Below are 288,358 nucleotides of genomic sequence, written 5' to 3' on the forward strand. Positions count from 1 at the left end.
AACGATCCTTCCAACACCTTTCTTATTTAACAAATGTACACCCTGTCTCGCTGCATGGCTTGAAACAGCTTACAATAAACATTCACAGTTATTTGAATATTCCAATCTCTAGATGAGCCAGTTGGCCATCCACAAATATTAGGGCTGGAGGACTTGACCTTGAGCTTCTCACAATAAACTGGAAAACATTGCTGCACATCTACAGCACAAGCACAGCCATATATCAACTGAGTGGTTTCACACGGTACTGAATTCTAAAAGTAGGGTGGAATGAGCTGGAATGCATTTTTACATGACAAATGCAAAACATGGAGAGAAAGTAAGCTTCAGATGTGGCAATAGCTTATGCATCACCCCTCCAAACAAGTTCCTTTTTTGAATGCTAGAATGCACACACAAGATCGCTCATGTTTCCACTCCTCCTACACCCGGCTGACTGGTGAGGCTCGCAGCTCTCTGTTTTTGGATGGGAACATGTGTTAGAAACAACAACACAGTCTTGGATTCCCTAGTGAATCTGGGGGTGGGGTGTGTGGTCTACAGTCTAATAAGTCATACTTTTCACATAACTGTTGGATTCCTCTTTGTGAAAGTCTCTGCATATCAAAAGATTTGGAGGTGGAGAAGAGGAGGAGGAGTGAGTGTTTGTAGCATGAACTCAGAAGGAAGGCTGGCCTTTTCATTCACCCCCTTGGCCTGAAATAAAACATTCAAGAACAGAAGGACAAGTGATAAATGCTCTGCTTCTCAAGATAGAGGGTCAAGATCAGACTCTACCTGGTAGAGGAGAGGCAGCCCCAAAGATGAAATTGAAGCTGTTTCAAGATCAAAGTACCTCCTCCTCCTTAAGGAATAGTTTATGGCTACCTAGTTGTGGTCCCATGCATATGGGCCTTAGGCCTTCCAGCTGTCATCCAGCCATTTTCTACACGAAGAAGAAGAAGAAGAAGAAGAAGAAGAAGAAGAAGAAGAAGAAGAAGAAGAAGAAGAAGAAGAAGAAGAAGAGGCCCCTCTCCTTTCACAAAGCAGATTCTTCACAGGCCATTGTCCACAGGAAGTGCCCTCACCAAGAGTAATGAGCCAAAAAGTACATCTAGGGAAGTGGAAAGCCTCAATAATACACCGAGATTAAAATCACATTTGTCATCTCTTTAGCTGAAGGACTGACTTTCCCTGTTAGAATATTCAGCAAAACATGCCAGATAAATATTTAAATGAGTTGTATGTTGAGTATCTTTTCCAAAGTACAATCTTTGGCAGCAAATTCAGAGTTCACAACATCAACATCTATCACTCAGGCAAATTTTCACATCTTTAAGACACATGGCATATCCACCCACATCAATCTCTAAAAGTCTCTACTATGACAACAGAATTGTTCTTAAGTCTCCCACTATGAAGAAAGATGCAGGTTTTAAAAAAAAGCTCTTAAGGCATGTGTCTTTAATTGTTTGTGGAAAAAAATTAAATGATTGATTTTCTATGTTTTTAGTGATTCTTATTTTTATCTGTAAGCCACCTTGAGTTCTGTCAGTGAAAATTGCAGGGTTTGGATCATCTTTCACGATTCTGTGCAAGCTTGAATAATTAAGTAGAAACAGTGGGACCACATATATTTGTTTTTAATCATACAATACATACAGCGATATTTCCATATTCATTATATACGAGTGAGAGAAATAAATGAATTGGGAATTGATCTTTCAGGACATTTACACCACCTTTGGTTGCAGCAGAAACAGAGACTACTCGACTCCCTTATTGATTCCTGCAGGAATCACCTATGCATGAGGACAGTATAATTTGTGAGCCAATCATTTGTGACATTCATCCACATCAACCACACAGACTTCAGTTTACATCTGAAAGCACCAGACAAGAGTTAAAGTGCTGGAGAGAGAGATTAGTGAAATACCATTTCACACACTCCCTTGCTCATGCAGGGTTCCATAAGGGAAAGCAGGAAGAACCTGCCCGTTTGTTTGCCAAGTCCTTTTCAGCTACTGACAGTTATTATTATTATTAATACCCAGAGGTCTCAGGATGGTTCACAGAACAAAACCACAATATAAAACCACAATATATATAATCAAAATAAAAGCAACAACCCAGTAACACCCCACCCCCCAAAACAGAGGGAATGTGTGTATTCAAGACACGGTGCAGGGGGGGGGGGTGAACTCCACTGAATATGGTATGGGATACTTGACAATGTATGGCTTTGCTGTTGATCCAAGTTTCTAGTCCTTATTACTATGACTATAACATTTCACAATGTAAAAACCATAGAGTGGCTCAGGAGGATGTTCCAGTGGTTGCGAGGGGCTTCAGTGAACAACCTAGCAAAATACAGAATATATACAAATTTACTTAACTTGCATAATTCATAGAGGATTCAGAATTTGATTTGGGTATGAAGGAAAGCTATCTTGACTACAAACTGAAAAGTTAATGAAGCAATGAAAGGTAAATAATGCAATTCCACTGCGTGTGAAGTAACAGAAAGAAAAGAAACATATTTTCCCCCAGCAAAGGGATTATCTATTTCATTCAGATGCTAAATTGTATTAGATGCCATGAACAAACCTCACCTGTTTAGTGAGATATAACAAATTGCAGAATACTGTGTTTTATTTTTATGCTCAACAGGCCGTATGGAGGTCTTATATTTTTGCTGCATTGACTTTAAAGCATGCAGAGGAGCAAGGTCATTCTGAAACTAACATAAAAACCTATGAGAGCGTGCATGGGAATGTCCTACTACTACATAGTAAAATCAATCAAAAACAGCAGCACTCAGCCAGCTATTGTCCACTGCCTTGGCAGCCTTCACATCAGCCTGGATCTAAAGTTTACCTGCCACCAGTGGAAGGAATTTCCTCCAATGGAAAGTGTCTTCCAAAAATCCTTCCATTGGAGGAAAGGGACTTTTGGATTCATCCCATGAAAAGTGGGTTTTACCGTAAAAGACTAGGAGAAAGTGCCAGAAAAGGTGAGTGACTTCCCTTGGTCAACTACTAATCAGTACAGTGGTGCCTCGCTAGACGAATTTAATTCGTTCCACGGGTCTATTCTTATAATGAAAAATTCGTCTAGTGAATCCCATAGGAATGCATTGAATTTTTTTGATATATTTTTTTTGCCCATAGGAACGCATTAATTGAATTTCAATGCATTCCTATGGGAAACCGCGATTCGAAGACGAATTTTTTGTAAAACGAATTCGTCTAGCGAGGCAACCTCCGCTAGAAAAATCATTTCTTTAAGCGAAAATTTCATCTTACAGGGCGTTCGTTAAGCGAGGCACCACTGTAATTTTAAATGTTTCAAAGAGGGATCCCTCCCTATAGACGCATACACCTGTGAAATTTCAGCACCTCCACTTCTTTCTAACAACACTGTACTTCTGAACATAGAACTCAAACAAGTATAGAGTTGGGCTGCCGTTCAAATCCCTCCAAAACTTCATATTTTTTTATTTTGGAGATTTAGCAAACCCTAATAGAAAGCAATGCCATGAAAGTAAAAAACACTCAAATTGGGGAGCCAGTATTCCCAGACTTGTTTGTAGTTTATCAGACACACAAGTATTATTATTCTTACATTTATATTTTACCTTTCCTCCAAGGAGCTCAGGGGGTTGACATGGTTCTCCCTCCCCATTTTATCCTCATAATAACCCTGTGAGGCAAGTAGATTGTAAACCAGTGACTGTTCTAGGGTTACTCAGTGAGCTTCATGGCTGAATAGAGATTCGAACCCGGGTCTCCCTCACTCTAACCACCTCACCACACCAGCTCTTGGGTCTTGGAGAAATATGTTTATTCCCAATGTAATTGATTCAACTCTCTAGCCGCCAACAGCAGTCAGCAATGAGGTCTGTACACTATCTCAGAATGTCCCATCACCATCCAGCCATATTCTTTCTTTTTTTTCACTTGCATAGTGCCTGGGTGGCCATATTCCGAGAAGTGAGTGTCAAGGTTTGATATCCCCCGCTTTCAATAACCCCACTGCCCTCTGAAAACATTCCTGCGGGTTCGGCTGAAGACAGCTTTCCTGCTTCCCAGCCCACAAAATTAGACAATCCAATGAGACCATTTGAGTCAGAAGTTCTAATACCACATTGTTATTCCTTTGCTCCTTTGTACAGACTACAATTCAACACACAAATTTACGAGCTACTGCAATGCGGTCGCATCTGCCAATCTAAATTATGTGAAAACAACCAGAGAAACTGTGATGAGAATGTTAAAAACAACCACACATTTATAATTACTGAAAGCTCCAAGGACTTTCACTAAGCAAATGGTGTAACAAAAACGACTGTATGCGTGCTATAATCCCAGTTCCATTATCAATATGCATCTTATGAGGTCCACAGATGACATTCAGACTGCAATTCTGTACACACTTATCTAGGAGTAAGCCGCATGGAACACAATGGGATGAATTCTGGGCAAACATGCATAAGGTTGTAAGAGCAGCTCCTGGATCAAGCCAATGGCCAATCTGGTCCAACATCCTGTTCTCATAGTGGCCACCCACTGTGGGTGGGAAATTCTCAAGCAGGATCTAAACACAAGAGTACTCTCCCCTCCAGGAGGATTACTCTTTCCCGGATGGTGGGCTGGCGATCTCTGCCAGGGACATGCAGGGTGAAGCATCACTCTACTTCATGGAAAGTCCAGCCCTGTGCCCATCACTATTGAAGAAGGGCCTTGACCACGAGTCCCAGTTTGTCCGACATTCTAGATCAAACTATTGCTATCGCAGTGCAGGAGCAAGGAGGACCTGGGAAAAGCCAGGATGTTCATAGGATCCCAGTAAATCATAATTTGACCTACTGTGTTGTGCAAACCAGGCCAATGTGTCACATCAGAAGCTGCACTTCGAGTAGTTAATGGCTGTACGTGAGTAGAGACTTAAAGTGAAGCACAGTTATCGTTTGCTTCTAGTAAGCCAGCACAGTGTCCTCAAAGAGGGTTTAACCACCTCTAATGCTGAATAGGGAATTTTGCACAACTCTATGTGCTGACTGCTAGTTATGATGTCAGCACAATTTGGATTGGTTGCTGAATGCTTACATAGCCGTTATCACACTATTGATTAACGTGTGGCCAGATTCTTGTAGTCAGCTGTCAACAGCCTGGACAACTTTAGCAACACACAAAAAATCAGCAAAATTCACAGTGCTTGGAATTTTTACAAAGTAAGATTTTCCTAATCTTTATCGATTTTAAAAGCAAAGTACTTAATAAAATATTAGAGCTGCAGTTTAATTCATAATGCAAGCAGACGTTTTATCGCAATGGGCCTTTAAACATTCTGGAGAAGGAACATTAACTGCATATATTTGCATGCATTAACACATGCTGTTATTTAGTAATAAAGCCAAGGACCATTTGAGTCAGTGGAGGTCATGCCGGCACTCCAAGGACAACCATTTTTGAATTGGAACAAAAAGGCACCTACCTTGGCTGGCTGGCTCCATGATCAACACAGCATCGACTGAGACGTAGAGCAGGAGCAGGGGTACCAACCTGAATAAAATATTGGGGGGGCAGGTAAGCTCTGCCCTGTATAATCAATCGCATGATATGGTGTACGCACGCCATTTGAATGGCACTACCCATCAACTGGGGGGGGCACTCCATCACAGTTTTATTGGGGGAAGCAGAAGGGACCACAACCCCTAGGAGTTGGCTCTTATGAGCAGGAGAGGAGCAATTGCACACATAATAATAATAATAATTTATTATTTATACCCCGCCCAGATGGCTGGGTTTCCCCAGCCACTCTGGGCGGCTTCCAAACAAATATTAAAAACAGTACAGCATCAAACATTAAAAACTACCCTAAACAGGGCCACCTTCAGTTGTCTTCTAAAAGTAAAATAGTTGCTTATTGCCTTGACATCTGCTGGGAGGGCGTTCCACAGGGTGGGTGCCACTACCGAGAAGGTCCTCTGTCTGGTTCCCTGTAACCTCACTTCTCGCAATGAGGGAACCGCCAGAAGGCCCTCGGTGCTGGATCTCAGTGTCCGGGCTGAATCATGCCATTGGACCCCATCCACTTTTCTAATGGCTCTAACTCCCACAAATAATAAATAAGAGAAATTTTACTTATATGCCACTTCCCACAAACAAGCTGTGCCCAAAGCAGCTTACAGCCAACATTAAAAACATCCAAAAAGATAGCATTGAATATACAAATATGCAGCATGCTAGAACCAACTGCAAACAAAAAGCCAACTGCACTGTTACCCAGGCAGACAAAAGGTGTCCCCCAACTTTATCATAACAAACCTGCCAATATCAATGTAAATATTAGAGGCACTTCTGGTGGCTCCAGTTCAACTTCTACAGCCTTCCCCAGCCTGGTGCCCTCTAGATGTTTTGAACTACATCTGGCCAGCATGGCCAATGGATAGGGGTGGCAGGGTTTGTGCTACAAAACATCTGGAGGGACCAGGGTGGGGGAGGCCGTGCTACTAGAGAATTTAGATAGAGGTGTGAGGGGGCCCAAAGTAGTTTCTACCATTATCAATCACAGCACTGGGTGGACAGAAAATGAAGACAACACCTACCTGAGTAACTGGTTGTGTAGGAAGGGGCATGTTAACACTCTGTCTTGTGACCCATTTAAAATATGCATCCATAGACTCGGTGGTGAGAGAGGCTGCTTGAAGCAGAACACTTGGCCTACCTGGCAGCAACCCAGTATGCCAAGCCCAACGTTCAATGTTTGAGGGTCAAGCTACACAAGCAAAGTCCAGGAAACACAGTCCAGGGCCAATCCAAGTAAGAAGTCGGGATATAGTCCAGAGTCAAACCCAAAGCACAGTCCCAAGACCATCAACATGGACCAATGAGCAGATACGGCAGCTCAGCTCTGCTGCCCTTTTCTGCCTTGCCTGCTGATTGCAGCATCTGGGCTTGATGAGGCAGGTGACCCTCACCTGTTCCAAGCCTACTCCAACTGGAGGAATCATACATCTCCTCCCAGAGCTAGCGAGCCACACCTGGCCAACTAGGGAGCTGGGCTGTAGGCCCTTGTCTGTCTCCAGCCTCCTAGAGTGCAACTCCCGCTGCTCCCTACACCTCAGAGCCTGCTGTGTTCATGAGGACAGGACCCACTCTGGATCTGGTCATGAGTCCTCCGGCTCTGGCTCTTATGCACTTACCCCCACCCCCTCATCATCCTGCGAGTACTTCCTACACCAACCATTCCTTCCCTGCTTGCCCCAGTGTGTCCCAGTCCCAGCTAGACCCCTCGCCAGGATCCTCTTCCTCCATCCCATTGCCCTGCCAGTTCATGACAACCCCACAGAAACTGTTCCTCGTGGAAAAGAAGCCAAAAGGAATAAAAGGTCGTATGTCTCTTTTGTAGACAATGTATACTTTTTGTGCATTCTGCAATTTCTATGAAGCTAGTTAGGAATCCTAATTTGGTCCTCAAGCCAAGCTCACCTGCTTTACACCTTGCAGTGTTGGGCATTAACTGATCCATACCACTGGAAGTCTACTCTTACCCTCCCCCAAGTTTGCCTATGTATGGTAAAAAAAAACCAGTTTCCCTCATGGGATTGTTTGGGTTTATATTCCCACAAAGGTCTTGCCATGGGAAACAACCTCTCCGCTCCGTGTGGTTGGTTTCCAAGTGGCTGTTTGCATGTAGAAGCTGGACAATGAGAACAGAGTAAGGGCGAAGGCAGTTGTGCCTCTCCAAGCGAGGATCTGCCAATATCCCACTTGAAAACCACAAATTCCTTTGGTCATGTTGTGGTGGGGGGGGGGGAACCTAATCAGATCTGGCAAGGTTTTGAAGCAGGACAGGAGCCTTTATACTATTTTCTCAGCTCATATTTCACCAAGGTAGTTGTCTTAGGTTGTACTACGGTGCCAGCTGGAAAGGCTCAAGGGCATAGGAGCTACTTCAGCTTTTTTTTAATTAAAAAACCTGACAAAATACATATTTCTATAATAGGCAATCACACAAAGGACTTTTTTGCAATTGGTTTTTAATTCCTGAAATCCCCTGTTGGTTCCACTTCACTCTTGACTCACCCCCCAGCACAGTATGGTTTAAAAAGTCAATTGCACCCACTCTGGCAGACCAGCCCATCTTAGAAATCCGTTTGGTGTGAATTGTAAAAATAAATTAAAAAAAATAGAAATAATGGAGCAAAATCACAAAGTCTTATACACTGATTTTCCTCCTCTCCTTTTTTCTTACTTTGTCATTTGTTTATCACCTCTTTTCACAACTATTTAGCTACTTCTGCAATATGCTTTTTATTAAGGCTGGATCCCCCCCCCCTTTTTACAAACAAAGTGAGTATTGGAATCAGTACATAGTTCTAGTAGTCAATTCCAAGAAGAGTGTGAAACCATATTGCAAACCCCATTGCTGACTGGAGTGCAAAGTTGTTGGCCTTGGGTTTAACTCAGCTTTGTAGCATTTTGTTTATTTCCTTGTTTGCAATGCCGTGAACCCGTTCAATATGGAGCAATGGGTTTTAATCTGAGAACACGTGTTCAGGAAACAAATCTGCCATGAGCCAGTGAGGGAGAGTAGTCAGAGTGCTGGATGGAGACAGAGAAGCCCCTGTCTCTGTTGAAACCAATAATGGCAAACCTGCCTGGGGTTGTCTTCAGGATCAAAAGGAAAGAATTCATGTGAAATGCTCTGTACACAGTGCTATACTGTATGAATACTATCTAGCAATATTAAATGGTATTTCCCCGCATATGTATTTATTGATTTATTTAAGAAGATTTATTAATCACTTAATCAAAGAGGCCTCTAAGTGGTGTCCATAAGAGAAGTGTAGATAAAACATAGCTAAAATCTACAAAAACATTAAAAAAGGACATATATACTTAACATAATTATCTTTACAACACAGATAAAATCAGTAAAAATGCTTTTTTAAAAAAAGTTTCCAGCAGGCTTCCAAAACAGTTTAACAAGGCTGACTGCCTAGTTTCAATAGGCAGGGATTTCCAAAGATTGGGAAAGGAGTAACTCAGATCTTCACGGACACATCTAGTGAATAATCCACCTCAAAGTTTTCCACAAAGGTTTAGAAGCAATTGAAAAAGTAATAACTCACTGCTGTTTTACTTTTTTAACCTGTGATGGGAATATTAGGAGGTCCTTCTGAGAAAGAGGAAGGAAAGTCTAGCAAAGAAACTCAGCAGTAGGTCTAAGGAAGCAGGAGCTAGAGACTCAATTGAGGAGCTCAATTGAGCAAGCTATCAGGTACATCGGATAAAACCTGGAGGGAAGATTCATATGCAAAATGTATTTGACACCTTAAGCCAAGAGTTGCAATTGTTTCTAAAATTCAGAAAAAAGTGGATGCTTAAGACTGACTTTTACAAATGTAGATACAGTATTTTGACCAGCCCTGACCCTAATAGACACCCCTCATATTTGGCTCAATATGCAAACTTGATTTCTAGATAATAGTGTTGCTTTATAATCATTTGGAGCAATACACAACCATTTCAGTTGCATTTGCAAACCCCACTTGTCTTCCTCTTTAGACAGAAAACAAAGACCTGGAGTCATGAAGAATACTGCCATGCATTGCACAGGCACATCCTACAACATAGAGAGGGTTTTGTGTTTCAGGAGTGAAGGAGAGAGCAGGGCAATGTGCTCCTGTTCCTTATGAATCACATTTGTAGTTAAACGGGTCAGGTCCTTGTTCTACTAAAATCAATGGCCCAGATTTTACATGTTTGCCAATATTCAGAGTCCACTGGACTCCAGCAAAACTATACCAGAAGAAAATAACAAGTGCAGACAATTGCTGGAGATGTGGAGGTAAAAATGAGAACTTAATACATCTGTTGATTAACTGCCCGATGATAAGATCATTTTGGTGCAAGGTGAGGCTATTTATAGCAAGAGTAATAAAAAAGAAATGGTTAAATGGTTATTTAGGGGAACTGAATTTAATTCTAATTATATTCCAGAAACTTGGGAGATTTCAAGGGGTCCAAAAAATGGATGTACTGTGCTATATTAGAAGCAAAAAAACTTGTTTTGATGAATTGGAAGAGCCACAAAGAGATTCCATTGAGCACATGGATTGATAATATAGATGGACAAATTAGCTACATATGAACGAATTGCATGTCGACGCAAAATAAGAATGGATAAATATGAAGAAATCTGGAACAAATATTTACCGTAAGGCAGATAGTGGTGGGAAGTAGAGGGAGGAGAGAGGTGGGAAAACAATGTTTAAAAAAAGGTGTTCAAATCTGAATTGTCAAATTGTGTTATTACTGTTATTATGATTTTTGTTGTATGTGTCTTTTGTGGTTGATGTTTGTATTGAAAAATCGATTAAATAAATTAAATTAAAAAAACAAGTTTGCCAAGAGTTTTATCTTCTTGATCAGTTGCTAGAACTGGAAGTTATAAAGCCAGGTAAGAAAGTGTGTGAAGGCATTTTGAACTAATGTGGGCAGGGGCTAGGGGGAACACAATATTTACCACTTTGTAAAGTTTGGAATACAGTTTTGGTTGCCTCACTTCAAAAAGGAGTTGGACACGGTTCAGAAAAGGGCCACCAAAATTACCAAGGGGATTAAATGACTCATCTATGAAGAAAGATTACTATGTATGGGACTTTTTAGTTTAGAGAAAAGGCAAGTAAGAGGTGGCATGATAGAAGTTTATAAAATAATGCATGGCATGGTGAAAGTGAAGAGAGAAAAGCTATTCTCCCTTTGTAATAACACTAGAACTCGTGGACGTCCAATAAAGCTGAGTGTTGGAAGATTCATGATGGATAAAAGAAAGTAGTTCTTCATGCAATGCATAGTTAAACTTTGGAACTCACCCCCACAAGAGGCAGTGATGACTACCAACCTACAGGTCATTTAGAAATGTAACAGAATGGGAGACTAGATAGAACACAAACCCCAATAAAAAGCAAAGCCCTTATAAGCCAGTTTCATGCTTTATTATAGAACAGCAGAGAGAGAGAGAGAGAGAGAGAGAGAGAGAGAGAGAGAGAGAGAGAGAGAGAGAGAGAGAGATCATGTAGTTTTATGAAAAAAGGGGCATAGATTTTAGGCAAGAGGTCCAACTAAAGCAATGGGACTGTGTATGGAGGTAAATGTGGACTAAATGGGTGTCCATTGATCTTTTTAAAAAAGCTTTTTAAAATAGTCTCAGTGGTATCCAACTCCTTTGCAAGTGAAGTCAGATTTATAACTTGGTGGACAACTCTTGTTGGCGAGGTGAGGGTGTCCACATGCAGATTTCCTGCATATTTGGGGTAATGCAGTCTATTTGGACTAATGTTTTTAATGTGATTCATGAGATGACTGGCTAATACCACAAAATCCTAAAATAGTATAATTATTATATTGAAAATAGTATAATTATTATATTGGTTAATGGCAGTGGCGTTGAAATTGCTACGGTAGCATCAAAATGTGCATAGCAGCTAGCTGGAAGAACATAGCTGATCCATAGATTTCCAAATTGTATAGTTAGAATATGGAATACTGTTGTTTTATCAAAACTGACCTATAGCAGAAAATCAATTTGATAATGGAGAGCCAATGAATAAATTTATTGAAATAGCGACTTTGCAATGCTCTAGAAGAAGCAAGTGCAAGGATGCTATTTGACAAGACATTTCTTTTCTCCATTGTATTTCCCTCCCCTTTTGCATATGCTTGTAGTTGTTGGTTCTTTAGTTTGTGATTTTAAAAGTTTATATAACTGGTTTTTTAAAATAACAATAATAATAAAAATCCCAACCCTTCAAACTATGATGGATGGTCTTTGCTTTGTTTCACTGACTAAACCAGGGATCAGGCCCTGCAGATGTTTCTAGATTACAATTCCCATCATCCTTGAGCACGGGCCAAATTGACCAAGCGTGAGGAGAATCCAACAGCATCTGGATGTCCACAGTCCTGCGATAGCTCTGTTGGTAGAGCCCGATACTCTTAATCTCAGGGTTGTGGGTTCAAGTCCTGTGTTGGGCAGAAGTTTCCTGCATTGCAGGGGGTGCTCTAGATGACCCCCCACAGTCCCTTCCAAGTCTACACTTCTATGTTTCAGATCCTCTACTTCTAAACTAAACAGCAATTAAGGTTAAACACAGTTCCTGGTTCAAACATAGATAGCAAGTAACCACAGTTAGTTAAAATTTACAGAAGTGAAAGATTCTGATATGACAGCTGTACCAGAAGAAGAAGAAGGCATGCAGGTGGCACTGTGGTCTAAACCACTGAGCTTCTTGTGCTTGCTGATCAGAAGGTCAGCGGTTTGAATCCACGCAACGGGGTGAGCTCCCGTTGCTCTGTCCCAGCTCCTGCCAACCTAGCAGTTCAAAAGCACACCAGTGCAAGTAGATAAATAGGTACTGCTGCGGTGGGAAGGTAAATGGCATTTCTGTGCGCTCTGGTTTCTGTCACTGTGTTCCGTTGCGCCAGAAGTGGTTTTAGTCATGCTGGCTACATGACCAGGAAAACTGTCAGCTCACATGGCCTGAAAGTGAGATGAGTGCCACAACCTCATAGTCTCCTTTGACTGGACTTAGTTGTCCAGGGTTCCTTTACCTTTACCTTTTTTACCAGAAGGAGAGAAGGCAGGGGCGAGCACATGAGCCCCACATAAAAAATTTATTTAGCGTTACATGCAAAGCAGGCTGTTCTTCCTATCATGGTCAGCTGCCTCTCAGCTAAATTCATGCAGTGGCTGTGGAGTCATCAGAAAAATGGCTAAGGAATGCAAGCAGTCCATATCCCACCCTCCCCTGATCAACCCTAAGGTATGCAGGTGAAATCGCAAAGCTATAATGGTCCTTTTTCTAAGAGGGAAGTCAGACAAGGGTAATTGCATGACTGAGATGGAAGCCAGTTTCCACAACTAATGATGTGATGCACCTGTGCATGAGAATGCTCTCACTCTAAAATGCAGCCCCCGCCTCTTCTTGACTTTCCTCTCTGATGGCCAATAATGTGACATGAAGCAAACTCAACAAGTGCACCTTGTCCCAGGTTGGCAAGACTCCAGTTATGTTATTTTATTTTACTATCTGGCTGCTATAAAGCTGTTAGAGGCACAGCACCTCTAAAAGGGAACATCTGCAGGTTATATTAGGTTATGCTGAAAGACTGGCTGCTTCAGCAAAACAGTTCTAAATAGATTGCAACACACCTTTCAAAGAGAAACCTGAAATTTAATCTGGCCATCAGCCAAAGTTTCTCCACTTGGCTCTCCTTGTGTTTCTGGTTTGCAAATTTCTAGCAACAGTCAGCCAGTTTTATAGCGACTGCAAAGAGATCCTGAGACCATTGGCTCAATATTGCCGTAGATCTCAAGCACATAATTTCTCATCTAGGGACTCCCCACTGTTGTTGTTTTTAAATTGCGGGTATAATCTACAAATCTTGATACAATGACAGTGATGAATTTATTCTGCTTTGTTAGTTGTTCTACAATGCTGCCCCAGTGCTATCACAGTAAAAAATCACAACGTTTTTTTAAGGTAGCCTGGTTCCAAACTACATAGGTTACACAAGTACCAGCACCTTGAATTTAGCCAGTGCAATTCTCCCAACAGCAGCCTGACATGATGGTGATGGTCAGCCCCAGTGAGTAGCTGAACAGGAGCATTTTGCACTAGCTGCAGCTTCCAGGCTAACATTAGGGGCAGCAGCCCACATAGAACATGTTATAGTTATCCAGTATGAAGGTTACCCATGCATATGACAGTTGTCAGGCTATCCTGGTCCAAAAATAGCTGTAGGTGTCTTAACCTACTGAAGCTGGTAAAAGGCCATTGTATCCCCTGAGGTCATTTGAGTCTCTACTGGTGGACATGGACTATAAGCCTGCTCCCAACCCTGGTCCCACCTACTGATGCCCTCCTTAGCTTTAATAAGCCAAGATGGGCTTGAGGGAAAACATGGTTGAGTACAGCGTTGCAAGCACAACATCATCAAGAGGCAGCGATTGAAACTGATCCCATAACATCACAGAAGATGTTGTGTTGGACACCTCCCTGGGGACTGCCACAAATGTGGGACTGAGCTGGCTATGGAGCCAAGTGACTTTATCCTCGAAGTGCCTTGCAAAGAAGTCAGAGAGTTAAAGCACTCCATACATTAAAAACAGACACCTACATTGCAAGCATTAAAAGCAGTGGCATGATGAGGCAGGTGGCACATTTTGGTGATGGTACTCAGTCTTGGATCTGTGCCGAAATGTAAACTATGACTTGGTAAGGAGTGGGGATAGGAGCATCTGCTTGCTTTTAGTGGGAAGTACTTTTCAGACAAGGGACGCGGATGGCGCTGTGGTCTAAACCACAGAGCCTAGGGCTTGCCAATCAGAAGGTCAGCGGTTTGAATCCCCGTGACGGGGTGAGCTCCCGTTGCTCGGTGACGGTCCCAGCTCCTGCCAACCTAGCAGTTCTAAAGCACGTCAAAGTGCAAGTAGATAAATAGGTGCCCCTCCGACAGGAAGGTAAACAGCGTTTCCATGTGCTGCTCTGGTTCGCCAGAAGCGGCTTAGTCAGGCTGGCCACATGACCCGGAAGCTGTATGCCGGCTCCTTTGGCCAGTAAAGCGAGATGAGCACCACAACTCCAGAGTCGTCCGCGACTGGACCTAATGGTTAGAGGTCCCTTTACCTTTACCTTTTCAGACAGTCCTGCAGTCAGTACCCATTTAAACAGTCTTAAAGGACCATGTAGGCAACCCCAGAAATCCCAGTTGCTGAATGAAAGAAAAATACTTGCCGCTACAGAAGAGGCACATTATATTTAACAGCTTACATTTTCACTTTGAATAGATGCTACTTTGCAGCTAGTTGATAAGGGATAAAGATTGCGGGGGGGGGGGTGGCCTCCACCAGAGGGGCCCACAGCGCTTTTTGGTCCTCTTGACTCAGGATGCCTTTTCAGAGGTGGACAAAAGGAAAGACTTCCTGTCCCTTCCCTGGCTTTTCGCATGTGGGACCAACATGGGCAAACGCAGCAAAGCATAAACAGTTGCAAATGGGAGGAGGAAGGCTAGAGCTCGCTTTGCATATTTAGCCTTGCCTGGAATGAATCGAAAGGGAAGTTGTTGGACCATTGTTCGCGGGGCTGCTTCTTTCACGGACGTTTACAGAAGCTGCAGTTTACAGGGGCTTTTCTTCCTGTTGTTTGCTTATGGAAAAGAAGTGGGAGTGACAAAAAGAAAAGGGAAACAGAGGGAGGCACTGACCACAGTGCAGAACCAGTAACCTTGCCTTGTGTGTATGATCATTAACCTTGCTGGAAAAGGCAGCTGGGAGCTCATTTCGAAAGCTTGCCATTAGAATGTGAGCAGAGCCACAGAGATACTGCAGACACATTTCCGGGAGGGGGTCTGCAAATTGGCTGCAAGTGTTACAAATATCGGATCCGGTCTGCAAAAATGAGATTCCAGCAGCTCCTTTTGACCTGGCTTTTGCTCCTGGCTGGGGTGCTCCTGATCGACGGACAGAGGCCAGGTAAGGAAACCCTGTGATCTGACTCCGTTTCCCCGTCTCAGCTGTCTTTTTGTACATCTCTGATCTCCAGCGTGTGTATGGGGATTTCTGGGGCAGCTACGTTTGAAGCCAGGCTTTCTTTTCCTTTTTTTTTATTCGCCTCCCATAGTATTATTTCTGCAGCCGTAACTCTCTTTAAAAGAGAGAGAATGGCTTCCTTAAGAGATGCTGCGCCTACGACATGCCACTTTTGAGATTTCAGTGCAAAGCCATTTCTTTTCCTGCGCACTGAGAAGATGGCAAATAAAGAATTCATGATCACATCAGCTCCTTCAGGGCTTGTGCAAGATGTTACATTTAAATGCTACATTTAACTAGCCTGGTAGGGAGATTTTACCACAATAAAGTCGTGAAAGAAGTGCAAACTGTAAATGTAGATGGGTTAATTCATCTCTATGTGCTGTAACCCTATGAGTAAACTACAGCTTGTGTTATGCAGCTTGTGTTCCTGTGCAAATATTCGTGACTCCTCTCCTATGTGTGTGCAATTATTTCACTTGTTTTCCATTCCCTATAATATCTGGCTAGTAACTGCCCGGACTGCTGCTTTATTGATTCCTGTGATGATTTATTACTTATTTGACAACCTTTATCAGGCAAGGGGTCAGACTTTGCTTCTTCTTTTTAACCTCCTGCCTCATTTGACACCCTCCCAGATTCCTGCAGCTTTCAACAATTTTTAACAGAGCATTGCCAGAGAGATGGGTGAAATCACATCATCTCATATACTGATTCTCCAGAAGAGTAAGATATTTGCATAATTGCCTTCCCTGCCACTCCCCACTTTTCAGAGGGCAGATTCACTTTTCTGAGTGGAGCTGACAGCTCCCAGACCACTTACTCTGCGGTAGTCTCCTTTGCTTGGCTGATACAACTCTCTGGAGCAATTAGCTTGGAGTAGACTGGCAGCCTTAGGCAAAAAGAGCATTGCTTGAGTACTAGCTGGCGGGAATGTACATTCCCAGTCCTCTCTGGTGGAGAAAGCCAAAATGAAACAAGGATGGAACTGAGGGAATACAACAAGTAGCCAGAGTTGTGATCCACCTTTCGGTGCACAGATGAAGAGGCAAGCTTCATCTATGGTGAATTCAGAAAATATTCCCTAAGGGAGTGAGTTGCCCTGAAGACACCTGAGTTTTCCATCCTGCAGAGCAGTTCTCTTAACTGAGCAGCAGGCAGAAAGGGATCTACAGTACTTACCGGTAGTATGCTTTCCCAGATCATTTTTGCATATACCTGGGTTTGCATAAACGGGTGGAGGCCTACAGTTAGAATAAGGAAGATGTGCTCACAGTCAGAGCAATTGTCTATCCCAGGGGTTCCCAACAAAATTTTCTCGAGGACCCCTCATCGAGCCGCTATTGTGACAAGGACCCCCATTAATTCCTAATCCTAAAATTAAAAAGTGAGAGCCAAATTAAGAGTCTTTTTATATTTTATATTTATACGTTTTTTACAGTTCTTCCTCTTCATCTGTAGGCCTTTGTCGTTTTAACGAACCACTTTTTAACCAACGGTCCATTTTTAACTACGCGAACTGTAGCTTCCACGAAAAACAACGCTTTGTTTACAAACACTGCTGTTTTGCAAAGAGGCAGCGCGCGCCAGGGAGGAGGGAGGGGAATGGAGAAGACAGGGTACCTGCGCAGTAGCGCACAAATGAAGCCGACGCGCGCAAAGCATCTTGGGGAGGTGAGCGTTAGTAGAATGTGTGCGCTGCCTCTTTGCAAAACAGTAGTGTTTGTAAAGCGCCACCTAACGGCATACAGCAGAACTACTGCCTCTATCTAATTCTAGTTTTGCGCTAGACTCTGCTTATGCAGGAAGCGGCCAAAACAAAAAATCTGTTATCATACGAAATATATTTAATATATTTTTTTATTCTAATAGCATCTTGCGGACCCCTCTGGCATAGCTCGCGGACCCCTGGGGGTCCCCGGACCACCTGTTGGGAACCACTGGTCTATCCACCTTAGCATTCCAGAGACTTTGAGAAGACTATTACAGTATTGCATTTGTTATTTTGGCTTTAAGGAACACAGAAGAACATTTTAGCTTCCCAACTCTTTTGGAAGATAGTGCCTTGCTGAGGCCACCCACTGAGCATCAGAACTGAGCTATGAGCATTTTCCACATCCAAAACTAGGCTTTTTAGCCACTACACTGGTCTGCGAACTTTATCCCCCCCACCCTTCCAGCACTGAAAGGCTGTGTTGTTTAGTACTTATACAGCACTTTGCCCCTAAGTGTTCAAACCTGCTTTGCATGCCAACTCTGTAAGGTAGGCCACTATTACAGCCACAGGGAGAGAGCGTTGATTCAGCCACCACCTCTTCTTGCCTTTCCTCTCTGATGGCCAATGACTTAACTTTTTGTGTCACGATTAATGTACGTCTAAGGTCACAGCTCAGGATATAACCACAATACTACATCAGCTCTTTGGCTGATTAGGATGGTGCTACTCTGAATATCTCTCCCACCACTGGTGTTTTATTGCAGTCATTTTCTGCAACACATTCTCAATAATTAGTGGTGGGTTTATTCTGCTTTAGTTTGTTCTGCAATGCTTCCAACGGTGCTACCACATTACTGCTGTCAACAAAAGTGGGATAAAAATAAACCAGGATGCTATAACAAGTTGTGGGAGTTCAGTAGGAAGTTACGAGACATGTGCTGATTAGAAATGAAGGAGGAATCACATATAAATGCCTCAGAAGCATTGTGAGAACAAATGGTCATGAATGTGCAATACCGTGTTTCCCCTTTTTTAAGACACCGTCTTATAACTTTTTTTCTGAAAAAAAACACACGGTGTCTTATTTTCAGGGGATGTCTTTTTTTTTTTATTACCGATAGCCTACTGGAGGAAGGCAAACATTACAGTATATCCTGCTCTGCTCGCTTTTGCCTAAGGCTGTATCTACCCCTGGCACGTGGGCTGAAAATGGTCTCTGCCAATCTTAATATCATCAAAAGTCTCAGTTTGATCTTTTATGTTGTGAAGCAACCTCCAATCTGCAGGCCATATTTGGCTGGCTGCTGGCCCCAATTTAGCCTACAAATCCTTTCTTCCTCCAACCCATGTCCACTGGCCCGACACCTGACATAACTACTGGTACCAATGCACAAATGGCAGTCTTAAAGTGTGCTCCTAGTTGTGCATGGGCAAAAGGAGGATTGCCCCATTGGCAAGGAGGATTGCCCCTGATGTAACATGCATTTTGAGAAATTACATAAAAGTAACGCAAGAATTCCTAGAGGATCGCACTTTCCTGTTATTTATATAGCACTTTTATTTACATATTTAAAATTTCCAAGCTTGCTTGTTTCAGTTCTATACCACCTTTGCAGGTGGTTAATCAAGCTATTAACATGACAAATTAAAGCGAAAGAATATTAAAATGGACTTATCAATCAGCACAAAAAAGCAACCTAAAAGCCAGCATAAACACAAGCAGCATAAAGTACATGCAGGTCCTGCTGTCCACCTGCTCACTATCTACCTGTTCACTTATCCAAACAGAAATAATAATGAAAACCTGGCTACACACTCCACAGATTCAGATATCCAAAGAGCCGAAGATTGTCCACTGCTTTACTTGTTGTGCTTGGCTGGTCAGTGGCAGCCATTTTTGGACAGAAACCATGGCAGGAGGGGACAGAGATAACCGATTCCCAAAGGCATCAATGGAAATTGTGGGTTTGTTTGCAAACATTTGCCTAACGAATGATTTCCAGGAAATGTATTGTGGATGGCTAGCAGGATCTGCTGGTAACAAAGCATTGATGGTGACTGTTGAAGGGCCTTGAGTTTACGATGTTTATTCCCCAAGCCTTGTCATTTTGCAGTCTCCCATTGCCCTCACAACAGCCAACAATAACAGTATACAGTATACTCTGCCCGGTGCTGCTGGGCGCTCCTGAGCGCTCGGCGCTGCAGCAGCCGGTTCCGGGCGGCGGGGCGGCATTCCAGGAAGAGGCGAGGCCGCTGCCTCGGGCGCTCCGCCCAGCGCTGCCGTGTGCTCCGCGCAGCAGCAGCCGGTTCTGGGTGGCGGGGCGGCAGGCCTCCTCCTCCTGGCTCAGGCACTCCACTCCGTGCGGCGCTGCTAGGCGCTTTGCACGCTCACAGCTGCAGCAGCAGACCCCGAGCTGGCTCGGGCGTTCCACACGGCGCTGCTGAGCACTCCTGGCCTGGGCGCTCCGCGGGAAGGTGCCGCCTGAGGGAAAAGAAGGCGAAGTTCGAGGGCGGCGGCGGCTCCTCAGGGGCTGCCAGATGGGGGGTAATTCCGGGCTCGCTCCTTCCTGGATACGGAGCCCAAACTCCGAGGATGCAGAGAAAGCGACCCACCCCCCAGCCGCCTGTTCCTCCGCCGCGGCTCCTTGCGCCTCCCTGGGGCCAAGGCACCCAGCGGTTCGCTCGCAAAGTTGTCCTTTAAGGGAGGGAGAGAGGAGGCGGGGCGGCTGGGGGTGACTGAGGGGAGAGAGCCCAGGTTTGGGCAGGACGGTGGCTGGCGCGGGGCGCTTTTCCCTCGCGTGGTGGGCACTTGGAGAAAGGGGCTCTTTCTCTACCGTACTTGCCACGGAGGGCGGGGCGGCAGGCTGAAATCACTTCAAATGGCGTTTTTAAACGCCATTTTCCCTCCTCAGGGCTGACTTAGCTGCGTTCCTCCTAGGCGCGCGCTACAGCTGATCTGCAGCTCTGCTCTCTGCTTCCTTGCTTAGCCAGCGGCTGAGCGCTCCGCGCTGCAGCAGTCAGTTCCAGGCCCCAAGCTGGCAGGCATGGGGGTATGTCTTATTTTCGGGGTATGTCTTATATTTCTCAACTGCTTAAAATTGCTGCCCTGGCTTACTTTATGACTACGTATTAAAAAAGGGGAAACACGGTAAATGGGATGTCTGGAGGGACCCTAAACATGGTCTATTTTGTAAACTGCTTTGAGGGTTTCTTTTTTACAAGCAATCCATTTGTAAATTTTATGAAATAAAAAAATATTTACAGCGCCAATGAAAGTGGCATGCCTTTTTCAGAGAACTACGTAACTACTATTAGCCCCTGTTTTGTTCTGGGTGCAAAAGTGTTTAGTTCCTTGTTAGGAAAAAGATATTTATCCGACATTATTTATTTTATTCTATTTAATAAATCCCCACTCTCCATATAAAAAGGCTCTCCAGGTGGCTTACAAAATTTAAAGAAAAAACAATTAAACCATGAGTGGATATTAAGAGTTCTTGCACACAACACTTTTGTTCCATGCATTAAAATCAAAGAACATGACTCAGCCAAGAATAAACACTTCTTAAAATTCCATTAATTTCCAGGGAACATGCAGGACAATCCATGCTGACTCAAAAGCCAGCCCCACTGTGATCATTAGGCATTACTCCCTAGAAGGTTTTGCTTAGGATGGCAATTTAACATAAGACCCTGCTGAACTACTGACAATTTCATATTGTGTGCCCAGGTATAGATTTTATAATATTCAATATGTGAAGAAATGTGCAGAATCCACATAGGTTTAGATGTGATGCTTTAGTTAAGATTCATGCATTGCAGGGGGTGGACTGAATGACCCTTGGTTCCCTTCCAACTCTTACAATTGTATGATTCTATGAACTCCTATGTGACTTACTTCTGAGTAGAGTACTTAGGTTTTGCTGAACCACAGACAGCTGAAGGTTCTGCAGTTTACAATGGTCTGAGACATCTGAAAAATTGGGCAAATTCTGGGTTGGGATGGGATGGGGAGCCGAGTGCTTCTGGAAGAAGACAGACTTGCTACATTGAAATTTTATACTTTGGGATCCCACGGGTGCAGGAAATAGCATCTTGCAGAAAGCAGACACGCTTTATGCCGCTTCAGAACAGCAACCGTTATTGTTTACCTGGCGTTCATTTTGACATCTTGCTCTTTTCATGTTCTCTCTCTCTCTCTCTCCTGTCTTCCAGCTAATGTGGCCTCCAGGCGAAAACTCCACAGACATCACTGCTCCCACAGGAGATGCATGCCCCTTCATTCCAGAGTGCCCTTCCCCTGAGGTATCAAAAAAAAAACCTATGGTGCTTGGGCTAATTTTAGGCAAAGGGTCATTCATAAGTGTTTGGTAATAAAACCAGGCGCCAGTAGGATGGGACTGTCGAAGGCTGCCCCTCCAGCATTGTTCTGGGGACAGCGTAGGGGAATGCCAAATGTGTTCCCCAGAAAATATGCCCGTTTGCAAACTTATGCATTCATTTCCAAATGGTTTCGGGGGCATTTTGCTAACCTCAGACCACAAACAATTTCCTTTGGCCTCCGTTCTTTGTGATTTTATTTGCTCTGAAAATAGAGCAACAGGGAGGGAGCGGTGGGGGTGGGAATGAACTCAAAGGGGGGGGGAGAGAAACAGCACAATAAAAGTGCTTGTTTTATGTGAACTCCGGGGCACGGTTCCAAATGAGTGAGTAGTACTGGGCTCTCTGTCAATTATTTCACTCTCTGAAGCTGCACAGAGAATGGGACCCATTTGATGCCCTGCTGTCTTTTTTGCAGTTTTCCACTAGCCAAAGGCAAGAGGTCCCCCCTCCTCCCCCCCCCAATCTTGCACATGAAAGTGATAATAATTCACTATTATAAAACCTGAAAGATGGAATTCCTTGGGCAGAACCATCCAATACGTCTATCTCACTTAAGAATAAGGTGGACACAATCTATAAAAATTGGATCTACCTGGAGTACGTGGAACCCAGAGGGTAGCATCGGTCATAGTGTAGACCCACTAAAATCAGTGGATTTAAAATGAGTTATAATTAACTTAAACCGATTGATTGCAGTGGGGCTATTCTGAGTATGACCTAGTCCAATACCATCCAGAGGTGTCTGATGGTATTCAGTGTTATTATGAGAAGATTCCTTCCACCCTCTCTTGGGTCAACCTATGGCAGGATTTGTGTGAAATTGTGTCAAGGATCTGATCTTCGTGTGGGAAGACTCTCACTAGATTTTTGTAATTTTGTAGATTTTCTTCTACTGTATTATTTTCACAGCAGCATGATACACAGCCATGTGGCAGGGAATGCTTTCCTAGCAATTATTTTATTCGTTGACTTTGTAAAGCTTATATACTGCTTGATTGTTGAAAAAGTCTCAAATCAGTCTACATAAAACATTAACATTATCACTAAGAAATTTACCCTCAGCACATTAACTTGGTGGATTTCCTCATGCCAGATTGTTCTTAAAGGAACAGGATATATTAAAACAAAACAAAAAAATAAAGGCAGCCATTACTATTTAGCTCTGTAACAGCCAACTTTGCTGAATGGACACTATATAAACCAGGCATGGGGGATCTGTGGGCCTCTAGTTGTTGTTGAAAACCAGCTCCTATCAGCCCCAGCCAGTATGGCCAATGGTCAAGGGTGATGGCAATTATAACCCAGAAACATCTTCAGGGCCAGAAGGTTCCACACTTCTGAATGTATACACTGAACATTTAAAGCACATGACTTCCCCTAAAGAATTTCAGGAGCTGGTTTCTTAAGGGTGCTGGGAATTTTAGCTCAGTGAGGGGAAAACTGCAGTTCCCAGGATTCCTGGGGAGGGGAATAATGTGCTTTAAATTACGGTGTGCATGCAGTTTTCAATTCCACGTGGATTTCACCACTGGTAGAGATTTAACCACAGGCCTGTGCAGCTATCCCAGGGAAATAGGTATGTGTAGTGGCTAAGGGGTGGGGTTTTTTTTTTTTAAAAAAGGGTTTTATCCAGCGTGATGGCAAATTTCAGTCCATTAATTGGATGAGGAGGACTAGTGTTGGGTATAGTCCACCATTTGGAACCGCTCCCTATTTAATTAAAAAGGTATCACCTTAGACTGATCTTGTTAAGAGGGAAGAACTCAAAGGTCCTTTGATGTGAGGGCCCAAAGAGCAGCTGTGTTATTCTACCACAGCAAAAAGACAAAGCACGAGGGGGCATCGACTAACAAGCCTGTCGTAGCAGGGGCTCATGTGCCATCCAATTCAAAAGAGCTGGGAGCAGGCTGTTGCATTGTGAACCTGAGAGCTCTTTGATTTTAAGATTGCATTCTGCGGTATAAAGCTGAAGTAGCACTTTTGAACCCAAGTGGGGCTTCTGCAGGTTAAAGAATAGAAGGTGCAAAGGATCAATGCTTTCTGGTCTAGAGGGCACTATATAAATGCAGATGCTTCCGCCGCTCCAGAAGCACACAGGTAGGACATGTAAATATGTCACAGCAAGGATCAAAAGGATGCCCAAGCTGCCTCTTAGAGAAGCACACTATTTGCAGATGAATAAAACATGCACATGATAGCTTTGCATCTGGCAGCGCCTCTTGTTGTATACATCAGGATAATGGCATAGCCTTAGGTAGTTTGGCTGTAATAAATAAAAAATGACACAGGCTATAAGCCCCAAAATCAATTCTCTCAAAATGTCAGCTTCTTGGAACTAGCAAGACTAATCAGGAGCGAGTGTCGTTAAGGGACAGCAACTGGCCCTCCAAGGACACTTTACATTTTGCTAAGCAGTTCAGCCGAAGTCAGAACTGCGTTTCTGACAGTGCCATAAGTTTTGTGAAACCTACCTGCGTAGAAGCTGGGAAGAAAATGAAATCCATCCAAATCACTTTTGGTGCTATTCTTCTTTGTCTGTTTTTTAAAAATATATATATTGCACCATCAGTGCTGCCCTGGACTGCTTTGGGGGGAACGATGGAATATAAAAATACAGAATGCACATGCCATTTTACAGCGTAGAAGAGTACAAGTCCCTGTCTCAAGGGCTAACAAGATGTCTGTGATGCAAAAGCCCTGATGAATTGGACCAAAAGCCTATCATGTCTGGTGTGCTGTTCCCACAGTGACCCACCCGATGCGGATGGGAAGCTCAGAAGCAGATCATGAGCACAATAGCCAAGTCCTAGCTCATGTTCCCCAGCAACTGGTATTCAGATGCTGGAAGTAATATATAGCCACCACGACTAGTAGCTATTGATAGCCTCATCCTCCACGAATTTGTCTAACTTCCTTTCAAAGCCATCCAGGTTAGCGACCATCACTGCATCTCTTGGTAGCAAATCCCAAGGTTTAACTGTGTGCAGAGAAGCACTAGCTTTTGTTTGCCTTGAATCTACCATTCGCCATCAGAGAGCCAGGAGAGGAAGGGTGAGAGGAGGAGAGGCAGGAGTAAACAGGGAAAGAATGTGGGTTATTTCAGTTATACACACTTAGGCTTAGTCACAAAGGAAGCCGGTGAAGGAATTTGATAAGTGATTCTAAAGCAATGGGAATTCATTCGGCCCCAAACAGCCTGCACTGAGATACGACCAAGAAACCCACCAGAAAAAAAGTTGATGTTTGCAAGTCTCAGGAAGCCTCAGTCAACAACAATAAAAGGTTTCTTCCTTGAAAGTAACACCTTGGCTTATATGTGATGCTAGAAGTACCAAATGTATTTAAAAGCTTTGTCTCCATCATGTTAAGTTTTCCAAGATCCCAGCCAGCTACTGGTACATCACTGGGTGTGGTTTTTTTAAAAGAAGTATGCCTTTTTATAATGATAAAAGGGGGGCAAGGTCCACCTGTGTGTCAATTACAGCAGGTGGCAGATTAAGCGAGAGGGGAGTGGTATCAGCTTAAGGATCTCAAGCCAAAGCGACCACATCCACTCACTCAGCACTTTGGAAATCAGAATTAGGAGGAGGCAGACTCCTCGAGTCACTAGCTTCAGAAGTGTTTCCGAGTATGGAATCAATCATCTCCTTCCCCTACTTCCAGTGTTTCATGACTGTGTGCAGAGAAGGTCTCTAATGCGCCTTGGAGCATAATGCATGCAAGTTAATAGTACGGAGTCTGGGTGATAAACATGCACTTAGGTGGATTTCCCATCCCTCCTTACAGAATATCTGTTTGCAAGACTAAAAGCTATTTTGTAGCTAGTTCCGTTTGGGGAAACTGCTCTGCCCTAACAACAGAGCAGAAACAGATGCTCTTTAACCACGACCTGGTCTAGCGATATTCTGAACAACTGAAATGTGTGTTTTGGGGTGCCAGGGAAGGGAAGGGGTGGGGACAGAGTTCAAGATTTCAGACCTGTCTGCAAAAGTTGCATGGCGCATCCCCTACAACTATATGGATCATGCGCTTCGTTGTGCATTTGTCTGTATGGAATCCACACATTTTCAAGTGCTAAGATTCTTACAAAATTAAGCACTGGTTGAGTCTAAGCCAGGCATCCCCAAACTTCGGCCCTCCAGATGTTTTGGACTACAATACCCATCTTCCCCGACCACTGGTCCTGTTAGCTAGGGATCATGGGAGTTGTAGGCCAAAACATCTGGAGGGCCGCAGTTTGGGGATGCCTGGTCTAAGCTATGCCTGTAGTTCTGAACTGGTCAACAAGCACGGATTAATCCACTAGAGCAGGGATACTGTTGACCCTCCAGATCAGGGTTAGCCATCAGGGGACTCCAACTCCCATTGTCAGAATGGCCCAATGATAAGGAGGCTCTGAAGGGCTCCATGTTAGCTCTTCCTGCTCCAGATATTGTTGGACTACTACTCCCATCATCCCTAAGCATTGCCCATGCTGCCTCAGGATGATGGGATCTGGAGTCCAATGTCATCTAGTTCTCCACGTCAGCCGTAAGAGTAACTCATGGTTGAGCTTATCTTTGCTGTTTCCCAGGCAGTAGCGCCTTCAGATGAAATGCAGCTAGGCCTACCAGAAAAGCCTTGCCATTTATGCTTCCTACTGGCTAAGGGTTGTTCACATGTATGCATCACACATTGTATCAGTTCCAATGACAGCCCATGAGGCTCAGAGGCCATACTTTCAGCTAACTGAATGGCAATAAGTGAAATGTCCGTTCTTAGAAAATTGCCAGTCTTGGCAAAAAGAGTTGTGCGTCAATGTAAGATTTATTGACATTTTGAATACAGTATTCCTTTAAAAAAAAAAAACCTAGCCCAATCTTAAGAAATCCATCACGGGCACAAATGTTTTAACTGTTAATGGGGAGGAAAATGATCAGAGCTCTCAAATGCATTCAGTCATTGCACTGGCTTAATTCCAGGATTAAGATTATAAAAAGAGAATGTTGCTCCTGCTAGACTTTTTACTGCGCAGCAGATTCATAATGTGTTTTGAAATCCCGGCCTGCTCTCGGAGATTGAGGATGAATTGCCACAGACATACAGAGGCATAAAAGGTCATAGCCGTGCCATGGCACTCGGATGGAAGTAAGCTCCGTTGAATTTAGCAGAGAACAGAAATGCTATTAATAATACTTATACTGTGTCAGCAGCAAGCATGGCACCTCACAGAGTTATAGACACAAGTCAAATCCCTGCTAGCAAGGAGTTTACGAAGTAGGAAGGCTGCTTAAGGATTGCCCCAAAATAAGAAAGTGTCACAAAAGGAAGTGAAAGCGAGGACAAAAGAAACAACAGGATTTTCATAAAATGTGTGCATGCTAATTTATTTGCATGCAAATTTAGAATTACTATAATTTAAATTGTAATACAATGCAGTTCACTGTACTGTAGTGGCCTATGCACCTGCTCTGTTTTCTGGTGCTATTGATGGGTCATTTCCAGGCCCCTCCTGCTCTCCCTTCTTGAAGTCCTAGCCTTTAAACTAGACTTAGTCCAGGCAGCCCATCACATAGAAGGGCCTCCTCTTTAAAGCTGGATGTGTGCCCCAGTTCTGGGGGCAGGAGTATCATGAAAACTCCAGGCTCCATAGAGATTGTACCTTTTCATATTTTTATACAAAGGCTCTCATCACATAATGGACCCAAAATGGTTATGATCTAGAGCGGTGTTATGGTACTGTACAAGGACACCGGAAAGAACTACCATACTTAAATTTCCAGAAATAGAAGATTCACCTATGTTTTCTATCTCCCGTAAACCCTTAAGATTGCAGATTGGGATCCACTCGCACATATGTTAAGGAGGAATCATAGCAATAGGCCTGCCATTTGGACCTGCCTTGAGAAAGAGCAAAGAGGGAGAAAATGATTTATTGGGGTAGCCAGACGAAATGGGAGGACAGGCCTTTTGCACCTTTAATAGGGCATTTCAGGAAATTCTCTGAAATTCTCTCTTCCACACAACTATTAATAGTGTAGGACATGCACACTGAAAATTTCAAACAGGTTTCTATTTGTTTGGGGTTGGTTTTAAAAGTGGGGGCCGGGCCTCTTATTTGTAATGTGGACTATATGGGATGTGGACTATTTAGCTGATCATATTTAAAAAGTGATTTTTCCTAGGGATACAACATCGTCAGTTACAGGCAAGAATTTCCACCTGTTTCACAAGCAAAGTCTTTTGGAAATGCAGCAATTTGTATGTTTGCTCAAGTATTACCCTCCCAAGGGTCTCAAGTGAGCACAGTCAGACTTTTAGGCTCCTCTAAGCATCTATGGGTAGCAAGCACTGTTTGAATAATGTACCTATTTAACTGGTTTTTAAACCGATCAGGGGGTGGGGCAAATGCATCCTGTTTACCTGAACCAAATCAACTTGTGCAAGCAAACCTACAACTATTGCACTTAAACCTCAAAATTTCCACTGAAACCAACTCTCATAATGGCTACAATTCTCTGCAGTTGCATAGATCTCTTCAAAGCAGCAAATGCTACACAATGCAGGGCTTTACGGAACGGAAGAGAGCAGCTTAAGAACAGAAAATGCCCTTTCCTTGGATAATAATATTTTAATGTTAATACCTTATAACTCTTTACAATCACAGAACAGATGTAAAGTTTATTATGACTGGTCAAAGGAGCACGAGTATCTTGGCACCAGAAAGTTCAACTGTTCTCAAAAATCTGTTCTTCCCCCTACCTCTTTTAAAAGTTGAGAACTATATGTGTACAAGTGGGGTTCAAACAGGAGTTGTCAAGGTGTCAACCAACCAGGAGTACCCAACTCCATTCAACCCCTACTTCATCTCCTGCCAATTTCTTCACAACTGACTCTAAACCAGGGGTCAGCAAGGTTTATTTTGTCTGGGCCGGATCGGTCCCACGGAGATCCCTCTGTGGGCCGGATCACCTGTGTGCATGATTTTCGGCATCTGCGCCTGCGCAGACACAATTTTTGGCGCTGTGGAAGCAAGTCCCCGCGCTGCACCGGTTTAGTGCAGCGCATGAGCGGGCAGCTCGGTTCGGGGACAGCTCGTGGGTCGGTCAAACGATCTCCGTGGGCAGCTTCTGGCCCATGGGCCTTAGGTTGCTAACCCCTGCTCTGAACATTCAAATGCCTTCTAAGCATTCCTGATCCTCATTGAGATGGGTTTTGGTGGGGTGGGGCGTTAGTGCCATATTATTCTAATAAGAATTGTACTTTGACAATGCATTTTTCCTGAGCCTGCCGATATCTACCTCTTTTTTGTGGCCCTGGTTGGCAATGTAATCATCACCCCTTGACTACCTGAGTTTGCTATTAACTTGTTTGGAGGTTCTAGCAAGGGAGTGTAGCTATCGTATACCCTTGACCGAAGAACCGTATCTAGGATGGTCATCCTATTCCACCAAGTGTGCAGTTTTTTGGGGGGGGACACAGGGAGCAGAAGGGGACACACACCTAGCTAGCCAGATCAGTCGAATCAAACCTGGTGATCAATGGAGTGTCATGTCGCAACCAGATCACCCTTGCATCACATTTTTTTAAAAAAACATGTGCCAATAAAGGCTAGTAGAAACTATTAGGAGGGTTTAAAAAATGTTGGCCACCTTAATACAATTATTTTAAATCTTGTCTGGTTTACTCTTCTCCCAAATGTAGCTTCCACCAACTGCCTGGCGAAAGGAATGGAGATGTGCAAATGACCAAATTTGATAGCGGCACTGTTGTAATCTATATAGGTGTCCCATAAGCCATCACCTGGAAACATTTAAAAAATCTTACCAGAGGCCCGCTGAAACAAGCTTCACAGGAGTTTGGGGTTTTTCTAAGCAGGAATAAAATCAATGAAGAACTAAGGGATCCATTCCTGGACTTTGGAGGATCATCAGTGCCATATGGTCTCCATTCTTTTCTACACATCAACACCGGTAACCAGAAAGCAAACTTTACAATATTAGAAGAGTTGTGTGTCATTAGAAAAAACAGAAACCCAAACTATTGGTATATTAATAGTGTTTATTCACGTGTCTGTATATCTTTTAACACCCAGCTAAGAAAATGCAAGAAAGAAGCCGTTGTTTCATAAACATTATGATTCGTTGGAATATTTATAAAAATGCATATTGGATGTTTGAAGCTACAGTTATTCTATCACCTTTCCCAGTCTTTCAAGACTAGTATATCTGTTGACATTACTAGGTGAATACTTCAAGTGGAAAATTCCTTAAATAATGATCAGCCTTAACTGGAAAGTCTTACAAGCATGTCTGAATCTTCCACTCACACCAGTGGAAAATATGCCAAAGCTATGCTGGATGCTAGCTTAGTAGAACCGGCGTCTTATCAAACAGATCAACCTAGTCTTCCTTAAAAGTATTACTGGTTGTATTTGTACTAATTTTAACCTGTTTACAGCTTACGTTGGGATTTCATTATTTCCTTAAGGCATGTTTGTAACTGTATATGTTGTAAAATGGTACTTCAAATAGCATTCTCATATTAATCTTTGTACAATTTTGTTAAAAATTTTGTATTCTGTACATGGAAACTGCCCACATCCAAAGACAAGTGAAATATTTGCCTAATTTGTAAATTTCATAAGGGATCAATGTAAACTTTAATAATTGATGTAGCTAAATAAAATATAGCTAAAATCATGCTATTAGTTTTTCTTTCTTTTTTCGAAAGAAGGCATAACGTTGATCAGATTTTGCAGCTTGCAATGCATTCGTTCACTTTAAATAAGATGTAGCTGTTGAGATTCTGCCTGGGGGGCTTGCCACAGGCACCTATGGGAACAGAATATGGGACAATGCTGGCCTTGCTTTGATCCAAAAGTGAAGATGTTTATATAATGCAATAAGGAAGCTCCACAGTGGATCCCATGCTAATGCCTGTGCAAGAAATCTTTTGTTTTTAACCTGCAATCCCATGCACCGTCACAGAGGACTAAGTCCCATTTAGCTTAATGGACCTTCAGGGTAGATAAGGATAGGATTGTGCCGTCAGTCTCACTTTTCATGGACTAGGCAATCATAGGCTTTAAATATATATAAATAAGGTCAGAGAGTCATTCTCCTTTTGCAAACTTGCTGGCTGCATACTCTCCATCACATCCCCTGCTGGCCCCACCTTCTCACACTAGAGAGTCTGAAGGCTCCTGGCATAATTACAACTCTGATCCCATGGGGATTCTCGTTGAGAAGTTTGGAGGGTGGCAATGCCAGCAAGCACTAGAACAGAATAGAATAGGATCTTTATTGTCATTGTCCCCTTGCGGGAACAACGAGATTTCTCGGTTGCTGTATCAACTCAAATAAGACACTCCACATAAATTAAAATACTAATAAGCGCGATACAATACAGAACAATATAACAAATAAATAAGATGACTTCAGAGTCCAGAGTTTCCATTAAAGGCCAAGATTGCTTTAGGAAAGAAACTGTTCTTGAAGGCTCATTCTCACCTTCATTGTTCTATATCTCTGTCCCGATGGCAGGAGCTCAAAGAAGCGATGACCCGGATGCAATGGGTCTCTTGATACAGTATATCTAATGCCTTTCTGTAGCACCTATAGATATGTTCTAAGATAGAGAGTGAACAGCCAATGATACTCTCTGCTGTTTTAATAATTCTACACAACACTATCCTTTCCTAAGAAGTGCAGCTTTCGTACCACACACACAAACCATAAGTACGCTCTCAATGGCACAGCATTAGAAGCAGCAACTTTTGTGGAAGATTGCACGTGATGGCAATTGCATGAAGGTTTTATTTATTTACTTATTGCATTAATATGCCACCTTTTTCTCCAAGGACCTCAGTGTAGTGTAAGTGGTTCTTCCCAATCTCAATTAACCCCAACAACCCTGCGTGGTTAGACCAGACTGAGGGGCAGCGACTGGCCCAAAGTCACTAGGTGAGCTTTATGGCCAAGTGGGGATTTGAAAACTCTGGTTTCCCAGGTCCTAGTCCAACACTCATAACCATTCCACTCCACTGGCTATGACTGCAAATGCGTATGCTGGAATATTTGAAAGGGAGTAATGTACAAGCATTCAAATCGCTGGTGTCAAAGGGACTATTCCCACCAGGATATGGCTCCAGTTGCAAGAGGCTGGCAGGCCTGGGAAAGAAGACCTCCATTTTCCTCAAGCAAATGAGAGGTCATCTGGTATCTGCTTCCATTTGCATGCTGATCAAGTATTTTCCATGGTCTAATATTTGCTCACAGGGAGAGCAATCAATTCATAGGCAGTTTCGTCTCCATACACATTGTAATGAACCTGAGGTACTGAACCAGTTCCCACAGTGACACTGCTTTCATGTCTCTGGGGTTATCTCAGGATTAGGCTATTTGATAGCCTTCCCCAGGCAGATTGCTTTTCCCTTTAATTACCCTTCACTGGAAAAGTTTTGACCCTAGCTCCATGGACACGTCTTGAACAGACTGCGCTCCCATTTAAGGCCTTGAAACAATATGACACAGATTTTTTATATGGAAAAATCCAGCAAGACAGGCACAATTCACCAGGAGCGGGGAGACAGTATGAAGGAAAATAGGTGCCATGGAGAAATGATGTATTTTCTTGACATTTACCCACTGTTTCTCAAGCTTTCAGCTCTTAAAGTTCTTTTTTTTAAAAGGAGTTATAAACATTGATAAAAACTCAAATTATGTTGGGTAAACTATTTTTTTATATATATAAAAAATACTTCTCATGACACTTTCAGATGTTTCCATTTTCTCTCTCTTAAGATTAGAAAAAACTAAGGCCAACCATAGATTTTTTAAATCATAGATTCCTTCCCCATGCAGGCAGCTATCCCCATTGCTAAATTTTATTCCTGCATGATACTAAATCGTCTCTGGGGCACAACAATAAGCAAAGTTGTACCACTGAGTCATTTAATGCAAGAATACAGTTTTGCATTGTCCTTTAACCCCACCAGCCATGGGGTGAGTCAATATTCACTTTTGCCAATATTTAATTTATGCACAATGCACCTTGAGAGAATTCTTGCTTTAAATTAATACGTCTAGCTGCTATAGAGAAAACATTGTAAAAACTGCAGTAAACATATGAAAGCAAGTAGAACTCAATGTTGTTTCCAACTTTTGGAATGCAAAAATTTCCCTATTTTGCAAACACTATTCCAGGGGTCACCTACCTTTACCTTTTTACTAAGTAAAAAAAAGGGGGATGCGGGTGGCGCTGTGGTCTAAACCACTGAGCCTAGGGCTTGCCAATCCAAAGGTCAGCAGTTTGAATCCCCGCAACGGGGTGAGCCCCCGTTCTTCGGTCCCAGCTCCTGCCTACCTAGCAGTTCGAAAGCACGTCAAAGTGCAAGTTGATAAATAGGTATCGCTCCAGCGGGAAGGTAAACAGCATTTCCATGCACTGCCCTGGTTCACCAGAAGTGGCTTAGTCATGCTGGCCACATGACCTGGAAGCTGTCTGTGGACAAACGCTGGCTCCCTCGGCCTATAGTGTGAGATGAGAGCCGCAACCCCAGAGCTGTCCGCGACTGGACCTAATGGTCAGGGGTACCTTTACCTTACTAAGAAAATGGGTTCAATGCAATTTAACAGGCTAAAAGGGTACGTATACCTAGCTGATATCAACAGAATATGTGATTTAACAACTGGGGTCTACATGACATGCAGATTTTGCACACGTGCCCTAGGTTCGATAGTCTGACACCGACTCCAGCTTTCAATTTAGTGTGACTTTCTAATGGTTCTAGGCACTTAACTGTGACTTACCAGACTCAATAGCAAGATCAAGACACCAGCAGGCGTTTACAAAGACCTCTAGTCTCAAGTGCTCTACCCCAATGCAAGAGCACAAGAATTTTTACCTTTAGCTAGCAGCAGACTAAAGTGAGTAGGGTTTGTTGCGTTTATTATTTCACATTTAGTACAAAACAGAGAATGAGTCACATACAAATCAGATCAAAACCTGAGTGTCCTTTTTAAAAAGGAAAAGTATACATATTTCTTCCTCCACTTCTTAATAAAATCCCAGCTGTGTTTAAGGCACAGCTAACAAGGCAAGAACATGTTAAGTGTCAGAAGCAGCCAGTTGCAGTTTTCCTATACTGTCCCTTAAACAATGCTATATACATCTCTCACTGAGCAGTGGATTAACAGTCTGTTTGCATGAAGTGTGACAGAATGGTATGCTTTTGTTCTCTCTAAACTAGACCGCAGCACATGTTTGGAAAATCCTCCTGTTTGTTTAAGTGTTTGTCTTGCTACAGAAATATTGACTAAGATACACAAAAAAACACAAAAAACAACCACCCAGCCTTTGTTGGCAGCAAAGTGGCATAGCAGACAAATGACAGCTGTTTGTAGCTGGATGGGGAACTTAAAGGGGGAATGCGTCCCAACGATTAGCATCTACAGAGTTCAATCAAATACAGAGATTAGACATTCAAAGCAGAGTTGAACCTATAAACACTTCTGTGAGCCACTTGGCTTCAGGGGAGGAAATGCCGACATTTTCAAAGACAGCAGACACTGGATACTATCCTATAAAGTGAAATATTTGCAGCAACAATCATGGCAACATTGTAAGAAAAATGCTTTTGTTAGTTTACTTTTATCCGTTTCTAAACTTTAGCGCAATAAAGCATGTGGGAATCACCGTGATGTAAATTTTTGAGGGTTTTCCTGTTTGTGTATATATCACATATGAAGGATTAGATATGCAAGTAGTTTTCCATGAGAAGAATTTAAGGACTGTTTTTTAAGCAGGACACACCCTGGTGGCCAGGGGAGGGGGATATGTGATCCCCTGCATGTTGCTGGACTGACGCTTCCATCACTCGAGATTGTTGGCCATGATGGCTGGGGCTGAAGGAGCTGCAGTCCAACAACATCAGGAGGGCCAGAAGTACTCAATTCTCCCTGAAATACTTTTACATGTAGCTTGTTAACATGCGGGTTCTTACATTATGCCCATGCACTGTCCCCTTAATTATTCTCACTTATTTCCAGGTAACAAGACAAGCAGAGAAGCATAAGCAGAAGGGATAACCCGTTTGCAAGAAGAAAAAGAAAAAGCTGGCAGCAGTGAAAAAACATATTTTCAGTATGCAACCATTTGCTGACAAGAAGATACTTGCATTTATAACATGTGATAATGCAACACGTGAACAAAGCAGAAGAACTGGCTTCTCAGACTGTCAGCCTGATCTTGCCATCCTTGTCTGGAGTGATGCTTGAAATGTCATCTATACAATTGCCTTGGGACCAGCTACTGACTAGCTTCACTTCTCTTTCCCACTTGTCTAAGGGTCGTCTCCATACCCCTTTGGATCAGTCCCTGAATTTACGATGCTATTTGTCATTATGAGTGCACTTACATTGCTGAAAGTCTCCCGGAGTCAGTGGTGACACCCAGCAGCCTTTCCTACAGGATTTTGCTGCTGTGAGGTCATCCATTGCAGCCACAGTATAGAAACTAACGATCCTTAATTGATTGCCTTACCAATTACCAAAGTATATTAACATTTTGATACTTGATACTCAGGAGTTTGCTTCATACTGGTTTGGAAAAAGATGGCATTCAAAACGACAACTAAAATCTTTGGAAATCTGCATCACTTTCAAATCAGAGAGTTGAAAGAACCAAACAGACAACTGATTGAGGTGTTTTTCCCCCCTGGTTAATGCCAGCTCTCTTGGGTGGGGGATCTCAAAAATAAAAGTGTCCTTTAAAAACCAAGCAGCTTTAAGCACCGAGCCAGATGAGGTCCGACAGCTGCTCAGAACCAGGACTGGAAACCTGTCACTGTGTGATGTGTTTGCTGCTGTCAGAGGACGAGTCAATAGTCAAGTTAGTCCGCCATTTTTAACACTGTCTGGCCACTGTTTCCTGGCCACTGCTAGCCACTGCCCTACTGGGATGTTAAAGCCAGCAACTTCTGGCTCAGTAGAGAATTGTGTCGTTTAAGGTATTCTATCGCATCTCCTTGTTTTTCAACTACTTCTTCCAAGCTTGAGGCTTCCCTAAAAGACAAATTCAAACCACGTTACTTTCAGAGCATTATCATCTTCCATCTCAACCATGTGAAACTTAAGAAGGCAACAGCAACTCTTCCCCCTACTGGACACCCTCCTGTTCCCAAAATGCATTTACATACTGATCTCAGATTTGTTTAGTTATAAGATGCCTTTTGGGGAACAGACCACCCAAGGTGGATCACAGTTACCTTAACACAATGAATACAGCAATCGCAAATTATCAGAACAAAGGAGCAGCATTAACACCTATTAAAAAGTGAAGTAAAACACACCAACTCTTAGTAAAATAACCCTTATGCTTTATGATGGCTTTGGCCTGAAGACAAATATATATTAAAAAGTTCTATATTTGGCGGACTATAGAAATCTCAGCAATGTTACCTATAGTTTCAGCTTCTGTGTTAAATAAAGGAAGGCAGTTGCACTATTTTAGTGGCTTACAGATTTGACTGGTTCAACAGGATATGTGTGGATTTATTTCTTGAACCTTCAATAACCACAGCCACTGCCAACTGTCATGTATCTATTTAGCACCAAGTGTCTTCCAAGCATACGAAAAAATCACTTTGTGCTTCAGATCTGCACCAAGGAAGGAACAAATGAACTAACAAAAGTAGTGAATAAACACAATTCCCAATTCTGAGGATGCAGCTAAGCCCAAAAGTGTTTATGTAGATAAGCCACATAGAGAGCTGTCAACTGTACATCAATCAAGTCCAGCACGTCATTAACCAGGACAGTACCAAGTTACACAAATACCAGTGAGATCTATCGTTACATTCTCAGTAATGGTGCAGAACATTATGTTGGCATCTACTGTATCAAGAAGTCAGACTTCATCTTTCCAATAAATGCTATTTGTTACCTGGTGCACAGTAGGAAAAATGAGTAACAGGAGATGTTACCTGAATCCAACTTCTGAGGTAGTGTGATTAGGATAAGCATAGATCTGCTCTTCTTCTATTACATCAGGTCTTGGTTTTGCCCGGTTAAAGTTGCTTACCTTTACTGTAATTAAAAAAGGGGAAAGCTACAGTGTGCGCAGTCTGACACCGGAACTATAAATTGACAGTTCCTGAAGACTTTTAAATACAGAACCATTTTAATTTCCAGAACAATGAGAGGGAACCTGTGGCCCTCCACCTATTGCTGCATTATATTTGTATCAGTCCTGACCCCTGGACCATTCTGGCTGGGGCTGATGGAAGTCCCAACCACACCTGGAGAGCCACAGGTTCTCTCTTTCTATTCTACTATTTGCTCTACCATAGAAGAAAAAGAAGATTGCTACAAGATGGGACTTTCCTCCTGGCTCCATTCCATGAACACAACACGCTCCATGAGTTAGGTATAGCTGACCTGAGTTACAAACATGCAATATCCTACTTTTCCACATTTGGACCACACAGCCAATGCATGTTAAGTGACCTGTGTTGTGTTCCTAGGTATGCTTCGAGCATTGCTATTGTTGTTTTGATTTATGCAGCACACATGGTGCCTTACATCAGTGTTTCCCAACCTTGTGCCTCCAGCTGTTTTCGGACTACAATCCCCATCATTCCTGACCACTGGTCTTGCTAGCTAGGGATGGGAGTTGTAGTCCCAAAACATCTGGAGGCAAAAGGTTGGGAAACACTGCTTTACATTCAGTACAACAGGCCCCTGCCTAGAGAAGCTGACAATTGAGCACAGGGGGGAAAGAGGAAAAGGAAGGGAAGCAGAAAATAGGAGAAAGCAGGGAACGTGCAGCGGAATATGTTACTTAGGCAGATTTACTACCCATAGCAAACCCATAAACAATGCTTGAGAGCTGAAGCCCAAGAGGGAAAAACTGGTCATTTTTGCAATGTGTGACAGTGTGAAATGGCATGTTTTATACCACTTTCAGCCAGTTATGAAAAAATAGGAGGCTTAATTTTACAGACCAGTTAATGTGGTTTGGAGAGTCCCCTTCAACCATCCCTAATCGGAATGCTTAAATTCATGTGATCTCTTTGGCAAAAGATGGTGGAGGAAGTTCCTTTTTGAGAGAGTTCCACTGTCAACACAATGCTTCATTCTTATCTACTCAGTCAGCATCTCCTTTTGAATAGGAACTTTCTTCTTCCCTTCCCCCCTCCCCCCATAGAACTACTAAACTAGACCACCTGTTGTGTACAAGCAGGTTGCATGACTGATCAGAGGAATAACCAAGGCAGATGTGTCAGCAAGCTGTAAAGTAATCAGCTGAGTTTGGCTCTCAACAACATCAGAATTCAGCAATTCATGACCGGATCAGATTACCCCAGCACATACATCCCAGGACATTTAAGGCAATTGTAAACCAACAGGTGTCCTGAAGGGTTCAGGTACACAACTAATTCACTTTGGAAGGTTGCACACAAGTAATTCAGAGGATATCAAGGTTTGCAGATGCAAAATAAATCTTTAGAAAACACCTATAGGGGCAAGGCCCACAAAATAGTCCAATAAGGACCAAAAGCAACCAGTGGCCACAGAATGCTCACTGAATGTGTGGGATGGTGGGCGAATAAAAAAGACAGGAAGGGGAAATGAAGCGACACAAACCCTGAGCAAAAAGACTGCAACGTTTTGTTGTAGGTTCCACTCGGGAACTCTAACACAGAGGTGGGGAACCTCCGGCCCACCACTCTAATTAGGTCCAACATGGGTCCCAATTTGGCCATTTTCTCCAAACCATGCCCAGCTGCCCCATTCCTGACTTTATATGTGATGTCAGGCAAGAAGCAAGTGCATGGATATGGCTACAAAGGAATTCCGGGGAGCTTGAAGTTAGTTCTTGACTGCTCCTTTGCAAGTGGAGCATGCCAACAGCCCAATGGGAAGGAGTCGAGGGAGCTCACTGTCATCAAATCCCATCTCATCCATTTGTAGGTGAATTTTGAGTAGAGGTTCCCAGAGCCACTTTCACAATGGGCAAAGCCAAAAGACACGTGGCAAAGAAGTAGCAGGATTGTTATGTGCCTTCAGGGGGAAAACCCTTCACTTTCCCAGCTAGCTCTACTTTTATGTGTGCATCTAATGCAGGCATCCCCAAACTCAGCCCCTCCAGATGTTTTGGGACTACAACTCCCATCATCCCTGACCACTGGTTCTGTTAGCTAGGGATGATGGGAGTTGTAGTCTCAAAACATCTGGAGGGCCGAGTCTGGGGATGCCTGATCTAATGGCCCCTGGTTTACACAAATTAAATCCTCGTTTAATTAGCAGGACGTGTACACGCTCCATACATCTGCATGCAGTCCCCTAATCCACTCTTTGTGCAAACTGGACAATATGGCAAGCCACTGCAGTTCGCTATCGCTTCTTGTCACATGAGAACCAGGAACAACAAGCAATGAAACAAAAGCTAACTTTAAACCATGTCTTACACATGCTGGCTTGGACACATAAGCCAGTGCCCCACCACCACCACCGCCAAAGCTACAACTCTGCAACTTAAACACCCTCCTGCATTGTACACTTTAATCTGCAAATGCAAGTACACTAAGTAAAAGTTATATGTTATTTCAACGTTAAAAGAGTGTGTCTTGTGTAGTTTTTATAGGAGGCAAAAAAAGAGAACTGATGAAAGGGTCAAACGACCCAGGGCTGTCTAATTCCCAGGGTTTCCCTGTGCGTGCAGAAGAAAGTGCAGAGGATGCGTGCACAAAGTGTGGACATGTTCTGTCTTATTAAGACAGGATTTAATCATCCAGATGCGGCCGCTATCTGCGGCCATCACACGTAAATTGTGGTCTTGGAAGCACGTTAACGTTGTGCTTGTGCCTGGACTGCGACATCACACTGAGCCTGCATCTGTGTGGAGTCTCAGAGGGGCTTCGAAAGCAGCAAAGCCAGCACAGAACCATCATACGAATTCTCCTCTCTTTAAAAACATGAAGAGCTTGCTCCTTTAATGTAGGATCTGACAGATCAATTATTTACACCCAAGAGCTGCTCTGCTGGCACGGTCGAAAGCCAATGCAGTCTCCTGGCCTCCCTCTTAAATCAGTAGCACTGCCACAGTTTCCTCTCTGCAATATTTTACGATGCATCATGATTTCCTCTTGCCTCACTGCTAACGCTGTGAAGTTCGGCAGCTTTAACCTCTGTCTTCCTAAAGGAAGGAGGGGACTCAAGAACTGCATTACCCTGCAGGTGACATCAGGCTGCAGTCCAGTTCTCAAGTTCTGTCAATTGTGCTGGCACTTTTCAGAAGCAGGGTCTTGCCTCCTTCCACGGCTGCCATATGTACAAAAAGGAAGAGCCTTGCACTACACGGGCAGAGACGCAGCTGCCTATCAGTGCCAGGCAAGAAACCCCTCAAAACAGCTGCTCCTCCACAAAGATGGCTCTCACTGCCAAGCGAGAGATTTCTAGATCAACAGCTGCATTTTGTGTGTCCTCTCTTCTACACTATTAACTGCCCAAAAACCCTTGGGATAGGACAGCATCAGGCAAAAAAACTCTATCCCTCCATCTGGGCATTTCGCATCAATGCAATAGAATAGTGAAAGATCTACATTGGCTCCCAGTATGTTTCTGAGCACAATTCGAAGTGTTGGTGCTGACCTTTAAAGCCCGAAATGGCCTCAGTCCAGTATACTTGAAGGAGCATCTCCACCCCCATCGTTCAGCCCAGACACTGAGGTCCAGTACCGAGGGCCTTCTGGCGGTTCCCTCGTTGCGAGAAGCCAAGTTGCAGGGAACCAGGCAGAGGGCCTTCTTGGTAGTGGCGCCTGCCCTGTGGAACGCCCTCCCATCAGATGTCAAAGAGAAAAACAGCTACCAGATTTTTAGAAGACACCTGAAGGCAGCCCTGTTTAGGGAGGCTTTTAATGTTTAATCAATTATTTCATTTTTCTGTTGGAAGCCGCCCAGAGTGGCTGGGGAAACCCAGCCAGATGGGCGGGGTAAAAATAATAAATTATTAATTATTATTATTATTATTTATTTATTTATTTTAAAGTTAGAAACGCTTGAATGTGTTTCAGCTTCTTTGCATTGATCTAACGTCAAGTAGCTATGCACATTGTTAAAAATACACACTTTATCGACAGAATAAGGTTGTACAAACTTGAATCTGATAATAGGTCAGTCAGTAGAGCCTGAGACTCTTAATCTCAGGGTTGTGGGTTCGAGCCCCACATTGGGCAAAAGATTCATACATGTGCAAGGGGTTGGATTAGATGACCCTTGGGGGTCCCTTCCAACTCTGCAATTCTATTATTCTAAGCCATATTGGGAGGATCCTATCACGACTTTATAAAGCAACATATGAACAAGCTTCATTCCTCCACATGGAGCCATTTTGCTCCTCCCCTCGCACAAGTGAGCTGGGAAGTCTCAGTTCACTACTGTTTCCTGTTATGTTTAAACCAGTAAACTGTGGTCAAAATCAGTCTTAGGGCAGCCCTTTTATTACGCCAACCAAAATGTCACAAAACAGTGCACAATGTTTCAGTTCCCCAGAACTCATCAGTGTAGATGGGCAATCAAAGCAAGGAGGAAATGGAAGGAAAAAATGAGGAAAGGGAAGCCACTGAGTCGGCATTTGCCAAGAATTTCAAGATGAAATGTGGGAGGCAGTAACATGCAAATGTATGCCATGCAGGTTTTAGGCTGCTGGGGAGGAGAATCCGACAATGGCCAATTCTGCTTTCACGGAAGTATAAAATCCAGCTGTTCCCCAGGTCTTGGCCAAAACAGATTTCTCAATAGGGCAAAAACAGGCATAGAGAGACACTAGGCAGATTAAGACTCCCCAGCTTGTTTGCTCACTCACATAAAGGCAGGATTTAAGCAGCTGCATATGAGTGCACAAGGCCCACCCTTGTCTTGCCTTATTAAGCCAAGATACAACCATCCAAGCCATCAGATTATTAACTCTTAGCAGGCCCCTTGGGTCAAGCTAATCTTAGCAATGAATCTGAAGAAAAATAAAGAGGTAATTCTATGGCCTAGTGGCCAGTCTAAGTGGCTTATACATGCAAGGCAATCCTGCTGCTCTTACCTGTGTAGACAACCACACATATCAACGAACATAATAGCTCCACGCTCAAGATTCCCAGGATGAAGCAGAGATACATTTTATTGTGATCAGGAAAGGAATGTTGCGCTGACAAGATCAGCAGTAAAGCTATATTACCTATTAAAAGACACAGATGAGACATGTTAAGACTTCCAGCCGTCTAGATAGCTTCCAGAAGTGGCTCAAGATAACCCCCAAACACATAAACCAGCATTAACTTTGAACCAATAGTCATACCCAGCTGACTCTCTCAGTCATGAGTGAAAACAGGCACTGAGGACATTCTCAACCACGCACAGCCTCACTTAGATGGCCAGTCACTTTACTATAGGATAGGAAAGAGGAACAGACCCCTTGGGTGTTTATTTCAGCTGCACTTTCACACAAGTTTCCTGTTCAAGCTAAATGCCATGGAAGATGTTTCCAAGTTGTCACTAGCAAATGTATATTCAATTGCAAGCAAAAAGATGCAGAGTTTGAAGTTAATATAAAAGGTTTTATAGTACGTATGGCTAAGGATTACTAAGAACACATATGAAGTACCAGGTACGTTTATAATGCACTATCCATTGGACTAGATTTCGTCAACCTGATGCCTTCCAGACGGGGCTGGGCCCGATGGGAATTGCAGCCGAGAACGTATGACTGACAGTAAGTTGCTGACATCTGTATTGCACTGTTCCCTTCCTTTTTTCCTACCTCTTTTCTCTTAACACACCTATGATCAGAGATCCTTACCCTCCTCACCACCCGTGCACCATGTTTGACAGGCCAAGTCCCACACACATCAGGGGCCCCAGTTTCCTTTGGGATCAAATTGCATGGGCAAAGAAACAGTTTATCAGCTGGTCTGTGCTAGCAAAACTCCCATCATGATGGCTGTGGCAAAGGCCTTGCAAGAGCCTCTGATTATAGTGACTGCAAAACTCACTTTCAAGCAAGTCGTGTCTTTACCTACCCCATCAGATGTGGGGCACATGCATGTGGCTTGGCTGAAGTGGCCTCACAGGTCAAATGGCAAGGGCTTGGGAAACCTTACGGCCAGTGGTTCCACATTGCTACACTGCTGAAGTCACTAAGGATTACTGTTTCGACCTCACATTTTGCCCTTAAGTCTTCACAGACATGTTCAAAAGTTTTTCAGCTACACAGCACTTCAAGCACAAATCATTACTGTATACTGCAAGAAATGCTATTGCACTATCTAGCTGAAAGCTACTTCTATAGTGTGATCTTTCATATTAAATCTCCAGAGTGGCCACCTAGTGGCCACTTAACACTGCAGCCATACTGTGGCCAACTTGAGAAGTAGGGCAAACTGCACACAAGAAAGCAGCTCTAAGTATTAAAAGCCCACAGTTTTCAATCAATATGCAGGTTGTTACAAAAACAGCGGGTGTATGGAAAATTCATTAATCTGTTAACTGAACATTTCTTGTATCAGTAGACAGAGAAGGAAAATAACTCAACAAGAGCCCAACATTTCAATTTGAGCAAAAGCAGGCTTTTGACCAAGGATTGGTTTGCTCATGAATTACTCATTATTCAGTTGCTATCTGAGATTATAGAGGGCATGATAATGCTCTTCAAATATTTGCTTCTTAGGGGAAGAAAGTGACTAAATTCTGGGGCACCAGACATCTAATGGGTTTAAGGCAGGCAGATTTTGGCTGGAAATTTCTTGACTGCAAGAGCAGTTCAGCAATGCAGCAGATTATTTAAAGGAGTGATGGGGTCTCCATGCTGGGGGTTTTCAAGCCAAGGCTGAACAGCCATCTGTTAAAGGTCACCATGCAATGGGTTTATTATGTGCTGCAACATACTTCTGCTTTCTGAGCATCAGGTTGAGACTGTGCCCCTTTTTTGTCCTACAGGGCTCAGATCTCTACCACACCGCCATCTACTGTGATCAGGGTAGAAAACACCTCTATGAGAGTGCTTAAGCAAGCTAAAGCGCCCACTCTTTCATTGATCCATAGAGCCAGTGCGCTCCTTGAACTAACTGCAGTAAGGAATAACCTGGACATTATTAGGACAGCATGGCACATTTTGTCACAATGTACTAGTCAATTCCTGATAGCTATTGGAGCAAAACATCTCAAATGGCCATTTTTTGGCAGTTATGGTACCTGCAGTTGAGCTATTAGGGGAGAGATGTGGTATACATTAAGGAATAAAGTGGATTAAATACAGAATGCATTACAAGAATTACTGATAAATCTTGGCTTACCTTGAAGGCTTCATCTTGTCCAAGTTGGACAAAATACTAGAAAGATGCAGCAAAAGCTAGAACTGCACTGCTGCCATGACCATGTGAGATGCTTCATGCCTGTAGAAGAATTCATACAGTGGTCCCTCGACTTACGAATTTAATCCGTTCCAAATTCACATTCGTAGGTCGAAAAGTTTGTAAGTCGAAAAAAGCGGTTTCCCATAGGAATGCATTGGAAACGTAAAAATTCGTAAGTCGAGTAAACTGCATCTAAAATTCGTAAGTCGAGAAAACCCCATCTAAACCGCAACGGTTTTCCTTTCGGATGTCGGAAAAAACGGAAGCATCTGGCCATTTTTTTTCATTCGTAACTCTAAATTTTGTAAGTCGAGTACTTCATAAATCGAAGGACCACTGTATTTACAAACAAGAGATTGACAAGAGTGAGTCATTAGGTTCAGGCTTACCTGTAGACTGAATTAGGAGTGGAAATCTCTTAAGATGCCTTGTGACTCTGTAGATCTGGAGGTAGCCTTTCCTTCTGACCTTGCTATGGTGGAAGTGAATATACCGTTCGAGAAACAGATGCAGGATCCAGAGAATTACTTTGGCGGTAACTATAACAGTTTGCACTTTAAGTGGATAAGTGTAATGCTGAGGACACATATCTCCACTTGCATCAGGGTAAGAGCAGAATATGCCTGCCAGAAAAGCCAAAACAACAACAGCAACCTAAGGAAGAAAAGAGAAAGAAAGAAATTTCAAATGCTCATCATCCAAGTCAAACACATCCAAGCCTGGCAGGTTTGCTCTAACTTTATTTTACAGATTCATAACCATTTTCTATTGCTGATATGGCATCATTAGTCCATAGTACGTTCTTAAGCTTTCCCACTAAAGGTAAAGGTAAAGGGACCCCTGACCATTCGGTCCAGTCGTGACCGACTCTGGGGTTGCAGCGCTCATCTCGCTTTATTGGCCGAGGGAGCCGGCGTACAGCTTCCAGGTCATGTGGCCAGCATGACTAAACCACTTCTGGCGAACCAGAGCAGTGCACAGAAATGCCATTTACCTTCCCACCGGAGTGATACCTATTTATCTACTTGCACTTTGACGTGCTTTCGAACTGCTAGGTTGGCAGGAGCTGGGACCGAGCAACGGGAGCTCACCCCGTTGTGGGGATTTGAACCGCCAACCTTCTGATCAGCAAGCCCTAGGCTCTGTGGTTTAACCCACAGCGCCACCTGCGTCCCACTTTAAGCTTTCCCACTAGGAGGGAACAATATAAGCCAACCTCCATCCTATTAGAATCATAGAATGGTAGAGTTGGAAGGGACCAGAAGGGTCATCTTGACCAACCCCCTGCAACACGGGAATCTTATGCCCAACGTGGGGCTCAAAGCCACAACCCTGAGATTAAGAGTCTCATGCTCTGCTGACTGAGCTGTGCCAGTATTGACACGGTAGTAATGGGAAGTGACACATGCAAATGCCAGTGAGCTCAGCCTCCCCCCATCAAAGGAATCTCTGGGGCTGGTAAACAGTGGCCAGTAGAAGGCAATGAAGGTGACCCCCAACCTGAGCAGGACAGCACAGAAATGAAGCTCCCCATTCTGTTATCACCAACTCTGAATGCAAATACTTTAATCCGAGTGGGAGCTACCTAGCCATTACAGCTGCTGGTGGTGTGTGCATTATCCCAGTTCTCCACAGGAACAGTTCCTATCCCCTCTTGCTTTTGCCACCAAGACAGCTTTGACGGATTCTAAGGGAGGACTTTTGATTGCATAGCCCTCTCCAGCAGGATGTGTTTTTTTTTGGGGGGGGGGTGGTTCTTAACAAAGCAGTATTAGTGTGCTTATGAAGTCCCGGTAAACAGTTTTGGGGCAGCTCCATTTCACTTTTCTACTGATCAGCATGGTGCCACCAAGTTTGGTACTGGAAGGAAAGGCTATAAAAGCTTGATTCTCACTGACCAAGGTCAACAAGAGCAGGGAGCAGGATGGCATCAGTATATGGAACAGGGACATAGACACACTTATTGTTGTCTGCTTGCCTCTCAAGCCAACAAAACTCTAGGTATGAAGGTTGGGCATTAACAGCTTCCTCCAACTTGGTGCCCGCAAGGTATTTTGAGATTTCATCCATGACTTAGTAGTGCTTTCTAACTTCCAGGTGCATCAGTTTGGTTTGTATTCCCACTTGCTCTGCATGCTGCCACCCTCTGGCCTTAAAGAGCAGGGACAGACAGAACATGCGACCACAACAGCACACTTCTGCAAAGGGCTCACAGGAAACTGACTGGGCTGACCCTTCCACCTTTTAAGTGGCCAAGGAGGAAAGCCATGTCACACTTGTCTGCTGGGGAAAGAGCTACTTTAGTGGCAGTGCAGGAGATGCCTGAGGAAGAGGCCAGCGCTGCTACTCGCTCACTCAACTCAAGGCCTGGCAGCAAACTGCACCTCTGCATCATTGAATTTATCCAAATAATTTATCGGTAACTTACATGCGTGAGCAGCAAAATATTGGCAATGCAGACTGTAGGTATGGTGTAGAACCTTCGATATATCCTGGAATACAATGCATGAGGTGGAAGGAGCGGTGCATCAAGAAAAGGGTCATCATCCATGCTCTGCATTATCTCTGAAACAGATCCCTGAAATAGATTTAGCAACACAGCGTTCAAAACAGAAAACCAAGAGAAGTTTAACAATTGTGAGACAGTTCAATCATCTGCCTTTGCATACATTTTTTTTAACTTACACAGACAAGCTACATCAGCAAGCAAGATTTTTAAATCTTTTCAGCACCATCCTATGCATGCTTAACTGGAAGAATACTCAATGGGAACTGTAACTGTACTCAGTGGGATTTACTCCCATGTACAGGTCTGTTTTTGGAAGAGTGTGGTCTGTTTTTGTAAACCAGTTCTTAAAGAACTGGGGTTGACCAATGTGAAATAGTCCCAATAAATTGAAGGTAAGCAATATTACCTGGACTGGCAACAAATATTGCCCTCACTAGTTTAGCACAAACGCCAATGCAGTTTTTCTACGTGAATATGAACTTGCTCAAACTAATTTATGGTTTTCAATGTGTTCATCTTAAGATTTTAAATAGGAACTTAAGCAGAACTAGTAAAGCTCAATGAGATAAAATTGATGCCTAGGAGATCATTTATCTAACATTATCCATTGAGGGTTGTTGGTTTTTTGTATAAAATTTACGAAATAAAATCACACATAATCACAGGATAATTGCCCAGCTCATTTTTCCTGTCCTACACAAGCATTTTTGGCATTGTCCTGCCAGAATGGAAAACTACTTCAGAATTCAGTTTTAGTAAAAAGGAATGAGAAAGGCATGTGATCTAGTTTAGTCCTTGAAAAAAATCAAGCAAGTTTACTTTAGAGGGCATCACTTGAGCTCTTCTATTGTTCCCAGAGACAGCTCAATCTTATCTAAGCTAGCACAGAAGTCAACATTTACCTTAATGGGTAACCAACCCCATGCAAGTTTGGCACCACAATGTAAAAAATTCTCTTTGCACTTCAAACTTGCTTTAAACGTATTTGGGAGATAAAAATATTTCCTAATATTTCAGTTTAAATGCCCACTTTCAAATTTCAGAAGCTCCAATGTATGATCACTGTGATCCTCAGGATTTGAAGATACAATGCACTTAAGGAGGCAAAATTCACCATGCAATTTTGGAAAGCTAGCCAACACTTAATTTAGTATTTTAAATATATAATTAAACTCATGTCTAGCCAATGTAGGTACCCCAATATTTATTTGGAGCTGTATATGCATTGCATGGGCAGCTGCCATATTACACAAGGAACTCTACCATGTAGCTTCAGCCCTGTGTGAAGTGTTGCAGGGTGGAAGTCCTCTTGTTGTCAGCCAATGCATAGCACACCCACCAACAGCCAGAATTGCATAGCCACAGGGCACCCAGTGTTCTCAATGGGCTGTTCTGAGGGTTTGCCCTTGGGGTTCCTGCTTTAGGAAGCCACAGGGCTCTGCCAACCCAGACAATAACCTTCTTCTTGGGCATGGATACCATGAGGGCTACATAAGCTGCAACATTCATACCTTAACATCAGAAATAGAGATCCCAACAGTAAGTGTAGTAGGCTCAATAGTCATGTCTGCTTAACAGAACCCCAAGAGTGGTAGTCAGCTAAGTATTACCCTTTGAGCAAACTCACTTAAATTAATGGATCTAACTTCCATCATGCTCATTAATTTCAGCAGGTCTACTCTTGAGTAAAACTTAGTTCAATACCACCCAAACAAATTTACTTAGCACACTTCTAATTTGCTCTTCAACAAATGGAGTAAATAAGTTTTGTAGAAGAGGAGTTTGGATTTGATACCCCCCTTAATCACTACCCGAAGGAGTCTCAAAGCGGCTAACATTCTCCTTTCCCTTCCTCCCCCACAACAGACACCCTGTGAGGTGGGTGGGGCTGAGAGACTTCAGAGAAGTGTGACTAGCCCAAGGTCTCCCAGCAGCTGCATGTGGAGGAGCAGAGACGCGAACCCGGTTCACCAGATTACAAGTCTACCACTCTTAACCACTACACCACACTGGCTTGTATTCTCTGCTTTAAAAAAAACAGCCCTCCCTTGGGCTCTGGAGAGATAGGCAGAAGCCCCAAAATGTAAGATAGTTTTATATTTCCTAATCAAACTTCATTTCAACATAATACTGAAGTTTTTCACCAAGTTCTTTTTAAGGGGACGGAGCATGGTTCCTTCAACAAACACTGCTGGTTTAAAAATGATCGGTGTTCTTTAAGAGCCTCAGAATCCCACCTTTTGCAAACTCAAGAGGCAGCCATTACAACAAACACAACTCTGCAATGCAAACAGATATTTAGCTTCGCTTTGAACATTTAAACCCAAAATAAAAGATATATTTGTAACACTGCTGAAAATTGCTTCCAGCATTTTTACCATTAGCTGTAAATAAAATTTGCTCCCCCAAGTTCTACGGTTTAAATAAAAGAATTTAACAGGGTCCCTTATATCTAAAAATTAATAATTCCAGTCCAACACAGGACCTTTATGTTAGCCCGATTGAACGTTTCCCCCTCAGCTTTTGTCAAGGGCAGATATTTATACATCCCCAGAAATGGTAGACATTGCTTTGAATATGCTGGACACTGTAGAACATATTCTTTTCTACTGTCTATTGTACAAACAGCTACACAAATGCGTACTATCCCTTTTTGGGGTAGTCTAACATCGCAGAACAATGAAAGCATCAGATTCTATCTGTCTGACATTAACCTGGAAGTAAATGCAAAGGTGGCTGAGTTTGGTCAATAGTCTCTCAGAGTGGCGAATAATCACAATGAAAATCCTCATTATATATTTTACACGGCTGTAAAATTAGTATATTAGTAAAATTACATGGCTATTTATTACCGTACTTGTAATGTCTAATAAATGTTTGGTGAAGTAAGTATGAATGTCTACATTATTTTAGAATAGAGTGAAATATTTGCAAACACTTACTCTTTTCCAACCCTACTACAAGTATTCTGGTGTCTAACTGTGGCCCAGTAACTGCATGACTGTCATGAGACTTGAAGACTTTTATGCTGACAGGTCTATACAGTTGTCTGATATGTCCCCGATTGCTTTAAAATGTTTATATGTTTATACACCACCCTGATGTTTTGCAAAACAGCAGAATATAAATACTTTTATTTTTAAATAACCACAGATACTTCTCAGCCCAGGACTCTATTGTACTGTTAGGATCAACGGCCCCTTTACTAGATTTCCCAATACCTGTTTAACTTACCTGTTGCAGAGTCCTTCACTGACATAACATTCAGAGAACTGATTGTTTAAGCAAAGCTTAAGTACATTCTTCATTGCCATTGGAGCCCTAAATGTCTAAGGACCCAAATTCTTGAAGACATGCATCTCACTATGCAAAGGGAGGGCAATAAACTTTATAATTAAAGCCCCCAAAGCAAGAAGTTCACAGAATAGAAGTATAGGACTGAAATAGCCATATTTTGGGGCTGCTGTGCTGGAATTCAAAGAGCCCTTCAAGTAACTGGCAGACATTATGAAAAAGATGCACTTCCAAATGGACAGTAAACAGACAGGACTCAATGGCTTTCAGGAGTTTTAACATGACTTTTTCCAAGCCACCGTTTGCCTCACAATCAAAACAGTTTCCACACAACTGGAAGCAGGAAGTGAGGTTTTCAAGGCAAAAGCAAGCGTGTGATAGGAATCTCTGCGGTGGAGTCTATAAACGTTCGCACCTTCTTTGCCCAGCAGCTGCGGTATAGCAGCTTCAGTGCTGGTCTAACACCTGGGAGACCAGGGTGCAAATCCCCACTCAGCCATGAAGCTCCCTGGGAGACCTTGGGCCGGACACTGCCTCTCAGCCCAAACCTACCTAACGGGGTTGTTGTGGGGGGATTAAATTGAGGAGCAGAACCACTAATATACCCCCTTATATCCGCTGGGGAGGGGGCGGCGGATATAAATGCAATAAAAGCACACGGTGGCGCAGTGGGTCAGTGCATCTGGCTGCGAAGCACAAAGTTGGCGGTTCAAGCCCACCCAGGGGCGGCTGTGAGCAGGATTCCTACATTGCACAGGGCTGGGCTGGATAACCCTCGGGGTCTCTCTCCCAACGCTGCAATTCGACGACTCTCCGTTCAAGGGAAGAACCGGGGAGCATCAGAACTCCGTTTTCGGGGCTACTGGAGCAGCCACGGGGCTCAAAGAGGCGCGCCGTGCGATTCAGACGCCCTCCCGACACGCTCCACCCCAAAGCCGCCTCTCCCCTTCCCCTGTGCAGCCCGGGGCGCAGGACCCCGAAGCAGCTAGCGACTCACGTTATCCAGCTCCCGCGGCTGCTGCTGCTGCTGCCGCCCAGCCCCACTCGACGCCCCGATCATCTTCTCCGCAGCTGCTTCCGGCCCCTACGCGCTTCACGCCAGTCTCCCGCGCGGCGCTGTCAGGTGTAGCGAATGCCCCGCCCTCACGCAGCGCTGCTTCCGCCCAAACCTCCGCCGGCGACGCTATTGTCCGGGTGTTTCCCTCGAAGGCGCCGCCCCCTGTCTCTTTTTCTCTCTGAAGCTCCGCCTCCCTGTCTGGGTTGCCAGAAGAGCGAAGGGAGGCGTGGCATGGAGGCGTGGTCAAAGCGGACGAGTGAAGGGTGGTGGCGGCTGGGCAGCCCGCGGCTCTTCTAGGGACTCCAGCCCGACCTGCACATTAGATCTGAGACTTTTATTTTTGCATGCGAAGTGCTCTACCAAGCGCTAGAAGAACATCAGGTTCTTCCTGATTTCTCAGCAGGGAGATGAGAACGGCCACGTTTACACACCGCACGTTTAAAGCTCTATTTAAACACTCACCTTTAAACACTCATCGCTTCTCCCAAAGCATTCTGGGAGTTGTAGTTTGTTAAGCGTGGTGAGAGCTGTTTGGAGGTCCCTGTTCCCCTCAGAGAGCTGAAATTCCCAGTCGAAACTGCAGCTCTGGAAAGAGACTAGCAGGGACACCTAACAAACCCCTTGTGGGCAGTGTCTTTTTTTGACGATTTTCCTTAAAAAATAGCTCAAAAACTTAATCCCCACCCCCACTTTTTGCAATATGGCAACCCTACTATAATTCTTTGGGGAAGCTGTGAGAAGTGGTACCATAGCGCTTTAAATGTGCGGTGTGAATGTGTCCAATATTAGCTACATAAATCATAGCTGCCAAGTTTTCCCTTTTCTCGTGAGGAAGCCTATTCAGCATAATGGAATTTCCCTTAAAAAAAGGGAGAACTTGGCAGCTATGACATAAATGCGTACTCATTCTGATTTGTTTCTGGAGAGGTTAGACGCCCTTCCGTCACAGCAAGTGTTACCGTAGACCACACTTTCCAGTGCATTTTTGTCACTTTTAAGGAGGATGTGCTTTCTGAAGGGGGATATGTTACGTGAAGCCTCTCAATCAACTATAATTGTTCAATATGAAAAGGATAGTTCGAACCCTTGCCTGAAGGGATGGCCTGGGGAGTGGCAGTGGTGGGGCTGTGTCACATTCCAGTCCCATGCTGGAGCTCAAAGAGAAGGTAGGTAGCAAGGCAGTTCAGAAGTTGCAGGACCGCACACTTCAGGCGAGCAAGATAGGTTTCAGTGTATCTGAAGAAGTGTGCATGCACAGAAAAGCTTATACCCAGAACAAACCTAGTTGGTCTCTAAGGTGCTACTGGACAATTTTTGAATTGTTTAATTTATTTCAGGTGAGCAGCTTGCTCTGATAAAGGTTGGGAGGAGACTGAGGCCTTTTAAGCCTCTTGTCAACAGCCTACCTCCTCCACTCTTCAGCCATTCACCAAGGACTTCAGAGTCTTCAAGAGCCAACTCCTGCCCTGAAGACGGGGCAGCAGACAGGGCTTGCAACCCACTCTGGGACTGGGAATGATGGAGACTAAGAAACATATTAAATAAAGTAAGATTAATAGTGGTTGACAGGGAGACTCTTGGCAATGTAGTCAGAACCACTGATAATGCAAGCCAATCATTCTGAAGTACTACTTTACAGTTGCTGCTTTTCAATTTAATTCTTTATTGGTAAAATTCTGCTCAAAAACTGAGAAAGGATTTACAGTTGAGACTGTTGTTCAAATAAAGAAAGGTACCTTTCTCCATATATAGGGTTGCCAGACTCAATAGAGGACAGGACTTCTGTGCCTTTAATTGCCCTGCTCTCTTTTGAGTCCGGAAACCTTAAAGAGAAACCAGCAGACCCTTTGTTTAATTTCCAAGCAAAGGGTCTGGTCTGCTGGTTTCTCTTTAAGGTTTCCAGACTCAAAAGAGAGCAGGGCAATTAAAGGCACAGAAGTCCTGACCACTATTGAGTCTGGCAACCCTACGCATATAATTCTAATCCTCTGCATAGCATGAAACCCGCTCTCTCAGTTTCTCTCTGAGGAAGACCACTGTGCTGATAGGAACATTCATATTCATGCTGATCTCTAAAATAAATAAATCTGCATCTTTCCAATTTACTGCAGGTTATATTCGAGAAGTCACTTGACATGCAGTTGAAGTAAGTTCAACAGAGTCTGATGGAGCTTGTTCCCTAGTGTAGAGCATTTAGGGCTGCAGCCTAAAAAGCATTTTTTTCCCATTGAAACTGACTGTTCTGTAATATTTAATTGATTTGAGAAATATATTCACAGATGTCTCATTTTGTTCACTTTAATTTTTAAAAGAAAACAAAAGAGGGGGTCATGCGTATTTTGATAGTTATTTACGGGGGCCAGGGCAGGATCATGCCAGTGAAAAAGAGATTACTGTAAAATGGACTGCTTCTTGTCAGAAAGAGCAGTGCAATCCACTGACCACGAGATGGCACTATATTGTGCAGACATGCACACACATATTTAATCTGTATAGGCACCTACTCTGAACCCTGAGATAAGCCTTTTCTGCAATGGCTCCCCATTTATGGAATGTTCTTCCCAGGGAAGTTTGGTTGGGAACTTCATTATGCACCTTTAGCTGCCAGGCAAAAAAAAAAAATTTTTTTTAAATGGTCCTCTTCAACCAGGCCTTTGGCTGATTAATATCTTACACCCCTCTTAAATGCATTTGTGGGAGAGGGTGGGAGGAAGGATTATCAGTTTGTTTGGGGTTTTTTTATCATGCATTTTGTGTTTTTATTTTTGTGTTTTTGAAGAGAAGATATTGTATTTTTATGTTGCGAACTGCCCTCAGATCTACAAATAGATTTAATTAATTAAATAAATAGTTTGTAAATGCTGTGTATAAAATTAATTTAGCCATAAATACAAAATCCGTCAGGTTTATGTTTTCCTTTGGAAATTAATATATTATACCCACGATCCGTTTTATTAACACGTTGAGGAAAGGATCCAGTATAAATGCATGTTACATGATAACCTTGCCTAGCGTCAACTGCTGTTTATAAATACTTATAGGATAGGGTATCAAAAGCCTGACACACATGAAAATTATATATCCCTTTCCTTCTGGAGGACTGTACACCAAAGGGTAAGGAGCTTTGTTTACAACTATTTGGATGCTGTGTTATATCTTATGGGTAAAGTCCAGACTAAGTCAGTTGCACTTGGTTCCCATTGAAATCAATGGAATTTAAGTCATAACCTAATTTTTTCACATTGGTTACAAGGGGACCTACTTTCGAGTAACTAAAGCTGCATTCCTCTACCCATTTACCTAGGAGTAAGTCCCATTGAACTGAATGGAACTTACTTCCAAGAGCACATGCACAGGATTGCACTGTTAAGTCCGAGATCTTCACTGGAGGTCCCACTCCCTGTCCTTTCCCCTGGTGGGGTGAAGTGGGTGGGCTTCTCATTGGTGAAGCTGCAGCATGTGAAATACCCTATCTCAACTGGCTCTCTCACTTTTGTCTGTTGGACAGATTAAAACCACCACCACCCAACAGACTTCTTAGTGTATGACTCTGTTACTGTTCTAGATTATACAGCCTAATTGGTTGTTATTTTATAATCTTATTATTTTAACAGTTTTGCATTTCTTATTGGAGTAAGCTGCTACAGAGTGCTCTTTGAACTGAAGAGTGATGCATATTCCTATGGTTGACTTAGTTATTTTTTATTTATTCTTTAAAAAAATAAAAAACAACCTAGTTAACTAGTGGACAAAATATTGTGATCCATACACCTGAATGTTACCTTTGAGGTTGCAATCCTAAACATACTTTACTTGCAAATAAGTCCCACTGAACTCAGTGGGATTTACTTCTAAGAAGACATGCTAAGGATTTTCCACAAGGCACAGAAAGAAAAACCAAATATTCTCACTGGTAGCATATCTATGGTATATGAATTTAAAAGGACATTAAATTAAAAATGTAGTAGTTAAAACACAGGGTCTTGTGGCATGTGACCTGATTTTCATAGTCTTTACTATCAAATGTATTATGGCTTCTGCCTTCATAGACAAAGATACATGACATACGATCCTATGGGATCGGCGGGGGTGGGATCTGTGCGGTGGGGGCGTGTGTGGAGTGGGCTTGGTCGGGGGGGGGAGCGGGTCGTTGGTACGTGATCTCCTGGGCGGGCACGGGTCCCTGGGGAGCGGCCTGGTCTCGGAGCGATCTCTGAGGCGGGCATAGTTCCCTGAGGAGCAGCTTGGTCTTGGGGCGGTTTGCTCTCTGTTAGAGGTGTGGTCTCCGGGGCGTGAGGGATTGTGGGAGTATGTCCATTGTTCATTGAATGTCCACTAGAGGGCGCAGTTTTTTGACCACAAATCCAGGTTTTTACCTGTGTTCAGTGTGTCAGCCAGTCAGTGTAAGTGCATGATTACCTGCTCACATGTGACTCTGAGGTTGTGGCAAAATTTCAGGACGACCGGGTAAGTGCTTGTGGGAGAAAAGTGGGGAATAACACACATGCAACTTCACCATTTTTATATATATAGATATTTGCTATATTGGACATGTATAACATTTAAATAAATCATCTAGAGGCTTTTTTTTGTTTAAGATAAAATAAAATAAAATTGGGGTGACTGCTCATGAGCCTGCTTCCACTAACTTGCTGCCCCAGGCCATGCATGGAGATAGCTACCTGCAAGACTTGGCAGGCACAGCTAGCCTCCACACATCATCTTACCCAGGCATCCCCAAACCGAGCATAACTCAGGTGGTGTGTCACTTCAAGAAAAAAAACATAATTTCGCGATATTTATAGTTTAAATAACAAAAATGTATAATTGTTTCCCCTTTAAAAAAAAAAGGAAAATGGGGAGGGGAAAAATATTTAAAAAGGGAAAAAATAAGGCAAAACCCAGAGGTCTTTTCCAGTGGCACTTTGGGCTCAGGCCTTCCACCAACGGGTCTGCCACTGGGGAGGTGGGCTCAGGTTGGGCCTGTGCCTCCTTGTGGCCCTCTTCAGCCCACCTCTCCCCTCACTCGGCTATGCTTGTGCGGCGGCAGGGCAACAGGGAAGGGGTTTCAGCTTACTTGTGTGTCTCTTCTCTCTTCCCGGGACGGCAGCGAGGTTGGGGTCAGGGTTCTTCTCCCTCCTCCAAGGGCCCCCTCCTCTCCCTTGAGGCAGGGGCAACGGGGACAGCAACAGAGCGAGCAGACCCCTGTTCTCCTTGCCTTGTTTTCCCTTCTTTTCTCCCTCCTTTCCGCGGGAGCAGCGGCAGCAGGGCCGGGCTTTTCCGCCTCCGGAGTGCCTCAAGGCCGCCCATCAGGTTCGTGGGGGGGGGGGTCCAGCAGCTCCCCGGTTGCTGCACCGGTGGCTCCCAGTGTCCAGACGGTGGCGGCGACGGTTTCGGTGGCTCGGGAGCCCGTCCGGCAGCTCCTGCAGCGCTGGCCACTTTCAGGAGCTCCGCGGCTCCATGCCAACCGCCATCTTGCCTTGCTGGAAGTCCACAAGGCCCCCAAAGATGCGTTGCCTGTGGCATTCCGCCGCTGGCCGGAAGTGAGGTCTCGGCATGCGGCTGTGTGTCACCAAAAATGGCTATGCGTGTCAGTGCTGACACGCGTGTCATAGGTTCGCCATCACTGGCCTACAACTCCCATGATCCCTAGCTAACAGGACCAATGGTCGGGGAAGATGGTTGGGGAAGATGGGAATTGTAGTCCAAAACATCTGGAGGGCCGAAGTTTGGGGATGCCTGATCTTACCTATGTTTCTATTACCCGCCCCACACCATAAGGCCTTGGGACATTGAAACACAATACAGTATAACCTCTGCTTATGTTACCCTCAGGTAATGTAAACTTCGGGTTATGAAAGCCACAAACCCAGAAGTATTTTTCCGGGTTTTGCCGCTCGTGCATGCGCAGAAGTGCTCTATTGTGCTGTGCGCATGTGCAGAACAGGCACCTCTGGTTGCGGAAACCTCAGGATCCAACCGGAGCTCTGAACGGATCCCATCCACAACCGGAGGTACCACTGTATTAGCAACTGTTTAAAACAAGTTGCAATCAGAGAAATAAGTGGGACTCTTTCTCTGTATGTAAAATTGTTGGCACCCTTCTGTCTCAAAAGAACGGGTCACAAGTCTGGGCAGTGTGTATGGAGGCCCTGGGCTGCCTGGGCTGCCTAGATGACAAGACTGATGACAATGACTCTTGTCCTCACTGATGTAGTTCAAAGGAAAGCAGAGAAACATGTTTGGCACCAGCTTGGCTGCAGGAGTTGCCAGAAGGAGGCGTACAAGGCACAATACAACTGTCTTAGGGACTCCTCTCTCTCTATTTATAGATGTCCTTGCAATGTGATGTAGTCTTTATATAGATGGCCTTGCAATCCGTGCTTGTTGAGGCTGATGGGAGTTGTTCAGCAACATCTGGAGTGCCAAAGATTCACCACACCAGCCTTATCCCTTACCAAGTTTATTATTGCAATCCAAGGTTCATATCTGTATTCTGCCATGACACATCACCAAGCTACTATTGCAATTGAACCTAGCTGAGGTGGTTAAAAATACAAAGGAAAAATCCATTTGTACTCTCCTGATTTTATTTATTTATGCAACATGCATAAAGAAGGGCAGGTCCCTGCCCTAAAGAGCTTGCCGTATGAAATATAACATAGGGAAAACATAAGTGAAGGGGAGGCAAGGAGACAGCAGAGGATAACATGGATGTGGTATTTCCACCATCAAGTCCACGTCTGACCACCAAGTTGCCCTGTTTGTTTGGCGAAGGGCCCTATAGCTTAGTGGCAGAGCATCTGTCTTGCATCACATGGCAGGACAGTCTCAAACAAAGAGTGCCAAGCCCATATTCCTACCGTAGCATATTCACCCTCCAGTGATGCTTACACTGGCGTGCTTATGTCCACAGAAGGGAAGATGGCAGAATCCCCAGGGATGTGCTTTAGGAAGAGTTGGCTTCAAGCACCAGGGTCATTGGCAGACCACCTCTGCCTTACAAAGATGTCTGCAAATGTGACAGGAAGGCTGGCAACATCAAGCCTGTTGTGTGGGAATCTTACAGAAAACCGCAGGGCCTGGAGACAGACAGGTCATGCATCCATAGCAGTGACCAGAGGAGGAATGGCCGCTGAGAGGAGGGCAGAGAAAAGAAACATCATGGTGCATCTGCAGCAGCACAACCCAATGCCTTCATCTGCCCCAGCTGCAACAAAACATCTTTCTCCCAACGGTTACAGGCACACTCTTCCATTGTCTCCTGAGACAAACTGATGTGAACAACAACAAGAGCGTCTGTCCCTGCTCAATCCCCAGCATCTCATGGTAGGACTGGGAGAGAATCCTGTCTGGCCCCTTGGAAGATGCAATGTAGACAGTACTGAGCTAGATGGACCATTGGTCTGACTTCCTGCGCTCCTAACTTTCCTGAACTGGCATTTGGGTCAGCTTTGATCAACGCTGACTCTTTAGCTGTCATTCATCCATTGCAGGGGGTAGTACTAGCTGACCCTTTCAGGTCCCTTTCCTTCTCTACAATTCTATGATTGCACAGGGCCCAACCGACCTGATTCAAAGCTGGACAAGGCTATTCATGGCTGCATCTAAACTTTGAAGGCTGAAGCATAAGGAAAAGGGGGTTGGAGAGAGACCACACCCCACAACCTCCTAGTTTTCCAAACGGGAGGAGCATAGGAGTCAACTCCTGGGGGTCGTGGTCCCTTTGCCACCACCACCCCATTAAAATATCTGAAGGGCCCAAGGCCCGCCCCAGTTGATGGGCTTTGCCATTCAGATGGGGGTGATTTATTATGCAAGGCGGGACTCCCTCCCCCAGCCCAATATTTTATTGAAGTTCGCAGCCCTGGGGAGCAGAGAGTCGCCTTCCACTGCAAGCTCCCGTCTGCCTCGCCTTTCCCCTCGCTGCCCGGCTCCCACTCCAGCGCCAGCTGCCGCCATCGCGAACTGCGCCCGCGCCGCGCCTCCAGGACCGCGCAGGGAGGGGGAGAGCGCGTAGGAGCAATTCCCTTCTCTCTCCCCCCCCCCCCGCCACCCCGCACCAAGTTGCGCGCTGACGTCGCGTCCCCCCCGCCCCCAATCCTCCTCCTGTTAGGATAGTCGGGCTAGGACCCCGGAAGTGCCGGGTTGGCGGAATCTGGGGAGAAAGCGTGGACAGCAGAGGCGGCGGGCGGGCGCTGGAGCTGCAACCCCGTCTGCACTTCGGTGCGGGGCAGCGCCGGAGGAGGAGGACGAGGCGGCGGAGGCGCTGCTGGTGCCGCCGTGGGTGGGGGCGCTGCGCTCGCCTCCCTCCCTCTGGGCGTCCTGCCGGGGGTGTCCCAGCGCTCGCGGCTGGAATGGTGCTGGCGCCGGCGCGCGGTGCCCGCGTTCCCCGGAGAGAGCAGCCCGAGCGGAGGAGCCGCCGCGATGGAGATGCTGCTGCTGCAGCCGTTGGGGTGAGCGGAGCCGGCGGGCGCGCGTCGCTGGGGCTGGGTGCGCATGGGGGTCCGGTGGGGAGAGGCGCGGCGCTGGGCCGGGCCGCGCGTAATAACGAGGCGAGGGATCCTGGAGAGGGTAAGGGAGGGCATCTACCACTACCACCTCCTCGGCAGAGTGTACCTGTACTTTGGACCAGGCCTCGGCCGCGGGTTGGGAATGCCGAAGGTCTGCTTTTTGGAACGAACGGAGCAGTTATTTAGGAGCCCCGGAGCACGGGCAGAGTTTGTTTCCTGTTAGAGGCCAGCCCGCAGGCGCCCCAGAGCAAAGGGAGTGGGGTTGGTATATAAGGGTCGCCTTGGGGGCGATGCTCTCGGCGTGGATGGGATGTTCCCTGGTCCCACACACCTTTGGGTGCTGGCCGAGTGTCTGGAAACAGAAATGCACTCTGGACGTGCTCAGAAGCACTGCCCGTAGAATCTGTAAGTTCCAGGCCAAAACACTTTTTGGAACTGGACCCTGGCCTTAAGGTAGGTATGGGTTGTTTTGAGGTAGCCTGTAGTCTAATTTTGGGGAACACTTCCATTAATTCTAAGTGAAAGGGAGCAGCTTTCAGGCAGGCATTTTCTTGTTTGTCTGCCCTACACACTTACCGGTCTGTATCTGCTTTGTAAAAATCCTAATGTGGGCTGGGGACAAGCTAGCAAGAGAAGAACCAGTTTATCCTTGTTTGTTCTTTTGTTTGAATTAGTAATAATTTTCTATTGAATAGTAGTGTATTTGGCTCTTGCAGTGTATAGGAATGATGGTTTCTGCCTGTGAGGGCTGTAGTTTTGTTCTGCACAATCACTTTAATTCTTTAGCTTGAAATAACTGTCCCCTGCTCCTCTGGTTTTTGTTCACTACTTCTAACACCCATGTATTGAAAGATTAGGAAAATGCACCCTAATATGTTTCAACTGCTGCTTTGAAAGAGGTCCTGATAGCATTGTGAGTTTGCAGTTTAAGTCAGTGCCCCTCACAGTGATGTGCTAGAAGTGGAGACCTGTTGCCCACATAGCTAAAAGACTCAGCAGGTAGGTTAGAGCATCCTCAAAGGCCCTTCTACTGATGTGTGCCCCTGCTGTCAGATGTTAGATGACAGTAAGCAGAGAAAGGGCTTTCTCTGGGATGCTGCCTTCACTCTGGAATGCTCTCACCTGGTGCCTTGTTCGAGCTTTGTGTGTCAAAACCTTATTATCCCAGGCTTCAAACAATTACTGATGCTGCTTTTGAAAACTTAGTGATTGTTGCTGTCCTAACACAGGAAATATACTGAGTTAGACCATCCGGTCTGGCCATCTCAGAAATGCATATACACTGATGGGCAACAGTTTTCAGGATTTCAGACCCGCCCTGGAGTCTTCATTATGTAGAGCAGGCACCCCCAAACTCCGGCCCTCCAGATGTCTTGGACTACAACTCCCATGATCCCTAGCTAACGGGACCAGTGGTCAGGGATGATGGGAATTGTAGTCCAAAACATCTGGAGGGCCGAAGTCTGCGGGTGCCTGATGTAGAGCATCTATTGTACTGACCTCCTTCAAAGAAAAGTTAACTCGACCCAGAGCCAGCAAGGGTCTGTGGGTGGCTATATTTAATTCCTTGTTTTAATTTTTTGGGGTTGCGTATTAATATTCATTATTGCATTAACTGGATCTTCCTGCTATATTTTCCACTTGTCTGCCACTTTCCATGTAGGTTTTGGGCCTAGCCTGAGTTACTGAAGAGTAAGGTTTTTTGGGGGGTAGTGGAGATCTCAATAACACGGGTGGGGGAGCAGTTTGGAGAGGAGTGGAAGCTGGGAATGAAGCAGACAAGGCAGCTCATTTGCTCCTGCGTTATTTGGAGGGAATGGAGAACTATGGGTTGGATCCAGGTGAGGTTAGTTGCACTTAAGGCACCTAATTTCAGTGACAACCAAATACCATATGACTAATTTGTTCCATTCCATCGATTTCAGTAGGACCTCAGTTCAACTAACTTCACCTGCATCCTGCTATATGTATGCATAAATAAATAAGTAACCAGCCTAAATTGTTCAAGAATTACACATCCAAATGCTGGATGTAAAGTGCTTCAGGTAATGGGTATTAGCAAAAAAATTGCCATAGGTTAGAGCAGGCATCCCCAAACTGCGGCCCTCCAGATGTTTTGGCCTACAACTCCCATGATCCCTAGCTAACAGGACCAGTGATCAGGGATGATGGGGATTGTAGTCCAAAACATCTGGAGGGCCGAAGTTTGGGGATGCCTGGGTTAGAAGGGTTGTGTGATCCCCAAAGATTCTAAGAAGAGTTGAGTTAAGGTTCCTCCAAAGTCCTGTTTCTTGAAGCTAGGAAGGTGAAATGTATTGGAACAAGTTTAAGAATCCGCTGCAGCGATTAATCCAAGGGGAAGCGAGCCTGTTGTTTGTCGCATTAGATTGAAGAAGATCTTCTGGGACAGACAGTTTTGTGCATGATGAAAGAAAAGGGGTGGATGGATGAGGTGCATATTAAGACCAGTAGTTCATCAGGTCCAGGTTTGGGGAGCTGTTGGCTCTCCAATTGTTGCTGAACTGCAGTGCACATTGTCCTCGGCCTCTAGGCATGCATGCTAGGTCTGATGGGAGTTGTAGTTTGGCAATACCTGGAGGGCCAAAGGTCCCTCACACCTTATCTAGAATAACATCCTGTTTTCCATAGTGGCCTGCCAGATGCCTCTTAGTGGATAGGCTTCTAAGAACGATATCCAACGATTTCTGAGGTCAGTGGAGCTACAGAAAGACGTATTGCTACCCATATATATGTGTTGTAAGGAATGTGAAAGCAGATGGACATGCCATGTCCCCAAACTAAGAGTTAAGTGTCTATCTTCTAGTCTAAATGGCAACAGATCCCTTCCATTTCCTGCCTGGCAGACTGAGCATCTTGGCGGGAAGCGGGGAGCATCCCGCTGGCTGTTGTCTTATAATCAACCATGCAAGCAACACGGATAAATGTTAAGTTGTTTATCAGGCTTGATTCTTGGAATAGTAGGTAGAATGAGGTAGAGGTGGGTGCCAATTGTATGTTAGCACCTCTTTATAATGAGTTATTGGACCGTTTTTTGAGAATACGATGCAACACAATGTAATCCCGGTGTATTAAAAGATAAACCCTACTGGAAAGAAAAAACAAGTGGCAAAGACAAGTAGCTGGGGCTCATGTTATTTGGTGTCGGCATAAAGTTTGACTCCTGGCCATTTGTCATATAAACAGAGACACAAAGTAGTTAAGACCAGGGGCACTTCCTTGATTCTTAAAATGGTTTATTGAAGCAGAAGGAGAGGGGCGGTCCATATGTACACAAGTTTCTCTGTGCTTTATGTCACCTTTTCTTAGGATTTTTTCTTTGAGAGTTTCACAGCGATGTGGATTTTCTGGAAACTTTAACCCCCACCCCACCCCCAAAGAAATATTTTCTGTCCTAAATTGGCTAAGATCTACTTTAGCATGTTGGAGTTATATTCAGTTAGCAAAGCTATTTTTTTAAAAAATAACCATGTCATTGTTGGTTTTATGTGCTGTTTGGAGTATTTAATTTTCCACTCAGTAGCCAGAATTATTTGAAGTGAAGTGCTTTGTTCAGGAAAACAAGGCACACTTCGTGTTGTTTACATGTTATATTCAAACATATTAAAAACTTTTCGTGGAAATTCGTATTTCGGTACTTCTGAAATGTTTTTATTTTCAAATACTTTTAAGACATGACTGCACAGTAGCGTACACTTCGTTTACATTATTTAGCTTTTAACAATAAAAGTTAATACATTAATTTGCATTTGAATATAATTTTAGCATGCTTGAAGAACCATGTATCAACAAGGGGCATTGCTATGCACTTAAAAGACTAGGGGCAATGTCACAAGGCATAGTAACTAATACGTTTAGATGCAGATTTAGTACTCTTAGCAAGTTAAGATGGTTGCTGGGACCTTACCCACACTGTGCTAGCATCTTTCATTTCATTTATGAGACTTATTAGTTGCTTGTTGCTTGAAGGTCTTCTATGAGCTCGATCTTGTCCATTGCACCTCCTTGCGGTTTGTTGAAGAATTGTTGAACTTTCAGAAGTTGGGCTGCACTACAGCTGGAAGCGCCGGTTGGGCAAGCAGTGGTGCCATGCTTGCTGGATTGATCCACTGTAAAAGATCTTAAAGTGGATGGGATCTCTTCCAGAACTGGCACAAACTAAAAGAAGTAATAGAAGAGTAGTCATAGAATTGGAAGGGACCCTGAGGATCATCTGTTATTATTTATTGAATTTATTTCAGTGACAACCAAATATGACTAATTTGTTCCATTCCATCGATTTCAGTAGGACCTCAGTTCAACTAACTTCACCTGCATCCTGCTATATGTATGTATTGAATTTACATACTGCCCTATACTCACAGGTCTCAGGGCAGTCCTAGTCCAAACCATTGCAATGCAGGAATACGCAGCTGCCCCGTATGGGAATCAAACCTGCAACCTCGGCATTATCAGCACCACACACTAACCAACTGAGCTATCCAGGCAGGCAAGCCTCAGAAAGGACAGGAAGAGAAAAGGATATTGAGCAACTGCAAAAATAAAAAATAAAATACCATGCATGCTCCCTTAATGTAATGGACTTGGTGATATATAGAGGCAATTTCCGTAGCATGAGAGACACTTGGTAACTAGAAATGCAATGACTAGAAAACAGTGTCTAAAAAAAGTTAGTAAGAATGATGGTTTGAGCTGATCTATTTTCTTTGAAAGGCCAAGTTTGTCTTCCCCTTGATCTCTTTGGTGCTTGGATACAGACATTTGACGCGAAGGCTCTGCATTCACTGATTGATTGACTCACTTTGTCACAGACATTCACTGTGACCTTTAGGACTGATTTGTTAGAAGGACAATCTGATCCTGATGCATTTGCACGGTAACTAGTGGCTCAAACTTGTGGGATAAGCCCTGTGCTTGCCTCTCTACTCTGACCTTTGGAGCAATTGCTAATATGTGATGACTTGAGTTACAGAGCAGCTCCATTTTAGCATAATGAGATATTGTCAGTGGCCATTCTTGCTGCCTTGATTGGCAGGCAGGGGGGGAAGTCTCCTCAAATGAAGTAGTGTGAGATATCAGGCCCATGTGTTGTCATACTAGCACAGCCCTCCAGGTGTTGTGGGACTTCAGTTCCCATCAGGCCGAGCCAGCATGGTTAGAGATGATGGAATTGCAATCCAAAACATCGGAAGGCAAGCAGGTTTGGGGAAGGACATTGGCGCTCATGTTTTGACTATAGTGTATCATTTGCAGGTGCAGGTAAGTCGTGGCACTAGGGCTTTTTTCTTTCTTTCAGGTTTGGCTAAAGAGCACATCATTTTGACCTCTTTCCTTGCAATCTGTTAGTACATCTTGAGTAAGTATCCATTAGAGCGACTTCCTTTAACTGGCACTGTTTTGATCTGCTATCAGTAATTTAATCTGATTAAATATGGGTGTGTTTTTGTGTGTCTTGGAGCATTTATATGCATGGATCTAAATCGTTCAGAGGTTTGGGTTGTTTGTCATGAGTGTCGAGGGCCCGGTCAAAGCAAAGTTCTGCACCTGGCTTCATTTCTTCAGGTAGTGGTGATACGGAGGCTTTAGAAATGTAGGTGGTAAAACCTTTTAGCCCATGTTGGTGACAAACTCTCCAGCAGACAGTTAATGAAACAGCCTTTCTTACTTGCAGATGTACCAAACTGTGCCAGCAGAAACCTCTGGATCTGAAAGATGATAATACTGAAAAGCACTGTCCTGTTACAGTGAATCCTTGGCATATGAAGAACGCTTTCAAAGTTATGAATGAATTAAGAAGGTACTACTTCTGGATATACGCATAGTCCGATTGCTTGTCTGGTCATTCACTGAGCTTTGCCATCAATGGGATGTACAGGCTAGCATCATATCCTAAGGTGGGATCTGGAGATTCTCTTCTGCATGCACAGCTGTCTTCCCCTCAAAAGCAGCTCCCTAAAGAAAGTTGGTTTTCTTTTTGCCGGGGGGTGTGTGTGTAGAGGGGGGCATAAAGTGAGTTGCATCTAGATAAACTTTTCCATATGTAGAAGCCTACGCTTCTGTATCCATTCATGATGGTAGTTCTGCATCTTAAATGTGGGTTGCTACAAACTCTCTGCAAAACAGATGGGCTGTTTTCAAGCAGTGGGAGCTCTGTGGCCCCAGCTGTCCTTCCCCCTCCCTCCCATTTCCCCCAAAGCCCTAAACCATGGTAGGCAACCTAAGGCCCGAAGGCCGGATGCGGCCAAATCGCCTTCTCAATCCGGCCCACAGACTGTCCGGGAACCAGAGTGTTTTGGCATGAGTAGAATGTGTCCTTTTATTTAAAATGCATCTCTGGGTTATTTGTGGGGCATAGGAATTTGTTCACCCCCCCCCCCCAATATAGTCCGGCCCACCACATGGTCTGAGGGACTGTGGACCGGCCCATGGCTGAAAAAGGTTGCTGACCCCTGTCCTAAATCTTACTGGGTGATTTTGGTCCAGTCCTATGGGGCATAACCTGCCCCATAGGAAAGAAAGTTATGAGAACTGTCTTGGGCCATGAGATAAATTCCATAATCCCTATTAGGATAGTTGCTGTGACAATGAAGTGGAGACGAAGGGATAGAATTGTAAGAAATGGTTTTGTTTTTGAGCCTAGTTGGTGGTCACTTTTCTACTTGATATTGCCCCTGTCCTCCACTTTTAAAGTATTTTGTCTACTCTTTTTATGTATAGCTCCCGCATCCTTTGTTCAAAGTCTTGTGCACCCATGCCTGGGATGGCACACGTGTCTCCCCCTTTTTTGGCTCATGGCACCTTGATTTTGTTCGGCAATAATACAGTTAGTTGGTAACTTCTATCCTGTTTGCATTATGAGACTTCTTTGCCCATTATATGCATGAAGAGATCCTCATGCAATGACTGGGGCCAGCCCTGGAGTTGGGGATGGCGTTGTCCCCACTTTGGAAACTTTGTGCCATTATGGACATCCGCAGGTGCTGCTCTCCAGAGCTAGGGCAGGTGACTTGCCTCTCCTTAGTCATTGCAAGAGGACGCCGTCACACATATAACATGTAAACCTGCTTTGTAAGTCTCAGGGTTTTGTGAGTAAGCTTGATTAGGACCTGCCATCTTGGGAGGACAGGAGGGTAAACTAGTCTGACATCCACGAATGTGGAAGCCGTAGCTATTCTGTGCACAGACTGCACTCAGCTGTCTGCTAGGTCTTCTCCCAGCAGAAATAAGGGTCACAGTATTGTGTTCTGCATACATTTCATTCCTCACAACCAGAAATTCCTTGCTCTCATGTTTTTAAACGAAATGTCCTTGAGTTCATTTGCCTCTTTAAAATTCAGTTTGGAGGGACGCACTTGATGTTCAACTTCTTCCATTTATAGGCAAATTGAATCTTGGCAATTAGTATGAAACTATCTTTATATTAATAAATTGTTGTTTTGCCTCTCTGAGCTTCACCCATCCTGCAAGTGATTCTGCCATCTGTCTTGCCTCTTCCTGCTTTGAACGCACCCCAATAACAAATTTTCCTCCTTTTGAATGGCTTGAATTCAGCTTGGGTTTTGCTATGTTATTATGAAAGTGTTGTTATGTTATTGTTTTGCTGTTTTGTTATGAAATTGTTTTTTTTGTAGTGTTTGTTTAAAATGCATCCAGTTTCTTTGTTGTAAGCTGCTTTGAGCTTGATGTGTGTGTGTGTGTGTGTGTGTGTGTGTGTGTGTGTAAAAGTAGTGTACAAATAAAATGAATGAATGAGGGATCAAGGGGAAAGGTCCAGGTAGTGAAACCATGTATGGTCCTAATTCAGTGACTAGAACATTGGATCAATATTTTTGAGTTTGAGATTCATTGTGTGATGTTGGACAAGCAGTTGTCTTTTGCCCTTGGTTCTCCATCTGTAAAACAGGAATACCAATGAAGTTAATAGTTCTTAATAAGATGAAGGTGTGATTAGTGGAGAGCTGCAGATGTGATGCAATAAAAATAAGCTAAGAGAGACATGTTAATACTGACATCATCACTACCAAGAGGAGCAGTAAGCTTCTGGACTTTGGCTTCACTCTCCTCATTTTATTTTTTAAGATGCGGGGAGGTGGGGACTGATATTGGTGGGGTTTAGCAAAACTCTCTGTTCCCAATTGGTAACTTTCATCAAAGAGGGTAATGGTTATACAGTCGTACCTCGGTTTAAGTACACAATTGGTTCCAGAAGTCTGTACTTAACCTAAAGCGTACTTAACCTGAAGCGAACTAACCCATTGAAAGTAATGGAAAGTGGATTAATCCGTTCCAGACGGTCCGCGGAATACTTAAACTGAAGCGTACTTAACCTGAAGCGAACTTTCCCATTGAAAGTAATGGAAAGTGGATTAATCCATTCCAGATGGGTCTGCAGAATACTCAACCTGAAGCGTACTTAACCCAAAGTATGAGTGTAATTGGTTCTGGAAGTCCGTACTTAACCTGAAGCGTACCTAACCTGAAGCGAACTTTCTTACTGAAAGTAATGGAAAGTGGATTAATCCATTCCAGACAGGTCCGCGGAGTACTTAAACTGAAAGTACTCAAACCGAAGCGTACTTAAACCGAGGTATGACTGTACTTTACCCACTGGAAATTAAATATATCTTAAAAGATTCTTGGGGAGAGTATATAATATTAGCAGCTTCATAGGTGCTGTTTAGGAATTCTAAGAAACAAAAAAATTACCGGTAATGCAGTTTTTAAATTAGAGGTTAAAACCAGTGCAGTTTTAAACATCTTCCATCTTAATTCAAAATGGCATCTGATTGTATCCAAACATAGATAAAAACCTGCGCCTTGATCTCTAGCACCATCATGCAGAATTTGGTCATGATATCTCAAGAGGGGTCCGAATACAGGGCACACAAGCAGCTTTCCAAAACAGACAGTAGACGTTTGCTTTCTTCCAGATTCTGCATTGTTCACAAAGCATCCTCTTCTTTTCTCTTTTTCTACATAGTCAAAACTTGCTGTGTGATGTGACAATAGTAGCTGAAGACATGGAAATTGCAGCTCATAGAGTTGTGTTAGCAGCTTGCAGCCCATACTTCCATGCCATGTTTACAGGTACTGTACTACTTTCTTTTTTATTACTTCTTGAAACTATAGCATAGCTAAACGAGTATACAAGGTCAAAACACTGCAGCGGAAATGGAATTGGGAGGGGTTGTGGGGTGTGAGAGAGTGTTGAGCCATCAGTTGCAATATTTGAAAATGTCAAGCTATTAACAGGCATGGAGGACTTAATGACTTTGCCGTCTTATTGCTGGAGTTCATGTTTTAGTATTCTTTGCATAACTCTAAGTGACAGCTGGACTGTATATCTTGCCGTAAATTATCAATGCCAGCTGGGTTTTTTCTCCTTTTCTCTCTCTCTCCTTGCACTGCTTATGCTGTGTGTTTAAGGCTGAAATGTTAGTGGGTTTTCAGGACACAAGAATGGTTGCATTTGTCTTTGGGGTTGGTGTGCAGATGGCCTTCCAGCTGTTGTGCTCTGAATTCCAAACCAGCATGACCAGTGGCCAGGAATGATGGGAACTGTAGCCCAACCTCACACAGAGGGCCACAGATTCACAGTCTCTTCTTTAGATGACTTCAGTGTCGTTTAAGATAAATATTCAGTCAGTCATCAGGAAAGTATTCGTATTGAAGCTCTGACTAAGCCTCCTTTCGCTTTATACTAAAGTTTCTTACGTTAGGAATTCTTATTTTCAGACCAAGTCAATCACTACGTGCATTATTTTGATTCAGGTGTCTTAAAAGATAGGTGAAAGAAAAATATGGAGCTCTCATACAAGTTAGAGGTTCTTCTGTCGGCTTAAATGCTTTTGTTCGATGTGTGTAATCAAAGGTAGTCCATTGTTGTGACTGAACACACTCCCTGATGGCTCTGGTCTGCCTTCACACGCCATTTTTATTTAGAAAATTATGATCCATCTTTGGGTCTTCAGAGGGGCTGCCATGGTGGCTTTCAGATGTAATACAAATAAAAAATAGTATACACAAAGGGATAATTAACAATGGCAGCAAGAGAACAGCAAAAAAAACCCCTCAAGTTAAAAAATTCACCGCTGTCTGTCCCATCGTCCGTTGCGATTGGGTTTTGTGCTCTGGCTTCACAGGCAGGAGTTTTAGCATCTCTGTTGCCTATGTATGTGTAGAGTCTGGGAGTTTTATGTTACAGCTCAGAAAACATATTCCAAAAGGACCAAACTATTGACTATTCTGTGTAATTCTTCTGCTTTCAGCATCTGCCTTGTTTTGTAATTCTATCCCATACTGCAGGGGTAGCCAATGTGGTATACTCCAGATGTTGTTCAGCTCCAGTTCCCATCAGCCTATGCCAGCAGGCAGGGCTGATGGGAGCTGGAGTCTAGCAATGCTATGTTGGCTGCACCTGCCAGGCGCAGTGGGCTGTATCCAAATAAGTATGGTTGATGTTGGATACAGCCCAATTACTTTGGGACTGTACTACAAGTTGCAGTAGGCTTTTTCCTGCTGTTGAGCAGAAGCAGTCAGTCGATATCTTTATTGTGGTCAAAGACCAGAGCAGAAGCAGTTAAATATACCTTGGACATACTTCATTGCCATTAGAGGCACTGCCTTTTTCTGGTCTTGGAGTCTTGTTCTGAATCCTATTCGCTTGCAAATGTTTGTGCTGGCACTGCAGATGGTCTTCATGACCAGCATTTCAGCCTCCACAAGCTGACACCATATTTCCCTATTTTCTGGCTAGAGGTGAAAATGTTTTGAGAGACAGTGAATCAAATGCTGCTGCGAATAATCCTCCTTGTGTGCTGGTAGAATTTTCTAAGGCAGTTTCTACTGGTATCATTTAAATATATTGAAAGCTCATTGTATCAAGTCTTTATTCCAGTTTGTATGAGTGCTTTGGTGCCTTTTCTGCATAGTTGTCATGTGCTGAGTTTTATGAACCCATGAAGTTTTTAGCTCTGAAGTTACAAATAGATATAGACATTTTAGACTGGCATCCAAGGTTTTCAAAGTTTTGTGCAAATCATAGCAAGAAGCATAGCTAAACCTGATAGTTTCTCCATTAATTCAAAATATTTTCCTAGTACCTTGTAGTTTTTATTAGGGATGAGGGGGTGTCTTCCAAAAAGAGACACACTGATCTATATAGCTTCCTTCTGGAGAATAAGCTTTTCCTTTCTCTTCTCTTAGAGGAAAGTTTTTGTGCTGAGGAAGCTCCCTGGAACTGCAACATGTTGATGCCAATTGCCAGTATCTGATTAAATTAACAGAGCTATACAACCATGTATTATAGGTGAAATGAGCGAGAGTCAGGCAAAGAGAGTTCGAATAAAGGAAGTTGATGGATGGACCCTTAAGATGCTCATTGAATATGTTTACACTGCTGAAATTCAGCTTACACAGGAAAATGTACAGGTGAGTAGGAGGATACTGTCAACTCATCCTTTAATGGTATGCACAAAAAGTAAGGCACTCCCCCACCCCGGTGAGGGTAATGACATTTATTTTTAGCATCTTAGTCATAAGAAGGATGTGTGCTTTTTAATAGCATTTATGTGATCTTATAGCACTTCTTTTTCTTGTTCAAAATAACTGATACAGAACTTGCACTTTAAAGTCACCTGCTGTTTTACAGTCCTCAACAAGCCATTTAGTAATTGTAGATCAAATATAATGGCAAGCCTTGGAAACAGTTGAGAAAGCAGTGGCTTGAAAGGGTAACATTAAATACGCTGCCTTCGGGTATAAATCTTTGCTGATGCATGTCAGAAGCTCTAGTGTAGCAAAAAGGGGCAAAGTTTGAATATGGTTGAATATGGATGCTAAATATACATATTGGTATGTATCATATTTAAATTGACATGCATACATTGCACTCGCCGCTGAAGTGGCCAGCAACAGCTAAATAAATAGCAAATATTTGTTCTACATTCTGGAGGAGCTCAAAAACACACACAGAGGAACAGGTTCACTAGTTGTCCAGGTTCTTAACTAAAGAGGCATAATCAGCCAGCTTTCTAAATGAGAGGGCTGACCTCTGTTGTTGTTGTTGTTGTTGTTGTTGTTGTTGTTGTTGTTGTTTTATTGATTTCCATTATATATAACAACAATTACAAAACAAAAATCAGTTAGCCCCTGCCTCCCCCTTCCAGGACAGATCAAATTTGCAGAAGTCCAGTCCGTGCCATTCTTCAGGATTATCAGTAAAGTATTTTATTAAAGGATGCCATATTTCAGCAAAACCGTCTACATCGTTTGTATCATTCAATGCATGTCATCTCTTTGTTAATTTATCTGATGCAGCAATCAACCATACGTTCTGTTTCCAATGAGAAATACACAGGTGTTCCAATCCCTTCCAATTCCGTGCCACTACTGGGCATGCTGCTACTAAAAGAAAATTAATTGGTTCTTTATAACAGAGGTCAGATTGCCCTTCGTTAAAAATGATTAATCCCAAACTTTGGGTACATTCCGTATGTTGACCTGTAATACAGCTTTTCTATGTAAATACCCTCTGCTGAGCTTCAGGGAACAGGCACCGCTGTGTGTGTTTGTGTGTGTGTGTGTGTGTGTGTGTGTGTGTGTGTGTGTGTTATGCAGCCTGCTTTGTGCCTCCTAAGCTAGCCTGCTATCTGACTGCAGAAGAAGATACTGTCCCATCACCAGTTGTGAAATAAGATTCAGACACCAGACTGGTCAGCTTCTGTATCTGGAATAGAGAGAGGGGTCCTTCCCCTTGGGCTGCAAAATGTCTTCAGCCAGCCTGGTTCCCGGCAAAACTTACTGACCTGAAAGCTGATTTCCTTAGTTTAGCAGATAATGATAAGACTTAAAATGTCACAAAAGCATTGCCTAATTGTAGCAACAATGTACTTAAGACCCTATTGCAGTCTTAAACAGAATAATATCACTGTTCCATTTGGGTTGGTACTGCCGCATCCTTACTCGCTGCAGAACTGCTATGAACTATGACTGCTGCAATAGCCATCCCTACAGATTAAGAAAAATGATTGTTCGCTTACCAGAAATCAGATGCCCATCTCTTTAGTGATGGGAGGGACTTGGGTTTCACTTTGAGAGCTCTGGTTTCTTACGTTACTAATCTTTCAGTGTACAGTGTTCAGCATTTGCAGTACTCAGGCTCAGCCAAAGTGGTAAATGTCATTGCTTGAACTATTAGGGCAAAATGTGGCATGTAGGAGTAGCAGAGATCTTGGTGCAGCAACATCAACCATTATTCATGGACACTCTTCATTCAGCTTTATATACTGTTTCTGATTCCAGCCTACATACTGCAATAATAAGCCGTCCAATGTGCTGTTCCAGTGGTACCTCGACTTACGAAGGAGATCTGTTCCGCGGCGCTCTTCGTAAGTCGAAACCTTTGGATGTCGAAGTGTCCATTTTTGCGCATGCGCGAAGCACGATTTTGCACTTTGAGAATGCGCAGACCGCGCGCGCCGCTTCTGCGCAGGCGTAGAACACGCGTGCGGCGAAAATACTTCCGGGTTTGCAGACTTTGTAAGTCGAAACCTTCGGAAGTCGAGGCTTTTGTAAGTCGAGGTACCACCATATTACATTTCCTGAGTATCCATCTGGATCGCAGTACCGGTATCTAACACGGTATTAATGATGGCAGCTGCTGTAAAGATTCTGCCTAAAGATTATTCTGCTTGGAAGGCCTCTGTGCATGTTTTTCAATTAAGAGTTGTGATGTGGCGCTTTGAGACCAATGTAGGATCATAGAATTGTAGAGTTGGAAGGAATCATGAGAGTCATCTAGTCCAACTGGCCAGTTGCACAGAAAGGAGGGAAGGTGTAGGTCTCGTTTTTAAGCGCATGACTTGTCTTCCTGTAGCCCTTGAGTGCTTACAAACCACCTCCCTTTAGCTAAGCTTTGATGCTGTAAGTCTGCTTGGGAAAGGGAAAAGTGCTTGTTAAGAGGTGCAGGGAGGTGAACAGTGGGTGCAGCGAGAGTACAATGTCTCACACCCGTGCTCCTCTTTTTCTGTTAAATTTGATTGCCACTCCCTATGTGAATAGGGGAAAGTCACATGTAAAGCATGCAGAACTGCCAGCATCATATTAATTTGGTCCTGAGTGTTGACACAGCTGTTTTTACCTATATAATATACACATGCATGCATGCATACACACACACACACGGTCAGCAAGAGAATGACTTCTGTTGTATAGCCAACATTTGGTATTCTGATGCACTTTTAACTTGCTTCTTCGTTTTCACATATTTGAAGAGCTTTGGCCCCACAAAAATGTCTTTCCAAAGTCATTGGGATTGGCACCTAATACATTGATTACATAGAGATCCCCCATCTCCAAAGCTCTTTTATAAGCAGTTCGTTTTACTTATATTTGTACTCGCAGCCTGTATTCCACAAAACAGTAGATAAGTCTCCAAGGGATTTGCAGTCTCTGCAAAGAGTGATGAAAATAGTGTGAATTAAACTCACAGTAGTTTAATTCTATGTCAAACTGGTCAAACCCATCCTAACAATTAAGGATTTTTTTTAAGCCAGCAAACTATTAGGTGTTAAAAATCCTTAATTGGTGCCATTGAAAGTGTTGACTACGCAACAGCTTGAGACATTTTCTTGCGTTTAGTGAACATTTGGCCAAACAGTTTGTCAGAAATGCTACATGCTGTACCAGATAATGAGTTGAAAGATACTGGCAAGTCATACTTAACAGGAAATAGGACTCAAATTGCAAAGGACAAGATCATTAGATCACTGGTATTTACACACGCCATTTATATACAAGATGGAGGGCATTGCACGCACTATTTGCATACTGTAGTAATTCACAGCAGCTGGTTGTTTTTTTAATAAAAAAAAGAGAATTGTATATAAGGAAGTCATTATACCACCAAGAAGGACAGCAGCCACAGTGCAGCCTGCTTGTTCAGGTTGCAAACAAAGGGAATGTGGCATATACATGAAAATCTGAAGTGAAGAAGGAGCATAAATTGATGCCCATAAAGGCTGCCAAATCTAATGCCTCTGGAATCAGTTGCAGAGACCCTCAGTTTGTAGCCACAGAATTCTAGTTTCCATAACTGCAGCTGTACCTCTTCTCCATCATCAAAGTCCAGCCTAGTGTCTAATAGAATACACTTTGAAGTATGCAAAGTGCTGTGTAGCCTCCTTACACTAACATTGGATGCAGCCTAATGTGTTTAAAGAAGGAAAATTAATAGCAGCAAACCCAACTGTCAGGGGAACTCCCTACAGGGAGCCTCCCCCCCATCATCCTGACCAGCACTTCGCCCAGCGAGAGCGGTAGCAGCGGGTCAGGCGGGGGAAATGAGGAGGGGAGCGGAAGGGAGGGAAGGCTTAGTGAGGTATCCGAGCCCTTGCACCGCCCAAGCCAACTAGTGGAGGAAGGAAGGCTCAGCGATGTGTCAGAACCCTTGCACTGCCCTAGCCCACAAGTGGAGGAGGGAGCACAGCCGCTTCCGGCGCCCGAATTGAGGCGCGCGCCCAAACGCAGGGTGAGAGGGCGGAGTTTCGGGGTGCCCAAGCTATTATGCTGGCCCCAGAGCGGAAGGGCGCCATTGCCAGATTCTGCAAGTGACTAGGATGTCATGTTTTCTGCTATCTCTGCACTGTAAATAGTATGCACAATAAAACCTGTAAAGACAGAACGGACTGGAGCGTCTTTACTCGGGAGTAGCCGCAACAATCCCCTGACACCAACTACCAGTAAGATAAAACAGAAGGCTCTTCACGTGGTGCCAAAACAAATTTGGAGTAGGTGCTGGGAAGGGAATCACACCATTGAGGCGCCACGATTGAGAAAGACCCTTCCCTGGTAAAGAGAGGGCATCTGAAGATTTTAGTATTCAGACCGCCAAAGAGCAAATGCAAGGAATGGGCTGCGTTCTACCATCCAGTGAGCTGCATAATCTTTGCCTCTTGCAGGACATTAGTCCCAACAGCCCAATCTTGGGCAGGCTTTCTCAAATGTATCTCCAATTGACTTCACTGGACCTTTACTCTCGAAGTGAATAAATGTGGTTAGGCTTGCAGCCTAAACCTTGACAGCGATCTGCTAAGTCAGTACCTTCTACCCTGCTATGCAGTTTCTAGTTCAAGATTATTACTTTGTGTTATCCCAAATTCTTGAAGCTGTGGCAGATATTACGTAAGAGTGAGGCTGTAGGGGATCGGGAGGCAGTTGCCGGAGGTACACAGTCACCCTATTCAAGTGTTTCAGTCTCCTCATAAGACTGAGGAAGCAGGATGTGCTGTCACGTCCCACACCCCCTCTGGTGTGTCATTGCTACTCAGGTTAGAATCCTTCATGTGTTTGAGGGGGAAGATCTGAAGTGAGGAGCTGCCTCCTATTCATGGAGGCTCCCTGTGTGATGATTTAGGACAGGCACCCCCAAACTGTGGCCCTCCAGACGTTTTGGCCTACAACTCCCATGATCCCTAGCTAACAGGACCAGTGGTCGGGGAAGATGGGAATTATAGTCCAAAACATCTGGAGGGCCAAAGTTTGGGGATGCCTGATTTAGAAGGTGGCTTCCCGCTTCAGACCTTTCCCCTCAAACTTGTAGAGGGCTTTAAACTGTACCCCTGATTCTCTCTTCTTTTCCTTACTTGTGAGGAGATTGAACACCTGAATAGGGCCCGTATATGAAATATAAATGTCTGATGAGTCCGACGTTCCCTCTGCACAAGCTATTTTAAGGTAATATCTACAACAGGAAGCGTAATTGTAAGAGAGAGGGCTTGCAGAGAGCAGCCCACTCTGCTTACTTCCACCAGATGGGAGAGCAGCAGCAAGTCTGGGAGTTCAAATCAGGAACAGGAAGGGTTAAGACGGGTCCAGGGCTCTGCAGAGTCCTGGTGGCTCAGCTCCAGGTTGGTAGCAGGGAAGCAGGGGAGGAGCTAGCTTCAGCAGGGGCTGGAAAGGAGGGAGGAGAGAGAACGGCACCTCAGGAGCCTGGTTTGGGACCACGGAGGACCCATAGAGCAAGGAGGAGGGGCGTTTGGAGTCTTAAAAGGGGGGTCAGAGCCCACGAGAGGCCATTGTGGGCTTCTGCCCCATGCAGAGCAGACATGATTTGAGACATCTCACCACTGTATATAGCATGCACAATAAAACTATGAAAATCCAGAGGATGTGTGGAGTGCTTACTCGGGAGTAGCCAACACCCCATCTGTGACAGCAAGCCCACAATCTTTTGATGGCTACCCCGAGGGAAGAGGGCTGCAAATGGAGCAGCCGGCATGAAGTTGGCAGCATCTAAAGCAGAAGAGAGAGATGCCGAGGGAGGATTGGCATGAGTTGCCAGCACCCTGCAACTATGGAACGGCTCAAGCACCAGCACGACAAAGAGATGGAAGTGAGTCTGCAGCTGCCAAGAGGCCAGACCCAGGAGACAGTCGGGCTTCTCCGCAGGGGCAGCAGCAACGATTTCCTATCGGTGCACTTGGCTAAGCAGGATCAGATTCCCATTTTCCCAAGGGAGCTGCCCATGAGCGTCTTGACCGTAGGCGGCCGGGAATTGCAGGAGGGTGAGGTCACGCAACAGACCCCCTCTCGGAAGATGACAGTGAACAAGCACGCAGAAGTGCTAGCTTTGGACTTAATGGACAATGACCCTGTGGGCAGCCAGCGCCGGGGAGATCTCACCTTTGGAGATGCAGACGGCAAGGAGCACTGCAGGAAAGAAGGAGAATCCTCAGGATCGCACCACATCAGCTCCCCAGGCGGATGGAACGACGCAGAGGCGGGGATGCAGGAAGAGAAACTGAGCCAACTCACCAAAGAGGACACTTTTACCCAGAACATACGGAGGGACTTGAGGGAGAAAAAGGGGGCAGGGGAAGGGCTTGCCGAGAAAGAGGGGTTACTCTTTAGCAATGATGCCCGGTATATGCCCCAGGACTCCCTCAGAGGGAAGATTCTCAGGCAATATCATGACAACCCCACGGAGGGGCATGCAGTACATGTCTTCACGAGGCTCACACCCAGTAAGGCCAGTCTTGGGCGAAACCCCAGAGCCTTCCCAGAGCAGGGGGAGGGGGAGATTGGGGGACCACCTATTGAGGCATGGGGTGAGAGGAGGGAGACAGTACACCAACAACTGGATGGAGACGTGGCAAGGGGCAATGAGGCTTACAAGGAGGGGGCAGACCATCACAGGGGACTGGAGAAGGTCTTCCACGGAGGGGACAGGGTCTGGCTGTGGTCAGAAGGCCTTCCCATGGGGGGAAGGGGGAAGAAGCTGGCACCCAGAAGGCTGGGGCCCTTCAAGGTTCTGACACAGATCACCCCTGTCACCTTCAGGGGGGAAGCACCTACAGCGAGAAAGGTCCATCCCGTGGGTCACAGGTCTTTGCTCTCACACTTTAGGGAAAGCCCAAGGTTCCGAGGACGTGACACACATCCAACACAAGACGCTGACAGGAGGGAGGGGGAAGAAATCACACAAAAGACACTAGACAGAAGGGTGGAGGGAGAAGGCAGCCAAGAGGTTCCAGAAAGAAAGGAAGAGGAGGAGGTCTACAGTGCCACAGCGAGCCCGGGCTCCCGGTGGGGGGAGGGGGGGTTAAAATGTCTGATGGCCAGGCAGGGCACTCCTGCTTCCCAAAACGCGGAGGCAACCACGCACACCATGCAAGGGGAGGACCGCACACTGGAACTGCACGCTCCTTTCTCCCACAGACCCAAACCACCACACGTCAGTAGCACAGGGAACACAGAGGGGGAGGGCGATCCCAGGGGGGGAGCAGGGGAGACGCAGACCCAAGGAGCCCTCCGGGAATCGGAAGCAATTTTCCAGAGGGAGGAGGAGGATGACAACGGAAGGAACTACACGGACCAGCCACCCAGCACCGACGGGGAACAGGATTTTACACACACTACAGAGGAGGAAGACCTGTCAGGCTTCCAGCCCTCTTTACAGACATCAGACCAGGCAAACCAGGCCTCAGAAAGGGGGGGGGAGCCTGGAGGGGGGGTGGATGTAAGAGAGAGGGCTTGCAGAGAGCAGCCCACTCTGCTTACTTCCACCAGATGGGAGAGCAGCAGCAAGTCTGGGAGTTCAAATCAGGAACAGGAAGGGTTAAGACGGGTCCAGGGCTCTGCAGAGTCCTGGTGGCTCAGCTCCAGGTTGGTAGCAGGGAAGCAGGGGAGGAGCTAGCTTCAGCAGGGGCTGGAAAGGAGGGAGGAGAGAGAACGGCACCTCAGGAGCCTGGTTTGGGACCACGGAGGACCCATAGAGCAAGGAGGAGGGGCGTTTGGAGTCTTAAAAGGGGGGTCAGAGCCCACGAGAGGCCATTGTGGGCTTCTGCCCCATGCAGAGCAGACATGATTTGAGACATCTCACCACTGTATATAGCATGCACAATAAAACTATGAAAATCCAGAGGATGTGTGGAGTGCTTACTCGGGAGTAGCCAACACCCCATCTGTGACAGTAATTTTACAAAATAATTTACAGTACAGCTGTGTGTGTGTGTGTCTTGTGAGTGGACTTAAGAAAGCCTGTGTGATTGCCAGTAGAAAGACAGGTCTGTCTTAAAAGCTACTGAATAGACTAAAGAATGTTGAATGTTGTTTAAAGTATTTTTTAAATACTTTTCAGGGCATGCTGCCTTTGCAAAGGCATCTTATAAGACTAACACACATGAAACACAATTACAAAGCCCCACACAGATTCAAAGCAGCAGCAGCTGAAAAAAATTCTTTACCAAGTGTGGTATAGCACAATTCTTTTTTTTATTTTTTTAAATAATATTTTTTATTAATTTCCACACAAAAAAATCATTACATTAAAGAGAAAAACATAAAATAAAACATTTATAACAACTGTATACACAATATTAAATCCACATTGTGGGATTACTTGAATCCCTTGACTTCCCTCTACTCATTCCCTTGGTTCCTTTATCTTCATTCATGCATGTCAATAAAATCTTTATCTCTAATTACCTCCAAATTTAAACATTATCGCATTACATGTGTTTTTTAAAAAAAATTCTGCTAATGTATTAACTTGCACAGTATAGCACAATTCAGCCAAGCACAGGCTTAAAGAAATGTATCTTTTGAAGATTTTCAAAGGCTATTGGCAATGAAGCTCCAAAAATGTGGGGCCTCACTGGGAGAAGGTGCACCTCTCATATCCACTTGCCTAACAGCTCTCACTGATAGGTCAGGGAGCAGGAGAGACTGAGGGGCCTGGGGAGGGAGCTGCTGGGTATTAAGTTTGTTTGTTTGTTTGTTTATACCCCACCCATCTGACTGGGTTTCCCCAGCCACTCTGGGCAGTTCCCTGCAAAATATTAAAAATACAATAAAGCATCAAACATTAAAAACTTCCCTAAACAAGATCCAAAGGGTGCAGTCTTTTAAGAGCTCCCATGTGTATAAATGGCAAATTCTGCCTTTAAAACTACACCTAAGTGGGGTTCGATCCTTTCCTGATTCGTGCTTATGTATTTTTTTTTCCTGTCACAGTTCACTTTTTAGTAGAAATTGGAGTTCTTGGTAAAGTCCAGAAATAAACAGTAAATTGCAAGAATTCAGGCCAGAAGAAAAATGGATTTCAAATATATCTTTACAAGGTTTTATTTGTGTGATGAAGAGTTCAAATAGGAATCAATCCCAGTATAGTATCTCTGTCTTTTACATATGAAAAAACTTTATGTTTAGAGATCTGAACAAATTTTTGTTATGAGGAGAATTATTCTAAGATTCATCTCTAAGTTTTCAATATTCCAGCTGATGAAGACTTGTCGAAACAAGGCCTTGTCCTGATTTTTTACTGGAATTTATTTTTATTTGCCTACTTTTACTGTTTATATCTACAGTTCACTTTTTATACATATGGTGCCAGAGAATAGCAAATAACATGGAACAGAATTGAGTGCAAATATTTGTTTGGAGGGAGAGTGTGCTGGCCAGCTGGGAACATTTTGGACAAGGCCACACGCTCGGTCTGTAAACAGTGCTTGGACTTCAAGCAGAGCTGTTTCAGGAAGCATGGGGCTTGTAAATGATTTTTAGGAACAACTTGCGACATCTGAAATGAATGAGGGCTAATAGCTTTCTTGGGTGAAATGTAAAGTGTTAGCATTAGCTTTGTGCTACAGATGTCAAAATTTATTTTTAGCCCTCTCCACTGCCACCCACCCACCACTACAGCTGTTTATCTTGACTCATGCTTTTCTTGAAAGACAAGCAGTGCACACGCAAAGGATCTCTGCTTGAGGCATTTCTGCAGTTCTCTGCTGGTTCAGTGAGCCCTTGGGAACCCAGAAGCATCCTCTGTGTAGGGCGGATGAATTAAGTGCAGTAAAGCTACCCAGTCAGTAGTAGTGTCTGTTCTCTTGAATGTGTTCCAGTTGAAGCTAGCATTCCGTGGCTTCTTTATTTAAAAGTGTGAATACCGTATACAGCTGCGAACAGCAAATTCAGTCCATTTTGTGAGCTTACTTAGATTTCATTGAGTCAATCAAATAAAGCAGTTGGGAATACAGAATTGATAGGGCTTTGGAATGAAGTTGATCAACGTCAACCTCTTAAACACTAACCATTTTTTATTTATTTTTAATGCCAGCCCTGTTGTGCTAATATGATTTAAGTCATTCAGTGAGCAATAGGAGAAGAATGAAGAACCCTTTGAAAATAGAAGGAACTTTGTCCCATTGTAATTCATGCGACAAAAGGGGCAACTGCATTTCTGCAGTGACCCAATCCTCGGCAACTCATCTGGATTCAAAGGCCAGTGAGTCGGAATGATAAAAAAAATGAATAGAAATATCAGCCATCTAGAATACAGGGTTTTTACAACTTTCTAACAGCAAGCATCACAATCAACACTAGTACCGTAAATTTAAGAAGGTGACTTTAAAATGCACACCTCTGTCGGTTATATTCTCTACCATTCTAATGTTTCTCCTAATACATGTACTGTACCTTGAGTTTTTCTTTTTATTGTTGTTGATGTTGGCAATGTGTGCATGAATTTGGTTTTGGTTATTGTAGGTACTTCTCCCGGCAGCTAGTTTGTTGCAGTTGCAGGATGTAAAGAAAAGCTGCTGTGATTTTCTGGAAACCCAACTTCATCCTGTGAACTGTTTAGGCTTTCGTGCTTTTGCTGACGTGCATGCATGCACAGATCTTCTGAACAAGGCCAACACTTATGCAGGCAAGTGCAACACCAATTCTAAAAAACAAAACAAAAATTGGCTGGACTGTGGTTTTGTTTCTAACACTGTCTAACTTGGCAGCCTTTTAACATTGCTCACACAATAGGGAATGTGAAAGTCTTAGAACTGACTGCCTTGACTTTTTGCACATGCAAGGAAAAAAAATCACAAAGCAGCTAGGAAACTGGAGTGGATTTTAAAACCAGAAATTAAAACCACATTAAAATTTTAGGCACCAGTATAAAAAAATGAGTCTATGCAGCCCAAGCATTCTAGGGGTTCCTAGCCTTATCCAAAAAAAAAAATTCCCAGATGCTCTGTAGACAAGCCCCAATGCTATAGGGAACCTTTTTGGCTCCATAAGCCCCTATCTCCTTATCATGATAGGCTTTGCAGGTTGTTTCACCTCACAGTCATTTTGGCACAAGGTGCTTTGAAGACCCAAAGTTGGGAGTACAAAGTTCGTTGCAAGAAACTGTTAAAACAAGTAGTTTCCTCTCTTCCTTTTTAGCAGAGGATTCCATACAACTCTTTCCCCTGATAATAGGTGTGTGTGCTAAATGTATAACCTCAACCTCCTATTCATCAGATGATGTCCCAAGTCATTCTAGCTGATGGGTAGGTGGATGTGGCTTGGGAGGGAAATGGCCTTGCAGGGCAATTTCGATACCCTAGCAGGGTAAGATTGGCCCATGGGTGAGAGGGTCCCCACCATAGCCTAGGGTGAGGAGCAGTCTCAGTGGACTTCTCTCTGTGACCTATATAGCCTGTGCACATTTGCATGCAGCAGTCTCTTGGATTAAAGGCTGGAAGCTGGGGAAAGGTCTCTCTTACTACAACTCTGCTCCTCAGCATTTTACCCAAACAGCTGTTCTAGCATTTGGGAGCAGCAGAACAATGGCAGAGCTGAAGTCTGAGGAAGTGAGAGAAGATCCCTTGTCTTTAGTCAAGTCAGTAAGGCAGTGCAAATGAGTAGTGGAGCTCTGAACTGCTTGACGGGCTCTGGTACTTGTTTGGATCTGAGGCAATGGCTTGGCTGAGCTGCTGATACAAGGTAGTGAGGAAGGAAAGATCTCCTTTTCCTTTCGGGCTCTCCAGCTCTCTGGGTTCCCCTCCTTCCTGTAGGTAACTCCCAAGAAACCATTGGAAAGCTGTTTGGGTCCTCTGAGCAGCTTAGTACTGTACATTCAAATAAGATTGGAGGTATAGCTGAGAATTAGTGGACATGCTTTGTACACATGAACATCTCAAATTCCATTCCTGGCTGCTGCCAATGATTATAGACCGGGGTTGGAGAACACGTGGCCCTCCAGATGTTGCTAGTCTACAGTTTCCACAATCCCTGCTTATTATTTGTAGGGGATGAAGCCCATGTATATCTGAATGGCCACAGGTGGTTCCCTATCTTGGTCTTTGGGGAAGGCTTCTCCCTCCGTCTCAACAGCACACATTTTTCTTTTCCTCTGCTCAGCTGTAAGGCTTATATAATTTATATAATTTCAGAACATATTATTCGAAATAATTCATTTATCTGTGCCTCTTTCGTGACAAAAGGAGATGTCTCAAAGAGTTAACAAGATTTCCTAGGCAACAAACTACATTCTAAACAGGTGGCTGATCATAACAATGCCGCTTCAGATTCCTATTTTCCTCGTTTCTGAGAATCTGAGTGTGAGAGAGCATAGATGTTACAAAAGGGGCAACTTGCTAATCACCTAGGCTGAATTGCTGTAGAATCTGATGAGAAGGCGGCTACTGTGTTTGAATAGCACATTAATCAGATTTAAACAGTTGAATTCCCGTGTGGCAAGTGGAGCCTTCAACATAAGGTTGGCAGTGTGGAGTGCTCCTGTTTAGTATGTCAATCAGCCAGCCAGGGCCCCCTTCCAGGTTACTCTATTCCCCTTCCATCTGGTTTCCTTCTCAGGGTTCAATGGCAGCAAGGCCAAGGAAAAGGACCTGTCACCACCACCTACTGGCAATCACTGTTCAGTTGCAGACTTTCGTAGAACCTCATAGTCTTTACAAACTGTCCAACACCAAACCCCAGAGAGTCTTACTCTGGAGGGCAGCCCCCACAGGTAGATTTGCAGCATTCAAATCATGAAGCCTACAAAAGAGAGGAGGCCCTCTGTCTTTTGTATCCAACAAACCACCCCAAAGAACTTGATCAGCCATTTCCTCCACCTCCCAATATTCTGCCTCATTCTTCCCAGCCTTGGACAAGCCAACCCGGAGGTGCACAGTGCCCTGTCGTACTAACTTGCCTCTGCCACCCTTTCAACTTAAAAAGTAAGCAAAAATCCTCCAACGATGGACAGAAGGAAAATACCTCCCTTAGCCAAAGAGCCCAACTCCTGCTGTGCTGCCTTGGCCATTCAGGGGCCAGAGTCCATTTAAACCAACTTTTAATTTATGAGTAAGGCAAAAGTCTTCCTCCCCAAACAGTTAGCTTTCTTTGTCCACTGAACATACTCAGTACTCATTGGGCTGTTTCTCCCCTTTGGGTATTTTTACCTGAACTTCTGTACGTCTGCATAGGGTGATGACTTTTTTATTTTTATTTTCTCAAAAATTATTTCCTGTAGCACAAATGGATGAACTTTTGCCTATTAATGACTAAAATGAGGTATAGTCCATTGAAATATTTTTTTAAAAGGTTACACACAAACCATTTTAAATTTTTTTGTATGCCGTTTTACCATTTCATAAAATTGTATTAACAATTCTATATATATTTCGTATCAAATTTGGACACAACACCATATTCCACAAAGGGGAGTGTTCTTAGCAACATAGGGTATACAAATGTCACACCTGCGCAAGGTAAAAGCCCCCTTTTGGGACCTCAAAACTCAGCCAGCAGACCCTGCCGGACATGCTGGGAAAAGAACCTACAGGAGAGGTAGCAAAACATTGTCCTCTAGCGGCATCTATACTGTTACTGCAGCTAAAAAAAGCTTCCTTGTGTTTTTGATGACCCTATATAATGTTGCGTATATGTGACTCTAAAGCTTGGGTTCAATTTTATATCTGCTTACAGTGACTTCAAAAATGGTCAAAAAACTGATAAATAACATTTTTAAAATAATTTTGTGCATGAGGGTTTTTTTTAATCAAATCTCTTTGAAAGTAAGATTTTATCTAATCTTTAATGAAAGCTCATCAAATTATGATACAGGGAAATGAAGTTGTAAAAAAGTCATCACCCTAGTCTGTAAAGCTCAGGGCTCTGCCAAGCCTGCTTCCTCCCCTTTGGTGTGTGCCATTACGGCTACAGCTCTATCCACCCAGTCACCTGAATATCAAATAATATTATCCCAAATGCTGTAAGAATATTGTGGTGAGTTATTGTATTAGAATGCTTCATATATGTGTATTTATTATATATGAACTATGTGCCTTCCTCATTTTCCAGTAGTGTGCCCCGGCAAGTAGTCACTGCAGTGAAAACTACTTGCTTCTATAGAGTCGGTACCTCTTAACTTGCATTGCACAGGTGTGTTCGTGTGCATTCAAAGATACTTTCCCCCTCTCTAAACAGAGCAGCACTTTACTGAAGTTGTACTTTGTGAGGAATTCCTAAACCTCGATGTAGAACAGGTGTGCAGCTTAATATCCAGTGACAAACTTACAATAGCATCTGAGGAAAAGGTAAGGTCCCTTTCTCCCATTTTGAACGCTGCTTTAAATATTCTTAAGGTCTAATCAGATATGATGGAACCTTCATTCATGCGCCGCATCTACAACAACCGACCTCACAGGGTTGTTGTGGGGGTGAAATGGGGGCGAGAACCATGTAGACCACCTTGAGATCTTTGAAAGATAAAGGTGGTATATAAATGTTAATAATAGCAATAGTACATTTTACTGGATAAGAAGTCTCCAGATGATGATAACTGGAAAACACCTGCTCCTGGAAAGACATTTATGTAGGCATTAGGTGAACTTCCCAGGAGTGCAGGAATTCCAAAAGCCGAGTTGCTATAATAGAAAACGGCCTTTCCCGGCCACCATCTTGCTTCACCACAGATGGTGGCTGCACCCAGAGAAGGGTTTCCTAAAATGAGGGTGGGGAGGAAAAAACCCAAAAAAACCTAGTTCCTGGGCTGTTTCATATGGAAGCAGACAAGCCTTCAGGTAACAAGGTCCAACGTTGAGTAGGTAGGGCTTCAAATTATGTGCTTATGCGCCAGCACTTTGGAAATGGACCAGTAGCAGGTTTGGGGCCATTTTCAAAGGTTGCCCAATGTGCAATGCATTATAGTTGGCCAACTTCAAGGCTTTCCTTGAAGTACAGCTAAAGCATCCTACTTAAAAATGAGTATTATACAGAGATCGCGCAGATACTGGAATACACATACATAGGCCCACAAAGCAAGATCATATGATACTGGATGTGGGCTGAGATGTAGGTTAAGTAGAGCATGTGCTGAGTTTGGGCATATGGAGAAGCTGTTCTGATTGTTTTGTTTTTGCCACATGCCCATGTCCTGTGTGGGTTTCTTCCCTCGGCGAGGGCTGACACTCTACTGCAGCATCATTGTCCAACTCTCTGAGTCTTGGCAGTGGCACAGTGCTGCCAGCCCACATCTCGGCCTGCTTTTAGAGCTGCATGACTCTTATCCTTTAATTAAATCCTCAGCAGATCTTTTGGTACCCTAGCTGCAAACTGAACTGAACTTCTATTAAGCACCCTCATAGACTGCAGATATATTCAGCACAGTATGGGAATTTTATAGATAACCCTTCTAACTCAATGGTAAGCGCTGACGAGATTTGTAACCGGAGACCACTAAAAAAAACCAACACCAAGTTGTTGGCATTCCTTGGGGGAATTCTCTTCTTCCCCACATGCCCTATGCCCTCTCTGAATATGCTCAGAATAGTCAGGAACCACCCCCACCCCACCCCCCGAACAGCTTGCAGGGAGAGCAGAGGGTTAATAATTTCACCTGGCAAGGAGAAACGCCTGCGCTGATGAAAGGATCAGCTTAGCACGATGCTGAATTCCACTCCGGTGGCTTGCGAAAACGCAAACATTTTCATCGAAAAGCTGAACCTCAGTAAGGGCTGGATCCAGACACATCAAAGAAGCATTTCAAGCGTTGTAAACTTTATATGAGAAATCGGGTTGGCAGAAACAGAACTCCAAAGCGCCATCAGGTGTCACAGTGGTACCTCAGGTTACAAACACCTCGGGTTACAAACGCTTCGGGTTACAGACTCCGCTAACCTGGAAGTAGTACCTCGGCTTAAGAACTTTACCTCAGGATGGGAACAGAAATTGTGCGGCGGCAGCGGGAGGCCCCATTAGCGAAAGCGTGCCTCAGGTTAAGAACGGTTTCAGGTTAAGAACGGACCTCCGGAAGGAACTAAGTTTGTAACCCGAGGTACCACTGTACAACGCCTACGAAGCGCTTTTTCTTTGCCAGTGTAGCTGTGTCCAAGGACTGAAGATCCTCAGTAGCCACAGGATTCCTTTAAGGAGGTGAGAATATACTCCATCCTCCTGATGGCTTATGAGAAGCTGAAGGTGATTGGGGGAGAGACGACAGAGGAGAGCAGCCATTTTCAAAAGGAGCAAGATGCTTGGGGTGAGAGAGGGAAGCAGCTTGGGCTTTGTACTCCTTTTTAACCATTTAGAGAATGAGAAGGCTACTGGCATCTTTGAAAGGATAGGAGCTGCTGGGGATAATTCACAGAGTGGGGGTGGTGGCAGCTATGGCTCCTTTCCTGTGCTACTGACCCCTGGTGGGAGGGTGTCTGTTCTCCATTCTCAGATCCAGCGCTTGCAGAGAAGGGCTTGCTAAGAGAGAATAATATGTGAATCTGCCCTGTTGTCCCACCCCCAAAAATGTTCAGAACTCATAGTGTGTCCTTCTGTTATGCAAGGTGTTTGAAGCAGTGATCGCGTGGGTCAACCATGACAAAGATGTGCGGCAGGAGCTCATGGCACGCCTGATGGAACATGTCCGCCTGCCATTGCTCTCCCGAGAGTATTTGGTTCAGGTAAGTAAAAAGTAAGCATTTAATGTACACACCCTCTCTCTTATTCTCTTCAACCTTAAGCGTACAGACTTAGCCATAGGAGCAGAATATTTGTCATTAAGGAGACAGAATCGCTTAATTACAGGTAGCACTTCTTGTAAGGTTCTACCAATCTGCTCAGCATTCTGTATCTTGATAGTTACAACCAGGTCTTTTTTTTATCTTGTTTGTGTTGTGCTTTTTGGCAAGTGTGAAACTTCTGAAAATATTTAATAGTGGAAAGGGTAAGGCTCTGTTAATTTGGAGGAATCACTTCATCAACCTAACTAGCAAAAAACAACAACCCTTAAAAACCTACACCTAAATTTGTGACCTGCCTTAAATGGTTTATCACTAAGAATCTGAATCTGCAGCTATACTAGAACAATTGCGTACTGGTTTATGTTTTCCTTGATATTCTGTCGAAGGGAATTAATATTTGCTGTTGCCCTAGGAATGTAGGAAACCAGCTTAAATGAAGTCACTTTGCTCCAGCTGGCAGGGCTCTTCAGAGTTTAATAAGGGACATTCCCATCTTTACCTGGAGGTGCCAGGGAGTGAGTCTTGGACCGAAATTGACAATATTCACCTCATTTTTCCTTGAGCCCATTTGTTTTCATTTCTTTGAATAAGTTGCCTTGATCTTGTTCGGAAAAGTACTGAAATGTCTTTGCATAGGACAGAATTCCAAAGCATGCTTAACAAGTGACACTCAAACTGGTTTTTGTTTTTTTGCCAGCTTCTGTGCTTATCTCTACATTCTGGTTTCTAGCCTGTAGGCATCCACCCTCTTGAAAATGCCTTTTCTTCATAGGGTTCCAAAAATTTTGGAAGCACCGTGCTTATATTTCTTATTGAACAGATCCAAAGGGCCTGTATTTTCTTTCTTAAGAGGGCTGGCATAGGGGTAATATTGATATGAACATGCCAAGGTATTAGTGTGCACCTGTTGTGTAGCAGTACTTGTTAAGACTTTTGTCCACATGTTTAATGCACAGAGAGTCGAAGAGGAACCGCTTGTTAAAAACAGCAGTGCCTGTAAGGATTACCTCATTGAAGCGATGAAGTACCATTTGTTGCCCCTTGAGCAAAGGGCTCTGATGAAGACCACGCGGACAAAGCTGCGAACACCAGCCTGCCTTCCAAAAGTAAGACCCGTCACTCTTGGCTACCTGGCTTGCCATATAGCATTGCATTGCATTATGGGAAGAGAACGTTCAGCAGAGATGTAACACATGGATTTAATTATGCGGCGGTCTTATTGAAAATACAGTGATTTTGAAGTAATTTAAGACAGTCAAATGGGACCTCGATATATATATATCAGTAGGAAGAGGCACACCACAATCCAGTAAGTGCATTTAGACAAACAATCTAGAATGTCATTATTTCAAATGTGTCAGTAGGGTTCTCCTTGTTCAAGAATATTGGGGTGCCATTACGTAACTGGCAAGACTGTCCTGGTGGTTCAGCAGAGAGACTCTTGTTTTGCCTGTCAAGAGCATCTGCCTTTTTAGTGAATAGAATGGAGGTACAGGTATTTTGTTCCATATGTGCTCCATGGATTGTCAAGGTGACCACTTAACAGAAGGAGCAGCATTATAGCTTGTAGCAAGATTCTTCTCTCCCCCACCCCCAAAAATAAAAAAAATAAAACCCTGGTGGTGGCAAAGTTAGATGGTAGGAGTAAGACTATATTTCCTCCTAATTGATCCCTGTATTCTTTGGTGGTGGAACTCTTTCTCCTGACAATCGCCTTGGCAGAAGTAGTCTCCAAAAGAAAAGGGGAATACAGGAAGTTAAAAGATGCTATTCTGATATATGATGGGTATGCGCAAGTGAATAGTTCCTAAATTTATTGCTCTAGCCAAAGACCATGACAAACTACTCTGAGACAGGGAATAGCAACTTGTAAGAAATGATCATTTTTTCCATTGTTTTCTCCATTCATGTGAATAAGGAACTAGGTTATTTACTAGGTGTTTCTTCCTTTGAAGCTGATGGTGGTAGTCGGAGGACAAGCACCCAAAGCTATCCGCAGCGTGGAGTGTTACGATTTTAAGGAAGAACGGTGGCACCAAGTTGCTGAGCTGCCGTCCAGAAGATGCAGAGCAGGTAGCTGCTTAAATTGATAGTGTTGCTTACCTAGCTATGTAACTCCATGCCAACAACTTCCTTTTAAGAAGGATGGTTTTTTATGTTTGAAATCTTTAAACAAAAGAGCATACATGGTCTGCAGAGACCAACGCCTGAAATGTAGAGCCTTCTCTTTCAGGAGTGGTATACATGAGCGGTCTTGTCTTTGCCGTTGGTGGTTTCAATGGCTCCTTGCGGGTTCGTACGGTGGATTCATATGATCCCGTGAAGGACCAATGGACAAGTGTTGCTAGCATGCAAGACAGAAGAAGCACTTTGGGGGCTGCTGTATTAAACGGACTTCTGTATGCTGTGGGAGGATTTGATGGAAGTACAGGTAATAGAGCATTCCATTCATATTGTACTTTGCATTCTTACTTTGAGATTACTGTCTTCTAGATCAGACCTCACCAATTTGGCGCTATTCATATGCTTGGCAGTACAATTCCCATCAGCCCCAGCAAGTTGTTTTGCACTATTAAAATTGTGCTTATAAAAATGAAAACACACACACAGTAATTCATCTGAGTGAGACCAGCAATCTCAAACTCAGGGTTATCTCTGTAGCTAATGATAGAAAAGAGTTCATAAGTTCTTAATTCCTGTTAATAGTTCATGGAGAAATGAATGAATAATACCTTCATTCTTCATAGCTTTCTGTACTTTGTTACAGGTCTATCGTCAGTAGAAGCCTATAATATGAAGACTAATGAATGGTTTCATGTAACTCCAATGAACACAAGGAGAAGTAGTGTTGGTGTAGGTGTAGTTGGAGGTAAGGTCTCCTCTTAAGACTAAATTGGTTCTATTGTCCATGTGACTAACAGCTGTTCACAAGCTTAACTCCTAAATACACCATATATTCATAGCAAGCGCTTTGCAAAGCAGCCTAGTGTTTTCAGTCTAACTCCATCTTCAGATGAAGTATTTATTAGACCCAGGAGTGCCCTCTGCTGTGTTCTCTGTGAATTTTTCCTAACCACCTTAGTATTTTTTATCTTTATTCAATTTATTTTTTTTGCTTCCCTTGTGCCAAGGAGAAAGTACCAGTGTGCTGCCTGCTATATTAAGAAACAGCTATAGTAGTCAGATTTTTTGGCCAGCTGGGAAACCAAATAGTCCTTTTTTAAAAAAATGACTGCTCATGTTTTAAAATAAAAATAAAAATCTTGAATTAAATGAATATGATTGAAAGAGAAATGTCTACCCTGTTTCTCATATTTTAAGGCATCCCCATAAAATAAGCCATAGCAGGATTTTTAAGCATTCAAAGAATATAAGCCATACCCCGAAAATAAGACATAGTGATAGGAGCAGCAGCAATGCCGGCCGCGGCAGCAGGAGGAGGAAAAAAATAAGACATCCCTTGAAAATAAGCCATAGTGTGTTTTTTTGAGGAAAAAATAAATATAAGACGTGTCTTATAATATGAGAAACACGGTAAAAGAATATTTAAAGAGAAACATCTAAAGTATTTGCTTCTTCTGAAATGTATGAATGATTTAAACTGTGAACCACAACCTATCTGTAGACAGCTCAGATAAGGCTGCCTTGCTTTCATTCAACATTCCTCAACTTGTGAGTCCATCAAACCTCACAAAAAAGGACTTGAGTGGAACCTGACAAGTTCTCTTCAAAATTGACCCATGTTGAGAAAAGCCCATCAAATGCAAACATCCACACTAAATGGTTTTGCAATGTGTCCCTTACACAGAGCACAAACCTTAACTATTTTATGTGGAAGCATCTGCTTTCTCATTCAGATCAGTCACCCCTTTTAACATACGAAAGCTTCTAGGTTTAATCCTCCATGAAATGCATATCATACAAATCTAATGCAGCCTTCTCCAACTTTATGCCCACCAGATATTGTTGGGCTCTCTACTTCTATCACCAAGCATGATCAGTGGTCAGGAATGACAAGAATTGTGGTCCAAAACGCTTGGGCAACACCAGGTTCGGGAAGGTTGACATATCACCTACTGGCATAGGTGTATATGCAGAATTTGTTAATCCTATTTCCAGGTATGCTGTATGCCGTCGGTGGCTATGATGGTGCATCACGTCAGTGCCTTAGTACAGTGGAGTGTTATAACTACAGTTCAAATGAATGGAGCTATGTTGCAGAGATGGGCACTAGACGTAGCGGAGCAGGTGAGTAAACAAAGTTAAATGAGAACTCTTATGTGTCAAATGGGGGGAAATGCAAGGAATCCCAAAGTTTTTTGGGGTTTGTTTTTTTAAAACTAGTCATGACAGGTACACATCTCTTCAGAATCCAAATAGCTGTCTTATTGTTCCTTGAACTTGTTCCTGCACCTGCACCACACTCCTTGCTGCATAAGGGACATAATTCCTGAACCAGGAAATAATTGCATTTATTGGACTATGAGATGTCTCTGATCAGATTTCAGCTTGAATTGCAGGATTGGAGAGGGTCATCTCGCCATTCATGCTTTACCATTCTCAAGGTGGGGCGAGGGGTAGGTGCACATTCCAAAGCTCAATTGCTGTCAGATTCAGAAGTTTCCGAATGAACTGACATTATGAGTTGCGATCAGGAAGTGTTCTCAATGTAATCTTTCTTTGTAGCTAATTTTTAAACTGCTGGTTTAACTCCCCTGTTTGTTTGTTTTTCAAAGCAGTTTTTAGTATGATCTAACAGCTAATCACTGAAAAATCCGACTTAGGTTGTTTTGTTTTGTTTTTTTAATCCCGATTTAAATATTTATGTTGGAAGCTCCCAGCAGCAAACTCTTAAATGCCAGTGGCTTTTAAAAAGCAATTTCTGGTTCAGCATGACTTGCAAAAACATAATTTTGTTTGCATACACCTGAATTACACCCATGCAGTACTTGGTATCCAGTTCAATTTGCACCATTGGGCACTGTGGTGGAGTAGATGAGGGCCAGTAAGCTGAGCTTCAACCCTTGGAAGATGGGTTGGTTTTTCCTATTTTCCGAAGATTGGCCAGTTCTGTGTGGGGTTGCATTCCCTCTGAAAGAATAGGTTCAGAGCTTGGAGGTGCTCCTAGATCCATCTTTGTTGCTGGAAGCTCAGATATAGCCTCAGTGGCTAGGAGTGTCTTTTGCCAGCTACAGTTGGTACTCCAACTATGGTGATGATGATGATGATTGATTGATTAAATTTGTATTGAGATTCATGTACTGGTACCTTCAAAACTCATTTATTGCAATGCACTCTTATTACCAAGGAGCCATGCATTCAGTATGGTGGGTCCAGTTTTACTGAACTCTCTTCCAGATCAGACAGGACCCTTCCCTGTTAAGGTTTCAGTGTCTACTGAAGACATTGTTTTATCCCCACAGACTTTTAAGCTGAATTCTGGTTTTATAGTTTTAACTTGCTGTCTTACTGTTTTGTGTCTCCTTGTATGCCACTGAGAGATTGCTGCAACTAAGTGATATACAAATTGAAGGTGGGGGGTGGGGGGTGGGAATGGGATGAGAAGGAGAAAGTAATGATTGGAGGAGCTGCTTCTCCTCTGGCAGATGGATGGGACTAGATTGCTCTCCCATGATGCTCTTTCCAAGAGGTAGAGAGCGCTTCTCCCAGTGGCCATTGGTTTCCTGACTGGTGGCGAAGGAAGGCAAGGATGTGCCTCACTTCAGCTCTGCAGTTTGTTTGCTAGTATAGTGCTTACGCCCACTGCCCTTTTATTCTTGCATGTTATGTTTTTTACCTTATAGAATCTGTTGCAGGACCCCACAGTATTTCCTTCCTGTGAGCTGCATCAAGGTTTGCAAGACCAAGAAGTAGCATAGCATATTCGCTAAAGGTGCAATCCTATGCACCACTTGTCTGGGTGTAACTCAGCATAGGATTGCACTGGGCATAGGATTGCACTGTCAGAGAGTCAGCTGTGGGCCAGTAAATCATTAGTTTTAAAGTTTGCCCCTCTGATGAACTCAATAGAACCTTCAACAAAGCCACACACAGCTCCGGCAAACCATGCAATATTGGGATAAACACACTGACCTAAAGGTGGCTGTAAGAGTTACTGGGACAATGTGAAGACATTTTTGAAAACTCCCAAGTTCTAGGTACATACTAAGTGTGTGTTGGTGTCTGTGAACGTATTGGTGTCTGTGAACGTGTAATGTAATATAATATTTGTGTGACTTTCATTGCATCTGAAACTTTCTGATTCCCCACCCCCACCCCCACCCCCGGTACTTTGTGAAGTTTGATAACACTCCAGAAGTGGGGATTTATGCTTTTTCTCACCTTAACGTTAACTCATTTTTCTTTTTTTCCTCCTTGCAGGTGTTGGTGTCTTAAACAACTTATTGTATGCAGTAGGTGGTCATGATGGTCCTTTAGTCAGAAAAAGTGTTGAGGTGTATGATCCCACCATCAATACATGGAAACAGGTTGCAGATATGAACATGTGTAGGAGAAATGCAGGTAAATATTACAGCCTTCAAAGAACCATTTATATAGCATTGAGAATAGAAAGGACACTCACTTGGGCTTTAATTGTTCCCACATCTGCCCCCAAGGTTACTTATCTAATGAAGACCTTGCTTTGAGTACTGAGAAATCTAACATAATTCAGTATATGACACTAACACAGCCACTTTCCTCATAGAATTAAATAACAACAGACAAAAATTATGGCAGTTTTGAATTTTGATAAATCACCAGCCTCAAATGCTACATTGGGGAAAATACATGGTTGTCCATCATAACAAATAACTGTGCACTTAGCTTGTCACTTAGAAAGGCCTTAATGCTTCTTTTTTTATAACCTCCTGGCACCAAATGTGGCCTGGTGAGCTAAGAAACCACACTTTTTTCCTGCTTTTTATTAGGGGTTTGTGCTGTCAATGGGCTCTTATATGTAGTTGGAGGAGATGATGGTTCCTGTAACTTGGCAACAGTGGAATATTATAACCCTACAACAGATAAGTGGACGGTGGTATCGTCATGTATGAGTACAGGAAGAAGCTATGCAGGTAATAATGAATAAGTTCAAAAGGAGGAGTCTTCTCCCTTTAGTGAAGGGGCAGGTGGACTTCATTATGTTCCCTCAGTGAGCGTGTATTATGTGAATGGGTCTAGAAGCTCTTGGAGGATGGATGGGATATAAATGGAATTAAACACAGATAGCGTCGGTATGCGGTGAAAACCAAGCTCTCATCTTTATATCTGCTCATTTAAAATATGTATATGTCACCTTTTAAAGAGTCAAAGATTTCTGAGTGCGGCTTCCATAAAAAACAGTATATAAGACAATGTCATCACAGATCAAATGTGAATAAACCAGAAATAATGAAACAAAATCCATACAAAGAGGATTAGTTATAGATGCTTTTGAACACCTATAGAAATCCACTGGGAGATGTATTAAGGCGATGTGGAGTTAGGTGGCAACCAGATCTATCTCTCTGTTGCCTCTGAATCGGGATAAGCAGTTCAGGTGCTTGTCGGTTGCATGAAGATGATGGTAGTCTGGATGGGGACTACTAAACTGAAACTTAATCCAGGCAAAATTCAGGTGCTGCAGGTTCTCAAGTGTAGAACATAGGGAGATGGCCAGTTCTGGAAGGAGTTGCATTCCCCGGGAAGTAAAATGTGCATTTGGGGGGGGGGGCGACTCCTTGATCCATCACTGTCACTTGAGACACAGTTCGCTTCGATGGCTAGGAATACCTATTTCCAGTTCTAGCTGGTTCTCCAGCTACAGTCCCACTTGGAAGGGGATTCTTTGGCCATAGTAACGTATGCTTTGATAACTTCCAGATTAGACTAGCGATATGTTCTTTGTGGGGCTGCCCTTGAAGACTGTTCAGATGACGCAATTAATGCAGAATGCAGCAGCAAGGCTACTGTTGAGTGTCTGGCCTGACTTGTTTTATACCAGTTTTGAAAGATCTGCACTGGTTTCCCATTTGCTAAATGCTTAAATGACCTGGGCTCCAAATACCTGAAGGAGCACTTCCTCCCACATCAGCTTGCCTAAGTGTTGTGATCAGTGTGGGGAGTCATGTTGGCAGTGCTGCCAAAATATGGTTTGAGGGGCGGTGGGACGAGGAGACCTTCTCTGTGGTGGCTCCCAGGTTGTCGAATGACTTCCCCTCTGAGTTTGTTCACGCACCTCTTCACCCAGGCCTTTAGTTGACTAGATGCAGGGCTTTGTTTCAGCTGGAACTCCCCGGAACTCAGTTCCAGCACCGCTCAGGTGGGCGTTATTGCCATTCTAAGAGAATGAGGGAGGTGTTCATGGTGAGTTCCGGCACCTGTTTTTCTAGAAAATCACGCCGAGTAGGTGTCTTCCCTTCTACTTTCCTATGATCTGCTGTTCTGTGCTGCTGTTTTTTTTGTAACTTTTCCGTTGGTGGTTTTCTGATGCCTTTTTTACGGTTTTAATGTAAATTGTACTCATCTTAATTTGGTGAACGAAGCACAATAAGTACAGATAGCAAATAAGCAGACATCCAGCCTAGAACTAAAAGATAATCATAGCCCAAGACCAACTACAGCAAAAAGCACAGCAAATAAAGCCCCCTTCAAGGAAAATATTTTAGTTTCAGAGGAAAGTATGTATGTGAAGCAAAACTCCATAACTCCACTCTTGGATCAATCCTGCTTTCTAGCCGCCGAATCCAGTCACATCTCTACCTGCCCCACACCTGAAATCACTGTATGATGTGGGTGTCAGGAATGGGGCAGGTGTGTGTGGTATAGGGGGAAACTGCCACACTGGGCCAAATGGGGAGGTTTGGTGAGCCAAACCTGGTCTGTGTTCTTGTGGTCCCCCATCCCTGGACTAGCTTATTTCAACATATACTAGTGATGTAAATGTTGTAGTATAGTCAGTAAACAGTTTTGTTAGCCAACTATTATCATGGTTCTCTATCTGATGCTAGGGCTATCCTTTTCTACAAGTATGCTAAATTCATGATCACTTTTCAATAGTCTGGTCCAACTTTTGAAAGGGGGTGGGTGGGGGCGGAGAAGAGACCAATTGGTATAAAACAGCGATTTCTCATAGTTTGCTGGTGTAAGATGGCAGCTACTCTCATTTTAAAACTTTGGTTCATAGTTGCACAGTTGACTTAGACCACTTACTCCCCTTTCAGCCTCAGCTTTCCACCTGCTGTATATGGGATAATTCACTTTATTTTTACATGGCTGTTTTAACAAGATAATGTACATGAAGTGCTTTGAACACAAAAGTGAGTTAGTTTTAGAACAACCATACAGGAATGTTTCTCTGAATAAGAGTTCAAGTCCTGCTTTCTCTCTCTCTCTCTCTCTCTGTAGGTGTTACAATTATTGACAAGCCATTGTGAGTTGGTGCAAAGATTTCTCCCTACCTTGATTATGCACTAGAAGCAAGCTTTAACAAGTGATGTCGAAGTGATTGAGCATCAAGACACTTCTTTACTTGTAGCACATTGAGGCATGTTGGAAGCTGTGGCCTGCGACAATTAAGGATGAAAATGAAGATTATTCCAGTTTGAAGCAATGTGTAGCATTATTTGATGTAAAGCTGCATCTGACTGAGATGTAGCTGGCTGTGTTGACTACAATTTGTATTTGCTGGGTTTCTGGACAAAATTCCTTAAGGACCAATCATGTGTCTCATGGTTGACTATGGATTTTTTTAAAAGTAAAAGATAGTGTGCCCTGGTGTCTTTTTTCCAAAGAAAAAAAATATATCCATTAACTGCTGGTTTTTGGAGGAATATTGAATCCCAGCTCAGTACTACAAGCTGGCACAAGAATCTGGATGCTTTTATAAATCATCTTTGGTTACATTACAATTGTGTGCATATTTAAGTGTGTGTGTAAGTAGACTTTCTTTATACTTGTTTGGAACTTGATGATACTATTTATAATCTGCACGGAACTTTGAAGTTTGCCAGTACTATGTTGTAAAACAGAGGTGTATATTTTGATATTTACCAATGCTTTAACAAATGCCACAGAAAACATACAATACAGTGCTCATGAAACAAGTGTAATGCCAAAATGTTTTAAACTAATGTATTGGTGATCTCTGTTTTACAAGATCTCTTTTGTTATGTTTTGATGTATCTCTCTTAACTGTGTCATAAGGGTTAATACTTGGCATGGGCATAATGGCAGGTTTATAATGAATGTATGGAGCTCTGTTTTATTTGCATGGCATTTAAAACTATTCCTGTGTAACTAGCTGCTATTAATTATGTACTTCCTGTATGTGAAAATGTTTGTAAACAAACAATTCCTGGATGCTTTAAATATGACCAAAACTATTGTCATTTTGACTTTGTTTCTTTTAATAAAACTTTGCATATTTGTTTTTCCTAAAGTTTGGGACTTATATTTAATGTAAAAGTGATGTAAAAAAATTCCTCCCCGTAGCACCTTAGAGACCAACTAAGTTTGTCATTGGTATGAGCTTTCGTGTGCATGCACACTTCTTCAGATACACTGAAACAAGTGTGCATGCACATAAAAGCTCATACCAATGACAAACTTAGTTGGTCTCTAAGGTGCTACGGGAAGGAATTTTTTAATTTTGTTTCGACTACGACAGACCAACACAGCTACCTACCTGTAAGTAAAAGTGATGAAATACGTTCCTCTTCAGCAAGACATATATTTTTTGTTTCACAACTGTCTGGGAAGACAGATTGGATGAACTGAGTATGGTTTGGTTGGAGCAAAACATGCTGACCATTCTTAAGTATGGTACTTAATGTTCACAATGAGCAATGTTGATTAAAAAATTAAAATTACTTTGAACATTAGGAACTTCCAACTAACAGCCAGGGAGTGAAACAACAAGCTGTTTAGGAATGTTGTGGATATATTGGGGGGGGGAATAAAATTGGTATTTGATTAAGATGTTTTTTATATAAGATGGTAGGGAAGAACGTTGAAGCAGTATGGTAGATTTTGGTACGTTCCAATGTTTATTACTTGATCAGACCCAAAGGTGTCTAGCCGTTACTGCACTCTTTCCTAAAATAGTCAGCCACATGCATATGGGGACCTCACAAACAGGAAAGGGTATAAATAGGGAGACGAAATGCAAAATATAACAGGACTCCTAGACCTTTAAGTTGCGTAGAAATGCGTATGTCAGTATGTGTAGCTTGCTATGAGAGCTACACCATCTGAAATCTTGGCCATGTGAAACAGCTGCACATGAAGGTTCTGGGTTGCTACCATGCCTAATGACCAGTGATAACCAGATTCCACACCAAAAAATTTTTTTGGGGGGAGAAATGTGTTAAAAGGAAAAGTGCTCACTACTTGATATACTAGTTATTGCAGTCTGTAACTTAAGCATATGTTATATGAAATAATGGCTCCTCTTTAGCCTGATTCTTAGAGGGAGGTAAACTGTTTCTGGGCTGTACCACTTACAAGCTCATGTTTGAATGTTTCTCCTTATCTACGTGCAAGCCCACCCTTCAGAGAAAACTAGATGTCAGAGAAAATGCTAGTCCCTTAAGAGCACTCCAAATGAGTCTGTTTTAAAATCAAGAAGCATTCTGTCTCTGTCAAACTGGTTTCCCAAGTGAAATACCTCTGAGCTGTTTACCACATCACTGAACTGCATTATTCTATGCTGTGGTGCTGGCAGTTTTACTACCTTGTCCAATAGAAGATAAGGGAGGATGTGAGGATGTTAACCCTTCAGTGACAATACACTTGGGACAGGTTTTCCCGGGCCTTAGTTTGGGGAACCCCTGCAGTACAGGAAGACAGTCCTGAAACCATGTTGACCCTCAGACTGACCAAATGTTTCTCTGCAAGGAAGGAGGAAATGAAAAACCTCCCTATTGTCTCTGTGCTCACAAATACTGCCTTAAGGGCACATTTGGGGTGTGAATAGGGTAAGCCTGGAAGCCTGTGTCCTGGCTCAGGAACTAAGTAATTAGCATGGCCAGGCTCCCTGGCAATCTAACATTAACAGGTAAACTACCAGACAAAAAAGGCTCCGGGGCTGTTGCTGCCTGCCTGTCTGCCTTCCACGAGCCAAGCGAGCAAGCGCCGCCACTGCCGCCAGTCCCCCGGAGCCCATAGGCATTCCTATGGGAAATGGTGCCTCGCAAGACGAATTTTTCATAGGACGAATTGACCGTCGGAACGAATTAAATTCTTCTAGCGAGGTACCACTGTACTGTATATAAATGCCACAGTTGCTGGCCTCACTGATTGCATGTGGAAGCTAGCAGTAGATTCCTTGCCTGAAGCAGAGAATAAGGTAACCAAACTTGTGTTTGCTGTTGAACAAGAACGGCTGCAATCCGAAGCACTTACTTAGGACCAAGCTCCAAGAGGCAGGGCCGGATTTAGGTTTCATGAGGCCCTAAGGTACTTAAGGTAATGGGGCCCTTTATATGTGATATGTGATATGTTAGGGAGCAGGCTAGCAGGTGGGGCCCATTACTTACATTATAGGAGCCTACACAACACGAAACACTGTTGCTGTATGAAGGTTTTATTTTATTTGTTTTTTATATTTTGGAAATGTACATACACATTTTTTCTCCTTTGATTTTTTGGGGGGGCCCTAAGAGAGTGGGGCCCTAAGCTATAGCTTCTTTAGCTTGTACATAAATCCAGCATTGCCAAGAGGAACCAAACCACCTATGGGCTTCAGGATTATGGGCTGGGTTACAGCAATGAAATGTTACAGGTAGGTACCGGTAGCTGTGTTGGTCTGCCGTATGAGCTTTCGTGTGCACGCACGCTTCTTCAGATACCATTCTTCAGATATCTGAAGAAGTGTGCATGCACACGAAAGCTCATACCAATGACAAACTTAGCTGGTGTCTAAGGTGCTACTGGAAGGAATTTTTTTTGATTTTGTCTCAGCAATGAAATGGACAGTTTTAAAAAAGGGAAACGTGAAATCGATTCCGCATGGACCATTAAAAAAATAATCTGAATTTTTCTCCAGCAAAAGGAGGGGGAGTTGTATGAACTAAAAACAATACCAAACATTACTTCTGGGTTTATTTTGGAGTGCGAGGCAGGGGAGCGAAGCTGCATAGGAAAGCTGCCGTCTTATGCCCTTGGAAGTAAACCCCATGAACAGAGGCTGCGATCCTCCGACCGACCGCTCCCTTCGATATTAGGAGAAGCAGGTGAACGTGCAGCCGCCCTGCGGTTTCCATGGCTACCTTCCGCCCCGCGTCCCCTCAATCCACCCATCTCGCTCCTCTCCCTTCTCTTCGTCAGTGAACTGGCGCCTCGTCCCATTGGCCGGCCGACGAGATCTGACGATCTCACTCCATCCCGCCACCCAATGGCAGCCTGCCGAGACCAGCTCGGCGCACGCCTGACGGCCGCGACCTCTCGCGCGACAACCAATCGCGGCGGGGGAGGGGGCTTTTCCTCCTCGGCCAATGGAGGAGGCGTATTTGAGGACCCGGCGCGGAGAGAGCCTGGCGCTTGTCGCGGAACGTCGGTAGACACAACTGCTGCATCCTTCGGAACAGGTAAGAGGATGGAGAGCGGGCGGCGGAGGCGCCTTCGGGGGCGAGGTGGGGGTTGTTTTAGGGAAGGAGGGGGTGCTCTCTTCATTTGCTGCATTTGGAGACTCCCCCCACCCGAAAAAGGCGACAAACGCAGCCCCTTTACATTTTGTTTATGGGCACCAAAATATTCATTTCTTGGCCGCTCAGCCTGTTATTTTGCGGCTTTCCGTTTTATTTCTCTCCCCCTCACCGACTTCTCTCTCAGAGACAAAAGCCGAAGTTCAGGGTTCGCCAGATGCATTTTTTATTTTAATTTTAAATTCGTTGTTGTTATTTGGCCCAGGTGAGTTATAGGAGAAGGCATATCTTTCTACTGGTGCCTGTTTTGGATCGCTGTTTTGATTCGCCTAGTGCTGCTTGCCTGGTATAACAAGAAAGCAAACCATGGCGTGAAATTCTAAAGTTTATATTATTTGTTTGTTGGGGTTGATGAGCTTGGCTAGGCCTGAGGGATGGACTGTCTAGTTTTTATGTAACTTGACAACTTTTAAGACGGATGAGGTAGCATGTTTTAAGAATGTAACCACAATATTATTTACTGGCTCTTCTCCAAGGAGCTGAAGGCATTCTCCTCCTACAACTTGTTCCTAACCAAACTTTGAGATAGGTGGGTTAGGGTGGATAGTGGGATACCACTTTTGTGGCTCCCCCCTACAATTAAGCAGTGTATAAAATTTACGGTATAATAAGTAAAATACAAAGACTAGACCGAGAACATCAAATGTACTTTGTGGCTGAGCAGAGAGTTGAACACGGGACTCCCATGGCCTAGTCTGACACTCGAGCCACTGTATCACACTGACTGAGTCCTACAGCATTAGCCCAGTTTAATTTGATAAATGTGCTGCGGAGTAAAAATCCTTGAGATTGTGCTATAAGGTTTCATCATTTTGCATGCTTAAGTCTTGCTTCACAGAGCTAGGGTGTATCTGGTTTCAGTCATAGTCCTGCGTTGTACAGGAACCAGTGGGTGGCATGCTCTGGCCTCTGCCACCAGCAGGGGTACACAGGGCAACTAGGAAGACCAAGAGGAAGGCCAGCCTGGCCCCTTCTGTCTGCCAGTAAAGGAATAGCTGCATCAGTGCTTGCTTTTCATGCCTCCCCATTACTTTTCCCTATTGAGTTGTGCTGTTAGAAAGCGAACTTGCAGGTGGAGCTATCTTATCTCTTTTAACTTGTAATAACAAAAAGGTAAAGGACCCCTGGACAGTTAAGTCCAGTCAAAGGCGACTATGGGGTTGCGGCGCTCATCTCGCTTTCAGTCCGAGGGAACCGGCATTTGTCCACAGACAGCTTTCTGGGTCACGTGGCCAGCATGACTAAACCGCTTCTGGTGCAGTGGAACACTGTGACGGAAACCAGAGCGCACAGAAACGCCATTTACCTTCCTGCTGCAGCAGTACCTATTTATATACTTGCACTGGCATGCTTTCGAAGTGCTAGGTTGGCAGAAGCTGGGACAGAGCAACGTTCCGATCAGCAAGCCCAAGAGACTCAGTGGATTAGACCATAGCACCACTCCCTTTAACTTGTAATATGAGTAGACGAATAGATTACTGATTCTGTTAGGATGTTGAAATGTGCATAATTATAGCAGATTGATTGCGTAAGTTATTTGATACATTGCAATTCTCTTTGAGTTTACTTTTTGTGTAAAAAAAGTGTGCAATAAATAAATAATAAACCTCAATCATTTCAGATTTTAGTAACATGCCAGTCTAGTCTGTATATCTGAGACCTGGCTGGACAAAGAGGGTATAAACTTCCTCCAAATAGATTCACCTGAGTATCAAGTCCAGCGCATAGTAAGCCCTGAGGTACAGAAAGGCAGAGTAGCCATTATAAGGATTTCATCCCTCTGCTCAGGTACCGTAGCATGCAGTCACTCAGTTTGACTGCCGAGCTGGGATTGGGATTCTGTTGGTGTGGCACTCTTAATGTTAGTTGATTTTCACACATATTGGGGATGGCTAGCCTCTGGTTTTCTAAATGTTGCTGGACTGCAACTCCTGTCATCTTTGACCATTGGCCATGCTCGGTACAGCTGATCAGAGCTGAGACTCCCAACAGAATCTGAAGACAATCCCTCTGACTTACTTACGGTAGTTCTTACAGTGATAGTCTTGACTATCCCAGTCACTCCTTCATTTAAAAATTGTGTTCCGATTAGAGAAAATGGGGAGGGACTTAATTACTCAAGGGCATATTCAGGTAACCTGACACACTAGCAGAAGCAAGTGCAAGTAGCTAGTACAATAGTACCCACTGCCTCCCCCAGTCTACTGTGGAGGGTCAGGATTGTTCCATCTGGCAAGCCTAAATTCTTGCTCTGACTGAATAATTAGAAGAACACAGCATTTAATTCCTCCTTATTAAGAGTTACCACCCCACCTCTATCTGCATAACCCCATCCTGGGTTCTATCTCTTGATTCCACTAGAGTATGAAATGTGTGGTGGAGAGTAATCTGTGAAACTTGGCTGTGCCCTCTGTTGATTCATTCTCTTGCCATACCCTGAGGTCCAATTATTTATCAGGGCTTTGTACACAGCTCTTCAGACCAGAAGAGCAAAGCTTCCCCAGAGTAGTTAGCTTAAAATTCTAGGCTGGTTCATGTTGTGCTATTTTATTTTATTTTCCAAACAATACCGTATACATACATACATACATACATACAAGAGAGTTTTAAGCATCCTTATTCATTACATCTATAGTTCATGGAAAACAACAAAGGGGAAAAGAGAAGGTAAAATAAGATAAAATTATAACAAAAAATATGAGTGGTTCAAATTGGAAAATGCAACCAGAGGGCCCTATTGCCAGGTGGAAGGAGCAGACCCACAAAATTAATTAAGTGTGTGCAATAATCCGTGCATAATTGTTGCACTCTTATCTGAGAGAACATCTAGCCCAGTATTGTCTGCTGACTGGCAGCTGTTCTCAAGAGTCAGAGGCCTTTCACAGAGCCTCTAACTGATCCTTTTAAGTAGAGATGCCAAAACGTGGAGCCAAGAACCTGCACCACAAGTAGGCTACACTCATTCCATTTTCTTTTATTACTGATGCTACTGTCAAAGAACAATAGACAAAAATGCATGTAATTTGATTTTATACCTCCTATATTGAACACTTATAGAAACTTTGTTCAATCTGATGCAATAGCAATGCCATATAGGTAAGAATTGGTTTGGACTGAAATTGCTACGTAAACATTGGCACCTGTCCTTTGTTCAAGTCAGGAAGGGAAAGATGATACAGTGGTACCTCGTGTTACGTACTTAATCCGTTCCAGAGGTTCGTTTGTAACCCGAAACCGCTCGTAACATGAGGCGCGCTTTCCCTTAATGGCGCCTGCCGTGCTGCCGGAGCGCGACTTCCGCTTGCATCCCGGGCAAAGGTCACAAAAAGGGGCATCTACTTCCGGGTTAGCGGAGCGCATAATCCACAGCATTTGTAAGGGGGATTGTACGTAACACAAGGTACCACTGTAATGTTTTCATAGTTAATCCTTGGATGCTCTTTCAAGGTACAGTAAATTCTGGTAGTTTTATGCAGGGCTTTCAATTTACTTTTTATTATGTAACATGATCCAGTATGATCAATCAGTTTATGGCCAAGGCATCCTAATTAAGCAGCAGCACATTTCCTTCATGTCAGGCGGGAGAGGAGATTCTGTCAATGTATACAGTGCAAGCAGGTATGAATTAGGTACAAGCAACGACGTCTGTTTAACTCAGTTGTCTAGTATGGAAATGGATAGATCAGGGGTAGGCAACCTCAGGCCCATGGGCTGGATGCGGCCCAATCACCTTCTAAATCCGGCCCATGGACGGTCCGGGGATCAGCGTGTTTTTACATGAGTAGAATGTGTCCTTTTCTTTAAAATGCATCTCTGGGTTATTTGTATGGCCTGCCTAGTGTTTTTACATGAGTAGAATGTGTGCTTTTGTTTAAAATGTATCTCTGGGTTATTTGTGGGGCATAGGAATTTGTTCATTCCCCCCCCCCCAAAAAAATAGTCCGGCTCACCACATGGTCTGAGGGACAGTGGACCGGCCCACGGCTGAAAAAGGTTGCTGACCCCTGGGATAGATCTTGTCCCCTACTATTTTTATGCAAGTCAACAGCTACACACTGTGTTGCTGGCTAACATCATTTTGGTTATGGTGTCTTTACAATGATGTCTATTTGCTGTTCCTAGAATCCTGCAGAGAAGCTACAGGTGTGATGTTCCAGAACTGAACGATGGCAACTAACAACAGTGTTGGCATACTGAATTCTGCTTACCTGGCTGTAGAATATATAGACTCTTTCTTGCCTGAGAACCCGCTACAACAGCCATTTAAAAATGCTTGGACATATATGCTGAATAACTACACCAAATACCAGATTGCAACCTGGGGATCACTTCTCATTCATGAACTTTCCTACTTTTTAATATGTGTGCCTGGATTTATCTTTCAGTTTATACCTTACATGCAAAAGTATAAAATACAACAGGTAAGATGGAGTGTTGTCTAATATGAAAAATTCCAGCTCTGGTGTCATACATGGCTCCAACAAGTGGCATAATTTTGGAGCTCCCCAGATCATGAGTTCACTTCCCATATTCTGCCAGCTTGTGACTGGTGACATTTTTGTGAGCAGCCTCTTTCAGAGGATAGAAGAAAACCAATCTTATGCTCTACTCTGCTTTTATAACGAACATGGAACAATTTACACCTATTTATGTGATTGTATAATTATTGTGCATATTTTGGATAATTTTTAATATAAATATTTAGTTTAGCTATCTGTGAGTACGTATTGCTGACTTCCAATCTGAATTCTTGGTGGTGCTGTTGAGAAGCACGAGGCAAAGGACCTTGCCAGTCTGGCCTCAAACTTTCAAGCTTTCATATAGAAAGGGTGTTTGTATATGTTTTGATATGTTATTGTAGAAAGTGGAACGTCTGAACAAGTTTGCCAACAGTATTATTTGCTAGATGTTTGCTGTTATCCTGCACACTACCCCAAAGGACAAGAGGTAATGTTAAAAATGTATTTAAGCTGGAACCCTACACAGACTTACCTGTGAGTAAGCCACAGTGACAGTTGCTCAGATGTAATTCTCACTGTGGCTTACTCACAGGTAAGTTGGTGTAGGATTCTATCTTAAGCAATGGATAGGATTGCATTGTTCAGCTAGTAAATGAAGAAAGGAGATAACCTTGTACGGTTGCTAATTTCCCCACAGAAGCTGTAGAGTGGCTAGAACACAGGTGGGAACCAGTGGTCCTCCAAATTGTCCTGTCATCTCTGACCATTGGCAATGCTGGCAGGGGCTGATGGGAGTTGGAGCAGTCTGCAAAGCTTCAGGCCATCTGTCACTAAGCTAGAACATGGCCCCTGTATATGGCATCAGCCCTGAGCACTCTTGTTGTTTTTAATAGTAACCGTGTCTGTGAAATTCACTTTAGTGAAGTAGACCCTGATACCTGAATGGTATAAAGCTTGGTGTATTGCAATATTGAATACTAAGTCAGTGAAGTTTGTACTGTATAGAATTCTGGTGCCTTCTCAATCCAGTTTCTACTAAAAAAAGGTAGATAGAACATAGTATCCTGCTTCCTAATGAGATCGGGGGCCCAGAAGTCTGTTATAAAACCATGATTACTTTACTGTGCTGATTTCCTGCAGCCTTATTGAAACAATGTACAGGCTCCAAACTAATTCAGGGGTGGGGAAACCTGTGGCCCTCCAGATATATGAGCTCCGCTCATTCCTGACTATGGGGCTGACAGAATTTGGAGTTCAACAACCTTTGGAAGGTCACAGGTTACTCATCCCTGCTCTGATGCCATAGATGCTGTGATCTATGCATCCCATAACTGCTTCCTTTTGACCTGAAAATAGCATTTGTAATGTTGAGTCATTAACAATAAATTCAGACCAAATGGCAGTACTGTTCCCGGGCTGAAAGACAAAAATCTAAGCATTCTGACACTACTTTAATATTTATCTCTCACCTTACCCCAAGTACACCTGGAGTAGGATGATAATTGACAGGGAATCAACATTGAAATGTATATCTGATATTAATGGAAACATTGATAATCCCAGGCAGCAGCGTTGCTGCATTTTGGGGCAATATCAGTTGAAACTGTGTCAGATAAGACAAAGCTGATATTCCATTACCTTTAATTTAGGTATTCTTCTACTATAATATGACGTACTATTAATTTAGTACTTCTTCCCACATATCACATCTTCAGTAATATCATTGGAATATTCTACTTCTATTTATAAAATACTTTTATTTCTTGTTTACAGGATAAGCCAGAAACCTGGGAAAGGCAATGGAAGTGTTTCAAGACACTTATGTTCAATCACTTTTGTATTCAGTTTCCTCTGATACTTGGTACCTATTACTTCACAGAATATTTTAATATTCCTTATGACTGGGAAAGCATGCCAAGATGGTAAGTAGATGGAGTTCACTTAAACAGCTCTGTGCAGTTAAGTACTTCAGTAAATGAAGTGTTTCTCAAATCCTGTTATGATCAAGCACTACATTTCAGCATATGGAAGATTGCTGAAAGTTCTGCACAGAAAAATAATAAGTTTCTAGTATTCAGTCATTTTCAAGCTGAACTTTCCCTATAAAGCATTCTTATCATTACAAATTACAATTGATGTGCTTCCAGCAATGTCACGAGAGTTGACAATTCCAACTTGCATTATTTCATTCATTAGTAAACAGAATACACTATACGGTACCCCTTTCCCCCATCTATATTGTATTTGAAACATTTCTCACAAATTCCTTAGGGGGGGGGAAGTAGCAAAATATCTCACCAGCAACTATGAATCTTCCCATATGTTACAACGTAGGCTATATTTTTATCCCCATATCACAGACTGCAACACAGCCAACTTATCTATTGTACATGGTAGCTTGGTTTCTACTTGCATGCCTTCTTTATGGGTCTTTAAAAATTGCTATAGCTGTGACCTACTTTGTATTGAACATTATTATCATTAATCTTATGCTCAATACAAAGTAGGTCACAGCTATAACAATTTATATATTATAAGATTAATGGTGCTTGACACACAACACAACCTTGTGTATTGCATTATACACAACAGCGGTGTTTGTGTACAATGTAGTCTCTTAAGCCACTCTTATCCTCCCTATATTGCAGAGTGGGGTGTGCATAAGAAAAGCTTGAATAATAAAGATGTTGTGTACGAAGGTTCTGTGTATGGTAAAATATACTTTTGCCAATTCTTTGTAGATTGCTGCCCTTGCAAGCTATTGGATAATATGTTTCTCCAACAGCAAAACTGGTTTTATAGTCAGATATAGAACTGCAAAAGCAAAAATTAGGTTGGGAGACAGGGTGTCCTAATCTATTGTACCTGTCCTAACAAATGATTCTCTTTCCCTGCCGCCCCCCCAAAGGTATGCGCTACTTTCTCAATGTTTTGGATGTGCTGTGATTGAGGATGCCTGGCATTATTTTCTGCATAGGCTGCTGCATCACAAGAGAATATACAAATACATCCACAAAGTGCATCATGAGTTTGTGGTATGTACTGCCTTAAATTCTTGGTGAATGTTACATAGTTAATGTTGTAATGCCGTGAGCATATAAAAGCACTAGGCATGCATTAGCTATTCTTTTTGTAAAAAGGGAGAAGAGAAAACAGCACGCTTAGCAAACTGTTTTCATCAAGAGTTTAGTATTGCTATAGTTAGACAGACTTTGAAAGTGATCGCTCAAAATAGTTTGCCGTTTTAAATGCTGTGCTCTGAATATGTCTAACTTCTTGCCCACCAATGGCTGGCTACAAAAGACAAAAAACCCTTCAGCTGGTTTTCCTACAAATGATCTCTGTCTGTTATTCTGATAATGGTTAGATAGGTTAGGAACATAACCCACTCTGACCTAGTATATGTGTAGTAAAGTCTGAGCAGCAGCAATTCTTCAGAGTCTCCTGACTTGCCCGGGGTCCTATTAAACAGAGAGACCAGTGACTGAACTTTGTTCCTTCTGCATCAGTGTATTGTACTACTGAGCTAAAGCCCACCTGTAAGGTTTCAACCTACATTGGATGGTTTCCCTAACAACCACCCTCCAATTGCTTTTTTGAATAGCTAGCTTCTATTACTGAAATAACAGTAGGGAGCATAGACTAGAGACTCAGAAAAACCTCTTCAGGGGGATCTGAAGGTGAGGAAAGCATCACCGTAAAGTTATCATATAAGCTACATATGAGAAATTATAGTGTTTCAGGGGCAGTCTTGAATTTGTAGTAATAAAGAGTTGGAGTGGAGCTTAACTCAGTTCACTCATTCCTCTGTTACTTGTATGTAACAGTAAAACCAGGATCTGAGTGCGAGAGGGGAAGAATTCTGCTAGAACAACCTGGCTATGCAGGAAACATACATTTCAGATTAGCCATATATTTATGTCTTGGCATACAAAAGAACATTCTTTCCCCCCTTCCTTTTATAGGCTCCATTTGGAATGCAAGCTGAATATGCACACCCTCTAGAAACCCTTATCCTTGGAACTGGGTTTTTCATTGGAATAATGGTGTTTTGCAATCACGTGATTCTTCTGTGGGCATGGGTGGTATGTCGCTTGCTGGAGACCATTGACGTCCACAGGTAATCTACTTTCACTGTTCAGTCTGGTCATATTCATCAGAAATATAGAGGGTGGTGTTACTTGGGGTAGACATAGTAATAGACCTAAATTAGTCATCTAGGTGTACTCTATGTAACACTTTGTTGAATACCACCCAAAGTCACCAAGTAAAATCTAGACAAGTGAATTTTTTTATATAAAAAAATCTATTAAAAATTAACTATTCATGATTTCCTCTAAATGTCCTTATTCTAAGTGCATGAATTTATGACTGAAATCCTGTGCATACCTACCTTAGAGTAAGTTTCAGTGACTTTCGTAGAGCTTGCATAAACATACACAAGATTCTACTGCACATGATTCTTTAGATGAGTTAGTCTTCAGATTCCCAGTGACAAGGTTACAAATTAATTTGATATTCTTTGAGCATGGAGGGTCACCTTAAGTTCCACATAAAAGCTGCTCTATTAAGTATGATTAAGATGTAACTAGAGATGATGAAATGTAACTGGAAACTATGCTACCTAAATGAGCCTTAGACTCACATGATCCCTCTTCCCCTCTATTTTCACATGTCAAAGATAGATACAGAGTGGCTGGGGCAACCCAGCCAGATGGGCAGGCTATAAATGATTAAATGATAAAGAAATTTATTATTATTTATTTTACAAATAGAAATTTTTTTAATGTTAAGCTAATTAAAATTCCTTGTGATGTCTGAACAAGTGAAACAAATTATGGTTAGAGAGAACATCTAACCCAGGGGTGTCAAACTCAAATTCATCGGGGGCCGCACCAGCAGTTTGGTCACCCTCAAAGGGCCAGTTGTATCTGTAGGACTATGTGTCCACTCTTTATTATCATAAATTATTGTCACTGCATTCAATTATTACTGTTTTTTTGTAATAATGTAAGTAATAACTAGCTCTGAAAGCAGAAACATAGTCAGAATAATGGCAAGTAGATATTCAAATGTACAATTATTGTACAATTTATTGAAAAATGATTTTTGGTAACTGCACTGGGTGGTGGAGGCTCGCTAGGGTTTCATGCAGGAGCTTTGCAGAGCTACTGGTACCTGGAGATGCTGGGGTCCTTCTGCATGCAGGACAGATGTTCTGCCAGTGAGCCACCACCCTTCACCAAAGGGACTGGCTGAGGTTGACTCACTGGAACTGCTCTCCTGGTTCCAGGGTTTAAGGGCCAGAAGTATAAAGCAGCATCCTATGTTTCTGAGGAGAGGGAGGGGAGGGAGGGAGGAAGGAAGGAAGGAAGGAAAGAGGGAGTGGGAGGGAGAGAGGAAGGAAGGAAAGAGGGGAGAGAAAGAAGAGTAGGAAAGAAGGAAGGGAATAAAGAAGGAAAGAAAAAGAAAGAGGGAGAGAAGGCGGAAAGGGAGAAAGAAGGAAGGAAGGAAGTAGAGAGGGAAAGAAAGAATAAGAATGAGGGAGAGGAAGAAAGATGGGAAGGAAGGAAGGAAGGAAGGAAGGAAGGAAGGAAGGAAGGAAAGAGGGAGCAGGAGGGAGAGGAAGGAAAGAGGGGAGAGAAAGAAGAGTAGGAAAGAAGGAAGGGAATAAAGAAGGAAAGAAAAAGAAAGAGGGAGAGAAGACAGATAAAGAAGGAAGGAAGGAGAGGGAAAGAAAGAATAAGAACGAGAGAGAGGAAGAAAGAAAGGGAAGGGGGGGTCGCCGCCTTGATTCAGCGCCAGAAAAGAGTGCGAAGGGACCCAGGGGCAAAAAGCATTTCCCGTGCAGTGTGAGGCAGCGGGTGTCCATTTTAGGAGACGTGCGTAAAGCCTCAGAGTTGCACGTTCATGAGGCTGAGCCGCTGCTGAGCTCATGTTCATGAGGCTGAGCCGCGGCAGGAGGAGGAGGAGGTGAGGCAAGAGGAGGAGGAGGAGGAGGCGGCTTGCCGGGTCAGTGCCCGGCAGCGCCGTACGGAGAGTCCCGAGCCTCTGGGACGCAGCAGTGCCCTGTAGCACTTTGAATCCTCCTCCACGCGGCGCTGCTGGGTGCTTTGTCTGTGCTTCAGCAGCAGCAGCCGTTTCCAGGCACCGAGCCGTGGCAAGAGGAGGAGGATTCAAAGTGCTACAGAGCACTGCTGCGTCCCAGAGGCTTGGGACTCTCCGTGCGGCGCTGCTAGGCACTGACCCGGCAAGCTGTCTCCTCCTTCTCCTGCTGTGGCTCAGGGCGCTCCACGCAGCGCTGCTCCGGCCGCCTTTCTACCCCCCCTCCAGGCCCCAGCTGTTTGTCGGCGCTTTGTCGGCGCAGCGCTTCAGCAGCAAGGTCCCGCGCTGCTGGGGCCCACTGGCTGGGGCGCTCGGCGGGCCACATGACGAGGTCTGGCGGGCCGGATTTGGCCCCCGGGCCTTGTGTTTGACACCCGTGATCTAACCCGTGTTTGGCATAGTGTTGTAGACACTTTATGCTGAGATATTTACATGACCTCCTTGCAGGGACTGTATACAGTGGTGCCTCGCTAGACGAATTTAATTCGTTCCACGGGTCTTTTCTTATAACGAAAAATTTGCCTAGCGAATCCCATAGGAATGCATTGAATTTTTTTTTAAAAAAATTGCCCATAGGAACGCATTAATTGAATTTCAATGCATTCCTATGGGAAACCGCGATTCGCTAGACAAATTTTTTGTAAAAAGAATTCATCTAGCGAGGCAACCTCCGCTAGAAAAAACCTTTCGTTAAGCGGAAATTTCGTTAAGCAGGGCATTCATTAAGCGAGGCACCACTGTATACTGTATAGCATGTATCATCAGTAAAGAAGTAAGAAACATATTTTAAATACCACATGACGGACGTTACTTCTACAGCTTCAGAAGTATGTTGTCCAGTTGAATAGTCCATGAACTTTTACAACCAAGTTAATATGGAAACTGGTAAATGTCTATGGTTGTAGTCCTATACCCACTTACAAGAGAGTAAGCCCCATTAAACTCAGTGGGACTTACTTCTGATTTTAGCAATGCTTCACTTGAATGGAAATGCGAGCATTGTCTTCTGTATCTGTATTGTAAATCTCTCTCTCTCTCTCTCCTTAGCGGCTACGACATTCCTCTGAATCCATTGCATTTGGTGCCTTTCTATGCTGGGGCTCGTTTCCATGACTTCCACCATATGAACTTCATTGGCAACTATGCTTCAACCTTCACGTGGTGGGATAAACTGTTTGGTACAGACTGGCAGTACAATTCTTACAAAGAGAAATTGGAGAAACAAGGGTGCATGGTGGAAAAGAAGACCAAATAAATTTCCCAGCAGAAATATAAGGGGGAGCACCTGACAAATGCACATAACTACCATGAACTTTTGGTTAAGCCTGGAAGATTTAACACCCGCTGCAAATTCAAAACTATGTGATGCTTTTAACTGGAGCCTAAGAACAAGCCTGCTGAGCCCTAGCTGTGTGCTAGGGGAAATGACCATATCTTCCTAAAATGAATGCATTTTCTATTTTATACGTAAGTGAAGCATATATATTTAAGTAAAGGTTAAAGATGAAGGCCACAAATTTGAATGTTTGTAAAGAACAATGTATCCATTTAGAATTCAAAGTTTGTAAAAGAATAAGGTTTCCATTAGAGTTGGATAAAACTGTTTGTAACGCATTTGGATATATGAAGTTACGTTTCTTCTGAAGCATACCCATAAAAACTGGTTTAATGAGCTGCTGAGTAGAACTTCCTTGGGAGCAAAAATACCGGAAGAAGAGTATTTGCACATGTTAATAGTTGTTTCCTTTAAAAAAACCTTTCTTAGTCTGGTGTTAGAAAAAAAATTAGATTTGAGAGAGGAAACTTTTTTTCTCCTTCTTCTTAATCTGTTGGGATGAGCATTTTTATTCTCTTTTACCAAACTAACTGTGTCAATGTAGTTAATGTTCATAAATAAATATTTGCAAACTACTGAATGATAGCTATATTTTGCACTTGTTGTTGGCAAAAAAAATTGTAAAGGTAGTCTGACATTTTCATGTTTACCATGCAACAAATAAATATATATATATATATATATTGGAATTAGAGCTATATTTTCCTGTTCCTTTATAACATTCAGAAAATGAGGGTGCTGACAGTGCTTGAGAATATACATCAGGGATGAGGAACCTTAGGCCTGGGGATCAAATGTACCTCTGCAGACCTCTTCATTTGGCCCTCTGGGCTCTCCCCACTCCCCTGGCCATACCCCTCACATAAAAATAATAATAATAATAATAATAATAATAATAATAATTTATTTATACCCCACCCATCTGGCTGGGTTTCCCCAGCCACTCTGGGCGGCTTCCAACAGAAAAATAAAACACAATAATCTATTAAACATTAAAAGCCTCCCTGAACAGGGCTGCCTTCAGATGTCTTCTAAAAGTCTGGTAGTTGTTTTCCTCTTTGACATCTGTTGGGAGGGCGTTCCACAGGGCAGGCGCCACCACCGAGAAGGCCCTCTGCCTAGTTCCCTGCAACTTGGCTTCTCGCAACGAGGGAACCGCCAGAAGGCCCTCGGTGCTGGACCTCAGTGTCCGGGCAGAATGATGGAGGTGGAGACGCTCCTTCAGGTATACTGGACCGAGGCCATTTAGGGCCATTAACATACCCTGATCTGCACCTTCTTAAAGGGCTTTTGCCTGCCTGGAATGTGTCCTTGAACTGTCATAATGTTTTTTGCTTGTCTGAATGGAGGCTGGAGTGGGAGCCGTGTATAAGCTTCTGAATTTGGTGCGGGTAGTATCCAGCTGTACAGAGGTAAGACACCCATTTCTCCGCCCACCCATGAGTATGTGCTTCCTTGAAGGTGGTTGATGAGCAAATGCAGCTTTTGCTTGACCACATCTCAGGTTTGTATGCAGAAGAGAGGTAAAGAAACTATGCAGACATTCAAACATCTTTGCTTCCCACTGCTGTTTCTAGAATTTTATTCTCCCCCTTCAAAAAAAATAATTAAAAAAATTCCTTTAGAGCACTTTATGGTTAGAGAGAACACTTTAGAGACCAACTAAGTTTGTCATTGGTTCATTGGTATGAGCTTTTGTGTGCATGCACACTTCTTCAGATACACTGAAACAAGTGTGCATGCACACGAAAGCTCATACCAATGACAATCTTAGTTGGTCTCTAAGGTGCTACTGGAAGGAATTTATTTTATTTTGTTTCGACTATGGCAGACCAACACTGCTACCTACCTGTAACCAAAAAAAAAGTTTGCATGACAGTATTTCAGAAACAATCCTATATTCTCCGCTGCTCTTGTACTTTTTTGTGTTAATAAAATTAATAGATCTGTTTCCAGTTATTGTTCTCCATTATATTCGTTATTTGTAATCAAAATCAATTTGCCTTACCATACAACCTCCAGGTTTGGAAATGACTCCTAACACTTAATTTATTGCCCAAATTCCTTTAAACCTATGAAGTCTTTCTCGTGAACATTTGTGTTCTAAACTTCATATGTTTACTGTATCTCCCCTGTCTTATTTTTCTCAGTTTTCAAACAAGTCTCAATACTAGACGTGTATTTGAACAAATAACAAATTTACATTTGCATGTTCTGTGTTTTTTCTTCTCTGTGCTTGGTTTGGGGATTTTCTCGGAGCATTGATCTGTTATTCACTCTGACCAGAAGATGGTGCATAATACTTCTTGGCATCATTATGTGTGTTCTAGTTTTTTTTTCAGATTTTCAGTGTTTTCCCCTCTGCAGTATTGTTCAATCGATCAAGCACCTTAGTGAGGTCTTTCACATTCATACAAACTGCCTAATTCTTCTATTGTAGGGAGAACTACATCCCTTCAAAATAAATTATTTGATGATTTGTGCTCGTAATGCAGTCTGGCCACTCACACACAAATCTGTTTTCAGTAGTGTTTGTGCCTGCATACGTTTTGGGAGCAGTCACACCGTTTCATTTCCAATCAGTGCATAGCCCATAACTTCCTGCTGAAATCCTGTAACCTCTTGTGCCACAAATGTTCTTGCTTATCTTTCTGCCAAATGCACAAATATAACTGATACATAGACACGGCAAAGGTTAAACGCCCTGAGGGTGAGTTGTAAGGTTAAGTGCAAGCAGAGACATCGATCCAACAAGCTTCCCAGCCATTACCTCTTCCTTTTGAAGAGTGGTGCAGGCACAAATCTCAGTGTGGTGAATAACAGGCATTTCTGCTCTGGGCAAGCAAACGGGGCACTACTACAGTGGGCTTGGTCTGTGAGGTTCATTTATCTCAGTGCTGGAATCTCCATGTCCTTGAGGGCAGAGGCGTTGCCTCAGGTCTCCAACTTCCTTTCAGGTGCCTCTGCTGGAGGGAGGCTCCTTCCTGAAGGGAGGGGCTGGGAGTGAAGACAGCAGCCTTTTAGGAGATGCCTGACTAGAGGTGTCTGACGTCACAAGGTGGGACACCTCTCTGACAGCCTGCTTGAACCTTCTCCAGGATCCAGCTCCTGACTTTTTTTATCACAACCTGGCTCTGACCTTTCTTGATTTTGCCTCCATCCTGCACTTCCCTGGGTCACCCAGCTCTGACTGCCTGATCAATTCCCCTACCTCTTTGGGTTCTGCCAATCCTCTCCATGGCATACCCATGGGGCTCGTGAAAGCCCTGGTGACATGAGGAAGCAATGTGGGATAAACCGCCTGGGGAAACCTAGCCAGGTGGGGGGGGGGTATAAATAATAAAATTATTATTAATCAGTGCTTTTTTCCAGGGAGTACTTTCAGTACCAGTATCTCTCTCTCTTTTTTTTGTTAAAATGTGTGGCACTTACTGTAACTTCATGGTGAGTACTCGCACCTATTTTTCTAGAAAAAAGCACATTATTATTATTATTATTATTATTATTATTATTATTATTATTATTATTAACCCGTACTGCTGCTGGGGCTTCAATTCACACATGAATTCAAATTCAAATTCAAATTTATTATTACGGTTCTTGACCAGCACACACATAAATATGCAGTACATAAAAACAATAATAATCTAAAAATAGGCAAGAAGTATAAATTTTAACAGTTGTTTAAAATAAAACTGATTAAAAGGAGTGTTACTACTTAGGGAGGTAGACTACAGCGGTTAATATCACTGGATCCTCTTTAGCTAGTCCTGAAGATGTTCTGAAGATATTTGGACACTGCTAATTAGATTAGACCAAATTTTTATGGCTCTAGCACAGAATTTACTCTGGTTTCACCTCAGATCGTAGAAATCTTTCACACATGAATTTTAATTAATAAGCCGGTTCTTTGGCAACAGGTTTCCAGCCTGACTGTACTTGGGTGGACCAGTAAGAGCTAAAAAGAAATAAAGACTCCCTCTCCCGCCTTCTCTCAAAAAAGAGAAATGTGCTCATACATGTGCCAAAGAGATCCTAGGAGAGATTGGCTCAGATAAGTAGGAATTCAATTCCATTCCTTTCCTTTTCAGTTCAGTGTGCGTGTGTGTTTTTATATAAACAGCATTGTTGTTCCATAGGATGCCATGGGAATATGATTAGCTTGTATATTCTGGCAGACAATATACTATTCTAGTGATTCCCCCCCCCTCTCCCTTCTTAGGCTCTGGGATGCATGATGAATACATTTATATCTTCTGGAGCTGGGTTTTTAATTACAACCACAGTCACTCATAATCATGTTAAGCACAGGAAATGCCATGAGTGGCGCAGAATCCTCTTTGCACAGCCAGGCGGAGTCCCCCCCCCCCAGTCCCCAGGGGAGCCCCGAGCGGAATAATGACACAGGACCACGTTTTATGGGATTAAAATTGGCCACAACTTTATTAAAATTCAGATGTAGGAAGACCTTGGCGCAGGCATTGGGCGTATATCCCTCCCAGCCGGGGAAGTGATCTTCAGGGTTGTCCAGCATGAGTGGGGGTTGGGCTAACTCTGGAGAACATATGTTCAAGCAGATAGCCCGCCCCCCCTTTATCGCCGCCGCTGGAAGGGGAGGGCAATAACAGCCAATTGGCATCGCCAAATGCCCCCCCTTTAGGCCTGTTTACGGGAACCCTGTTATCGCTGCCGCAATAGGGCGGGGGTCACCGCCCCATGCCCCTCCCCTTTATGTAAATGACTAAAGGATTCCGCCCAAGGCCTGCATCCGCCAAAGTTGTGACGAATTGCTACGGGAAAGGCGAAACCTGCCAATGCAGGGAAATTCCTTTCCAGCCCTTTAACAGCGACCAATAATGGCTCCTCTTCTTTGTGTGCAGGTAAGCCTACCTGACCCTACCTGGCCAATCCCCCTGGCACGCCTACCTTTTGCCGGATTGTTCGGCTGACTGAGTGGGCGGCGACTCCAGCCTCCAGCCTCAGGTAGCCAGTGCCAGCCTCCAAACTTCCAGAACTGCCCCAGGGATCCCAGGGGGGGGCTGCACGCGACTGCGCAAAATGCGCCTCCCCTTTATGTTGGGTAAGCGGTCATTATTGCTTGATAGCAATTACTTCATCGTACTTGGAAAGTAACGGCTACCAAGCAGTATCTGGAAATATATTTGACACTCAAACAGTTTTAAAAAATGAATTGTGTTGATTTTAATCTCCAGAGGGTTATGTGGGCAAATATGTATTTTGGTCATTCCTTCTAGGCTGCAGGACACCCAGCAACCACAACAAATGGAGTTCATCTGGTCTCCTCACTCCATTTTTTTGGGGGGCGGGGGTGGTGCTCAGTAATTGGATGTGTTTCTTTCATGAACCTTTGGCTGGTGCGGGGTGTGTGTGTTTGTCATGTGTTTGACTGATTCTGCTGAATATTTACTACACCCCCTGCACAGACCTTATCTGAGATCAAGCCACATTAAACACTGTGGGAATTGCTTTCGAATAAATGTGCACTGTTCATTTATCTTTTTGCTGTTTCAGTTATTTTTATTGCATTTGATTGTTTTGCATAATTAACTAATTAATTAATTAATCACCCTTTAACCTAAGATCCCAGGCTGGGTTACAAAGATTAAAACACAATGTTAAAAATACTGCCTTCTGTTGATCAGTTTCATATGTTTATTTCAAACAGAAAAGCAGTGTTTACAAGTTTTAAAAAATTAGTCCACACCAATCCGATATCTGTCATTCATTGAACCTTCACAATGGGAAATTAGCCATGAAAACTGCAAAGAACTGCAAAGAAAAGCAGGTAAAAGTTTGTGGGGATTCAAGATGTTCCCGCCATGCTCTCTGCTCCAAGCCACTATTGTTCTTAACCACGTTCAAATAACCTCCCATCACCACTGATTGAGTTTACATACCTCCTTTCTGCCAAGGCACCCAAAGCAATTTACAATTAAAATACAGTGGTGCCTTACAAGACGAATTTAATTCGTCCCGCGAGTCAATTCATTTTGCGAAAAATTCGTCTTGCGAATCACGGTTTCCCATAGGAATGCATTGAAATTTCTTTTTTTTTGCCCATAGGAACGCATTAATTAAATTTCAATGCATTCCTATGGGAAACCGTGATTCGCAAGATGAATTTTTCACAAAATGAATTCGTCTTGCGAGTCACCATCAGATCGCAAGATGCATTTGTCTTGCGAAAAATTCATCTTGCAGGGCATTCGTCTTGCGAGGTACCACTGTACTAAAATGAAAACATTATATAAAATGAAGACTGACAGAGCCCTCTACTGCCAACTGGGAGCTGATGTGCTCACTGGCCTGGCCTCTCTTGCCACTGCTCTCCTCCAGGGCCTGCAGCAGCCCCATGGAAAGGTCACAATTAATATGCCTAGCTCCTATATACATCCGTTCCTCCAAACTGATGTACAGCCAGGGAAATGAGGTTCTAGTGCAAACTTCAAACTGAGGATGTTCCTGGGTGCTTAAAAGATGAAGGACACAAATTTTCACATGCATTTTAAAAAGGTATAGAATGCTATCTATTTAAGTCATTGATAGCATTCACCCCGCCTTTGGGCTCAAGTGACAGTGGTAGCCCATCAGCCATTCCTTCTGCACCCCTGGGCATTCCACTCTGTTGGAAATCAGTGCTATGGGTGGGCTACAAGCCTGTCAAGCACCCGCTAAGTGAGAGACAACTGCTCTAAGGTGGCACTAAAAGGCACTACTCTGTAAGTGCAAAAGTAAGAATCAGCTGCCAGTTCAATTTCCTCTAGGTGGAAGTGGGTTGGATAGAGTGCTATCTTGTTCTTTGCCTCAGGCGGCAAAATATATTGGAACTGGCAAAACAGCTAGATGAGGAAATAGCATGCTAAGAGGCCATGCACTGTTGGCTGCCTTAGTAAGTGAGAAGATGGGAAAGGAGTGGACTTTCGAGGAAGAGGGTGTGGTTGACTGACAAGAACAGTGAACAGGAACACACCACGCAGCAATGTTTTGTTGCATTGCAGCATAATAAGGTATGACTCCTCCTTCATGGATCAGTCTTGTCATAGTGAAGGGGCTTGAATAACTCAGAGAAGCTACGAGCTATGCCATGTGGGGCCACCCAAGATGGACAGGTCATAGTGGAGAGTTTTGACTAAATGTGATCCACCTGGAGAAGGAACTAGCAAGCCACTCCAGTATCCCTGCCAAGAAAACTCCATGGACAAAGACAACAGGCATATAAAAGTTATGACGCTGGAAGATGAGCCCCTCAGGTCGGAAAGGGTCCAACATGCTACTGAGGAAGAGCAGAGGACAAGTACAAGTACATTCAGAGCTGATGAAGTGGCTGGGCCAAAGCCAAAAGGTCGCTCAGTTGCGGATATGCCTGGAAGCGAAATGAAAGTCCAATGCTATAAAGAAAAATATTGCATAGGAACCTAGAATGTAAGATCCATGAACCTTGGTAAGCTGGATGTGGTCAAAAATGAGATGGCAAGAATAAATATTGACATCCTGGGCATCAGTGAGCTAAAGTGGACGGGAATGGGCGAATTCAGTTCGGATGACCATCATATCTACTACTGTGGGCGAGAATCCTGTAAAAGAAATGGAGTGGCCCTCATAGTCAACAAAAGAGTGGAGAAAGCTGTACTGGGATGCAATCTCAAAAATGATAGAATGATCTTGTCACAGGTGTGGTAGCGGCTACTCTAGAGTAACGACTCCTCACAGTGTTGCCTTTTCATGCTTTTATTGAGTGCATACTATTTACAGTGTAGAGTCAGTACTATGTACATGTTGTCAGTCTAGATCAGAACCTCCGAATGGAGATTCGCGCGTCTTTTTCCAGCAAAGTAGTCTGGGAATACTGAATCTCCGCCCCCGTCGCTTCTTGCGCAATTCCGGAATCGGCGGGAGCGGTCTTCTTGCCGCGCTTTCCCTGCTTCCCCCTTCCTTTCCTAAGTGGGGCAGTGGCTCCGCTACTCTGCCTCAGCCATGCCCTCTGCTTCCTGATTCCCTGCTGGAGACATCCCCCTCCCCGCTCCCACTGGCGCTGGGAGAAGAGCTTGTGCTTAAGATGGGAGGAGGCTGTCTGTAGCTTCTGTCCCTCACAGCTCTCAATACGAATCCAGTAATCCAAGTTTATGCACCAACTACCGGTGCTGAAGAAAGTGAAATTGACCAATTCTATGAAGACTTACAACACCTTCTAGAAATGGTGCCAAAGAAGGATGCTCTTCTCATTATAGGGGATTGGAATGCTAAAGTAGGGAACCAAGAGATAAAAGGAACAACTGGCAAGTTTGGCCTTGGAGTTCAAAACGAAGCAGGGCAAAGACTAATAGAGTTCTGTCAAGAGAACCAGCTGGTCATCACAAACACTCTTTTCCAACAACACAAGAGACAACTCTAAACATGGACATCACCAGATGGGCAGCATCAAAATCGGATTGATTATATTCTCTGCAGCCAAAGATGGAGAAGCTCTATACAGTCAGCAAAAACAAGACCTGGAGCTGACTGTGGCTCAGATCATCAGCTTCTTATAGCAAAATTCCAGCTTAAACTGAAGAAAGTATGAAAAAGCACTGGGCCAGTAAGATACAATCTAAATCATATCCCCTATGAATACACAGCTGTGGTGAGGAACAGGTTTAAGGATTTAGATTTGGTGGACAGAGTGCCTGAAGAACTATGGATGGAGGCTTGTAACATTATACAGGAGGCAGCAATGAAAACCATCCCAATGAAAAGGAAATGCAAGAAAGCAAGTGGCTGTCCAATGAGGCCTTACAAATAGCGGGGGAGAGAAGGCAGGCAAAATGCGAGGGAGATAGTGAAAGATACAGGAAATTGAATGCAGATTTCCAAAAAATAGCAAGGAGAGACAAGAGGGTCTTCTTAAACGAGCAATGCAAAAAATAGAGGAAAACAACAGAATGGGAAAAACCAGAGATCTGTTCAAGAAAATTGGAGATATGAAAGGAACATTTTGTACAAAGATTACCATAATAAAGGACAAAAGTGGTAAGGACCTAACAGAAGCAGAAGACATCAAGAAGAGGTGGCAAGAAGAGGTGGCCACTTCTGATTTAATGATCATAATCTTTAAACACACACACATAGAGACAGACAGACACACACACAAAAAAAAAAAACAATGGAGAAATAATGTTTGGAATGAGAACAGGAAAATAAAACACAAACTTGTGTCAATGTCAAAATTTAAACTTGGAAAATTACAACCTATGGTTAAACCAAATTACAACGAGCAGTTTCTCTCTACTGCAGAGGTACTAGCAGGAAAGTATGTTTTAGGGAGCTTAAATCTAAAGGTTCAAGAAGGTCTGGTGTACCTCATATTCCAAAAGATGATTTGCTCTTGTGCCAGGTAGAGGTCTGGCAAGTGCTTCAAGTAGCTGATCTGTTGTGGAGGCGGTGAATGCTGCGTGGCTGCACAACTCCTACCTGCCCTGCAGAATCCTGCTGTTTGCGAAATTAGTAGAGGTTCCACTTAGCATAAGTGATGGCTTCATTCCATCTGAGTCATGGTTGCCAGTAAAAGCTGAGTCTGTAAAACCTGAAAATCATTAGTTCCAATCTGAAATCAGGATGGGTGTGTGATCCTCTGCCTCGTTACAGTCCAGATATATTAAACCACTAAACGCTACTGTATGTTGGAATAAATGCTAGTAGTCATGGAAAACCAATACCATGTGGCTGAAAGCATGCATTTAGCTTCATCTCCTTAAAAAAAGCACTTCTAACTACAAGACAAGTGATACTGCCTGCTAGTAGACTGGAGTGTGTGGTTTCTAACATCTTGGTTATGCCTTGCACGCCTTGAATAGTCCTGTGTAATCCAGGCTCTGACATTAGAGAAGTCTGAAAGTTGTCATCATGAGGAACAACTAGTCCATCACCAGTGCCGGATTTACATATAAGCTAAACAAGCTATAGTTTAGGGCCCCACTCTCTGGGGGGGGGCAAAAAAATTAAAGGAAAAAACCACTGGATGTACATTTCCAAAATATAATAAAAAAAAACACAAATAAAATACAGCAACAGTGTTTTGTGTTGTGTATAGGCTCCTATGATGTAAGTTATGGGCTCCGCCTGCTAGCCTGCTCCCTAAAATATCAGTGGTTTACTCATTTATATATCAATTACTTTGATAAAATACATATTTTGTTACGTGCAAATGGCGTTAGATACCTATTAGATCCATAAATTACCATACAGCATATATTCAACACAAAAAACAGCGACAATTTGTTGTTGACAAAGGACCACACTATGGAGAGGTTTGGGGCATGTGCAGAGTGTCCTGAGAGGCACGCTCCCTCAACTGATGGCACCTGCGCTCGAAAGCGCCAACCTTCCTCTTGGAGGGCGCGAGGAAGATTCTGGCGCCAAACCTCCAGGGCGCTTGGCCCTGGCCAATCGCGGCGACTGTGCGTGAAGCTCTTCGGGGGCCCCCACGGCAGTGCCAGGTCGACAGGGCTGCGCGCGCGTGGCGGAACGTCACACCTTCGCATCCCCCGCGCGCGGCAGTGGTACATCCTGCGTCTCCCCCCGGCGGCTGCGGCGCGAGTAGTGCAGTCTGCGGAGCGAGCGCTCTTCCTGGACGGAGCAGGTTTCTCCGCCTGCGAGAGGTGGAGGCGAGCGCAGAGGGAGCGCAGCGCGCGTCGACGCAGCACGTCAAGGCAGCAGCTGAGCGAAGAAGAAGCCCGCATTGCCACCCGCTCGTTCGTCTTCGCGAGGCATGGCGAGGCGAGGTGGGCTCCGGGCTCTGCTGCTGGCGGCGCTCTGCGGCGCACTGGGCGCCTTCGCCTTGCGGCAGGGCTCCGAGGCGGAGCAGCCCGAAGCAGCAGCGGCGGGCGGCGGCTCGGCGAACCGGCGGCGTCGCCTCAGCCAGGAGGACGGCATCTCCTTCGAGTACCACCGCTACCCGGAGATGCGCGAGGCGATGGTGTCGGTGTGGCTGCAGTGCTCGTCCATCAGCAGGATCTACACCGTGGGCCGCAGCTCCGAGGGCAGGGAGCTGCTGGTCATCGAGCTCTCCGACAACCCGGGCGAGCACGAGCCTGGTAAGGGAAGCCCCGCCTGGCCCCAGACGCAGCCCCCCGGGTAGTGCTGTGGTGGTGGTGGTGGAGTGTCCTGGGTGTCTCCTCTTTTCTCAACCCCACCGCCCCCATTTTTTCCTTTGCTTTCTCAGGTGGAATAAACAACCTCTCTCCCTTGCAAACCCATGCCTTGTTTCTCAGCATTGAGGTCACCGTGATCCCCTGGATGGCGGTGGGTCTATTTCGGGGATCATGACCTCATGCAGAAAGGAGAGTTAGGAGACCTTTGAAATCCCGACCATGGTGACCCCCCTTTTATGGCAGCGAGGGTACAATGTGCTGTGTTCCCAGCACGGTTATGTGCGTGCGCAGACCTGGAAACGCAGAGCATGCAACGGATGCTATGGTGATAATGATAATCTTTCCTGGTAACCAGGCTTTGAGGATCTCTGCCTACACCTTTGCAGCCATGATTTTGACTCGGCTTAGTGGGCTGGCTGAGCTGCTAGTGTGATGGCAGAGGCCACGTGCGGGGCATTTCACCGTGCGATGGCTTTGGATGGGCAGCTGAAATCTTCCTGGTTTAAGGGAATTAGTTGGGGAAAAGGATTCATCTGAGCGGGCCTTATTGGAGTGGGAAGAGAAGCAGGTAGAGAGCCATTTGGCGGGATGGTTTCTTATAGACTTGAATCTCCAGATGCCATTGAAGATGGCCCTCCCATAATCTTCCACCACTGGCCACGCTAGTTGGGATTGATGGGAATTGGAGTCTTAACTACACCTGGAGAGGCACAGGTTCCCCATCACTGTTATAGATCAAGGTACCAGCCACATGTCAGGTTGCATAGGAAGGCCTCTGTCTTCAATCTTTAAAGAGCCAGTAGCCATTGATGGAAAGCCACATATGTAGCACCATGACTTGGTGGAGACTAGCTCCATCTCTTTCTGTCTCTCTCTTCACACACACGTGCGCGCACACACACACACACACACAATGTTAAAAGTGTAACACGGTTCCTCCTATTCAGAGAAATGCTTCTCCACAGCAGCTGCTTGATGCAGTAACAGTAGTAGCTAAAGTTTCTCTGAATACATGAATCGGCCAACAGTATTTACCATACAGGCTGGCTGGTAAGGAAATAGGTTCACACAAAAAGTTATTTATTTGCTTTGTGATTTGTAGCCTGTTTTTCTGTGAAAACAATTCACAAAGTGCCACTTCAAGATATTTACTTTTTTAGTGACAACCATACCCATTGAAATATTAGCCTCTGTCTCCCATCTGTCAGTAGCCTCAGTTCTTTATTATTTAAATACTTTCATTTAATTAAATAATTTCTATACCACTTTTCATTAAAAAAACAAAAACAAATATCAAAGTGGTTTACCATCTAAGAAAACTTTACAGACGAAGAACAAATATAAAACACACATTTTTAAATCAGCATAATTAACAGGAAAGTATGATATTCTTTTAAACATCAGAACATTACAGATAAAAATCAAATACAAAAACACAATGAACTCTCCAAAACAGCACCACTAATAGCTAAACAAAATAACTGAGATAAGGAGCTGCACCCATGCTGCCTACTCCACAGTAATGGCTCCCAAATGCATCCTTAGCAGTCTTTCAAATCAAAGCCTCATATTTGTGCATTCCAACCAAGCATACAGATACCCGGTAATTAATCCCCAGTCAAACAGTTATTAAAAAGTGAATGTTTGGTCTACAAAAATACACGGCAGCACTAAGCATAATTTACAACCAGCTCATTCATTCTAGGGCAATGTAGTGTCATATAACCAGCAACAAAAATACTCCCATCTAGACTCTCACCCTTATAGGGTTGTATTCTATACTGGTTCAGTGTCTCACACTGAGTGGTACTGAATAACTTTGAAACAAACGAAAACATTACTACTACTACTTCTCACTTCGGACAGCAAAAACTACCCAACAAGGCTGGGTCAAGACATTTTGGTTCCTGGGGCAAACCACCAAATGGCACCTCCCTCCCCACGAGGGAAGAAGTGGGGAGTAAAGATCTACATCCGAATCTGCCAGCCGTATGGGTCCTGCCGCCTGAGGCAGTCACCTCACCTTGCCTCATGGGTGGGCCAGTCCGCCACCCAATATTACATCACTTCTTTCTCCTACTTGGATAATACATTCCACAACACAAACTTAAAGAGGTTAGTGCCCTCATGCAAACTCCAAAAGGTTTGCACTGTAGTGTGGCAGCAAGCCAGATAGCCATAGATGTTTCTACTGTCCTCCTCCTGGAATCAGAAATGAAGTGCTGGTTGGTTGGCATCTAGGAACAGAGTCGGCAAGCAGATGGAATGGCTCAGGAGCAGGTCAGCATCCTATTAGTTGTTGACAACAGAAATCCCTGCAAATATCAAAGCTGCATGAATCAACACATTGGGCAACAGGCACAATAAACAGGAAGCCAGTTTTTGTTTTAGGTGAATCTCGTCGTAATTCTCATTGATATAGCAACAGAAATATAATGATGAGATACCATTTGAATGAAAACATTTCCATTCACCATAGCCTTTGCTGTCTATTACTGTCTGCCATGGTAGAATGTGGACTTATTGACCACTTGATTGTTATTTATTGTATTTAATGTTTTCAGCGGCTTTACATATTCTGCATTGTATTTTATTGTTTGCTTTGAGGTGCCAGCATAACAGGTGGGATGTAATTATTTAATCAGTAAATAATGAACATACGATTGCCATAAGTCAGATCTGCCAAACAAATATCTAGACCTTTGAGAGCATCAAAAGATTCTGATGATAGATGCATACACCAGGCAACAGTGACGATGAATTCTAGAATAGTATCTCTCTTACTGCTAGATAGGGCAAATGATAGAATGACACTCAGGATTATACATTGACTGATGAGCACCAGTTGTATAAGAATAAATCAAGTTAATTAGGAAATCATTGTATAATAACGCATAACTTACTCTGTTTTAAAAGCCCTAGGCCTAGGACAATGGGAAATGAATGTGGATTTCTTCTTTGCTTGTTCCCTTGAATTATGCCAAGGCTTTGGATTAGATTCTATTCACTTCAAAGGGACTTCAGAGTTTATAGATGATCTTATTTGTTGGCCACACACAATGTTTGCAGCTTTATTTTGAAAAGCTTGCTGAGCTCTTGGGGATGGAAAGCTTGAGGTTAATTATTCTGCTCCTTTTATGATTTTTCATGACATCAATTCTCAGAGAGCCAGTGCTTAGAGCAGGGGGTCCCCAAACTACGGCCCCCGGGCCGGATGCGGCCCAATTGGCCTCCCAACCCGGCCCGCGACAACCCCCGCCGCCCGCTGCCACCGCCCGCTCTTACGGCGCGCGGCGACGATCTTCAAAATCGGCAAAAAATCGCCGAAAATCCTTTGTGTACATGCGTATGGGCCTCTCCCGACCCAGAAGAGGTCATTTCCGATGCACTTCCGGGTCGGGGAGGCCCATACGCATGCGCACAAGCGATTTTCGGCGATTTTTCCCCCGACTGTGTGCGCATGCGCACAGGCGTGCACTCCCCCGCCCTCCGGCCCGCTGCGCGCGCACTCCCCTGCCCTCCGGCCCGCCGTGCGGTCGGCGTGGCGGGCACCGGCCCGCTGCGCAGTAAGTCTGGGGACCCCTGGCATAGAGTCTGTATGGAGCATGACATGACAAGGTAGGGTTTGTCTTCTTGACTTCAGATCTATTATCTCTCAATCTAGCATTTTAAAGGGGAGCTGCCCATTGGTTACTCTGTCGCTTTTAGGAGAGGACAGTTGTTATGATGTCCATAGGTGGAAATGCTGGGTCATGTTAACAATATTTGTGAATGGTGAAAATTGTGTTAGGCTGTAGTCTTGTAACCATTTATTTAGAAGTAAACCCTATTGAACTCCATGGGGCTTATTTTTTAGTAGACATGTACGGGATTGCGCTGTTACTGCGTATGTTAATGTGTAAAACTTATTATGTGGCAAGTCTGGGATGGGAGCTGGAATATCGTTCTTGTTGAAGCAGTGCTCCTGCTGTCTTTGTCGTCAGCAAGTTGCCTTCTGACATACTGTAATTGTATTGTACTGAAGTACATGAACATATGGAGGCTGAGAAATCTTGGTTGTAATGGGTCTGACATTTTTTTTATATAAAAAAGCACAACAGAATGATTTATATTTAGCATTCCTGTTAAAGCAACCAAACATATCCCATAATCTAAAAGATAAAATGAGGCTCAGCAACTTTCTAAGATTAGTAAACAAGTGCTTTTAACTATAAACTAAGATTTAGGCTTGCATTATATCAGGAAATAGGAATAAAAAACAAAATAAAATGGATTATACAGCCTGCATCGTATCATCAATGGTACTGATGGACACTTCTCAAAGAACTAATACTATGACACTAGTTTGCATAAATTAGAGCAAGACTCAGAAGTTGCTCTGCAGCTTTTTTGTATGGTAAAGCTACATAATGTACCAATTGTCCTTCATTGCCTGGAAAACCCAAGTCTTCAAAAGTTTTCTTTTTGTTCTTCCTAGGAAAACCCTAGCTCGCCTTAAGATTCAGCCACATGTTCTGTCAAGTCAAAATAGTTCTTAGCTGCTAGCATGGCTTAATCTTTGTTTGGTTGTGTGTGTCTTTGCAAATTCCCAAAGCTGTACCACTTCTAAGCTGAGCAAGAGAATGATTTGACTTTTTAATTTGCCAAAGCTTTATTTTTATTAGAGACTCAATGTCTTTATACCAAGAGATCAGTGAATTAACCTTGGGTTTTGTGAATAGAGGCTTGATTGTGAGAACTCCCAAATCTATTGGGAGAACAATGTGGGAGTGATGAATACTGCAAGTGTCAAGAGCTGATGAAGACATTGAAGGGAAGGAAAAAATCAGGAAGAAAACCTGCTTGGGACCATATGTTTGTGAAAGTTGCACACCATGTAAGGATGAAGGGGGGGGGCTGTTTCAAGTATGTGTGTATGTGCACACACATATTTAAAGGGAAATAGTCCACAAAACAGCTTATAACATGTTTTAAAATACAAATCCAGGTTTATAAAACTGTTTAAAAACATACAGCAAAACAATAAAATCAAAGCTCAGCAACAGCAGCAATGACTATCCACACTCCACTTTTGTTGTTTAGTCGTTTAGTCGTGTCCGACTCTTCGTGACCCCATGGACCATAGCACGCCAGGCACTCCTGTCTTGCACTGCCTCCCGCAGTTTGGTCAAACTCATGTTCGTAGCTTCGAGAACACTGTCCAACCATCTTGTCCTCTGTCGTCCCCTTCTCCTAGTGCCCTCAATCTTTCCCAACATCAGGGTCTTTTCCAAGGATTCTTCTCTTCTCATGAGGTGGCCAAAGTATTGGAGCCTCAGCTTCACGATCTGTCCTTCCAGGGAGCACTCAGGGCTGATTTCCTTAAGAATGGATAGGTTTGATCTTCTTGCAGTCCATGGGACTGTCAAGAGTCTCCTCCAGCACCATAATTCAAAAGCATCAATTCTTCGGCGATCAGCCTTCTTTATGGTCCAGCTCTCACTTCCATACATCACTACTGGGAAAACCATAGCTTTAACTATACGGACCTTTGTCGGCAAGGTGATGTCTCTGCTTTTTAAGATGCTGTCTAGGTTTGTCATTGCTTTTCTCCCAAGAAGCAGGCGTCTTTTAATTTCGTGACTGCTGTCACCATCTGCAGTGATCAAGGAGCCCAAGAAAGTAAAATCTCTCACTGCCTCCATTTCTTCCCCTTCTATTTGCCAGGAGGTGATGGGACCAGTGGCCATGATCTTGGTCTTTTTGATGTTGAGCTTCAGACCATATTTTGCGCTCTCTTCTTTCACCCTCATTAAAAGGTTCTTTAATTCCTCCCCGCTTTCTGCCATCAAGGTTGTGTCATCTGCATATCTGAGGTTGTTGATATTTCTTCCGGCAATCTTAATTCCGGTTTGGGATTCATCTAGTCCAGCCTTTCGCATGATGAAACAGCCTTTCGCACACTCCACTAAACAGCCTCCATTTAGGACTCTTCCCTGCCCATTTTATCCCCCCCCCTGAATTTTTGCTAGTATTTCAAATATACATTCCAAGGTGTCACTGGTATCTAGTCTGGCTGTTATACAAAACAGAAAAGGCAGTGGTCTGTGACTCATATTTCTGCTATTCCCATCCCTGCTGGAATTATGTGAAGCATGAACTTGTGGGTCTTGTCTCTGAGGAGTTCTATAGGGGTTGGATCCATGAAGGTTGGAGCTCCCCCCCCCCAAAAAAGTGAGAAAGGTGTCATAACAAGGCACTACTTCATTACAGGCTGAATGCAGTTTATGCAGAAAACTTAGCTGCATTGAAATAATTTCTGTACATTAAGTGTTTCAGCTTGTAAATTAACCATCATACAATCATGTTAAAAACCTGTGTCGTCGTGGGTTCCTCATTGTACTCAACATTTCCAGGTTACTTGTTCTACATGATTTTGCACTTTGGGGGCATCGCCATATTTTGGAGCTTAGGAAGTGGCTGAGAATTATGTTGCATGGTAAGAGCCTAGCAATCTCTTTGCTAGCACAAACCATGGCAGTTTTAATAGATTTCTGCCAGCACAAGAATTGGGTCATCCTTGGTCTCCATCCAAAACCATGGAAATGGCATTTGAACCTGAAGGGAAATTGCCACTTTGAAGGTAAGATTTGAACTTGGGACTGTCACTTATCAGAGAAGATAGCTTGTAGATGCAACTATGGATGCTTTTAGATTCTTGCACCAGGCTCAGCTATTTCAAGAGATGCTGAAGTCAGATTAGAAGGTCAGTTTCCACAAAGCTTATTCTAGTTGCATTTCTACAAGTGGGTTTAAAAAGCAGTTACATCCCACCTTGTTCCTAGAATAACAATAGCCACACTTACGACCTACATTTAAAGCATTGTGATACCACTTTAAACATTCATGGCTTCCCCCAAAGGATTCTGGGTGTTTGCTAAGGGTGCTGAGAGTTGTTAGGAAACCATCTATTCCCTTAGAGTTCCCTGTGAAGTGGGATTGGTCATTATACAGGCTAGGAGGGAATTGCATTTCTGGAAGGGGAACAGGGGTCTTCCACCAGCCCTCAGCACCCTTATCAAACTAAAGCTCCCGTAATTCTTTGGGGGAACCAGTGACTACGGTATTTAAATGGTATCATAGTGCTTTCAGTGTTTGATGTAAATGTGGCCAATAGGTTAAGTACTCTGTGGAAGGCCAGTAAGTTTGTTACACTGATAAGATAACAAATCTGGTCAGCTGTTGCAGTCATATATAATGCACATGTCTTCTGTCTGAGTGCATACTTCAGGGAGCTTAGATTTCATAAACAAGCCACACACACACACACACACACACAGATATATATATATATATATATATATATATATATATATATATATATATACCGTATATGGGTGTATGTTGTTCTTAACTGTTTGGCAAAACTTAGAAAGCACAAATTAATACAGTTGTTGCTCTTCTGTTTGATTTATTGAATGACACTGAATAAGAATGCTGCTTGTTAAATATTGTGACCTATGCTGATTTTTGGAGGAGGTCTGGAAAAGAAAGAGGCTCAGTCTGCCTGCTAAAATCTTTTTCGTATGGATCTATGCCTCACTTTGTGAATATACACATGAGCATATTTTGTATCATGTATATCAAGCTGAACTTTGAGAGAGGATCATTTAGGCCTTAAAGTGAACCTCCAATTGTTCATTAGCAGCAGAGGCTTGCTATCACCGCCAAGCAGCTGACTGCACTACAAAGTTCCCTAGTAGGGACTCCATTGTGCAGCCAACCCCCCCCCCCAGCAGATCTTGAAGTTGGCATGAATCAGCTGATTGGCGGTGACTTCAAGCAACACCTGAATCAGCTTGGCTCTTCCTTTCCTGCAAGGGAAAAATGAATCACCCGACACCATGGTGAAGTCAGGTGGTTGACAGGTGGGTGCCTACCCCCAAACCACCTGCAAAAGTGGCCCACTGTGGGTGAAGGAACCCAGGAACTCAGGAACCCATGATCTGGCTGCTGGATGGGCAAGGTTCAAAGATAAAAATTGCATTGCATTGAGCTGCAGTTTATACATGGGATTTTTTTTTAAAGCAATCTTTGACATATATGAAAGGTGATATAGCGTGACCAAGAAACTGAACCCTGGATGAGGCTGTGCAAATGAAAGCAGGACCATACATATAGGGCCATAGAGTAAATTTCAGTGACTGCAGTCACTAGGGGTGAAGAAAGCAGATGGAGAGAAGCACGTTGAGGTATCAATGAGATTGCACAAGCAACTAATCTGATTTCCAGAAGGCATCCCAATCCCAGGAAAACAAGAAGTTACCTTATACAGACCATTGGTCTGTCTAGCTCAGAGTTGTCAATAGTACAGTTGTATCTCCAGTTGCGCACGGGATATGTTCTGGAGCTCCGGTTGGATCCTGAGGTGTGCGTATTTGGAGGTATGGCGCGTAGAGCGCTTCTGCGCATGTGGCGAAACCCGAAAAAATACTTCCAGGTTTGCCTGAAGGATACATAACCGGAGGTGAACATAAGTAGAGGTACCACTGTACTGTATACTAATTGTCAGCAGCTCTCAAGGGTTGCAGGCAGGAGTCTTTCCCAGCTACACCCAGAGATGCTGGGGATTGAACCTTGGACTTTCTGCATGTAAAGCAGATGCTCTGCTACTGAACTATGGCCCTTCCCTAAATATTTCTACCAGTGTTTTGTGTGCCTGCATATAGTTACTTTAGGGTTGGCACCCTAAAGTTTCTAAAATATTGCTGTTGAAACACCATGTGAAATGGACATGTGAAAACATATATATATATCCCACATTTTCCATAACATCCATATTTTATATCTTTTTTCTTCTTCTTTTTTACAACTTCAATTTAACCTTCACACCTCCTCCTTTCCATCCATGGGTTTCTAAAATAATGGGGTCAAGTACGCTTCCCAACTTTAATTCTGACCACCCTTTTACCGTAATATACTCCAGGGTGGCCTTTTAGTTCGCTACTGCTTGTTAGTTAATAGAGGTTTACACACTCTTTGTAGCTTGTAGAAAACTTCCTGTAGATCAGCTCACCACAGCCAGGACAGACCTAATGGACTGGTGTCTTGAATTAGTTATAAGAAAAGTGTTTCTTTCTAAAAAACAACAACCCCAACAACATTAAACTCTTTATTTAAATACCCTACAATGTATACATTAGAGACAAGAATAGTTCTCCAGGAACAGATCTGGCTTATTGTGTCATTCTTTTAAAAGTATCTTGGCAAATCTTGAAAACCAATGATGCACTTTAAAAAAATACAGAGTGGCTTTTTCCCTAGACTCTTCTCCTAGAGCTGCTAAATGTTAAAAATGGGAGAATGCCAGCTTTTGCTTGGCCAAAAGTCTTTGATGGTTTATTGAATGCTAGCAAATGATAATAGATTTTTTTTTGTGAAAAATGTAACTGGAGTACAGAGTTCCTATTTTAAACCTATTTACTGTGCCCTTTCTCAGAGATAAGTAAAACAAAAACATAAACCTCAGGAACAAGTTGCCCCACAACCACCTTGTCTGAAGAACTTACATGATCACAGGCTATATCTTGATTGGAATTTGCTAAATATATTTTTTATGCTGCAGCTCATTTTGACCAGCAATATAAAGGGGTCATATAAGCTGTAGTTTCCATTGCCTCACAAAAAAGCAATAAGTAATAAACTGCCTTACTCCTCCGTATTGATGTTGCTTCTCTGTAATAAATGGTTTGTGTCTTCCTTTTGCTAATCGGATCAAACTGATGACTTAAATTATCTCATCTGGATTCTTCACAGCATTGCATTTCACACCAGCATCATGAATCACAGCAATTCAGGCAGATGATGTGCAAGAAAAGAGGAGAGTGACTTATCTATAGCATACTGCATTGCCTAGATAATGTAAGGCTCCTCATGGCAGAGGACCCAGAAATTGCAGGGATATGCATGTAGGGATGTGTAGGGACTTTCCATGTCCTAGGTTCAAAAGTCAAATGCTGCCTTAGTCTGGAGGGTTGTTATTTTGGCAGTCTTCCCTGGGATGCCTGGATTAATTTATGATTCTGAAAACCTACAACATAAAGTGGCTTGGGACTATTTTGAGTGAAACAATCGCATCTTCGCTGTGTCCTTTCCTTGGCATCATTCTCACATACTGAAGTAATATGCTGAATTATATTAAGTTGTCATGCACAAGGCACAAGAGGCTCGAAGCAATTCATTTATTTTTAAATTATTTTTATTTGCCATTCTCTGGAGGTTTGTGGTACCGCTACATTTTCCATGTTCTTCATTATTGTTATCTCTGATTACTTTTTATTCTGACTTCCTCTGGTGGTAATTGACAAGAGCCCTGTTGGATCAGTCCATCATCCTATTTCATACTGTGGCCAACCAGAGGCCTTTGGGAAGCCCATATAAAACAGAACATGAAAGCAATAACTCTTGCCTTGTGTTCCCAGCAAATAGTAATTTGTAGGCATACTGCCTAGGAATCAGAGGCAGGCAGTGACCTTAACTAGAGTTTTAGAATCTGATTACATTTTGGTCAGTCCTGGCCCTTGTACCATGGATGATTTCCATGCTCAGTTGCTTTTTTTGGTGAGAAAATAGAGATGATGACTGTATTCTCCCTCTTTTGACGGATTCTGCTGTAATCTATAGCCTTCTCCCTCTCCGAAGCCTAAGCGTGGGGGAATGGAACATAGCAGCAGTCAAACAGCATCATTCCTGATACAGCTGTTGTGGCTCAGATATTTCTTGGTACTTATAAATAGTGGCATTCAGTTGTATGTCATTTTTCTTCACCTAGCTACAGAAATTCCATGTGCACACAACAATGTTTTGTTCTGCTGTAGTTATCTGGCTTGCACACCAGTGAAAATTAAGCATGCCTGAAGCTAGTGTGTGTTTTAAAAACCAGAATCTAGTTACTAGGTGTTGGCTTATTTAGTGTTTGAAATGAGTTGATCTCACTTGGTACGGAGCACAAGGGGTCGGCTTTCTATTAAATGTAGCGCTTAAGCATGGGGCTAAAGTCCTGCCATTTGGCAGAAATACAGTTTCAGTCAAAACCAGAACCCAAGTAAAATGCTTTGGAGCGTCTTCAGCAAAGGAAAAAAAAAATTCTGCAGGCTGAAAGCCACATGCTTTGCAATTGGTTGATCAACATGTCCACCAGTAGTTTATCACCATCATCTTCTACTTTTAACATGTTGGCACTGTCTGACTTCCCCATCATAATTCTGAGCAGCTTAGCTGACTTGCATTTGTATCACTCTACTTCTAGCTGAGGATGCGGGTGGCGCTGTGGGTTAAGCAACTGAGCCTAGGGCTTGCCGATCAGAAGGTCGCGTGGGATGGAATACTGGGGCAGACAAGTCACAACAGTTCCTAGAGTGTCCAATAAGAGGAACTCACCTGGAGGAACACCTGACTAAGTTCAGTTTCCTGTTCCTCCAGACATGCAGATGAGATGGATTAGCTGGCAGATAAAAGCCCCTAGCCAGCAGCCATTCTCTCTCTTAGCCATCTCTTCTTCAATGGGAACACATCTACAGAGAATCTACAGTTAGGATGGTTCTCCCTCTCGGCCTGCTGCCAAGAGAGAGACCAGATGGAGCCTTACTCTACTAAGTAGACTCCAGATGTATATATTTGTAACTTTTCTACGTAAGCCTGCCTTTCTGAGATTATGCTGTTAACTCAGGATGAACCTGTAAGTAAACTCTATCTTATTTTATGAACACTGTGTTGTATATTTCTTTTAAGAGGGTTAAAGGGGATTCGCCAGGAAGTATAATATTGTTGTTGAGGTTTTAACAAACCTAAACGCACACTTTTGCTGCGCACAAAAGGGGAATGCCACTCTGCTGATATTGGAAGCTTGATAACACAAGCTTGGATAGGATCTATCTAATAATATATCCTAATCCACATCCCTAACATTCCCACAGGTCGGCAGTTCGAATCCCTGCAACGGGGTGAGCTCCCGTTGCTCGGTCCCAGCTCCTGCCCACCTAGCAGTTCGAAAGCATGTCAAAGTGCAAGTAGGTAGCGCTCTGGCGGGAAGGTAAATGCCGTTTCCATGCACTGCTGTGGTTCGCCAGAAGCGGCTTAGTCATGCTGGCCACATGACCCAGAAGCTGTACGCCAGCTCCCTCGGCCAGTAAAGCGAGATGAGCGCCGCAACCCCAGAGTCGTCCGTGACTGGACCAAATGGTCAGGGGTCCCTTTACCTTTACCTTTAGCTGAACCAATCACTGGAATGTGGCCCTCAAGCTGAAAAAAGTCCTCCCCCGGTATATGTGATGGAGGGCATCTCCATATCAACATATCTTCATCGTAAGGGAAGCTGCAGGCAAGGTGTTTGAAATAAAGGATATGTATGTGCTGTGGAGCTTTAATGCCAAAAGAGGCACTTAAAATAAGGAATACTTGGCAACTCTCTTAGGAAGTAAGCTGGTGCAGGTGGACAAAGAACAAGTCTTTTGGGGATATCTTAAAATGTCTGAAAATTACATGCGAGTAAAATTTAAACATGACCCAGGAAGATATATTCCAAAGGTCTGTATGGGATGTTACAACAGCTGAAGGGCTTGAATATTCATGCACTATTATTGTGTTCTCCAATGTGGGGTTTGGGGCTGCACTTTGACTGTTTCTGCTACAATAGCCAATCAAAGCACTTAAGCAAACTCCCTTTCCTCCAAATCTCTTGTAATATCTAAATAATCTTTTACTCACTCAAACTCCCCAGCGATTCAAAGGGCCTTGTTGAGTTCAACTTACAGCAACATTTTTCTTTCTTTCTGGTGAAGTCATAAAAATGTACATGCTGAGTACTTTTTAATGAAGGTGGGTTTTTTTGAAGGGAATGGGTGTATTTCCTCCATTTGGTAATAAATGCCAGTTTAATTTACAAAAAGTTGTAAAATGTTTTGGGAGTGCACTGGAATCTCTAACTTTAAAGGGATGCTTTTTCAAAACATAAAAGATGTTAGCAAATAATTGGCTCCAAGAAAAAGAAAGGCTGACATTTGATGAAGTGCTTTAACATTATTTTTAAAGATGCTTGTGGGTTCATCCAAAGGTTTTATCTTTTGCAGCTATTTTTTAAATTGATGGAAAACAGAGATACTTGGATCTGTGAAAATTCCAAGGCTAAAGTATGGATACAGATGTTCACGCAAACATTTTCATTAAACAAGATAAGATATAGTGAACATAATTTGTTGTTTATAGTGGTTCAAAAATCGGTGCTTCAAATATGACCATGTTGTTATTTTACAGACTACCGTTCAGGTTAACAGAAGAGGTAAGCACAATTTATATGCATCAATTTGAGTTGACTTCTGTGGCCTATTGTAATTGTAGGAATGTTGATGCTACAGTGTAACATCTTGTTTTGGTGTGTTACAATATTCTGGATTGTTCCTCCAATAGATAGTAAACTTAATAGAGGCTAATAAAAGAATCACTTTAAATTAAAGGAACTCTGTGCCAAAGAGAGATAAGTACCGTACCTTACTTGGAAAATTCCTCCTTGTGTGCTAAATACCACCCATGCAGAGCTCCACTAGAACTATACAGAAAGTAATCATTTGTTCTAGTGAAGCACTTGGCTCTTAGGCTAAGCTTGTTGTATGGGTTTAACACTGGAGAGATTCTCTAGAGAAGTTTCTGACCTTGCCAGAAGGATTGGATTCAAAGACCTTATAATATATACTCTTTTCATATTTCCTATGATTTCCCCAAGCAGCATGTTGTAAAAACATTACTGAACCTCTTCAAACATTGCAAGTATCGGTGCTAGAAGGAAAAAGGGGTGGGATTAAGAGAAGACAGAGATCAACATGAAGGTGTAGGTGTGTTGTGTGTGTTCAGGTGAAGGTGAAAGGAGAGGACTGGAAATTTTCCTGTTGAAAGCTTGCACACTTTTTCAAGAATCCTGGAGCCTTGCTCCTTCAAACTGATAGTGAAATGAGAGCCTTGGAAGGTGGTAGATGACAGAGACTAGGTGGCTGCCTCTCAGGGGTGATGTAATTGTGGATTTTGTCCTTTGGCACAGGTTTGACTAGATTTGGGTCCCCAAGCTATGGTCTCACAACCATTGCATTAAGTATTCACATATATTTTTAACTGTATTTTTATTACTTCTTTGATTTATTATACTGTACCTTATGGCATTATAATTTGAATTCTATGGGGTTGTGATACAATAAAATAAGAAATAAAAGAAGCAATAAAACCATTAAAAATCATACAGCATATAGCACAGTACATTACATTACAATTTCCACAACAGGCAAAAAAATAAATAAATAAAAATTAAGTGGCCCACCAAGATCCTTGGCAATTTTCAAGTGGTTCGCAGGGGAGAAAAAGTTTTAGAACCAATGGAACTTCCAATTTTATGATCTAGCTTGTAAAAAAGCATGGGGGTCAGAGTGTTTGTTTCTCATGACTACTGTGCATATTATGTTAATTTCTCTGAGGCTTTCAAGGCTGCAGCTTAAAAAGATGGAAAAGATGGTTTCATAATAATGGTTAAACTTGGTGGATTGTGTCCAGTGTTTACTCATTAACGTTTCACTTTCACAACTCTATTTGAGTTGCATTTAATAAAATTTGAGGCTCCTGCTAATTTGGGAGAATGTGGTTGTACTTGTTTACTCATGATATGTTGTGGGACTTTTGTCCCGCTAAGAAAGGGTTGGGAGCTGTAGACCTGCAGCATATGAAGGGACAAAGATTCACCACTCCTGCTGTAAAGGTTTCCTTATGTCTGAGAAAAGGAGCAAGTGAGGATCAAGCGCACAGGGCAGATCAGGTTGTAAGTGTCTCACCAAAACTCTCTCTTGGAAATGTACATGGGAGTAGCCCTCGATCGCTATTCAGCTGGCAGGGGATCTTATATAAGCATGTAACCTTCCTCAGGCTCTCTATTCATCTGTATATATTGTGGATATTTTGTTTTTTGTTAATGAAATTAGTTTAGAGATTTTCATACCTGGGAGTAGGTGTTCTTGAAGCCAAGTCACGGAGGGTTAGGAGTCTGATTTCTTTGTATGGTGTACTGTGTTGCTGGCTGCATTTCCCTCCGCAAACAGACTCTTTCTGTCTCTTTCGGATAGATGAAGGAAATACTTTTTTTCCTGCAGAAAATTTGTGGCACTTGCAGAATCCTTCTCTTCTTTCCCTGCCCTCCCAAGTTTGAGAAGCCCCATTTAAGCCACGCAGAATGTTCCTTCCCTGATTTACGATTTTGCAACAGCTGATATCAGTTCAGCCTCATGTCACAAGGTGTGCCATATGGAAACTGATAACTGCATAAATCTGCATATGGAAAAACGAACCCAGGCTTTCCTCTGAGTAAAATCTCTTGAAATGTAGTTTCCTAACATAGGAGAAAATATACCTAGTTGCATTAGTAGTGTTGGAAAAGAGGTACTTGGACTCACGCAGGCCCATATGACTTGAAAATTGTGGAACTGTCTGAAATAGAAGTTGCTATGGTTACAGAGAGGATTAGCCGGCTGAGGCGGCTTCCATTGGTCTGCGACTAGCACAAGTTGCTTGTTTGAGTAGCATTAAAATGTTGTCTCCTGCTGCTTTTATGTCAAGACCATCTGGTGTAGGCAGTATTTAAAGGTGGCAGCCCTGCTCTGAAAAACGCTGGGCAGCATGTTTTTGTTGTTGTTGTTGTAAATGGATCTTATGAGTTTCATAGGTTTTCAAAGCGGGCAATGACACCTTAAAAGATTCTCAGTACATGTATAATAGCAAAACATGCTATCGGCACAGCAAGCTGCCACAGTGCCTATTATATTGATTGCACATATATGTACTCCTGTTTATTTCTTGGAGGTGCCACTTGTTTAATCAACTAGTATTTAAAATGTCTTTACATGTAGGAAATCTCTGTCTATAAATTATTCTGGTACATAAAATTTGCTGACAGTTGAGGAGACAATTTTCACTGTTGGAGGCAGTATATCTCTGAATGCCAGTTGCTAGAAATAGCAGGTTGAGAGTGTGCCGTGGTGCTTAGATCCTGCTTGCAGACTTCCCATGGGCAAATGGCTGGCCTCTGTGAACAGAACGCCAGAGTAGATGGGCTCTTCTTATAGTTTCAGGATTTTGCTTTAACTGATTCTTTTAGTGTGAGAGATGTTACCTCTTCATGTTTATTTATAAAGATCGTACAATTCCTCAACTCTGATTTACATCAGGTGCTTTTAGATTTCCACAGATATCCCCCCCTTGCTTTAGTGATTTATGCTATAGAATTTCATTATTCCCAAGAATGTAAAAATAGACGATTGGTTCCAGTAATATCCAATTCTAAACAAAAGCAGATCCCATCAGATTGCACAGAAGAAATGTGCTCTTGGAGCCAAACATTGTGTTATATATCTTGCACTAGGTGATTTTCAGGAGGTTAGCATGAGTGTAAGACAATAGAGAATTCAGCCCTCTGCATTGAAACTCAGCCAATTTAAATTCAAACCTTGATGAGAGCAGTACTAGGAAACTGTTATGTAGGGCAGCAGGAATGTGCTTCTTATTTTAATTTTGCTAACACTATACATTGCACATGCACACAAGATTTTGTCCTAGGTGGTTTGAGTGTGTTGCAGAATGCAAAGTGTTTTCCTGCAGAGGATACGCTGCAGCATTGGACAATATCAGATAATGAGCTGGGGGAAGAGATGTGTTTCTTGTGGGCACTTTTTCTCTTCTTCTTCATACCTACTTCATTTATCTGCTTTCATGGTTGCCCAGCCCATTTAGTTTTGTTAAACTTTTTTTTTTTTTTTGCTTGGGCAGTTGTGCAACTGAAGAGGACAGGGGGTTGCCCCTCCTGCAAGGGAACCCACTCTTTAACTGAATAATCCTGCCCAGTGTGAGTGGCGACCCATCCTAGGACCCGCTCCATCTCCTGCCGAAAAAAAACTTATCATGGGTTAGTCCAACATTCCGTTTAACTATGTGACAGGGCAGTTGCGTAATGAAGAGGGGTTTTTATCTGCTTCACTAATCCACAGATTTCTAAGCCTTCCTATTAGAGCTTTGGCTTCAGTGCAGTTTTATTTTTAATTATTTAGAAACACAAGAGTTGCATTCAACACTGTATGAGCAGCATTCCACTCATGCAATGGGACTTCCTCTTCCTTACCCTTAACACCCCTAGGATCTGCTCCAGAGGGGTCTCCCGCAGCAGACTTTGAAGGTGTACAGAAGGCTGCAGAGGAGTGGAGGGGGGGAGTTCTGTTGTGCAAGCAGAACAGCAGTGTTGGACGCAACTCACAATTTTTAGTTTGCCCATTGTCTTCATTGTGAAGATGATTTTATGAAGAAAATAAACTTGTTTGTATGTATACACTCCTTAGCAAGGAGCAGACCCTCTTGAACAAGTTGGCCCTGGACCCAATGGATTATGACAACTATAGCCCATTTGAAACAACTGCAGACATTCCAGGATAAAATTGAAAATCTGGATTCATTCCTGCTTTGGGACTCAGCTACATTAGTAAAGAAAAAGTGTTGACCAGTATATGCGTTATAATACTGTGACAACAGGTGGCGCTGTGGAGTTCCGACTTTAGCCAGCATGATTTCCCATTATGAAGTTTACAGTGCGTTTTCCTGAAACGCTTTTTTGATGTGTCTAGATCCAGCCTTGGTCACCTTGATGGATGACCTTTATAGAGAGCAGCCCTCCTCCTTCTGCTCAACGTCTTAGTCACTTTTGGTCCCATTGGTCATGGTATCCTTCTGAACTGGTTTTGCGGGATGGGTATTGGTGGCAATGTTTTTCAGTGGCTGTGTTCCTACTTGCTATCTCCAAATAACAGCATTGTGAGAGTATTCTTCAGCTGCTTGACATTTATGCTGTGGAGCGCGAAGAGGCACTTTATTGTCCCTAGTGCTATTCAACATTCTATATGAACCTGTTGGGAGAAGTCATTGGGAGTTTTGGAGTGAGAAGACACCAGTGTACTGATGATACCAAACTCCATTTGCACATTACATCTGAGTCAGGCTGTGCAAGCCCTGGACTGATGCCTGGATACAGTGTATGTAATTCCTGTTTCTGGGAGATATGTCAGCAGGCCCGTCCTTACCCTAGAGGCTAGTGGCGCAGTGAACCACGGCACCGGTCACTGGAGGGTGCTGGAGGGCACCAAGTGAGCACAGGGTTCTGGCGGTCTGGCCAGGACTGCACTCCATGAGCTGAGAGGCTGCGCCGCGTCTCTCTCCTCCGAGGACTCCGCGCCGCACCTCCTTCTCCTTTCCCCCGCGCTGGGCTCTGCTCAGTCGAGCTTCGCCACCAGCGCGTGCACAGCTCCCAAGCGGCTCTTGCTGGTCCCGTGGTGTGCGCACTGGTGGCGAAGCTCGACTGAGTGGAACCCAGCGCTGGGGAAAGGAGAAGGAGGCACGGTGCGGAGTCCTCAGAGGTGGCCTCCCGCTGCTGCCATGGTTGCCTTGGCACTCCCGGGTCCTTGGAGAGGCTCTGGAGCAAAGTCTGGCCGCTCAGGAGCTGGTTTGGCCAGCAAGGCGGGAGGGGGCTGCCTGTAGCCCACCAGCTCATAGAAGGGCGGCTGCCTCAGCATGCTTTCAGAGGGGGGCGCTGGAGGGACCTTTGCGCCACGGCCCTGTATGTGAGCTACCTTTTCTTTATGGGGTTGCAGGCCCTTTGAGCAGGTGTGCAGCTTAAAGATACCCCCTGATTCATCTTTGTTACTAGAGGCCCAAATGACCTATGTGGCTAAGAATACATTTTACCAGCTTCTTCACCCACACCAACTGCTCACTTCCATCTCTTGACTGGGATAGAGAGACCACAGTGGTCCATGCATTGGTAATTGCCCTGGGCTCATTTTGGAGGATGGGTGGGATAGAAATTTAATTTTAAAAAATAAAATAAATTTCAAGATTTAATTACTGTAATGCCCTTCATATGAGACTGCTCTTGTATCTGGGCCAAAAGTTGTGGCTACTGGCAACAGGCTACTCCTTGGCTAAGAGAGCTGCTCTGATTGCCAATTTGCTACTCAGCCAGGTTCAAGGTTATTGTGTTAATTCACAAAACTCAACACAACCTGAGCCCAAAGAACCTTAAGGACCTCATATTTAACCTCAGATCTTCTTGTAGGGCACTTTTTGCAGTCCCCAGTCAGTCTTCATGATGGACTAAGCCTTTAGTGTGAAGCTCTTTTCAAATATAAGGAGTCATCCCTGGTTTCTTTCAGATGCCTTTCGGAAGCTGAATTGTTCAAATCGGTCTTTGTAATTTGAAGTTTTTGCACGTGTTCACATGCTGTTGATGTTTTTTTAGATACTACAGTAGCCTTGTATTTTCTGAGTCTGTTCTGTTTTGTACTCTTTTATGTTATGTACCGCCTTGTTATATTTCTAATGAGAAGGCAGTCTATAAATATTTTAAGGAATAAAAATAAATATAAAGTATCCTGTTGCACAGAAAATACAAGTGCCAAATGCACAAGTATATAAAGTGGGTGGGTGGGTAGGTGGGGGTCCTTGGCTATGCAAGAATAAATGTAAGAACAGTACAGAGTTCACAGTGCTGTTTCTATTTCAGCTGGCATGTTCATCTGCAGGCTATGAATTTCCTGTGGATGAAGGAAGAATGCCAGAGTGCTGTGTAAAAAATAACCTTGATATTTGATTAAACCACATAATTGCATCAACTTGTCAACAAGTAAATTGGGCCAAGTGAACTGGAAAAGTAGGGGCAGGAACTGCGGTTTGCCTGGAACTGTAGACAGAATCCACAGAGACTATCACTTCTGTCATTTAACAAGGCCATCTTTTTTTACTTTGTATGGCGTGACTGTCTTTTACGTTATGAAGATACAAATGAAAATGTTTATATGCAAGTGCCTATTTAACTAGTATAACCCCCTTTCTCTCTCTTACACATGCCTATCCTCCCTCCCCGCCCCCATTTTGATCTGTTTATATTGCCCAAGGGCTCTTAGTCTTGATGAGACTTGCCTTGCCGATGCTTTCAAGCAGCATGCTGGGACATAGATGCCCCTTACGCCCTTAAAATAACTTCTTAAATAAGACTAAGACTTCAGTCCTATATCCCCTGCCTGTGAGTAAGTCCCATTGAACTTAGTGGGATTTACTGCTGAGCAGACAGTGTAGGCTTGTGCTGTAAGTAGGATTTGAAGCCAGGTTTGATTGATTGAATGATTAAGCAGCACACTGCGTACTTGAGCAGGCTCAGTAAATCTAGCTGCACTACTCATGTCATGTCCTTATTTATAGACGTAGATATATACAGACATAGATAAATAGACTCTATTTATTAATGAAGGCCCCACTGGGGGATGAAGCTCTGGCTCAGTGCTAGAGCCCATTGCTTTCATGTAGATTCAGCCTGCAGTCCTACACACACACAGGAATACGTCCCATCAATCTCAGGTAAACATACACAGGGGTGTACTGTAAATTTCTAGCATCTCCATGTAGAGTTGTGGAAGACTCCAATGTGACTTGCAGTATATCTCCAGCATTTCAGCATAAGTAATACAGAGCTATGGGAACCAAAGATCCAATTTCATATGTTCAAATAAATGTTCCAACAAATAACTTTTAGTCAAATATTGATTTCAATTTGCATCGTTTTCTGTACAGGTAAAATCAATACAACTGAACAAAGGAAGTATTGTCTTTGTTTTTAAATGATGCACAAATGTGTCTATAAGAGGCATCATCTTAGCAGAGACAATATTCCTGTGTGCAGCAGGAGAACAAAGGTATCTTTCAAGATGATGCAGTTTTTACAAGTCCTTGTATTAAAAAATACTATTTGAAAACAAAAATCAAGGACATCTGTATCATTGATTTGAAGAGGATTCCTATGGCCAAGAGATTCTGTAGTGGAGCAATAGCCATAGCAGAAGCCTAGCCAGCTGGCAGAAGGTTTAGTGGTGATGGAGGTGGGGAGTTTTGATTCCAACAGGAAGGAAATTACTCACCAGCTCCAGGTGTACTGTGTCCTGTGCCCTTTTGGGGTCATGTCCAGGCAGTGAAGGTCCTTAGGATCCTATATATCCATGCCCTCTCCTGACATACCACTCCTCCCACCAATGTTTGGTGCAACATATATGTCCACACAGCTTTCTGTGGGTATTCAGCGGTGCATGTTCTGGCATCATGAGTGCTTCCTGGTGATAGGCTTCTCTCTCTGGCACAGTGGCATTTATGCTGCAGTCAGAGGAAGCATACTTCTGAATATCAGTTCTGGAAACCACAAGAGAGTGTGTGTGGCTGTTTTGCTCAGATTCGCCTTGTATGCTTTCTCAAGGCATCTGGTTGGCCACTGTGAGAACAGATGCTGGACCAGATGGGTCACTGGCATCCTTCTGGTTCTTATGCACCAACAGCCTCTCAGCTGCCCTCAGCTTTAGGATTGCTCTGCCCAAAGGTTTTTTATTTTTATTTTTACAAAATAACTTCATACAGGTGTGGAGAACCTTTGACCCCTCCCAATATGTTGCTGAAATACAATTTCTATAATCCCTGGCTATTCACCCTTCTTGCTACAGCTGATGGGAGCTGTAGTTCTGAAGGCCCCAAACCTCATTTAATGTACCCAACTAGTCAGTTAACTGTTGCAACTTTTATCTATAGCTATGTCTTCAGTGCCAAGATCCAAAGAACTAAGTACTTTACAGTCATACCTCGGTTTAAGTACGCCTCGGTTTGAGTATTTCCAGTTTAAGTACTTTGCGGACCTGTCTGGAATGGATTAATCCACTTTCCATTACTTTCAATGGGAAAGTTCGCTTCAGGTTAAGTACGCTTTAGGTTAAGTACAGACTTGCGGAACCAATTGTGTTTGTAAACCGAGGTACCACTATACTTTAATTTGTTTAGAGAGCTCAAGGGGAAGATGTTTTCTCTCTTTCTGTAGCACTGGCCCTTCTCTGCCCTGCAGAAGTAAGGAGAATGACTTTTCTGTGTGTGTGGTCAGACTGCAGAACTGTCTGCTGACAGAAACCTGCTTTTTCTACTGTGTATAGATGCTGAGTGCAGTCTGTTCTCTGGTTCTTGTGTTTTGAGTTCTTGGCCGTTGTGATTATTTAACTGCTGCATCTTCTGTCCTGATACTGTGGTACCTCGGTTTATGAACACAATTGGTTCTGGAAGTCTGTTCATAAACTAAAGCGTTCATAAACTGAAGCGAACTTTCCCACTGTAAGTAATGGAAAGTGGATTAATCCGTTCTAGACGGGTCCGCGGAGTACTCAACCTGAAGCATACTTAACCCGAAGTATGAGTGTAATTGGTTCTGGAAGTCTGTTCATAAACTGAAGCGAACTTTACCATTGAAAGTAATGGAAAGAGAATTAATTCGTTCCAGATGGGTCCGCGGCATTCGTAAACCGAAAATCCGTAAACCGAGGTGTTCATAAACCGAGGTTCCACTGTACTTTTATCTGCTGCTTTGGATTTTTATTATGACTGATTGTCAAGCTACCTTGAATGCCATTTTATAGCAGAAAGGCAGCATGCTGCATTTTCAAAATCAATAGGTCACGTCGCTTATAACTGTTAGTATTGAATGATAATAAACACATGACTTTCCTACTACTTTCCCAACTTCCCCTTCTTGAAGAAAGTTGCTTTAGGAGCTGTCTCTCCTTCCTGGATTCCTGCCAGTCTGGACAAATCTTAGGCTAGTCTTGGGCTGCAGTCTTTTATTCAGGCCACTTAAACCCCGTTAGTGTGTAGCGAAGTATTTGCATAGCAAAGCAAATTATCATTTCTTTTGATGGCTTCCTAAGTCTTGATTTTCAGTGCTGACAAGAATTTTTAACGTGCCACAGCACAACATCTTTGTGTAGAAATACCAGCCAGCTTTTAAAAAACAGGGGATTTGAGCAAGGAACACAGTGACTGCACAAACTGTTTCCCTGTGCACCCAAGCAATTAACATGTCATCTTTCCTGTGGCAATGCCCCAAGAAAGGAGGCAGCCATGTCTGGACTCATTGCAGCTAAACTAGCTGAGTCTCAGTTCCAAGTGCACTGATTTGTCTTGGGACATCCTGCTAGAACTACCGGTACTAAATCAGTAGCACTGCTGTAGTGTGGTGAAATACCAGTAGCAGGGTGGACCCAAAGGAGTGAAACTCAGTTAGGGAGCAATAAGGGTGTGGGTGCCATCCTTTGACATGTCATTCCTGAGTCATTCCTGAGAGGCAGGACCACAGCAACTCATTCTGGTCAGGGATAGTTAGCCACTATGACTCATGCACTGGTAACCTGACATTTAGACTACAGTGGTACTTCTGGTTAAGAACTTAATTCATTCTGGAGGTCCATTCTTAACCTGAAACTGTTCTTAACCTGAGGTACCACTTTAGCTAATGGGGCCTCACGCTGCTGCTGCTGCGCCGCCGTGTGATTTCTGTTCTCATCCTGAAGCAAAGTTCTTAACCCAAGGTACTATTTCTGGGTTAGTGGAGTCTGTAACCTGAAGCGTCTGTAACCTGAACTGTCTGTAACCCGAGGTACACTGTACTGCAATGTGCTCAATGTGAGGCTTCCTTTATGGATAGTCTGGAGGCTGTAGCTGGTGCAGAATCCCGCAGCCTGGGCAGTGAGTGATGCCCTTTACTGGGTGCATATCACACCAGCAACCTTCTCTTGCTGAGTAACCACCAGAAGTTTAAGTCTCACCATTGTTCCTTTGGAGCAATTCTATTTACCTGCCCTATACCTGATGCCACATACAACATCAGGTGTGGGGGAAGGAGAGCATTGTTTAGGGAAAACTTCATGGGTGGGCCAAATTAGGGCTCTTGTTGGGCCTAATTTGGCCTGCAGGTAGGAGGTTGGCTTACACTTTTAATTGGGAATGGAGAATGACAGATTGGATATGGAAATTTCAAGCAGTTTACTTCCTCTTGTAGGAACTGCAAAAAAGAAGAAGCAAAAAGCAAAAAACACCTGCATCTTCCCTTGACCTGAATATGAGGCATTCATAATGTGCAACATAAAATGCACGAACTCTAAGGTGCAAATTGTGGAAGAAGGGACAGCCTAGTTACTATTGATTTAGCATTTTAAAATGTCAGTAAAATGACACTGATTTGTTTGTGTGTGTGTTTGTGAATCTCAGAGGGAATGTGAAATGAGAGGGAACCAAATCACTTTGATCTTTTGTAAATGAGGAGCTGTGTGATGTTGTATACAGTGATCTTAGTCCCCTTTCATCCCTCCTCAACTTTCAATAGAGAACTTCTCCCATCAGATCTAAAGTTAGACTGTCACAGAATCCTGAGATTATTCCCCACCCCCCCCCCCCCGCCCTGCCTCTCAGTTCAGAACCAGGATTTTGGGGCTAAAGCAAAATTGGCAGGGGAGGAGGGAGAGAAAGGAAGTGTAGAATGAAATCTAACAACTCTCCTGGGACTACTCCACCCCAAAATGCATGCGAATGATCACATTTCATTTCTTGACTACGCCCATGGGCAGAAGACGGGTAGAACACTTCTTCCTGAATTGTTAGCTTTCCACAGACAAAAAGTTTAGATTGGATGCAGTCCCATGATTCTCTCACCTGCATTCTAAGGTAGCACAGTCCCATGAGGTCTGAGCCATATGTTTAACTTTATCATGCTGAAATGCTGAAATTCCACAATAATCTTTAACCTGCTAAATTTGCTAATGAACTTCCAAATGGACTACGTGGGGCTACCTTTGAAGGTGACCTGGAAACTGCTACCGTATTAATACAAAATGCGACAGCTAGACTGGTGACTTGGAGCGGCCGCCGGGACCACATAACACCAGTCCTGAGAGATCTACATTGGCTCCCAGTACATTTCCGAGCACAATTCAAAGTGTTGGTGTTGACCTTTAAAGCCCTAAACGGCCTCGGTCCTGTATACCTGAAGGAGCGTCTCCACCCCCATCGTTCAGCCCAGACACTGAGATCCAGCGCTGAGGGCCTTCTGGCGGTTCCCGCATTGCGAGAAGTGAGGTTACAGGGAACCAGACAGAGGGCCTTCTCGGTAGTGGCGCCCGCCCTGTGGAACGCCCTTCCATCAGATGTAAAGGAAATAAGCAGTTATCCTATTTTTAAAAGACATCTGAAGGCAGCCCTGTTTAGGGAAGCTTTTAATATTTAATGCTGTATTGTTTTAATACTCAATTGGGAGTCGCCCAGAGTGGCTGGGGAGACTCAGCCAGATGGGCGGGGTACAAATAATAAATTATTATTATTATTATTACTACTAAAATAAGAATTTTTCTCAAGACTGGAAGGAAAACTAAACTCATCATTCAGATGAAGACAAAGGGCTGCCCTGGAATGATTAAAATTATTGATTGTGGGTGGGTGTGAATTGGATTGATATAGAGTGGTACTTACTAGAAATATTATGGAAGTCTTTATTCAAAGTAATGTAAGAATCTTTTCTCACATGAAGAGGACTTTCTGAGCAGATGGGTGGTTTTTAATTAGAGAAGAAAATGGAACGTCCTGTGCCAACCAAACTGAAGTTTGCCAAATAAATGGCTTGCTGACCTTGAGATACATCAAAACCTGATAAGGAGAGGGCATATCTGAGACTCTGCCAGTCAGAGTAGACAATGATAGATCAATGTATAAGGCAGCTTTGTATGTTCATACTGTGGGTGTGCTCAACACAATGGAGAAGATAGCAATATTTGGTGGAATTCTAAGAAGCACTTCAAAGTACTGTAGTGAAATGAGGTGCTTACCTGAGTGACTCAGTAGAAGGACGACATTCAGGTGCCTTGGGAAATGAGTTCATGCAAAAATATGCTCAGCAGATTGACTGGATAAAACATGAAGAGCTTCTGATTCAGAGATCTTGAAAGCGGCTATATGAATAAAAATCAGCATGTTTTCTACAACTTTAAAGCATTTTTTTTTAAAAAAATGACAGTGGTTTAAATGTCAGAAGGCTTCTTTTTTTATCTTGCTAAAAGCAATGTGCATTAAAGGCTTAGTAAAGTTTAAGGCTTCTGGAGCGAGTTTTTGATTCAAGTTTGATTCTTTAGACTACGCTGATAATCAAAATGCCATTGTGAATCATGATAACCTTCAGAAGCACTATTATTCTGGGTCTGCACTTCTCAGCAGTTCATTTCAAATAAGGACAGAAAAAGCCACACACAACGTTTCTCCCTCACGCCCTTCATTTCTCTATGTAATCTACAATACTGTATAAAGTTCTCAAATCACAAAGAGTAGGCACAAATGGCAGTATCTGTAATACAATAGCAATAAAATAATAATAATCCATTCATTACCTTATGCTGATTTAACTGATTTTAGCCTCAGAATTTTAAATTGTCTATAGCTGTTTTCTTTTGAAAGCAATTATTCAAAAAACAAATTATTATTATTTCTTTTTTAAAAAAAATCTCATTGTACTAGTAACCCCTTCTTCAAGCAGAGCTTAGAATGTAAGGTGGGTCATATAAAGCACCTTCCCATTTATTTGCCACCTCTGTTCAATATGAAGCAGTTAAGTAATTGACCAATCCTGGCTTTTCACATGCCATTACATCCTTGATGTATCCTAAAAGAAATCTTAATGATGACAGATCTGTAGTAATTTGTCTAATAATAATTACTTTACAGTATGCTCAAATTAGTACACCTTCCACCCCCCAGCTTATGAAAGTCACCTGCTCTGAGTAAAGCTCATCTCCAACAATTATCTGTCATTGTCTTACCCATTTTGCTTAAATTTGAAGGAGTTAAGTATCAATGATACAGAATGTTGAAGTGACGTTCATTTAAAGCAGTAGCAAATGAGATTTACAAAAATGCTTTCCCATATGTTTAACCACTGTGCTGATATAAAAGCTTAGTTTTTAAATCATGTTTTCTTCTTCCTTTGTTTACCTTATTAATCAAGCCCCAGCTGTTAAAAACTTGCTTTATTTTTTAAAAAGAGAGGGTTCAATCCTGTGTGAGTTATTTTTGCTTTGGTCCTTTTGAAATCAGTGGGACTTCATTTAGTCATGACTGATTTTTCCACATTAATTTTCATGGGACCTAAGTCCATGTAACAGTCTGGTTCCAACCCATTTCTTTTTAATGATTTATGTTGTATCTTGAAACAACCTTAGTTAACTGCAGGCATCCCCAAACTTCAGCCCTCCAGATGTTTTGGACTACAATTCCCATCATCCCTGACCACTGGTCCTGTTAGCTAGGGATCATGGGAGTTGTAGGCCAAAACATCTGGAGGGCCGCAGTTTGGGGGTGCCTGGTTTACAGCATTAATTAATGTTCTGCTCACACATATTATTGTGTAGTCTATAACTCTGGTTTTCCATGCTACCTTGGGTGAGCAAACCATGTGAAGTCTGGTATTTACCACACCAGTCTCCCTTCCCTAGTGTTAGACTATTATACTTTTAAAGAACAAGTTAGGCTGCAGTCCTAACCCCACTTAACCTGGGAGTAAGCCCTAGCAAATTAAATATGACTTACTTCTGAGTAGACATGGTTAGGATTGTGCTCTTATTATCTGCCATATTTTCTTCTTCTTTGTCATTCCTCCCTACAAACCACCCAAATCTGGCTGGCCATTTGTGATCATATTGCATGGATGCTTGTAACATCATAAGTGTGATATCGAAAAGGCTGATTTGCAACAACTTTTGTACTCCATGCAGTCTTCATGGAGTTCAATGGAACAGACTCTGTGAAAACCATTAGTTGCTAAACTGCATGAAAGCAAACTGCACAGGAAAAACAAATAAAGTTTTATTTTCCAAATAAAACTAGAGGTGTCAAATGCTGAATGCAGTAATAGCAGATGTGAAAATTCACGTTACCTTTAACTTGAGCTTGCCTTTAATTTTAATTTTTTAGTTCTAGGATTTTCCCATCCCTTATGCCTTGACTACCTGAGGCTCTGCCTTCTCTCCATGACAATAGTAGGCATGAACTCACAGGTACAATTCTCCAGGCACTATATAACTTGCAACTCATTAGCTGCTCTTATCCAGAGAGTTTCAAGTTTTTCTTTGAATGAACCTTTTTATTGATTGATTTGTATTTTTGTATTTTATGGCACTGAGTGGTAGGAAAGCTGCTTATGCTAGTAATACTAATAGGATAATACAAATTAATAATAGCATTGTTATCAATCTTTTTCTGATTTAGGAAGATTCTTGGGAATAGTCTAGAGTGCATGCAAGAGTTCACAAGATCCAGTATGGTTTAATGATGAATGTTCTGGACTAGGATTGGAAAAACTCTGGCTCAAATCCCTGCTTACCCATAAAGTTCACTGGGTGAACTTGAGCCCGACTCTATTATCAGCCTAACCAACTTCACAGGGTTGTTGTGAAAATAAAATGTTTGTGTGTTTCTTGGTAGAATACATATTGCTCCCTCACTTGCCGCATGAAAGTATTTGGGTTTATGTTCACGTCTTTGTGAACATAAGTGTGCACAGTTAAACTGTTTAACATGTACATATGTAATCTCCTTAAGGGCACTGGGATGTTAACTCTTGCCCTCCTAGATTCCTTCTCGGAGATCTTGTAGCTGAGCCTGCGTCCTTTTAGTTCAGCCACAAGAGAAGGGATTTATACAGTACTGTATGTAGCTAGTTTAAGATGCTGCTCTGCTGTGATTCTCTGTTGCAGGCTAGTTTAGCCAGGTGCCTTAGATCTGAGTATAACACACTAGAAAAAAATTCTTTGGTTACTGTAAACAAAAAACCCAAATAAAAAACCCCAGACATTTTGCCAAATTTTAAAAATACGCCTGGACATTTTAATTCTGAAAAAGTGGGTGTGTCCTGGAAAAAGGGGACATATGGCAACACTAAATAAATAGATAAAAATAAAATGCCCACTGTGAACCCCCTTTGTGTTGCAGAATATTATGTAGAATAGTCTAGGAGGCATTCTCAGTTCACATTTTTCATTATTTCATTAGATATATTGCCTTCCCTTCTCCATGAGGTCCCATAATAAATTACAATAATTCAACAATATGGGATCTGCTGTGTACAGAGAGTGAGATCTTTGGGGCCAGGCAGACCACAAAGGTGGGGGAATCTAGAGAAATTAATAAAACTGAAGCAATACATCAATTTAATTACACCTAAAAAACAAAAACTGTTGCATATGGAACAGGTATTAACTAAAGGTTTTCTAAGGCTTATATGCAAAATGAATTCTATCCTACACACAGCTTTTGTGTCTGGTCTTTGTTAGGACTAGCAGAAAGAAGAACAAAAATGATCCACATCTTTCCACACACAAGCAACACACACAAGCAACAAACAAACAAAAAGAAATAATAAACTGAATACTTCAGCAGGAGGATATGCACTTAGTTGATTTTCAAAGGAGAACTGTGACTAATTGCTGGGAAATAACAAAATAGTCACCTCTCTTGAGAAACAGAATACCAGGTCTGTTTCTAAAGCTTTCTTGTATATTGAGACCCAAAGTGTGGAAATCTTAAAGGCTTGCTGTGCATCTTAAATACTTCTTACTGCAAAATGAATGGCCACACAACTTTAGCTCTGTGAAAAATCTCTTGGATTAAAATAAAAGAGAGAGGAGGAATTCTGAAAGGAGTTTTAATGTGTTGCTATGAGTACAATTGTAATTTAAGTGATTGGAAGTGTTTACGAAGTACTTTCTATCATAATAGGTGTTTTCTGAAAGGAGGATCAGGGGACTCCAAATGTTTTCTGTCTGGGGAAAAGAGCTGCCTTCTGAAGAATATGCTGTCTAGCGTTTGCTTCAAAGTAAAAAAAGAATGTGTAAATGCCCTTTAAACAGTCTTTCAGCTGTGTGGGTGCCATTTGTCCACGAGCAGCTCCTGAACTGCTGGGAGAACTTTAAAATGAACCCCCTCCCCAGGAGTTTGTAGGGCTTCACCAGTGTTGGCATTATCTTCCTTAGTGCAGTGCTGATTTTGTTGGAAATACACAGTCATTCATTCATTCATTCATTCATTCATTCATTCATTCATTCATTCATTCATTTAATATCCCACCTTTATCCCTGACAAGGACTCCTGGTCATCACTTGGTTGGGGAATTTATTTATTATTTTATATATCCCTACCCTCAGATTTTCAATGTAAAAAGGTATAGGTACCCCTTACCGTTAGGTCCAGTCACAGACGACTCTGGGGTTGCGGCGCTCATCTCGCTCTATAGGCCAAGGAAGCCAGCATTTGTCCGCAGACAGCTTCTGGGTTATGTGGCCAGCATGACAAAGCTGCTTCTGGCGAACCAGAGCAGCGCACGGAAACGCCGTTTACCTTCCCGTCGGAGCGGTCCCTATTTATCTACTTACACTTTGACGTGCTTTCAAACTGCTAGGTTGGCAGGAGCTGGGACCGAACAACGGGCGCTCACCCCGCCGTGGGGATTCAAACTGCCAACTTTCTGATCGGCAAGCCCTCGGCTCTGTGGTTTAGACCACAGCGCCACCCGTGTCCCTTAAATGTAAAAAGACATGACGCAAAAGGAGAATGGATTGGGACTGAGGAGGAAATAAGCAATCTCGGGCACCAGTTCTTAGCTGCAAATTCTTCTAATGACCAGCTGTGGAGGAAAATTTCAATGAGAGGAGGAGATAAATGTTGCTGTTCTCTCTGTTATGATGATTGAGTTTCCCTGCATCCCATCGGCTGCTAACAGGTGACATTTATTTGTTCTAGCCATGCAGCAGGTACTGATGGTGCAGTGAGCATGGAGTTTGACTAGATGACATCCAGGGTCCCTTCCAATCCATGATTCTGAGGTTCTGAATTTTAATTGACTTATTAAACTTGTATATCACTTTGTATGAAAGAAGTCTTAAAGAGATTTACAACATGTATTAGGCAACAAAATGCATCAAAACAATGCACAATATCAGTACAGTAACAGTGATAAGAACACATCTTAATGCTCAGTCACCTGGGGAGGCTTATGGCCAAATGGAGCTGGGCTCTAACCACTACACCATACAACCTGCTGTCTTCTAGAAGGCATAGCCAAACAAAACACAAAAAAATGTGTTGTGCAGATGGGAGACTTATCTGAAGGTGATGATGTTTACCCACAGCGACTGGAGTATTGTCAGCCTTTAAAATTAATACTTTTATTTCATTGCTGAGGAAAATTGCTAAAAGAGAGAACACAGTGGCAGCTAAAAGTTCACATCACCTTTATTTCCCCAAGGAGCTAGAATTCAGAAGCTGCATTTGTACTTGATGCTCCAGGGAATAACACTTGCCTGACAAGTTGGTTTTATATGGTGAATTATTGAGTTTGCGGAGTATTGTTAGCCATTCTGCACTATGCCTAATACATCGAAGTGTCCTATAAATGTACTTCTTAGGCTAGAAGGAAACCAGCTTCTTTTTTTTGGGGGGGGGGAGCAAATATGAGAAATGTGTTAATATAAACCGAGTTTATACATTTTGAAAGTTATGTTCCTTGGCCCCATGAACAGATGTGTGGAATTTTAACCTATATGAATGTGCAGCAAGGAGATGCAAATGATAGGACTAAGCTGAGGATTCTTTCGAGAGCCTCTTGATGCTATAAAGTGTCGTGTGTCCTCAAACACATTTCCCCACCTGGAGTGCCCACATGCACAAATCTGGTTTACTAATAGAGGAAACGAGAGAATGCTCACCCTTGTACTGTAACAAGGCCCACTAATTTCAATGTGTAAATGTAAAATACGTTTCAAGGGTAACTTGTCCTGTTCATTATCATTTTGAAATATTAATGTAACTAGAGATGAGGAGCTTAGTTTTTGAATAAATTATTCATGTAGAAAACAGCATCTACGTTGTGTTAATTTTAGTACATTAGCAAACCAGCCTGAATTAGCATCGTTTGTCCCTTGGGCTATTATTTCACATTGATCTTGCGGTATAATAGAAGGTAGGGTGAAATTTCTAGAATGAATGTAGCCCATACATTTTTTGCTACCAGTGCTGAAGAATTGGAAATTGCCATTGTTGTTGGCTTTTCTTTTCTTTTTTACATTGTTCTGCTTTACACTTTACACATTTACACTGAAATGAATGGTGTGGAAGTAATTATGTTATTAATTACACTAAATTCATAACTTACAGAAGTAATGCTAAGTAGTGGACAGGAAACGTATAATGTGGTATTTGGGGAAAACCAAACTGCAGCAGAACAGAAACTGTGCTGATTGTGACAAAGACATGTCAGAACATTGAATTTATTCTATGTTAATTGAGTTGTTTTTTGTCTTGTTGAACGTGATCCATTTTGGACACAGATCCCTGTAGAAAAGTGGCATACACACACACACACACACACACACACACACGAAACACAGAAGAATGTGGTTTGACTTTGCATTAAAGCAAGATGAGCGCCGCAACCCCAGAGTTGTCCGCGACTGGACCTAATGGTCAAGGGGTCCCTTTTACTTTTACCTTTTACCATGAAAGGTACCATGAAAGGTACTGCGTATTGTGTGCAGCCAAGATCCCAATAAAGCAAAGCAATCAATTTGGCAAAGTGCAAATTAAACAGATTCAGTTTTAAATGCATACTGCATCAAATTTATCCTCCATCTATAGCCTGCACCCTCCCTAGGGCTCACACCAGAAATAGGAAGGGCTGCCCCACCCAATATAAGCCACCATGGAAAAAAAGAGAAGCTAGACCAGTTTATAGCTGTAATTCAGAGGCACAATTCTATTTCTCTTCCAGCCCATCAATTACCGTATTTCCTCCCTGCTCATTCACGTGCTGCTCCCATGTGGTAATGTACCTGGATGTGCCATTTGTTCCAACATCTGAATAAAGAGCTTTGCAGGGGAAAGGCAGATGTAGTGTGCCAGCTTTCTACTGCCTATGTAGGACACAGACTATGTACGAAAATGAAAATCTTAATTTACACTAGCCTTGCAAACCTCTCATATTCATACGGTGCTCCCAGTAATCTCTTTCTTTTACCTAGTCACAAAGCACAACCAAGGAGCAGCAATATACACTCCTTTTAAGTTAATAAGAAAAAAGAAATGTGAAATTTACAGTTTCTGCCTTTGAAGCCAACCTAGGATTTGAACCAAACTTCTGCAGATAACATACTATATTTCCTTAGATATGGGACATTAATCCCTAAAACAGGCATTTTTGGAAACCTCTCCTCCTTGTTCTTTAATTGAATGTGTACGTTCTGTGAAACCAACTCCCCCACCCCCATATAATCTGACAGTCAGTGAGAAAGAAAGAAAGCATACCCTTTTAAACATTATTTTTGGCAGCTGTTATAGAACAGACCATAAAATATAATCTTGAATTGTCATTCATTTAGCCTGTATGCCTGAACTGGGAAAGGTGTAAGGCCACATGAAGAATAACATTCCGTTTTTATTTGAAAACTAAAAATGTGTCACTCACTAAAACTGTAGCTTGATTTTAGTGTGGCCTCTATGTTCATTGCTTACAAAAATGCATCACCAAAAAGAGAACAGATGAGGACTTGCATATGATAATGCATATGTAAATTGAGAAGTAATGACTCTAATTTGAACAGAAATATAAGACAGCTTACCAAAGTGGGGAACACTGTGACCTTGTTGTGTTGGTACTGACCTTTAAAGCCCTAAACGGCCTCGGTCCTGTATACCTGAAGGAGCGTCTCCACCCCCATCGTTCAGCCCAGACACTGAGATCCAGCACTGAGGGCCTTCTGGCAGTTCCCTCATTGCGAGAAGTGAGGTTTACAGGGAACCAGACAGAGGGCCTTCTGGGTAGTGGCACCCACCCTGTGGAATGCCCTCCCAGCAGATGTCAAGGCAATAAGCAACTATTTTACTTTTAGAAGACAACTGAAGGCAGCGCTGTTTAGAGAAGTTTTTAAATGTTTAATGCTGTACTGTTTTTAATATTCGGTTGGAAGCCGCCCAGAGTGGCTGGGGAAACCCAGCCAGATGGGCGGGGTATAAGTAAATTATTATTATTATTATTATTATTATTATTATTATTATTATTATTATTGTAATTTGCTCAGGTTGCTGTCCAGGTGCTGGCTTTTGATTGACAAATTCAGGGTCTCTCTTGCTCTCCCCCTTTGTGGTTCTTTAGACTGGTCTTGGACCAGACAGGTAGAGGACTGTCCTCTGTAAAGTAGTCCACATATCCACATTTTATGATTTTGAGATGTGTGTGTTTGGGAGGGGGTTGACTGCATGTTTAGTAAAAACGTTGCTGGATCAGAAGGCATTGGAGCCTCGGCGAAGCTGATTTCTGTTGCTTCAGTAGCCTCTCCCCTCTGAACAAGCCACTGGTTTTCATTTGGAATGTTTGAATCCTTGTCAGAATTCAGTGAATCCATTTAGTTATTTGAGCATTTGTTTCCAGGGCATATTACAACTGTAATTTGTAGTGTTCACAGGGCGTAACCAATTGAACTATGAGGGGGTATTCATTCATGTATTTCTGTGCAACATTGGATTTTAGTTAGAAATGTAAATATGGCTTGATAAGAAAGGTGTTATGAATTCTGGGCTGCATCAATAGGAGTATAGCCTAGCATCTAGATCAGGCATTCCCAAACTTCGGCCCTCCAGATGTTTTGGACTACAATTCCCATCATCCCTGACCACTGGTCCTGTTAGCTAGGGATCATGGGAGTTGTAGGCCAAAACATCTGGAGGGCTGTAGTTTGGGGATGCCTGATCTAGATCAAGGGAAGTAATAGTACCACTGTATTCCGCTCTGGTCAGACCTCACCTGGAATACTGTGTCCAGTTCTGGGTACCACAGTTCAAGAAGGATACTGACAAGCTGGAACGTGTCCAGAGGAGGGCAACCAAAATAGTCAAAGGCCTGGAAACAATGCCTTATGAGGAACGGCTTAGGGAACTGGGTATGTTTAGCCTGGAGAAGAGAAGGTTAAGGGGTGATATGATAGCCATGTCCAAATATATAAAAGGATGTCATATAGAAGAGGGTGAAAGGTTGTTTTCTGCTGCTCCAGAGAAGCGGACACGGAGCAATGGATTCAAGCTATAAGAAAGAAGATTCCACCTAAACATTAGGAAGAACTTTCTGACAGTAAGAGCTGTTCGACAGTGGAATTTGCTGCCAAGGAGTGTGGTGGAGTCTCCTTCTTTGGAGGTCTTTAAGCGGAGGCTTGACAGGCATCTGTCAGGAATGCTATGGTGGTGTTTCCTGTTTGGTAGGGGGTTGGACTGGATGGCCCTTGTGGTCTCTTCCAACTCTATGATTCTATGATTCCAAGGGACTTAGTGAGACAGTGGCATAGTTATAAAATAGATTAAATATGACAAGAGCACAGATATCACAACACTGTATAGGTCCAAGGAAATTCCCCTCCAAAGTGTGGGAGAGAAAGGGTTAGGCCCCAGAATGAACAAAAGGGAACTGAGCTTTTGGGGCTATATTATACAATACAAAAAATAAAATAAAAAATAGGGAAATTTTGATAACAAGACTAGTTCTACTTTATAAGAAAATAAAACAAATGAATGGCAGTTAATTGTTAGAGGCAAAAAAAGAGTCTGAAAGCCTTGGTACCATGACAGAAAAGGCCTGTGTCAGTATTATCCCCACCCTTAGATGGTGAGGGAACACAGACCAGAACTCAGTGTTTGGGTGGTTTTATATGATGCCAAAATGCTTCTGTACATTTCTGATAATGATGAACAGATGTGATGGAAGAGAGAGAAAGTGCTTAATGCAGGAAGCAGACAATTAAAAAAGAGGGGGGGGGGTTCAGAGAGAATAAGAAGAGGCAGGTGAGAAGTTCAGTAAACCTGAAGATGGATGTGACATGACATGCAAATGCATAAACAGCAGCTGACTTTTAGGCTCCAGGTTCCCTGAGCAACAAGTATGGGAGAAGGTAAACCAGGAATTCCTGTGCAATGTGGCTTCCTGTGCGTGGGGATGGAGACACAAGGGGATTGGTTGAGACCCAAGTTCTTGACTCTATGGGATTGATGAGGCACAGCTGTAAGACCAAAAATCATTTGGGATTAGAAATCTGGGGAGAGGAGGTTTGCCACTTTAATATTTCACTTAGTCATAGAGAAATGTAATTTGTGGCCTTTTATGTTTCTAAGTTGGTTCTATCTCTTTCAATTACTTTTGACCTGAACTTTGTTAGTTTGTTACTGAATTCAGCTGTTCGGTAAATAATGACTTGGGGTTGCTATTATTGTTATTATTATTATTTGGTTGTGGATGGTTGTGTTGGACAACCTTCTGATCTTATAATTTGTCTTCTGCTGGTTATATCTTCTGTATTGCTTGAGAATAAAGTGAATGGAAACATACATGACTAGTGAAAAAATGTATAATACCAATCAGATATTCACATATATAATCTTCCAACCCTTCAAACTGTTTCCTTCGAAATCTTTTTTGGGCAGCAACCATGTTACTTACAAAGAAGTTCAACATACACTGCTCTGCTCCCGTACATTATCTGGTTATGGCATACATAGAAATTTACACTTCTGTGGTCTTTGCCTTCTGGTCCTGTTTTCCACCCACACAGTCTCCGGAGATGAGTCACACAGATTAGCTCTCTGCTTCTGTTCTGTGCTGAAGTGTAATCGACAAAATTCTGTTCAGAAGGGGCTGAACATTGATGTATTTTTCTTCTCTAGCTATATAATGTGTCTTATTGATCTTGTTATATCTTCTAAATGTCTCTTTAAAATCAGGTGGGGTGGGGAACCTTTGACTGGAGGGCCTTCTTGTCACTTGCACATACAGCTGCCTTTGCTGATGTCCCCCTTTCAGGTGAAGGCAGGAGAGTTTTCGTAGCCAAAGAAGGAGACGAGGAAGATGAGATGAGAGTGCGCACTGAATGTGCACCGAGTGTGCAGCAGCTTCCACCTTCCCTTCTCTTTGCTCTGCTGAGCTAGGAAGAGCAGCTGCATGTGCTTCTCCACCCAGAGAAAGCAGTTTTGCCAATTACTACCCATTCCAGTCCCGTTCCCCCCCCCCAATCCAGAATTCCCCTGTGGGGTAAGGACAACAGAATCTCTTTCCTGGGGGGGGGGATGGGATATGGCTTCCAGCAAAGAATGGGATAAGCAGTAAGTCAAGAAAGACAGGGTGAAGGGAAAGGGGGAGCTTTGTGTTAGTGTCAGTGGTGCAAACACAGAAGTGGCATTTTGAAGGTCTTGGCCCCAAGAAGCTGGAAAAGCTGAGAGGTACTCAAGCAAGATCAATTTCACATAGCGATTGGAGCTTTATCAGCCAAATCTTTGGCTACAGGCCACTAGTTCTTAAGTCAACACACATCCTTCATGATTATGCTCCAGCCATGATGATGTTTGCTTTTGCTCTGACTACTTTTTTTGCACGCTTAACAGCTCTGCATACCGGGTGGGGGAATACATACTGCATACTGGCTTCCCCAGACATCCTTTTATTGTTCATTCATGAATATTTGTGCTCATGGTGGTATTAGGTTGGTTATATGCAATCCTGCATATGTCATTTCATTTTTGCTCTTGTTAGTTAGGAAGTACCAATTGTAAGAAAGATGTCATGCTAGCTGACATGTACATTCCTGGCATTTCCTCCTCCTCCTCCTTTTTAAAGGCAGGAGGTCCAGGACTTCTCTTTATATTAAACTTGCTTTCTCTGACCCAGAATCCCTGCTTCCTAAACCAAGCACTATGGGTTGGATGTGTGTTAAAGTTACTAAGCAGTGGGTGGAGAAATACACTGAGTTGCGCTTCCCCGCTTTACTTCAGCAGATGTTTCCATCCTGAGTCGTAGCATCAGCATGCTAAAAGGGTTTTGGGGCTGGACACTAAGCCATAGCTGCCAAGTTTTCCCTTTTCTCGCGAGGAAGCCTATTCAGCATAAGGGAAAATCCCTGTAAAAAAGGGATAACTTGGCAGCTATGGTCACTAAGCCTCCACAGCAGAGAGATTTTTGCAGTGTTTTGTTTCTGGTCTTCATGTTGGCCTCCCATGTTCTCTCTGCTTCCTACTATCCATTCTTAACAGCTGCTATTTTGAGGCTTTCTAGCACCCATCTTTCAAGCATCATAGCAGCCTACATAAAGGCTGTGAACGTTAACTGAAACCATCACGATGCAGCCGCAACTGAAGTGAAGAGAAAAAGGCAAGGACGTGACAACAACCTGATGTTTAGAAGAGGGAGGGAGTGGCTTTTTGGGTGTTGGCTTAACTTTTTACTGTGTTCTCCTGCAGATGGTTTGATTCCATCCACATATGGAAGACTGAATTACCAGTTGCAAATGTCCTTTAGCATTTTAAAAGAGAAACAGGGGGAGTGGCAGTGGGTTTATTGTGTGGGGAAAGATGACAAAGCTGAAAATGCACTTACTAAAATGTCCGAAAGCTAGAAACTTGCTTAAGAGTGAGGGTTCCTCCCTCCACAGTACATGTTTCCCGCTCCAGACTTGCACATGCCACATTGAGGTATAGCTAAGTCCCCTGTAGAACAGAGACGCCCAACTTTGGGGGACCAGTGAGAACATTTAGAATACTGAGAAAGGGTTGTGGGTGCCAATAACAAAATGGCTGCCAAGGGATGTGGCATAACACAAAATGGCTGCCTTATCTAAAAGAGCAGAAGAAGAGACAGGACCACAGAATGGTGCAGGACAGGTACCGTATATACCCCCCCCCATCAGCAGGCAAAAGGTGTCTACATCAGCCACTAAGGCACTCGCCCTTCGTACCTCTGTTCAGAACAGAAGGAGGGGAGGGTGTCCACTTCTGGTATCCAGGGACAGGTCAGCATAAGTATGTGTCCAGTGTGGGAGAGACCAAACCAGTGCAGAGAGAAATTGAACAGGAAGAGCAAACAGCCTCCTGTGGATTTTTGAGGGGATTTTTTCTCAGGCCTTATGTGGGCACCATAGGAGGTACTGGCGGGCACATTAGCACATGCCAGAATCAGATACAAATGTGGTGGGCTCAAATGTGTATGTTGAATCTGTGCATTTAGCATGCAGAATAAAACATGCAAAAGAGCAGCTCTTAGCAGCTCTAAGAACAGGAAGTTCCAGAGAGAGACTACAACTCCTCTCATGTCCCAGCAGGCACATCCAATGGTCAGGGGTGATGGAAGATGTAATTTGCAACATTTGACTATCTCAGGTAATGCTACTTTGGGGTCACTGCTGTGATGCCTGGTTTTTTTTTTTTTTTTAAAAAATCTAGCTAAACTACTCTCTCAAGAGATTCCCTCAACTTTCTTGCAGGCAGTGTTAAATAGTGCACCTTTTAATCCTCTCTCTCTTTGTCACTGTGATCATAAAATTTCATCCCCCTAACATATTTATCTTCACCTGTTTATTTTGGCAAGACTGAATAAGGGGATAAGGTGATGCGACAGCATTAATCTGCCGTGTTCTTCCTGTGTTTGTTTTTCCTTGAATCAATCAAACAAAAAGTCACATTTTACGTTATGGAAGCCTTCCGCGAGCACCGTGGTTATCCATAAAGGGCAATAGCTAAAGCTAATGAGCATTAGGTATTAGTCATCTTTACCTTTGATAATGGGCATATAATATTATTAAAAGAAAACATCACACCCTATTGAACAAGGAAGGGCAGCTCATATTTAGCCTGCTTATACGAGATTGTCTTCTGACTATAATTCTGATAATAATCAATGGTGTTCATTGCTGTTGGAACTACAGGCACTACACTGCAGTGGTCAGCAACCTTTTCCAGCCGTGGGCCGGTCCACCATCCCTCAGACCATGTGGTGGGCCGGACTATTTTTTTTGGGGGGGGGAGAACCAATTCCTATGCCCCACAAATAACCCAGAGATGCATTTTAAATAAAAGGACACATTGATTCCCAGACCACCCGCAGGCCGGATTGAGAAGGCGATTGGGCAGCATCCAGCCCACGGGCCTTAGGCTGCCTACCACTGCACTACAGTATTCATTCAAGATAGTTTTGAATGTCCTGCGTGTTTTCATGTAAGTATGCATGCATGCATTCATGGTGTGTGTTTATGCTACCCTTTAATGCTTGGAGAATGCAGCTTCCATAGTCTGTACTTTAAAGGAGACAAACTTCAGCAATTCACCCAGTTAAATGCATTTCCAAATGTATGACGAAACTGAACTATTTTAAGGGGAAATATTTGGATAGAGAAAGGAGAAATGAAACCAAGTTATGAAAGTAAAGCCACTATCATATTTTTCCTCTACATTGAGCTTATGTTTTTCACCTAGTTCCTGATTATTTCTGGGCACCTGCAGTCTTACTAGTGCCAAAGTGACATTTTCACTGTGGGCTTCCCCAGACATCCTTTTATTGTTCATTCATGAATATTTGTGCTCATGGTGGTATTAGGGTGGTTATATGCAATCCTGCTTTCAATACTTTGCACCTGCAAATGTTTTGGGGCAGACATTTCCAGTAAGTGTGTTTCCCGTAACTTTCTCAAATTTTCTAACTTTTCTGGACCTGCTTTTGTTGCACTAAGGCACAAGGGTGTCCCTGCAGGTGGCAATACTGTGCTTATAGTAGAATGATGTGTGGGTGGTCCATTATAAATCCACCAATAATACACTATTTTTGAATGAAATGGAACTGTCCTATTGACTTGATGGACAGTTGGCAGAAATGAAACGACACATCTTCTGCAGTCTGCAAAAGATATATTAAAAAATGTAAAATATACCTCACAATGAACTATCGGTATCTTACACAGATTACAAATAGCAGAGAACTATATTTGCTCATAATGCACACAATAAACAGAGGAATCTAGTTAGCCCATTGCTGTATATGAATAAAGCACACATTACCAACCTGGTGTCCTCCTGACATTTTGAAATACAACTTCCATCAGCCCAGTTAGCATAGGCAATGGTCAGGACTGATGGAAGTTGTAGTCCAGCAACATCAAAAGGGCACTAGATTGGGAATGCTGAAATAGCTAAGTCAGGCATAGGAGGCCACCTTCAACAATGATGAAAGTCACTTCCCCAGGATGACAGGGGCAGGAACAAAGATGTTGCTTTCTCTCCCGGAAGAGCACTTCATCACCATCAAACCTTTTATTGGCATCACATACAAACACCCATAACAAATCAATACAGAATTACCACCTCCCCAGTGTCTAGGCGCAACACAGCTCTGACCTCCAACTCTGGTTTCCATTTGGGGATGCAGAGTTGATCTAGGAATTGCTGGCGGAGATCAGCATGTACTTTACATTTAAGAACCATATGTTGTAAGAGTTTCCACCAGGTGGCCAAGAAATTGCAAGAGGAAAAACAACAACTGTTTATGGCCTATTATTTGGGAGAAAGCACTAACACTCGCTTTGATCGCTCTTCCAACAGACTGAGTGAGTTCTGGCATGAGTAGCTTTCCACAGAAACACTTAAAATCCTTCAGAGCCCCCGCAGCATCATTAGCAAGGCTGCTCCAGCAATAGCCAGCAAGTAAAGGAAAGTGAACAAAAGAGCCAAATAATTCTTAGGTCGAGGAAGATCTAATGGGGCAGGGAAGACTACTGGGAAAACTCACAGTGTTCCAAAAAAGTGCAGTGGCAACATTCAGCCAAGAACCTCGGTGACCTTGACATTGAAGCCTTCCTGCTTGGCAGGGGGTTGAACTTGATGGCCCTTGTGGTCTCTTCCAACTCTATGATTCTATGATTCTAACGCTCTCTGTCTCCCTAGTTTGGCCATTAAATTTGTTGATATCAGGTCTGGAAGCCGTCAAGCTCATCATGTTCATCAGATGGTTTTCTCCTTTGCCCCAACCCCAATGGAAAGTTCACAGCTTTTAAGGAGCAGTTTGGTAGAGGAGTAGAGAAAACGACTCTATTTGAATTCAAGACTGCTCCATAGTGGCAGTAACTTGTGCATCAGACAATAGTGCGAATTAGACAGCTTTCAAGTCAAATAAATATATCTTACATGGCTTAGTTGTTGGTTCCCAGATAAAGAACTCAACACTTTGTAGCTTCTTCTTCATGAACAAGATGTTTAAGTGTTAGGGAAGCAAGGCTTATAGTCTATTGCAGGGGTGGCCAACTCCCAAAGAGACTCTGATCTAATCACAGAGTTAAAAACTGGGAGTGATCTACCCCCTTTTGGGGGGTTCAGGTCAAAGCTGTTGAGTTTTTTTAAGGAAGGGAAGCCCTGTTTTTTTGGGTTTAGGTCAAACTTGTTGAGCTTCTTTTAGGAGGGAGGGAGGCCCATTTTTGTTTAGGGCTTCAGGTCATAGTTCAGCTTTTTTTAGGGAGGAGGAAAATTTTGGGTGAGCTTTTTTTAGGGGTGCCAGTGATCTAGCAATCTAGCAGTGATCTACCACAGACATCCAGTGATCTACTGGTAGATCACAATCTACCTGTTGGACATGCCTGGTCTATTGTCTCAAGTGGAAGAGGTCTAGGACTGTGACTTTTTTTGGCATGTAGGTTCTTGCACCCCACCTTCATTCTTTTGTCCCTGGTGTTTTTGTCCTTGGAACATTTCCTTCCAGCATAGTAGAAAGGTTTTGAGGAATGAATTTCAAAAAACTCTCAAACCCACCTTCTGCTGCCATTAAAGTAAATACTGATGTAATACTCCAGTTAACATTAGTGGAAATAGCTCTGGGATTGTCCTGAATGCTTCTGGAAATTGTTGCATGGAATGCTAATATATAACCAGGTACATAGCTGATTAAACCTAATTTAACACAGCAGATGTCGATGAGACCACATTAGGCTTAAAGAGAAGCTGTTCTGTCTCACTTGATTGTGAACTAAGCTGTGTACAAGCTGCATGCCTTCTCCTCCTACACATTCAGTATTAAAACTGCACAAATCACAGATTTCCTGTATGTCAGATAGTACTTTAAAAACCTGTTTCCCAGATGCCTTGAAAACAGACTGAGCTTTACTTTCCCCATAATTGTCATTTTCCTGTGAGCAGAAATGATCAATTTCTTTCTTGCAAAATTGTCTTTTAAAGTGATTTCTGGATAATTTCACTGTAATTGAAGGCAAAAACATGACAGAATTCAGACTTCAAATATATTTAGATTAATTCATTTCCTGTTTCTTATGGTGTTTATATTTGAAAAAAATGTATGGCTGCAAAAATTGTGTACATATTTTAATATTTAAAGCTGACAGGCAAATGGATATAATCAGAAACACCAAGCTTAGTAACACACAAGTCACACTGGATTTCCCCTAATGTTTAGCAGAGAATGGAAATAACATTAGAAAGTACAATTTTATTCTAAGTTTCAGACAAAATGCTGCTCATAAAGAAGTCTAAGCCTTAAATTTTACTCTGTAGTCTGTGAGGTTCTATTTACATAAAATTGTTAGAAAAACTGTTCAGGATTTGTTTCTGATATTCAGACAACAAGTAACCTTGTATCTTCCTCCATGCCCAGTATTTTTTGTACTTTCTATGAGTCCATTTATGATTTTCAACAATGAAAAGATCCAGGAATCTGGCAAGTCTTATAGAAGGTTCTCATGCTTCTTCATTCACAAACATGCTTTCTATGTAGCTGTAATATAAGGCCCAAGCTTTCAAAAAGCAGATTCTAACCTTTGGTTGTATCAAAAACAAATGTAGATCAAAAAGCATTTTTCCAAGTAATTTGTCACTCTAGCCTTCTCCAGCCAGATGATGTTGGACTCCCAATTCCAGTCAGACCCAAACAGCATGGCCCAATGATCAGGGAAGATTGGAATTGTGGACCAAAACATCTGGAGGGCGCCAGGTTGGGGAAGGCCGCTCTTCTCTACTATGAGGTTGCTAGTGTTATGGGGGCCCCGCAAGCTGCAAATCAGAGATATGTTGCTAGCAGCCTTCTGTTGCCTCTAAGGTGAGGTGAGGTCAATTCCCATGGCTATGAGATAGCACTAGGCCCACCCCAGGACACTTCAGATATGAAGTAGTTGCTATTATTACAGACACATATAGCTGACAGATTAATAGGACTTTCCAACATTAATTTATGGAGATTATGATCGTGTATCACCAAAATTATATTTTAGGGCACTTGTCGGATGAGATTCCTGCATTGGAGGAGGTTGGACTTGGGTTCCTTCTGTGATTCTATTATTCTTTTTTCCCTTGTTCCAAATGTCAGCTACGGTAGCTTACTATTTATTATTCTGGTACATAGAAAACTGCATTCTTAATAGACTGAATGAAGGGGAACGGCATTTGAAATGGAAAAAAACAAAAACAAATTAGATGCTATTGTGATTTGGGGGGATTTGAGACAGATTGAAAAGCATTTTTTTTTTTTGTAATACACACCGATCATCTCAACATAAAGCTGCTTTTTTGGACAAAAGTGAAACCTTGTTTACTAAAACTGTGACCACATAAATGCAACAAAAACATTTTTCATATACTTAGCTATCTTTATTAGTTAGTTAATTATTTAGCTATTTTGAAATGGGAGGCTGTACGCAGGTAACCCCTTAGAAACCTTGGTATTAAGCAGTATATATATTGTTGAGATAAATATTAAGATGTTTCCAGTGAAGGAAGTCGATCGGAATTTTTTGTAACTTTAGGTTTGAACTTTAAGAGTTGTTGTTATTATTACTATACTAAGTTGTATTTTTATTTGAGAATTATAGAGAATTTGTAAAGATAATGAATGTAATGAGCCCAAATGTCTGATAATGGAATATGTGGTATGCGAAAACTAATAAAAATTAATTTTTTAAAAAAAGATGTTTCCAATGAAGACTTTCTGATTAATCATTTCACCAAGAGCTACACCATTTCTGTAATGCACGTTTGATTGTCACCAGAGAGCAATGCAATCTCTTTGGTGCCAGGGAAGGCCCAACTCCACAGTGAAGCTAGAGCTTCAGCGGGAACACTTGCTCTATCCAATGGAAAATCCCCCAGAGCCATCAGAAATACCTCAGAATCCATCAGCTTCTGATGGCGGACCATCCAGCTTGGTCCCCCAATCCTGCAGACACGAGTAGTTGATGCTAGATTAAACTTCACCAGAAAGTGGACCATAACAATGGGATAATATCTACCCTATCTACTTCCAGACCACTCCCCTCCTCACAAGGAGCAAAGATCAAATCAAGGGTCTGTCCTGCTTTGTGTGTTGGGCGAGTGACCATCAGAGACAGTCCCAGTGGTCACCAAGGAGACTATAAAATCCCAAGCTGGTCCCAAGGCATCCTCAGTATGGATGTTAAAGTCACCCAGAGAGGCTGTTGGGCAGCAGGGTAGATGGTGCACCAACAGCATCCCTAGTCTGCCTCTTTGTCGCAGCACCAGATGAAGCCCCCCAAGTCCCTCAAGTGAAGAAAGAACTTCATTGGCCCACTGCAGTTCCCCCACCTTGTCCCTCCAGTCTGGCTTGGTACCTTACCAAATACCCAGGCAGGCAGATCTGTGTTATGCCTGGCCCATCTTGCTCCCCCACCTAGGTTTTAATAATAAGTGCCTGGTCATACCATGTTTGTTTAAATATAACTCATATTACGGTTTTCTCATATGCCTAATGTATTTTGACTCTTGGTCTGAATTAACATTTAGAATGATACTTTCTGGTGCAATCTTGAAGCACATTTTAATATTGAAAATGGTTATTATCCAACTCTTTTGCCCTTTAGACAAAACAGCTTATATGAATCAGAGCCTACATTATGATTTTGTTGCCAGACATTAAAAGAAAAGTCACATTACCAGATGCTCAGATTGTATTTCTCAGCACCAGCATTGCAGCAGCTGTAGATGTTGAAGAGACCCAGAATAGGGTTTTAATAGCTCTGCTTGCTGCTCCAGCAAAGTAATGGAATAATATTGTTAATATTGGCATTTTGTTTATGTATATGTATACTGTATATAAATTATTGTACACTTATATATTCAAAGACTCTGGATTGGTTCCGCTGGATTGGTGGCACAGAGCCCCAACCCTGGTGCTACGTCGCCCTTCTCCCTCCCTCCCTCCCTCCCAGTAAATGCCAGATATGTCTCTGGGAAGCTAGCATTGCATATCCCACGCCACCAGGTGAGTCATTTGGAAGTACTGTATAGTATAGACCTTTGATCCTGAACGCCTTGGTAGTCGGACGTTTCGGCTCCTGAACGTCGCAAACCCGGAAGTGAGTGTTCCAGTTTGTGAACGTTGGGGCTTCCGTGGCTTCCGATTGGCTGCAGGAGCCGCACTTTGGTTTCCGAATGCTTTGGAAGTCTAACGGACTTCCAGAACGGATTCTGTTCGACTTCCAAGGTATGACTGTATAGCCTACATTCCAGTTTTACAGAGTTCACTGGAAATTCTGTTACGGTAGACAAAGGCAAGCGCTTTCCCAAATAACTGCATTTTTAAAAAAAATAAAAAAGTCTGAATTGGAATCTTAGAAAATCAAATACGACAAGAACAATAATGCAGAATGCAATTTACACATGGACATCACTCCTAGTTACACTGTACAGGACTTTAGCCCGTCAGTGTGATTTGATACATGTTGGCTTGGATCCTAGGTTGGCATGGTCGGGTGTGCATTAACTTGAGTCCTGACTTTCCTTCCATGAATAAAAGAAGGGGAGCCTTAGATGTAGGTGGGAGATGATGGAAATGAATTGAGAAGCAAACTAGGATCCGGGTGATTTTATTATATGATTGTATGATCTCTCTGTGTGTGAGATCTGATGCGTACGTTATTCATTTTGATTATTGTTATATGTATATGCCCAACACCACATTTTTCTTTGTGTTTTAGGGGAGCCAGAATTCAAATACGTTGGCAACATGCATGGAAATGAAGCCGTGGGAAGGGAGCTCCTCATCTTCTTAGCTCAGTACCTCTGCAACGAATATCAGAAGGGCAATGAGACTATCATTAACTTGATTCACAGCACACGTATCCACATCATGCCGTCGCTGAATCCAGATGGCTTTGAGAAGGCGGCTTCACAGGTACGCAAGCAGTAGCCGCATAAGCAAATATTTGCATTAATGGAATTTGTTGAATGCATTTACCAATGGTATTATTGCTCAGTGCAGTAGGTTTGAAATGAGGAGTTTACAGTGGTGGCTAAAATCATCATTTATATTACGTCCTTGTGGATGACATACAGGATGGAGTGATGGCCACCAACATGGCCTTGGCCCAGTATACCTAAAGGAGCGTCTCCACCCCCATCGTTCAGCCCAGACACTGAGCCTCAGTGGTCTAAGGGCCTTCTGGCGGTTCCCTCACTGCGAGAAGCCAAGTTACAGGGAACCAGGCAGATGGCTTTCTCAGTGGAATGCCCTCCCATCAGATGTCAAGGAAATAAACAACTATCTGACTTTTAGAAGACATCTGAAGGCAGCCCTGTTTAGGGAAGTTTTAATATTTTGTTGGAAGCCACCCAGAGTAGTTGGGGAAACCCAGCCAGATGGGCAGGGTATAAATATATCATCATCACCATTATTGAGGATTAGACAAATTCATGTAGGATGAGGCTGTCCATTGCTAGTAGCCACAAAGGCTATGCTCTAGCTTCTCTGTCTGAGGCAATGTGGTGTGGTTAAGGTTCCCGATCATGAGTACAGATCCAGAACAGCATGTACAGTTGTACATATACAAAGTCATTTTTGTACATTCCTCCCAGCATGCAGAAATTGGGGTCAGGGCCAGTGGATTGTCTCCTGATCTAATCTACACATTTATTGAATGTTTAGATTGGGACGTAAGAAGAGGGTTGTTTCCCACCCTGACAATGATCACCCCAAGGGCCTTCTAGCTTCAATAGTGTCCTGGGTGAAAGGCCACTTACACGGCACTGTTCCTTAGTGGCTACAATGCCACAAACATTTGTTTATTAAAAAATCATACCAATCTCTAAGGGGCTTACTTCTTCTCCTTCTTTGGCGATTACTTGTAGCCAAGTAAGATAGTCTTCCATAGACATGGTTTTATCAGTGAGTCTGTAAGTGACTGTGGAGGCCAATTCTGGATCCACATGTCCTTCCAAAATGGGGACATAGGTTTCCGGGCGGGAGTTGATTACGGTGAGTGCTTGCCAAACGTGCCTTTCTCTTAGCACATTTCTCCCTTTTGTCCTGAGTTTGAGCGTCTTCAAAGTCCATGACACCTTTGGTAAAGACTGTTCTCCAACTGGAGCGCTCGCAGGCCAGTGTTTAATAAGTGGCTTAGCTTACATAATGACTGTAAATAGGCATTCATCATCATCCATGTCTGATGTTATCTCATTTCCTCTAATGTAAGTGACCATTGGCACCCTACATGTAATAGTATCCATGGGTCATTTTGCAGATTTCACCTAGTTTCTTTCAGTTTCAGATACATTGTACATGCAGTTATAAGTGAGTCACGGTTGCCTTGAAACACCAAGAAATTATAGATTAGGGATGTTCAGTGTGGGAGCACCCTCTGGTGGCTTCATGGCACATTTTCTCATGATCACCTTGCATTTAAACACAAATTGGCCCAAAGGAAAACTTTTCTTTTTAATATTTGTCCTGCATTTCTTATTCCATTTCTTATTCTTATTTCTTATTCCAAGAACTAACATTGCCACTAATACATATCTTTGCTACTAATACAACATTGCTACTAATACAGTCAATACATAGCAGATGTGTGTATTTATCTCACATTGAACTATTATTTCTAAATTTCAAGGACTAATTTTATACAGCTGTGAGGAAGTGGATATTAGAATGTCTACTCATTTTTTAACCCATGTAATTTTCAATGTCTACTATATATTTTGGAATTTTGTTTGTTCACTTTACATTTGGACACCTTAAGATATAATAACCAAATTTTGTATGATGGTTCCTGAGATTGAGTAGCAGTTTTTTCTCTCTCTCTGGATACTGTTAGGTGCCCTTTTGACTGAAGATGACTGGTGGGACTTTTCAAAACTGCACTGAATTTAATGACTATTTTCAAAACTGCAGTGATTTTTTTTCCTTTAAGAATTCCTAAGTAGTTCCAGGTATGAGGCTGCTAGTTAGCTATATTTTGGGGTTAGTTTTGGGTTAATTCACAGTACATCTCTGAATTAGTGCTCACAGGCTAAGCACCACAGAACTTGTGTAACAACTTAAACACAATTCTGTCAATGGAGACAATGAGTGTCAGTCATCAAGTGAAGAATATGCATGTGTTAAATCAGCCATGAGAATCGGTATGCTTCTGAGGACTAGATGCAGATATTGGTGAATGTTTCCAGAATGTTATGCTTTTGAATTTTTCTGAGAATCTTTCAAGTCACCACCAGACAACACAGTGATGAGCTAAATGGGCCATTTCTCATGGAAACTAGGTTATACTATTAAATGATAGCATCAGTGCTATTTTCTAATAATCCCTCTTGATTACTTCTTCTTTTTAGCCTGGGGAACTCAAAGACTGGTTTGTTGGCCGAAGTAATGCCCAGGGAATAGACCTAAACCGAAATTTCCCTGACCTGGATAGAATAGTTTATGTCCATGAGAAAGAAGGAGGTCCAAATAATCACTTACTGAAAAGCCTGAAGAAAGCTGTGGATCAGAACCCAAAGGTAAATAATTGTAGTTTACCACCAACATTATAGACTGTAATCTGTTCCTTTTCAGAGAGTTCTATATGCCCTTTCAATCGGCGGACTCAGCTACATTAATCAAAATACAGTGATTTGAATGTGTTATAAACATGCAACACCAGATGGAGCCAGATAGAGCAAAACCTTTCTATAATGATTTAATTTCTGACTTATTTATATCGGTTTCTTTCCTGTGTGTAGATCCACCCAGGCATTTAAAAAAGAATCAATCCAGGGGTGTCTGAAAATTTAATAAATAAATAAAGCAGAATTGGCTCAGAAGGTTGTATTGATTCAACTATTTCAGCACATGATAAACCTTTCTAGATTTCCATAGCATGTTTCTTTCAGATGACTAATTTTAGTCTACAAAACACAGACTTTTTTTCTTCTTTTGGTACTCTTCTTCTTTTGTCTATGTAGTTGCAGATGGATGTAGACAAATGGCCAGAACCTATGTATAATATGGTTGAGAGGAAGGTGAAAACCAAAGGTTGTGCAAAATCCAGAGGAGTATTTTTTAAGGTTTCAACTTGATGTCTTCTCTGGATCAGGAATGCTGAAAAGGCAAGCAGACAGGATCAGAACTAGGAATTCAAGATAGGATGGACAAGGGCTTCAGGACAGGACATGTTAGTGTTTTAAAGAGCATGATGCTAGAACATCTTTTTAAAGAGCATCCTTTTTTCTTGCTAGAGTAGAGAGGAAGGGCATACTTGACCTCAAATGTATTCTCAACACTTCTTTGTTCATTTGTTTTAGTATTTACGGGCCATTTTCCTATTGGAAGGCCCTCAAAGTGGCTTACAGTACAAACAAATACAGCAAAAGTCCAATGATCGCAATAATAAAAAATTAAAAAGAGAGAATACAAAGAACAATAAAGTTAGGCAACAAAGAATATCAAAGAGGCCATAACAAAGCATAAAATTCCTTAAGGCTATAGGCCTGACAAAAGTCTAGGCTACCCAATGACATGCTTCTAGAGTGGCATCTTTTCTACCCTCCAAATTCAACCTGCTGCTGCTTAGACAATCCCTGGAGATTCAAATCTCTCCTGAATATTCAATTGGACCCAAGGCCAGAAATGGGTGAAGGCAGCAGGGGACCTCTGTGGGCTTCATCACATGCACATATTGTGTGACTCTGAGGCCTAAGTCCAACAGAGAGTTAAGATGACTGCAGCCCATTAATGTGTTGTGTTTAGGCCTAAGTCTACACTCAATTTGTGTAATGCACATATTAGTAAACTTGTGTGTTGTAATCATACATCAGCACCTTTTTTTGATACACCCTGAAGATATAATGTAATTCTAATTCAATTTTCAGAAGTGATGTGTCAGGAGGTTGTTGCGGCTACTCTTGAGTAATGATGCTTCAGTCAGCGCTGTCTTTAGGAGTTTTATTGTGCATACTATTTACAGTGCAGAGATATCAGAAAACATGACCACCTAGTCACTTTCAGAACCCAGCAATGGCTTCAGTCTGCTTTTCGGCCAGCATAATAGCCTGGGCACCCCAAAACGCCGCCCCTTCACCCTACGTGTGGGCACACGCCTCAATTCGGGCGCCGGAAGGAAAGGTCTCCCCTCTTGCTGGCTGGGGCGCCGCCTGGGCTCCGACATCTCGCTGAGCCCCTCATCCGCTGACCCTCGACCAGAGCGGTGCCAAAGCTCTGACACGTCTCTGAGCCCCTCCTGCACGCTCTGTTCCCCATAGTGTTGCCAGGGCTCAGACACCTCACTGAGCCCTCTCTCCATGCCGCTCCATTCCTCATTCCCTCCTCCTGACTCGCTGCTCGTGCTGTCAGGATGACGGAGGGAGGCTCCCTGTAGGGAGTTCCCCTGACATTATGGAATTTCACAGGACTTTAAATAAAGCTTATGTGATAGTGCTTATTACACAGTATTAACCTATTTACTGGCTTAGAAATGCTGGTGAATAATACATGTTTCTTCTTCAATAGCTTGCGCCTGAAACAAAAAGTGTAATTCACTGGATTATGGATATTCCCTTTGTCCTGTCTGCCAACCTCCATGGTGGGGACCTTGTAGCAAACTACCCTTACGATGAGACTCGAACTGGTATGTACAATACGCTTGAATGTGCAATCTATTCATTTCAAAGGCCATCATTTTGAAGCTGTAGAAAGTTCAGTTTCCATAATTCTGTGGCAGTATGTAATGTCTTCAGAAAGTTACTGACCGCTGCTACAGTGTAAGAGAGTAAGGAACAGAATTCCTGTAGGCACCAGGTCAGCAGTGGAGGAAAGGGGGCCTCATTCAGCACCCTGCAAGGGCATGGTTGCTTACTAAAACGAGCCAGCTTCAAACTATGGTTTATTAAACTGGCTTGGTTCAACATTAACCACAGGTGAGAATTTAGACATAATGCTAAACTATGGTTAATTTTTATCTTGGCCACACTGGGGGGAAGGGGTGGGGGAGTGCACAAGTGAGAGGCTCATGCAAAAAAAAAATCATAGTTTATCATTATGGCCAAATCAGGTCTTCTAATAGTCACCCTTTAAACTTTCTGTTACCACAGGCATTGTTTCAGAAAACCTAGCCTTGTTTCTAGATCTATAATTAATAGGGAGCTGCAGTCAATGCTTGCTCTCTGGTGCATATATCTACAGATATATCACATTCACACCCTATATCTTAAGTATACTTTAAAATATATTTTATGTAATCTTTATAAAATGTAAATGTGTCCCTAAATGTTGGTGGCTAAATGACATATGTGAGATGAATGCACTTTGCTTTTGCCCTGTAACTTGAAATGACATCCACAGTGTGAAGACTACATTGTGACCAAATGATCCAAGCCATTGTGCATCAATTAAAAATCTGAAAATTAAAACAAAAGTTGTGGAAATAACAGCAATCTTATTTCTCATTGGTGAGCATCGGGTAGTTGATCTCACAGTATATTATTTTTTGTAAGAAATATTTGCAGATAACAACAACAACAACAACAACAACAACAACAACAACAACAACAAATTTTTATTTATACCCTGCCCTCCCCAGACAAAGCTGGGCTCAGGGCGGCTGACACAGTAAAATTACAATAAGACATAAAAGAAAAAACAATTAATTAAAGTACAGGTTAAGATGCAACTTAAGTTTATAATTTTAAAAATGCAGCCTCCTTTTAAAATAGCTCAAATCAAACCATAGGGAGGGAAAATAGGGGTCAGACTGAGTCCAACCCAAAGGCCAGGTGGAACAGCTCCGTCTTGCAGGCCCTGCGGAAAGATGTCAAATCCCGCAGGGCCCTGGTCTCCTGTGAGAGAGCGTTTCACCAAGTCGGGGCCAGTAGTGAAAAGGCCCTAGCCCTAGTTGAGGCATTATTCTTGCTCAGATCATTTTAACTGCAAAGTAGCTGTCTGATTTTTATGTGTAATTTTATGTGTGATTCAAATAAATACAAATAAGGCCAGTTTTAGCTACCTTTGTTTTTGTATTCATGATTGATTTATTGTTCTGAGCTCTTTTATTGAACTTGGATTTATTGTTTAAATTTTTTACAAAATGGAAAGCAATCTAAAAATGATTTTAAATAAATAAATAAAGTGCATCCAGCCCTTTTCCTATGAGACTCCCCCCCCCCATAGTAAATACTTTGGGCAAAAGCAACAAACACACAACAACATAGAAAAAAATAAGTCTATCTGTTCCTCTACATGTTTTTGGTTTTATTTCCTCAGGCAGTGCACATGAATACAGCTCCTGCCCCGATGACGCTATTTTCCAAAGCTTAGCTCGAAGCTATTCCTCCTTTAATCCCGCCATGTCTGATCCAAACAGGCCACCGTGTCGCAAGAATGATGACGACAGCAGTTTCATAGATGGAACAACCAATGGTGGGGCTTGGTACAGCGTCCCAGGAGGTTTGTGTCAATGCGTTACGATACTTCAGAGATCCGTTTATTGTCGAGAATAACAGTTGCTAGTGTATACACATATACCAACACACGTGAATGGACAGTGGGTCTCAGCAGCAAATCAACTGCTGGTTCCCTTCACTGTAGCTAAAACTTGCCGCTTCTAAAAATTTGCCTTCGCTTACGGAAGTCTAACTTGGCAAAATGTATTACTGTTCCGTCAACACCTTTGCACATCTCTATAGAGATAAATGTGTCTTCTGAAAGCTCATCTCTCAAATGTGATGAGAGCAGTGGCCCTCTGGTAATAAATGATTTGCACATACTGACTGTTGCCTTTCTCCTATCTTGCTATTTCTTCTGTCTACTACAAATGTATCCTGATATGGTAGAGAAGCTAACCACCAAGTAATTTGGAGGGATAATCCCTGCCACACAAAAAGCTTAATATGTGACCAGAGAGAGGATGTAAGAGGCAGATATAGAATACAGTGGAGGAGAGGGGGGAAACAGCTATGCATAAACCGTAAAACTCGAAAGCTTTTTTTTTGTTCAATTGTACAGGATGATAAGGTACAAAGAAAGACAGGCTTCCTGTGTCTTGAAAATAGTTAAGCAGAACGACAAATTTCAAGAAGAGCAACTTTTCTCAGCACGGCTTGCACCTGTTGAATAAACTATTGAAGACATAGAAGTACCTGGTCACTTTGCATGTATAGATGAATGAGTGAAACAGTCAATTTTCTCTAAGACACATAATAGCCAGACATTGGAGGGTTTTCCTCTGCTTTTAAGCTCCCCTGAGCATCGCTAGTCTGTATTCCTAAAAGGGCTCCCAGAGTGCAGGATTAAGGGACTCTAATCTGATTCTCCTGCACAGAAATAGCACCAGCAAGAAGATTACCTTGTCATGCAGCCAAACTGCATTTTCAGTGCTGATGGATAAATTACTGTACATTAGCTGCTTAAGGCCCATTGAAGTCAATAGGAGCAAAGTAACTTTACAGGCTGCAGGACTGCAGCCTTTGCTTTTAAGGTGTTGGCAGCCTAGTCTGCAACTCTTGCAGCTCTTACTCATTTTAATTAAATTATTATTGTTGGGCACATAATGAACATTCATGCCATAGGTTTTATAGCAAACTGAGGCTTTGTATAGCAAGGGGAACGACATGTCCTGCTGTGACACATTATGAAATTAGCAGACTTTTGTAATGTAGGGCTGACTTAAAAATGTGGAGTTGTAGTCAACTAAGTCCCACTCAGAGTAGACTCAGTAAAAGTAATGACTCTAAATTAGTCATGTCCATCAATGCGTCTGCTCTAAGTAGGACTAATCTAGAACAGGCACCCCCAAACTTCGGCCCTCCAGATGTTTTGGACTACAATTCCCATCATCCCTGACCACTGGTCTTCTTAGCTAGGGATCATGGGAGTTGTAGGCCAAAACATCTGGAGGGCCGCAGTTTGGGGATGCCTGGTCTAGAATACAACCCTCAATGTCTAAGGCTGTAATCCTAACCCTGCGTACCTGGGAGTAAGCCCCACTGAATACAATAAGACTTAATTCTAAGTAGGCATGGTTAGGATTTCACTGTCATTTGCTTTGCACATTCATCTTAACATTTATGCGAAATGTATTGCATCAATATCACATTTTTCTTAAGCTTTATTTATTTATTAATTAAACGGAGCACTGCTGATTTGTTTATTTTATTTATTTATTTACTTACTTACTTACTTACTTACTTACTTACTTACTTACCCAGAGGTTTCAGGGCAGTTCACAGAAAAGATCAACATAAAAACCACAATATATATAATCAAAATAAAAACAACAACCCAATAACAGTGTTTAACAGTCTTTATTGTGAAAATAACCTTCTGGTAGACTGCCTAGAGTTTGCTGGAGGTATCAATCTTCAAGTGTCACAGAGTATTTAGTTGCCATGTTTAAAATATTTGGTATATATGAAAAAAAATGTAGACGAAATCTGGAGACTTGAATGCACAGTTGTCAAGTTGTCAATGAGCCCCCCCCCCTAAACTCAGGCTTACGTTCCTTTGTCTTCCTGTTCTCAACCCTGAGGATAAGAGAGAACCTACATTCAGGTCTGCACCTCACCATTCAGGTGATCAGTGCTGACTATGGTTAGCTCTATGTAGGGCATTCCTATTATGTCGGCATTAGAACATTCTGTATATTTAGTTCTCGATCCAGAAGGCATAGCTGCCAAGTTTTCCCTTTTCTCGCGAGGAAGCCTATTCAACATAAGGGAATTTCCCTTAAAAAGGGGGAGAACTTGGCAGCTATGCCAGAAGGAGATGCATGTACAGAAGCGGGCTCCCATTCATTCATTCATTCATCACCCCACTCCTTCCTTCCTTTTTTATTGGTGAGCATATGTCTTTGATTGGTTCATAATGCCTTAAACATGTGCAGCTGGTAATGTGTACTGTCGACACACATTTTAACATTGGCTCCAACTTTTTAAAGTCTCCTCCACATCATTAGCACTGGTACATTGCCTTTGGTTTTTCTTTTTGGCGAATTGCAGGATTAGGAAGAAACCCGTTTCAAAATATTTCTTGAGGCTTCATTGGCTGTGCCACTATCTGTCATTTGCATGTTTTATTGGACACATAATAACATGTTTCCTTGTTCATCTGGAATTAATTGAACTATACCTGGAAACTGGTTTTTGTTTTTGTTTTGGCTTCTGAAAATGGAACTTTTCGAGCCAAATGTATCCCAGTAGAATATATACACCAGATGCAATATTAGGCTTCATACAATCGTTACACAGAGCTGTGACTGCCAAGATATTCATTGCCTGAAGTTAGCCATTTCTGTGCATTATGTATCTGTCTTAAGTTCAAGAATCACATATTGAGTGAATTGTTAGCTGCCCAGGGAGTTTTGTATACTGAAGGGCAGCGTGAATACTTCAGGCAAGTAAGAAATAAACGTTAGCCCTTATTCTCCTACATTATACATCTGCTTATCTCTGGCATAGCTGCCAAGTTTTCCCTTTTCTCGTGAGGAAGCCTATTCAGCATACGGGAATTTCCCTTAAAAAAGGGAGAACTTGGCAGCTATGATCTCTGGGTGGCCTTTAGCTAATTTACATTAATTTGAGAGGACAACATTTCTGAAAATTTTGACACCACAGAGAAAACCATTCTTAAAATTGTAAAAACCAACAACAACCCTGAGAGACTTTTAAAAACAGATTGTAGGGCTGCAGACTGCTTTGGAGGTTGCACAGAGACATCTTTAAAGTCCTATTTTCATTGCGTAGAACTAAATGCTTGTCAAATGTCAACCTGTCTGTATGCTTATAATGCAGGCATGCAGGACTTCAACTACCTCAGCAGCAACTGTTTTGAAATCACTGTGGAGCTTAGCTGTGAAAAATTTCCTCCAGAGGAAACACTGAAGAGTTACTGGGAGGACAACAAGAATTCACTCATCAATTATATTGAGCAGGTAAAAGAAGTAGGAAGGACAAGTCATGGCATGAGTGGGGCAGGAACCAACCCCAGATTAGTTATATCCAATTGTTCATCAATAGTTAATCAGTCTTCTGCTTAGTTGCACTCCATATGCTCAGACTGGGGATTTAATCACATATTGATCTATGTTCAAACCACTTCAAAACTTGATTATGAATCTGACCACACGAGGCTACCTTTTTGCATGAAAGCTTAACCACAGTAGAATGGCAAGGAAAGATTACCATGTGGTAATGGTTTTCTCTCAGAAACAATTGCATAAATTCTCCCCCTGCTTGGGGATTTGAGAATAGAATGTGTTCTTGCACTGAAATGTCAGTCCTGTTTACAAAAGATTTATTAAAAGTTGTTAACTTTTAGCTGAGAGCACTAGTTTTCTGAATCACCAGCCACTGTATTACAGGTCAAACATAAGGCCCATTCAGGCTTTCTAATCTGTCACACAACTGCAATAGCAGTACCCTCCCCTGGCAGTGAGAGTCCTTGGGAGATCAGGGCTCCAAATTTTATGGGAGCCTACACAAGTTCAAAAGTTTACCTACTTCAGTAGCTATTCCTCTGGCTTGTGGGGGGAAGTGGGGGGAAGCTAGAGCTTTGACTTTGTTGCATGAGGAATCTGAATGCCTGACCAGGTCTAATGCATCAGATCCCTGAGAATATCTGCTGTTATTTCTAAAAAGTGTCTAATATGGTCACTTGTACTGTTCCCTAGTATGGTCATCTCACTGTGGTGGGAAAAGTATACAGGGTGGCATCTGACCAAGTCGCATTTAAATTAATTGGCTTAGGGTCTACTCTGCATACTACTTAGATGCGGTCTATAAAGACTAACAACACAGTAAGGTAAAAAGGTAAAGGACCCCTGGATGGTTAAGTCCAGTCAAAGGCGACTATGGGGTTGCAGTGCTCATCTTACTTCAGGCCAAGGGAGCTGGCGTTTGTCCACAGACAGCTTTCCAGGTCATGTAGCCAGCATGACTAAACTGCTTCTGGCACAATGGAACACCGTGACGGAAGCCAGAGCGCATGGAAACACCATTTACTTTTCCGCCACAGTGGTACCTATTTATCTACATGCACTGGTGTGCTTTTGAACTCCTAGGTTGGCAGAAGCTGGGACAGAGAATTGGGAGCTCACCCAGTCACAGGGATTCAAACCGCTGACCTTCTGATCGGCAAGCCCAAGAGGCTCAGTGGCTTAGACCACAGCTCCACCCGCAACACAGTGCCATGCAGGTGCACTCAGAAGCAAATCTTGTTGCCCTGTGAGGCTTACTCACCAAGAGTATCTGCATAGGAATTGCAATTTAAATGTCATATTCTTACAACAGGATATTCTTACTCGCTGTAACTATGAGAAGTAATAGATTGTAAAACTGCAAGGGGTGATCACTTCCCAGTATGGCCATCATAATCGCATATTACAGGATTTCATTAGAGATCAATCACAGCACTGTAATCAGCACCCAGAAACCTTCTGTTTCGTAAAAGGTTTCTCCAAGGGAAAAAACCACATCCATATAGAAGAATTATTGGTTTGTTACGCTTTGTTGTTTAATCTCAAACTAGAGGAAATTCTGTAACTGGTACTATGATTCACTCAGTGTAGTTTACTAGTAAAACTAGAGACGAATAAAAGCACATTTAAAACTAGTTTTTCTAGGGAGGAAATGCCCAGTTTGCCAAATAAAATATTCCCAAGGACTGACTCGTTCAGTCATGCCTATTTAATTCTTTGTAAAATGTATACAGAAGGCATTGCAGGCTTTCACCCTTCGCTACAAGATAACTTTGTTAACTGTTAGGCACTTATGGTTTCACATATGAATCATCTGCAAAGATTCTGCAAACTAGAACGGCCTTATGTAGACAATATGTTTTTATTTTGTTTTGCTGCTGCAAAGTTACCTTCTGTATTTCTGGAGTTGATGAACTTCCAGCTAGTGGAGAAGGTGTCCCAACATAAGACGTGTCATGTCTGGACTCAAAGTCCTGCACTCTTTTGCTTAGAAGCCCCTGGCTATAATGCACCAAATGGCCTTAGTCAGCCACTGGCTGCATTCAGATAACCATTTCTCAGCTTATTTGAGTCAATAAAGTACGAATGACTCTTTTGCTCGCACATACAGCCACTTCACTCAGGAATCTCTATGTAACCATAGTTTCCTGATTTGCCCATACCATGAAACAAGGATTAACCACTTTGGCACAAGCCGGGGTATCAACCTGCAGTTTTGAAGGGGTATCTCTGACTGAATGCACCATATTTAACATGAGGGCTACTCACAGGGCTTAAAAGATTATTTAACAGATGTAACAGAGAGCACATAAGAAAATACAGACTATTGATAACAAAGAATTTTTCCCCCAGATCCATCGTGGGGTTAAAGGATTTGTTAGAGATCTTCAGGGCAATCCCATTGCTAATGCCACCATTTCTGTAGAGGGACTAAACCATGATATTACTTCAGGTAAGTTATGTCATATGTGATACATTTAAACAGGTGGTAACAGGGGCCTATATAACGGGTACATGTCAAGAACAGAATCACATTCTCTCTCCCCACCACTCCCAATCCCATATATACTATTAGTCAAGCTCCCACAGCTCCTGCCTCTTTCAAGACGTTGAGACACCTGTGCTCCAATTCCGGCGCCAACAGGATGTTCGCCAGAACCCCGCCTTTTGCTTCCTTGATTGACGCCTTTCCCTGGCCCTTGTTAACCTACGAGCACAGGGAGACTCTCTGTTCTTCTCATCGTCGCTCTGGGGAGCCTTGTCCCTGACATGCAGTAAAGAAACCAAAGTAGACCCTGCATATCTGAAGGTTGCCCCTGCTGGTTCTGAAATATTTCTGGAAGTGGTAACCCACTGCTTTTTCCACAGCTAAGGATGGTGATTACTGGAGATTGCTTGTACCTGGAAACTATAAAGTGACTGGCTCTGCACCAGGTTATCTAGCAATAACTAAAAAAGTGGCTGTTCCCTTCAGTCCTGCCATTAGGGTAAGTACCGCCTGGTTGGCATAGCCTTGTATTGCATGCCAGTGACTTCATATTGGTTAGATGTATATTGTGCAATAATATGATGCCCACAAGGTGACCTCATAGGCTCTCTGTGTAATATTCAAGGCCTTTTAACATTCCTGGTGTGGGAGCATACTGTAGAAGGTGAACATTTGATTTGTTATTATTTATTCAATTTATATCCCCTAATTCCTCTTAAATCAGAGAAAGCTTCTTTATGTTTCTTCAGAAGTAAGACCCACTGTGTTCAGGGAAGCTTGCGTTCAAGTTAACAGGCATAAGGCTGCAGCCCCTACCATGAAAGCCGTTTCATGGATTTCTGAGGTCCTTAATTTCAGGATGTTACTTCTATTAAAAGTACAATGTGCATTAAAAAGTCTTGTTTTTTATTTTATTGTTTTTCTCATGCCTAGGTTGATTTTGACCTGGAATCCCTGTCTGAAAGAAAAGAAGAAGAAAAGGAAGAGTTAATGGAATGGTGGAAGATGATGTCAGAAACTTTAAATTTTTAAGCAGAAGCTCTGAATTTACAGCTTTTAATCTATTACGTGTTGACTTAGTATACTGTACTGTGCAAAGTCCCTATACTTTAGATTTTGTGTAGCTCACAATATTTAACTTGAGTTTTTTGAGTATTTTTTTTTTTAAAAAATCAGTAATCTGCTCTACATAAAAACAAATTGCTAGATACTTTCATGCCATTGTTTGCAATCCTACATATTCAACATAGGGGAAGAATATCTGAATGAATGTCTCATCTACCTAACTTGAATACAAATCCTGAATGTGTAGGGTAAGCACAATGATGATAATAATACTAAACACACAATAGTAATTAGCAGTCACTTGCAACTTCTGCTGCTGACATGTGGCACTGCAGGTGAGCAGATGATGTTTTCTAATGTCTCATGAAATAATGGCACTGCAAATGTATGCAGTAAAAACTTGGTGTTGTAAGTAACGCTTTACTACAATTAAAATTTGTTTATGTCTCTGTGGAAGAGCCATGTAAAATAAGTATAATGACTTGGGTTTCATCTACTCACATGGAAATAACTTTCACCATTCTTATTTAAAAGCGAAGAGGAATAGTACAACTTTTTCCCTTACTCTCTCCAATAATGTTCCCAAGTAACTTGGTAATCAGATTAAAATTTCTGGATGGATAAAGAATAACCCTATAGTGACTGCATGTTATTTTCTCTGCTTGCAGTGTATTCTGCTATCCCGTTTGTCAGCAGTTGTTTGTGTATTAAGTAGACATGAGTTGCATGAAATGGTGTCCGTATAATTTGCACAAAGAGCAAAATATTAACTCAAAAGCTGCCTGACCCACTGGGCTGGAAATTCAATACATGCTGTGTGCGCCTAAAAGCCTAACCCCAAACAAATTTACTCAAAAGCACCAAGTTTAGTGAGACATGCTTCTCATAAGCTGAAATGAATAGCTTGGATTCTAAGGGTGTGTCTACTCAATGAATTTGCAGATGATCAGTATTTTTCAGGTCAATGCTTGCAGTTCAGGGGAGCAATCCCTGTTTTGATCAGTGCTGGTCCACACAAACAAGCCAGATCAACATATAACACAAAACCAACATCTTGCCGTAACAGACTGGAAGGTCAGTATCTGCAACAGCAAGCATAGCAGCCATTATGGTTTCTGTGCTGCACTTCCCAGCATATCATTCCTGTTGCTGGTCCCAGCATATCATTCCTGTTGCTGCTCTTAGTGAAACAGATGGCATTGTTAATGAGGAACATTGGGCTATACATTGGACCGTACAGTACCTCTGGTTGCAAACGGGATCCATTCCAGAGCCCCGTTCGCAACACGAGCAGTACGCAACGTGCGGGGCGCGATTTGGCACTTCCGGGTTCGGTGTGTTCGTAACCTGTGTTGTACGCAACCCGCAGCATTCGTATCCAGAGGTATGACTGTACTTCAAATCCTTGAAAACCTCTATCCAGCTAAAGAGACAACGATGAGCTTGCAGAACTTCAATTAATATTTAAGAACTGTACTGCAACAAAGAAACACGCTGTGTGGGATCAAGCAATCATTTTGTTTCCCTAACAATGTGCCTCTAGAACTCTATCAACATATCCCACTAGTTTGTATATAACTCACTATAAAACAACCCAAATATGAGAAACAATAAATGCAAATACATTTTAATCATGAATATAAGCATGTTGTGTTCAAACACAGCTGGAGAAATTATTCTGACATTTATTGCAAAAGATCTAGACACCTGGTGAGTGGTGATGAAGACGCTATGAATTTGAAGCTTGTTAGTCATTGTACTTAACTCTACTAATTTCCCCATTTTGAATCGAAGCCAGAAAATGCAGCCATACTCCTGTCATCCAGCTGTATAGCAGACTCTGTGTCTAATGCTAGCACAGATGTTACATCCTGCTGAACTTCAAAATGGGTTTCTAGTCTAACTTGTAACATGTGTATATAATATATTCTTTTCATGTTGAAGTAATGAAACATAACTGTCTTATAAATTGTCTCTTTGGTTTTCCTTTGGTACTAACTGTACCAAAAGATTTTTTAATGCTAGACCACTTTGCTATGAGAATCCATGGATACAAGGAGGCAATAACTCAATGCTTAACAACTTTCTTTCCATGGGGTGGGTTCCAATTTCATTCCCTCTCGTCTCTTGTTATAGTATATCACCTAGCAATGCGACCTCTTCCTGTGACCCTGGAGGGCCACTGTGAGTCATTGCCCCAGTTTGCTCAACTTCTAAAGCATGGTGACTTGGACAAAACTTAGTTTCATTTCCCACAAAATGTGCCTTGTCATTACCAGTATATATACACAAAATCATGGTTTAAAACAAAGAATAATTAGTTGAGCATGCCAGCTTCATAAACCCTGGTTTGAACTCTGACCAAAGTTTCTTTTAGAAACTTGCTGGATGAAGCCAGTGGTCCACCTATTCCAGCATCCTGTTCTCACAGTTGCCAACCAGATGCTTATGGGAAACCTGGAAGCAGGACCCATGTTCAACAATCATCTCCCCTCCTGCACTTTCCAGCAACCGGTATTCAGAAGCTTATTGCCTCCGATAGGGAAGACAGTTTTAAACAATGACCTCTCATTTATACCTAATGCTGGTCCAGAATCCCTTGAAAGAAAAACTGAACTGAAAAGTTTTCTCCCCGCAGCATGGGAGGAGATGGGGTTAGGGAGTGCATAAAGTCAAGATTCAGTGGCTCATTCCTGCTTGTTTACATGGTACTAAACCATTGGTTGTGCATCATGTATGAATTTGGCCAGGGTGGACAGCACTGGTCTAGATGTGCCACTGGCCTTTGAGCCCTTCCAGAAGGCCTTTTTATTATTGGGCATTCATGATGATTTGTGTTCATGATGGCATAGGGCTGGTTATTCACAACCCCACTTTCTTTTTTCCCCTTTTTAATTTTTTTAAAAATAACCTTTATTGAGATTAAAACAATACTATACATAAAATACATACAAATAAAAACTACAACCAAAACATAAATCAAATCAGCCGTTATACAAATCTTACATTTTCTTTCAATGCTGTTTGCGCCCGCAAATGTTTCAGGACAGACATACTGCTTCGTTTCCTATCAGTGCGCAGCCCATAGCTTCCTGTTTAAATCTTGTGACTTTTCATAGTACAAGCGTTCAGGTGAGTGGGTGTTGCCCCACTTTTACTTATTTATTTATAGAAGCATTTCTTTATTGCCATATGAGAAACAAATATCAGGGCTGTGTACGATGGCAAAACATAGAACACCATCAAAACAATGCAAATGGTTGTGCTAAAGCTGGAGAGTGCCCTTCTAGATGGCAATAATGCCATATCATTGGGGAGGCACCGCAGAACAATCCATAATGCAGAATGATGTATGAATGGTCCAGTATAAATCCTCCACTGATACACTATTATTGCATCAATGAAACGTTACAAAATGCACTACAAAAAAGAAAGAAAAACTACCAGTCCATACCAGTCCTCCTTCTTCCAGTCTTTTCACCAAGGATGCCAAGGTAGCAGGAGAAAGAGCTGAGCTGCTGCCATCACACAGTATGCTTGGGAGATGGTATCTCAAGAGTCTACAAGCAGCTGGGCTGATATGTGCAGCTCCCTGAAATATTTAGGACATTTCTACTTGGTGACCATGTCTAACAGGAACAAAAACCACAATGAAGAGTAGAAGAAGAAGAGTTTGGATTTGATATACCACTTTATCACTACCTAAAGGAGTCTCAAAGCAGCTAACATCCTCCTTTCCCTTCCTCCCCCACAACAAACACTCTGTGAGGTGCGTGGGGCTGAGAGACTTCAGAGAAGTGTGACTAGCCCAAGGTCACCCAGCAGCTGCATGTGGAGGAGCGGAGACACGAACCCGGTTCCCCAGATTAGAAGTCTACCACTCTTAACCACTACACCACACTGAGCATATATAACTGTACAAATATTGCATTGAATGAGGAATGATCCACTGCAATCACTTGGCATTCTGGTTCAGTGCATTTCTTCCATGGTCCATTCAGGATAATGCCACTGTTCCTCCTAACCCTACCTGCTTTTGAAGGCCAGAGTGAGAATGAAGGAAGCATATGCTACCCTTCCCTGCCCTTCTCCTCTGATGCTTAGCATAGCCTGAGGCTTATAGTGAGTGAGCCACTCTGTATTCCTTGAATGGCATCGGCTACAAACACAAGTTCCTCAATTCACAAAAAAAGTCATTTGCTAAAAGGGAACCATAAGTTATGAAATAAAATAAAATGCAGAATTGGAGTGAAGGCATTTGATCAAGCTTATTTTTCATTGTTTCTGTATTTCTCTAGTGTAGGGATGGGGAATGGGGAACCTGTAATCCTCCAGCTATTGCTGGACTATAACTCCCATGCTGGCCATGCTGGTTGAGGCTGATGGCAGCTGGAGTCTCAACAACATCTAGAAGACCACAGGTCCCACCCTTGAGAAATGCAGAAGCAATGGAAAATAAGCCTCTTCAAATTATTGAACTCCCAACTCTAGTGGCTAGAAAAACAAGCAATGAAGAACAAGTCTGATCCAAGGCTAGCAGTGAAAAAGAGAGCCTCTCATGTTGCCTTTTGCATGTGGACCAGCTATAATATACAGTAAAGCTTAGGCCATGAATATCCATAGGATAGTTTATAATACACTATCTTATTTTAGGACACCAGACATTTGCATAATGTTCTGATCAGAATTTATTTGTGCTTTTTGTTTTTAAAACCCGCTAGATGTAGCTTGAAATACTTTTTTTCTGAGCTAAGGGAAAATAGAAATGTGGAAGGCATCTTGAACTAGGTCACTAGCTGTTTGTTTACTAGTGAGGTGGGTTCTGTTAAAAGGTGCCAATGCAAATCCAAATTCACAAGGAAAGTATTCATTGCTTCATATTATCTAAATTCCTGGAACTGCACACTGCCAAATAGCTAGGTCTAGACAGAGAAATCCACGTACACACTAAGACTGGCCAATCTGGATATAAGCAGAATTTGATCTGACCAAGGAAGTACGTGGGCTAGAAAATACTGTGCTGGCATTTAGACATCTGAAATGAATTGGCACCAGAAAGTTGTACCAATGCAATCGAGATAGGAAATGAAAAGACTGCGCTTTCAACAACACCATTTCCCCACTAGCAGATATACACTCATATTTGCTGTGCGGCAAGATTCTTCCTCATGGTGAGATAGATCCATTGCCAGTGCAGCAAGCATCTGAAAATGGGGATCATGGGACAGGGCCAAGTGTATGAGCCCTTCTTTTTTGGCTGGGTGACAACTAGGGAGGAGAGAGAGGCAGAAAGACTTTGAATGTAACTCTGTGTACCTTTATTGGCGTTTAGAAAGCTGGGGCTTGGTTAATGCTTAGAAATAAATGTGAGAGCACTGGGCTGCACCCAATTACGTTCTACTCAGAGTTGAGCGACTGAAATTAATGGATCCAAGTTAGTTGTGTCCATAAGTTTTAATGGGTCTGTTAGCATGACACAACTCACAGTTTGGCATTAATAACAACAGGTGGTTGAAATTAATGGACCTAACTTAGTCATGTTCATAAATTTCAGTTGGTCTACTATGAGTAAAGCCTAGTTGACTATCACCCAATAAGGTTATTGCTTACTAGCCAATCAGGCCATTCACATACACAAGGCAATAATAATGACAAAACAGGAACATACGGAATGCTTTAAGTCATGTTAAAATGTGATTAAAAATTATATCATTACAAATAGTTGGCATGTATTAGCATATATTATCATCCAAGATGGTAAGCATCTTCTCCTTTCCTAAAGCCAATTTTACAAATTTCAGTGTCCTAGATGTCAGGTGACAATCTGTTCTGGCAAATAGGAATAGAATTTTGCTTAACAGAGAGTTATTCCTAATCCTAACAAGAAGGGGTTCAAGGCAACAGATCCAAATACAAAGCACATTTTAATAAAAAGTGTATCAGAACCTCTACTTTGGGGCATAAGGCAGGACAATGTTTAGCCACCCCATACTGGGCAGTTTAATGTCCCATAACCTCAATCAACTTTAAAGAATTCAATCTGTGTTTGTTAAAAAATAGGGATGGGTGAATATGTCCATTTCGGTTCCTCTCTGTTTCTCATTTTACCTATCCTAAGTTTGGTTCTCCACATTTCCACACCAGTTTCCAATTTTCTTTTTTTTAAGTCCCCATGAAACTTCAGACGGATCTCTGGATGCTTGCAAAATATTCAGCTTCCTATCTTTTTCTTAACTTTTTAAAATGTCATCTGTTTCCTCCTTAGTACTCCTTTTCAATGATGCATTTCCACTTCCCTGGCATTTAACTTGTATGGACTTCCAGATTTTTGTTTAGAGGCTTGCTTTATTCTTAGTGATCACTAGGTGGAGACATATGTCTGCATACAAACGTACATCAAGAGAAACCTACTGTAATTTCTTCTTTTGATAAACTTGTTGAATATATTAAGGCAGATTTACTAAGAGTGTGCACTGGATACAATATCCATCTCGTATTTGTATCTGTAGCATTGGGAAGCAAACTGATCTGTTTTGGATCCACTCTGTGTCTTCCTCATTCCTAAAACAGATCTGCTAGATTGAATGCTCTGTCTCTTCCCTATTGACTATAACAGTGAATCTAAAAATGTATCTAACCTTTTCCCTTTGCACAGAAGTGTATGAAATTTGCAGGTTAAGGAGCCCCTAAGTCTGCCAAACTGCAGGAAGATCCACCCAGAAGTTTTCATGCAGGGAACATTTTAGGTCTCTCTGTGTGTTTTAAGAAAACACTGTATAACTTTTAAATTTTATCTCAGAATTGGATGCAATTTGCAGGCATGGTCGCCCCTTCTGAATGGATGAAATATGCCAGCTTTAAGAATGATTAAGTGCAGTAGTTCCTCTTTATTCTTTGCAGGAAGAGCGTTAGATCACTTAACTTTTCCCACTAGTGTTTCGCTGTCAACATAGCTGCCAAGTTTTCCCTTTTGTCACGAGGAAGCCTATTCAGCATAAGGGAATTTCCCTTAAAAAAAGGGAGAACTTGGCAGCTATGGCTGTCAATCAGTCTGAAACTGGTGAAATGAGAGAGGAACCCCATGGTAAATGGGTAATAATATACTGTCAATGAGCATATTAACTGGGAGCTAACTTAAGGAACAAGCAAGTTCAGGTGGTGAGGAAAGTACCAGACCTAGAGAGCAATCCTTTCTCTCTATCCTATATAATAATGTCCATGTTGTCCCTGCGTCCAGATGTCCCGTGTGTCCCTGGGTCACTGCGCATGTGCCCCAGGGATACAGGGATTGGACAGCAGAGACTGCGCGCGCGCACTCTCCCCCCACTCTGCCTCCTCCAACCGCCGCTCCCGCTGGGGTGGAGGCCGGCGAAGGCCTCCTCACAACCCTCCCTGGCCGTGAGGAGCGGCGGTTGGAGGAGGCGGGGGGGGAGAGTGCGCACGTCCTTCCTGTCGGCGGCTGGGGGAGAGGAAGGAAGGAGGAGAAAGCGCCGCTTTCTCCTCCTCCGTTCCTGTCCCCCTGCCGCCGACAGCAAGGACGGGTCCCAGGGTTCGGAGAAGCGCTGCGCAAGCGCTTCTCCGAACCCTGGGATGTCTGCTTCCTGTCGGCGGCTGCGGGAGAGGAACGGAGAAGGAGAAAGCAGCGCTTTCTCCTCCTCCGTTCCTGTCCCCCTGCCGCCGACAGCAAGGACGGGTCCCAGGGTTCGGAGAAGCGCTGCGCAAGCGCTTCTCCGAACCCTGGGATGTCTGCTTCCTGTCGGCGGCTGCGGGAGAGGAACGGAGAAGGAGAAAGCAGCGCTTTCTCCTCCTCCGTTCCTGTCCCCCTGCCGCCGACAGCAAGGACGGGTCCCAGGGTTCGGAGAAGCGCTGCGCAAGCGCTTCTCCGAACCCTGGGATGTCTGCTTCCTGTCGGCGGCTGCGGGAGAGGAACGGAGAAGGAGAAAGCAGCGCTTTCTCCTCCGTTCCTGTCCCCCTGCCGCCGACAGCAAGGACGGGTCCCAGGGTTCGGAGAAGCGCTGCGCAAGCGCTTCTCCGAACCCTGGGATATCTGCTTCCTGTCGGCGGCTGCGGGAGAGGAACGGAGAAGGAAAAAGCAGCGCTTTCTCCTCCTCCGTTCCTGTCCCCCTGCCGCCGACAGCAAGGACAGGTCCCAGGGTTCGGAGAAGCGCTGCGCAAGCGCTTCTCCGAACCCCAGGATTCTAGCGCCCGTTATTGAACGGGCTGAAAACCACTAGTTTATTCATAGTGGTCCACTGTCATGCTGTGATGAGATTCTGAGCCACTAGAGGGAATAAGAGGCATGTGGACTGAGCCAAGAACTGGAAGCTGGTCCTGGCAGAAATCAACTCCAGAGCCTCAATAGGTCACCCTGGGAGGAAGAGAAGGGCAGGACAGGAAAATGTCACCATGACATGCTGGTGGGGCTTGCCTCTCTTTCTCACTGTCACCGGGGGAGACAGGTGAGGGGAGGAGAGAGAAAGAAAGAAATTGAAATCAGGATGGGGGAGAGAGGAGATATGTTTTTCTTTTGATGGGAAGTTGGTCGTGGGGAGATGCTTGTCCGGAGTGGTTGGGTGCAGAAGATATTGTGACCCTTTTGTAGGTTTGGAAGCTGAGGAAAAAAGAACACACTGTGGTCCTGTGAAAGGAAACAGAGGCATTGGGAGGGAATATGTCGTGGTCCTGGAGAAGGAAACAGAAGAGGGAAACCGATATAGGGAGATGGGGGTTGGTGAATGGAGTAAGCCGGGGGGGGGGGTTAGGACAGGGCATGCAATTTCAAACCAGCAAACTGGGAGAAAAAAAGAAATGGAAATGTGTAATAAGCAACAAATAAGCAAACGTGCAACAGGAGAAGATGGGTGGGAACAGCCGGAAGAGAAGTCTGCACAAACCTAATGAAAAATAAATTGAATATTGTTGGAAAACCGAAATGGATTAGAATAATAATTTTAAAAATGATACAGAAAAGCCCTAGAACTGAACTGAGGGAGATGGAAAGTGGAGCGGCCCTATACTGTAATGAGCTCTACTAAAAAACCTGCAAGCTTTTCTATTCAAATCAGTGTAGCTGGAGTGCCCTGGAAAATAATCTACTGTGATCAAAACCTAGATCTGTCCATCAAAATTAATGATCCACCCCCCCTCCACCTGCTAACCTCTCAAGCTCAGGGCATTTCCCTACTCAGATTGGTTTTACCTTTGCAAATAAAATGAAGTGGTCAGTTTATTTTAAATGCTGAAATGCAGATTTTGTGGGGCACTTGAGTCCACAGAGCAACTCAGGATTTTGAGAGCCTCTGATCCAACTCAGAATACTTTATTGATAGTGCGATTCAGCTTTAATATGTGAAAACCTCACCTGAACCATCCCTATTTGTCTCATAATTCGGGCTGCAAACAGAGTTGATGCACATGTCTAATATCTTAGAGTGCTCAGGACCACACAAACCAAAGCTGACCTTGAAACTATATGGTACATGTTTATTCATTACACTGGAAAGGTCAGTGTTGTCCCCTCACCACCAGCTACCCATGGCTCACTCTAGGACAATCTGTTAAGATGGAGAGCACCTATCAGATGCAATCAATTCAAAACTATTTACAAATTTACTTAATATTTGGCAGTATTATTTACAGTCTATATGCATGGAATGTTTCTGGGGGCAGGTTATATGAGGTTTGTTTGTTAGCTGGGTATATTCAGCCTGGAGAAGAGAAGGTTAAGGGGTGATATGATAGCCATGTTCAAATATATGAAAGGATGTCATATGGAGGAGGGAGAAAGATTGTTTTCTGCTGCTCCAGAGAAGCGGACACGGAGCAATGGATTCAAACTTCAAGAAAGAAGATTCCACCTAAACATTAGGAAGAACTTCCTGACAGTAAGAGCTGTTCGGCAGTGGAATTTGCTACCAAGGAGTGTGGTGGAGTCTCCTTCTTTGGAGGTCTTTAAGCAGAGGCTTGACAGCCATATGTCAAGAATGCTTTGATGGTGTTTCCTGCTTGGCAGGGGGTTGGACTGGATGGCCCTTGTGGTCTCTTCCAACTCTATGATTCTATGATATGTATTTTTAGAAACTGAAAAAAAAGTTAAGAAGTGGGGGGGAGTAATTCACCACAGTCATCAGTGAAATAACACATTTCTTTGCAGGGGTTAATTTAATCCAGTTCATTTACATTTATGAATATTCAGGACTGTTTGTGTAACTATCTTGGGAGATGTTTACATCCCATTCAGCAAGGGCAGAGGACAGGACAGTCACAGACTTCTTGTGCCCTCTCTAAATGTTCATTCGTCACCAATGTTCTCTTTTAGTTACCGTTTTTCTTCTAAACATTCATACTCCGCATCCCTCAGAACAGAACGCAGCCTGCTTAGCATCAAGGCCAGATACAAGTGCTTTGAAATGTTAGGCCAATCAATCATCCTGAGAGGCTTTTTATCCCAGCTATTCATTTATGGCATTGCATTCACATCTGCAAAAGGATGGGCCACGAACATAGCACGTTGCGAGGAGAACAGGTGGGTGTGCTAGCAATGAAAGACAATTTAGACTTCATTATTTGATTCAGGCAGGCACAAGACACTTCTCAGATCATATTTAGGCGTAGAGGTAATGAAAATTAATGGGACTAGAAATAGGCCACATCCTTCAGCCGATGCATCCACTCACATCATGCTTAACTGACCCTGGTTCATTCACAGGGCCCTTTATTTTGGGGAAGAGATGTGGATCTCTTGCCCTGTGGTTATCGGCATCACTGTCTTCTAAATTCAGAGCTTGCTAATGTGGGAGCTTCTGGGAGCCTGTGTGCCCACCAGTACTTTCTGTGGCGACTGTGAAAGGTCTAAACAGAAACAGGTCAAGAAGGATACTGACAAGCTGGAACGTGTCCAGAAGAGGGCAACCAAAATGATCAAAGGCCTGGAAACGATGCCTTATGAGGAACGGCTTAGGGAGCTGGGTATGTGTAGCCTGGAGAAAAGAAGGTTAGGGGGTGATATGATAGCCATGTTCAAATATATAAAAGGATGTCATATAGAGGAGGGAGAAAGGTTGTTTTCTGCTGCTCCAGAGAAGCGGACACGGAGCAATGGATTCAAACTACAAGAAAGAAGATTCCACCTAAACATTAGGAAGAACTTCCTGACAGTAAGAGCTGTTCGGCAGTGGAATTTGCTGCCAAGGAGTGTGGTGGAGTCTCCTTCTTTGGGGGTCTTTAAGCAGAGGCTTGACAGCCATCTGTCAGGAATGCTTTGATGGTGTTTCCTGCTTGGCAGGGGGTTGGACTGGATGGCCCTTGTGGTCTCTTCCAACTCTATGATTCTAATTAAATCCCCCCTAGAAGTTCACACTGCATGAGAGACTGTTTGCTATTCCTGTTCCTGTTTGCAGTGGGTTGGCCTCCTCTACATGCCGCCACAGCGGCCATTTTGTGAATGGCACCCACGGCACTTTCTCAAATTTCCAAATGTGCTCCCTGAGGTTGGAGTGTTGGACTAAGATGAGGGAAAACAGGGTTCAAATCCCCATTTGGCTCCGAAGCTCATGGGCCAAGACCTGGGGTCAGCCAGTTATCTCAGCCTGTTACCTCACAGGGTTTTTTGTGGGGGGTTTTGTGTGAGGATAAAGTGGGGATGAAGAAAACAATGTATTACCACCTTGAGCTCACTGGAGGAAAGATGGGATATAAATGTGGTAAACTGATTTTTTGGCAACTGCTCTGAGGGGTGTGTTTTTGTTTTTGTTTCAAAAATCCAGAGGTGCATTAGTTTTTATTAATAAACAAATGTCATAGAAAAGAGTTCACTTCCACCCAGCTCGATGATGTCATCAGGAAGGGACAGCTCTGTTTGCAGTCGGTTGCAGAAGTCTGTCCTGCTTCTGTCAAAAGCGGCCGATAAACCTGCTGCTAGCTCAACAGAACCAGGTCCTGCAAGTTAAAAGCAAGCCCCACCCAAAAGGTCTCAAATCCCTCAGGTGCTCATAAAATGCCAGGAGGGGTACAGCGAGGAGAGCCTGAGCACACTTTGAAGAAGGCGCTGTAAAAGAAACATTGCTGGAATGGGGGGAAAGCACTGCGACATCGCAGTCACGCTTCCCTCCCCAGCCAACATTGGAAACAGTCAAGTCTGCCACCAGCGGCGCAGTTTGATCCCCAGCCATCTGAAATGTAGATTAGGCCTTTCCAGCCAGAGAAGCCTCCATTTTACATGCAAAACCTGAGTTGCCATGTGAGTACTGGAATCTATTCTGCGAGGGGGGCTCAGGCCGATTAAATATCTTGTGCAGGGGTAGGCAACCTAAGGCCCGGGGGCCGGATGCGCCCCAATTGCCTTCTCAATCCGGCCCACAGACCATAGCTGCCAAGTTATCCCTTTTTTTAAGGGAAATTCCCTTATGCTGAATAGGCTTCCTCGTGAGAAAAGGGAAAACTTGGCAGCTATGCCACAGACGGTCCTGGAATCAGTGTGTTTTTACATGAGTAGAATGTGTTTATTTATTTTATCTGCCCCCCCCGCCCGCCCGCAAAAAAATATAGTCCGGCCCACCACATGGTCTGAGGGCCGATGGACTGGCCCACAGCTGAAAAATGTTGCTGACCCCTGATCTTGTGAATAACACAAAACTCAGTATACTCTAAAGTGGTTGAAGCCTTCGCAGACAGTTTCGTGATTTATGAAGGGGTTTAATTGAACCTCTGCTATGAATGTTGCTTGGGACCTGTCAGTGGTGCAGCTAGATAACTGTAGACCCTGGATTTAATTGTTTGCTCTGTGTGTTTGTGTTTGTGTGCGTTAGGTGGCAATGTGCATTAAGCACAAATTGACTTTCATCTTCTTTCCCCGCCTCCCTTTACAACTGCTTCTACATTCTTGGGAAGGCAGAGAAAAACAAAACAAATTTGCCTAACTCTGATTTATATGTATCTACTCTGTTTTGCATTTTGATTAAGTGTACTTAATATGCCGCTTTTTGCACCATGATCATCAAAATACAGAAGCAATGGAAAATACAAATATACAGAATACAGAACATGTCAGTAAATTCAGAAGTGACAAAAACCTACAGTTTGGCCAGTGCAGAATAAATGTAATATTACAAACAACAGCAGCAACAACCCAAGCTTAAGTAAATAAATGCAAAACCAAACAAATTTTAAACTCACTTAAATCTTAGCACTATTACAAGCACACTAAATTAAGTTTGCTTCCGCTTCCCAGATGCTGAACATATTGGGAAAAAGCACCAGTTATTGTAGAAAAGGATAATATATATTTAAAGTAAAAATAATAAAATTAGCATCTATAAAAATGTGCATTCCTGGCCAGCTACTGCTGACTATTATTTTTTGTTTTTGTTTTAAAAAAACAATAATGGAGTGGAGAAGAATGTTGCAGCTGCCAGAGTCAGCCCCTTTGGGCCAGCCTGGCATTCCCATGCAAGCCTAAGTGCTGATGCTGGGTCTGTGGGTTGGATACTGTAACGCTTTCTGTGTGGGGCTTCCCTTGAGGTTGACCTGGAAGCTGGTGCAGAATGCTGCAGTGAGGTTAACTCAGCGGAGTCTCCAGTTGCATAGATATTACACCACTCCTAAAGGAGCTGCAGTGGCTGCCAGTAAGCTATGAGGCCGATGCCAAGGTTTTTGGTTTTAACCTATAAAAACACTGAATGGTTTTACTTCTGAGCTAATATGCATTGGAGATTCAAGCTGCCAGAGTACTTGGGATTGCCATCTAGAATTCTGCTAAGCATTCCTTCATGGGGAATAATGTCTGTACCTGGCCAGTTTCATTGGGCAGTTTCATCAGTTTGAGGACCACAGGGTTTCTATTTCCTGCTGTACTTAAGTGTATTTTCCAATGTTGCACTACCATTTTGTCTTCTTTAATCAATGTTTTTAATTTCTGAATGGTTTTATACTGGAACATTCTATTGCTACCTATTTCCCCCCCCCCCAGTACTCTATGTGCCTACTCAGAACACGGCCCTTTGAATATAATTTTATATTGAGCTGTGTCCAATAAGTAGTTTGTAGTTTGTTATGGTTGCAAACCGATTTGGAAAAGTGGCATGCTAATACAGTACTTCAAAATTAAAATAAATACCCTTTCAAATGAACAAAGTGCTGCGGGGGGGGGGGGGATTGGAAATAAAGATCTGACTGAAGATGGATGCTACAGTCTCTGATTAAAAGGACTAGATCATATTGCACATTTCGCAGAACCAGGAGGATTAGTTTATAATGCAATAGGAACTTGAGTGTTGGCTCTTGAATAGGACAGAGTAAGTCAGAGTCCTTAGAAATCCATATTGCAAGGAAATGGTGTTGTAGTCACTCTTGAATGTCCAAGGGATTTTGCTTGCTGACACCAAGTTGATTTTTGTCCAGAACTAGAATTACAAATGTCTCCTGTTTTATTTAAAGGGACATTCCCTTTTCTACACATTTTCACATCTGTACTGCTCTCTTTTTCCAGCACAGAAACTTCATATTATATGAACATTAAGCCATGCTTCAGAAAACTAAAGCTTCTGCTGCTCCAATGCCATTTCCCTCCTTTTCTTCCTCTTTGGTCTTACTGTTAAGGTTGCTCTGTAAATTATAGCTCTCTACTACAAGGCCAATCCTTTCTCCAAGGTGACTGTGGCTATCTTGGAATGGGTTTGCTTTCCAAAGTTGTCTCCATAGGTAAAAGCAGCCCTGGGTCTGCACTGCATGTAGTCAACTTGGAACTGAAATGGTTTAATTTTCCAGATGCATATCTTCCGAAGGGAAGGGCTCTTTGCATGTACTTGGAGGCACTTTGTCCATTTTAAAAGCAAAACAAGAGTTGTTCCCCTTCAGAAGGGAAAGGTATTCTGCACATTCTCAGATGCACTCTGCTCTTGGTGAAAACTAAAATCAAATGTAAGGTGATTTGCTATAGAACAGCAAGGAAAGACTTTTGCCCACCCCCCACTTTCTGTAGAAATGTGTTGGCACAACCTGCTGCTAACACTTCTTTCCCCTGCCAGCCCTTAAAAGCAGACCAGAGCAAGAGTGTAAATAGTTTCCCTACAATCTCTAGTTTGATAAATGAGTGTTTCAGCTCATATCTGCAGTTCTCTGGCTTCCTTCCTGAGTCAGTGTCCCTTGGCTGAGCTGTAAGCGTGCTTAGAGGAAATGCCCCTCTCGACACTTGGGGAAGCTTCACACATAAAGTCCCCCCACCCCCATGACAGGGGAAAATACTGTCCGCTATCATGTGTGAAAATTGTGTGACTCTGTTTTGCCACGTGAACACACATGTTCCAGAAGGTTAAATGTGCTTAGTTGCAGTAAAATGGATGCTTACTCAGACAATTTTTACACACAGAAGTCTACCGAGATATAAAGAAGGTTTCTTTTTCTCCACTGAGGCTGTGATCCTAAGCATGGTTACTATGTTAGTTGGAGCCTGTGTCCAGGAAAGCATGCAAAAGCCTAATACTGCAACGCTAAACACACATATAGGGAAGCAAGTCCCAATGAACAGGTAAATTTTATTATTTTACATCATTTATGAATTGCTTCCTAGGAGACACCGTAAAGCAATTTACATTAAAACCTATATATAAATCAATTACATATATCAAACAGTTAAAACTATTGCATATCTAAAAATCATTTTTAAAAGGAAAACAAAATCTCATAAAACCATTAAAAAAGACCAATGATAAATATGCATAGGATTGCTCTGCACAGATCTGTGTGGCAAAAAATTTTATAACTTAAATACTGGCCTTTGTGGACTAACTATAAATTGTGATGGAAAAAAATAGAATAGGAAATGTTACTGAACACCATGTTTATTCAGTAACCATGCTCATTGGGTGCTCATTAATAGCACAGCGTCTGCCTGGAGGGAGTTCTCGAGTGGTGCCATGCCCACAGGGCTCTGTCCTGGGCCCTGCCCTGTTCAACGTTCTTATAAATGACTTAGACAAAAGTACAGAGAAGATGCTTATCAAATTTGCAGATGACACAAAGCCAGGAGGAATAGGTAACACCATAGAACACAGAATCAAGATTTGAAATGATCTCAACTGGCCAGAACACTGGGCCAAAACCAACAAGATGAAATTCAGCAGAGCCCTGCATTTAGGTACCAAATTATAAAGGGCACAAGGATAGGATGAGGGGGACCTGGCTTGGCAGCAGCACACATTTAAAAAGAATCTAGTTGATCACAGGCTGAACATGAGCCGGCAATGCGCTGCAAGTGCTAACAAGTGCAATCTTAAGATGCCTTAACCGAGTGTCCAGTTCACAGGAAATAATAGTTCAGATCAATTCTGCACTCGTCAGGCAACATCTGGAGCACCTGCCCACCAAAATGTGGCCCTCCAGGCTTCTCTATCAGGCCATTGAGACTTTTCCTCAGGCAACACACCTTCCTGAGCTATACCTTTCACCAGCCCTGGTATGCTGTTGGGTGTTTTGGACTGGCTGTGATGTGTCCTTGAACTCTGATAATGTTTCTTGCTTGCCTGGATGAAGGATTGAGAGCTGACTGTGAAGAAACTAGGCTACTGCACAGATGTAAACATTGCATTCATTACCCTGACCACTTTTACCTTTGGCTTGGCCCACCACTGACACGAGGTCCCTGGAAGCAAATGTGACCCTTGGGTCAAAAAAGGCTGCCCACCTTCCCCATTGTCAGTGGAGACAATACTGAGCTAGATGGGCGAATGATCTGACCTGGTTTAAGGCAGCTTCTTGAGTTCTCTCCACCAGCTGAAGGTAGACAGAAATAAGGATGTTCTTCAGGTGCAAATCAATGAGATTCGGTTCCAAGGTTAAATAGTAACTGGCATAATTATTTTCTAGGAACTCTAGTTCTGAGACTCACAACAAGCTGCCATGTTGACGGGAAAACCTTTGCTTTAGTTTGAAAACGACTGCTGCTGTATGTTTAAGGTTTCAGCAAGCCTTGCTGCTGTTCATTTCCCCTTCGTTCAGGTTTTTATCTTGCTTTCAAGGTTTGGCAGAGAATTTGATAAAAGCTGCCACAATATTTAATCCAACACAAACAGTGATTTGCCTAAGACTGTTCAGACAATAATCTTGTTCAAATGATTCATCATTATGGCATATTTCTTTAGGAAAAGGTGCCTTGCGAAGGCTCTGTGAGGCTCTTTAGCTTTCTGTGTATATGCCTTGCTTTTGCTCAATCAACTGAAAATAGAAGGATTTGGTTTTGTGGACATGGTTCCAGATAGAAATCACAGTGCCAGTAGCAGAGGGACGTAGACCTCCAATTCCCCCCTACTCAAGAACATCAGAAGTGATCTGCTGGATCAGGCCCATCTAATCCAGCTTCCTTTTCTCACAGTGGCCAACTCCCTCTGACAGTAGAGGTAAGAGCATAGCCATCATAGCAATTTGGTAGGTTTATCATCCATGAATGGTTCTATGTTCTACTTGGCCCCTCTGCTAGCTGTCTCAGAGGATGCTACTTGAGGAGACCCTAGGGTAGCCAGATGCAGAAGATGACAGGGCTCCTGCGCCCTTCACAAAGAGAGAATTTCAGCTTTTGTGGTGAGCTGCACCTGCTACAATTCCTTCTTCTGCACAACTATGAAAAATGCTGGAACCACATCCCCTTTTGTATCTGGCCATCTGAAGAGAGATCTAGTCGTTTCCTCTGCTGCTTGCCTGCCACCAGTCCAACTGGGCCAGGAAGTACCCCTGGTTAATGGGACTAGTACAAAATATTGGAACTTCCCAAGTGGGAGTGGTGGCCTGCCATGTTCACCTAGTGCTGCCTTTGGTAATGATTTAAGTGCCAGGCAGTATCCGTTCTGTTCTTCCTTGCTTTTAATGGAATACAATGGCTTTTATTATAATTGGCTCCCTTTTGGCTTGACTGATATGGATTTGTAGTTATTGGCTCATTATTACTGCTCACACAACCACAACCCCACCCTGTTTTTAGTGTTTTATATCTTTTAATATTATAAGATTTTGTTAGCTGCCCCAATTAATATATGAAAGGTGGCATATACATTCATTGAATCAGCTTATGTCCACCTCAGTGTCTTGGACTATGACTCTCATCGGCCCCAGGCAGCATAGTTTTCCTCCACTATCTTTTGCATTATTTTCTAATTTGTATCTCACCCACCCTTTCTCTCAGGTGACAAGTACACATGGGGAGTCAATGGAGCCTTTCATCCCCTTGCTACTCAGGTGCTGTCTAGGCTCACATTTACTTAGCTTCAGGAATAGGTGTATATCAGGTATACACCTTTAAATAAGTCATTGCCTGAGGGGGAAAGATCCATCCAATTAGTATAAAAACAGAAATAAGAGTATTAAGTGTTGCTTTAACTCCAATCACCGTATTCTGTGAAATATAAGAAGAATTTTAAGGAGCTCCCAACAACACAATTCATTAAAACCCACTGTGTAAGATGTGGTTTTGAATGTTTCCCTGCTTATGTTAGTTTTATCTTTACTGTTCAGCTATTGTTTTAGTGTATTCTGTCTCCGATTAAGTCTTTCAATATCTTTACAGTAGTGAAATTTCTTTCACTGTTTATTATTTCCGCCCCATCAACCCATCTGCTTATTTTAGCTACTTGTTCCTTCCTCTTTTCTGGCTTCTGCATGGAACTCACCAAGGTCAGAGGTTTACATTTCAGCTTTGTTTGCACAGTATAAGAATGCAGGCAAGGACTTTTGATTCATTTCTTCTTTATGGGTTTGCTGTAGCGTTTGAAGGCTTTAGGCTAGGGGAAAGGACTGTTTCCTTCTTTGAGGTCTGTTTTGATGCAAGAGTGAGAGATACTTCCTTAAGTCAAGCATTTCACTTGACTGAACGATCAGTGTTTAATATTAATTAAAACATCAGTTTAATTAGCACTGGGCTTGGCTGGGAGTATAAATATTTATTTTTATACAGAAGTATATTCAGTTCGCTGTTCAACATACCCCCAAAAGGCAATCACTGTTGCTGAGTCACAAACTTGAATACCTTCAACAGTGGTACTCCTCTGTCTCCACTATACAGATGTTTATAGCTGCCACCTTCCCAATTTTATTGTGCGTTTTTTTCATTGATGTGAAAACTTTTCATAGTCTGTTCCTCTTCTGCCCTAGCCATGCATTGTGTTAGTTGTTAGTGGTCATTACGGTATATTTAGAACTGCTTTAATTTTCCCTTTGTTGATCTACCAGCAATGGCCGCTCACCTATCTCAGGTGGGCCATGGTTGCCGACCTTCACCCTATCTGCCATCCCCAGCAGCAGAAGCCCACATGTTTGCCAGCCATTAGGGGAACCCTACTTCTGGATTCCTGCCAGAAGTAAATGGGCCAATCAGAGGCCCTGCTGGAGGGGCAGTGCCTTGCCACCTGGCTGAGAATTGGCTGTGGGCCATGCCCAGGAAGGCCAGCCACTGACCAGGCCTTACTGTCTGTTATCATGTATAGTTCCTAGTTGTTCCTGGGAAGAATTTCTCTTCTTGCCCAAATGCTTCCTCTGGGGTTGCTGGCCGGCCTGGCCTTGCATTGTCTGTTCATCTCATCCATCCTATCCCTTTTCCTTCAGTCTAGTTCAGCTTTCCTTTCACTTGCAACTAAGGATCCATCCACACTTCCATTTGTCCTGTGATGTCAAGTGATTTCAAGTCATGGGTCTGAGCGGTTTTTGTTTTCCCCGCCACTGTCCCCAGGAAAGCCCTCTGTTTATTGCTGAATTGGAAAAAAAATGTCAGTCTGGTTTTCTGTGGATTGATGTTTGTTCAGATTCATCAGTAAGCAATGGGTTTTCCTGGGGAAAGTGGTGGGACAAAAAATACCCACAATACCATTTGGATCACAGGACAAACCAAAGTGTGGTTGGGCCTTAAGTGTTTGATCCCCTGAATTTACTAGTTGTTGGATCTTCAAGTGGCAATGAAGATTGATTTATAGGAAATGTATGTTATATGGAGGGATATAGGACAGAATTGCAGCCTATTGTTTATTGAAGATGGAGCAATGGTCCCAGTTTGTAGAACCAGGAAACTGCATTTTCTCTTATATTCATTGGAACTACTTCTGAATAGATGGTTAAAAACTGAATGATTAGAAAATATTATACAAAAAAAGAAATTGAATGAAAAGCAATTTAAATGGGATAGGTCATGACTGAGACTAGTCTAATGAGCTTCATGGGATAAAGTCATGGAATATGTGTGCCCAATATTTAAGCCCTCTTCAAGCATTCAGAACAAATGCCTGGAGAAGATAGCAGGATCACACATGCAAGCCCTGTCCCCAGCATAACAGGAGACCATGTGTTGAGTATGAAGGCTTGAAGGGCACTTCTAACAATGTTCAGCTGAGTGTATTAGAGGTCCCCACGTGATCCAGAACATGACAGTATCAGAGTTTGCAATTGTGTGGAGACTTTTAAGCTAAGCTAAGCTATTGGGGTATGCTCAATGTGAGATCTGGGTGGGTGGCACATGGGGGCAAACTAATACTCCCACCCCACCCAATACACATTTTCTCCTCCATGTAATGCTTGAACACCTTAAGGAAATATCTGCATTTGGGGGAGGGGTGCCTTTGATTTTCATGTGTTTTTGCTGAAATCCATTTTCTGTTTGGGGGCAAGTTGTGCCAAGCCAGATGTCAGGAGACTACTCTGTGCACTATGAATGGAGTCTATAGAGATTGCATGTTCAGTCTGGCATTGATTCTGACTCCTAGACAGACAGCCGATGTGGGCACACCCTTAGTGTATGGCTGAATAGCGGTAAGAGGGAGGAAGAAATTGATGTGCCAGTTATTCCTTTAGGAGGAAAAGAAACCTCCACTCCCTCACAAAAGGGAGGAGGTGTTCTAGAATGTTATTTTATTTTAATGTAATTGTTTAGCTAGGAAAGAATATCGTTTTGTCATATGAATTCACTTCCACCCCTCTAAATGATAGGTTGTCCAGAAAATCTTTCGGTGGGGGAGGGCATGGAAGGGGAATAACAACAAGAGAAAAATAATAATCATTGTGTTGAACATTTTTTCAAGGATGCTGTTAAGGCTAAATTATGGGCTGGAACAAAAACAAGGATATTTGCGAGGCTTCACCACCATAATCTCTTGTATATAAATCCATTTGGGCAAGGTTGAAGAGTGAAAACATCTCTTTGCTTTGTAACTCAGGCCAACTTGCTTCGATTCACAGAGTCTAAAGAAACCTCACCCATTACTCCTTTGTCCCCTATGACTTCCGCCTGAAATTCTTTTGCTCCGTACATTATTTCCAGAATCTTATGCAAAGGGAGTCACACTTTGCGCTTTGTTTCTTGTGGCCTGTTTTTCTGTTCCCGTCATGGATGACCTTTAAAGTAAGGATACTTACTTTTGTTGGTGTACAATGTGGTGTGTTCAGCTGCTAAGTCTGCATGAAGAAAAACTGGCCGTAGGTCAGGAGCCTAGTTTTGCAATGACGTAAATTACTCTTTGGTACTGAAAATGCCTTTAGAATGATGGAGAGGTGAGTCATTCTGCATCTTTGGCCATTTGTAATTGTTTTGAGTGGCTGCTGTTAGTTGCTCTCAGTTGGAAAACTGATCTACAGTGGCTGCTTCCATAGTAGGCATTTGGGGAGCCATTGTAACTTCTGCCCCATCCCTCAGCCCAGCAGGACTTTATAGAGTGGTCAGGCTACTGCTACATCCACAGTTCTGCTGTGTATGGCATTCAGGTGGAGGGAGCCCTTCTCTCTAACCTGCTTTGGCTTTGAGATTGAACCTACCCAGAACTGCTCTCATTTAGGTAACTTTGTACTTCACAAGCAAGGATAGAAATGCCTAGTCTGTCGCAAGGTCTGCTGTAGGTGCCTAGCTTCAAAACTCTTCAGATATGTAAATACCGTACTGGAACAGTTCCTAATTTGATACATATTGTGGATAGTTTGTGCAGGACATTGTGTGTGTTTTAGGGGAGGCATGTCCCTGGATATGTTTAATTCTTTTAGCAACCACAGCTGTTCAGAGCTGAAAAATAGGCATGCAACATCCTAAAAGCTAAAAAAAGATCCCCTTCCCCGCAACATGCGGCAATTCTGGCGATCTTGTGTTCGCAAGGTCAACATTTCAGTGAAAAATATCTCTCAAATCAGCTGCAAATAAAACGTTTTAAGTGTGTTGCAAGGTGCATTATACAAATGTGACACTAGATGGCGATGGTGAGCTATGTCAAATTCAATATATATTTTTCAAAATGTTTTTTAAAAAAGCATTTTCACAACGTGTTTTATATGTGTCTAGATTCCACCTCCATTGTTTTGCACAGAGATCAACCAGAAGTAGCCACAATTTCTGGCTCCACCTTGAAATTTCTGGAGGAAATTTACTCCTTCAATATTCTGCTTGTGCAGTTAGTGCGCGGAATGCATGTAAAGCATGGGGGAGGAAGGAGCAGTAAAAAATTTTTGGCCGCTCTGATGGGCTTCCATGGCAATGAGTAAAGCCTGCATGCTCAGGTGGAAAGATTGTTTCATGACTGTAGGATTGTCACTGATCCTAAAAGCATCACACATGAGCAAAAGCCTAACAATAGAACTGCTAAAATTAGAACACACAAACAGTGACATTGAACAGGGTGACACCAGCTATTTTTGGTCTTTTGCATTTTGAAAGATAAGCAGACCTGGAGCTGTTATGCCTTTGGAGTCTTATAACTAGCATAAGGCCTGGCTGCTCTGTTTATTATACAGATTTAGAACATGAATGTTTACTTGGAATGACTATTTATTTATTTGAACATTGAGTTGGATGTAATGCAGATAATAAAATGAAAGCAATAGACAAATAATTCACAAATTAATTCACCAACTCTTTTTCTTTTATAGTGTTTTGGAGAATAAGAGCGATTCCTGAAAGATGTTTGAAATACTTATTATTACATTTACCAGGCTGGTCCAAATGGTTGAAAGAATAGGTACAGAATTCAATGCATTAACAAATGTTCTGATGATGAATCAATATTTGATATCGTTGACCCTGCTTTTTTAGAAACAAGACTTGCATTCTTCTTCTCTCTGCATGGTGGCTATTAATTTACAGCTGACCTATACACTTTTCTCGGATAGCTTTGTCTGGTTTTGTAGACACCTTCAATAGACACAGCTTTAATTAAAGTTGTAAAGACTGTTTAAAAAATATATCCAACGGAGAGTTTGTCATCAGGAACAAATAATAGTTGGTGTTTGTACAGTGAAGCTTTTTTTTTTTTGCAGAAAGAGTAGTGTGTAAGTGCCTGTTTTAAAAATGCCTACCCTTATTTGTTGAGAAGCGGAAGGTCAGAGTTCCACAAATTTAATTGTCAAAGATTTAACACTCAGGTTTGAGAACAGTGAGAAATATATGCAGAGGTCATAATTCAAAGTGCATGGCTCAGTCTCAATGTAAAATGAGATCAAGATAAGAAAGAGAGAGAGAGAGAGAGAGAGAGAGAGAGAAAATGGTACCACATTCTGGGCTTCTGTTTCTGGAAGGCAGTGACATAAAAAAGGAAAGCTAATTCACACCCCTCCTCCTAATCCAGCCATAGAAACTGGACAAACACAATTGACAACACAAGAGTGATATGCTAGATGGAGCACATAAATTAATAGGTGTTAGCAGATCAAGATGAGAATAAGCAATGAAACCGAGGGAGAAGCAGATGAGGTAAATAATAGGGAACCGAGGGGGTGTGAGAAGGAGTTCTCGTTGAGGAATTAGCTGCATTTGTGGTAGCGATAGGTATTCATTTTTAAGACAGTTGCTAGAAGTGTGTTACAGGTCTTGTTAACTTTGGTGTACACAAGCACACACACCTTTTGTCCCACCGTCATCTATGGTGAAGAAAGGTTTTTAAGTTGTTTTTGAAATGTTACAAAGTCCTGTTAATCAAAGCTGACAGTGGGATGAGTCAGGGTTGCCATATTTTGAAGAGCAAAAGAGAGGACACATTTGCCAACTTCTACTTTTAACTGTGAATTGCTATGACGACTCTACCCATGAAAAAGAGGACGTGTCCTGGAAAAAGAGGACACATGGCAACCGTAGATGAGTGCACATACCGCAGGCAGCAATGCCTTCTCTGACAAAGGTGGTGATCTGTCTCTAGCTCAAGCTGCATGATAGTCAACAGAAGAGAGATATCTTAGGCTAGGCACAGAGATGTACAGAGAATATTGGGATGGATGTTTGATGCATATGTCTAGCAAGGCTTCTGAGTTATGTGTCTCCTTGACCAGTAGTAATAAGCTGGGGATACATGCAAGCCTTTGATATTCCTGGCATAGAGTTGTATCCAGTGGGGTTACTCAGCTGACGTTAAGGCTTCTGTCACCAAATAGGGAAGGGAGTCATTTTCAGGGATTCCTCCTCCTTCCTCTCCCTGTATCTGCTCCAGATGGCTGGGAGACCATCCTTCAGAGCAGATTTCGCAGGGCACCGTGAGGGGCTGCCAATTTAAACAGGATACTTTTAGCAATGTCTTTTCAGCTACAGCGCTGTGCCCACTCGAGTAAGTCTCATTGGGCCAGTGGAACCTGCTTCTGAATAAACTTGCAAAGGATTTCATTGTGAGACATCCAAATAATTAGTATCCCAAAACAAGTTTGTTGCAACCCTGGATTGCTTCATGTTCTGCTTGCTGAAAAAATAAATAATTAAGAAAAAAACTTTTGATGGGAAGTCTCTGACATAGGGGCTCAACTAAGTCAAGTAAATCTCCCTTGTGTAGAATAAAAATGGGCACTGTCCTTTTAATTTCACTACTGTAATCACACAGTGACATCAGCTTTGCTGATCTGCCTGGAAAGCTAGATGAGAATCGGCGGCAGCACCATCTATCAACATGAAGTCTAAATCAATGTAGTTTTGGAGCATGATACTCATAGTTCCAAATAGCAATGTCACTGGCTGGAAGGGTTTGCGTGGGCATTTTTGCTTGTTCTCAAATAACTGTGTAGTGACATACTTGTTTCCATCTTATTTTTCCTGGCTAAGAACTAGTTCACATGTCTATTTCTGTGGTAGAAGGCACACCTCCCCACGACTACGGTTCACAGAATCGTACAATTTGATTAATGTAACCTTTGGGGCTTTGGATGTGCTTCCAGAACGGCAGCTTCCCATGCTGAATAAATGCATGAATAAATAAATTCACATTGAGAAGAATTTCATATGCACTTTATTATATGGCATGGGAGGATGCCGTTCAAAGGAAAGTTGGAAGTCCCACTGGCTTCAGGCATGTCTAATGTATCTTTCCGATTTGCTGACCACAGATTTCCCCCTCCCAACATCTACAGCAACAATAGGGCAAGTCCCGCAGGTCTTTGGTTTTAAAAACTTAGTTCTATATAAGAGCTGTGTGGCCTACAGTCAACATGTATAGAGCCATTCCTAAGACTAGGAAGTATGTATAGTATAAGATGTCTCAGAATATAAGAAAAGTCAACTTTCGTTTAAGAAAAATTGGCTGACTGTTTTTGTGAATCTACGCCCGTGAAGCTTCTATTATCAGTTAAAGTGTTTTGGGTAGAACTGGCATCAACTACGTTCTTGCTATATATATGTGTGTATTTACACATATTGTATTTTTTGAGATTTGTGCCAGAAATGCCTGTCACAGGCTTTCTGAAATATCAAAATTAGATGGCCTTTGCATTAGGCACTCAAGGGCACCTCTGAGCACCTCTCACACAATTTGTGCCATATGTGAAAGTTGTGGGTTTTTAAAATTGGATTTTATTTAATGTAATCAATCACATAAACAAAAAATAATAGCATATACGGAAATGAAATTGAGATAGTTGTTAATATTGATAGTGCATAGACGAGAAATTGAAACTGCAAGGGATATCATGCAGTTTTTACATTTGAACTAAAGGATGATTTAATGAAAAGCCAATTCCAGCCTTACATCTGAAAATGTTCTCATTCCCAGTTTGTATCTTAGATTAAAAGGTCTTCATTCTTAATGGATATGTCAGAGCTTTACTCAGAGGAGAGAGATCTTGGCAGGTCATGACAATAATGTTATTATGCGTGCTGGAATATGAGACACACAGTTTGATGATATGCTGATGAAGGGTTCTAAGACATTCTTGGTAGTTAAACATAGCATGGGGTTGGAAGGAAAGAGTCCAGTTTATTAGAGTAATAATTTGCAATTGCCCCATGTTGGCACAGAAATGAGACTATCATACATTAATATATATTATCATCTTGGTCTTGTAATACTTTTCAATCAAAGAAACACTCTTTCATTTCAGCCTGGTTGATTCTAAAGGTATTTTCTCCAGATGGTTTTTGGGCTTCAGCCCACATCATTCTCAACCAGCGTGGCCAATGGTTGGGGATTGGTTCATTTTTGCAATCTGGAGAAGTGCAGATTTCACAGGATGTCTGCCTGTGTTTCAGTTGACATATTGTTCTGGTAAGTACAAATTAGGTAGGTTGGCCTTTTTCTCATTGTTGGCAGTTGTACTCCAATGGTACCTGGAGGGCCTCAAGTGTCTCACTCCTGTCATACAAGGTACATTTTCACACAAAGGGCTCATCCACACTTACCTTTTGCCCCACATTTTCTAGACACAGGCCCACGCTTTAAAGCTCTGTGTCTGGCTGTTTTTATTTCGTTGCTCTTCCGCTTTCCCCAGGACACCCTGCTCTTTAATGCTGAATTGGAACGAATGGCAATTTCTGTGGATTGTCGTCGGCTCTGATTCAGTTGGTGGAGCATGAGACTCTTCATCTCAGAGTCGTGGGTTTGAACCCCACATTAGGCAAAAGGTCCCTGCATTGCAGGGGGTTGGACTAGATGACCCTTGTGGTCTCTTTCAACTCTGCAATTCTATAAGATCTATAAGTGGTAATAAGTGGGCTTTTGTGGGGAAAGTGTCAGGGCACCCCCCAAAAAAAACACCAAGAAAAAAACATCCTTCTGATAGAGTGCTTTAAAGAGCAGACCTATGCCTAGAAATGCAAAAAGAAAGAAAGAAAAAAGGTCTGGATAAGTCCTGAGAATAGTAAATCTTGCTTGCGTCTTTCTAAAGCAACTCTTTCCCCTTTTTATTTTCTGAATGTATTTTATATTGCCCAAGCAGACTGTTTGCATACCACATTTAGGCAGCTGCCTCAGCAAGCAGGTTATGAGCTAGATCTGCTTGACCCGGTTGCCATCTTTTCAATGACCCCTAACAGAATTGGAGTCTACTTATCGTGGTTCTGATCCTGCAAGGGCCTGCATCCTATCCAGGCATGGCATTAACAGCGAACGTTGCTGGTGTTCAATCTTGTTTTTAACCAGGAAGGCCAGAGGTTCAATCATCTGCAACATGTAGCCACTGACATAAAAGACAAAAACTGAGGTTGATAAGATAAAAATGGCCAAGCTGCACGAGAAAGTGGTGACTTTTCCCAACATAAACATTTCTGTAGCCAACACAGCACTTCTGGGGTTTTATTTGTAAAATGTTCCACATCTCCTTAATCATCCTGAGACAGAAAAGACAGGGAAGATACAGAAGGCCTTTGTTTCCATTTAACACATTACTATTGCCCTGTAATATATTTTTTTTAAGGACCCTCCTTCTTTATTAGCAGCATCCTCTTTCCACAGATATGTCTTGGATATACATGGCATCATGACAGTTCCTTTCTCCATATGCAGCTGAGGAAGAGAAATATTAAATGCTTTGCCACTGTTTACTTGATATAGGTACAGTACTTTGGACATATCCTGTGTAGATAATGAATGATAAGGCAACATCCGCCATTGTTAAGGAATATACTTCACAACATGCTGATGACAATGGTGACAGTCAGTCCCACAGACTCTATGATTTAAAAAAGTCTTGATCAGTTACTTGGATTGGGTTGCCTGCTCCATTCCTAAGTATACATTCCATTTCTCCTTTGTGTGCTTCAGACTTCAATTTATTGCTCAAGCCCAGGGGCCATCAGCTGGTGCCTGAACTGGCTGGTTTCTGGCACAGTCCATGCATGAAATGGTTCTCCTCCTATGAGTCAATCAAACTCTGAGGTAGCTTTGACCAAGAGTTGTTGAGTAGCCCAAGGACGCCCAGCAAGCAATGAGTGTGAAAGGGGATTTGACTGAATCTTCTCTCATTCCAATATTCTAACCAATGCATCACAGTAATTAAGGCCAGGCTATGTTACGGGACGCGGGTGGCACTGTGGGTTAAACCACAGAGCCTAGGGCTTGCCAATCAGAAGTTCGGCAGTTTGAATCCCCATGACGGGGTGAGTTCCTGTTGCTTGGTCCCCACTCCTGCTCACCTAGCAGTTCGAAAGCACGTCAAAGTGCAAGTAGTTAAATAGGTACCGCTCCGATGGGAAGGTAAACGGCGTTTCCCTGTGCTGCTCTGGTTCACCAGAAGCGGCTTAGTCATGCCGGCCACATGACCCGGAAGCTGTCTGCAGACAAACGCTGGCTCCCTTGGCCTATAAGAGCGAGGTGAGCACCGCAACCCCAGAGTTGTCTGTGACTGGACCTAACGGTGAGGGGTACCTTTACCTTTACCTTTAAGTGCAAGTAGATAAATAGGTACTGCTATAGCGGGATGGTAAACGGCATTTCCGTGTGCTGCTCTGGTTCACCAGAAGCGGCTTTGTCATGCTGGCCACATGACCTGGAAGCTGTACGCCGGCTCCCTAGGCCAATAACACGAGATAATAATAATAATAAATAATAATAATAATAATAATAATAATAATAATAATAATTTATTATTTATACCCCGCCCATCTGGCTGGGTTTCCCCAGCCACTCTGGGCGGCTTCCAACAGAAAAATAAAACACAGCGCCGCAACCCCAGAGTCGGTCACGACAGGACCTAATGGTCAGGGTCCCTTTACCTTTATGTTAAAATCTGAAAATTCTCCATTGTTAATGCCAGTCACTGCCTTCGTGGGAGGCATTTAAAAAGCCTAGAGACAGGAGTTGATTTATCTAGGCATTCTTATACAGTAATCCATTCTTAGATCGAAACTCTTTAATAATAATAATAATAATAATAGTAAAGTATATATGCTCTTTTCACTCCCCATAATTTCAGTTTTTTTAAAGTACCCGGTACATCAACATTGTATTTAAGTTCGGGGTGTGACTGCAAGTAAAGGAGTGTTCCATGTCAGAGAGAGTGACTGAGAGAGCTATCACCCACTTTGGTGACAAATAGGTTCAATGCAAGTAGGTTTCTTCAATCCTGAGATACCTAGATAGAAACCAGAGAAAGTGTGTGTGTGTGTGAGAGAGAGAGAGAGAGAGGGATCATCGCAGACAGATATTTATGGGCTTTTTGTTCTTTTTTAAATATAATTTAAGTCATAAGATTAAGAGATAGGCGTGGGTCCAGTAGCACTTTCTCTCCTAACCACAGAGTTTATCAGGTCCTCCCTTAAAAAGGACATGTGTTGCGGTGAGACCTGGGAACCAAACCCTTGTGTTGTGGGTGGGTACGACAACACCCGATTGGTAGGTCCCTTGATGCTGGGTTCATTCTGACCAATGGGGACGCTAGCCAAAATGGATCAAGGGACCTATATATGCCAATGCACATGACCCTGAGCTTTCTCTCTTGGTCAGTACATCGGAATACCCACCCACATCTCCCGATATTTAGGGCTTGCACGCTTGATCTTGCTATGCCATCGTGTGTCATCTGTCATTGGGACAGGGGTACGGCAGGAATTCTCCCCACTTGGCTGATTGGCTGGTGCCATTTGGGTTTCGCCTGCCACGTAGAAAATCGTCACAACTTGTAAGGTTGTGGATAGGCTCTGGTTCATGTGATAGGGATGGGGGAACACTCTCGCCATCCCTATGTGAAGGGGTATTCCGTTAAAGGAACCCAGGGACTCAATGGTTTGGTCAACCCTGTGAGGGGGTTGTGCCCGTGCCTGAGTCCAGGGGAACATCTGGGTGGTGGACATAGCATGTCCCCGCTTTTCTGCCGTTCCAGGTGTTCACCCTAGGCTGACCTACGATAGAGCTCTGGGTCAGCGCTACCTGCAAGGGTGCAGGGAGCTAGTCGAACCAAAGCCTATGCAACCACTCACTTGCTGTAATCAATAAAGTTGTGGCCTAAATTCTGCCAAAAACCAAACCAAAATTTGAGTCTTGTCTGAATTTATTTAAGGGGGAGGTTTAAAGGTCTTCACACGTAATTTGGGGAGCCCATCAACTTCATTTCAGTGCTGTCAGTAATGTGCTATTTTCCCTCAAAGCATTGTTACCGAGGCCAGTTTGACGATGACAAGTTTTTAAATTTAGTAACTGTGCTTGCTTGCTAAGAAATTGTCCATTTCCTAAAATGCAAGGAAAGAAGCAGCAGAAGCCCTTTTCACACCTTTTTTTTTTTTTTTAAAAAAAACTGCACAGGTGTTAAGTAGGAAACCAAGACAGTCGCTGTGCCTCTCACTGAATTTGATGTGCCTGCATGCATATAACTTGTACATGTGTGGGTTCTGTACGCACAATGAGTAACTTCAAAATGCAGACTCCCCACCTGAATGGAGAGAACCTCTGTGCATCCCATGCATAGGTTCTGTTTTCACATTTGGATCATATGTACTGAGATTGTGAGTGGGCAGACAGCAACAAAACTCCATTCTGTCCGCTAGCCACCTGCTTTTGAAGGTGTGAAAATGGGGAAATGAAAGCACCAGGGGCAGCTCTGGACATTCTGTTTCCTGATCACTTATAATGATTTGTGTCCATGATGGCACCGGGGATATGCGATCCCATTTTCTATACTTCTTTGCACCTGCAAAGTTTTGGGGTGGTCCTATTCCTTCGTTTCCCATCTGTATGTGTCACACCAACAGGTGAAGCTCCTCATGTAGGAACCTTGAGGAAGGCCTTCTCGGTAGTTGGGCTCCATTTTACGGAACTGATTTCACCACACGATAAAGACTGTTTTCTAAAGCTTTTGAAGGCCATGCTTAGATCGTTTTTAGAGCTTTTGGTCTCCTTCCATGCCATAGAGCTGATTATACAGTGGAATCTCCAACAAGAGACTGGGCTTTTTCTGTGATGGCTCCCTGATTGTGGAATGTGCTTCCCAGAGAGGCTCGTCTGGTCTGGCGCCATCATTACATGTATTTAGATGCAAGGCAAAAACATTTCTCTTTACCCAGGCCTATGGCTATTAAATAATCTATGGCCTGTAAAAGTATGGGGGAGAGAAGTATGGGGAAGAGATGACTATTTTATGGCCAGGCTGTCTGTCAGTATGCTTTTTATTATGTAGAAGATGTTTTTATTATGTTTTTATCACTGGTGTCCTGTAATGTGTTTTTAATGTTGTACACTGCCCTGGGATCTTTTGATAAAGAGCCCTGTTCCGCCCCTGGCCCACCCCCTTTAGGCACAAAAAACGGCTTGTGTGTCAGCAGGATCGTGCACAAATGGGGAGGTGCCTGTAATTGTTTTATGGCTGAGGTTTAATCTGCTTTATGCTTTGTGTCAATGTGGTTTGTTACATGTGGACCACTTTGAGGTCACTGATGAGACAGCGGTATGCAAAAGCTCTCAAGGAAGAAAGAAGGTGTTTGTGTCTTGTCTGTATGGCTGGCCATCTCTAGCCAGGTAAGGGCAAGAAGAAACGTTGTTTGAGTGGAACTTGGAGGGAACACAGAGCCATCTTATAGTACAGCTCAGCTGGTGATGGTGCCTATTGGTGTATTGATCGCTCTCTCTGTAACAAGAGCTTTTGCCTCCGTAGCTTGTTGTTGGTTTTTATCTTTTAATAGACTGGATGCTTTGATGCATAGATATCAATCCTTTTACTCGTTATTGGCAAGAAGAACACTTTCTGAGCCTTATGCTGGCATGTCTGTTTCTAAATATTTTCTATATATAGCCTTTCAAACATTTCCCTATTCTCTGTAGTAGGCAGATTTGCTCTGTGTTCCTTGAAGAGCAGACCATTATTCACACTCCCAACACATCTCTCACATCTGCCCAATTGTATGCATGCTGAACATTGCCTGCAGTGTTTCAGGCAACATTCTGGCCATCTGTGTCCCATTGCTTCAGCAACTTTCTTCCAAGTGCTGTCATTAACAATTTCTTCTATCTGGTTTCATTTTATATCTGGAACAGGCATGTTCGTGTAGCTCTTGTTTTCCACCCACATTATTTCTTTATTTAGTTTTTTTATTTATTCATCCATTCATCCATTCAATTAAAACATTTTTACTCTGTTCTTCCACCGAAAAAGCTCCCAGAGTGGCATGCAGAAGCTCAATACAAGCAAGGCATCCCTGCCACAGGTTTACAATCTAAAAGACACAGCACAAAAGGAAAGAGGGCTGAGGAGGGAAGAGGAAAACAAGCAATCTCAGGCACAATTCCTTAAAGATTATTTATTTATTTATTCATACATACCGCACCCATCTGGCTGGGTTTCCGCAGCCACTCTGGGGGCTTCCAACAAAGATTAAAAATAAACATTATAAGTTGTTCTTATAATGGCCAGCCAGAATGGAAACAAGATACCCCTTTCTCTTCTCCATCCAGGCCAGCAAGAGGCATTATCAGAGTTCAAGGACAAATTCTGGACAGGCAAAAACATTTGTGGAAGGTGCCAAGCAGGGAAGGGGGTGGCCCGGGGGAGGGTATGTGGCTAGTGAGCAGTTGTGGCTTGGGGAGAATCCTGAGGACCAGGTGGAGATACTTGGAGGGCTGTATTTAGTTTCTGTGCAGGGGTGGGGCGGAGTCCGCTAAAACAAGAAAATGACCATGGAATCCTATACCTATAGGGCAGCTAAAACAAAACAAAAAAAAGTGGAAAGCAATTATAAAGTGATTTGAATTAGAGTAGATTTTTTAAAAATGAGGAATTATGCAATATAAGGAAAATTTACACATATTTTCCGTAACATTTAATAGAAAGGATTAGAAGAGAAAACAAACAAACAAATGTGTTAATGCAAACTTTTGGCAAATGCACAATAAGAGTTAGCATAATCGAAAAACAGACAGGTTGTGGCTTACTAAATACCAATGGTCTGGCCTCTGTCAGGTCTTGTGTCACATTTATTGAGTTTTAAGGCCAGCAGGTTGATCTGTGATTAACCCATAGTGATTTACTGACTTAAAGAGATCTGGGGCAGTTCAAAACATGTACTTTTATTAACATGCAAACAAACAGTGTCTGCATATAGTCATCCATTATCCTTGGATCGATATGAGGAACCTCCAGAATCCATGAAATGATGGTTTGGTCCCTGAATTCTCCCAGTACTGTAATATCATTGTTAACTCAGCATTGTTGAAAAATGCTGCAAGGGGCAGCCCCACTCTGCAGATTAGCTGATGAGCAGTGATGCACCTCACATGGAAGACTTATCCAGTGCAAACATAAATACAACAGCATGCAAAGATACGGTCAGGGTTATGTAGTGAAGCAGGGATCTTGAATTAGGGACTCTGGTGTCATCTCTGTTTGTGAGTTTTTGTTCTGCTCACTCAGAAGTCCCCCCCCCTCTAATCTCCAGTCAAAGAAACAAAACTCTCATTGTACCATCTTTAATCCCCTTTAAACTATTGTCTCTCTGGACTTCTGGTTTAGTACAAAATCTATAGATTTAACCAATGAGAAAATATTCACGACATCTTGTGTGGCTTTTAAACCTTTCAGAAGTGCAATTTGTAACAGTGTCTATTAACCATAATTTGCAGTATGCCTTGCTAATAATACTAGGGACGCAGGTGGCGCTGTGGGTTAAACCACAGAGCCTAGGGCTTGCTGATCAGAAGGTTGGCGGTTCGAATCCCTGCGACGGGGTGAGCTCCCGTTGCTCGGTCCCAGCTCCTGCCAACCTAGCAGTTCGAAAGCATGTCAAACTGCAGGTAGATAAATAGGTACCGCTACAGCGGGAAGGTAAACGGCGTTTCTGTGTGCTGCTCTGGTTCGCCAGAAGCGGCTTTGTCATGCTGGTCACATGACCTGGAAGCTGTACGCCGGCTCCCTCGGCCAATAATACGAGATGAGCGCGCAACCCCAGAGTCAGTCACGACTGGACCTAATGGTCAGGGGTCCCTTTACCTTTACCTTTACTTGCTAATAATAGCATTCCGCTCCCTGGGGCACTTGATGACATGGTAGCCTTAAAGCCATCGATTTAATGTCTATTCTATATTGCAATAGCTCACATTAATACTGTTTAGGAACCAGTGGCCCATAATGAGTAAGTGATCCTTGAGCATTCAGAGTGTTGGCTGTCCTTGACATTCTGACAGTTCAAGACTTAGTGTGGAAGTGCAGATGGACTCGTCTGCATTGGCCCCCTTAGACTTAATTTGTTTCAAATAGCAGGAAAATAACAAACAGTGCCAAAATCTGAAAGCCTCATTTCATATACAATTGGGGAAAATTGCAAACGAGAAAGGAGTGCCTTAGACAGCAGCCACAGTGAGGAATGTGTGAATGCATGTTCCATACGCCACAGATTTTCTTTATAACCTTTCGCCTCATAGCAGAGCAATAGTTTTCCAGGAAATTGTGAGACTGATTTTTTTATTTATAAAAAAACCCCTTTGATTTATCATCTTGCTTCAAATATTAGTAGGAATGGCTAAAAATGATTAGGGACTAAAGGGGATTAGAAATAAAACATTTTGTGTGGTACCCTTCCTCTTAAAATAATTACTACAAGCGCAGTCCATCTCACCTTGAAACCAACTGGAGTTCTGCCATGGCTTTACCAGCAAAAGCATCCAACATTATGAAACTGAAGCAAAAGTATAAACTAAACCTTTATTAGTAAAGGGAAATGCATGGAACGTAAGAGTAATTAAATGCTGAAGAAATACTTACCTACAGAAATTTTTGCATTGCCAGACTTTGGACCAATGAAATAAGTTTGTAATGTATCAAATTGATCACCCAATATTTCTGCCTGTTAAAAATATTTTTATGTTTTATTTTTGCTGAGTAAACTTATTAAGTGAATCCCAGCTAACATAAAATTTATAGCAACCTATTTGTATCACATTACCATGTGGGATGTATAAAGTCAACCAAAAGGAAGTATCAGAGTTCCAAAAGGAGAACAAAGTTATTCAGCACAAAACATCTTTCAGTATTGCTCTAGTTCCATATTTGCTTTGTTCATGTTCAGCAGACATAATTCTCTCCACAGGCTGAGGCTCCATGATACAGGACTGCCATGCATCTTGTATGCTTTTATTTAGTGTTGATGATAGTTAAAATTTAAAACATTTTGCAGTCAGAAGAAAAGGATTGGTCCTAAAAATACCTTAGGTCAGGTGCCAAAGGCCAGGGTAAAGAAGTAGGTCTTCAGCCGATGATTAAAAACTGTACAGAGAGTGCCAGACACAACCCCTGTTGGGAGGGAGTTCCACAACTTGGGGGCTGCAATAAAGGATGCAATAGAGTGGGTCCCCCCACTCCTCACGCTTCTGAGGGTGATGCCCCCCCATCATCCCGTGGGCATGTCAGCTGCTGCATTAAGTGGCTTCCTAGCCAGTTATTGGGTGTACGTCTCCCAATAATGTTTTTATATTATTGTAAACCACTGTGATATATTTTTACGATACAGCGGTATATAAATATTTTTTTAAATATACAAATAAATGTAACCCTGACATCTCCACTCTGTTTCTCCAGAATCCCTCCTATTCAACAGACGCCCTCATCTTTGTTTGCTAAAGTATTTCATTACTTTTTGACTTCTTTTGGATTCAGTATCAGACCTGCTGGAGAACAGTTTGTCTGCCAGACACTTGGAACTCCTGACTGGATGCCCATCTTTACATCCCATCATCCTCTGTTTCTGCTTAGTGAAAGCCCTATTGCTACCTGGGAATGGCTAATTCTTTTATGTCCTTGCACTTCTTGGTGGGTGTCCCCACCAAGGTGTCCCCACACGGTGGGTGTCCCCCACATGGCCAGGGAACACCATACATATCAAAAATACCACTGAGGTTCCCCTCAGCTCATCTTTGTTGCTTTCCTCAGCAGATGAAGAAAATGAGATAATCTAAAAGATCTCTTCTGCTCTGTTTGCTAGACAGTAAATAATACTTTTCTCTTTGGCGTGGGCATGGCATCCTGGAAAGGAAGTTGAATGAGAGCATTCCCATTTTAAAAAAGCATCCAGAAGTAGGTTTATATCAGAGGTTTTCAAGCTTTTTGAGTCCACTTCTCCCTTGACCAACTACATTCTTTCCGTGGCACCCCTGGGGGCTCAGCAGCCCAGTTATGTCACCCCTTGCCTGCAGAGCTGACAGACTCTCACCCTTTTTCGAACACCCTCCCTTGTGGAGTGTTCCCTCAGCCTCCTCTTCTCTCCTCTCTCCTTAGGGAGTCCTCCGGGCAGCCACTGCTGCTGCCCCTGGTCTCTGAACTGCCCCCCCTGCCCCAAAGAGATGTGCCTCCTCACACTGACCCACAGGGCTCTGGGACTTGTCTGTCCATTTCCAACAGCAAGGGCTGGAGGACAAGCTGGCTGAGTGCCCTCGCCTGCTTGCTTGCTTACTCCGAGGCCGCCCCAGCTCCTGGCAACCAGCACCCGCTGACCAGCCCCAGAGGCACTATTTGCCTGGAAAGCTTGTAGCCAGCCAGGGCTGCTGCAACAAACAACCTCACAAGCCTTTGAGAGGCGGAGATGCGAGAAGGTGTCAGAGGAGGTAGGAGAGGAAAGAGGGACAGAGGTCAGTGTTGCTCACGGCACCTCTGACCATCATTCAAGGTACCCCAGGGTACCACAGAACACTGGTTGAAAATGACTGGTTTATATAATTTTATAACAAAGACAAGGTGGATGTTAGTCCTTTAACTCCTCACTCAAGACCAGTTCAATGTGGAGGCCATCCAAAATGCTTTATCATGGTTGATGTTCCATGGCAGGACATAACATTTGTGTTATATTTACCACCGCATGAGTCAGCTCAATCATTTCATCAACAGTTTTTGCTAACTATTGAATCCTTTTGGAATGCAATGCTCTCTCATTTCTCACAAGTAAAAAAACCGAGTTAAAGTACCTTATTATTGGCCAGTCATTTGCTTCTTACAGGAGACCATGCAGAACAGCAGAATTAGTAAGAAAACCATTGGTTACTTAAAAAAAAATATGTTAAAGCCCTCCTATGATTTCTACTGTTTTAAGTTCTCTTCCTGACTTTTTATTTACCAGTATATTGACAGGCAGGTAACTCGGCAAAATCAGTTATGCAACGTAACAAAAACTTTGTCATTTAGCACTTCACTAAGCAATTCATCTTTGCTTAGGAACTTCAGGCTTCTGAATATATTCATATTTAGACTTTGGCTAGGAAGGAACGTGATGTGGAGCAGAGCAAACTTTAATTATTCACTTGTATAGGAATCAGTGCAAGCTCATGCATTATTTAATCTTAATGACACCCTTGACAAATGACACCCTTTAGCACTATTTGGCCTGACTTCAGAGGAGTTAAGTAGCTGAGGCTTCCATTATCTTTAGCACCTTGTATTGTATTTCCTATTCTGTGCTAATGCCTTGTTATTCTCAGATAAAATGGCCACCTGAAGCTCCAAACCAAGTAGTTTGCCTTCAGGCAAAATGCAGCACTCACATTATATCCATATAGTGATAACATTTTCATCCTATGTCTGCTGTTTAGATTTTTCATTGTCTGCACAATTATGGCACAGGATCACTATTTTGAAAGTGCAGCATAGCTTTTACTAATATCCTTTGAAAAAGTCACAGGAATATCCCTTCTTCCTAATTTCTTAACCAAAGCTGTTAATGCAGGTAACCAATCAACCAATGGGACCTTGGAGGCTGTAGATTAGAACCTCATAAAGCCAAGGAATCAGTGGTTTTTATGTGTGTGGTGAGGATGGAATTATTTTCAAATATTGATTTCAACCAACCAGCCCAAACCTTCCTATAGCAGGTGTGAGGATCCTTTGGCATTCCAGATATTGCTGAACTGCAACTCATATCAGCCCTGGCCATTGGCCATGCTTGGTAGGACTGATGGGAGTTGTAGTTCAGCAGCAGCTGGATGGCCAAAGATTTCCCAAAGGCTTCTTGGATTGGATTTTACAGCTCACCCATGGACACAACTGGGCCTGAATTTCAATATTCAGAGCCTGGCTTACACAGAAAGACATAGAATTTACACTAAATAGCATTGTATATTCAAATATTTTTTACAAACCTTCTCTGTATAAACAAGCAGCTGCCTTTAGAAAACAAAACAGACAATCTGATAGATAGATCCTTTGGGCTTTTATTTGCAGTGGTTTCTGTTTAATAAGTTGGTTCTTCTAGATGGCAAATTGAAGAGCATTTGAGCAGAACAGAATACCATCAGGGTTGTTCAGCATTAGTTTCTGCAAAATGAAACGTGTGATAGTGATCATAGCTGTTGTATTATTTTTAGAAAGCTGCCTGTTGATAGCATATTCTGTAAAAATGACCTTTGAAGATGACTTTCCCCTCCTTAAGATAAGGTTTTAAAGATTTTTCTCCCTTTCAAAGCAGATGCTCCTGCTTTTTTATATATATAACCCTGTATGCTACTTTTCAAAGAGAAGTCTGAATGGGTACTGTCTGTTTTGTTTTCCCCCCATGTTTTATTGTAAAGTTTTGGAAATTAAATGCTCCATGCAGTCACTCTTACAACTGCCAGATCTTTGTTTGCCTGGTAAAATCCCTGTTTCCGCTTCAGTTATAGCAATACTGAAGCGTTTTAAAGCATGTCAAAATAAGCAATTTAAATAAAATAGTAAATGAAAATGAATAATGGAGCATAAAGTTAACAGACACCCTTCAAACAATGCATTAAATGTTCTCTCTTCATGTTTCTTCTTCTTAACCTTTACTTTCCAGTTACCCTTAAGGGGAGAAAATCACTTGCCTTGTTTTCTGATGATCTTATACCCATAGTACCCTCTCCCACCAAATCCCTTTCCCCCTTTTTTATTTATTCTGATTCTACTTACCTTAATTGCATGATACTGCACTACAAAGTGCTATGATGTGTTGCTAATATCCCCACTTTTACTGTTTTTATTCATTGTGTTGTGAAGGGGAGGGGGACCCAATAAAACATTTATAAAAGTTAGGGAAAGGGTAAGAAATCCAAAGGGATGCATTATGTGAGTTTTAAGTAATCTAATCCTTTAACCCCAACCTTTCTCCCAAGAATGTCACGCTCCCCCTTTAACCTCACAACAACCTGTGAGATAGTTTAGGCTTAGAGACAGTGACCAGTCTGTGAACACCTAGAAAACTCTCCAGGCGACTAAGCCCAAGCCCAATGCTCTATGCACTGCATCACTTTGGATTCCTACTTAAATTAAATAGGCACCACTTTCCACATGAATAGCCATATGTAGCCAACCTGTCCGGGGAGAACAAGTGCAGAGCAAAGAGGATAAATAGGGACTTTGGGACAGAAACCCCTTCATTCATTTCCCCAGAATATGGTATCAAATAGTTCCGAAACAGGTCAGGGGAATTTTTATTCTTCGATTATGGATGTGTCATAATAGGCACCATCTTAGACATTTTCTTCTGTATGTGAGAGAAACAGGAATAACTCTTCTATGAGGGCAGTCTGCCAACACAGTTTTTATAAGTACTTTTATTTAAAATGATGACCATGTTTTGCTTTTAATGAACATGCTTCTCAATTAATTGAGCACCCCTTTTAATTGATCGTCAGTTTTCAGATCAATAAATCCAAGACAATTCTTGATGAAATAATGCAGCCCTCCTGATTAGCATTCCTAGGACTGGTTCACATGTCATTATAAGCCAAAACATGGCTCAGCAGGAACACACAAGGAGATGGGGGCTCTTTTGCTTTCCACCAGTTGCTCTGCTGCTGTTCTGAGCTATGGTTTGACTTAGTGTGTAATCTAAAACTGGGCTCATAGTTTAGCTCTCTGCATCTTGACTTGTAACCAAGATTTGACCTATGGTTTATGGCTTGTGGTTTGTCCAGGACAGCTGAATCATGAGTCTAGGTTTGGACAACATGTTAAGCCAAACCAACCAGCACAGTTCAGTGGCAGGAGGACCAAAGAAGCCCTAGTATTAAATTCGGGATCCCACACACTTGATCATTCATGCCAAACCATGACATGACTTAGAGTAACATGTGAACCAGGCCATTATGTGGAATGGAAGTGCACAAGAATGATTAGTGGTTGCTATATAAACGGTGTGTATTCTGTTACTACTATGAAGTGCAGCTCTCTGAATGGCAGTTGTGCAACGTCTAGTGAAAGTTATAGCTAGGCTAACTGTGTATGAAGTTAACTGGGAGTAAATCCTGCTGAGTAAATATACATAGGATTGGGCTGCCAGAGCCCAATGAACCAGCAGGAATCTAACATGGCTGTTGATGCTGCAATTTGGTCCATGGCAAGAGTTAAAGGTAGTCTTGGAGCCAAAGTTCATAGTCAAGCATGCAATTCCCTGTGCATCATTATAATGTATGCTCTTTCCTCACCCAGTCTTCTGCAGACCGTTTGGGAGATACTCAAAATGTCAGCATAGAATAGCTTTTTATATAGAAAATACTGTTGCAAGAAAACATTTATGTGATTGCACAGAATATTTTTCGTTTCCACACATTGAAACATTGCTGCCGATTAACACAAATCTGTGTCATTGTAGCTGCTGAGAAATATTTTTTCCTAGGTTTAAATTACAGAACTCTCTCCATAGAGACACTCATCAATAGCGAAATTAATCACAACAAGAGATTTCAGTGCATGTTGTGGCTTGCTGTGCTAAGTTTACTTCTTTCAGTCAGGTAACTTCCTTATAACTGTTTTTATTTTCAGATTCACATCTTAAACATTGAAAAACATTTTCAGATTCACATCTTAAACATTGTCCAGCCTTCTGGATTTCTACTAAAGTGTATTGGTACATTGCCAAGTGATGCTGTGTGAAATTAATAAAATATGTCCAGATCTTTGTCTTAGTGAGCCAAAATCTAACTCAAACCATTTGCCCTTGTAATAATAATATACAGATGCATGGTAGGATTGGGAAATGCTTCCTTGTGATAACTTTGGCCCTTGTCCTGTGAGCTACTGAGTATCTCAAAAGTCAGGCTCTTTACCAGACTCCTCCAAGCTGGTGCCCTCCAGATGTTCTATCAGCTTTGCAGCTCGATGTATGTTTGAGAGTACTCCTTATTTATGTAGTGGCCTGTCTCCTTCAAAGGTTGTTGTAGCAGAATATTCATCAGCATCACATGCCATCCCCCTGCTCCACTCTGTTTTCCAGCCAAGACTAGAACTGGGAGAGCAGTTGAAGGTGATAAATGGGCAGCAATAGTCTTGTGTCTGATCACCTGGCCACACTCTTCCAGCTTTCTGAGCTTCTATCTTATATAGTGGCTAGGAAATCTCCGTAAATATCAATGTCACGCTTGCAAGTGCACATACCATGCACCTGTAACCTGCTGTGACTTGGGGGCAAGGCCTCATCCACTTCCAGTTTAGGAGGTGAGCTCCCACTCAGATCATGTGCACAGAGGATGAGAGTGAAACCATGCAAGGCTCAAAATTGGAGCGAGGGGCTATGCATGTAATTTAAAACACCCTCTACAATTTAAAACATCCTCTACAAAGTTTGGGCAGGAGCAGGTGGGGGCATGACAGTGGAGGAGAGGCAGTGGGCATGACATCCCTCTTATCTTCCAGGGGATTGCAACTGCATAGAGAAGAGTGCTTGAAGGAGGCAGTAGTGAGAAAACAATCCACGTTCAAGTTACAGGACAGCATGGAGGGAACATTCCTCTCTTTTCTGACAGCTTCTTAGCTACTGTTTCATTAAAGCCCTGTTCCCTTTCCCCCTGACATTGTTTTTAATAATTTGTTTTTTGAAGTGCAGAGGAAACTTCACCAAAGGGGCAGAAATTTGGCAAAGGATCTGTCCAACTGAGAAATATCTTACGTTAGCTTTTCCCGGCACATATTCCCACACTATCCTGTTCCGATTGTCTGAGAGGAGCTTGCTTAGGTCCCTGTCTGCTCTGGAGGTAGAAGATGAACAGGACTGCACAGCAGTCTTGTTTTCCAAAGTGTCACCAGCTGCCTTTTCTGACCTTGGGCATTTGAAACGAAATGCATCATTTAGAAGCTATAAAACACTTAATCACAATCCAATCCAATAAAAACATGACATCATAACAACAATAGTAGAAATGAAGCAGCAACTCGTGATTCTGATTCCATGAAAGCAGTTCCCCAGAGAGGTCTACTGCTCGCCTTCCAGAAACAATGTAAGCTCCACCACCACCACCTCTTTAATGGAGATAGGCCTTTAAAAATTTCTGTCTGTTATGAATTGGTAATTGTGCGTTTTGTTAACCTACACCTTTTGTGCATGGGGTGGGGGAAGCATGTTGGTTGCATAGGACATGTTAGTAAGGGATCTTAATAATACAAAATACTGCTTTGTTACATTGATGAAAAGAGACTTGTAGCTCTTTTGCCTTATCATCAACATCTGCACAGTGATGACTAAACAAATATCGACTCAAAACAGTTTTCAAATATTGTTCAAGTTTATGGCGAGAAGCCATAGACCAAAGTAAACATACTATATTCACATGCAACATCATTACTGAAAGAGGGGGAGATAAGGGAAATAAAACATTACTCCAATGTTTTTCTTCCTCTCTCTTAAAACTAGTTCAGGGAGCTGATTGGCAGGAGATTCAGGAGAGAAACAAGGAAATGCTTTTTCACACAGAGTATAGTAACCTATTGTGTCACAATACATTGTGATGTCCACTACCTTCAATGGCTTGCAAAGGGTATTGAGTCAAGTCACGGAGGATTGGGCCATCCATGCCTACTCTTCATGGCAGCTTGTCTATGCTATGTTCAAGTTCAGAAGCAGCATCCTTCAAACACCTGTTGCTGGGAATCATGAGTGGGAGAGCAGTAATGCATTCATGGCCTCCTTGTGGGATTCCCATGGGCATTTGGTTAACAACAGTTGAGAAATAGGATGCTGGGCTATGTAGGCCTTTGGTCTGTTTCAGCAGAGCTCTTATGTTCCAACGACCAGTATAGGCATCAGCATATATAAATATTTGTAAAACACTTTCCGAGTTGCATCACGACAGGAGGTCTGTTTCTTGATGTTTACTTGTCTTCATATAGCTTTCAAACATTACATGTCTTGCTTAGATTTAAAAGAGCATTGGTCCAACTGTTTCAGCCGCTTTGCGTATTATTTCTTCTTGCAGATTTGGGGTTTGGCGTGAGCCCTTAGCTCTGCTCAGGGCCAGCCCTGCTATTAGACGGTGAGGTAGCTCTCTCAGGCAGCTGATTTGGGGTGTTTGGTTGTTTGTTTGTTTAATATAATGAAAGGGCATACAATTGTTAGTTATACAATTTATTTTTTATTATATTTTCACTTCCAGGGAGGGGGAGTTTCCTGCCTCAGGTGCAAAAAACAAATAGGGTTGTCCTGTCTCCTATTACCATGATTTAAGGGTAGTGGTGTGGTGGCGGCGGGGATATCAAATACTGCTCCAGCCCTGCCTGGCAGATAAATGTCTTCATCTGGCCCTGGTTCCACTGATCTTTTGTTAATCAGTCCATCCATGGCAGTATGATCTATAGAGACATAAAATAAATTATAAGATATGATTATGATATACAGTGGTACCTCGGGTTACAGACATTTCAGGTTACAGACGCTTCAGGTTACGGACTCGGTTAACCCAGAAATAGTACCTCTGGTTAAGAACTTTACTTCAGGATGAGAACAGAAATCATGCTGCGGTGGCGTAGCCGCAGCGGGAAGCCCCATTAGCTAAAGTGATACCTCAGGTTAAGAACAGTTTCAGGTTAAGAAGGGACCTCCAGAACAAATTAAGTTCTTAACCCGAGGTACCACTGTACTACCAGTGTATATTATTAATATTTTTTTCTGCTGTTGATATGACCACGATGGTCAAAACAACAACAAATAAAGATTACAGTTTAGAGCTGTGCAAGCTTCTAGTCCTCAGTAGTGAAAGTGAAGACTGTATCTCCAGAATCCTGAGGGCATCTGGGCAGATTTCCTATTGGCTAGTGTACTGAGCTTCCTGTTTGAAGATTTCTCTGAGCAGGAAGTCTCGTCCCTATCCTTATATTCTGTAAGTTCTGCACCTTCCTCTCTACTTCTCTAGTGATGTGGTGTTCATCTTCCATGTGCTTCAGAAACTGTGTTACTAGAATGAGTTTTACCCATTACATGACTTATATTGCATAAAGTATTGTTTCTTAAACTGCATACAGTATTGCAAAGGGAATTTTGTGTGACAAGAGAGGTACCATTGCCTATTCTTCTCTGGCAGGAGGGTTATTGTATTTTTAATGGCAGCCTGACATTGCTTCACCTGACATTGCTTAGCAGACAAGGCATTCCTCATAATTTTATTGCCATGCCAGGGAAAAGTTCCCTTGTTAAATAAATGCTCACCTGTTGGCCAACTGTCAAAAACACAGGAGTCCTGTAGGAGGAGAAAGTTGATGGAGAAGAAGTTACAAAGTCAACTGGTAGTAATAAGCAGAGCTCCATTTTTCTACCCTATCAAAGCTGGCTGTTGGTTACGTTTTCTTGTTAGAAATGCTTACTGCAAGATTTTCTTTCTTTTCTTCTTTTAAAATACTTTTCCTAAACAGTTATTACTGTTAAGGGACTGGTGTTTGGCAAAGCTCTACTCTTAAATTTGGCCTTACTATCTCTCCTGCTGCTGGAAATTTCTGTGATTCAATAAAGCAGAAGAGCAGCCTTCTGTACAGTTGTCTGGATGACCTTCAAACTGTCAGAGCTAATAATGGCAGAAATGAACATAAAAATGGAGAAAAGCTCATTCCACAGAATTGCCAAATTTTCTCTGGCAAGGCTCCTATGCCTTTTAAGAGAACCAGAACTGCCTAAGTAGATGTTGCAAGCCTCTGTGTCCATAACTAGCAATTCAAGAATGAGAACCTCTTGGAAGCTTCTGGAGAATATGTGGAACTTCTGAAGACTTGCTAGAAGGCCTTTAAGGATCTTTACAAGCCCTTAAGAATGGAAAAATGTCCGTGCTATATTATCTACATCATTTTAAGTAACAGCTGCTGAAATACAAGCTTGTAAATAAAAGTGATAGATCGTTTTTGCTGAAATCATCTCTAACATTAACTGAGCTTTAACTGCTAGCTTCTTTTGTGGTCATGGGCCAATACAAGAAAGTGTCACATTTCTACTCATCATGTAATATATTAACACATCTATTTCTTGAATTTAGAATCATATGAATGTTGTCAGTGGTGTTTTTTTTTTGAAGCAAAGCTAATAAGCTAATTCATTCTACAGATGTCAAACATCTTGTGAAGGACAACAAGCAGCAGCAGTTCACATGCTTAGATGTTCTGTAGGAACAATTTACTGTTCAGAGCCAGCTTTTAATTGTGCAGAAAACATCAGTGGACAGTCCAAAAATACTTGACACTCTCCCATTTTCTGCTATGTTTCAAGAGGGTGTGTAGATGACATAAGAGAGTACGTCAATGGGATCAAGATGTTGATTCTTTGCATCCAATCTTTTGCTGGACATTCTGAAAGGAGCCACACTTGGCTCTTCAGATTGAGCCTGTATTAGATAGAACAAATACCTAGGTTAGGTTTTTGTTTTTTACTTCAGTGCCCACTGGGAAATAATAAAACCTCTCACAAACTACATAAGAAGAATTGTTCCCATTAATGATATCTACATACTTTATTTTCCCAGTCCTATTTTTTCCAGTTCTGTCCTGGTCCTCACTGGTGGATGCAATACTCGTACTCCCAGTGCAGTTTTTGAAAAAAGGCTTTAATGTAGGTACAGAAATTCGGCTGCCAGGTTGCTCACCGGAGCAAGACAATTTGAGCATTTTACACCAATCCTGGCCCGACTGCACTGGTTGCCAATTAGCTTCTGGGCCCAATTCAAAGAGTTGGTTTTGACCTTAAACAGCTTAGGACCACAGTACCTCAATTAATGTTCTACAACCTTTTGAATGTGCTTGTGGGAGGAGGGCCTTATTGTTTTGTCGTTTTTGTTTTGACTATTTATTTGGGTTTCTGTCTTGCGTTTCTATCTTGTGAATTTCCCTGAGATCTTTGGATGGGGGGGGGCGGTATATAAACCTAATTAATAATAATAATAATAATAATAATAATAATCTGTTCGCAAAGCATTTAGGTTAGCAAATGTTACTGTGGTTGAAGCTCATGGTTTAGTGTAAGCTGGCATTGTCCCAACACTTGACATCTGCCCCACTCTCCTTTCAAAGACCAGGGGAGGCACAGTCGTTCGGATAGTTGATTGTCATGGGACTGGGCAAGCCAGTGGGCACAATTCTGAGCAGATTAGGTTCGCCAAGTCTGTTTCAGCCAGCGCAGTTATCTGTGTCCTTGGCGATAGAGACAGAGCCGCTGACTGATCTATCTCAAGGCACCTCCCTTTCTTGTAATTACATGTTCACACTTTTCATCTTCAGATCTGCTCTGTGTTTGCCCATATTTCTGTTTTCAGGTAATACCTCTCCTGTTCTTCCACTAGAACTTTTACTTGTCCCCTTATAGACTGTTTTCTTTATTAGCCTTCATTCTTCCTCTTCATTCTTTTATCTTTCCTGTGCATTGCACAGTCCATTGTTCCATATTATATCCCATGCTTCCCCATTCCTTCTTTCATATTCCTTTGCCCTTATTACCAGATTTGTTCAAAAAAGAAAAAGAAAAAGAAAAGATCCCCTGGTGGTATTTGATCACCACTGGCAGCTATCTCTGCTGTGTCACTGCCGCCTCTGTGCTGATGCTTATCCCACAGATAGTCATACAATTATACAGAGATTATTAATATAATCACCATGGCAACTGGCAAACTTACCAGAAGAGCCATTCAAAAGGATTCCGCTTCTCCCCAATTCTTCATTTGAATTAAATGCCGAATTATGCCAGAAGATTGACAGCAACTTACAAACTTAATAAGTTAAAACAAAAGGAAAATCTAAATAAAAAAACCTCTTTATACTGATTGATATCTATTCTGTATTGAAGCCTCCAAAAATAAATAAAATAGTGCCCTACCTTAACAGCATCATAAGTTTTGCCATTCTGTGTGTATGTTAGGTGTTGTTTTTTTGTGTTTTTTTTTTATAAAAAAAGACTTCATAGAAATGTAGCTGATTAGCTAGAAAATGACTCCCTGGTTGTAAAATGCAATACTATGACATGGTGTTGAACATCAATATAAAACAAGCAACTGGTCCATTTCAGGCTAGCAGATAATTTGGATTTAGTTTATTGTTTAGTGTGTGCTGCAAAAAATAAAATAAAATAAAGAACCCCCCCCCCCGACCAAACCATGTAAATGGATTTCCTAAAATATACTTTGGGGGGGGGGGGAGAGAGAGAGAGAGAGAGACTTTAAGTCCCATTAAAATAACTGGGAGTTTTGCTATTGACTTCACTGGGTTATGGATGGCATCCTATATCAGAACCTGTCAGTCTCAGCTGGACCTCCCTAACCTTTTCTGCAGCCTGCGAGTAATGAGATTGCCCTTTCCCTTCCTGACACAGTTGGATCGCTTGGCTCGAGGAGCTAAGCATTTTCAACATGTCCGTATTCTCCAGAGGTGTCATTTTCTGATTAAAACAAATCAGAAAGGTTCAGACTTGACATAGCAGTAGTAAAATTCCTTTCCAGATGTTTCATTCTAATTTTTTTAAATAATAATAATAATAATGGCAATGTATATTTTCCCTCAGTCACAAAAGTTTTCTTTTTCTTTTCATCATCCGTTTCCTACACATGAAGAAGACTGAAAGCAAAGTGGCTCTGCAGTCAAGCCAAACGATCATTATTCACAGAAGGTATGTATCCCCCCCCCAATGTCTCTTGTCTCTCTTGATCCTTTGCCACTCTACTTCTGTTTCGTATCATTATTTATAACCTTCTAGCTAAAGTTCAAGGATGCAATCCAACCCCCTGTGCCGGCAGGCAGTAGGATACAGAATGGCTTCCACAAGGTCCTGTGAAAACTCCTCATCAGCTTCCTCCATACATGATGCACTGCTGATACATGATGCAACTTGGCTGAGCCATCCGGCTGTGGACAACCCAAGTCCCTCCTGTACCTTTCCATTTCACACACCTTGCCGTTCCCCCCCCCCCCAGGCCTATGGGTGTCGCTCTACTCTTGACCTTGCTAGAAGTAGCCTGGGTGGGGTCCCGGGGAAAGGCAAGCAACTTAATGCTGATGATAAGACCATAGCTGTCAAGTTTTCCCTTTTCTCGCGAGGAAGCCTATTCAGCATAAGGGAATTTCCCTTTAAAAAAAGGGAGAACTTGACAGCTATGGATAAGACATGGGAGGGCCTCTGATGGAACAGGCCACGATGAGTAAAGTGCTTGGAAGAAAGCAGCAGCATGTTCAAGGCAGCTGGTGAGAGATGGACACATTATTGTTGGGTCCTTAGGAGCCCCTCTGTTCCTGGCAAGAGTGAGGTGCACCCAAAATAAACAGCCAGAAAATAAGCACACATTATGAACTTGTGCTGTTGGTTTCAGTGGGTCCCCGATGAGTATGACTAAGGCTGCCATCCTAAACCCTCTTACCTGGTAGGAAGCCCTATAAAGTCAATGGAACATGGTTAGGATGCTCTATAAGTCGGGATGCAATCCATAGTTTTAAACTCAGATAAAGGCCCAAATTCTCACTTCCATCTTACCTTTAACATTGCTCAAGATATCTCAGTCTAGGAAAATTGCCTTTTTATCTAGGAATGATCTCTTTGTATTGTCCGATAAAAGTGCTCCATATTCCTAGGAACCCATTCCATCTTTTCTATCCTGGGCATTGACCCACTTCACCAGTAATGCTGAGTTTAACCAGGGCTTAGTGCACATAATCAAATATGTGGGTTCCTGGTGTGATAATTGCAGCTGCCACACTGTTCAGGGCTAAGCCATTATTTGACTTAGCATTACATCCAAATCCAGGCTGGCGGCTTATCTTGCTCCAGATTAGGGATGGATGAGTTTGTAAATTATGGTTTCTCTCCGTTTCTCATTGTTTCACTCTTAAATTCAGTTTTCCACATTTCCGTAGCAGTTTGCAATTTTATTTTAATTTTTTTAAAAACTCACCAGAATTTGCTAGCATTTTAATGAGAATTTCTCCTAGCATACACATTGTTGATAAATCTATACATTTCTGCCAGCATTTTCCCATTATATAATGCATTTTTGTCCACTTTGTCCACTTACATGTGTACTTTTAGGTACACTTTATATGCTTTGGTATTACTAGTCTATTGTTTAATGTTGCCTTTGGTTTAATTATATTGTACACTGCTTAGATATTTTAAAAATAAATAAATGCTTCATATTTAATAGGAAAAAACTTCAGTCCAGGAACTTGTGTGTTTGCTAGTTCATGCTAAGCCATGATTTGGCTTAGTACTACCGGTATGTGTGGTCACTCAATCAGTTAACCTTTTCCTTATGATTTCCCAGATGTTTAATGCATTGCTGTGTGACAGCCAACATTGTTATTATCTTTATTTTTCATTTGAATCTGAAGTTTCAGTTATACAACCTAATTTAAGGGAAGTTTTAAACGACTTAGTTGATTAGAGAATATACTTCTGCCAAGTAAAAAATGATTCCTAAAATTTCAGATTTTCATGGAACCAATAAAGACATTTCAGAGAAGAGCCTGTTAATTTATTTGTTGTCAATTTTGAGAGCAACAGAATATTGCAAAACACATTGTACAATGGAATTGTCCAAGGCTAGGAACATTTGATCTGTAGCCAGTCTTGACGCAGCCAGTGTGACAGCGTATATGCGTCAGAGTGACCTTACTTGTACATTCCAGTTCAGAAAAATAGCAAGAAACACAAAGACACTTTGATGCATTTTAGATAAACAAATGCCATCACATTTTCAGCAAAAATATATATAATACAGTTGACCCTGACCATTTCTGTGGTTCAAGGAAACCAGGTTTTAATGGTTCCAGGCACAATGCCATCAACCATAAACCTCAGAAATGGCCTCTTTTGTAATACTGAATTCAATTTCTTTTGTACAGTTTCTTTTACCATATTTTTTAACCGAAACCATGTGCTCAACTAGTGAATACAATGCATTTCAAATGGTGATCGTTCTCAAACTTGTATCAGCATCAATAGTTCTTCCTCTCTCTCTCTTTTTCAAAAGTCTGCACTCATAGGCAGTTGGCAATTTTCAAGGCAGTTCTAAATTGTGCTTTTAACTTTAAATAACAAATATTGAGGCAATTTGGCAGTTAAAATATTTACCCTGGATTTGACTGATTCTGCGTTGCATTGCGTTGCATACTTGCATATTGTTTAAGTTGTAAATTTTCCACATATGCTGAGTTGAACCACCTGAGCTAGAGTTTCTGTGTCATCCTCTCCACTTCTCACCCGCAATGTAACATATTTGTGCAGACTTCATGGGCCACCACAACCCCAATCCAGCTAATTCTACTCCTGTATAAAACTGGCATGAGATCAGAGGTGAGCATGCTAAGCTCTGCATCCTTGTCACTGTCTTCATCACCCTCCGTGAGTTGGAGAGTGAACTTTTGAAGTGGGGGCCATAGCTGTCAAGTTTTCCCTTTTCTCGCGAGGAAGCCTATTCAGCATAAGGGAATTTCCCTTAAAAAAGGGAGAACTTGGCAGCTATGGTGGGGGCACCTGCACAAGAACAGGAGATTCCCTGCTTCAGAGAGGTTTGGTAACCAGTTTGTGGAGGACTATGGGAGTCGTGTGCTCATTCTTGCTCTCTCCACTCATGTGTTGGTTTTCCATGCAAGTAGGATACAGTGACTTTAGTATGAGGTATGTTGTCCAAGTTACTTGACTATATTTTACAGGCAGTGTGACTTAAGATTATGATTATAGTATATAAATCACTATTATAGTATATACTCAGCTATTTCATTTCCCATGTCTGCACTGCAAAATTGGTAAGGATTTGCATTGTGGGTACCAGAACAAAAGCCCAATGAAGTCAGTTAATAGACAAGGTTCTCATTTGTCAGGCTTCCTCCCCCCTTTGGCAGTAGACGAGCAGAACAAAGGAAAAGGAGTCTTCTTACCAGTTAGAAACTTTGATGACCACAGTGAGAGAACAAATAATCCCTTCCTAGGGATGACGGCACTCCCAATTAAGGGTTCCACCCACTTCCTCCCTAGTCACCCATGTCACTACTGTGTCTTGTAACCTGATCAAGTAACCACTGTGCTTCATGTGCTGCCACCTTATTAGCTCTTCTTGACCTTGGGCTGAGCAGATGGATGCTTTCCAGAGACAATGAATCTGTTAACTCTCTCTCTCCAAGTGCATCTTCTGCTAGCTGTTCCCCATCCAGTATTTCCCAGCTTCTGCCTTCTGAACTATGTTCCTCTGCAAACCCTTGTTCCAAATCTATACTGTCCTCCTGCTCCTGGGAAGATTGACGATCCTGAGCAGGGGGAGGGGGGGCCTCCCACCATTCCTCCTCAGTGCAGCCCTCCTCAGCATGGCCCCTGACACCATGGGATGCTACTCTAGTGCAGCACAGCAGCAAAATGAGCCCATACATTACACTAAACCATATGTCCTATGTGCATTATATACAAACCTAGCCACTGTGTTTTCGCTTAGTACTGCTGTTTTATAGAGTTGTTATGTTAGAGATCCAAACGTGAAGGATTGGCAAACTCCTTTTTTCAAAAGATTGCTCATAAAACTATAACATTTATTGTGCTGTTATAGCAATGCATTGCTTTGTCAAATGCCATATCAAAATTACATTAATGACTCAACAGACACATGAAACAGGCAGTGAAGTGGGTGCATATGAATCTGGATGGGTTAAAAAAGTATAGCAGATACAGGATGGAAATGCAGGTTGATTTTTTCCTCTTTGGGGACCCCAGTTAGCAGGCGAACACAACTTGAACTCTTCCCACCTGGCTCCTTTCTTCCTAGAGCAAAAATGTAGTTTGATTTTTTGACTGCCACACTTTTTGAGCAGGATTCAATAGCAAACCAACCAATTCAGTCTGTGCATTCCAATATTATTTGGATTTCTATTTTTTTTAAAAAAAGATTTTGCAGAATAGACTTCCCAAGCAAATAAATATAACTGCCCAGTTTTTAGTTACAGGTAGGTAGCTGTGTTGGTCTGCCGTAGTTGAAACAAAATAAAAAACAAAAACAAAATAAAAAATTCCTTCCAGTAGCACCTTAGAGACCAACTAAGTTTGTCATTGGTATGAGCTTTCATGTGAATGCACACTTCTTCAGATACATTTATTCAGTATCTAAAGAAGTGTGCATGCACACGAAAGCTCATACCAATAACAAACTAGTTGGTCTCTAAGGTGCTACTGGAAGGAATTTTTTTACCCAATTTTTGGCATGGATGTAGCATTGCTCCTCATTTATTAAAGAGTATTTGAAGTAGTTCATAGCATCTCTAGTGTGCGGAAAGAAGAGACCACAATATAGAAAACAGAATGGATATCATTAGAATTGTAGCAAAACTCTGGTTTCTTCTCCTTTCAGAAACGTCAACTGTGAAACTGTTTAAAAATGAGAATAATCCTGATGATGAGCTGCTCAACACCAAAACTCTATTTGTTTGCAGCAAAATAAAGGGTATCTTTGAATTGTTTCTTCACATGCATTTCTAATTTTCCATCCATTCTTAGAATAACACCAGATCAATATGCATCCAGTGCCCTTGATTGTGCCTCAAAAGGCACAAGCTAATGATGCCGACAGCTATTGAAAAGCTTTCCATTTGGCCCAATGTTGGATAAATTATCCTGGAGAAAATTGTAGAACCTTTTCCAGTAATGCTATTACTGTAATGCAAGACATGCCATCAGCAATATATCTCAGTACTTAATAATACATTATAGGATTTGTTTAAAAAGGGTGGAGATAATGGAGGAGCAATCTTTTTAACTACTGAAAAAAGTATTCCTGATATTTGTTTTGTACTTTCTTCAATTTTTCCTCTCAAAGAAAAGTTAAATTGGTGTTTTTTTTTGGGTGAGGGGGAAGAAAGACTGTCTTTTCTGTGTAGCATTTTAAGAAAAGAGATAGATGCAGAATATCATTTTACTCTTTTGGGAATGTTAAATAACAACTGATCCTTCTGAAATAGTTATGCTAAAGTAGGCTAAGAAACAGTGCTTTGGGTGAGATGGGATGGGAGATACAAAGTATAATAGACATTCCGGCTGCAGTCCTATACAGCAACTGTACCTGGTAGTAATTCTATTGAATTGAGTGGGGCTTGCTTGTCATTAACTTAAACAAAAAAAGGCAGATTTCCAATTATATGTAGGCATCTCATCAGCCTTCCCTTGTGGCTCGTTTGACCATTGTCAATAAACCCTGAATGAGATACAGTACAGTGGTCTGGTCTAGCAGAAATTTTAGGTTCTCTGAAGCAAGTGACTTCTGTTATGCTGATAACTTTTGTTGACAATCTACACTTTTTCTTGGGTTGCTGTATAATTTCTCTACCATTAACTTTTACTAAAAGTTAACCATCAGACTTTATAGGATAATTATTAGTTGGCAGTTTGCTAAAGTACATATGAGATGCTAGCACACTGACTCCAGCAACAAATAATAAAACTAATGTTATTTTAACAACAGCAGTAAGTGCAGCGCTATGCCGTTTTGACACCATATCCTCAGGGCATCAGCTTATCTAGCAAAACCATCGGATAACACTTTGTTTTATCAAGGAAGGTGTGGGCTTAAAGCGAGGTGTAGGCAAATGAATGATCCGTCTGTTACAACAACACGGTTAGAGGAAAGCAGTCATTTTTTTTTTTTTACCAACCAGTTTGAATTAATATATTAAACTACTTTTCTTCTTGGTCTTGAGGTGGTGAAAACACTGTTTAGAAAGTATACCATTTCAACCATTTGTATGAGTCATTCACTTCAGGGCTTATGACAAAAGGCGAACCTGAGAGCTGGTAAACACAAGAAACTCAATGTGGAAATGCCCCTATGAAATAACTTCCTGGTGGTGGGTGAGCCCATTTGGCCATCTTTTAAATATATATATATCACACTTACTAAGTAATTGCTATAATCAAGAGCAACAGCCAGTACTGATCATACTCACTGGATTGATTTCAATTCCAGATATGGGACAAATAAGTGAATGTAATGAACGTCTGTTTTCATCTTTGATGTTATTCTCCAATATCTCTAGTGGAAAAGGGCAGGTTATCCACAGAAATGGTCAGGGTGAAGTATTATGCTAAGCCAGACATCCCCAGACTACGGCCCGAGAGCCGGATATGGCCTGAAGGCCTCTTTTATCCGGCCCACAACACACACACCCCGCTGCCTGCTGCCGCCGCCTGATATTAGCAGCACAGCGCGGCGCGGCTGCCCACTTCCGGGTCAGAAAGGCGCCGGAAATAGCTTGCGCGCATGCGCAAGCATCATTTCTGGAGTACTCCCAGGTCGGAGGAGGCCCGTGCAGATGTGCACACGCTATTTCCGGTGCTCCTCCAACCCGGAAGTGCGCTGGAAATAGCGTGTGCACACGCGTATGGGCGTGCGCTCCCCCACCCTCTGGCCCGCCGTGCGATCAACGCTGCGGGCACCGGCCCGGAGCCGGGTAAGTTTGGGGATCCCTGTGCTAAGCCAAGGACAGGGAACCTGTGGCCCTCTGGATATCCGTGGAGACAACGTTTCTACATTGAATTCTACAATTCTATGATTCTATGCGACATTTTCAAGGCACAAGCAATGCATACATTGGCCCTGAAGTGATCCCTTGGTTTCATGGCTTCGGATCATTCATACGTTGCAGTTTTAGTGGATACATATGACAAATTTTGCATATACCCACAATGTAATGTGGCATGTTGATTTAATACAGTATACACCACAAAACATGCTGCAGGGAAAGGGACATATTCAGTTGCCAAGAATTGTTTGTAATATGAAGGAATTTTAGTGCCAATACTACATTTCAGCAGTTTCTCTCCTCTCCCCCTCCCCATCTTCCTCCCCCCTCCTCTAAATTTATTTTAATATTTTCTAGACTATTATAGATACATCATGACATTGTTCTTTGAATAGCGCTTGCACTTAACTATGTGTGTATATTGTGAACTTGTAATGTCTCCCTAATTTGTCAGTCATTAATATCCTTCTATTTGAACAGTCATTAGAGCTGAGTACACAATAAACTAGCGTTTGGATTTTTATGCTCTTTTACGTCTTCCCATCTTTGAACAGCTTGCTCACTCACACACACACACACACACACACAACTCATCAGGGCAGAGTTGTGAGTCAGTAAGAAGGGTGAAAATATTGGACAATACAGTGGTCCACGCCTATGGGAGCTGTTGCAGTGAGGAGATAATAAGGGAGGAAATGGGTCAAGGAGCATGGGATGGTCATGACTTCTGTCCTGGAAGAGGAAGGAAGAAACAAGGGAGAGTGCAGTTTGACAGAGGAGGAGGAATGAGAACTGGGCAAGCCACGTGACCAGTCCCCAGTCCTCCTAACCTGAGAAAGACAATGAAATTGCTTCAAAAGTGCCTGCGAAAATGTAGGAAAGAGAAACAAATAAGAAGGGGACTCAGTATAGAAAGAGGGAAGAAAATGAGACTACAGTACAGTGAAGGGAATCCTCTGTATAATGAATATTTACTCATTATTTGTTTAAAAAGAAAATTATCCAGTTCTTCAGTAAAAAAAAGGCACCCAGCCCAGCCCACAAATCATTTAAAAAAGGAAGAGACACTCCCTGCTCTCAGGCTTAAAATATAAAAATACATGACACCAAAGGAGAATGGATTGGGAGGGAGGAGGAAATAAGCAAACTCCGGTCCAAGTTCTTAAGTGCAAATCATTCTAATGACTAACCAAGTTGGACAGTAAAAAAGGCACCCATATTGCTGATCTCACAGGTGTGCTGAGAGAGTGGCCCTGCATCCCTTTTATCCTGTGCTACAGCCTGATACAGTGACTGATCCCATGTGAAAGTTGATGGAGGGAGGAGTCTGGCTTCCATCAAAGCTACTGGTGCTGCCACATCCCTCCCTCCCTCCCTCCCTCCCTCCCTCCCTCCCTCCCTCCCTCCCTCCCTCTAATACAGCCTGCTGTAATTGCAGGACTTTTTTTCAGTCAGAACTCACCAGAACTCAGTTCCCAGGTAGGCTCCATTGCCATTATAAGAGAACGAAGGAGGTGTTCATGGTGAGTTCTGGCACCTCTTTTTCTAGAAAGAATAGCACTGTGTAATTGGATAAATAAGATTGCTTTGGACCCATTAAAAACAATCCAGGTGGTATGTCTCCCTCAGAGGCCACTTGCAAAATATATCCCTCTGCCTCTCACCCACCTCCTCCTGCCACCCCCTTTGCCCAATAAAGAGCAGCGATTGGAAACTACTACAATACTAGCATTTCAAGCTAGTAACACTCATGGATAGCTAAGTCAGCACGGACAAAGGTCTGTGAATATGTTAGAGTTGCAGTGTTGTAAAACTAGTGTTATTCATCTTGGGTTGTTTTCTTCTGCAACATACTCCCTAATCTGTAGTATAGAAGGAAACAGAAAGCTAAGGAGTCTGTATTCAGAGTTTGTCTCAGACACTGGAAGAGTGAGTCATATGCAACTAAGTCTTGCAGGAAAAGTCTTGACACATCAGACTGGGATTGGAAAATAAATATTTGATTACAAACCCCAGCAATATTTATTTATTTTTTGGGGGGGAAAAACAACCCGAGTAATGTTAAAGGTCAGAAGTTAATGTTTGTTTTTTCCAGGTAAAAATTTAGTTGCGGAAATGTTGAGACGTGTTCTGTGAATAACAGAGCTTTAGATTGCATCAAATTATAGTTTCAATGCACTACAGAGATTTATGAAAAGTTTTGCAAAGTGTCACTGGCCTGAAAGTGTTTGAAGAGAAAGGCAGACAGAGTGAAGGCCGCACTCAATAACATACAATTATATTGGATAGGTAGCTCGCCCTTGAGTGCTGCCTCTTGTCTTCTGCTGTCTTGCCTACATCAAACAGCTAGTTGCCTCTAGAAACTCGCAAACAAGGTATAATGAATGAACACAATTCCTTTTTGTGACTGCATGCCCAGGCACATAAGGCCCTCAGAACGGTGAGGGGTCAACCATAGAAATAAAACGTGGGACATTTTGAATTGGGTTGAAAATCAGCCACAGCTTTATTGATTACAGGTTTAAGACGGTTTTGGCGAAGGCATTGGGTATATATCCATCACAAAGCAGCCCGATTGCAAATAAAACAAAAGTAAAACAAAAAACAAATCAGCCCGATTGCTGGTTGATAAGCAAGTGGGGGTTGACCCAGGGTTTGGGGGTCGTCCCTGACATTCCCCAGGTGATACAATCCCACCACAGCCACCATTGGAAAGGGTGCTATGGCCCATCAGCTCCCACATGGACTACTGGACAGACATCCCTTTCTGGAATCCTTTAACAGAATGTCAGCTAAGGCTCCAACCTAATGCCTTATCTGCCAAAGTTGTGACATATTCCCCCCCCCCAACATGAAAGCTGTGTTATGTATAAAGATGCTTTTGTCTCTGCCTTGTACTGTACACTTAAGTTCAAGTCATTCCGGTTACTAAACATGTTTGTGAGGTATGCTAACTTTGCTAGTCAATCTGTGTGGGCTAAATAATCTGCAACTCAAGCTTTTAGTTCAAAAGAAATGCATGTACTCTTTCTCTTAACTCAAATAGTCTTTGCAGCACATGACCCCAGAGGCAACAATTACCTGTGTGAGGTGGAGGTTGTCACAGTTGATTTCTGAACATAAGATATCAAACACTAATTGGAATATATAATTTATTTATTTTTTAAAAAATTGTCCAGTAGCACCTTAGAGACCAACTAAGTTTTTTCTTGGTATAAGCTTTCGTGTGCATGCACACTTCTTCAGGTATCTGAAGAAGTGTGCATGCACATGAAAGCTTATACCAATAATTTTTTAAACATTTTTTATATATTTTGACTGCATCAGACCAACACAGCTACCTACCTGAATCTAAAACACTAATTGGCTTTGAGAATAAAAAAAAGAGCTATCATTTTGTCCATCCCTTTTGCTGTGTTAGATAAGCACTTCATGGAATACTTCAGCTAGCTCTAGCCAAAGGCAGCACCTGTGCATCAGGTGAGCTGTAATAGTCACTCAAAACAAATCCCTGTATGAGCACCTTGCGGTGAACTGTTGCCGTATCTTCCGCTAGCCACCAGAGAGTAGTGTGGTTACAAATGTCAACATTGCATTATACTTGTTGACATCCATCTATCTCATAAGACAATGGAGCACGCTTCTGGGGGGTGAAGTCGAAGTGCACCATTAGGAGCACTGAAGTGACCTCCCCAGGGCTTTAAAAGCGAATGCAATACGTGTGGCACCAGCTGGGCTGCAGGAGTTGCCAGAAGGAGGCGTACGAGGCTGACAAAAGAAAAAAGTTGTAAGAGGTAGTCATCATGCCAGTTAAGGATTACATGCAATAATTATTTTGGGTTTACTTATAAAACTTGCAACCCACTTCATAACCTGCTTCTGGATCATGAGCCACTGGCTTGGAAATGCTGATTCAGAGGACAAACCTTTGTATTGTGGAGGCTACCTGTCTAATTCAGACACCTGGAAGTACACCTTCGAGAATTTTGTTGATGATGATGAGTGCAGTGTAAGACTTGTCCCCTTTCTAACCGCTTACATATTTGTTTTAAAGACAAGTAGAATACCCAAAGAGGGCCCCTTTCTCTCTACTTCAGAGGTGGCGGACCTTTGTGGCTCTACTGGCCAGATCCTTATCTGGATCAGCCTCAAGGACCAAATTTCAAAGGTGGATGGGACCACCTTCCTGTCAATCATCTAACAACACAATGACATTGGGTGAAAGGTCCTTGGAATTCACAAAGTCATGGTTTGGGAAAAATGGCCACCACTCCTCTATACTCATTTCTATATTCAAAGACTCCTAAAGGTTTGGTGGCATAAGACTGTCCTTTGTAAAAACTAGCATGGCCTGCTCATCTATGTGTTTAATAATTCTGTGTTGAATTATGAATGTTACATGGCCCAGGCAAAAATTGGGACAGAAGTAAGGCTTATGAACACCCAGATATAGCAAAATATGGCTAGCAGACAGGATTTTCACATATTAAGTGGTTTGGGTACACACAGCTTGGACTCTTTTCATGCCTAAACACTGCCGTCCTGGCAAGCTGAGATCTGAACTTGTCTCTGTTAAACATCTGTGCTTGAATTACCAGTGTTGTGTTCCTTTGACCTGGTTTATTTGAACTGTGCTGGAAGTAAGCATTGCAACCACTAAATCTAACTTCAGGGTGTGAACTGTTGCTGGGTGATGATAGCAAATTGGATAATGAGCTCTCCAAGGGGCCATGAGAGCACCGGAGATCCCATGTTCTCAAAGGAAAAAAAACAACAACCCAAAACTCTTCAAATCAGATTGGAAGGGAAAACAGAGAGCAGGGTGTACATTGTGTTTTCGGGCAGCTCTTTTTGTTTTTTTGTTTTTAATGACTCAATGTGTATCTAAATGATCAGTTCAGAACTGTCAGGATAGTTCTGGGAGAAGTAATGGGATAGTAATGGGAGAAGGAGTGAGGCAGAATAGCCTTCTTTCTGGGATGGGAGCTATGCTGTTTTCATCTCTTCACCCCTTGCTTTCATCAGCTGTCCTAACCACTTGCTTTTTATCTTTAGCTGTGTACACATATTTGAAGCACACTTTTTCACAGTGCTCTTCTGTACACCTTTGTGCAGTTTGCACACCTTTGTGCAATAACCTCATCTAAAGCAGCAGCTACTACCCATGTTTTCAAACCAGTGTTTTTGTCACAGACTCTATCTATCTATCTATCTATCTATCTATCTATCTATCTATCTATCTATCTATCATCTATCATCTATCTATCATCCACACACACACACACACACACACACACACACACACACACACACACACAGTCTTTTGAAAGAGAAGGGCTGGAAATTGGTGTGTTTATGTATTGATGTACAAAAGTTATATATTGGTATACAGAGGGGGCTGAGTTAGTGCTTCCTGTCTTGCCTATTTCATTCATAGACAAGTTAAACATGGCAAGGAAGAGTGGCAACATCTGTAGATCTGCCCCCACAGGAGATAAGCTGAGAAAGCTCTCTCTGTGTATTCAGCAAGTGCACGAGATGTGCCCTTTGGGGCCTAATCAGATTATAACCGTTCCAGCAGAATGCACTTTAGAAAGACAAAAAGTGTAAGACAGAGATGATATCATGTATACAGCACCTCCAAAAGGCGCCAGCATCCAGCATTGAATGCACATTATCATGCAGCGTGTATGCGTCCTAGGTCTTTTCCCTTGCTGGTCTCACTGTTCCGCCCCCCCCCCATTCTCAGTCCAAGGGAGTTCTTCTCAACAGACACTCCCTACCTGTTTCTCCACCCACCATTCCGTCATGCTCCCCTGATGCTATTCATCCTCCCATTCATTTTTCTTTTACGCTGCTATTATCATTATTTCCTGTTGGATGCCATTCCTAATGGATTGCTCTATGGGGAGAAGGATAGAGGACGAGGAGAAGGTGGATCTTATTTTCATAATGAACGCATGCTAATAAGACTTAAGATGTAGGGGAGAAGGTCACTCTGGGATTCATTCAACAACATTTGTAACCCTGGCATTGATCCCAGAGCACCAGCAGCAAACTGAATAAAATAAACATCGGATTGCTGAATGGGGCTTTCTGAGGAAATTCACATGTGTTTCTGTGTTCCATAGTAAATATTTATGGATCTGTTCTTAGTTAATATTATTGACTCAGACTTAGGAGGAAAAAGGAGACTCAACCCGCACAAAAATTCAGAAGCTTTCCTAAACTATTAGATTATCCCATCTAATGCTCAATAATATCACTTCCCTGTGTATATATTTCTGGAGAAACACCAAGGAGTGTTTGATGTGCTTTCATTAATCCTTGTACATATAATATTACTCATATAAGAAGGGAATATAATTTAACTAACGCCATATTGTAGTCAAACGTCAGAGTTAAAAAAGCAAACAAACGGACCCAACCCTGTAGGGCCTTGGCCAATCATCTTTTGCTGGAGACATGCAACAAAGGATTGGCTGCTGAAGCCATATATTAATTTCCCACAAACGCACAGGCACCCTTGATCTTTGTCCCATTTTCTGTCTACTTATAAGGAGTACATTGGACAAGCCACCCTCACAGGATGCTAACTGTGTGAAGGGGAGAAGTGGGGTGGCATTCACTGGCCTCGCCACCCACAGATTGGAGGTGGTGGGGGATCTGAAACAGGGAGCCTGCTCTATGTAGGATCCCCACATAGTTTAGAAATCTGCATGATCAGGTGCAGAACACTGTAGAACAGCTTCTCTGCATCAGGATTCCCACCCTACATAGGGTGTGCTGATGCGGGTGGGGCAGACACAGTCCCAGCAGACCCAGAACCCGCATGTGGTTCTAGTTGCATCTGAAGGGAGCACTGTGTAGGGAAGTTTTAAATGCATGATTGTGTTTTAAATATTTTGTTGCGAGCTGCCCACAGTGGCTGAGGCTACCCAATATAAATATATATAAATAATAAAAGTATAAATAATAAATATAAATAAAGTATAAATAATAAGTATAAATAATAAAAAGTACAGTTAGTATTATCTTTATAGGCTGCCAATTTTGTTTCCAGGCTTGGTTTAAATGTGCTGGTATTGGCCTTCAAAGTTGCAAATCGGGGGTGGAAAACCTGTGTCCCTCCAGATGTTGCTTGACTACAGCTTCCATCATACCTGACCATTGGACATAGTGGCTGAGGCTGATGGGAGTTGTAGGCCCCAGTGTTGGAAGGGCTGCAGGTTCCCCAGTCCTGCTTTAAGTGGCTTTGTTGCTCAGAGGTCTGCACTGGTGGCCAATCTGCTACTGGTTCAACATTTTGTTTGCTATGAGTATGTAAAGCCCACAACAACTTTGGAGCAGTTTACCTATGAGATTGCCTTACCCAGTACTTATCTTCTAGAAAAACAGGTGCCGGTACTACGTGCCCTTGAGTACACCCAGAAGAAAATAAGGACTGGCCTTACCCTGTATGTGCCCATTCGACTGCTTTAATTGGTGGAATGGGCACATAATACCCAAACTGCATCTGTAAGAGCTTAATCATTTAGTGTGGCAGCACCAACACTCCTTTCCTATTGATATCAGGCAAGTACATTCAAGCGACATGGGTGGTGCTGTGGGTTAAACCACAGAGCCTAGGGCTTGCCGATCAGAAGGTCGGTGGTTCGAATCCCTGCGATGGGGTGAGCTCACTTTGCTCGGTCCCAGCTCCTGCCAACCTAGCAGTTCGAAAGCACGTCAAAGTGCAAGTAGATAAATAGGTGCTGCTCCGGTGATAAACGGCATTTTCGTGCGCTGCTCTGGTTCGCCAGAAGTGGCTTTGTCATGCTGGCCACATAACCTAGAAGCTGTACGCCGGCTCCCTCGGCCAATAACGTGAGATGAGCGCCGCAACCCCAGAGTCATTCACGACTGGACCTAATGATCAGGGGTACCTTTACCTTTACCCTTTACTCAGATGTTTAGGAAGTTTGTATGAGTTTTAATCTGTTTTAGTCTAATCTATTGCAGTTTCAACCTTATGCATGATTTAAATTATGGCTGTAATTGTTATAGTGATATTTTTTATGATTTTAGCTTTTATTGTAAACTGTTTTTAAATCCAGCCCCCCCCCTGTGCAATTTTATGAAATAAAATCAATCAATCAATCAATAATCAATCAATCTGAAGGAGATGTGAAGATCTTGGCTTTCACACGGAGGGGTGCATGTGGATGAGAATCTTCTAGTTATTTGGAATATTGAGGAGAAGGAGAGACAGCTGTCTCTTCCTCCATGTCAGGGACTGGCTAGATGAGGGGAAATGGTGGGAGGCTACAGTGGGGAACCCCCCCAGGGAAGCATCAGATGGGAAGGCCCAGAGCCAGGAGAATGGTGGTGGGATGTTGGAGAAAGGTCAGAGCATGAAGGGGGTGCAGGCGGGTTGGAGGCTGAGCAAGCAACAGGTTTAAGTGAGCCTGAGGCAGCTGAGGTAAGGTTACCAGACGTCCCCGTTTCCCGGGGACAGTCCCCAGATTACACATCAATCCCCATGCAAAATCCATTGAAGTTGAAAAGTCCCCTGATTCATTGAAAAAAATCTGGTAACCTTAAGAGGAGGAGTAGGAGACTGAGGCTGTGGGATTCCCAGCCACCTGCCAGTTCCACTGTTTCCTTCTCCCTTCCTCCTCTGTCCCCAAGAATGAGGAGGGTGTTACCTGTAGCATAACAAAAGGCACAGAGAGCCCCTCCTCAAAGGGAGTTTGAGACGGTTGAGAAGGCAGCTACCTGGGGAGGAGCCTTGGGAGGAAGTGGGAGGCTCAGATCCTCAGTTTGTGAGGCAGGACAGAGAATGACATCTCGGTTTGCCTTGTCCTGTGGTCTTAAAAAGAAGAAGAAGCCTAAGTGATGCCCCCAACCACACACCAAGTCAACCTTCTTAACAGAAGCATCTCGAAAGCACTAGTTTTTTGTTTGATACAGCAGCACCTTCCTTTGCTAGGGGTTAGCTAGGTGCCCAGATGAAAAAGAGGATGTGGCTCATGCATATTCCTGCAGAAGAGGTGCAGCTTGTCAGTCTCTCCCCCCAAAAAAACCCACCATTTTAAATTAGCTGATGAGGTTTCAGCCCGCATTGGCTCTCCTGTTTCCAGGGGGAACATTTTGAGAATTCCCCAATCATTTGCATTCAATGCCAAGACACCAGTGGAAAGGCAACTCTGCCTCCAGACATGGAGCTTTTATAATAGTAAATTTAGGGAAAGGTGGCAAGCCTACTGCTGTCAGTACTGCTTCTCCTAGACCCAAGTGTGTGTGTGTGTGTGTGTGTGTGTGTTTGCAGGGGGAGCTCAGAAAATCTAACTCATTGAGACAAATCTGACCAACTGCAATCTCCCGGGTGTAATGAGTCGTCATGCAGAAGTTAAAGCCTAAATTGTTCTAAAAATCTGCAAATCCTTATTTAACAGAAATAGCCCCTGCCTTCTGGGAGTTCCACTCTCCCTGCCTGCAATGACAGGCCTCAGACATCTATCACTGGGGGGCAGGGAGAGGGGAAGGGTCAGTGACGAATGGTAACTGACGGTAGTTGAATAAGGTGAAGAGGGAAGCACGCTTCCTTATTTTGACAAGCATAGAAATCATGAGCTCAAAAATGGCCAAGCTTTGCCTTTCCCGAGTCAGTTTTTCACATTATTGCTCTTCCCAATTGTACTATTAAACTGTTTTCCTGATTATAATGCTAGTGCTTCTATACCTGATTCTAACGTTCCTTTAACTCTGTATTACCTGTTGCATTATGGATCTGTGACTTTTAAAATTGAAAAATGTCACATTAACTTTTAAATGGCGCGAAATAACTATATGCTGGAACACTACCACTAATTTTATCATGTGAAATTGCATCACAAAGCTCCCATTATTTTCTGGTTTAAAAGGGTTGCAAAAGGATGTGTGCGTTTTTTGGAAACAATTAGCCTGGAAATTAGTGCTAAACATCCGCTACATTCCATTAGTTTTATGCTGTGTGAAAGATCACATGAAATTTGGAAATTATCAAGTAAGGAAATGTTGGATAAACAGAATAAAGTATTGTCTGAATGCAGCCATATACAAAAAGGCACTGCATCTAAGAAGCTTCTTTCTAGGGCCTGCCAGCTGCACAGTGGGAACTTGATCTTTATGAAATTGCATATTTGTTAAAGTGTAAACCACTTAGAGGATTTTACAATCCAGAGGTATATAAATGTTGACAAGTAAATTATATATTGAGAACTACATTCTCTCCAGGCAGATACATTAAAATATTAACATTTTGGTCTTCTTACAGTCTTATGAATAGTGACGCGGGTGGCGCTGTGGGTTAAACCACAGAGCCTAGGGCTTCCCAATCAGAAGGTTGGCGGTTCGAATCCCTGCGACGGGGTGAGCTCCCGTTGCTTGTTCCCAGCTCCTACCAACCTAGCAGTTCGAAAGCACGTCAAAGTGCAAGTAGATAAATAGGTTTACAGCGGGAAGGTAAACAGCGTTTCCGTGTGCTGCTCTGGTTCTCCAGAAGCGGCTTAGTCATGCTGGCCACATGACCTGGAAGCTGTACGCTGGCTCCCTTGGCCAATAACGCGAGATGAGCGCCGCAACCCCAGAGTCGGTCACGACTGGACCTAATGGTCAGGGGTCCCTTTACCTTTACAGTCTTATGTAAAGATGCAAGTTATGCATTGTGTTTTCATTTTAATGTTCTGAAAAGCCCGGTGATCTTCAGAAGAAGGGTGGTATACAAATAAATAATAAATAATAAACTGTTTGCATACCAAAAGAGCCCAAAGTGATTTCACTTAGACACATATAAATCACACGAGAGATGCTCACCCCAATTATGCGTAAACAGGTAGCCAACATTTTACATGTGCCCGATTGGTGCACCTAAGGCGTCTGAAAAGGGGCAGGAGCAAAATGGGGTGGGCTTATGCACACTCCACCGATGTACGCAGGGGTCAGGAACGGAACCCCAATGCAAAATAGTCACCACCTGTATATTTTTATGTTACAAAGATATATATATCCCTTCTGGAAAGGTTGTTGTGTTTGTATGCATTACACACACACACACACACACACACACACACACACACACACACACACACATAAACCCACACCCACCAATGCCTTCATATGGCAAACAATTAATGAAATCAAACAAGCAAACAAACAAAATGAGTTCTAGCACCTATGATTTGATATCTTCTCTTCCCCCCCTTTTGAAATTTAAACTTTGCTTTCCACGAATAAGAAATCCCACTGTGGTTTTTAAGGAGTTAAACTGAAAAGTAGGAGAGTTTGGTCTAGGCCTCCCTTGCATTGTAGTCAGTTCACTCCTCTCAATCCCCATCTGAAAGCAATTGAATAATTGCATAATGGGTTTAGGCTCTCAGCCGTTGAAATAATGCCATTATGAGTAACAGACGGAACGTCCAGGACGAGAGGACAACTTCTAACCCTGTTGAAACGTCCACATTTCTTTGACATTTATTTTCAGTTGAAAAGCCAAGTGTATGTACATGTTGAAAGAAGATCAAGTAAGGTAGAAAGAAAAATGTCATTAATGAGAGAGGCTGTTGCAAAACATTAGCAATCCTTTATGTCATTTTGAAATTCTCTTTGTCTTATCTCACAATCACTGGACTTTGAACAGTCTAAGCAAAGTTTAGGAAGGTACTGTTTTCTTGAAAACACTACAAGTTAGGGCCGCTGCTTCTCAGTGCTATTTTTCTCAGAAAAGAGTTGCCAGAACTCACTATTAACACCTCCCTTGCTCTTAAAATGGCAGTGCCACCCACCTGAGAGATGCCAGAACTGAGTTCTGGTGGATTCCAGCTGAAGAAAAGCCCTGCTACTTCTAGTTTTCCCCCACCAATACCCTTCAGTCACTATATATGGTCATATATATGTCATATTTCAGTGAACAAAGGGCTGCTGTAACAGTGTGTGACATAGCTACAGATTTTATAAAAGGGGCAGATCAGGTACAATTGCTTCAGAAACTCGCGTAACATCTGAGTAGACAGTTGGGGCCTAGAGGAGCAACGGATAATGTGTCTGTTCCTGGATCCTTGAAACATCAAGGACAATGTCAAGACGTAGAGATTCGACTTGCTGTGCCAGCAGGAGGATCACTCGTAGAGGCTCTGCCGGAGGGAGGAGCAAGAGATGCAAGTCAGGTGCAGATATGCCAATTAAAAAAAGGAAAGGTAAATTTCATCTTTGACACGCAATTACATTCCATTAGGTGGGGATCTTATAGTTGTGCTTCAAGCCCTAAAACACCTCCCCAGTAGAAATATAGACAAAGTGACAGAATTGAATTTAAAGGTTATTGGGCAAATTTTGGCCACAACTTTATTGAAAAATTACACATGTGTGACTGGTATTGGCTTAGGCATTGGTATTAAACTATATCTGGCCCCTGACCCAAAGCAGGGAGCCAGGAAGGGTAAACAACCATCAGAGGGAGCTCCATCAATGCGTATTGACTGGGCATCACCCCTGGGGTCCCCAGCTTCTGGTATGGCCCTCACCCCTCTGTTGGGTTTCGGACAAGACCCAGACCCCCGGATTCCTTTAACGGAATACCCTTTAATTGGAGGGGCAGGCGATGGCGACCTTCCCTCGGCGACCTCCCCTCCCCCATATTCCCTTAACCAATGCCTAACTGCCATACCTTACAAAGTTGTGACGATTGCTAAGGAGTAGGCAAAAACCAAGTGGCCACAGCCAATCTGCCACAATGGAAAAAATTCCTACTCGGCCCCTGTTCCAAAACAGACGACCAACCAAAGTCCAAAGCAAGGCCATATATGAGCTAATAATGGGTGGACGGGTGGGTGTTTGGCAGCGCGAAGCAAGATGACTCCCCACGTCATGCTGCCATAAGTATAAACCCCCAACCCCAAATTTGTCAAGCAGCCATTTGCTAATGCCTTTGGCATATTGTGGCTCTACCGGCCCAGACCAGTTGGGGAATAATGTTCTGTGAAGAGGATCCACCTTGCCAATCTTTTGAATAGAATCCAACACCAATTTAATTTGACTGAGTGTTGTGCAGTATTTTTCGAAGAACCATACTTGGTTTAATCATTGGATTTTGTTTTTATGTTTCAGGGTATGTCCGCGTCTGTGCAGTATACTATTACTGGAAAGGAAGAAAATAATTGCCAGTGATTCCCTTTCCATTGCTTAGAAATTCCATCTTCTGCATTGGTGAATCACAACTAGGCATCTCTCATAACATGGAAACCCATCAGATAAGTCATCAATGAGCCAAGGAATGACCACAGGATTCAGGAGTGCTCCTATTACACGAGCAGTGCTAGGCCTCTCTGTCTGTCAGTAAACTCATTAACAAAAACCGTTGTCTTTGGTGTCATCCTAAATATTCCATCACTTTGATCTCTGATGTTTCATGCCACATTTTTTTTGTTTTAATGGATCTATTAAAAATGATGGTGAGATTTGCTGAAGAGGAAAAGCAGAGTAATCAAATTGTGCAAGCCATCTAAGCAAGCAAGATTAGACGACCACAAATCTACATTCCCCATATGCATCACTTTGGAGGCAAAACAAAAGGAGGGGGGAGGTGAAACATACGCAATTATTTCCTGACCTCATAAGATTACAGTCTAAAGACCTGCACACTTTTTCCTTGATGCTCATATAAATCACATTGGATGTGATTCAAGGGATAAACACCGGTGTGATGGACAGAAAGGGGGGTGGAATGGAAGCCCTTCCATGTAGAACACCTATGTCAAACAAAAGAAAGTTGGAGGTCCAACAGCTCACCCATCTGGATGCCCAGATTTTTTTTTTAATCAAAATATCTTGTAAGTTGGAGGAGAAGTGAGCAGAACTAAGATCAGTGCTTTTCTTTTTAAAACATTGCCTGCAGTCCAAGTCAAATGTGACCCCCTACTATGTGTTGCCTCTCAGAATCTATTCCCCAGAGTCACTGCTGCTCCCCTAAGTCCCTCAACCGTGCCCTACACAAGCCTCTAAAATCCAAAAATGTAGTTCTAATACTGACTTGTGATGTGGACCCTGCATATCCTATTTCCATGCCTTGTCCTGATATTTATTTACCTATTCAAGTTATTTATTGGTTGCTTTTGAGACACATTTATTAATGCACACATTTCTGCAAGCGTTTCACCCTAATACAATGCATTTTATATGTTACTTCCCCTAATACGTGCATTGTAATGCACACACTACGCCAGCATGAACATTTGGGTAGACATTTTTTGGTTGAGAAATTGCATCTACAGAAGCACCATCCCTATTATCAAAGTACAGTATTTGAAGGATGGGAAATAAACATCACTCCCTATAAACATGTTTTTTAAAATAATAATAATAGGTGGGGGTACAATATTTTACATTTGTCATTAAAGATTGTTTTCATTTCTCTGTTTTCAAACTTTGCAGAACCAGCACCTACCTTTCACCCAAACATGCATCTGGGGACACATTTCTTAACCTTTTACCATATATTTGCATGTGGGTAGTGCTCCTGTTGTGACACACACACACCCCACCGCCCTGAGGTTCATCTGTTACTCCATTTTATGCAACAAGTTACAAGACCTTTTGATTTGCCTGAGCCTATTTAAAGTTTTTAGCCAACTTTCCTCCCGTTCCTCAGTTTTTTTTATTGTTTCTGATTGCTCCTGTCTGGTTTTATTTCATTTCTTACATTACGTGGGAAATGGCTTTATATTGGGGCGCATATTTGAAAACCATGCGTATGTAAATGTTGAGGTGCAACCCTGCTTGCCTGCCAGCCCTTTCTTTTGCCCTGTCTGAGATGAGCATACTGTTACACGGCAGTAAGGGTCACACACTGTGTTACATCACAAAGGGGGGCATGACATCACGAGCCTTTGTGAGGTGCTGCGCTTGGCTTGATAAATAGGCAGAGACGCCCCCAGCAAATCACCAGCTCTGAAAGGCCCATCAAGGACAGGTGGTGCTCCAGCTGCCAAGAGCTCGGAAAGACAAGATCACCATCAGAATGGCCAGCTTCAGACGCAGCCGGAGCCAGAGCCTAACCCGCCGTAGGAGGCGAAAGGCCAGCCAAGCGAGTGGATCTGGAAGGAGGCGGGGAAGGCGACGTGGAAGGAGGAGAGGTAAGAAAAAAACCCCAAACCCTACACCATACCCATTTAGGACATTTAACGTTATCACTATATACCACAGCTCCAACGAGTTACATTAAATAACTGGTGCTTGTTGTGTTTATTTCCAGGAAAGGGGAAAGGTCGTCGCAGAAGAGGGAGAAGAAGAAGACACTAAGTGCCTCCCTTTCCTGAGTCCTTTGCCCTTGATTCCAGGTCATTCACCTCAGCAAAGCCTCCAATGAAAAACAAAGCCAAACGAAACCACCCCTTGAAACAAGAACAAAAAAACCGAAAGAATGTCCACGAACCAGGGAGCCTGAAACAATTTGAAACTTGCCACCTGTCAATAAATGCTGACATTTCATTTTTTGAGTCTGTTCTTTTTGTGGGAAAAGTTGTACACAGCAAAGCAAAATTACAGGTGTTGATGTTACAGTAATGTTCTTAGAAAACAGCAGTGGGCAACTCAGGTTTTTCCATCCTGGGTGATCTGAAAGCTGTCAGCTTTCCTCCCAGCACACATTTCAAATTCCAATGGTATAAATACCGAGGAAGGGGGTGGGAGGTTTATCTTGTCATTTTCTTATTTACAAATATAATAGCACTTGGAAATAACTCAAAAACACCATCACATCAGTTACTTAACCTCTCAGGGCACACATTCAAGGTGTAAGATGTACAGAAAACTAAAGCAACAAGACAAACCCAGAGGTGATGGGCAATGTGAATAGCATTCAGAAGCAACCCATAGGCTTAAAAATGGAGGTTGTGTTAATTAGTGTAGCTTCACTAATCCATGTATAGTTAGACTTTTTTTTAAAAAAAATAACTAAAAAATATCCCAAATGTAAATAATCTTGGAAGCAATCATTTCCCAAATTGTCAAACAATTCCACACATTCATCTACTTTGAGAAATCAGCTTTGTCTAATAAAAATGGCCAAACATGGTTTAACACCCCACATCCTTTTCTTGGTGGCTGTTATGTAAGTGATAACACATTTCAAGTTATCTCCAATACATACTCATGGTGCCAATAGGATTTCCTTTGCTGACAGAACATCTACCTCAAGGTGAAGCTTAAAAATGTTTGAACCTTCAGGCTAGAACATAAGTCTTATGAATATTCTTTGATTCAAATCTCAAGCTTCAGTATTACAATGCTATGGATTATTATGTTTGCTGAAAAGGAAAGAATAGAGTTTGAGACTACCTATTTCAGTTAAAGTGAAAATTGATGCTCTTAGCCACTATCCTACAGCAGACTGCATGATACAGCTATCTTAGCAAGTAAAGCATTAAAGCAAGGAACATGTGGCCCTCCATATATATATTTTTTGAACTATAACTCCCATCATCTCTGACCACTCGTCATGTTAGCTGGAGCTAGAGTTAGAGCCGAACAGCACCTCTACATTAAATAAACACCTCTCCAAGGCTCTAGACAGGGTTGTTCCAGTCCTACCTGGAGATTCCAGGAATTAGATCATTTGGTTGGAAAGTGTGTGATCTACAATTGAGCTGGGGTCCTTCCCCCAAGAGATTGCCTTGGCTCATTTTTTTAATCCTCCAAAGCATGGATTGGCGGGTTGCCTTAACTAATCATAAGAAGACAACCTAGAATATATACTGTATGAATAAAAACATTTCTGAGCTACAAGTCTGTTCCATGTTAGTCCTAAGGTACTCACTTGTAAAACTGCATTATATTAGAGCAATGTAGATGGAATTTGTAAGACTACAAAATGTAACAGGTATGGTAACGTTTAAACTGAGTTCCACAAGTAAAGTTTATGAACATTTATTTTTTGTGTTGGCAAAGTTTTCTTTCTACACAAATGGTCAGATCAGTGAGAGATCTTATGCTCGCAACATATATTCACCAATCACTGCATGCTTTTTGATGATTGGTCAGGACATCTCATACTTTTAAATTAAAACATTTTGTTCCCCAATCAGTGAACATAATTTGGATGTATGCAGAAGTTTTAGTGGGCAGCTGTAGAAAATAAGGATGAATTAATCTGTCAATGTTGGTTTTTGTTCATTTCTTATGTTTCCAGTTCTAAGTTCAATTCTCCACATGTCCACATCAGTTTGTGAAATTTTTCTTAAACCGCTCTCATAAAAAATTCACCAGCATTTTAGAGAAAATGTCTCCTAATATACACACATGTATATGCACTTTTCTTTAATAGACACTTTTTTGCAATGTCCCTTAGTATAATTCAGTTTTACATGTTATTTTCAATTAGTATATGGATTTCTGTACCAAGTTTTTTGGCTGAAGAACTGCATTGCAAAATTTGGAGAAGTGATCATTTCAAAATATGCTTGTGCTTTGATTCACACATTGTGAAGTGTGTGTTTGATAAGTTCACTTTTAAATGAGAACACCATTGAATTTCTCTCTCATCCCTAGAAAGTAGCATGTAATAAGGCATGCAGATCCTTTTGGGGATCAAGGCAGGGGCGTAGGAAGATGGGGCGGTGGGGGCAGGCCGCCCCGAGCAGTGCGATCCCAGGGGCACCATCTCGGCTGCCCGCCCTGCCCCCAAAGCACGTGCCCTGCCCCAAAACGCACACCCTGCCCCTGCGCACGGTGTGCCCTGCCCCCAAAATATGCACCCCCGCCCCGCCCCCAGAACGCGTGCCACGTCCCTGGGGGCAGCGCGCCTGCTCTCCGCCCCCGGTGGCAGAGCATGAAGCTCCGACGCTGGATCAAGGAATGGTATCAAAGACATTGAAAAAGATTCTTAAATATACCTTTCCCAAAAAACCTGAAGCTTTTCTATTAGGACTTATAGGACAGGAGATTGTGAAAGAAGATCAAGTATTATTTATGTATGCGACAACTGCGCCTAGGACTTTGTTAGCCCAAAAATGGAAAACTCAGGAGTTACCGACGATTGAAGAGTGGCAGACAAAAATGATGGACTATGCGGAACTAGCAAGACTGACTAGCAGGATCCGAAACCAGGGAGAGTCAAAGTTCCAAAAGGACTGGAGTAAATTTGTGGATTATATGGAGAAGAACTGTAGAAGTTTAAAGACACTTGCAGGACTGAAATAAATCCTACAAATTGACTTTAGATAGAAGGAATAAGGAAACTGCAAGACAGGAATGGACAAAAAAACCAACTGGGGGGAGGGAGGGAAGTCAAAGCTTGGTAATAATTAGAAGAAAAATTCTGTGTTTATTATGTTTATGTGATGTTGTGTTTGTTGTTGTTTGTTTTGTTATTGTTTAAATGTGTTTAATTGGAAAATTTAATAAAATGTCTTTAATAAAAAAAAGGAATGGTATCAAAGACAGGTGAGTGAATGCTGAAACTGCCTTGCTGGGTAAAATTGGCCACATATACAAACCTGGTTATTGGCTGGCTGCATGCAGAGGTCATCCATTGTATTACATCACAGTTGGGTAACGTGTCATTGGCCATTGTCTTCTGGCTATAAAAAAGCCAGTGATGGCCATCTCCAGCCTTAAGCTCTCAAAGGCCCATCAAGAGCAGGTGGTGCTCCAGCTGCAAAGAGCTTGAAAGACAAAAGACACCATCTGAAATGGCAAGATTCAGACGCAGCCGGAGCAGAAGCCTCAGTCGCCGTCGCCGGAGGAGGCGACATGGTGGCAAAGGTGGAAAGAAACGCGGACGGCGTGGCAGGAGAGGGAAAGGTAGGGGGTTGTTAAGTACACACTTGGAAAAAATATGTAATCATGGCTTTGTAATAATGGCTGCTTGGTACCATAACTGAGGCATAGGAAGTGACAGTGTCTTATTTTCTGTGTCTGTCTAGGTAAAAAGGGAGGTCACAGGAGGAGGAGGAGGAGACATAAGAAGGCGTAAAAAGTCCCTCTTCATCGTCTCTGGCAATCCCTGATTCCCCGCACTACTTGCCTCTGGAGCATCTGCAAAACAAAAAGACACAAACCTTCTCAGAAACACCCAGGATGACTTCCCCACCACCAAGGAGGCTGAAACAATTTGAACAAACCACCTGTCAATAAACATTGGACATTTTATTTGCCTCTTTGTTTCATTCATTAGGGCACAGAGGTCCAGTGGGGGGCAGTAGGTCTGCAATGCTCCCAAATACTGAATAAACAGGGTTGTATCCTAAGGCCACAGTTCTACACCCACTTGGGAGTAAGCTCCCATTGAACACTGTGGAATGTGACTACTGATTGGACACACATAGGATCAGCTTCTTTAATACTTTAATACCTCAAGGAATGGGCAAACTCACAACTGTCTAAACTTTGGTACACTTCACCCCCTGAAAAAATTATCTTTAATAGAATGCAGGTAATACTTTTAAACTTTAGCACTGCCAATATCCTATGGAGCACAGGGGAGGTCGCCACAGCAGTTGAGACTGATGTGGGTGGAATCTACACACATATAAAAAACACTAAAAATGCCTTTAAAAAACTGGAAAAAAAACATTGAATTTGCCATAGCTCACTGTCACAATCTAGTGTCACATTTGTATATTGTATTTTACAACACACTTAAAGCATTTTATTTGCAGCTATATATAGCTGAGTCTGTGGACTGTTGACTGGTAGGGCTGAGCTATGGCATAGAGGGGTTCCATTTGTATCCTGCATTCTGAAATGGAGTGATTTCAAGTTATTGAAGGAAGAGGCAGCAAGATAAAAAAATAAAATCGCAATCTCGGAGAAAGGACACAATGCTAATGAACAGCCAGAAGAACATGGAAGTCTCATCGAAAAAGAAAGTTCACTTTTATTTTCATCATTGTCTTTGGATTTTGTCACTGGTGTATATTACATAAGGTGGTGGTGACGGTGGGAAATAAAAACACAACCTGGGTGGCACTAGAACAAATGTGCACATATTGGGGGACCAGGACATTTAAAATATGCATCTTGTCCATCAGTTGCTTCAGACATCTTGTAAAGACATGTTTTTACCCAAACTTTCCCTCACCCATAAGATCAGTCTTCATTTCTCCAAGTTCCCCTAAATTCTTGCTTTTATATGCTTCTAGGCCACTGTTTTACTGGTTTTTGTGTTGTAATTTTGTTTTAATGGCATTGTTTTAGTGCTTTAGACATTTCTTTTTTTTTAAAAAATGTGGTTTGTAAATGTTTTTAAATATGGGAGACAATTCACATAGTAAGCCCCCCCCCTAGATAAAGAAATTCACTTTGCTGAGGTTTCTGGAGTTTTGGTACAATATGAATTAAAATTGGTAAATATATCTGGTATCTGGCTACACTGTGTTTTCTTAAAACTCCGATTTCTTACCACTGTATGTTAAAACATTTTTATCCTGCTTCCTATACAAGATACCCCAAGCATAATATTTTAGCTGAACCCCCACTGCATTGGGATAATACCAGGACATTGTATTAACATGACTTTTTCTGCTGTTGTGTGTAGCAAAAGCCATTACAAAGCAAGACACACATAAAACAAAATACATTACAATTAAAACTGGGTATTGGGTGAAATAAATATTTGCTCCACTGAAGAAATAAACTTGTCATTCCCACAAACCTTTCTCTAGGTGCAACTCTAAAGGCAAAACATCAGGAAAGGAGGGGCGGGAAGTCAAGAAGAAATTTTATGTTGTGAAAGAAATTGTATAGGACAATAAATGTTTTGGAATATTTTTGGAGATTTAATAACAAATGACACAAGGGCAAAACAAGCTACCTTTTCAGAAATGTTAAGGTGACCTGCTCCCTAATAAAAAATTATTCAGGTACCCCATTGATCTGTCACCTGAGATATTTAAATATTTGGGCAAGGCTGTTCATAAGTCCTCATAAATTGGGAAAACAAGTAAATACAGTAGTTGGGTAAATCGTCAGGCATATATGCCTGCATGGGCACTCTCTCTCTTCAGGGGGAATCTGACAATCAGTGGATCCCCCTTTTTCTAATACTGGCACATAAAAGACAGAAAAATTTTCCGCCATGGTTTCACACGTAGTTTTCATATAAAATTCGTTCTGTATTCTGTCACTCATGGGATGGCATTTTAAACAAAATCTCAACATTATTTTTACATCATCACCTTAGTGTACAATTCACATAAATTCATCTTAAATAGAAAAAATGTGGAGTTTTCCCACTTATAAATGTTTCAAGGACTCCATACCTGAGCGTCTCAACTACCTTTTGTGTTAATATCCTTTCAAAACTCCAAAATACAGGTGTAAAGTTCCCTATTTAATGTCAGCTATTAAAATAAGTTATTCTATTCTTTCTATGATTTTCCTGGTGGCGGACAAAAACATATGGAAGGGGCAATATGAGGATTTCAAACCTTTGTGGGTTTTAATATAATATTTAGGATTTCCCCCAGAGGTTTTTGCGAAATCTGCTGAGTTAATGACTCTTTAAGTCAATGATAGTGCTACTGTAATTTCCCTTATATGGTCAATCATGTGGACAGAATACAGATTTCCATATAAGGGTTTGTCCATTGTATTTCATCACAACTGAGTTGACCTGATACATCATCAGCCTTTGTTAGACTTGGTCACTAGTTTCCAGGGGAGGGGCCGTGGAAAGTCAAGTGGTGCCACTACAGTTCACAACCTCTGAAAGGCCCATCAAGGCGGGTGGTGCTCCAGTTGCTAAGAGCTCAAAGGGGAAGCACATTAACAGACATGGGAAAATTCAGACCAATCAGGAGCATGACCCGTTGCCACCGCAGAAAGCCACAAAAGAGGCGTCTTGGAGGTGGATCTGGAGGAAAAAGGAGACAGCCTGGGAAAACAAAGAGAGGTGAAGACTTTTGTGCATCACTTAAACTAGAGGGGTGCTACAGTTTTGTAACAAATGTGGCAGGTGGCAGCCTCCACTCATAAAAATGTGATTTACTGTACTTCTGAAGGAGCATTATTGGGATCAGGTTATTAAGCGTGTTAAGTATTGATGGTGTTTTCTGTCTCTTTTCCAGGTCCCAGGTCCCATGGTCTCAAGAGGCAGAGGAAGAGGAGACACGACTAAATTCCCTATTCATGGTCTTCTCTGTTCTTGATTTGAAAAGCTGACCTTTCTAAAACTTCCACCAAACATGAAATTGAAGCTGATTTCCCATCAAGAGACCCAGGATGTCATCCCAGGAATCAAGGAACAGAAAAACATTTGAGCAAGGCCGCCTGTCAATAAATGCTAGCATTTAATTCCTGTTTCATGTCTTATTCAACTATAGGAGGGTGATGGCGTGATCGAAAGATATTTACACAACTGTTGGTTTTTGACATTTACACTAATAGGTCAACATTCAGTTATCACTTCATGTGCAAATAAAAATGCTCATGTTCTCTTGTATGTTCTGCTCACATAGAAATATATCTACCATATGGCAGCATACTGCAACTTAAGCATTAGTGATCATGATGCGCCATATATTTTACACTGCAACTTATCTGGGGACTATCTGGACAATAAGTAAATAAGTGAATGTGACAAGTATCAGAGGATTTTGGGATGAACTTTCTTTCCTTTTCAATATTGACTGTTCACTATAAAACAGCACCTTTTCTCCATTGCTTGCTTCCCCTAACAGTCTCTGAGGAATATGAACATTCCTTTTGGGTGAATCTCAGAACACTGAGACGTTACTAGGATAACCAACTGCCACTGGCTATTTCCCAACAAAAGAAGACAGCAGCACAAGAGAGAGAAACCTTACACTGCAATTCCCATCTCAAAGCCACATTTCTGATCATATATCTATATCTATATCTATATATCTATATCTATATCTATCTATCTATCTATCTATCTATCTATTGGTTCCATTGCAACTAAAATGCAACTAAAATGCCACAATGGGAGGCAGCCGCAATAAATTTCAATAAAGAATATAATTTTTTTTTTTTTAAGGGAGGCAGCCGCTGACAAATCAGCAAAATGAGTTTTGTTCTCGGATTTTGCAGTAGTTGTGAATCAGCAGCTCCAGAAGACAACTGCAAACAAGGGTACAGTCACTTAGAGCTGACCCAAGATACTTTGTGACTTGAAGTGAAGGTCAAGTTGGTGCCTCGCCCTGTTCCATGTACAAAATCCAACCAGAATGAAATTGTACTTTGACCCTGGGGGCAGGTCAGCATTCTCCATGGCTCCCGAAGATAGCAGACTATCTTGGTGGGTTATGTGGCCATACAGCTGTGTCGTAACAACATAAGAATCGGCTCAATCAGGTCAGAAGTTCTGCCTTATGTTCTTATAGCTGTTGTCCAGATCTGTTGTTTGTTGGGAGAGGAGGGACTTGGGGACATTATGGGTGGGACAGGTGTATGCCCCTGTCTCCACAGCTGCTTTGAGCCGCCAGATGTTCTTTTGAAAGCCTGAAGGTATTTTCTATCTACCCTCCTGTTCTCCAGTATTTTATTTTGGAGCCAATTTGAAATCAGTGCAAGTGCATTTTCTTACACGGGGGATTTTCTCATATCAGCCTCCTTATTTTCTTCACAAGTTCATCTCTTTCCTGCTTCATTTGTTTCTGGCTAGCATTCCTGCCTTCCTGCCTTATTCTATGCAGCTCTTCATGCATGGAGTAACTCTCACTGCCCATGCACAAATAATACTTTGCATGAATAAATGTCTTTTGGGTCTTACCTTTTGAAATATTTGCATTACAATAATTCATAAACACCCACCTCCCAGCAAATTATAAAACATACCATTCCTCTTGTAAATCAAACCAGCCAATTGGTCCATTTCTGCTAATTGAAGACATTTTCATAGCCTTTCTCATCCAGCTGGAATCAGAAACTCTTTCCACTTCTTAAGCCCAAACGACTCTGGCTGCAATCAGCAAGATCTAACCAAAGACTCTTGTTCTTCAGATACTTCTGCCTTGATTCAGTTGAAAATAACCAACATAGTAACTCTCACTTTAATTGTGCGTGAGTACTTTTATTCCTTCTAAAAATTTGTTGTTCAGTGATCAGTTCAGGCCATCTGAATTAAATTACAGGCACTAATTTGGTTACATACTTTAAAACTTTTGCAACTGTCTTCTCCAACTGTTAACAAAGCAAGTTATATTCTGTGACACCATTTTAATTACTAAAATGAAGTGCAGATGGCCTGGGCTTCAATAGTGGCTGGTAGGTGGTGTAGAAGTCTGGAGGAAGCAGAAGCTCCAGTCACCACCAGCCCCATCCATTTACAATTAGGGTTGGAGGAGAAATTTGATTTCATAGAATCATAGAGTTGGAAAGAGACCACAAGGGCCATCCAGTCCAACCCCCTGCCAAGAAGGAAACACCATCAAAGCATTCTTGACATATGCCTGTCAGTGTCAAGCCTCTGCTTAAAGACCTCCAAAGAAGGAGACTCCACCACACTCCTTGGTAGCAAATTCCACTGCCGAACAGCTCTTACTGTCAGGAAGTTCTTCCTAATGTTTAGGTGGAATCTTCTTTCTTGTCAAACAGTGTAACCAAACTGCAGGAGGCAGTGCAAGACAGGAGTGCACGCCAGGCACTCCTGTCTTGCACTGCCTCCCGCAGTTTGGCGTGCCTGGCGTGCTCTGGTCTATGGGGTCACGAAGAGTCGGACACGACTAAACGACTAAACAATCTTTCTTGTAGTTTGAATCCATTGCTCCGTGTCCGCTTCTCTGGAGCAGCAGAAAACAACCTTTCTCCCTCCTCTATATGACATCCTTTTATATATTTGAACATGGCTATCATATCACCCCTTAACCTTCTCTTCTCCAGGCTAAACATACCCAGCTCCCTAAGCCGTTCCTCATAAGGCATCGTTTCCAGGCCTTTGACCATTTTGGTTGCCCTCCTCTGGACACATTCCAGCTTGTCAGTATCCTTCTTGAAGTGTGGTGCCCAGAACTGGACACAGTACTCCAGGTGAGGTCTGACCAGAGCAGAATACAGTGGTACTATTACTTCCCTTGATCTAGATGCTATACTCCTATTGATGCAGCCCAGAATTGCATTGGCTTTTTTAGCTGCTGCATCACACACACATTTCACACACACCCTTTCAATAATAGGTTTACAAATGCCAGCCATCCTCCAGGTCAGGCTTTTGTATCACATGTTAAGGTGAATTTACCCAATTCACAGTTTCTGGAACAACCTGAGAACAGAAACACAGCCATCCTTCCAAAATGGCGCTTCTCTGAATTTTTCAATGCACTTCTCAAACGATGCGTACAGATATACATTTGATGGCGTAAAGTGAGCATAAAAATGGATTGGTGAGAACTACATGCAAAAATGGGTATATTGGGGGAAACTGTATACAAAAACGTATGTATTAGGAGCAACACACTCTAAAATGCTGATGGAGTCCAGACTCCAGAAACAACGGAGGAAAACTTTCATGTATCCAACAGAGGAGAAAAAGAACACTATTGAGATACATACAGTCTATGGACTTGGTTACATCAACATGGGTAATAGTAGACCAAATGTGCAAATGACTAACTGGGCATTCTAATTAAAAAGTGATGCTAGAAGGATCAGATTAGGTAAGGAAACCAAGTGAGGCATGTGGCATTCATTGAGAGGTTTCAGTGTCATAAACAACAAGAAAAATTAAGACTGGCCACTAGCATACATGTATGTAAATCAAGGTTGAGAGATGTCTGTGGCCCTTCAGATGTTGTGAACATGAACTCCCGTAAGCCCCAGTCAGCATAGCCAGTGGTTGGTGCTGATGGGAGGTGGAGTCCAACTAAGTCTGGAGGACCAGAAGTTCCCCAAGCCTAATGTAAAGAAATGATCAAGCTGCAGATTTGTATATGTCAAAAAGGAACACCTGCTCTCATTTCTGAAGTCGGGATTTGTTTGTGCTCTAAAATTATCTGGGTACATTTTATTTACACAAGTTTTGAACTCGGAGTGCTTTGTGCTTTTCAGAAGCTCCGGGTTATTTTCAAACAGACAGTTTGTACAGATTAAAATGAATTTATCAGCCCGATGAATTATGAATAAATCACTGCTCCCTTGCACTAACCAACAATGGCAGCTTGTCATCTCTTAGTATAAATGAAAAAAATCCAGAATATTGAAGGCAGAGGGAGAAAAGGAACGTTCTGTTTTTTTAAAAAATGCTTAACAATTAAAAGTAGAAAACTGTGTCCTGTTTTTGAAAGGATATCCCTTGTGCTGACAGTCTTCCATGGCTTGATCTTGTTGGTGTCAAGTCAAGAGAGAGGCAGACAGGCCAAAGAAAACTCTGCGGAGATTGTATTTTAAGCAGGTCACCAAGTTTTTTGATTAAAAGAAAAGCTGTGAAACTAATCCAGATGAGATACCGAATCTTTGTTTATGTTCCATAAAGATAAAACTAAAATCTAACTCTCAGCAATAAGAAAAAGCCAGGAAGGTAAAAACTTCTATATATATATATATATATATATATATATATATATATATATATATAGGTTTTTTTTGTGACAGCTCCCCCCCCCTTTTTTTCTTTTTGACAGTTGCCCGTGGAAAGCTGACGGAAGTGATCCTAACCTTGAGGTAAACTCCCTGGCCAGGATAGGATTGCTTCTAAAGCCCTTTGTCTTGTTGGGGCACCATGCTGTGCCAGCAAGATTAGAAAAATGTGCTGGTGAGGTAATAACTATGCGCCCATGGGAGGTCTGGACTCTGCTCGCCTAAGGGGGAGCATGAAATGGTACTGGGGGGCCTGAGGGGGAAGGTTAAGCCAGAATTCTGTGCTCTCTCAGGGTTCAGCCCTACACCTGATAGTGGTGGATTACATTTGGCTACTAAAATAGGTGGTATTAGTGAAAACTGGATTCAAAGGAAGTCCCAGACAACTGCTGTGTCCTTCCCATAGGGGTCACGACCCCTAGGGGCCATGGATGCTTCGGCCCCCATAATAAAATATTTGAGGGGGCCAGGCCCATGCAAAGTTGATGGGCATTCCCATTCAAATGGGGTGTGTGCGCATTGCGTCATGTGATCGATTATGCGGGGCGGGTCTTACCTGGACCCCCACAATATTTTATTCAAATTGGCACCCGTGCTCCTTACTCTCTATTCACACTGGCGAAATAGAGAATTGCATCCTGACCAGCTCTGCAGCCAGTTATAACACACCTGGAAAGGTATATAGTGTCAACCTCACTATTGATTTTGGGGCATCTTTTAAAGACTTTTATGCCCCTAGGCCTACGCAGCTGCTTTAAGTTAATGATTAGCCAATCATTTTAGTGATTATTTTGTATGGTTCTTATGGTGTTGCATGTCTTACGTTATATCTTGCTGTATACTGCCTTACGGTTTTATATGAATTAGTGATATAGACAGATTTTGTAAACAAACAAACAAATGCCTTGGCCTGGGAAGTGTGCAGGGTCAGCCAGTGACATTTTCTGAGGTGAAGGACAAAATGGTGTCCTCTACTTCTACCATGTACAGAAGTTGTTCAACAGGTAGTTCAACAGGTAGTCCACACCAGAACAAAATGTGGACCCCCCCCCCTAGTTCAGTGATGTCTGGGACCTTTCTCAGTTTATATGTGTGATTTTCCAAATTTGAAATTTCCAACCATGGGGGGGGCACATTTAAATGGGAGTAAGTCTAGGATAATGTTGAGATGGGAAAGGGCCTCATATGGACCTGTCTACATGAATGGGGAAACAGGCCACAATCACACATTTGTGCCAAGCCACGGTTTGTCTTAGTGTGATGTATAAGCCAGGCCAAAGTTTCTGTAACATGAGTAGTGGTCCCCAAAAACTGCTTTACATTTTCTTTGATTTTTTAAATTATCATTGCAGGAGCAAATTCACCGATCGGTTTAGAGATAACGCCAAACACAGCTGGAAAGAATTCCCTGCTCAATTGGCTTCAGATGAACTCCAAACAGGAGGACTGCAAGCAAGCAGACTTGTGGGTAACACTCTGTCTACCAGGAAACTATAATTTTATGAGAGGAAGCAGTTTCCTTTTGGCTTAGTGTCAAATGACTTGTTCCATTCAAGATGCTAATGATGGCGCTTCCAAGGAAGAGTGTCGCCTGCCTGCCCTCCACCACAACACACCCATTCCTAAAATTCCAGTACTAAGGGCACTTAAATTGATCTAAGATACGTAAGCCACACATACGGCACACAAAGGGCAGATCTGAGACTTGTGCAGGACCTAGTGCAATCAAGAAGGAGGAGCTTCCCAGTGTAGACATCTAGGCTGAAGGCTGGGCAGCCTCTCACCTCCTTTGGTTTGGAGTTATGTGAGGGTGGTGTGTGTGTGTGTGTGTGTGTGTGTGTGTGTGTGTGTGTGTGTACAGAGGCTAATATGGTGGTGTGGCTGATTGCTTGCTGCCTGGCAGGTTACCAGTGGGAAGTGTTGGCTGTGTCTGTGGGTGGTCCTCCTGAGCAGAGCAGCCAGCTTGGGGAAGAGCTGCGAAAGGTACAAAGTAGCTTATGGGAGCCTCCCCTTGATCCTCACTTGTCAGTGCAATTGGCAAGACGAGAGATAAGCATAGCTGCCAAGTTTTCCCTTTTCTCTCGAGGAAGCCTATTCAGCATAAGGGAAAATCCCTTAAAAAAGGGATAACTTGGCAGCTATGGAGATAAGGAGACTGTGAGCCCAGCAGGAGCAGACTTAAGGAGCGTATCTCCCTAAGAGCACCTCTGAATAAACATCTCTGCAAGTCTCCCTCTGCTTTATGTTAAATGATATGCTGATTGCTTCTGTATACTTACCAACCATTACAGAAAAATATTTGGCAGGGCACCTGAGACTGGAATTATGTGTAAGATTTTCTAGCGTTCACATTGGCCTAGTTCTCTGGTAAACTGCTTTCTGGTCTGTACCAGGTCAGGCGGCATGCTTGGAGCTCAAGTGACACTGTGTGTGTGTGTGTGTGTGTGTGCGTGTGCGTGTGAGCACACACACACACACACACACACACACACACACACTGTCACACTGCACCTAGCAAATGTGTGAGGAGGCAATGAGAACAGGCCTAGTTCAGTCAGCACCACTTGTTTTTCTCTTCAACCTCCATAGATTGGAGGGTGCTTGATGGTTTGTTCACGTTCACACATTACTCTGAACACAAGCACAAGCTGTCTCTTCATAGGTACAAGTGTTAGTGTGGAAAAGTGTATACTTGTTGATTTCTATAGCTCAGCTACTGCGTACAAAGACTGTACTCTGATTGAATGCTGTGTGTGAGTAACTGTATGAGTGTACAGATCTACAACTTGTTTACACAGATGCCTTGATTGTACTCTCATGGAATGTAACATGTGAACACCCCTTATGTGAAGCAGGGAACCTCCTGTATGCACCTTTTTGAATCTTTTTCCAGAGAGATTTTGGAAATGGCCACTTTCTGCCACTCTTATTTTCTAGCCCTGTTCAAGCATGAAACCCCCATGCAGTTTCAATTGTGTGCAGGAGAGAACGAGAGTGCATTCTCTAGCCCCTCCCTCTCTGTTGGATCCACCTGGTCCCACTTCTCACCTCCTTAGATCTCTATACAATTTAGATCGTGCAGAGTTCTAAATCTCTCACTCTCTCCCGTTCTGCAAATTGCTGGATACTGAAATGGCTTTTACTCTTAAGTGAACAAATTTTGGGGATTTCAAAAGCAATTGTGTACTGATTCGTTTCCACAGCCTTGCCTGCCAAGTTAAAAAAAAACCCCAAAAAGTATGAATAGAATTGCGAGGAAAGGGCGTTGTTGAATTGCAATTATTAGGTTATGGTGGTTATTATTGCAATTATTAGGTTATGGTGGTTCGGGCTGGTAAGCATCTTCATAAAAAGAAGCTATGGGCAATTAAAGAATTGCAAAATCGAAAAAAATCCTTCAGTAGCACCTTGGTCTTTAATGTCTGATGTTAATTATTTTCCGCAAGAGTTAAATGATAACTAATCAGAGGCAGCTGCAGGAGAGCTATGAGATTCAGGTGAGGGACACATGGCTTGTCAATCCGAGCAGGTATATAAGAGGACGACCTGGCCTGCGGCCTGCTCAGGCCTATGTAAAACAGGGGTCAGCAAGGTTTATCTTGCCTGGGCCAGATCTTTCCCACGGAGATCCCTCCGCGGGCTAGATTGCACATGCGCCTGCAATTTCCGGTGCCGCAGAAACGAGTCCCTACGCTGCGCTGCACCAGTTTAGCGCAGCGCGCAAGTCGGCAGCTTGGTTCGGGGGCAGCTCGTAGGCTGGTCAAATGACCTCATGCATGCACTGTGTCCAAAATGTCCGCAGCGCCACAAGTCACTTCTATGCACTTCCGGAAGTGTGTAGAAGCGACTTCTGGCGCCGCTCTGCCCATTTCCAAAATGTCTGCAGCGCATCACTTTCTCCATTTCTTTTGTAGTATTTCATTAGATGCCAAAAGTCCTGTGCAACCTCAGCAGTTGACATAAAATGCCATATGAAGCCTAGGGATCTATCTATGAAAGTGCATGCGCTGATGTGCATCAGTGTTCACCCTGCTCTTTCCTGGCACAGTACAGAACAAATATGTCTTGCTAAGGAAGACTTTTTGTAGCACATTCTCTCTTGAACAAGATTATGATGATATTACCCTGTTTATAAGCAGAGTCAATAGCTAGCAAATTAAGATACTTGAATCATCAGTAGAAAAGCTAAAGTATTGGGCAACTATGTACCCAAATGTGCATATTTACTGTGCTCCAACTGAGGCCGCATGGATAGCTATAAGGATTCACTGTGTGCAGAATTCCTGGTTCAAGAAAGGCTCGTCCAGCAACCACAGCCTGGGTGTGCGCAACACTCAGATTACTGGCAATAACACAAACAATAGATTCAGAGGTAGGAGGGTAGAATGTGGGGAGGGGAGATTGGATTAAAGTTATTTTCCTCCACCCAAACAATGGATTTATGTTACCCATAATCTGTCTTGCACTGCTAGGCATGGTTGTTGCTCAGGCATATGGTTGTAGTGGGACCATTGTTTATCTCTCTGTTAAATAAAGCAGCCCCAAATTCCAGTAACTGTAAGCAATAAATGGCTACATTCATTCTACATGTCTTATCTGGCCAGCTAAGTTGTGAACAGATGATCATGAGACAGTAAGACTAGAAATTATGACTTTTTAGTTCAATCAGTCTTTGACAGAGACCTATTTTGATTTAATAAATGATTGCTGTGAGGCTATATAAACTAGATATTTTGATGATTATGATGATACAGGGGGAATGTGACATAGTGTGCAGAGAACACCAGCTTGGAATGCTCCACACACAGTTTGGCAAGGCTTTCAAAAGGGATTTATTTAAATTAAAAATTAAATTGTGTTGGCATGCTTTCAGATATTAGACAACATTTGAATGTACTTGGCTTCCATGTCAGTGCACTATACTAGGCGGTCTTTAAATATGCTTATTCTATTCTACACATTAAAACCAAGACAGATATTGTTAAAAAATATTTCAGCAGTTGTTCTTAATAGTTCTTCCAGTCATTTTAGAAAGCAGCACACAGAAAGAGAAAGTTGCCATTCTTATTTCCATTATTATTATTATTATTATTATTATTATTATTATTATTGAAAACATTATCTTTGCAATCCATGAGTGAAGATTAAGCAGCGAGAGGACTGACCCTGATCTTCTCTGTATGTTCGTTGCTTAAAGGACATTGGCAGGAAATGGTCAGCCTGAGGACACAATGAAAGGAAACAAACGCAGCAGAAAAAGTTTCACTGATAACATGTGATCGGAGCTGGTGAGCAGCTTCAGTCGGTCATCCAGCTATTCAGGCCAAAGTCTCAAAAGCACAGTGCTGACTCCAACAAGAATGTGTCAGAAAAGCATGTGCAGAGCTGGTGAATGACACCTGACACGGCAGGTGGGCGGGGAGGGAGGGGAAATGCTTTTTGCAAATTACCATATTGTGCAATGCGCTTCTTGTTTAATCAGTCAATGTCCATTTGAGCATGCTTCTTTTGGAATGAATTGAAAGGTGGCCGTGTGTCAAGAGTAATAATATATGCTCTATGAAAGATGGAATCAGAGACACAGTGGGTGCTCAGTTAGCAAAAACAACCATTCATTCCATCTCTTTGTATCTTAGCAATTGAAAATGCACTATGCTAGGAATCAGTTGCTTGCTTGAAGATATCCACACAAACTTTTCACCCTGTATGAGGTGTCCAGTTCTTGTAAGGCTTGCTGAGCGAATCAGAAGAGGTATTAGAATAGAATAAGCAATATTCTCAGTAGCGTGCTCAACCTGGGTCCTTTTCTACAGTAGAGGCCTCACAGAGAGAGGGCGGGAGGGGGAGAGAGAGATAGGAAGAGAGCGCATGATTGTATAGGGACCTCCAGACTAAGCATGAGGAAACTAAGTGGCTTTCTGGATGTTCTTTGACTCCCATCAGCCCCAGCCAGCAGCAAATGGTCAGAGATGATGGAAGTTGCAGTTCAAGGACATCGGAAAGGCCACACGCCTGCTGTCCGACTTGTGGTTCAACAGACAGAAGTGCGCCACCACCTATGACCTGCTCGCTTGAGAAATGTAAGTCCCATAGTTCTTCTAGTGGTATTTTCTTAGCATAAGCAGAAAAGGCCAACATTAAAGTATTTATGCCCCTGTCTTTAGCTGAAGAGACCCCTACAAACATCAGTTGTGGTCTAAGAGCGCATAAAAGACTCGCACTAGATCCCAGGTAAAGCATTGAAAAGCATTCGTGACTTGTATAATTACTATATAAAGAGCCATGTCAGGATATATGTACACAAATCAGGGAGCCAAAATATAAAGACTTTAAACAATGGGAACCAAAGAAGCTAAAGGACAGCACGAAACTTCAAATTTTTCATAACAGACAAGGCCCATAAGGGGTAGGGAAAGGGACCTGTGTTACAATTTTTACCTGGCACAGATAAACGATGCTTTGCTAATGGGTATCTGGTACGCCACAGACTAATAGAATGCTCAATGAAATAGATCCAACATCTCATCCAGCTTCCTATTCTGAGGCATGTTCATACATTACATTCAACTGGGTTAGGGGAGAAATTCAATTCAATTCGTATTTAAAGGTGAACTTATTAATTTGCATTTTACAAAACAACACACAAACTGAAAGAAGCAAAATACTGTGCTGCTCTGAAGTTTGCAATGCACTTCTCCAGCCAAAAATAAATAAATAAATCATACAGTGTGGCTGTAAATTCATATATTAGTGAAAATAACACACAAACCCCCATTGTATTAGGGGAAAATGCTTTTCAAAAATGTATATATCAGGATAAATTCCATACGAGAATGTGTAAGGAAATTTGCACTAAAATGCCGATGAACGAAGCTTTAAAAAATGGATTGCAAATTGATGAGGAGAACCTCAGATTGGAAAAATGAGAAATTGTGAGAAGGCAAAATTGACTCCAACATATTCACTCAAACCTACATTCAAAGAATGTACAATGTGTGCCTATGCACACAGTAGATGAGCTGTACAAATTAACAGGTGTAATAATAATAATAATAATACCCCACCCAGCCACTCTGGGCAGCTTACAGCACACATAAAAACATAGTAAAACGTCAAACTTTAAAAACTTCCCAATACACAGCTGCCTTCAGATGTCTTCTAAAAGTTGCGCAGTTCTTTATCTCCTTGATATCTGATGGGAGGGCGTCCTTAAGAGACATTACATGAGTAAGGGTCCAACAAATAGTTTTCTCTCTCTCGTTGAGAGGGAGGGCGTCACTGCAGTAATGATGTGAAATCACTACATATTATTCTTTTGAAGAGCTCTAACTTTTTCTGTTTTTTTTCCACCTTTCAAAATGCTGCCAGGGACAACATGCTTTCTAGTTAATACGTAATAAAAAGTACAATGCCTTTCATATAACCATCCAGGAAAAACAGGATTTTGGACAGTTAATTTCAGACAGGCTTCAGTGGCTTTTCCAGCTGGCAACGGCATCAGTATCAAAATGCCTGGCAGAGCTATCACTCTTCAGATGTGATGGTACCTTCAAATCATGGTTCCTTCAAATTATGAAGGAATGAGAGACAACACAGAGAAGTCAATACAGTACTTGATTGCATCCTTCTCATGGTTTGAAAGCTGGATTTCAAATATTCGCACCAAAATGATTTCTGTATCTTGATCACAGTTCTGGCGCTGTTCTTTTTGACTGCCAAACACTCAGGACTCCTCTGTCCTAAAATATTGGAATCATGGAAGGCTGAGCTTCACTTTCAAATATAAACTTAATGGGGCTTTGCCATCATCCTACATAGGGGGTACTACAAAGCAATGGGCAGTTGCTAGGATCCTCCCAAACTAAAGTAATGAATCTGGTCACTGCATTAGTGGATCTAAAATTTACTTTTCCCTGTGTGGTTGTGGCTGGGGTGTGTGTTTATTTGAAAGAAGCCTGCATTTGCAAACCGCCACCTAAATACATTATGAGTAAAGAAGAAAAAGTCCTTCCAGCAGCACCTTAGAGACAATCTAAGTTTGTCATTAGGGACACAGGTGGCTCTGTGGGTGCCAATCAGAAGGTCGACGGTTCAAATACCTGTGATGGGGTGAGCTCCTGTTGCTCGGTCCCAGCTCCTGCCCATCTAGCAGTTTGAAAGCACGTCAAAGTGCAAGTAGATAAGTAGGTACTGCTACAGCGGGAAGGTAAATGGCGTTTCTGTGTGCTGCTCTGGTTCGCCAGAAGCGGCTTAGTCATGCTGGCCACATGACCTGGAAGCTGTACACCGGCTCCCTCGGCCAATAACACAAGATGAGCGCCACAACCCCAGAGTTAGTCACAACTGGACCTAATGGTCAGGGGTCCCTTTACCTTTACCCAAGTTTGTCATTGGTATGAGCTTTCATGTGCATGCACACGAAAGCTCATACCAATTATAAACTTAGTCTCTAAGGTGCTACTGGAAGGAATTTTTTAAATTTTGTTTCGACTATGGTAGACCAACATGGCTACTATGAGTAAAGAGTTTTGCAAAATTTTGGCAAGGTCTGAAGGGTAAAAAGGAAAACCTGGCTTTGGAATTGCGTAGCACAGGCGTAGCTAATGAGAAGCCCTACAGAGGCTGTTTGACTCCAGCTCCCATCAGCCCCAGTCAGCATGGCCAGCAGCTAGGAATGCCAGGAGCTGGAGTCCACCAACATCTGCAGCACCGCATATTGGCTACCTTTGGCTTAGCAAAATAAAAAGAAGGAAACGACACGAAAAGCAATGGAAATACTTCATTTTGGCTGTCAGACTTTGCAACGAGAAGTGGATTTCCAAAACTGGGTCGACATTGGAGATGAACCTCAACGTTTATGTGCTAAGTGTGATAACTCTCAACATATCGAAAGCCAGTTGCTTCTGCTTGGAGGCCAGCATGGGAGACTGTAGCTGTATAAGGGCACTTCACATCTCCCGGCAACCATGTTGTTAAGGGCAGATTACCTTTGTATTAAATTATGAAAGGAGAAAGAGTGAGAAAGCATATTTTAAAAATGTAATTATAAATGAACAGAGGACAGCACTGTCATATTGCACTTTCCTTGTGTACATTGGGTTTTTTTTTAGGCTAGGGAGTGCTTCTGACATTACAAAGTGAAATAACAAATTCCCTCTTTTATTGTTTATTGAAAAGAGTCTTGCCTTTCTTTCCCCCTCTGGAACGATACTCCCATGTTCCTTTACTTCAAACATTAACAAGGACACCATGGGCGTAGCCACGATTTTTGTTATGGGGGCAGGTCTTTTGTTTGGGGAGGGGGGCAGAACCTCAGTTAGCTATGTATTTTTCTTGATTTTTCTTGATTTAGGGGGGCAGCTGCCCCTCCCTGCCCCCCATGGCTATGTCCATGAAGGACACTGCATTGACCCACTTGTGGATGGGCTGTAGCTCAGTGGCAGAGCATCGATCTGCATGCTAGAAGGTCCTAGGGAAGAGGTGGTGCCCTGCACCACCTTTATATTTTGAAGAAGATCCATAGCTCAGTGGTAGGGCATTGGCTTTGCATGCAGAAGATCCCAGGAGGTTCAATCCTTACTATATCCAGGTAGGATTGGGAATGTCCTCAGCCTGAATCCTGAAGATTTGGTGCCAGTCCATGTGGACAATACTGAACTAGATTCACCAGTGGGCCTGACTCAGTTTAATGCAGTTTCCTATGTTCCTCTCGAAAGGATTTCTAGGAGACGCTCCACTGTGTTGAAAGATGGGCTTAGTCATCTAGGACATGTTTCATAGGCCTCTAAACATTCCATCTGTGTTCATTGAAAGTTTGTTGGGTGGGCAAGCTGCCTCTTCTGAGCACATGTTGAAGCAAAAACCTCCTTGGCTTTCAGCCTAGTATTCCCATTTACTCCAAAACCTATGAGTTGCAACTGAGTAACTGGCTACTTTTCGGTGAAGAATGAAGGGAAAGAGCTTCCAGGTCGAGTGTGACTTCGCCAGCCCAGCTTCCTTCTGGAATATTTGTTTCCCGTTAGGAATGCTGTGCTGTGGCACTGAAATTCACTCTTTCTCTTCCCCCCTCTGTTGTAATTTTGGCTTTAAAAAATAATAATGCAGAAAATAATATACATTTCAAGGGAGTTAACTTTGGTCCCCACCCTTTTTCTGCCAAGTCGACCAACCATTGGTAGTTTAGTTGGACTGATAAGTCAGTGGGAAAAGAATGAAAAAGCTTTGAATTCCAAGCTTTGAGACATTTAAACACTGATTTATCAGTACTTCATGTAATGGATGAAGCCATACTGGACAAGGTGAGTGAGGAAATAAGTAGTGGTGGGTGAACTTCCTTTCTTACAGAATTGACTTTGTCAGTATGAGCTTTTTTAGAACATGTCGTGTGCGCGCACCTTTTCATCTTGCCGTCTTGCCTCTCTTCCCAAAACAACAATACCCAGGAACAAAAACCAAATCGAACATTTGTATGAAACAGACAGAAGTGACTCAAATACAGTAGACATTTGCCAAAGAAAAGGCTTTAGTTGGGTGGTCTGGACATGTCAATAACAGCAATCAGTGAATGTTCCACTGAGAAGAATATGAAAGAAATTCTGCAAGCGCACTTACTGGCATTGTAGTTCATATTTCATTTCACAACAATCAGTGAGATTATCGGTGAGGTTAAGGGGTTTAAACTTTTTCACATATGCCTACAAAGCAGCTGGCTTTGGGTGCCGATTGGCAGCATGCCAACTGCACATGCGCAGAATTGCATTCTGCTTTCTTTCCTGACGAAGAAACCTTGTAATTAAAAACATTTGCAGCATTGTTACAAATTAGTGCTAGAAATAGTTATGAGCATACTTCATTTGCACTACAATTCTATACCCACGCACCAGGAATAAGCCCTATTGAATTTAACAGGACTCCTGATTAATATGTAAGATTGCTGTGCTAATACTTAAATTAGATGTTCAAGTTTAAGCTACAGGTTTAACGAACAATGGGTTGGATCCAGTGCAGACCTTTTGTAAGTGGATTCCCACATAAGTGATTCTCCTCCCTGATATGATTCTCCTCCCTGATATCTCATCCTTCCCCTCCCATGCTATTCCACAGAATCCCTCAGCTAGAGCAGAGGGCTACAGAGAGAAGTGGCACCAGAAACTACCACCTCCCCCTGCCCATCCTTCCATGAGTAGATCTTTGGCCCGTCAGTAGATCTAGCGCAAGTGTGTTTGATATAAAAACTTCTAGTATGATAGACAATCAATGGCGGTCAAAAGGCATTGCATTTCTTTCTCTTCTAAAATTTTACACCTGAAATTCAAACAAGATTTTCCTTTAATTTTTTAAGTTACAGCCACTGTCTGAGTTTTTATGGGGTATGAGATCTTACTCAGCCCTCAGTGGAATAGAAGCAGACATTGACTTTATAACTTTTTACAAATGTTTAAAATTCCGTTGTCTTCCATACAAATCCCCCAAAACTAGTCAATTTCAAAGAAAGAGAAAGAGACACGTATTCCTATGAGCAAAGGTTTGGATCAGAGGACTTCCTTTTGCTTTCTGACTATTGTCCTCCTATTTCATTCCTTTTTGTCATGAAAACATCTTCCTAGATACTTCTTTAGACAAAAAGGAAACATGTTGGAAACATTATTAATGTGACCAAACATAAACTCCTTATTTAAACAGAAAGTCCAAATAAGATTTTACCATAGGGGAGAATTTTCTGATTTAATGTGTTTTTACAAGCACTTGAGAGGAAGAAAAAATAAAAATGATCAAGTAAACAAGATAAAAAGGCTAAGCTTTGGGACATTATCTAAAGGCAGCAAGCAATGTAGAAGACATGTTTGGAAAAATTATCAGAGTTATGTTTTCTTTCTTTATTGGGGGAGGAGGAATGCAGGGAAAAAGAAAAAGAAAAAGCACAACCCAGTAAAATATACAGCCAGAATGAACAATAGTTTGGGACTTGAAAGCAAAAGAAAATGAGATACAAAAATATATAACTATGTTCCATATGGTAAAATTCAGGTAGCATATTACTACAGCTCCCCTTCACTCAAAACGGATGCTATCTCAAACAATTTACAGTAAATAGGCCATTTATAGATTAGGGCTAATTCAAACCAGAATCCCCAAAATTATGTGTTACGGAGAAGTTAAACAAATGACATATATATTTGTGTATGTATGTATTAAAAGCAGTGTCTACTGTAGATTCTACTTAAGAGTTTTCCATCACCTTGCACCAGGAGTCCCAGGATTCTCCTGCCCCATATCTTTTTTTATATAGTTAAATATAATTAAATTAAAAAAGGGGAGGAGATAATGTATACTGTAAATAGTTTATTAAGGATGTAATCTGTCAGTATTCCAGAACACCTTCATTCGCATGATTTGCGAAGCATTGCCATTCATATACATATAAGCACTTGGCTGTTAATTATACTTGTGGAATAGATTTATTCATATTATAGAACGCAATCCTGTTGAGATGTCTGTTCTATAATGTTTATGGATTACTTCCACAAATATAATCCTATACACAAAAAGTGTAATATATGATGGAGGGATTTTTTTTTTAGAAGTTCCAATCCCAAATAGTCCATAGGAGATGCTGTCTTGTGCATGTTGGCCAGATGACAAGCCACACACGTGTGGAAATGATTAATTAGCAAGGGGACATGGGAATCTGATATTGCCCCCATTGGTAGAGACATGTTATGGAAAGGCCTGGGAGTTCTTAATTACAGAGGTAATAGCGCCACCCGCCTGCCCCAATGGCCAAGGGTCATGGAAAAATGAAGAGATTTCCTCAGGTACACCTTTATTTCACACATTGGTGGCAGTCCCTACAAAAAGAATTAGAAGACCCACACCTAGAAGCATCTGCTGTTCAAATTCTCACTTCTAAATAAACCAGTCATCAAGAGAGTGCTTGTTCTATTGCTTTACAAGGTGGAGGAAGTACATTGCTCAGCCAGAATGATTTTTGCTTTTGCATTTTTTTTTTTTTGCCATGGTGGGAACAAAGAGGCAGATACCAATAAATGGGATTTAAACAGGCAGCAGTAAATGGGATTCAAACAGGCTTCATTGAAGGGACACAGCATATATCAGGGGTCAGCAAACTTTTTCAGCAGGGGGGGGGGCAGTCCACTGTCCCTAAGACCTTGTGTGGGGCCGGACTATATTTTGAAGAAAAAAAAAAAGAACGAATTCCTATGCCCCGTAAATAACCCAGAGATGCATTTTAAATAAAAGCACACATTGTGCTCATGTAAAAACACGCTGATTCCCAGACCATCTGCGGGCCGGATTTAGGAGGCGATTGGGCCAGATCCGGCCCCCGGGTCTTAGTTTGTCTACCCATGGCATATATGCATGGGCGTATGAGCATGAGCACATGGTTCTGACATTGACACTGATTCACAAAGCTTGACATTCTCTTAAGAACATTGCAGTGAAAACTGCTTATTCAAGTATGTTATCCGTGCTAGCTCTATTCATTTAAACTAAGTCCAGATTAAGACCCCAGTCCTGTAGTTTACTTAGCTGGGAATAGCACCGTTAAACTAAACAAGATTTGAATGGGATCGCACTGTCAGTCCGCTGAGCTTAGTTCCCATTGGAATGAGTGGGACGAGCTATTCATGCCTTAAGTCACATTGGTTTCAGTATAAACTAGATTTGACTAACGGGCTGCAGGTCTAACCCTATTTACGTGTAACCTAGCCACAATGGCTATGTTCTGCCTCTATTGTCAGAGCCAACTTGCCTCTGAATACCAGTTCCTGGGAACCACAGGCAGGGGAAATGCTATTGCAGTCAGGTTCTGCTTATGACAGCTATGTGAACAGCATGGGGGGCTGGATGGAACCTATTCTTTTTTTTTTTACCATTCCAATCACTTCTGGAGCGGATCTGGAAATCATTGGGGATTTTGTGTGTGTGCGTGCTTGAAGAGAAAAAGCCTTCCACTCAAAGAGCCGCTGCTCTTGTTGTGCTTTCTTTATCCAAGGTTGGACAACCTGCTTGGAAACTTGAGCTTCCCCGCATTTATCTGACTCCTGCACATGTCAGCTTTATTTACATGTGTTATGGTTATAGCTGCCAAGCAGTGTAATTTTAATCATCCTTTAAACTTGACAGAGAGCAGAAACATTATTCATTCAAATATTCAGATAGAATATTGTTTCATATAAATAAATAGTGTACAGATTCAGGAGGAATATATGGCTAACATATCCTTGAATGCAACAAAACAAAACAAAAAGTTGTGTGTTTATTGTGAATTCTTGATTTTGATCTCTGGCTTTAGCCATTGCTTTGGGGGAAAAACACCATACTATCAGAAGTTTCAGTACAAAGTTGTGTTACAGAAAATGGAACTATATTGGCCACTTTCAGGCCACGGGAAAAGCGAAATGCTAATTATTTGACCTTTCCTTTGACAAAACAGAAAGGGTACGTTTTATTCAGAGTTAACAAATTGTTGTTGCTGTTTTAGTTTTTGTTGTGATCATTTCATTGTCATTGTCGTCTTCATCTTCTTATGCCTCACCCTTCCTCTCACGAGAGACCAGGATGACTAACCATGAAAATGCAGCTTTAAAAATGAAAGTGGAAAATGCCGTCCCCACTTTATTGGATAATTTTTATTATGGGTGTAGAAACAGACCTGTTCCTTTAAAGGTATACTGGTGTTTCAAGCTTTTAAATGATTTCATTTGCTGTTGGTGAAGCTGTCTCACAGTCAGATATGATTGGTTGGCATAGTGATGTCTCCTAAAAAGGTAAAGGGACCCCTGACCATTAGGTCCAGTCGTGACCGACTCTGGGGTTGCGCGCTCATCTCGCATTATTGGCCGAGGGAGCCGGCGTATAGTTTCCAGGTCATGTGGCCAGCATGACAAAGCCACTTCTGGCGAACCAGAGCAGCACACGGAAACGCCGTTTACCTTCCCGCTGTAGCGGTTCCTATTTATCTACTTGCATTTTGATGTGCTTTTGAACTGCTAGGTTGGCAGGAGAGTGATGTCTCCTAGATCGGTCCAAAAGCCTCAAGTAGTTCGGACCACCCTTATGACTAATCCAGTAAAGGTTGTCCTCATTCGCAATTGTCTGTTTGCCCTCAGGGATGTGCCTAAACGGCAGGTGCTGGGGAAACAATGGCACTTAATAGGCTCAAAAAAGTTTGTTATTGAGGCAATATGAGAAATTGCCAGTTATCTTTTCTCCCTGATGTAAACAAATTCAGAAGGGTAGAGTACTGACATAAAGTCATAATTAAATACCAGAATCTATATTCAGAAAAAACAAAAAAATAGAGTTCTGAAAGTAGCATAATGTTAACAACACTTACATTACATAAATATATGCTTGATCTAAACTGCATTAATTTTTTTCTTAAGTAGCAGTCTGAAACAGCAGCAAACATTTCAATCCACCTGCCACTGCGCGGTTTGCAGTGTATTTGGATTTACTAATAGGAAGAGCAGCTTTTCATTTTCTGGATCAAAACCAAATTTTGTGTTTGCAAAAAAGATTTCCCCCATGAGAAATGAAGAACTAATACCATATATATTACAGTCACTTTCAATGATACCTATCCTCAATTACAGTGCAGCAGAGTACAAACACATGTAAGTCTGTCAAAATAAAACAGGCATAGAAATCCATCACATTGCTCTTTATAATCTCACAGAAATGAACATCCCTGCTTGCTTATACAATAAGTAAAGCACACAAGATTACTGAGATGCATCACAGCGTAAAGGGTGATATATTTTATTTCAATGGGTTGGAGTTGTGCCTGCCCAAATGTCTGCCATAGTGCTTGCATAGGCAGCTCTCTGTGTGGAACTGTGAGCCAACAATATGTGTAGAATTACACAAAGCAGAGCTTGGATTTGTTGGGTATTACTATATCGTTGCAGAGCTCGCACAGACTGTTCAGAAGCAATCAGTTGTAAGCAGGCAGGATGAAGCAGGAACAAAACGCTACCGACTAGTAACTTGGTTTACTACAGAGATTTATTATTTACAGCAGGTACACAAGTTACTATAGTCAGGAGCAGACACGGATCTTAAACTCTCTCGAACAAACTCCAAACAGTAACCACTACTCCAACCAACATCCACAGGAGAGTGATGAGTCATCAGGCCTTTATAGGTGGACTTCAGCCAATAGCATAGCTGCTCCCAGGGACCATATCTGTAGGCAGAATAACTCCCTTTGCTCAGTCTTTCAGGCCTCCGGCCAACTTGTTAATTGCTTCTGTGGGAAGCTGCAACATCAAAGAGTAAAATCCCAACAGAATTGAGCATTGAATTTAGAGTCCCCCAGACCCATTTTCCTCCCCAACCCCACCATCATGTTGCCACATAATCTACCATGAATCAAGACAGTACAATATGAGTCTATTCAGATAGGGTATAAGAACCAGGATAGAGCAGGAACCAACAAAGTTATTCCAAGGCTAGGCACAAATTCAGGAAGAAAGCAATAGGCACTTCTGTTCATAAAAAATAATATTCAGCAAACACCCAGCTGAAAACATCCAGGCAGTTGAAACTATTCTTTATGAAAATGTGGGTTTTTTTACCCAGTGATGTCATAATCCTATGTGAGTGGGCCTGTGCATCATAGAAACAACTAATACATGGGGGGGGGGAGGCCTACAGCAAATGGGTGAATGTGTGCAAAATCAGGGTGATTTTTGTAAAGAAATAAAAGAAGGCTTTTTATAATGATGGAAGTCTTAGCAATGATGGGGAAGAGGAGCTTCATACATACGAGATTTGCCCAGGCTCACTCTGGGGAAAGTCTTGTCTCTTTTTAATAAGAACTTGATCCCTTTTTCTTTTTTTAAAAAAAGAAAGCAAGCAGCCGGTGGCAGAATAATTTCTTTGCCTGAAAGAAGTCTTTGCCCCCAAGGTTCTTATGAATGTCTTCACCCCACTCAAGATTGGGGGGGGGGGTTTCCCTCACCACTTCTCACATGCCATAGCTGTCAAGTTCTCCCTTTTTTTAAAGGGAAATTCCCTCACGCTGAATAGGCTTCCTCGCAAGAAAAGGGAAAACTTGACAGCTATGTCACATGCTCACACCCAGCTCTGATGAATATGCTGGGAAAGTTTCTATGGAACATACGACATAGCCCAACCTCTAGACCTTGAGCATGTTGGTGGTTTCTGCATCATTTTTGAGATGCAGCAGCCATAAATATGCATAGTGTTTTAAATGTGATTTTTCACCATAGACTTGTATACAGGCATTTTGATAGCAGCAATTTCATTTGTGATCCCTTTCCTAGCGATCCTTAGCTTGAACTTCATCTTTTCCACAAGCTGCTGCTGCACATTGAGTCTGCGTTTCATTGATTCCACTGCCATGACCTCAAAATCTCTTTCCTAGTAAGTCACCGCTAGTTTCGTGGTTTAGTTTCCCTTGATGTGCATCACTTTACACTGAAGTAGGGTTGAAATTTTGTGAAAATCTCTATATTGAGCCCATCCACGTATATTTTCTTCTTCCCATCTTGTTCCATGATCATGAGAGAGATTTTCCTGACAAGTTTTGCTAAAAGGATTATTAATTCTTGCATATAATGGGCATTATAATACTACAACATAATATTATACACATGTACACCATATTTCTTATGGTAACCAGCACATAAACAAATACATACAACACTGGATATAATGGTATAAAAATACTTATGTATCGATGCTGATAGAATTATGCTGCACAAATATAGTACAGTATAGGGCTTGACTCTTTTCTATGCATTGTATATATAATGTTTTAACTCACCCTGGGACCTTGGGATGGAGGGTAGGTTAATAATAATAATATTCTACACATTTTTGCATCTTAAGTAGTCAGACCAGCAAAACTAGCAATGCACAATCAAGTTGGACCTACTGTAAGTGAAAGTTCAACACGAGAGGCTGTGTGATGTGAGCAAAGCTTGATTGGTTCAGAAACATCAAATTCTGTCTCTTTATCTCTTTAAAACTGATTCCTCCTCTGTCCTTTTTGGTTTCCATTTCCAACAGCATCTGCTATTTTGTTGCCTGCTCACCCAGTTGGGAGAGAACCTTTCAAAGTTATTTGCAATTTATTTTCAATGCCTTGAATAATTTGGAATCATCTGAAAACTTGGCCACTTCACTGCTCTGCTCTTATAATCTACCGTACTAGTGTTGGTACACAAAGCTAGGAAGGGAGGTACTAGATATGAACAGTCAAGAGAGGAGTAGAGGTTGGATAGCCACCTGTCATGGATGCTTTAGCTGAGATTCCTGCATTGCAGGGGGTTGGACTAGATGACCCTTGGGTCCCTCCCAACTCTTAAGATTCTATGATTTTATGAGTAAGTGCTATGAGGCCTGAGCTGCGTACTATTTCTAGGAGACAATTGCAAAAACAAGCTAGAGAAAACTTGCTGCCATTGTATTTTTTAAAGAGCAACTGTTTGATGTAAGGCAAGGCGGCCAGGGACTTGGTCCTCTGCTGTAGAGAGGAACCCAGTGGGTAGAGTCCCGCTTGCTTAATGGGAAGGGGAAGACTAGTTGAAGTTGAACTGTGGGTCTGATCCCAGGCAGCAGAGACCTTTGTCCATCCTGCGAGGATGACACAGCTTCATGTCATCCTCGCAGGATGGACAAAGTCATCCAAAACAAAAAACAAAAGGTTGAAGGAAAACAAAGTGGGAAAGAGGACCCCACAACAGAAAAGAGTCCACTGGAAAGAGAGGGACTACTTAAGGACTTTCATCATATTGAGGCTGGAAGGCCCTTCTCTTGGATCTTCCTTGAGCTTTCCTTTCGTGAGCTTTGCCATTGCGTCCTGGCCCAGACTTGCAACAGTGTCTGTGGGAAGGGTAGAGAGAAGTGCCTTCCCCTTGGCCATGGCTTGAGCCTTCCGGACTCTCATCCATTCAGCTCTTCCTTCTTCTGCTCCTGCTCCTGCTCCTCCCTCTGCAGTGATTTCTGGTGTTTCTCCTTCTGCTCTTGTAGCTGATGCTGCTGATGTCTTGCTAATTCTTCTCCTGTCAGGGGAAAGGGAAGATCCATCAAAAAAAGAGATACTCACCATTCGGACATCACATCCACACCCCATATTGAAAACATTCACCACACATTTTAAAGCACATAGTTTCCCCCTCATCCACTAACTCTGTAATTTCCCCTCACAGAGCTTTAATTCCAAGCTTCCTTACCAAATTATGGCTCTCGGGATTCTTTTGGGGGGGGTGTCAAGTGCTTAAAATGTGTGGTGAATTTTGCTTTCTGTGTATCATGTGGGTGAGACCACTGCCTTTTTCTCCCCTGGGCCTTCCCCTTCCCTCTGCCCCATCAAAAGTTTCTCGGAAGAAGGTAAAGGTAAAAGGACCTCTGACCATTAGGTCCAGTCGTGACCGACTCTGGGGTTGCGGCGCTCATCTCGTGTTATTGGCCGAGGGAGCCGGCGTACAGCTTCCAGATCATGTGACCAGCATGACTAAGCCGCTTCTGGCGAACCAGAGCAGCACACGGAAATGCCGTTTACCTTATCACCGGAGCAGTACCTATTTATCTACTTGCACTTTGACATGCTTTCGAACTGCCAGGTTGGCAGGAGCTGGGACCGAGCAACGGGAGCTCACCCCTTTGCAGGGATTCAAACCGCCAACCTTCTGATCGGCAAGCCCTATATGGTTTAATCCACAGTGCTACCTGCATCCCTTTACTAAACTCACACAAGAAGACACAACTTACGCAAGCTTCAGACAGCAGTTGCTCAGTAATCTCAAGAGCAGCTTTACGACAAAAATCTTCAATCTCAAACACATCCTTTCTGCTTTCGGAAAGCAGCCCTCCTCAAAATACCCAAAGCAGAGGGAAAATAATGCCTCCCCGCTTCTTGGCTCGTCAGGTCAGGCAGCCATTTCCCAGGCAGATCCTCATAAGTGTCCCAGGCAGGGGAGTGGGTGGACAGAGCAGGTGGACAAACTCGTGCCCCCCTCCCCTGGTTCTTCCAAAGGCAGTCTCCCCCCTTGCAGCAATGCCTCTCCCTTGCACCATCTCCTTATATGGGTCCCAGACAGTGGGGCGGATTGGGAAGAGTAGGAGTGAAAGCTCAGCCCTGAGGGTTTCAAAACATAGGCTCTCCTTTGGAAACTTGGCTTTGGCATGAGCATGGAGAGTAGGGCTTTGCCAAGATGCCCCTGCTCTTTAGGAGAACAGGCAGCATATCTACGCTAGAATCAGATCCTGGATTTAGCACTGACGTGCTGATTCAGTAGCTCAGCACTCGCTAACAATTCTGGAGCAGAAATCTCTCTGGAGACTGAAGCACCATGTGAGATGTGGCCAGTTCCTTAGTTTTTGAGGGCCATCTGACATATATCCAGGACTTTTTTTCCAGCTGGAACTCACCAGAACTCAGTTCCGGCACCTCTCAGGTGGGCGCCATCAGTGGCAGAGCTTCATGCTCCAGCACCAGGGGGCGGAAAGCAGGCGGGGTGGGGCTGGTGCGCGTCCTGGGGGCGGGGCACACCACCTGCAGGGGCGTGACACACATCCTGGGAGCGGGGCATGCTGCCTGCAGGGGCGTGGCGCCCAGCGCTGGCAGGGCAGCAGCTGCGATGGCACCCTACCGGGATCGCGCTGCTGGGGGCGGTGCACTCCCCCCCACTCCTCTTCCTCCACCAGTGGGCGCCATTGCCATTCTAAGAGAACAAGGGAGGTGTTCATGGTGAGCCCTGGCACCTCTTTCTCTAGAAAAATAGCACTGCATATCTAGTGAGTAGAACGTACACACTGTTACTTGTAGAGTGCAGCATGAGTGTTCTGCATTTTCCGAGAATAGATAGGCTGGGAGGATCCAATTTGTTTTTAAAAATTCCAGAGTAGGATAATTTGATCATTTAGCAGCTTTTCTCATGAACCCATTTCTTTACTCTTATTCTTCCTACATTAACAGCAAATAATGATTTTAGGGCGCAATCCCATACACATTTACCTGAGAGTCAGTCTCATTGAACTCAACAGAACTTATTTCTGAATAGACATGTATAGGATGGTGTTGTTAGAATCCTAAGTGTTATTCATACATAATGTTCAAACCATAATGCCATCTTATTACCTAGGATGCAAAGCATTGTCTTTGCTTGATTTGGCTTTGTGACATCATTATGTAGTTAAATCTGATTGGTCACAGGGTGGTGTTATCATAATGCCTGTGCGACCCAGTTGACTGGGATTGCTTCAGAAAGAAGCGCATGTTTATTTGGTTATGCTTATTTGTTTGCATGTGAATGCAATCCTATGCATGCTTATCAGTTGCTTTTTACTTCTGAGTGGGTAATTAGGTGCATCCTTGAGAGTAAGTCCTATTGGACCCAGTGGGACTTTCATCTGAGTAAACATGTATTGGACTGAGCTGTATGACTGCAATCCTACACATGGTGACCTTGGAATCAGCCCCATTGAATTCAATGGGACTTATTTTACCACAAACATGCATAGCCTCAAGATGAGATATCTACATTTCTGCAGGAAATGTTAAATATTCCACTCAGTGGATTATATAATGTATTATGCAGCAAGAGGAAAATTAAGGATCAATGTTATCATTTCCCACAGATTTATAAGGATTTAAAAGTAATAGCTCTTTTAGAGCTGGACTGGACCAACAGCTCAAAGGGAAAGGTTACCACTTATTAGAAACCTCACATTGATTCTGCACAAGTTTTTATATGTGCTGTTATGAATAATGTATATGTTACTATAGCTGAGAGCCACATCTTCTCATAAGTGAAAGTAAATACACTTGTGAAATATGTTTAAAACATGGACATACTCAAGTCTAAGTGAAGCCTCAGTGGCATGAAATGCCAAAGGCATCCAACAAAACATTTTGTTTCAGGCAAGAGAACAGAATCATAGAAGAGTTGGAAGGGAC

At 42.6% G+C, this 288,358-nt stretch overlaps 5 protein-coding genes across 10 annotated transcripts; 4 read left to right on the plus strand and 1 right to left on the minus strand.

Annotated features, from left to right (window-relative positions):
* The first annotated feature begins 15,000 nt into the window (after positions 1–15,000).
* On the plus strand, positions 15,001–30,475 carry APELA (apelin receptor early endogenous ligand). Its single transcript, XM_035113476.2, has 3 exons — positions 15,001–15,525; positions 21,512–21,601; positions 29,363–30,475. The coding sequence occupies exons 1-2, from the start codon at positions 15,450–15,452 to the stop codon at positions 21,598–21,600; spliced, it is 165 nt and encodes a 54-aa protein (XP_034969367.1). The 5' UTR covers positions 15,001–15,449; the 3' UTR covers position 21,601; positions 29,363–30,475.
* Positions 30,476–33,593: 3,118 nt separating this feature from the next.
* Positions 33,594–50,982, minus strand: TMEM192 (transmembrane protein 192). Its single transcript, XM_035111651.2, has 6 exons — positions 50,864–50,982; positions 46,492–46,641; positions 44,453–44,717; positions 41,756–41,890; positions 36,645–36,747; positions 33,594–35,724 (listed from the first exon to the last, which is right to left on the minus strand). Exons 1-6 carry the CDS (start codon positions 50,924–50,926, stop codon positions 35,613–35,615), a joined length of 828 nt encoding a protein of 275 aa, XP_034967542.2. The 5' UTR covers positions 50,927–50,982; the 3' UTR covers positions 33,594–35,612.
* An 8,079-nt stretch (positions 50,983–59,061) lies between these two features.
* KLHL2 (kelch like family member 2) lies at positions 59,062–100,264 on the plus strand. 6 transcript variants are annotated; one of them, XM_035111652.2, is made up of 15 exons: positions 59,064–59,379; positions 65,126–65,251; positions 68,435–68,541; positions 70,763–70,884; positions 81,499–81,661; positions 85,207–85,316; positions 87,558–87,674; positions 88,691–88,840; positions 89,690–89,807; positions 89,953–90,165; positions 90,502–90,603; positions 91,854–91,982; positions 94,116–94,256; positions 94,664–94,807; positions 97,119–100,262. In XM_035111652.2, the coding sequence occupies exons 1-15, from the start codon at positions 59,351–59,353 to the stop codon at positions 97,145–97,147; spliced, it is 1,800 nt and encodes a 599-aa protein (XP_034967543.2). In that variant the 5' UTR covers positions 59,064–59,350; the 3' UTR covers positions 97,148–100,262. The 6 variants fall into 6 exon arrangements, with proteins under 6 accessions (XP_034967545.2, XP_034967543.2, XP_034967550.2 ...); XM_035111653.2 differs by having other exon boundaries at positions 59,065–59,379; positions 89,968–90,165; XM_035111655.2 differs by lacking the exon at positions 59,064–59,379 and adding an exon at positions 59,420–64,810.
* Positions 100,265–101,150: 886 nt separating this feature from the next.
* On the plus strand, positions 101,151–113,653 carry MSMO1 (methylsterol monooxygenase 1). Its single transcript, XM_035111660.2, has 6 exons — positions 101,151–101,299; positions 105,539–105,837; positions 107,650–107,798; positions 108,785–108,911; positions 109,842–109,996; positions 113,029–113,653. Exons 2-6 carry the CDS (start codon positions 105,583–105,585, stop codon positions 113,234–113,236), a joined length of 894 nt encoding a protein of 297 aa, XP_034967551.2. The 5' UTR covers positions 101,151–101,299; positions 105,539–105,582; the 3' UTR covers positions 113,237–113,653.
* A 10,271-nt stretch (positions 113,654–123,924) lies between these two features.
* Positions 123,925–185,476, plus strand: CPE (carboxypeptidase E). The gene is made up of 9 exons (XM_035113160.2): positions 123,925–124,407; positions 171,231–171,427; positions 173,860–174,027; positions 176,015–176,132; positions 177,764–177,946; positions 181,288–181,427; positions 183,825–183,924; positions 184,341–184,459; positions 184,894–185,476. Exons 1-9 carry the CDS (start codon positions 124,083–124,085, stop codon positions 184,990–184,992), a joined length of 1,449 nt encoding a protein of 482 aa, XP_034969051.1. The 5' UTR covers positions 123,925–124,082; the 3' UTR covers positions 184,993–185,476.
* The last annotated feature ends 102,882 nt before the right edge of the window (positions 185,477–288,358 follow it).

This window comes from Zootoca vivipara, chromosome 9, assembly GCF_963506605.1.
Source record: "Zootoca vivipara chromosome 9, rZooViv1.1, whole genome shotgun sequence".
Lineage (NCBI taxonomy): Eukaryota > Metazoa > Chordata > Lepidosauria > Squamata > Lacertidae > Zootoca > Zootoca vivipara.

Coding starts and splice junctions, on each gene's coding strand:
- APELA (XM_035113476.2), top strand. CDS start 15,450: ATGAGATTCCAGCAGCTCCTTTTGACCTGGCTTTTGCTCCTGGCTGGG. Junction 15,526..21,511: donor GATCGACGGACAGAGGCCAG/GTAAGGAAACCC, acceptor CCTGTCTTCCAG/CTAATGTGGCCTCCAGGCGA.
- TMEM192 (XM_035111651.2), bottom strand. CDS start 50,926: ATGATCGGGGCGTCGAGTGGGGCTGGGCGGCAGCAGCAGCAGCAGCCG. Junction 46,642..50,863: donor AGCCGCGGGAGCTGGATAAC/GTGAGTCGCTAG, acceptor AATCTATTTCAG/GGATCTGTTTCAGAGATAAT. Junction 36,748..41,755: donor ATGTGTGGTTGTCTACACAG/GTAAGAGCAGCA, acceptor TTTTAATTACAG/TAAAGGTAAGCAACTTTAAC.
- KLHL2 (XM_035111652.2), top strand. CDS start 59,351: ATGGAGATGCTGCTGCTGCAGCCGTTGGG. Junction 59,380..65,125: donor CTGCTGCTGCAGCCGTTGGG/GTGAGCGGAGCC, acceptor TCTTACTTGCAG/ATGTACCAAACTGTGCCAGC. Junction 81,662..85,206: donor CAAGGCCAACACTTATGCAG/GCAAGTGCAACA, acceptor CTCTCTAAACAG/AGCAGCACTTTACTGAAGTT.
- MSMO1 (XM_035111660.2), top strand. CDS start 105,583: ATGGCAACTAACAACAGTGTTGGCATACTGAATTCTGCTTACCTGGCT. Junction 105,838..107,649: donor AAAAGTATAAAATACAACAG/GTAAGATGGAGT, acceptor TCTTGTTTACAG/GATAAGCCAGAAACCTGGGA. Junction 109,997..113,028: donor GAGACCATTGACGTCCACAG/GTAATCTACTTT, acceptor CTCTCTCCTTAG/CGGCTACGACATTCCTCTGA.
- CPE (XM_035113160.2), top strand. CDS start 124,083: ATGGCGAGGCGAGGTGGGCTCCGGGCTCTGCTGCTGGCGGCGCTCTGC. Junction 183,925..184,340: donor AAACCATGATATTACTTCAG/GTAAGTTATGTC, acceptor CTTTTTCCACAG/CTAAGGATGGTGATTACTGG. Junction 184,460..184,893: donor CCTTCAGTCCTGCCATTAGG/GTAAGTACCGCC, acceptor TCTCATGCCTAG/GTTGATTTTGACCTGGAATC.